The sequence below is a fragment of the Lolium perenne genome, chromosome 5, assembly GCF_019359855.2.
Source record: "Lolium perenne isolate Kyuss_39 chromosome 5, Kyuss_2.0, whole genome shotgun sequence".
NCBI lineage: Eukaryota > Viridiplantae > Streptophyta > Magnoliopsida > Poales > Poaceae > Lolium > Lolium perenne.
The window spans coordinates 197,171,608-197,459,965 of record NC_067248.2 but is presented as its reverse complement, the minus strand read 5'-3'; the positions used below and the strand labels follow the sequence as shown (position 1 = coordinate 197,459,965).

The window sequence follows — 288,358 nt, the reverse complement described above, 5'->3', positions numbered from 1 at the left end:
TCTTCTTCGTGTTGGGCTTGGCTGCCTTAATCAACGACCTCCATCTTGATTGCTCTATCTGCTCGGTGTCGCCAACTTTCGTCCAATCAACGGCCTGTTGACCGTCGGAACCAAAGCGACAGTGCTTTCGACAGCAATTTTCATATTTTCTTGGCGCATCTTCAGTCCAAGGTCTTCTGATGAATTGAACATCTTGGCGAGATTAAGGAAAGTCGAGGGCTCCTCTTTCTTCGGGAAGAAGTAGGGAACAACGCCGACAATCCTGCATTAGCATTGGCCACGCCTTCACGAATTTCGGACCCATGCAGCTCCGGATAGGAAAGTGCATCAATGAGAGGGTCGTCGACAGGATTCGACAGATCAAATTCCTGGTTTGTTTGGTCTGCCAAGGAAATAAAATGTGGGTCAAACAACAAAAAACAGTGACTCTCGTAAAAATAGAAGGGATCAAAAAACTTACTGAAAGTGCGTCGACTTTGGGATTTCAGACGTTTGAGGATTCCTTGTTCACGAGAAGCTTGTGCAGCTTTGTGCTCGTCTAAGGCGATTCTGACATCCTCAAGTTTTTTCTGCAATCCCTCGACACTAGCAGCCTTTGCTCTAGCGTCATCAGCCTCGGCTTTGGCTTCACTAGCAACAAGCTCAGCTTTCTTACGAGCCGCCTCACTTTGCTCAAGTTTTTGAGCAAGCGCGTCGGCACGTTTGGTGGCCTCTGCAAGTTTCTCTGTCGAGATATAAAAAAGAGAGAGAGGAAAGATCAAAAATCGCGACAAGCAACAGGAGCAAAAAGTCAAGGAAAAACGGCAAGTATAAAAGTTGTTACCTTCGGCTCTGCTAGCATACTCACGGTACCCAATAAATTGGGACCCAATGCGGAGAAGCTCTTTGATCATGGGCTATTAAAGAAGAACGCAGGAAAAGAAGCACCGACATGAAAAAGAGAGTGAAGACGTAAAAAAAGCAACATAGGGGAAACACAGATATCAACAAACTTACATCATCCAAGAGCAGAGTCGACGAACTGCCCAATTGAGGGGCAGGCTCAACAATCTTTTCAACCCTTGTCCTTTTTGGTGAAGGAGCAAGGGGGCTTCCTGGCGGAGTTGTGGTGACGACGTTTTGTTGAGGAGGCGAGGATTCTTCTCCTTCAACTAGCGTGTCTGAGGCAAGTACAGTATGTGACGTGCTTGTTCGAGGAGCCACGTCAACACTTGGTACTTCTTCCTCGTCATCACTGTTGGTTAAAAATCGACAGCTTAAAATCAAGACAAGATAAACATTTCGAGTACAGAAATAAGAAGAAAAGTAAAAAGGACTTACGAGCTGACGAAGGATCCAAGATAAGGATCATAAGCTGCCTTCTGACGTGAAGGATCAATTTCTTCGGCTTTGGAAGTGCCAGAATCTTCGACATCGTTCCTTTTCCTTTTGCCTCTTGGAGAGACAGCGGGGGGAGGAGATTGTGCCGATAAAATGTTGAGCCTACAACCAAGCACAAGTCCTTGGCTGTAGCCTCGGGGGCTACTCCCATCGGGAGCGCTGTTCGCGCACCCGAGAGATAAAGAGAAGATCATATTGGGACATAATAACAATATAGTGACAAGGTGGACTAAAATGTTGAGCCTACAACCAAGCACAAGTTCTTGGCTGTAGCCTCGGGGGCTACTCCCATCGGGAACGCTGTTCGCGTACCCGATGAAGTTCAAAAATAAAAGATAGAAAAGCAAGAGAGTATATTTCGAGTTATAATTAACTCTACATATACTCCCATCGGGAGAACAATATAAGTCAAAATTGACTCGATAAAATGTGCCATTCCAACAGCCGGAAAAGCACTCGACAATATATTCTCAGAACGCCAAAGTTGCGATCAATTTCTGAATGCCGCAAATTTGCGAAGGTAAGACCCCAGATCCGTTCTGCTGGGCGTGGCATCGCCAAAGACTGCGCTCTGCTGCTTTTATCCGTATCAACAGATACGAAGAAAAATCCTAACGGACGCGTTAGGTACCCGATAAATTTGACTGGGACTCGACAGAATGGTAAGACCTTAAGCGGCACCTGTCGACGTTTACACCAGTATCCCGAGATCATGTCCAGGGACGTGATCTTGAAGTAGGTTTTTGCGGATTGCCACCAGAGCAGTTAACTAGTACCTGATCCGTCAGATGAACTAGCCCCAACTACCATTATCCCTGTACAATATAGAATTTTATATGAAGAAGTATAAAAAGGTTAAAGCTTTTGAATAAAAATAAACAGTGGAGATTTTCCCTGATTCTACGATTCAAGCAAAATCTCGGGGGCTACTGACATAGGCATCCCAAATGGGCTTGCCGAAGATAGTACCCGGGGTTTACTGAAGGCCCACTACCCGAAGAATAAGAGGATTCGAGAGCCCAAGATGTATTTAAGGAAAGATAGAGTTGTAATAGGAAGTGTTATTTTGTAATCTGGCGGGATGAGTTAGAAACCGTCCCGGACTCTGTAATTTGTACTACACGAATCCCTCGGCTCCACCTCCTATATAAAGGGGGAGTCGAGGGACGAGGAGATCATCGAATCATTATCTGCAAACCCTAATTTTCATAATCGTCGAGTACTTTTCGGCTGAAACCTTCGAGATCTACTTGCCCTCTACTTCTAACTAAACCCTAGCCTACAATCCATAGGCATTGACAAGTTGATACCTTGTCATCAACTTCCTTTGCAGCATTTCTAAAGGCTTCGATGGGAAGTGGGTTTTCCCGATGTCTTTGTGTATATATGCAGAACCCTTGTGCGTCCAACGTGCCCCCATGCGCGTAAAACCAATCCCTTGACCGCTGGTTCCATTTTCGTACCTCTGGCTGGATCCCCTTTGCAATTAGGTCATTCTCGCATTTCTCCCACTTAGGTCTGCCAGCCTTGTAGCCTCCTCGCTCCATGGTATGGAAGTACATCTTATTAGCAGCATTTTTCTTGTTGGTGTCTGACCTTGTCTTTGCCCTCTCCGATGTCTTGTACTTCACAAATGCCTCCCAGTGGTCTTTTATCTTCTCATAGGGGCCGTTGAAATCTGGAGTCTTCTTTTTCTTGACAAAGGAGTTGTCCAATTTCTTCTTGTAGTCGTTGAACTGCATTGCCATCTTCTTAAGAGCCCACTTCTTGACTCTTCGTTGTATGCCATTCAGCTCGGGATCCTCAGGGTCTGGCCTTTTATTCTCACTATCAGAGTCAGCTGGCTCCGGAAATATGAAATTTACCATGAGTTTCCTAAACATCAGATTTTTGGATCTCGTATCGACGTAAGTAACTCCTTCGTCCGCCTTTGCAGGTTTCTTCCATTCTTGAGTGGTGATCGGGATGGTGTCCCTAACAATAACTCCGCATTGACTTACAAACTTTTTTGCGTGATGCTTGGGAGAAATAGGTTCGCCGTCTATAGCGATTTCCGTGCTGATGCACCTTTCATGCTCTTCCATCTTTCTGGCCGCGCCTCGTTTAGTTCTGCCAGTGGAGTGTGTTGATTGGGAGGTCTAAAAGAAGAAACAACGTTAATATATGTATATGCACATATCTGTAGGCTTGGTTAATTAATATATATACACCTCGGCGTCGTGAGCTTCTCCCTCGCAGTCGTCACCTTCTCCCTCACCGGAGCCGTCTCCATGGTGGTCTTGCTCATCTTCCTCATCGGAGCCGTCTCCTCGGGTTCGCTCGTCTCCCTCGCCGGATTGGTTTAGGTAAATAGAGGTGATATCGTCATCATCACGGATAATCTCCTCGACGAGGTATTCTTGTTCTAGGTCTCTTTCCATAGTTTCTGCAAAGACTTAAAAGTTATTCTAATGCTATAAACACAACGAAGCTAGATTCTGCAAAGACTTACAAGTTTCTGCAAAGACTTACAAGTAATTAAGAATAATGCTCAATACATGATCAAAATATTAGAGTTATACATATATATAGGTACTAATTAAGGATAATGCTCAATACATATATAGTTCTTAACTAAGGATCGATAATATAGTGCTGAAAGCAGATAGTGCAGTTACATGCATACATAGATCGATAATACATCAATCACTACTACAACCACTCAACCGCGTCGACCGGGTCCTAGAGGGCGCCGACCGGGTCCTGAGCCGCGCCGGGTGTACCCCCAAAGCCACGGAACAACAACGGGAGCATAGCTAACATGAGATCCCTGCATAACGCTCCATCCGGTCCTATACATGTTGTCTAACGCATACATGTAACGGCGAACGTGCTTGTCCTCCTCTTCAATGCGCTGAGCTACCTCCTCCGGCGGGGCCGGCTACCTCTGAAACGAACGTGGCCCATAAGACCTCCACCAGAGAATATCCGGGTCGACGACGGGACCCGGATTCCGCACCAAGGTGCGTGCCCCGGAAGATAACACCTCCCAGTGCCACCCCGGCGGAGCCCTGTCCCGAACTTCCCCCATCTGCTGCATCTCCTCTAAAATTGTCCTAGCTCCAGGACGCGGAGGACGCGGCATCGTATGCAAACTAATATTGAATTTGAATAAATTACTTATGAACATATAAATTTGACTACTACTTCTGTAAAAAAAAATTGTCTAACATATATTTTCTAACAACAATTTTCTAACATTTTTATCTAACATATTCTAAATTCTAACTACAATTATCTAACAAATATTTTCTAACTACAATTTTCTAACATTTTTATCTAACATATTCTAAATTCTAACTACAATTATCTAACATATATTTTTGAACTACAATTATCTAACAAATATTTTCTAACTACAATTTTCTAAATAAATCTAACTAAAATTTATCTAACTTATATTTCTAAAAATTTAACTACTAATTTTTCTAACTAATTAAAACAAAACAAAAAACAAAAAAAAGACAAAGGGGCCGGGGCTCACCTTGCCGCGGGCGGCGGTTGGCGGCGCAGCGCGGGGGCGGCGGCGCAGACGGGGCGGGCGGCGGCACGGGAGGTGGCGGCGCAGGCTAGCGGGGGCGGCGCGGGTGCACGGGCGCGCGGGCCGGGGTCGTGGCGGCGCGGACGCGGAGGAGAGGCCGTCGGCGGCGCGGCGCGGAGGAGAGGCGGCCGGCGGCGGTAGCGAAAATTTTGGCAGCAGTTCCCCTCTTTTTTGGTCCTCGCGCGAATGGAGAAGAAGGGGCGCGCGCGGGGAAGAAATAGTTGGACCTTTTGCACCGGTTCGTGGCTGGAACCGGTTCAAAAGGCTCTTTTGCACCGGTTCCAGCCACGAACCGGTGCAAAAGGTCCAAATTTTGGCTGTCTTTTTCGCTTCGTCCCTCCTTTTTTCGTTGTTTCCGCCACGACACTGCGCGGTTTCCGCCACGACGCCGAGCGGTTCCCGCCACGACGCCGCGCGGGATAAGTTCCCGTCACTACGCGCAGCGCGGGATATTTTCCCGCCAAGACGCCGCGCGGGATATTTTCCCGCCACGACGCCGCGCGGGATATTTTCCCGCCACGACGCGCCGCGTGGTATATTTTCCCGCCACGACGCGCAGCGCGGAGATTTCCCGCCTACACGCCCTTTATAAATAGTACGCCCCCGTCTCTCCCATTTCAGTCATCACCAAACCCTAGCCCATTGCACAATGCCCCCAAAGCCGCACCCGCCGCCGGTGGAGGTGGACCCGCAGCTCGCGGAGATAGAGGAGTGGGAGGAGCTGCTGCGGCAAGAGGCGGCAACCAGGAGGGCAGCAGCGGATGAGGTGGACCCGCAGCTCGCAGAGATAGAGGAGTGGGAGGAGGCGGCGCTAGCGGCTACCATAGAAGCATTTGAGAGGAAGAGTCTCCAGGAGCTGCATAAGCGGCCGCGTGTGATGGATCTGGATAGTGAGGAGATGCATAAGCGTCATCGTGAGGAGGAGCTGCGGCAGGAGGCGGCAGCCAGGAGGGCAGCAGCGGATGCGCGGGAGAACTAGTAGAAGTTGTTATTTTAGTTTAAATTTAGTTAATGTTGAATTTCAATAAAGCAGTGTTGTCGTTGTTTTAGTTTAAGTTTAGTTAACGTATCTTGTTAAATTTCAATAAAGTCGTTGTCGTTTTATCCCGGTTAATGGCTGGAACCGGTGCTAAAGACGGTTGATTAGTTTATATACCCCTTTTATCCCTAAGCATCGGGTCGGAACCGGTGATAAAGATGGTGGATTAGTTTATATACCCTTTTATCTCGGTTCCTGGCTGGAACCGGTGCTAAAGATGGGGGGGGGGGGGCTAAATCTGGGGGAGGCTTATCTGTTATTTGCCTTATCTGGGGTGGTTTCATCTGGGGGGAGGGGATTATCTGGAGGCACACACCGCTATATATAGCCCCTCCGGGGAGAGTAGAGAGAACAAAGAGAGAAGATGAAACAACCAAGAAGGAAAGACCCTCTCCGACGAAGTTTCTCGAAGATGTCTTAGATGGCTGGCCGTCTTAGACATCTTCGGAAACTTCGCCCGAGAACTCTTCCCGCAAGCTGCTAGTATACACCCAACAAACAGTAGCTCAGGGTAATGAGGGGAGAGCATAGAGAGCTTCCAGGGAGCTGGTATATAACCCGACGACGGCGACCTCGAAGGAAAGAGCCTCTCCGGTGGAGTTTCTCGAAGATGTCTTAGATGGACGGCCGTCTTAGACATCTTCGGAAGCTCCGCCCGAGTAACTCTTCCCGCAAGTCCCGCTCGGAAGCAGCTAGTATACACCCGACAACCAGTAGCTGAGGATAAATTTCCAAACATGTGTATCTAGAAAAATAATAAACTTGGATAATTGCATTTAGTTCAAACGACCAATGTTACTGATACATATCACAACAAACGCTTCACAATATGAGCTCAAGGTACAGGATAATAATTAATACATTATGATCGCTTCGACCGTAACCATGGAGTATCTTCAGCATTTAACACGATGGTTGGATCAATGTTCACTGTGAAGGGCGGAATTTCAGCAAACTTATTATAATCTTCTGACATATCTGTCTTGTCCTCGACTCCCACGATGGTTCTTTTCCCTGAAAGAACTATGTGACGCTTTGGCTCATCGGATGAGCTCGTTTCCTTATGTTTTCTTTTTTTCGGTCTAGAGGACATGTCCTTCACATAGAAAACCTGAGCCACATCATTGGCTAGGACGAATGGTTCGTCTCTGTAACCAAGATTGTTGAGATCCACTGTTGTCATTCCGTACAGCTGGTCTACCTTTACCCCTTTTCCATCCAGCCTGAACCATTTGCACCGAAATAAAGGGACCTTAAAAGAAGGTCCATAGTCAAGTTCCCATATCTCCTCTATGTAACCATAATATGTGTCCTTTTTCCCACTGCTAGTGTTTGTTGCATCAATGCGGACACAACTGTTTTGGTTGGTGCTCTTTTTATCTTGGGCGAACGTGTAGAAGGTATTTCCATTTATCTCGTACCCCTGGAAAGTCACTATAGTCGAAGATGGTGACCCGGCCAACATGTACAACTGATCTACAATATCGTTGTTATTAATGAGATGTTCTCGGAGCCAACCGCCGAATGTCTGCATATGTTTATGCGTAATCCAGTCTTGATCGCCCGGATGTTCGGAGCGTACAATATTCTTGTGATCAGTGATAGACGGGGCCACCAAGGTGGAACTTTGTAGAACTGTGTAGTGTGCTTGAGTGAAAGAAATGCCGTCCCTACATATCATTGATTTCCTCTCTAGCGTGCCTTTTCCACTTAGTCGCCCCTCATGTCGCGATTCAGGAACACCAATCGACTTAAGGTCAGGAATGAAGTCAACACAGAACTCGATGACCTCCTCTGTTCCATAGCCCTTGGAGATGCTTCCTTCTGGCCTAGCACGGTTATGAACATATTTCTTTAAGACCCCCATGAACCTCTCGCAGGGGAACATATTGTGTAGAAAGACAGGACCGAGGATGGCAATCTCTTCGACAAGGTGAACCAGGAGATGTGTCATAATATTGAAGAAAGATGGTGGAAACACCAACTCAAAGCTAACAAGACATTGCACCACATCCTTCTGTAACCTTGGAAGACTAGCTGGATCGATTACCTTCTGAGATATCGCATTAAGGAATGCACATAGCTTCACAATGGGTATTCGAACATTTTCCTACAGAAGCCCCTCGGTGCAACCTAAGCAACTGCGTCATAATAATGTGGCAGTCATGCGACTTCAGGTTTTGGAATTTTTTCTCCGCCATATTTATAATTCCCTTTATATTTGATGAGAATCCAGACGGCACCTTGATACTGTAAAGGACTTCAAAAAAGATATCCTTCTCTGCTTTGGTAAGAGCGTAGCTGGCAGGACTTAAGCGACTCCCCTTGTAATCCTGTTCTTGCTTGTCTTTTGGGACTTTCATACGATACTGGTCCTCCCGTGCTTCTGGTGTATCTTTTGTCTTCCCATACACGCCTAAGAAGCCTAGCAGGTTCACGCAAAGATTCTTCGTCACGTGCATCACGTCGATTGAAGAGCGGACCTCTAGGACTTTCCAATAGGGTAGATCCCAAAATGTAGATTTTTTCTTCCACATGGGTGCGTGTCCGGTAACGACGTCATTCAGAACAGATTGACCGCCAGGACCCTTTCCAAAGATTACTTTTATGTCCTTGACCATATCAAGTAAAGCATCACCGGTACGGAGTTCAGGCTTCACCCGGCGATCTGCCTCACCTCCGAAATGATTGCCTTTCTTTCTGACGGGGTGCCTCTTTGGAAGAAATCGACGATGCCCCAGGTACGCAACCTTCTTACATTTATGCAAATAGGCACCTTCGGTCTCATCTAAACAGTGCGTGCATGCATTGTATCCCTTGTTTGTCTGTCCTGAAAGGTTACTAAGAGCAGGCCAATCATTGATGGTCACGAAAAGCAACGCTCGTAGGTTAAATGACTCCTGTTTGTACTCATCCCATGCATGTACACCTGGTTTTCTCCACAACTGTAAGAGTTCTTCAAATAATGGCTGTAGGTACACATCAATGTCGTTCCCGGGTTGCTTTGGGCCTTGGATGAGCACTGGCATCATAATGAACTTCCGCTTCATGCACAACCAAGGCGGAAGGTTATAGATACATAGAGTTACAGGCCAAGTGCTATGACTGCAGCTCTGCTCCCCAAAAGGATTCATTCCATCTGTACTTAGGCCAAACCTTAAGTTCCTCGCGTCATCTGCAAAATCCGGGAACTCTCTATCGATTGTCCTCCACTGCAATCCATCAGCGGGGTGTCTCAGCATCTCGTCTTTCTTACGGTCTTCTTTGTGCCATCGCAACAACCTGGCATACTCTTTATTTCTGAACAGACGTTTCAACCATGGTATTATAGGAGCATACCACATAACCTTGGCAGGAACCCTCTTCCTAGGGGGCTCGCCCTCAACATCACCAGGGTCATCTCGCCTGATCTTATACCGAAGTGCAGTGCATACCGGACATTTTTCCAAATTTTCATACTCAGCGCGGTAGAGGATGCAGTCATTAATGCATGCATGTATCTTCAGCACCTCTAATCCTAGAGGGCAAAGAACCTTCTTTGCTTCGTACGTACTGTCAGGCAATTCGTTATTCTTTGGAAACCTCCTCTTCATTATTTTCAGTAACTTCTCAAATGACTTATCACATATACCAGCCTCTGCCTTCCATTGCAGCAACTCCAGGGTGGCACCGAGCTTTGTGTTGCCATCTTCGCAATTTGGGTATAACTTCTTTTTGTGATCATCTAACATGCCCTTTAACTTTTGCTTCTCGTTTTCTGTTTCTGCATCTCTGTGTGCATCGGCGATGGCCCGACGAAGATCATCATCAACGGGCTCATCTGATGCCTCTTCATCTTGATCACCTCCTCCTGCATCTTCATCTTCATCATGCCCTGTTGCAGTATCACCGTAGTTAGGGTACATATCATCATCCTCTTCTTCTTCTTCGTTGTCTTCCATCATAACCCCTCTTTCTCCATGCTTGGTCCAATAATTATAGCTGGGCATGAAACCTTTCCAAAGCAGGTGGGAGTGAATGACTTGCCATTCAGGGTATTGCTTCAAGTTATGGCAATCAACACATGGACAACACATAAAACCATCCGCCTGTGGGTTTTCCTGAGCCACACGGATAAATTCTTCCAGGCCCGATCTGAACTCGGGTAGACGTCGGTCAACGTACATCCATTGCCGCCGGTTCATCTACATCAAATAATTAATTAAGTTTATCAATAAACAATTACAAAACATCATAATATTTATAAATAGTGGAAATTAGCACCGTACAAATGAAAGGGTAAAGTTGTTGCTTAACCTTGATCGAGGAGGAAAGAAAGAGGAGAAAGCTTAAGTGTCGCTCCGGCACCTCATCTCATTTTTGTTGTGTGTAAAATCAAGCGGCATCACTCTCTCACACATTTCATCGAGCACCTTATGTGCATGCCAAAGAGAAGCAAGTTAGCACTCAACACACACACCTTATCCTAGCAAAAATGAAGTGAGTGGGCTGTTTGGCCGGGTAGCTGAGCTGAAATAGGGCTGGGGACCTTTAGCACCGGTTAGTGTTACGAACCGGTGCAAATGGTCTATCTTTTGCACCGGTTCGTAACACGAACCGGTGCTAAAGATTCCTCGACTGACACGTGCCTGGCGACGAACCTTTTGCACCGGTTTATGTTACGAACCGGTGCAAAAGATAGATCATTTGCACCGGTTCGTAACACAAACCGGTGCAAAAGGTCCCTCGGTCGGCTGCGCCCCACGAACCGGTGCTAATGACCCCTTTTAGCACCGGTTCGTGCCAAATCCGGTGCAAAAGACATCTGGGGCAAAAAACCAAAGCCCTTGTTTCTACTAGTGAGCGCTGCCCGGTTGTTTTCTTCGGATGGGCTAGCAGCGAGGAAAAATGATACTAGATCAAGTCCCAAGAAGAATTGATCGATCAGAACAAGTCTCATTACCGGGAAGCTGGAGCCTCTAATCAACAAGCGCTGGAATCTATGCGTATGTCGGTCAGGCTAAGGTTTGATTTACCCGACCAAAAATAACTAGGGAAACGACAAAGCACAGAAGGGTCCCGAGGTCGCCGCGCAGCAGGAACCTACCTCGGGACATCTCTAGTTCCATTGATATTGGCTCTAAGAAAACGCGTCAAGAAGCCTGGATGCACGATAGCACATACAGTGAGAATCAGACTGGTCCCGCCAAGGATCACGTCCCGAAGACTAGCACAAGCTCACGTGGCGAAGACTCAAGAAATAAATTAACTTGATTGGCTGAAATTCTTATGCGTCTCCACGCCAGTACTAATCGACCAAGCTATTACGGATTCACATGGTCGGTCAAAGGGCTGCACGAACTCGCCACCGCGGAGCCGACAACTTCGACTGTTCGGCAACACTTCATGGTGAATTTACCATCCGACGAAAAAACCATCAGATCGGAAAAGCGTCCACTGCTTCACCGTGCATAGTCGTCGTGCTCGGGGCTCGCTTGTTGCATCGCGGGCTCGATATATTCGGGAGCCCGCCCGTCGACTACTCTGCTTGGCTGACCGCGCCCGCCGTCACGCACTCATCATACTGGGGGCTCGTCTGTCGCGAGCCCGACATTGTGGATTGGATATATTCAGGTGCTCATCCGTCGCGGATCGGCCGTATCAACTGTGTCCTCTTCATCGGTCACGTCAGCCAGGCGCCGCGTGGTTGCATGAACTTTCTTTGGTGGCGCAATTATTTCGACTGCGCCCGCCGCGTGGACTATCTTGGGTAGCGGAATTACTTCGACTGTGCCCGCCGCTGGACTGTCTTGGATGGCGCAATTATTTTGATTGCGCCCGCCGTACGACATGCGTCCATATTGGCCTTCCGCAGCCGAGTTACTGGATTTATCTTCTTCGGCTCTGGATATATCTTCTCCCGATGCACTCTCGGGTCGATGGATTCATCATCTGGAATATTCAATGGATATCATATCATTTTGACCCGATGCGCTCCTGTCGGGAGCGCTGGAATTACTCGGGGGCTCCTGGAATATCTTCGAGCTTCGGGAGCGCTGGTTCGTTGGAATTCAAGAAGATTTGAAGACTATTACTCCCATCGGGAGCGCCGGTTCGCTGGAAACAAGAAGATATGAAGACTATTACTCCCATCGGGAGCGCCGGTTCGCTGGAACCCAAGAAGATATGAAGACTCAAGTTTTGAAGAATTGTAGTAATTCAGGACACCCGAACTACATCATCAGGAACCTTGTTTGTATATTACAATGAACATCGGTGCGATGGAAAATACGCCCAGAGATTGCACTCTAAAAAAGCCTCTGAAACTACGAGTGCTATGATGCAAAATCAATGGGGACCTTGCTCTTTTCCTTTGCTATAGATGCCTCAAAGAGTGCCACAGATAGCAAGGATCATGAAGCAACGGGGACCTTTCTCTTTTCCTTTGCTATAGATGCCTCAAAGAGTGCCGCAGATAGCAAGGATCATGAAGCAATGATACGCGTACAGCACGCGTCCGTTGGGAACCCCAAGAGGAAGGTGTGATGCGTACAGCAGCAAGTTTTCCCTCAGTAAGAAACCAAGGTTTATTGAACCAGTAGGAGCCAATAAGCACGTTGAAGGTTGATGGCGGCGAAGTGTAGTGCGGCGCAACACCAGGGATTCCGGCGCCAACGTGGAACCTGCACAACACAACCAAATTACTTTGCCCCAACGTGACAATGAGGTTGTCAATCTCACCGGCTTGCTGTAACAAAGGATTAGATGTATAGTGTGGATGATGATTGTTTGCAGAAAACAGTAGAACAAGTATTGCAGTAGATTGTATTCGATTAAAAGAATGGACCGGGGTCCACAGTTCACTAGAGGCGTCTCTCCGATAAGAATAAGCATGTTGGGTGAACAAATTACAGTTGGGCAATTGACAAATAAAGAGGGCATGACCATGCACATACATGATATGATGAGTATTGTGAGATTTAATTGGGCATTACGACAAAGTACATAGACCGCTATCCAGCATGCATCTATGCCTAAGAAGTCCACCTTCAGGTTATCATCCGAACCCCTTCCAGTATTAAGTTGCAAACAACAGCCAATTGCATTAAGTATGGTGCATAATGTAATCAACAACTACATCCTTAGACATAACATCGATGTTTTATCCCTAGTGGCAACAGCACATCCACAACCTTAGAACTTTCTGTCACTGTCCCAGATTTAATGGAGGCATGAACCCACTATCGAGCATAAATACTCCCTCTTGGAGTTACTAGCAAAAACTTGGCCAGAGCCTCTACTAATAACGGAGAGCATGCAAGATCATAAACAACACATAGGTAATAGATTGATAATCAACATAACATAGTATTCTCTATTCATCGGATCCCAACAAACACAACATGTAGCATTACAGATAGATGATCTTGATCATGTTAGGCAGCTCACAAGATCCGACAATGAATCACAATTAGGAGAAGACGACCATCTAGCTACTGCTATGGACCCATAGTCCAGGGGTGAACTACTCACTCATCACTCCGGAGGCGACCATGGCGGTGAAGAGTCCTCCGGGAGATGATTCCCCTCTCCGGCAGGGTGCCGGAGGCGATCTCCTGAATCCCCCGAGATGGGATTGGCGGCGGCGGCGTCTCTGGAAGGTTTTCCGTATCGTGGCTCTCGGTACTGGAGTTATTATCGACGAAGGCTTAAGTAGGCGGAGGAGGTAGGTTTAGGGGCGACACGAGGGGCCCACACAACAGGGCCGCGCGGCTAGGGGTGGGCCGCGCCGCCCTGGCGTGTCGCCGCCTCGTCGCCCCACTTCGTTTCCTCTCCGGTGTTCTGGAAGCTTCGTGGAAAAATAAGATCCTGGGCGTTGATTTCGTCCAATTCCGAGAATATTTCCTTACTAGGATTTCTGAAACCAAAAACAGCAGAAAACAACAACTGGCTCTTCGGCATCTCGTTAATAGGTTAGTGCCGGAAAATGCATAAATATGATATCAAGTATGCATAAAACATGTAGATATCATCGATAATGTGGCATGGAACATAAGAAATTATCGATACGTCGGAGACGTATCAGCATCCCCAAGCTTAGTTTCTGCTCGTCCCGAGCAGGTAAACGATAACAAAGATAATTTCTGGAGTGACATGCCATCATAACCTTGATCATACTATTGTAAGCATATGTAGTGAATGCAGCGATCAAAACAATGTAAATGACATGAGTAAACAACTGAATCATATAGCAAAGACTTTTCATGAATAGTACTTCAAGACAAGCATCAATAAGTCTTGCATAAGAGTTAACTCATAAAGCAATAATTCAAAGTAGAGGCATTGAAGCAACACAAAGGAAGATGAAGTTTCAGCGGTTGCTTTCAACTTATAACATGTATATCTCATGGATAATTGTCAATGTAAAGTAATATAACAAGTGCAATATGCAAGTATGTAGGAATCGATGCACATTTCACACAAGTGTTTGCTTCTTGAGGTGGAGAGAGATAGGTGAACTGACTCAACATAAAAGTAAAAGAATGGTCCTTCAAAGAGGAAAGCATCGATTGCTATATTTGTGCTTGAGCTTTGGTTTTGAAAACAAGAAACAATTTTGTCAACGGTAGTAATAAAGCATATGCATCATGTAAATTATATCCTACAAGTTGCAAGCCTCATGCATAGTATACTAATAGTGCCCGCACCTTGTCCTAATTAGCTCGGATTACCTAGATTATCATCGCAATACATATGTTTTAACCAAGTGTCACAAAGGAGTACCTCTATGCCGCTTGTACAAAGGTCTAAGGAGAAAGCTCGCATTGGATTTCTCGCTTTTGATTATTCTCAACTTAGACATCCATATCGGGACAACATAGACAACAGATAATGGACTCCTCTTTAATGCTTAAGCATTTAGCAACAATTAATGCTCTCATATGAGATTGAGAATATTTGTCCAAAACTGAAAGTTCCACCATGATTCATGGCTTTAGTTAGCGGCCCAATGTTCTTCTCTAACAGTATGCATGCTCTAACCATTCAACTAGTGGTAAATCTCCCTTACTTCAGACAAGACGGACATGCATAGCAACTCACATGATATTCAACAAAGTGTAGTTGATGGCGTCCCCAGGAACATGGTTATCGCACAACAAGCAACTTAATAAGAGATAAAGTGCATAAATACATATTCAATACCACAATAGTTTTTTGGCTATTTGTCCCATGAGCTATATATTGCAAAGGTAGAGGATAGAAATTTAAAGGTAGCACTCAAGCAATTTACTTTGGAATGGCGGAGAAATACCATGTAGTAGGTAGGTATGGTGGACACAAATGGCATAGTGGTTGGCTCAAGGATTTTGGATGCATGAGAAGTATTCCCTCTCGATACAAGGCTTAGGCTAGCAAGGTTATTTGAAACAAACACAAGTATGAACCGGTGCAGCAAAACTCACATAAAAGACATATTGTAAACATTATAAGACTCTACACCGTCTTCCTTGTTGTTCGACCCTTACTAGAAATTATCTAGACCTTAGAGAGACCAATTATGCAAACCAAATTTTAGCAAGCTCTATGTATTTCTTCATTAATAGGTGCAAAGTATATGATGCAAGAGCTTAAACATGAGCACAACAATTGCCAAGTATCACATTATCCAAGACATTTTACCAATTACTACATGTAGCATTTCCCGTTTCCAACCATATAACAATTTAACGAAGAAGATTCAACCTTCGCCATGAATATTATTAGTAAAGCCTAAGGACATATTTGTCCATATGCAACAGCCGAGTGTGTCTCTCTCCCACACAATGAATGGTAGGATCCATTTTATTCAAACAAAACAAAAACAAAAACAAAAACAAAAACAAACCGACGCTCCAAGCAAAGTACATAAGATGTGATGGAATAAAAATATAGTTTCACTAGAGGAATCTGATAATGTTGTCGATGAAGAAGGGGATGCCTTGGGCATCCCCAAGGTTAGACGCTTGAGTCTTCTTGAAATATGCAGGGGTGAACCACCGGGGCATCCCCAAGCTTAGAGCTTTCACTCTCCTTGATCATATTGTATCATCCTCCTCTCTTGATCCTTGAAAACTTCCTCCACAGCAAACTCAAAACAACTCATTAGAGGGTTAGTGCATAATCAAAATTCATATGTTCAGAGGTGACATAATCATTCTTAACACTTCTGGACATTGCACAAAGCTACTGAAAGTTAATGGAATAGAAAAATCCATCAAGCATAGCAAAACAGGCAATGCGAAATAAAAGGTAGAATCTGTCAAAACAGAACAGTTCGTAAAGATGAATTTCTAGGAGGCACCAGACTTTCTCAAATGAAAATTCTCAAATTGAATGAAAGTTGCGTACATATCTGAGGATCACTCACATAAATTGGCATAATTTTCTGAGTTACCTACAGAGAATTAGGCCCAAATTCGTGACAGAAAAGAAATCTGTTTCTGCGCAGTAATCCAAATCTAGTATGAACCTTACTATCAACGACTTTACTTGGCACAACAATGCAACAAAACAAGATAAGTAGAGGTTGCTACAGTAGTAACAACTTCCAAGACTCAAATATAAAATAAAAGTGCAGTAGTAAAATCATGGGTTGTCTCCCATAAGCGCTTTTCTTTAACGCCTTTCAGCTAGGCGCAGAAAGTGTGTATCAAGTATTATCAAGAGACGAAGCATCAACATCATAATTTGTTCTAATGATAGAATCAAAAGGTAACTTCATTCTCTTTCTAGGGAAGTGTTCCATACCTTTCTTGAGAGGAATCTGATATTTAATATTACCTTCCTTCATATCAATGATAGCACCAACAGTTCGAAGAAAAGGTCTTCCCAATATAATGGGACAAGATGCATTGCATTCAATATCCAAAACAACAAAATCAACGGGGACAAGGTTATTTTTAACGGTAATGCGAACATTATCAACTCTCCCCGAAGGTTTCTTTATAGAGTTATCAGCAAGATTAACATCCAAATAACAAATTTTCAATGGTGGCAAGTCAAGCATATTATAGATTTTCTTAGGCATAATGGAAATACTTGCACCAAGATCACATAAAGCATTGCAATCAAAGTCATTGACCTTCATCTTAATGATGGGCTCCCAACCATCCTCTAGCTTCCTAGGAATAGAAGCTTCGCGATTTAATTTCTCTTCTCTAGCTTTTATGAGAGCATTTGTAATATGTTTCGTGAAAGCCAAATTTATAGCACTAGCATTAGGACTCTTAGCAAATTTTTGTAAGAACTTTATAACTTGAGAGATGTGGCAATCATCAAAATCCAAACCATTATAATCTAAAGCAATGGGATCATTATCCCCAATGTTGGAAAAAATTCAGCAGTTTTATCACAGACAGTTTCAAATTTTAGCGGTTTCGAGCGCTTTTTCACGCTTTGCATTAGAAGTGGAAACATTGCCAACACCAATTCTTTTACCATTAATAGTAGGAGGTGCAGCAACATGTGAAGCATTAGCATTGCTAGTGGTTGTAATAGTCCAAACTTTAGCTATATTATCTTCTTTAGCATTTTCTTCTTTCTCCCACCTAGCACGCAATTCGGCCATCAATCTTATATTCTCATTAATTCTAACTTGGATGGCATTTGCTGTAGTAACAATTTTATTATTATGATTTTCATTAGGCATAACTTTCGATTTCAAAAGATCAACATCAGCAGCAAGACGATCGACTTTAGAAGCAAGTATATCAATTTTCCCAAGCTTTTCTTCAACAGATTTGTTAAAAGCAGTTTGTGTACTAATAAATTCTTTAAGCATGGCTTCAAGTCCAGGGGGTGTGTTCCTATTATTGTTGTAAGAATTCCCATAAGAATTACCATAACCGTTACCATTATTATAAGGATATGTCCTATAGTTGTTACTAGAATTGTTCCGATAAGCATTGTTGTTGAAATTATTATTTTTAATGTAGTTTACATCAACATGTTCTTCTTGAGCAACCAATGAAGCTAACGGAACATTATTAGGATCAACATTAGTCCTACCATTAACAAGCATAGACATAATAGCATCAATCTTATCACTCAAGGAAGAGGTTTCTTCGACAGAATTCACCTTCTTACCTTGTGGAGCTCTTTCCGTGTGCCACTCAGAGTAATTAATCATCATATTATCAAGAAGCTTTGTTGCATTGCCTAGAGTGATGGACATAAAGGTACCTCCAGCAGCTGAATCCAATAAGTTCCGCGAAGAAAAATTCAGTCCAGCATAAAAGGTTTGGATGATCATCCAAGTAGTCTGTCCATGGGTTGGGAAGTTTTTAACCAAAGATTTCATTCTTTCCCATGCTTGGGCAACATGCTCATTATCCAATTGTTTAAAATTCATTATGCTACTTCTCAAAGATATAATTTTAGCAGGGGGATAATATCTACCAATAAAAGCATCCTTGCATTTAGTCCATGAATCAATACTATTCTTAGGCAGAGATAGCAACCAATCTTTAGCTCTTCCTCTTAATGAGAAAGGAAACAATTTTAATTTTATAATGTCACCATCTACATCCTTATACTTTTGCATTTCACATAATTCAACAAAATTATTGAGATGGGCAGCAGCTTCATCAGAACTAACACCAGAAAATTGCTCTCTCATAACAAGATTCAGTAAAGCAGGTTTAATTTCAAAGAATTCTGCTGTAGTAGCAGGTGGAGCAATAGGTGTGCATAAGAAATCATTATTATTTGTGGTTGTGAAGTCACACAACTTAGTATTTTCAGGAGTACCCATTTTAGCAACAGTAAATAAAGCAAACTAGATAAAGTAAATGCAAGTAACTAATTTTTTTTGTGTTTTTGATATAGCAAACAAGATAGCAAATAAAGTAAAACTAGCAACTAATTTTTTTGTGTTTTGATATAATGCAGCAAACAAAGTAGTAAATAAAGTAAAGCAAGACAAAAACAAAGTAAAGAGATTGGATGTGGAGACTCCCCTTGCAGCGTGTCTTGATCTCCCCGGCAACGGCGCCAGAAAAAGAGCTTGATACGCTTACAGCACGCGTCCGTTGGGAACCCCAAGAGGAAGGTGTGATGCGTACAACAGCAAGTTTTCCCTCAGTAAGAAACCAAGGTTTATCGAACCAGTAGGAGCCAAGAAGCACGTTGAAGGTTGATGGCGGCGAAGTGTAGTGCGGCGCAACACCAGGGATTCCGGCGCCAACGTGGAACCTGCACAACACAACCAAATTACTTTGCCCCACGTGACAATGAGGTTGTCAATCTCACCGGCTTGCTGTAACAAAGGATTAGATGTATAGTGTGGATGATGATTGTTTGCATAAAACAGTAGAACAAGTATTGCAGTAGATTGTATTCGATTAAAAGAATGGACCGGGGTCCACAGTTCACTAGAGGCGTCTCTCCGATAAGAATAAGCATGTTGGGTGAACAAATTCCAGTTGGGCAATTGACAAATAAAGAGGGCATGACCATGCACATACATGATATGATGAGTATTGTGAGATTTAATTGGGCATTACGACAAAGTACATAGACCGCTATCCAGCATGCATCTATGCCTAAAAAGTCCACCTTCAGGTTATCATCCGAACCCCTTCCAGTATGAAGTTGCAAACAACAAATAATTGCATTAAGTATGGTGCGTAATGTAATCAACAACTACATCCTTAGACATAGCATCGATGTTTTATCCCTAGTGGCAACAGCACATCCACAACCTTAGAACTTTCTGTCACTGTCCCAGATTTAATGGAGGCATGAACCCACTATCGAGCATAAATACTCCCTCTTGGAGTTACTAGCAAAAACTTGGCCAGAGCCTCTACTAATAACGGAGAGCATGCAAGATCATAAACAACACATAGGTAATAGATTGATAATCAACATAACATAGTATTCTCTATTCATCGGATCCCAACAAACACAACATGTAGCATTACAGATAGATGATCTTGATCATGTTAGGCAGCTCACAAGATCTGACAATGAAGCACAATTAGGAGAAGATGACCATCTAGCTACTGCTATGGACCCATAGTCCAGGGGTGAACTACTCACTCATCACTCCGGAGGCGACCATGGCGGTGAAGAGTCCTCCGGGAGATGATTCCCCTCTCCGGCAGGGTGCCGGAGGCGATCTCCTGAATCCCCCGAGATGGGATTGGCGGCGGCGGCGTCTCTGGAAGGTTTTCCGTATCGTGGCTCTCGGTACTGGAGTTATTATCGACGAAGGCTTAAGTAGGCGGAGGAGGTAGGTTTAGGGGCGACGCGAGGGGCCCACACAACAGGGCCGCGCGGCCAGGGGGTGGGCCGCGCCGCCCTGGCGTGTCGCCGCCTCGTCGCCCCACTTCGTTTCCTCTCCGGTGTTCTGGAAGCTTCGTGGAAAAATAAGATCCTGGGCGTTGATTTCGTCCAATTCCGAGAATATTTCCTTACTAGGATTTCTGAAACCAAAAACAGTAGAAAACAACAACTGGCTCTTCGGCATCTCGTTAATAGGTTAGTGCCGGAAAATGCATAAATATGACATAAAGTATGTATAAAACATGTAGGTATCATCAATAAAGTGGCATGGAACATAAGAAATTATCGATACATTGGAGACGTATCAAGAAACGAGGACCTTGCTCTTTTCCTTTGCTATAGATGCCTCAAAGATTGCCGCAAATAGCAAGGATCATGAAGCAACGAAGACCTTGCTCTTTCCCTTTGCTATAGATGCCTCAAAGAGTGCCGCAAATAGCAAGGATCATGAAGCAACGGGGACCTTGCTCTTTTCCTTTGCTATAGATGCCTCAAAGAGTGCCGCAGATAGCAAGGATCATGAAACACGTACGAAAACGACCCACGGTCAAGACATGCATCGGTTGAAAGCAAAGTTGCACATACAACGGGTTTAGCAAGACCCGCAACACGAGCTGATCACTCAAAAGATTTGCTGCCGATAAACTTACGAACAATGACATCAACGATGCTCAAGGTGCATTAAGAATTGCCCCTTGAAATAAACAACAATGTGTCAACGGCACCTGAAAACTATAAACATCGGGTTGCTCGACTTGAGTCTACTCACGTTTGCAAGCATCAGTGCCCAGACTCGGGGGACTACTTCCATCGGGTGCGCTGGACGCGCACCCGATAAAATCATCGGCTTCTCTGGGCCATCATCCAAATCATCGGTTCCTCTGGGACATCATCCTATCATCGGCTCTTCTTGGATATCATCCAAATCATCGGCTCCTCCTGAGTACCATTCGAATTATCGGCTCCTCTGGGCCATCATCCAAATCATCGGCTCCTCTAGGCCATCATCCAAATCATCGGCTCCTCTGGGTCATCATCCAAATCATCAGCTACTATGGGTCATCATCCAAATCGTCGGCTCCTCTGGGCCATCATCCAAATCATCGACTCCTCTGAGACATCTAAGATATTTGACTTAGCATTTTTTACACCCTATACATAACTATTTCATATTTATCTTCAGGCTCGGGGGCTACTCCCATCGGGAGCGCTAGTCGGGCACCCGATAAAAAATATGGCAACCTCGCCTACAAAGAAGAATAAACTTGAAGACGTCGGCATCAACAATCAAGATCTTCGAGTAGTACAACTTGAGTCTATGCGTGGCTGCAAGCACCCGCCCATAGACTCGGGGGCTACTCCCATCGGGAGCGCTTCGCGCACCCGACAGAAAGCAACTTCGACTCTACATCAAGCACAAGATTCAACAGATGATCAAGACAATCGGCGAAGACAACTTTAGTCCCTGCCCGAAGCTTCACTTTGGCCAGAAACTCGGGGGCTACTGACGTGGGCATAACCCTTCGGGTACTCGACATTGCCATACCCGGTGCAAACTATGAAGTTGGACCAGCACGAGGACTCGACGAGCTGGACCTGTACGCGCCTCAACTTGGACTACAAGGAAAGAAGACTCCAACACGAATCCTACTAGGACTCTTGTAAACCCTAGCTTGGCTTATATATAAAGCCAGGCAGGGGCACCCCTTAGGACACGCATAATCAGAAACATAATCATAGAGGCGACACGCCTAGGCATCGCAACCCGCGAACTAGAACTAGACTAGATACAACTACTCCGCCTATGGCGGCCCCCTGTACCCATATATTCATATACTGGATTGCTAGCAGGACGTAGCGATCCTCCACCGCGGGGACGTGAACTCTGGGTACGTCGTGTACCGCCTCGCTCCCGGAACTTCCGTCGTCGCCTTTCTCTAAAACCCAAGCCCCTCATGGTGGGCATTGCCGAGGAACCGCCTCGTCACCAGCACTAGCACGCTAGTAGAAAAAGGGGCTTTAGTCCCGGTTGTGCAACCGGGACTAAATAAGCGAAACTAAAGCCCCCACCCCTTTAGTCCCGGTTGCTTACAAACCGGGACTAAAGGTCCATCCACGTGGGTTGCGTGGGTTGGGGCAAAAATGCCTCTCGTGAAAAAAAAAATTATTTTTTCTAATTTTTTTTCACTAATTTTTTTTCTATTTTTTCAGAATTTCTATTTTCATTTATTTCCATAGTTTAGTCTCTATCTCTAACTACACTTATCTCTAATCAAATTACTTACTCGTGGTCAAACTTCCCATTCAGTCACTCATCCTCCCACTACTACAGCACTAGCACGCTTAACTTTCGAGTTACATCCCGTACCGCATTCAAATGCTTCGCGCGCATGTATGTGATACTAGTATCATATCAATCATATTAATATGTTGGTCGATGTCATATTTCTTTATTATTTGAATTTTAAATAATTCTTTTAATAAACAAAATTAATGATATAATAATCTTGAATAAATAAATAAACATTAACTTTTAAATTTGTATTATTTTTAATTTTTTAAATATTTTTTTTGCTAAACCTAAAACCTAGAAAATTGAAAATATAAAAATTGGGTAAAAGCAAAAGTAATCTTTATGCAGGATGCAATTATTAATTTTAATTTTTTGAAAAATAAAAAATATATAAAATCCGTAATTTATAGCAAAAACTTAAATCTTCCTACTTTCATATTTTTATTTGGAATTTTGAGAATCTAAAAATTGACTAACCGTGTAAACCATGGTGAATTCGGATATAACTTTTTCCCACGGTGATTTTGATATATTATACGTTTTTTCGACGTTGTATGCAAAAGTTAATGCGGGTTTACCATTTTTCAAACTTTTTTTGCAAGAAAAAGTGAAAATATTTTATTTTTTGAATTTTCTATCATTTTCTGTTGTATTTTACAAAGGAAAAAAGGAGATCCAGGGGGGTGAAGGGTGCCAGAGAAAACCTATAGTCCCGGTTGGTGGGTAGACCTTTAGTCCCAGTTGGTAACACCAACCGGGACTAAAGAGGTCTGCGTCGGCCGCAGCCTGCCATAGCCCTTTAGTCCCATTTGGTGTTACCAACCGGGACTAAAGGTCTACCCTTTAGTCCCATTCGGAGCATTAGTCCCGGTTTCCCAGCAGAATCGGGACAATAGTCCCAGGGCAAAGTATTTGGGGACTAATGGGTTGGGATGGAAGGCCTTTTTTCTACCAGTGCCATGAAAAATACGTCTGAATAGATAATCTTGGCGTGAAAATACATGTCGATCCACTCATGATCTTGATTTAGAACCGTCAAAAAATGTATTTGTAAGTTTCACATATTTTTGAAATAAATCATGCACATATATATTGACATGATAATTACTCGTGCTAAATTTGAAGATAAATACAATTGACAGGACACAAATGCTGCCTAGAGGGGGGTGAATAGGTGGTTTAAAACTTTTACGACTAGGCTTAACAAATGCCGAATAAAACTAGCGTTTAATTTGTCAAGCTGAAAACCTATATAACTAGGGTTCCCCTATGTGCACTAACGAATTATGCTAAGCAATTCAAGCAACTATGTGATAGCAAGATATATAACTTCAAGCACGAATGCTGATACGTCTCCGACGTATCGATAATTTCTTATGTTCCATGCTACATTATTGATGATATCTACATGTTTTATGCATACTTTATGTCATATTTATGCATTTTCCGGCACTAACCTATTAACGAGATGCCGAAGAGCCAGTTGTTGTTTTCTGCTGTTTTTGGTTTCAGAAATCCTAGTAAGGAAATATTCTCGGAATTGGACGAAATCAACGCCCAGGGGGCCTATTTTGCCACGAAGCTTCCAGAAGACCGAAGAGGAGATGAAGTGGGGCCACGGGGCGCCGCCACACTAGGGCGGCGCGGCCCAGGGGGGCTGCGCGGCCCTAGCGTGTGGGGCCCCCGTGACGCCTCCTGACCTGCCCTTCCGCCTACATATAGTCTTCGTCGCGAAACCCCCAGTACCGAGAGCCACGATACGGAAAACCTTCCAAAGACGCCGCCGCCAATCCCATCTCGGGGGATTCAGGAGATCGCCTCCGGCACCCTGCCGGAGAGGGGAATCATCTCCCGGAGGACTCTTCACCGCCATGGTCGCCTCCGGAGTGATGTGTGAGTAGTTCACCCCTGGACTATGGGTCCATAGCAGTAGCTAGATGGTCGTCTTCTCCAAATTATGCTTCATTGTCGGGTCTTGTGAGCTGCCTAACATGATTAAGATCATATATCTGTAATGCTATATGTTGTGTTTGTTGGGATCCGATGGATAGAGAATACTATGTTATGTTGATTATCAATCTATTACCTATGTGTTGTTTATGATCTTGCATGCTCTCCGTTATTAGTAGAGGCTCTGGTCAAGTTTTTACTCTTAACTCCAAGAGGGAGTATTTATGCTCGATAGTGGGTTCATGCCTCCATTAAATGCAGGACAGTGTGAGAAAGTTCTAAGGTTGTGGATGTGCTGTTGCCACTAGGGATAAAACATCGATGCTATGTCCGAGGATGTAGTTATTGATTACATTACGCACCATACTTAATGCAATTGTCTGTTGTTTGCAACTTAATACTGGAAGGGGTTCGGATGATAACCTGAAGGTGGACTTTTTAGGCATAGATGCATGCTGGATAGCGGTCTATGTACTTTGTCGTAATGCCCAATTAAATCTCACTATACTCATCATATCATGTATGTGCATGGTCATGCCCTCTCTATTTGTCAATTGCCCAACTGTAATTTGTTCACCCAACATGCTATTTATCTTATGGGAGAGACACCACTAGTGAACTGTGGACCCCGGTCCATTCTTTTAATCGAATACACTCTACTGCAATTCTTGTTCTACTGTTTTCTGCAAACAATCATCATCCACACTATACATCTAATCCTTTGTTACAACAAGCCGGTGAGATTGACAACCTCACTGTTACGTTGGGGCAAAGTACTTTGGTTGTGTTGTGCAGGTTCCACGTTGGCGCCGGAATCCCTGGTGTTGTGTCGCACTACATCTCGCCGCCATCAACCTTCAACGTGCTTCTTGGCTCCTACTGGTTCGATAAACCTTGGTTTCTTACTGAGGGAAAACTTGCCGCTGTACGCATCACACCTTCCTCTTGGGGTTCCCAACGGTCGCGTGTTGTACGCGTATCAAAACTGTTTTCTGGCACCGTTGCCGGGGAGATCAAGACACGCTACAAGGGGAGTCTCCATAATCCAATCTCTTTACTTTGTTTTTGTCTTGCTTTATTTTATTTACTACTTTGTTTGCTGCACTAAATCAAAACACAAAAAAATAGTTGCTAGCTTTACTTTATTTACTGTCTTGTTTGCATTCTCTATAATAAAAACACAAAAAAATTAGTTACTTGCATTTACTTTATCTAGTTTGCTTTATTTACTATTGCTAAAATGGGTACTCCTGAAAATAATAAGTTGTGTGACTTCACAACCACAAATAATAATGATTTCTTATGCACACCTATTGCTCCACCTGCTACTACAGCAGAATTCTTTGAAATTAAACCTGCTTTACTAAATCTTGTTATGCGAGAGCAATTTTCTGGTGTTAGTTCTGATGATGCTGCTGCCCATCTCAATAATTTTGTTGAACTTTGTGAAATGCAAAAGTATAAGGATGTAGATGGTGACATTATAAAATTAAAATTGTTCCCTTTCTCATTAAGAGGAAGAGCTAAAGATTGGTTGCTATCTCTACCTAAGAATAGTATTGATTCATGGACTAAATGCAAGGATGCTTTTATTGGTAGATATTATCCCCCTGCTAAAATTATATCTTTGAGGAGTAGCATAATGAATTTTAAACAATTGGATAATGTGTTGGAGATATGCCCAAGAGGCAATAATAAAATGGTTATTATAATATATCTTTGAGTTGATGATAATGTTTACATACCATGCTATAATTGTGTTAACCGAAACATTGATACATGTGTGTTATGTGAACAACAAGGAGTCCCTAGTAAGCCTCTTGTATAACTAGCTTGTTGATTGATAGATGATCATGGTTTCGTGATCATGAACATTGGATGTTATTAATAACAAGGTTATGTCATTATATGAATGATGTAATGGACACACCCAATTAAGCGTAGCATAAGATCACGTCATTAAGTTATTTGCTATAAGCTTTCGATACATAGTTACCCAGTCCTTATGACCATGAGATCATGTAAATCACTTATACCGGAAAGGTACTTTGATTACATCAAACGCCACTGCGTAAATGGGTGGTTATAAAGGTGGGATTAAGTATCCGGAAAGTATGAGTTGAGGCATATGGATCAACAGTGGGATTTGTCCATCCCGATGACGGATAGATATACTCTGGGCCCTCTCGGTGGAATGTCGTCTAATGTCTTGCAAGCATATGAATAAGTTCATAAGAGACCACATACCACGGTACGAGTAAAGAGTACTTGTCATGAGACGAGGTTGAACGAGGTATAGAGATACCGATGATCAATCCTCGGACAAGTAAAATATCGCGTGACAAAGGGAATCGGTATCGTATGTAAATGGTTCATCGATCACATAGTTCATCGTTGAATATGTAGGAGTCATTACGGATCTCCAGATCCCGCTGAAGATTATTGATCGGAGAGGCGTCTCGGTCATGTCTGCACATTCTCGAACCGTAGGGTGACACACTTAAGGTTACGATGTTGCTAGGGGTAGTTTCGGGATTAAAGAAATAGTTTTGGAGAGTTACGGAATTGTTCCGGAAAGATGATTAATGATTTATTAATTAATTGAATTAGTAAATATTAATATTAATTTATTTGGTAGAAATAAATGTGGGACTAGAAGTAGTCTATGAAAAGTTTTGCTAATGGGCCAATTAAATAGCTCATGTAGACAAACTATCAAAAGAAAGGAGGCAAAGGAAAAGAAAAAAAGGGCAAGGCCGGTCACGCCCAACGCCAAGGGCCAACTAGTGCTCACGCGGGGCAGGCTAGTTGGGCCGATCGGCCGGCCACACACACGCCCAGGGAGTGCTCACGGCCATGGGATGGCATGTGCTGCACGGCAAGGAAAGGCAAAGCCTTGTGCCTTACGGATCGATCGATCCGATCGATTTTTTGGCGTGGCTTCCACGCTGATATCCACCGCCTTGCACGCCTATAAAAGGAGGACAAGCACGGCGCAAAATAATCAGATTTTTGTTCCGCGGCCGTTTGCTGCACCTTTTGCCTAGTTTCTTCCACCCAACGCGACTAGGCGAAGTCCTGTCCGCGCAAACTCTCCACCACCACCACGCCGTTGTGCTGCTGGACTAGATCCCATCTAACACATCTCCCCGCTTGCTGGAACAAGGAGGAGGTGTCTTCATCGAGTTGTACGTGTGACCGAGTACGGAGGTGCTGCCCGACTGTGGCACCATCAAGATCTTCTACGCGCTTTTGCAAGCGGCAAGTGATCGTCTACCGCAGCAACGAGAGCCTCCTCTTGTAGGCTTTGGAAATCTTCAAGGGTTAGTCTCGTTCATCCCCTCGTTGCTCCCATCTTCTAGATTGCATCTTGGCTTGGATTGCGTTCTCGCGGTAGGAAATTTTTTGTTTTCTATGCAACGAATCCCTACAGTGGTATCAGAGCCGTGTCTATGCATAGATGGTTGCACGAGTAGAACACAATAGTTTTGTGGGCGTTGATGCTTATGTTGTCTTTAGTTCGAGTACTTTGCATCTTTGTGGCATGGTGGGATGAAGCAGCTCGGGCTAACTTTACATGACCGCGTTCATGAGACTTGCTCCACGTTCGACATGCAACTTGTATTGCATAAGTGGCTTTTCGGGTGTCTGTCTCTCCCACCATAGTGAAGATTCAATTTACTCTTTCTATTGACAACACTAGTATCACCGTTGTGGTTCATGTTCGTAGGTAGATTAGATCTCACTCGAAAACCCTAAACCACGTAAAATATGCAAACCAAATTAGAGACGTCTAACTTGTTTTTGCAGGGTTTGGTGATGTGATATGGCCATAATGTGATGATGAATATGTATGAGATGATCATTATTGTATTGTGGCAACCGGCAGGAGCCTTATGGTTGTCTTTAAATTTCATGTTGAGAAGTATTTCAAAGTAGTTGTAATAGTTGCTACAAGAGGTGAACAACCATGAAGACGGTGTCATGGACCTTGATGCTACACCGACAATGATGGAGATCATGCCCGTTGATGATGGAGATCATATCCGTGCTTTGGATATGAAGATCGAAGGCGCAAAGACTAAAGGGCCATATCATATCACATATGAATTGCATGTGATGTTAATCCTTTATGCATCTTATTTTGCTTAGAACGCGACGGTAGCATTATAAGATGATCCCTCACATTAATATCAAGATAATAAAGTGTTCTCCCCTCGTATGCACCATTGCCAAAGTTCGTCGTTTCGAAGCATCTCGTGATGATCGGATGTGATAGATTCAACGTTCATATACAACGGGTGTAAGCCATGTTGCACACGCGGAATACCTGGGTTTGCTTGACGAGCCTAGCATGTACAGACATGGCCTCGGGACAACGAAAACCGAAAGGTTGAACACGAGTCATATGGATGATATGATCAACATGTTGATGTTCACCATTGAAGCTACATCATCTCACGTGATGATCGGTTTTGGTGTAGTGGATTTGGATCGTGTACCACTTAACAACTATGAGGGATGTTGTATTAAGTGGGAGTTCATTAGTAATTAGATTAAAACATGAACTAATTATCATAAACATAGTCTAAGTAGTATTTTGAATTAATTTTGTAGTATTGGCATCCGTTTTTCTACCATGCGCTAGTCTTGTTATTGAGATAGAAATACTGTTAAAATCTGACAAGAAACTTTACGGACTGGTACCGTATTGTTAAAGAATCAAGAAGTGATTAAGTCCTATTGCAAACTTTTAGTAAACCTCACATTTTTGATTCAAAGAGCTATGGTTTCAATTAGTACCTAAAGTTATCTTGTCTCCGTGAAACTTGAAGTTCAAATTTGTTTGAAAAAGTAAGGAGCTGAAAATTTAGTTTTCAGAAATAATCAAGGTATGAGATATAAGTGATATCTAAGACCTTATTGCAAGATGATAGAATATAATTTGGTGAGACTACATAAACTCATAACTTTTATGGGAATGTACGAAGTTTGAAGACGCAAGGCGTCCCAATCCTCCAACTATTGGGGCACTAACAATATTCGCATATCCATGAAGTTATCATCCTTAGTATGCATCGTTGCTAAGACTCGTCGTATCGAAGCATCACGTGATGATCGGGTGTTATAGATTCTACGTGTGCATACAACGGGTGCAAGCCAGATTTGCACATGCGAATACCAAGGTTAAAACTTTATGAGCCTAGCATGTACAGACATGATCTCAGAAAGTCATCATGATACAATGGATAAAATTATGAGTGAAATTGTTCATCATATTACAAGGTTACTAATAGTGAAATCCGGAACACTTGTCATATGATGATCAACTTCAAAGTAAGAACCTCAAGGTTATTGGTATTTGACCAACAAACCGAGAAGTTATTGAAGTTGATGTGTTTTTCTGAATAATGAGGAAAGCTAAAAGAGAAACTACAAAAGATTATTGGCAGAAAGAAAGAAAAGACTAGAATGTCTAGTTCAGGTGTATATAAATGATATACATGTTATGGTTGTATTCCTAGTTAGGTCACACAATAAAATTCTTGGGTATTAGTACTATATTGGTTGGTATGAAGTGTCATACAAAACAACGCAATACAAGAATACAATGACCTAAGTGACTGACAAGGAATATGATAGGAATGCACGTCTGGAACAAAATAAAGTGTTATTATGTTCGTCGTTAGCATTCCATCTAGCCCTTAGAATTTATAATAAAGAACTTAATAATTGTTATTTTGCTCTGGTCAAATGAAAACAATGAGTTGTTCAAATTATGACATTACTCCATGTACGATGGATAATTTATTATAAATCTTAATGGTGAAACACACATACATAACACTGACGCTAAAATGCCATAAGGCAAATGATTTGAATTCCACGTATTTGTGGAACCGCCATTTAGGTCATGTTAGAAAGGAACGCATGAAGGAACTCCATGCAAATGGATTTTTGGAGTCATTTGATTTTTGAATCATTTGGCGCTTGCAAATCTTTTCTAAAGAGAATGATTAAAATACCGTTCATAGGCCAAGAGTTGAACGGGCAACAAACTTAGTGGAAAAATACATGATGATGTATGTGGTTCACTGGGCATAGTTGTGTGCGGGAGATTCTTATACTTCATGAAAACTTCAAACAATGAATTGAGTATATATATGTGGATATATTCGATAAGAAAGAAGTTTGAAACATTTGAATGGATTCAAATAAATTTCAGCATGAAGTGGAAATCATCGTAATAGAAAAGTCAAATATCTATGATTGGATCATTGTAAAAATATTTGAATTACGAGTTTTAGCGAACATCTAAGAGAATTATGAAATTGTTCTACAACTCACATTTCTTGGAGTATCATAGTGATGATATAGTATCCGAGAGATGTATCCAAACCTGGTTGGGTTAATGATGAGATAAAAATAAAATAATGCCATTATATTTTTGTGGATTATGCTTTAGTGACTACCGCTTTTTACACTGAATAGAGCATCATCATGATCCGTTGAAATGACACCATACGAGTTATGGCATGGGTATGAACCCTGATAGTCTTTTCTTAAATTTTGGTATACATAGCATAAGTAAATAAGTGTACAACCAAAATCGGATAAATGTCTTTGTGGGTTATCCCAGAAATTTGATTGGGAATTCTTCCCACAAGACAAAGACAAAAGTGTTTGTCAATGTTTCTTATTTTCGAGAAATTGTTTCTAGCAAAGTATTTGAGTGGGAGGACAATAGAACTTGATAAGGTTTATGAACCTGAGCATAATGATCAGAGTAGCGCAGCATCGGAATTAGTTCCGGAAGCGGCCACGATAATCATGGCTCCCATGACTACAAATTGTTTTAGCCATGGAGATCGAAGAACATATTGAACCTTGTAGGTATGGTTTACTTTGTGATCAAATAAATGATTTGTGGACAAAGGATTGATTTTTGAACAATGATAAACCAACTACAAACAAAGAAGTTATGATGGGTCCTAACTCCGTTAAAATGGCTATACGCCATGAAATCCAATATAGATGAGTACTTTTTGAAAGTAAATGGATCTATAAAAATTGATGAAGCTTGACTTGTCGAAAACTTGTTTACAACAAAGTTCAAAGAGTTGACTACGATAAGATTAGATCTTCCGTGGCAATGCTTATAGTCTATGTGGATTATTCTAGTAATCACTACATATTTCTTTTATGAGATATGCTAGTAGGATGGCAAAATACACTACTTAACAGAAGTGTGTATTAAAGGTGTATACAAGATACAACCAAGAGTTTTGCTGGCCGTGGAATACTAGATAGGTATACAAACTTCAATTGGATGAAGTGAGTATCACGGAGTTGGAATCTTCACCAGATGAAATAATCAAAGAGTTTTTTGATTTCATCAGAGACGATGAAGAGGCTTGCATTTGCAAGAAATTAAGTGGGAGCGCTGAGACATATTTATAATACTTTATGTAGATGACATATAGTTGGTTATAAATGATGTAATTATATACTTGATTAAAAGGTTTCATTGAGAAATTAACTTCAATGAAAGGATATGGACTGAAACATATTTAGTGTCAAGATCTATGAAGATAGATTGAAACACATAATATGTTTAAGTCAAAGTACATAGAATGGATATTGAAATAGTTCAATATAGAAATATTAAGAAAATTGTCATGTGAAGTTTTAACAAGACTTAAGTGTATCTGACACTCGATGAGTAAAAACACATGAGTGATTTAGATCACGAAGAATATGTACAAAATCAGATGTCCTGTGCTCTAAAGAGTTAGGAGCATATACCAGAATGATTCATATGATGATCATTGAAAAACAGTAAAGAATATTCTTGAGTACTTGAGAAGAACCAAGGATATATATATATAGTTTTGTATGGAGAAATGACAAACAAATCACTGTAAGGTGTTGCACCGATATTTGTTTTGTCACATATGAAAATAAAATTTCAATCTCAAATTAGACTAAGTGTTGTTTAAAAGGTAGCACAATGAGATAGAAGTTGTCTATGTTAGATTTAGATGAGTTCTAAATGTTGTGACGGATTCTACAAACAAAGGCAGATTATGTCATTGTTTTGACAATGACTGAGGATGTTACAGTCAAGAAGTTCTTTGAGAACTTGGTGTAGTTCCAATAGTGTCAGAACTTTGAAGCTATATTGTGTGTGACAATATTAGTGACTTATTTCAGACCAAGGAATTAAGGTTCCACCAGAAGACCAAACATATTTAAATGCCGACTCATTTAGAAAATGAGTGATGCGTGAAGACGCAAATGAATTGCAAAATACATACGGTTCTGAGCATGTCAGGTCCGTTGACTAAAACCTCTCTCGTGAGCAAAACATGATAAAGCACCAGAAGGCCAAAGGTGTTATATCTTTACAAATGTAAACTAGATTATTGACTCTAGTGCAAGTGGGAGACTGTTGGAGATATGCCCAAGAGGCAATAATAAATGGTTATTATAATATATCTTTGAGTTTATGATAATGTTTACATACCATGCTATAATTGTGTTAACCGAAACATTAATACATGTGTGTTATGTGAACAACAAGGAGTCCCTAGTAAGCCTCTTGTATAACTAGCTTGTTGATTGATAGATGATCATGGTTTCGTGATCATGAACATTGGATGTTATTAATAACAAGGTTATGTCATTATATGAATGATGTAATGGACACACCCAATTAAGCGTAGCATAAGATCACGTCATTAAGTTATTTGCTATAAGCTTTCGATACATAGTTACCCAGTCCTTATGACCATGAGATCATGTAAATCACTTATACCGGAAAGGTACTTTGATTACATCAAACGCCACTGCGTAAATGGGTGGTTATAAAGGTGGGATTAAGTATCCGGAAAGTATGAATTGAGGCATATGGATCAACAGTGGGATTTGTCCATCCTGATGACGGATAGATATACTCTGGGCCCTCTCGGTGGAATGTCATCTAATGTCTTGCAAGCATATGAATAAGTTCATAAGAGACCACATACCACGGTACGAGTAAAGAGTACTTGTCATGAGACGAGGTTGAACGAGGTATAGAGATACCGATGATCAAACCTCGGACAAGTAAAATATCGCGTGACAAAGGGAATCAGTATCGTATGTAAATGGTTCATTCGATCACATAGTTCATCGTTGAATATGTAGGAGTCATTACGGATCTCCAGATCCCGCTGATGATTATTGATCGGAGAGGCGTCTCGGTCATGTCTGCATATTCTCGAACCATAGGGTGACACACTTAAGGTTACGATGTTGCTAGGGGTAGTTTCGGGATTAAAGAAATAGTTTTGGAGAGTTACGGAATTGTTCCGGAAAGATGATTAATGATTTATTAATTAATTGAATTAGTAAATATTAATATTAATTTATTTGGTAGAAATAAATGTGGGACTAGAAGTAGTCTATGAAAAGTTTTGCTAATGGGCCAATTAAATAGCTCATGTAGACAAACTATCAAAAGAAAGGAGGCAAAGGAAAAGAAAAAAAGGGCAAGGCCGGTCACGCCCAAGGCCAAGGGCCAACTAGTGCTCACGCGGGGCAGGCTAGTTGGGCCGATCGGCCGGCCACACACACACCTAGGGAGTGCTCACGGCCATGGGATGGCATGTGCTGCACGGCAAGGAAAGGCAAAGCCTTGTGCCTTACGGATCGATCGATCCGATCGATTTTTTGGCGTGGCTTCCACGCTGATATCCACCGCCTTGCACGCCTATAAAAGGAGGACAAGCACGGCGCAAAATAATCAGATTTTTGTTCCGCGGCCGTTTGCTCTGTTTGCTCCACCTTTTGCCTAGTTTCTTCCACCCAACATGACTAGGCGAAGTCCTGTCCGCGCAAACTCTCCACCACCACCACGCCGTTGTGCTGCTGGACTAGATCCCATCTACCACATCTCCCCGCTTGCTGGAACAAGGAGGAGGTGTCTTCATCGAGCTGTACGTGTGACCAAGTACGGAGGTGCTGCCCGACTGTGGCACCATCAAGATCTTCTACGCGCTTTTGCAAGCGGCAAGTGATCGTCTACCGCAGCAACGAGAGCCTCCTCTTGTAGGCTTTGGAAATCTTCAAGGGTTAGTCTCGTTCATCCCCTCGTTGCTCCCATCTTCTAGATTGCATCTTGGCTTGGATTGCGTTCTCGCGGTAGGAATTTTTTTGTTTTCTATGCAACGAATCCCTACATAATGAGCATGTTGCACAAGCATGGGAAAGAATGAAATCTTTGGTTAAAAATTGCCCAACCCATGGACTGACTACTTGGATGATCATCCAAACCTTTTATGCAGGACTGAATTTTTCTTCGCGGAACCTATTGGATTCAGCTGCTGGAGGTACCTTTATGTCCATCACTCTTGGCGAGGCAACAAAGCTTCTTGATAATATGATGATTAATTACTCTGAATGGCACACGGAAAGAGCTCCACAAGGTAAGAAGGTAAATTCTGTCGAAGAAACCTCTTCCTTGAGTGATAAGATTGATGCTATTATGTCTATGCTTGTGAATGATAGGACTAATGTTGATCCTAATAATGTTCCGTTAGCTTCATTGGTTGCTCAAGAAGAACATGTTGATGTAAACTTCATTAAAAATAATAATTTCAACAACAATGCTTATCGGAACAATTCTAGTAACAACTATAGGCCATATCCTTATAATAATGGCAACGGCTATGGTAATTCTTATGGGAATTCTTACAACAATAATAGGAATACACCCCTTGGACTTGAAGCCATGCTTAAATAATTTATTAGTACACAAACTGCTTTTAACAAATCTGTTGAAGAAAAGCTTGGGAAAATTGATATACTTGCTTCTAAAGTCGATAGTCTTGCTGTTGATGTTGATCTTTTGAAATCGAAAGTTATGCCTAATGAAAATCATAATAATAAAATTGCTACTACAGCAAATGCCATCCAAGTTAGAATTAATGAGAATACAAGATTGATGGCCGAATTGCGTGCTAGGTGGGAAAAAGAAGAAAATGGTAAAGAAGATAATATAGCTAAAGTTTGGACTATTACCACCACTAGCAATGCTAATGCTCCACATGTTGCTGCACCTCCTACTATTAATGGTAAAATAATTGGTGTTGGCAATGTTTCCACTTCTAATGCAAAGCGTGAAAAACTGCCTGAAACTGCTAAAACTGCTGAAACTGCCTGTGATAAAACTGCTGAAATTTTTTCCAACATTGGGGATGATGATCCCATTGCTTTAGATTATAATGGTTTGGATTTTGATGATTTACATATCTCTGAAGTTATAAAGTTCTTACAAAAACTTGCTAAGAGTCCTAATGCTAGTGCTATAAACTTGGCTTTCACGAAACATATTACAAATGCTCTCATAAAAGCTAGAGAAGAGAAACTAGAACGCGAAGCTTCTATTCCTAGGAAGCTAGAGGATGGTTGGGAGCCCATCATTAAGATCAAGGTCAATGACTTTGATTGTAATGCTTTATGTGATCTTGGTGCAAGTCTTTCCGTTATGCCTAAGAAAATCTATAATATGCTTGACTTGCCACCATTGAAAAATTGTTATTTGGATGTTAATCTTGCTGATAATTCTACAAAGAAACCTTTGGGGAGAGTTGATAATGTTCTCATTACCGTTAACAATAACCTTGCCCCCGTTGATTTTTTTGTCTTGGATATTGAATGCAATGCATCTTGTCCCATTATATTGGGAAGACCTTTTCTTCGAACTGTTGGTGCTATCATTGATATGAAGGAAGGTAATATTAAATATCAATTTCCTCTCAAGAAAGGTATGGAACACTTCCCTAGAAAGAGAATGAAGTTACCTTTTGATTCTATCATTAGAACAAACTATGATGTTGACACTTCGTCTCTTGATAATACTTGATACACACTTTCTGCGCCTAGGTGAAAGGCGTTAAAGAAAAGCGCTTATGGGAGACAACCCATGTTTTTACTACAGTACTTTTATTTTATATTTGAGTCTTGGAAGTTGTTACTACTGTAGCAACCTCTCCTTATCTTAGTTTTGTGCATTGTTGTGCCAAGTAAAGTCGTTGATAGTAAGGTTCATACTAGATTTGGATTACTGCGCAGAAACAGATTTCTTCGCTGTCACGAATCTGGGCCTAATTTTCTGTAGGTAACTCAGAAAATTATGCCAATTTACGTGAGTGATCCTCAGATATGTACGCAACTTTCATTCAATTTGAGAATTTTCATTTGAGCAAGTCTGGTGCCTCAATAAAATTCGTCTTTACGAACTGTTCTGTTTTGACAGATTCTGCCTGTTATTTCGCATTGCCTGTTTTTGCTATGCTTGATGGATTTTTCAATTCCATTAACTTTCAGTAGCTTTGTGCAATGTCCAGAAGTGTTAAGAATGATTATGTCACCTCTGAACATGTAAATTTTAATTGTGCACTAACCCTCTAATGAGTTGTTTTGAGTTTGGTGTGGAGGAAGTTTTCAAGGATCAAGAGAGGGAGATGATACGATATGATCAAGGAGAGTGAAAGCTCTAAGCTTGGGGATGCCCCGGTGGTTCACCCCTGCATATTTCAAGAAGACTCAAGCGTCTAAGCTTGGGGATGCCCAAGGCATCCCCTTCTTCATCGACAACATTATCAGGTTCCTCTAGTGAAACTATATTTTTATTCCATCACATCTTATGTACTTTGCTTGGAGCGTCAGTTTGTTTTGTTTTTGTTTTGTTTGAATAAAATGGATCCTAGCATTCATTGCGTGGGAGAGAGACACGCTCCGCTGTTGCATATGGACAAATATGTCCTTAGGCTTTACTCATAGTATTCATGGCGAAGGTTGAATCTTCTTCGTTAAATTGTTATATGGTTGGAATCGGGAAATGCTACATGTAGTAATTCTAAAATGTCTTGGATAATTTGATACTTGGCAATTGTTGTGCTCATGTTTAAGCTTTTGCATCATATACTTTGCACCTATTAATGAAGAAATACATAGAGCTTGCTAAAATTTGGTTTGCATAATTGGTCTCTCTAAGGTCTAGATAATTTCTAGTAAAGAGTTTGAACAACAAGGAAGACGGTGTAGAGTCTTATAATGTTTACAATATGTCTTTTATGTGAGTTTTGCTGCACCGGTTCATCCTTGTGTTTGTTTCAAATAACCTTGCTAGCCTAAACCTTGTATCGAGAGGGAATACTTCTCATGCATCCAAAATCCTTGAGCCAACCACTATGCCATTTGTGTCCACCATACCTACCTACTACATGGTATTTCTCCGTCATTCCAAAGTAAATTGCTTGAGTGCTACCTTTAAATTTCTATTCTTTACCTTTACAATATATAGATGATGGGACAAATAGCCTAAAAACTATTGTGGTATTGAATATGTACTTATGCACTTTATCTCTTATTAAGTTGCTTGTTGTGCGATAACCATGTTCCTGGGGACGCCATCAACTACTCTCTGTTGAATATCATGTGAGTTGCTATGCATGTCTGTCTTGTCTGAAGTAAGGGAGATTTACCACTTATTTAGTGGTTAGAGCATGCATAATGTTAGAGAAGAACATTGGGCCGCTAACTAAAGCCATGATCCATGGTGGAAGTTTCAGTTTTGGACGAATATCCTCAATCTCATATGAGAACATTAATTATTGCTACATGCTTATGCATAAAAGAGGAGTCCATTATCTGTTGTCTATGTTGTCCCGGTATGGATGTCTAAGTTGAGAATAATCAAAAGCGAGAAATCCAATGCGAGCTTTCTCCTTAGACCTTTGTACAGGCGGCATAGAGGTACCCCTTTGTGACACTTGGTTAAAACATGTGTATTGCGATGACAATCCCGGTAATCCGAGCTAATTAGGACAAGGTGCGGGCACTATTAGTATAATATGCATGAGGCTTGCAACTTGTAGGATATAATTTACATGACACATATGCTTTATTACTACCGTTGACAAAATTGTTTCTTGTTTTCAAAACCAAAGCTCTAGCACAAATATAGCAATCAATGCTTCCCTCTGCGAAGGGCCTTTCTTTTACTTTTATGTTGAGTCAGTTCACCTATTTCTCTCCACCTCAAGAAGCAAACACTTGTGTGAACTGTGCATTGATTCCTACATACTTGCATATTGCATTTGTTATATTACTTTGCATTGCCAACTATCCATGAGATATACATGTTATAAGTTGAAAGCAACCGCTGAAACTTAATCTTCCTTTGTGTTGCTTCAATGCCTTTACTTTGATTTATTGCTTTATGAGTTAACTCTTATGCAAGACTTATTGATGCTTGTGTTGAAAGTACTATTCATGAAAAGTCTTTGCTTTATGATTCATTTGTTTACTCATGTCATTTACCATTATTTTGATCGCTGCATTCATTACATGTGCTTACAATAGTATGATCAAGGTTATGATGGCAAGTCACTCCAGAAATTATCTTTGTTATCGTTTACCTGCTCGGGACGAGCAGAAACTAAGCTTGGGGATGCTGATACGTCTCCGACGTATCGATAATTTCTTATGTTCCATGCTACATTATTGATGATATCTACATGTTTTATGCATACTTTATGTCATATTTATGCATTTTCCGGCACTAACCTATTAACGAGATGCCGAAGAGCCGATTCTTTTTCTGGTTTTTGGTTTCAGAAATCCTAGTAAGGAAATATTCTCGGAATTGGACGAAATCAACGCCCAGGGGCTTATTTTGCCACGAAGCTTCCAGAAGACCGAAGAGGAGACGAAGTGGGGCCACGGGGCGCCGCCACACTAGGGCGGCGCGGCCCAGGGGGGCCCGCGCGGCCCTAGCGTGTGGGGCCCCCGTGACGCCTCCTGATCTGCCCTTCCGCCTACATATAGTCTTCATCGCGAAACCCCCAGTACCGAGAGCCACGATACGGAAAACCTTCCAGAGACGCCGCCGCCGCCAATCCCATCTCGGGGGATTCAGGAGATCGCCTCCGGCACCCTGCCGGAGAGGGGAATCATCTCCCGAAGGACTCTTCACCGCCATGGTCGCCTCCGGAGTGATGTGTGAGTAGTTCACCCCTGTACTATGGGTCCATAGCAGTAGCTAGATGGTCGTCTTCTCCAAATTATGCTTCATTGTCGGGTCTTGTGAGCTGCCTAACATGATCAAGATCATCTATCTGTAATTCTATATGTTGTGTTTGTTGGGATCCGATGGATAGAGAATACTATGTTATGTTGATTATCAATCTATTACCTATGTGTTGTTTATGATCTTGCATGCTCTCCTTTATTAGTAGAGGCTCTGGCCAAGTTTTTACTCTTAACTCCAAGAGGGAGTATTTATGCTCGATAGTGGGTTCATGCTTCCATTAAATGCAGGACAAGGATGAAAGTTCTAAGGTTGTGGATGTGTTGTTGCCACTAGGGATAAAACATCGATGCTATGTCCGAGGATGTAGTTATTGATTACATTACGCACCATACTTAATGCAATTGTCTGTTGTTTGCAACTTAATACTGGAAGGGGTTCGGATGATAACCTGAAGGTGGACTTTTTAGGCATAGATGCATGCTGGATAGCGGTCTATGTACTTTGTCGTAATGCCCAATTAAATCTCACTATACTCATCATATCATGTATGTGCATGGTCATGCCCTCTCTATTTGTCAATTGCCCAACTGTAATTTGTTCACCCAACATGCTATTTATCTTATGGGAGAGACACCACTAGTGAACTGTGGACCCCGGTCCATTCTTTTAATCGAATACAATCTACTGCAATTCTTGTCCTACTGTTTTCTGCAAACAATCATCATCTACACTATACATCTAATCCTTTGTTACAGCAAGCCGGTGAGATTGACAACCTCACTGTTACCTTGGGGCAAAGTACTTTGGTTGTGTTGTGCAGGTTCCACGTTGGCGCCGGAATCCCTGGTGTTGCGCCGCACTACATCTCGCCGCCATCAACCTTCAACGTGCTTCTTGGCTCCTACTGGTTCGATAAACCTTGGTTTCTTACTGAGGGAAAACTTGCCGCTGTACGCATCACACCTTCCTCTTGGGGTTCCCAACGGTCGCGTGTTGTACACGTATCAAATGCTATCACAAATTAAAGTACATAAGTAAAGAGCTCGGGTATAGGAATAACCGAAGTGACGCGGAGACAATGATGTATCCCCAAGTTCACACTCTTGCGAGTGCTACTCTCCGTTGGAGCGGTGTGGAGGACAAGTCACTCCAAATGCACGAGGGCCACCGCATTCTCCTCGAGAATTCCCACCAAAACGGATGTTCTCGATCCACTATGGAACCTTAGGGTGGTCACCGAACCCTCACAAAGCTCGGGGCTATCTCCACAACTCAATTGGAGGCTCCCAATAAATTGCCACAAAGTCCTTGCCCTTGAGGAATCTCCACAACTTAATTGGAGGCCCAAGAACACCACTAAGCCACAAAGCACACAGCTTGAGGTAATTTCCACAACTTAATTGGAGGCCCCAAGAACACCACAAACACCACTAAGCCATCTAGGGTCCAAAGACCCAAGAGGAACAAGCTCCGAGAACAAGCTCCCGAAGTGTATGTCTCATGAACTTTCACCTCCACGTATCACCGCGGAGAAGTCAATCCGATGCACCAAATGCAATGGCTAGAACACCATAAAGATGCTCAAGTCCTTCTCTCTCAAATTCCAACAAAGCTACAAAAACTATTGGGGGAATAATAGAGGAAGAACAAATAGGAGAAGGAACACCAAATTTCTCCAAGATCTAGATCTAGTGGATTTCCCTCACAAAGAGAGGAATTTGTTTGGTCTAGATGTAGATCTAGATCTCCTCTATGTTTTCCTCAAATATGAGCAAGAATCATGGAGGGATTAGAGGGAGAGGAAGCTTCTCAAGGTCAACAATGGAGTAGAGAGAGAGTAGAAGAAGCAACTAACTCAATGGGGAAGAAGGGGATTATATATAGCCTCCAAAAGCGAATCAAACCGTTGAAAACGCACCCTAAAACACCACCCAGCCGTACCTTCCGGGCTTGGCCGGACCAATTTGGCCGACCGGACTCGTCCGACCAAATCCAGACCATTCCGGGCACAATTTTCGTGCTCCCTCGACCCTGGGCGGACTAAGGCTGGCCCGTGGCCGGACCAGTCCGGCCAGCAGCACACCCCACACCGGAAATATCGCCATTTTCACATCGGGACTCCGAATTTGATGATCTTGAGCTCATTGGAATCACAACCAAAAGATCTACAAGATAATGCAGGGAAACATCATAGTCCAACCACGGAGTATAGGATCAAAAGGGGAAAGTTTTAACCTATCTACAAGAGCTAAACCAGTAACACCTCCAATAAGGAAATTGCAACAACTTGAGTTAGAAAACTCGAATTTAGGTGAAATCAATTTAGTTTTAAATAGGATAAAAAAATCTACCCCACAAAGAGTGAAAATATCAAGAATAATTGGGGTAGATTTTTCCATGCAATTAGAGGTGAAACCTCTCAAAATGAAGAACCGGAAAAAACTCCAATATTGAAAACACAACAATTACTCCATGTGAAATCCGTTTTCGATGAGAATGAGCACAAGCTCTTAAAAAAACACCATATGGATAAGATCCAAATAACAACCAAGAAAGATGATGCAATGATGCAAAGGTTTGACCTCTCTTTGAATGATACGACCGAGTTACTCACTCGAGAGCCCCTTGATAGTGCAGCAACTAACCTATACACCGGTCTCCCAACTAAACCAAGAGACCGGTAGGAAAGAAACTCTATGAAGACCAAACCTTAACCTTGCGCATTCCACTTGAGCTTGATGATGACGATCTTTACCGCAACAAGATGAAACACCATTCTTGATTATGCTTGCTTGATGAAGATGAGGCCTTGCGGATTGCTCCCCCATACTCCACTATGGATGAGCTTCTTCTTTGGTTTAATTTCACATATCCATGAACCCATATGAATGGCAAGTTTCAAGCATGTGAGCTCTCCGAGTTGACTCATCTTGAACTTGCACCTCATTTCTTCGTATTGCAACCTTGAAGCCAACTCATGATTCAAGCATTGCCTATGGACAACTCCTACACATATGACTCAGTGCAAATATTAGTCCATAGGGATTGTTATTAATTGCCAAAACCACACATGGGGCTCTATGAACTTTCAATCTCCCCCATTTTGGTAATCGATGACAATATCTTTGAGAGGATTTATATAATGAATTTAAGTAACAAACAAGTTGAATATATAGAGCAAACTCATAATATATGCATGTGTGAATGAACTTGAGTTTCATTGCATATATTGGCAATCAAAGCCTAGTGGAGTTTCCTCTAAATATTCAACCAAGCAAGGCAATTACTTTGGCACAAAGAAAGAAGCATAAAACCCAATTCCCTTAAACCCTCGAAACTTCTCCCCCATTGGCATCCATTGCCGAAATGGGCGAAAAATCTAGAGAGGTCAATATAGTGAGAATTCGTCCATAAGGTGTGCATTTCTCATATTGGGAGTGGAATCAAATGCACGTATCCAATGATGAATACTCTGAGGGATTCAAACTATATCTAGGGTCAAAGATTACAAAAAGATAACAAAATCAAGAAGCTTCAACACATGAAGCAAGCAACCACATGAACCAAAAATAAGAAACCAAATGAAATATAGATATTATGATAAGATCAAGTAGAGTGCTTTAAATAACATAAGGAAGCTCCCCAAGGTTTGTGCACAAAGATAGACAATTTGTATTGGAATATAGGTGCACACATATGGTATCACCACTCCCATAATATCATTCAAAGAAAAAGATACCAAGTGAAATAATGTCTTATGATCGCCGCAAGATAGTGCTTTAAATAAAATGAGGAAGCTCCCCAAGGATATGTGAGATTGTTGCATTTGAATACAATATGCACAAAATGAAATCCTCACTCCATCATTACCATTTAAACTACAAACAATTCCAAGAGACCATAGACAAAAAAATTAAGCTTAACATTTGGAGCAAATTAATGGTTAACAAGTAACACACATCATAATAAAATGCTCAACCAAAAGGATATGTGAGAGGCATGGCCAAGTATATTATAAGACTAATACAAAGATGAGAAAATAGCATCATCATAGTCTTCAAAGAGTGATTTTGCTTAGCATGACCAACAACACATAATAATTAAATAAGATATCAAGTGGAGAATTATCATCTCTTATGTGTATAAGTTTCTCTAAGTAGACAATATCACAAAGATATTTATCCACAAAGAAACATGTACACACAAAATAGATACAAAATAATTGAAACATGATATCCAAAACAAATTCATGCAATATACAAATAAGATCTTTTCTTAATAGCATGCCCAAAGGCTAAATTTTATCTTATTGTACATTATTGAACTTCAAACACAAACACATCAAAGACATTAAAAATATCAACAAGGGAAAGAAGATAGTTGGGATGCTTTGAGAAAAGCAACAAGTATCACAACTAAAGGATACCAAAAGAAAGAACTCAATTTGCAATAAGGAGGTTTCATTAATACACTTGCAAATAGAGACATTCATGCCAAGATGCAACCACGAGGTTGGACACAAGAAAAGTATGCATGAGAAGATACTTGTTACCAAGATAGCATTGGTGTGGATGTAGTAGATATGAGTTCGTTGATCATCCTAGATTTCCTCAAATAATCATTTAGTAACCACTTCTTCCTTATGAATTTGGCAAGCATCCAATGCATCTTCATGTACCTAAAACAAATGTAAGTACAAAATGGTTCCCAAACTAAGTGGGTCCAAAGTAGTTAGACACTACAACATATAGGACAAACTACACATAAATATGTGCATATTGATATGAAATTGAATTTCATCCACATCTTAGCCCATTTAGGATTTGTTGGAGTTTACCCTATATATTGGGACAAAAAAGCAAGCATGCCATAGAATATACATATAGTAAATATGCATGCATGAGACTCTCATGATCCAAATGAAAATACAATTTGGACGAAACGCTAATTAAATCAAGAACAAATAGTTGTCCAAATTATATCAAAGAATCAAATCAACACAAGATTGATTACAAACACTTCTCTCATTACAAGAGGCCAATTAAACCCAAAGCAAGCAATGAGATAACGAACACCCAAGAGAGCAAGGCTCCAACAAATAAACTAAACCCTCACACTTTTCATGATGGCACGAAGTACCGAAAAGAAAATGTTTGTCTTCCAAAAACAAATACTTTAAAATGATCAAGCGATGTTGTGATAGAATCATAAAAGTAGCATTTTGACAAATATAAGAGAGCTCCCCCAAGATTAGTGCATTATTTAGGATTTTGTATTTGAATACAAAATGCACAAAAGTGGGACCATAACTCTACCCTTATTTAATAAAGTGCTAAGAAAGTTTAAGTACACAAATTATATCCATAAGGTGCAAGTAAAACACATGGGAGTCAAATGAAAAACCATTTCATGGCAAGAAATGAAGCAATTAAACACAAGAGTCAATGTAAAGATGATTAAAAAAATATCCACCTCATAATAGATTACTAGTTGTCCTAGGACAAAAGGAATTTGGGAAATATTTCCCGGTTGTAGTTTCCAAGTATATCCAAGATCATCTTCATACCAAAGAAAGCATATGGTAAAAGATACGAGTTAACCATCATGCAACGAGATTCTTGATAGCTTCAATTAATTACACCATCATGCAAAGCAATGAATAGCATAACTTGAAGCACATGATTTCCCAAAAAGGATATGAGACACCAATTGTGGAAAACCATGCCAAGAAAAACTCTCAAAAACAAGATCCACAAAGATATTAGCAAGGAAACCATTTAAGCAAAGTTGGACTTGTTTGAGCAAAACATGCCACATAGGAATGAGATAATTTACAATATCAATAGTGACACAACCTCAAATATACACATTTTCTAGGCTTGTAATATGTGATAAGGAATTTATTTTCACCAGCGGCAAATAAGATCCAACTAGAGATAATTAATGGACATTAGAATTTGAATTTATCATGAGGATGACATACCACATAGAGACTAGATAACCTTGCAATATCAATTCTAAGTGGCATTCCTCATGTACACATATTTTTAGGATTGTGACATGCCCAAAGGTATATCACTCCCCCATAATGGGATAGTCCATTAATCACTCACAAGATCCATATAAGATACAAACAAGATGAAATAGGCTCAAACACAAACACATATACATGGTGTGCAACCCAACATACATATAACTGATTTTTCAAGGTAAGAAGTAGGAAGCACAACATATAGAAACGCATGCTAGGAACAGTACTAACACATGCAAAGGGGCGGGTAACTTTCAATATAAATGAGTTGAGCACATGTTACGGAAGGAGGAACATTGGATATATTATAGAAGCAAGATAACCAAAAGACTTGGCTTGAGATAATATAAATGATGAAGATCCCTTAATTCTTCATGATGTAGCCAAGTCTCCAATGCCCTCCAACATCACCTATTGATCAAGTTTTAGCTTGTTGGTCCCCAACCAAGTTGGGTCCTAAGAGGTTAGTCACAATAGGTTTGGCAACCCAAATGGTTTTTTTCTTGGCACCACTTTGAGCACCAACATATTTGGCAAACACATTGCAACCCTCATCCTTGCGAAGAGAATAAACATTGTCAATGATGATAGGGTTGGATGAGGTACCAATAGTACAAAAGGAGGAGATGTGTCCCTTCTCATGACATATGTAGCAAGTTCTTCTCTTCTCCTTCTTCTCACTAGATTTCTCCACAATGGGAGCATTAGCTTGATTCTTATTGGTAAGTGGCCTTTCTTCAACCCGAGGTTGGGAATGGCCTTGAACTTGAGGCCACTTCCCTTCTTGCTTCTCACTAAGAGGCTTCTTCTTCAATGGGAATGATCTAACATGATGCCCTTCAATTTTGCACTTGAAGCAAGTAATCTTGGCCGGATCTTTGACTTGAACTTGGACCTTCTTGTTCTTGGAGCTTTTGGACTTCTTCTTGTTATTGGAGATAAATCCAAGTTCGCTCTTGTCATTGGGGGATTGTTGCACACTCAACATCTTATCAAGTTTGCATTTCCCTTCATGACCCTTTTTCAAATCTTTCTTCAAGGAAGTGACTTGAGCCTTGAGCTCTTTGATTTCCTCTACATGGTTAGTAACAACACAAATACTAGAGGAAGTAGAAACTTCATTGTTAGGGCAACAAGGCAAGAAGGATAATTCATCACAAGATTTTGCAATACTATTAGTAATAAATTAATAGGGATTTCTATTTTCGTGCCCCTGGTTCGTTAGTTGTACTCAGTTTTCCCCAGTCCCTTAGTTTTTCCTCAGTTTTCCCCTCCTCTAGTTTGAAACACGCACAAGTGCTGGAACGGACGGTAGCCGTCAGGTCAGAGGCCTTGACCGTTAGTCTGACCGGGTGGGGCCACACAGGGGCAGCTCCTCCCTGACCGTCTCGTGCTGACGGGTAGGGTCAGGAGACACGTCGGAGCAGCCATCCATCTATCGCTGACGTGTGGGCCGTTTTATTTCATGATTTTATACGCGGTGCTGCCAATGACAAATGGGGCCGCTCTATAGGGCTGCCGCAGCCAATGACCAGTGGGGTCGTATATTTTTCAGGAAAAGACATATATTTCCGCTCTGTGGGGCTGCCGCAGCCAATGACCAGTGGGGTCGTCTATTTATTTAGAGAAAATCATATATTGCCGCTCTGTGGAGCCTCCGCAGCCAATGACTAGTGGGGTCGTATATTTTTCAGGAAAAGACATATATTGCCGCTCTGTGGGGCTGCCGCAGCCAATGACCAGTGGGGTCGTCTATTTATTTAGAGAAAATAATATATTGCCGCTCTGTGGGGCCGCCGCAGCCAATGACCAGTGGGGTCGTATATTTTTCAGGAAAAGACATATTACCGCTCTGTGGGGCTGCCGCAGCCAATGACCAGCGGGGTCGTCTATTTATTTAGAGAAAATCATATATTGCCCCTCTGTGGGGCCTCCGCAGCCAGTGACCAGTGGGGTCGTCTATTTTTCAGGAAAAGACACATATTGCCGCTCTGATATATGTCTTTAGAGAATATCATAGAGAGAAGCAACAAGTTCGCTAATTAATTATTCTTAAGCTAGACCGGAGAACCGCTGGCAGCTCGTTCCGCACCGTCGGACGGAGCAGCCATCGCCGGCGCCTCGTCGCGCCGCCGGCTCTGTCCCCCGGTGGCGTCGGACGGACTGCGGCGCTGCACGTCAACCATGGCTCCAGCACTTGTTTCGTCCGCACGCATTGTACCCACCGCCGGAAAGTCCGCCGCAAGCAGATCCGCCGCCCACGATGACCGGGATTTTTTCCACGCACCAATTGGTAGTATAGCTTGGTAAGACCTCCGCTTCTGCCTCCCCCGCCCCCTAATCGATTCGGTTCCCGTAATTTATTGGAGTTTGCAGGTATGAAATAGTCCTCAATGTCTGGTCGTAGCGGGTACACCGGCGAGGGTGGGGATTCGATCATGTCGTGGCCACGTTCTACTTCTCCTACCTCGTCGGAAGTGCAGGTATCTAGCTTCAGCTCTCTGTACTACCGTTGAATTTGAAGTGCCGCCATGGCCTGTTGGAGTGATTTCAGTTGTTCTTTTTTCCATTATTGTTACAGTTTAGCCGTGCAAGCCGATGATCCATGGTACATTGCATACCAAGATGAATCAACCCAGTGGTGTAGCCAGAGGATGGATTTGGAGGAGAAGGTGGCCAATTTAGGTGATGAATTGGCCCGTAAAAACCTGATGATATTCGAGCTGAAGCGTATTGTGGAGGAAGAAAAGAAGAATTCAGAGCTTATTCGCAAGGATAAGTTGAGAGTTGAGACAGATCTTGCCGTATTTGATCAAGTGGTAGAAAATCTAGAACATGAACTTAAAGTGATGGGAGAGGAGAAAAGTAGATTCATATGGGCAGTTTTATTAGGTGTCATCCCTGTCCTAGCAGTTATGTGGTTCTGGTAGACGATTTAGTATAGAATTGTTATTCAGTAGATGGCTCTAACCACTGTATTTTGTTGTGGCTCTAAGCACTGTATTTTGGCGTACAATTTCCTAGCTGTGCTAAGTAATGCGCACGATAATTTTAGCATGCATGAACATTTTATAAAAGTGAAGGGATCCCAAAAGTGAAAGCATGTACCAGCCTCCGGATCAAATACATATCAATATCTTCCCAATCAAGTTGGGATAGAATTCAAATCATACATACGGATGTACATGGACACATCAAGAACGTGGAGAAGCTTTTTTTGAGACGGAGGTAGTAGTTCGAACAATTTTATCCCAATTGGAAATTGAAAAATACAAATTTATCATAATTCATCCCAATTTGCGGCGTCGAACACGGCCGCGCAGCGATGGGCAAGAAAGGCCGGGACGACGGGCAGCTGAGGGGTGGTCATCTGCGCCATCCGCCGTTGAAGCGATGTTATCGGCGATGGCTTCAATGTTCGTGGCATCGATGACCACTGTCGGAACCGCCGCTGTCTTGGTGTACTTCATCAGCGACGGATCTGCGAAGGGCTGGATCGGCGGCTTTGCAGCGCGGTTGTAGACGATGGCTTCAATCATCTTGGCATCGATTCGCACTCTCGGCACCGGAAGTGAGACATCAACAGGCTCCGACATTGAAGGTTGGGTCTGCGCCGTCGAAGCGATGTTGTAGGCGATGGCTTCAATGTTCGTGGCATCGATGACCACTGTTGGCACGGCCGCCGTCTTGTTGTCCTTCATCAGCAACGGATCTGAGGAGGGCAACGGAAGTGAGACATTGACAGCCTCCGACATTGAATGCTGGATCTGCACCGTCGAAGCGATGTTGTAGGCGATGGCTTCAATGTTCGTGGCATCGATGACCATTGTTGGCACGGCCGCCGTTTTGTTGTCCTTCATCAGCAACGGATCTGAGGAGGGAAACAGAAGTGAGACATCAACAGACTCCGACATTGAATGCTGGATCTGCGTCGTTGAAGCGATGTTGTAGGCGATGGCTTCAATGTTCGTGGCATCGATGACCAATGTCGGCACGGCCGCCGTCTTGGGGTTCTTCATCATTCAACAGATCTGAGAAGAGAAACGAAAGTGAGACAGAGAGAGACATTTCAACTATTTCTGACGGTTAGATCCTCACCGGCACTCTTAGATCTGCGCCGCCGCACGCCACCGCACGCACGGTTAGATCCGCGTCGCCGCGACCGCCAGAGTAAGAGAGGAAAGAGGAGAGAGAAAGATGCGACTGGAATATGCGACTGCCAGGGTTGGTAGGTATGTGCTCTGCTCTTGTCTCCGTATGCGTCCATCGTGGTAGAGAGAGATATACAGGCCGTCCGATCATAAATGATCGAACGGTGCAAGCGTTCGTTGAGCTTTCAACCAACCAAGATCCGTGTGACATACATCTCGACCAATCAGAGATCAGCCAGTGAGTACAAGTTAGGAAAACTAAGTAGAACTAAGAGGGGGAAAAGTGAGGAAATGTTTATCGGAAGGGCAAAACTAAGTAGGACTGAGTAAAACAAGTGGTCCCGGAAGGGGAAAACTGAGTAACACTAAGTAAAACAGGGGCACCCAAATAACAAAGGGACTAAGGGAAATCGAAGCTTTTGGCATAAAAATTGTAAAATTGTGTTATTTGAACAATATATTACATTTTGGCCGACTAGATATTGTTTGCAATTCAAAGATACACAAGTGTGACGAATTTGGACTCATTTGGACAAAGTTTGTAAGCATAGTGGGTATTTGGGAGGTGTATTGAGCAGAAAGCCCTGCATCTTCATAGCTAGTAGCTCATGGACTAGGAAGTGGTTTTGAAGCTTTTGGCATAAAAACTTCATATCTCTATATTTCCTTTGCCATTATTATTTCTCTAGGTTGTAGGTAACATAACAAGACTCCATGGGAAGGTTCCACCATGTTTTGAATTATTTTGAATTAAACCCTAAACCCTAAAACCCTAAAACCCTAAACCCTAGAGAAAATGATAAATGTGGCTTAAATGTGGCATACAAATTGTTCATACAAACTCAAATTGTTGAACACAAAGGGATCCCCAATACAAAGGGAACCCCAATACAAATTGTTCATACAAATTCAAATTGTTCATACTAATTCAAATTGTTCAACACAAAGGCATGCCCAATACAAAGGGAACCCCAATACAAATTGTTCAACACAAAGGGATCCCCAATACAAAGGGAACCCCAATACAAATTGTTCATACAAATTCAAATTGTTCAACACAAAGGCATCCCCAATACAAAGGGAAACCCAATACAAATTGTTCATACAAATTCAAATTAGTTGTTCAGAATAAAATCTTTCTCTTGCTCCTGGTGTGACTCGCTGGGGCCACCACCTTACTCCGGGTAACCCTACCAGGGATATTACCGGTGTCTACCTTCCTTTTGCCCTCTTTCTTGTTCTTCTTCTTCTGCGAAGCTTGTGCTTTTTCTTCTGCCATCTGCTCTTCGAAGTTAGCAATAATCTGGGCCATACCACTTTCGGTGCACTCTCGATTATACTGTTCCTTCTCCTCTGGACTCATCGGTTGAAGCCATTCTACATCCACCTGTTCCCTCTGCTCACGATCCATCGGTTCAAGCAGTTCTACATCCATCTGTTCCCTCTGCTCACGATCCATCGGTTCAATCTCCTCATGTTCAATTGCTGCTTCAATCTCCTCATGTTGAACTGCTGCTTCAATCTCAAGTTGAATTGCAACTTCATTCTCCTCTGCATTTGCTGCTCCCGCCTGATCTTCCATTCCAAAAGCTGGGTCAACTGGATTTTTACAAAGCCTAGCAATGTGTCCAGGGATTCCACAACGTTTGCACTTACGGAATCGGTGCACCACCCTCTGCACTAGCTCTGATCCTATTCTTCCTCGGCCTACCTGCCGGTCTAGTCAATACTGGAGAGTACAGTTTGAAGCCTGGATCGACTTTTATCCATTGGTATTTTCCCAACAAGGTAGGAACATTCATAGCATATGCAGCCCTAAATTTGGCAACAGAGAAATACTCTGACACATACTGATCAACTTCACCATCTTCACCCCCCTATAACACTCATGAAAAACAATGCGTGTATGCAGGGTATCCCACGGATCTGCCATCCCCTACAATGGCATGTCCTATCAACCAAACTCACTGGATACCTCCACTGCCTGTTTTTACTGTCAGTGTAGGTTACCTCAGCCTCCATTCCTTTTCTGACGCATTGCATCCTCAATTGTTTTGCCCTGTCATGCAAAGACTTAATCAAAGATGGGAGCATGAGATGGCCAGCATATTTTGTGGATGCAATTCTTTGACGCAGGTCGATCTTTATCATGATCATCTGCCTAATCTTATCAAATATTTGCCACAGCATAAGCCCTTTCAATGACTTGACCTTTGAATTGAAACTCTCCGCAAGGTTACTTGTTACATAGTCTACCTTGCAAATTTCATTAAATTGGCTTCTTGACCACACCCTAACATGATGTTCATCCAAGTACTCCTTCACCCCAGGTTTTTGTTTATACAACACATCCAAATGAAACAGATGCTTCCTAGAGCTGCATGTGTATGAAGCTGTCCATAGGTTGTCAGTAAAAACTTTACCCTTGAATTTCTTTGTAAAATTTTGTACCAAGTGTCGCATACATTTCCTATGCTCCACTCCAGGGAATACTGCTTCTACCGCACTCTCCAAACCTTTGCAAGCGTCTGTGTGGATAACAAGTCCTGGTGGATGACCTATAAGGTCACGCAAATTCTGCAGAAACCAAGTCCAACTTTCCTCTGACTCAACCTCCAAAACTCCATAAGCAACAGAGAACATCCAATTATTTCCATCAACTGCAGTAGCAGCAACTAGCTGTCCTTTAAACCTGCCATGAAGAGCTGTTGCATCCACGGCCAAATAAGGCCTGCAACCGTCCAAAAAGCCTTTCCAGCAAGCTTTGAAACAAACAAAAGCCCTTCTAAAACATTCCTTGTGCATTACCTTCCCGCTTTTCAATTTGTAGGGAACTGTATGCTTGTCTATCGCTACAACACTGCCTGGACTAGCCATCTCCACTTCAGCTTTGAAAGTGTAAAGCAACTGAAAGCTTTCATTCCATGGACCATTGATCTTGTCAAGAGCCATTTCCTTTGCATAGAACATCCTCATGTAAGGTACTTTCATTTTAAACTTCTCAACCATCTTTTTTACGGAGTCTTTGTTGGACCAAGTGAAGGAGTTTCTCTCAGCCAATCTAGGATTATATCTGCCAACCACCTAGTCTTCGCTAGCTTTGTTTTCAGCTCTGGCTCTCCCCCTAGAGGTGGACAAGAATGGACGTGCTCATTCTTCTTTATCTGAAACATAATGATAAGGGATGTCAGTAATAGATAACAAATTTTACATCGTGATCTAAAATACACAACTGGTTGGCATAGTACCTGAACCAAGCTGCTTCTGCGCATTGTGGATGCATGCAGCCTCCACCTACACCTCTTGTATGGGCATTTAACTGTGAACCTACCTGGCTCACTTTTAATAACCTCATAATTATTCTTAGAGAGAATGCAATATGTAGTAATTGCATTACGGCAGTCCTTCATCGTTTGAAACACGGTGCCTTCTGCAAGCTGAGGATCCTACCTATTCCACTCAATTGTTGGCAAGTCAACACCTTCGTAATCGGCTAAAACGAGGCTGTCATTGTTCTCATTCTTGTCTTCATCATCAGTGTCATCAAATCTGGCACCAAAAACGAATATCTTGCATGTATTGATCCTCCATTGCCTGCTTACCGCATCGATCTACCAATTCAGGAAACATCAACTCATCCTCATCATCTTGAGGAGACTGATCCTCAATGTCTGCATCGTCCTCCACATCGACCGTACGAACGATCAGGCTACCACTAGCACTGGGGACAGATGGTGCTGCTGTGGACCTACAAGGAGCGCCGCGGCGCACACTATTAGCAGAGGCAACAGCAGTAGAGAGACATGATGCCCGACCACCTGATGATGCCCTAGCACCAGATGATGCCTGGCCCCTGTCCACATGGATGCGAATTTTACCGAACCGGCAAGAAGCATTTAAAGCAAAAAGAATTCCCAGATCGTCTTCGGAAATTAGTGGAACAAATCTTCGCTCCGGGCTGTTGAAATATTCGAAATGAACTGCATCGAAAGAGCTCCAGGTGTACTTATCATAGATGTTAGCTTTGAAATCCCTCAACGAGATGGTGGTTGCAATCACCGCAGGGAAGTAAACCCCATTCTTACAACATTTAGAATCACGTGTATAGCTAGAATCCAGCCTAACCACCAGCCGAAAAGCCAGCGCTGGATCCATCCTATTCGAAAAGCAACGCAGTTATTTGAGCAACAACGATTGGCGCTCAAAAACTGCCTACTGTTAATTCACATAGGCACACGATGCTTACCCAGATGGAATCCATGCGTTAGATCCCTCCGATTCCCAATCTTCTCCACGGCCGACGGGATTAGGCGGCACACCAGACGGAAATACAAAGAGGACAGGGGTAGATCCAGATCTGGTGGAGGCGGAGCCCTCTCCACCTCCCGGGGGTGGTGGTGGGGGTGGGGCCGGCTCGGCGGCGGACGACGCCATAAGGTAGGTGGGCAGGACGGTGTGGCAGTGGACGGGTGGTGTGTGAGCTCCTCCAGTCTCGGGCGGGGGGGAAAGCTTTGGGTCAGCTCTTCTAGTCAATAGTCAACACATTTCGAAAGCAACGGTCAAGTCAAAACCACCGCGGCTCCCTAGCCATCACCGGTAACGGAAGGCCTCCGTCCGAGCGTCTGCGAGGGGTTTCAAACTAGAGGGAGGGGAAAACTGAGGAAAAGTTAAGAGGCTGGGGAAAACTGAGTACAACTAATGAGCCAGGGGCACGAGAACAAATATCCCAAATTAATATGACTAGCACATGGTAATATAGCATTTTGAGAATTAGTGCTAGTATCCACATGAGGCTCACAAGATGTTACCTTTGACATGATATCCTCATGAGCTAACTTTAGCTTCTCATGGGACACTAGAAGTTCATCATGGGAGCTAGAGAGCTTTCCATGTCTTTCTTCCAAAATCACATACTTGCTAGTTAGCATTTCAAGTTGAGCCCTTAGCTCAACATTCTCCGTCAAAATGGATGCTTCACAATATTTAGAGTTGGTAGCACAAGCATCATCATTAATAGAAATAGGAGAAGGCAAGCTGGCATGCTCTTTTAGATAGGAAACTTTAAGTTGCTCATGTGACTCGGTGAGTTTGGTGAGCGCACTCTCAATGACCCTAGAACCATTTTTGAGTTTCTCAAAATCCTCAAGGAGTTTAGCATTAACAAACACAAGCTTATCATTTTTTAGCTTTAGATCATTTGCCACTTCAAGATCTCTATCATGGTTTTCCTTTATTCTAGATAATTCTAGAGAAAGGGTCTCCTCAAGAGATTCTTTGGTGGTTTGTTCTTCAAGTTCATCCTTTAGACAACATATTTCATCGGCATACTCGCGTTCAAGTGCACCCATTTTAATACGGTGTTCCCATGCATCTCAATAAGTTTTTGGCTCTCAATAGCAAAAACTAAGATTTCAACAAATTTAGAGCAAACAATTTTATTTTTGCAAAGAGCACGATGAACAACCTCACCCTTGTCATGTAAAGAGGCAATCAATTCCTCTTCTTCTTCATGTACTTCATCTTCATCATTATGATAAAGATTAGCTTCCGAGGTATGAGATACCGTAGAAGCTTTAGACATAAGGCATATATGAGAAACTTGAGATGATGGAGAAGAAGAGCTACTTGAAGCTCCATTCAAGATCTTGTCATTTCCAATGGATTCTTCGGTTTCCTCTACATTGTTAGACACACAACAACTAGAGGAAATAGAAGCATTTATAGTATGGCAACAAGAAATAGAAAAGCATATCACCATGGCATTTAGATGAGCATTTAACATATGGTATGCAAGGACTATCAACAGAAGCATGTGAATCATTTATAGTGCTAGATGTGTTTAAGTCCAAAGATGAAGCATTGCAATGAGATAGGGATGAAGGATCATCAAGAATAGGATCACTCTCAACATTGCAATGGTCATCACCACTGACCTTGGCATTTCCTTGTGTCTTGAAACACAATGGTGAAGTGGATGAAAGTTCATCACGGCCGGAAGTGGAGGGAATACAATCATCCTCAATAATGTTGGACACATCATATTTTTCTTGAAGCTTTGTCCATAAATCATGAGCCCTCTAGAAAGGCAAGATTGCAAGAATATCTACATTGCTCAAATCATGAACAAGCACGTTAGAAGCTTGAGCATTGAGATATAAATTGTTCTCATCCTCTAAAGATAGATTTTGGGAATCCATCGGAGGAGAAAAACCTATATCTACAATTCGCTCCATATGAGGGTCAATGGCCCGAAAATGACTAAGCATGCAAATTTTCCAAACATCATAATTTGTGCCATTGAATATAAAAGTGTGATCATGCACTAAATGTCTTGCCGACATCCTTACTCTCAAGGCGGTAAAGCCTATAGTGAGAGATGATACGTCTCCAACGTATCTATAATTTCTGATGTTCCATGCTTGTTTTATGACAATACCTACATGTTTTTTTCACACTTTATGATGATTTTATGCGTTTTCCGGAACTAACCTATTAACGAGATGCGGAAGTGCCAGTTCCTGTTTTCTGCTATTTTTGGTTTCAGAAATCCTAGTAAGGAAATATTCTCGGAATTGGACGAAATCAACGCCCAGTATCCTATATTTCAAGGAAGCTTCCAGAGCACCGAAGAGGGGCCAGAGGGGAGGCCCAGGGCCACCACACATGGTGGCGGCGCGGCCAAGAGGGGGGCCGCGCCCCCCTGTTGTGTGGAGCCTCCAGACCCCTTCTGACTCCGACTCTTCGCCTATATAAGCCTCCCTGACCTAAATCTTCGAGACGAATAAGCCACGGTACGAGAAACCTTCCAGAGCCGCCGCCATCGCGAAGCCAAGATTCGGGGGACAGGAGTCTCTGTTCTGGCACGCCGCCGGGACGGGGAAGTGCCCCCGGAAGGCATCTCCATCGACACCACCACCATCTTCATCGCCGCTGCTGTCTCCCATGATGAGGAGGGAGTAGTTCTCCCTCGAGGCTAAGGGCTGTACCGGTAGCTATGTGGTTAATCTCTCTCTCCATGTACTTCAATACAATGATCTCATGAGCTGCCTTACATGATTGAGATCCATATGATGAGCTTTGTAATCTAGATGTCTGATACGTCTCCAACGTATCTATAATTTCTGATGTTCCATGCTTGTTTTATGACAATACCTACATGTTTTGCTCACACTTTATAATGTTTTTATGCGTTTTCCGGAACTAACCTATTAACAAGATGCCACAGTGCCAGTTCCTGTTTTCTGTTGTTTTTGGTTCCAGAAAGGCTGTTCGGGCAATATTCTCGGAATTCGACGGAACAAAGACCCAGTATCTTATTTTTTCCGGAAGATTCCAGAACACCGAAGGGGAGACGAAGATGGGCCAGGGGGCCCACACGACAGGGCCGCGCGGGCTCCACCCTAGCCACGCCGGCCTATGGGGAGGGAGCCCTGGTGCCCTTCCGACTCCGCCTCTTCGCCTATATAAGCCCTTTCGACCTAAAAACGCGATACGAATTGATGAAACTCCAGAAAGACTCCAGGGGCGCCGCCGCCATCGCGAAACTCCAATTCGGGGGACAGAATCTCTGTTCCGGCACCCTGCCGGGATGGGGAAGTGCCCCCGGAAGCCATCTCCATCGACGCCACCGCCTCCATCATGCTCCGTGAGTAGTTCCCCCATGGACTACGGGTTCTAGCAGTAGCTAGTTGGTACTCTCTATCCCATGTACTTCAATACAATGATCTCATGAGCTGCCTTACATGATTGAGATCCATCTGATGTAATCGGTGTTGTGTTTGTTGGGATCCGATGGATGATACATTATGATTAGTCTATCTATAAAGTTTGTGAAGTTATTGTGGCTGCAATCTTGTTATGCTTAATGCTTGTCACTAGGGCCCGAGTGGCATGATCTTAGATTTAAGCTCTATAATCATTGCTTAGATTGTATCTACAAGTTGTTTGCACATATTGCTATCCGGAACCCGAGGCCCCAAAGTGACAGAAATTGGGACAACCGGAGGGGAAGGCTGTGATATGAGGATCACATGTTTTCACCAAGTGTTAATGCTTTGCTCCGTTGCTCTATTAAAAGGAGTACCTTAATAGCCAGTAGATTCCCTTGAGGCCCGGCTGCCACCGGCTGGTAGGACAAAAGATGTTGTACAAGTTTCTCATTGCGAGCACGTATGACTATATATGGAAAACATGCCTACAGGATTAATAATCTTGATGTTCTGTCTTAATGCTTTCAATCCTATCAATTGCCCAATTGTAATTTGTTCACCCAACACTTGTCACTTGTTATTGGAGAGTTACCACTAGTGTAGATCGCTGGGAACCCCTGTCCATCTCTCATCATTATATACTCGTTCTATATGTCATTGGAAGTAGTATCAACTATTTTCTGGTGCCATCGCCTCTGTGTTATTACTACTGCTGCTGTGTTACTGTTACTATTGCTCTCATATTACTGCTGCTTTCACATCACCCCTGTTACTAGTGCTTTCCCAGGTGCAGCTGAATTGACAACTCAGTTGTTAAGGCTTATAAGTATTCTTTACCTCCCCTTGTGTCGAATCAATAAATTTGGGTTTTACTTCCCTCGAAGACTGTTGCGATCCCCTATACTTGTGGGTTATCAAGACTATTTTCTGGCGCCGTTGCCGGGGAGGCATAGCTCTACTCATAAGTTCACCTGGGGAGTACACTCTACCTCTCTCTCTATTTTTATTTTTTTTTATTTTTTTTGCTTAGTTTATTTCTGTCTAGTATTATTTTTCTTAGTTTACTTTTGCTTAGTTTCTTTTTGTCTTGTTTTATTTTTCTCATATACCCAAAAATCCATAAAAATTTGAAAAACCTAAAAATTAAAAACTGTTGCTATGGGAGAACCCACAACCTATTTGGAGCTCATAGAAATATATAATAATTATAGGGAATCAAGAACGGGTAAAGTCATGAGTGCTGTGATAGAAAAATTGAATACAATTGCTAAAATCTTGCTTAAACGCCATGATATAAACTGTTGCTCTCAACAGGATACTAAACATCTTAAATTCCAATGTGGCTTTAGTGAGGAAGCTTTAATTAAGAACTATAATTGGAATAGCTATATTCATCTTGGGTTCGAAGAAGTAGAACAATTTGTCTTATTTATGGGAGCTTCTGAGATCGAATCCTTCATGTCTAAAAATTATGAAACTTGTGTTGTTTGTAAGGACCTTAAAGATTATGTCTCTTCTATCCTTAATTTTTGCATAGAAAGTTACAGCGATAGTCCTTATATTATTGATTATAAAGAGAGACTCATTAATGCACAAGAATGCACTCACAATTTGCAGGAACCTGTGGAAGAGGAAATTGATGAACCTTAAAGCTCATTGGATGAAAAAGAGGAGGAAATTGATGAACCTGAAAGCTCATTGGATGAAAAAGAAGAGGAGAGTGATGAACAAAAGGAGGAAGAATGGATTAGCTACCCATGCCAACCTTCTAATGAGAGTAACTCTTTATCTCTTACACTATTTGATTGTCCTCCATGCTTACCAAAGGAGGTTGAATGTTATGTTCCTCTGGATTCTCTTGAAATATTCCCTATGAGTAAAACTTGTGAAGATAATTATGCTACTGTTATCTATGATAATCCATGCTATTTTGATAAATCTTATGATAATGCTTTGTTTGTGTCTGAAGTCGAAATACATGGTACTAAAGAGTTTTGCGTAGCAAATGTTTATGATAAAGCTCTAGATGATGGTCCTATGTTACTTGATAATATTAATTGTACTACTAATGAAAATGGGATTGGAGAGTTCTTGACTTTATGTAGGAGTCCCATATCTCTTGAGATTGATCAATCATCTTGTTATATTATTGATAAAAGTGGGTTTGAAAGTGTTAATCCCATTATTTTTGAGCTTGATAAAAATTATATGTTTGTGGATCATGAAAAGCATGCTTTATGTGATAGTTATATTGTTGAGTTTGTTAATGAAGCTACTGAAAATTATTATGAGAGAGGAAAATATGGTTGTAGAAATTTTCATGGTACTAAAACACCTCTCTATATGCTGAAACTTTTAAAGTTACTCTTGTTTTATCTTCCTATGCTTGTCACTTTATTCTTCATGAATTTATTTGTGTACAAGATTACTATGCATAGGAAGTGGGTTAGACTTAAATGTGTTTTGAATTTTCTTTTTGATACTCTTTTTTGCTTCAACTCTTATTTCTTGCAAGAGCATCATTAAAATTGTTGAGCCCATCTTAATGGCTATAAAGAAAGCACTTCTTGGGAGATAACCCATGTCTTTATTTTGCTACTGTTTTGTTGTGTCTTGGAAGTTGTTACTACTGTAGCAACCTCTCCTTATCTTTATTTTATTGCATTGTTGTGCCAAGTGAAGTCTCTAATAGAAGGTTGATACTAGATTTGGATTTCTGCGCAGAAACAGATTTCTATCTGTCACGAATTTGGGCAGGGTTCTCTGTAGGTAACTCAGAAAAATCTTCCAATTTACGTACGTGTTTCTCAGATATGTACGCAACTTTCATTAGTTTTGAGTTTTCTGATTTGAGCAACGGAAGCACCTCTTAAAAATTCGTCTTTACTGGCTGTTCTGTTTTGGCAGATTCTGTCTCTGTTTTTTTGCATTGTCTCTTGTGGACTTTAAGTGAGGCTTTCTAGACGTGGAGAGCTGTAGCTAATGTTTTATTGAGTTCTTGCAATGTGTCACTACAGGGCTAAGATTGATTAAAGTTTTTTTTTGAGTACTAACCCCTCTAATGAAGTTTATGAGAAGTTTGGTGTGAAGGAAGTTTTCAAGGGTCAAGAGAGGAGGATGATATATGATCAAGAAGAGTGAAAAGTCTAAGCTTGGGGATGCCCCCGTGGTTCATCCCTGCATATTTCAAGAAGACTCAAGCGTCTAAGCTTGGGGATGCCCAAGGCATCCCCTTCTTCATCAACAATTTATCAGGTCACTTCTATTGAAACTATATTTTTATGCGGTCACATCTTATGTGCTTTACTTGGAGCGTCTGTGTGTTTTTATTTTTGTTTTTGTTTGAATAAATATGGATCCTAGCAATCCTTGTTTGGGAGAGAGACACACTCCGCTTTTTCATATGAACACTTGTGTTCTTCGTTTTACTTCTAATGTTCAATGGTAAAAGTTGGAAACTATTGCACTTGTTGTTATTTGGTTGGAAACAAAAAATGCCTCATATTGTCTTGAATAATTTGATACTTGGCAATTGTTTTGAGCTCTCAAGTACATCATGATTAAGTTCTTGCATCATGTAGTTTAAACCTATTAGTGGAGAACTACCGTAGAGCCTGTTGAAATTGGTTTGCATGATTGGTCTCTCTAAGGTCTAGATATTTTCTGGTAAAAGTGTTTGAGCAACAAGGAAGACAGTGTAGAGTATTATAATGCTTGCAATATGTTCTTATGTGAGTTTTGCTGTACCGGTTCATACTTGTGTTTTCTTCAAACAACCTTGCTAGCCTAAGCCTTGTACTGAGAGGGAATGCTTCTCATGCATCCAAAACCTTGAGCCAAAACCTATGCCATGTGTGTCCACCATAACTACCTACTATGTGGTATTTTTCTGCCATTCCAAGTAAATACTTCATGTGCTACCTTTAAACAATTCAAAATTTATCATCTCTTATTTGTGTCAATGTTTTATAGCTCATGAGGAAGTATGTGGTGTTTTATCTTTCAATCTTGTTGGGCAGCTTTCACCAATGGACTAGTGGCTTCATCTGCTTATCCAATAATTTTGCAAAAAGAGCTGGCAACGGGGTTCCCAGCCCCAATTAATCACAAATAGACACTCCTCCATGGTATGTGAAATGTTGGAAGGCACCCGAGGTTTCGGTTAGCCATGGCTTGAGAAAGCAAAGGTGGGGAGGAGTGTCATCTAAATAAAACTAAAATAAATAGACACTCCTTCATGGTATGTGATTGTTGGAAGGCACCCGAGGATTCGGTTAGCCTTGGTTTGTGAAAGCAAAGGTTGGAAGGAGTGTCACCCAAAAATAATAATAAACTACATCATGGGAGACGCTCTTCGAAAGTCTGTTTGGCAAGGGGTTTAGAGTGCCCACTACCATTCGTTGACAACAACAAACACCTCTCAAAATTTTACTTTTATGCTCTCTATATGATTTCAAAACTTAAAAAGCTCTAGCACATGATTTAATCCCTGCTTCCCTCTGCGAAGGGCCTTTCTTTTACTTTATGTTGAGTCAGTTTACCTATTTCCTTCCATCTTAGAAGCAAACACTTGTGTCAACTGTGCATTGATTCTTACATACTTGCTTATTTGCATTCATCATATTACTCTGCGTTGACAATTATCCATGAGATATGCATGTTGAAAGTTGAAAGCGACTGCTGAAACTTAAATCTTCCTTTGTGTTGCTTCGATGCCTTTACTTTGAATTTATTGCTTTATGAGTTAAGTCTTATGCAAGACTTTTGATGCTTGTCTTGAAAGTACTATTCATGAAAAGTTTTGCTATATGTTATCTATTTGTTAGCAACTATAGATCATTGCCTTGAGTCACTTCATTCATCTCATATGCTTTACAATAGTATGATCAAGATTATGTAAGTAGCATGTCACTACAGAAATTATTCTTTTTATCGTTTACCTACTCGAGGACGAGTAGGAACTAAGCTTGGGGATGCTGATACGTCTCCAACGTATCTATAATTTCTGATGTTCCATGCTTGTTTTATGACAATACCTACATGTTTTGCTCACACTTTATAATGTTTTTATGCGTTTTCCGGAACTAACCTATTAACAAGATGCCACAGTGTCAGTTCCTGTTTTCTGTTGTTTTTGGTTCCAGAAAGGCTGTTCGGGCAATATTCTCGGAATTCGACGAAACAAAGACCCAGTATCTTATTTTTTCCGGAAGATTCCAGAATACCGAAGGGGAGACGAAGATGGGCCAGGGGGGCCCACACGATAGGGCCGCGCGGGCTCCACCCTGGTCGCACCGGCCTATGGGGAGGGAGCCCTGGCGCCCTTCCGACTCCGCCTCTTCGCCTATATAAGCCCTTTCGACCTAAAAACGTGATACAAATTGATGAAACTCCAGAAAGACCCCAGGGGCGCCGCCGCCATCGCGAAACTCCAATTCGGGGGACAGAATCTCTGTTCCGGCACCCTGCCGGGACAGGGAAGTGCCCCCGGAAGCCATCTCCATCGACGCCACCGCCTCCATCATGCTCCGTGAGTAGTTCCCCCATGGACTACGGGTTCTAGCAGTAGCTAGTTGGTACTCTCTATCCCATGTACTTCAATACAATGATCTCATGAGCTGCCTTACATGATTGAGATCCATCTGATGTAATCGGTGTTGTGTTTGTTGGGATCCGATGGATGATACATTATGATTAGTCTATCTATAAAGTTTGTGAAGTTATTGTTGCTGCAATCTTGTTATGCTTAATGCTTGTCACTAGGGCCCGAGTGGCATGATCTTAGATTTAAGCTCTATAATTATTGCTTAGATTCTATCTACAAGTTGTTTGCACATATTGCTATCCGGAACCCGAGGCCCCAAAGTGACAGAAATTGGGACAACCGGAGGGGAAGACTGTGATATGAGGATCACATGTTTTCACCAAGTGTTAATGCTTTGCTCCGGTGCTCTATTAAAAGGAGTACCTTAATAACCAGTAGATTCCCTTGAGGCCCGGCTGCCACCGGCTGGTAGGACAAAAGATGTTGTACAAGTTTCTCATTGCGAGCACGTATGACTATATATGGAAAACATGCCTACATGATTAATAATCTTGATGTTCTGTCTTAATGCTTTCAATCCTATCAATTGCCCAACTGTAATTTGTTCACCCAACACTTGTCACTTTTTATTGGAGAGTTACCACTAGTGTAGATCGCTGGGAACCCCCGTCCATCTCTCATCATTATATACTCGTTCTATATGTCATTGGAAGTAGTATCAACTATTTTATGGTTCCATCGCATCTGTGTTATTACTACTGCTGCTGTGTTACTGTTACTATTGCTCTCATATTACTGCTGCTTTCACATCACCCCTGTTACTAGTGCTTTTCCAGGTGCATCTGAATTGACAACTCAGTTGTTAAGGCTTATAAGTATTCTTTACCTCCCCTTGTGTCGAATCAATAAATTTGGGTTTTACTTCCCTCGAAGACTGTTGCGATCCCCTATACTTGTGGGTTATCAATGTCGTTATGCTATTCAAGTGGATTTTACTTATGTGATCTCCGGAGACTCTTTGTCCCACGTGTGTAAAGGTGACACTGTGTGCACCGTGTGGGTCTCTTAGGCTATATTTCACAGAATACTTATTCACTGAGTTATGATTTGAGTTGGATGTCTCTATGAAATTGTGGTGTGTTAGTACCTCCTATGAATGCTCATAGTGAAAGCGTGGGGTGTTTATTAGTACTTGGGAATACATCTTTAAGGTTTGCTTTGCAGTCCTACATGATGAATTAGTGTTCGTTATCTTACCAGAGAGTAATTCAGAATAGCATAGTGAAGTACTTATTTATATTCCTTTGTGATTGCAATGTTGAGAGTGTCCACTAGTGAAAGTATGATCCATAGGCCTTGTTTCTAAGCATTAAAACACCGTTTCCAACAAGTTCTGCTACATGTTCGCTTGCTGCCATCTTTTATTCGGATTGCTATTACCACTCATATTCATTCATACCACTTGTATTTCACTATCTCTTCGCCAAACTAGTGCACCTATACATCTGACAAGTGTATTAGGTGTGTAGGGGACACAAGGGACTTCTTGTATCTTAATTGCAGGGTTGCTTGAGAGGGATATCTTTGACCTCTTCCTCCCTGAGTTCGATAAACCTTGGGTGATTCACTTAAGGGAAACTTGCTGCTGTTCTACAAACCTCTACTCTTGGAGGACCAACACTGTCTACAGGAAAAGAAGCGTGCGTAGACATCAAGCTATTTTTTGGCGCCGTTGCCGAGGAGGAAAGGTAAAAGGCAGTCACACTCCGGATCCCGGCAACTAAGCTATTTTCTGGGTGAGTGCTCGAAGCTATTTCCTTTAGATCCTGCAATTGCATCTTTTTGTTTCTTGTTAAACACTAGTAAGGCATAATGGAAAATAACATGGAGCTTTTTAAGCTATTTCCTGAGTTAAGACATGGATTGTTTGATGCGAAAATTAAAAACCTATGGAACCTTATTTGCATGATAGTAGCAATGATATTAGTATGAACGCTTTGAACACCATTGTTGCTAATTGATACGTCTCCAACGTATCGATAATTTCTTATGTTCCATGCCACATTATTGATGTTATCTACATGTTTTATGCACACTTTATGTCATATTCGTGCATTTTCTGGAACTAACCTATTAACAAGATGCCGAAGTGCCGATTCTTTGTTTCTGCTGTTTTTGGTTTCAGAAATCCTAGTAACGAAATATTCTCGGAATTGGACGAAATCAACGCCCAGGGTCCTATTTTGCCACGAAGCTTCCAGAAGTCCGAAGACGAAACGAAGTGGGGCCACGGGGTGCCCAAACCCTAGGGCGGCGCGGCCCCCCCCTTGGCCGCGCCGGCCTGTGGTGTGGGGCCCTCGTGCCCCCTCCTGACTTGCCCTTCCGCCTACTTAAAGCCTCCGTGACGAAACCCCCAGTACCGAGAGCCACGATACGGAAAACCTTCCAGAGACGCCGCCAACGCCGATCCCATCTCGGGGGATCCAGGAGATCGCCTCCGGCACCCTGCCGGAGAGGGGAATCATCTCCCGGAGGACTCTACGCCGCCATGGTCGCCTCCGGTGTGATGTGTGAGTAGTCTACCCCTGGACTATGGGTCCATAGCAGTAGCTAGATGGTTGTCTTCTCCCCATTGTGCTATCATTGTCGGATCTTGTGAGCTGCCTAACATGATCAAGATCATCTATCTGTAATTCTATATGTTGCGTTTGTTGGGATCCGATGAATAGAGAATACTTGTTATGTTGATTATCAAAGTTATATCTATGTGTTGTTTATGATCTTGCATGCTCTCCGTTACTAGTAGATGCTCTGGCCAAGTAGATGCTTGTAACTCCAAGAGGGAGTATTTATGCTCGATAGTGGGTTCATGCCTGCATAGACACCGGGACAAGTGATGAAAGTTCTAAGGTTGTGTTGTGCTGTTGCCACTAGGGATAAAACATTGATGCTATGTCTAAGGATGTAGTTGTTGATTACATTACGCACCATACTTAATGCAATTGTCTGTTGCTTTGCAACTTAATACTGGAGGGGGTTCGGATGATAACCTGAAGGTGGACTTTTTAGGCATAGATGCAGTTGGATGGCGGTCTATGTACTTTGTCGTAATGCCCAATTAAATCTCACTATACTCATCATGATATGTATGTGCATGGTCATGCCCTCTTTATTTGTCAATTGCCCAACTGTAATTTGTTCACCCAACATGCTGTTTATCTTATGGGAGAGACACCTCTAGTGAACTGTGGACCCCGGTCCAATTCTCTTTACTGAAATACAATCTACTGCAATACTTGTTCTACTGTTTTCTGCAAACAATCATCTTCCACACAATACGGTTAATCCTTTGTTACAGCAAGCCGGTGAGATTGACAACCTCACTGTTTCGTTGGGGCAAAGTACTTTGGTTGTGTTGTGCAGGTTCCACGTTGGCGCCGGAATCCCTGGTGTTGCGCCGCACTACATCCCGCCGCCATCAACCTTCAACGTGCTTCTTGGCTCCTCCTGGTTCGATAAACCTTGGTTTCTTTCTGAGGGAAAACTTGCTGCTGTGCGCATCATACCTTCCTCTTGGGGTTCCCAACGAACGTGTAAGTTACACGCCATCAAGCTCTTTTTTTGGCGCCGTTGCCGGGGAACTGAAGAAAAGCTACACCACAGAGATCTCTAACTCCCACGTCAACTTTGCGCCAGCAGCTCTTTTTCTGGCGCCGTTGCCGGGGAGATCAAGACACGCTGCAAGGGGAGTCTCCACTTCTCAATCTCTTTACTTTGTTTTTGTCTTGCTTAGTTTTATTTACTACTTTGTTTGCTGCACTAAATCAAAATACAAAAAAATTAGTTGCTAGTTTTACTTTATTTGCTATCTTGTTTGCTATATCAAAAACACAAAAAAATTAGTTACTTGCATTTACTTTATCTAGTTTGCTTTATTTACTGTTGCTAAAATGGCCAACCCTGAAAATACTAAGTTGTGTGACTTCACAACCACAAATAATAATGATTTCTTATGCACACCTATTGCTCCACCTGCTACTACAGCAGAATTCTTTGAAATTAAACCTGCTTTACTGAATCTTGTTATGCGAGAGCAATTTTCTGGTGGTAGTTCTAATGATGCTGCTGCCCATCTTAATAATTTTGTTGAACTATGTGAAATGCAAAAATATAAAGATGTAGATGGTGACATTATAAAATTAAAATTGTTCCCTTTCTCATTAAGAGGAAGAGCTAAAGATTGGTTGCTATCTCTGCCTAAGAATAGTATTGATTCATGGACTAAATGCAAGGATGCTTTTATTGGTAGATATTATCCCCCTGCTAAAATTATATCTTTGAGGAGTAGCATAATGAATTTTAAACAATTAGATACTGAACATGTTGCACAAGCATGGGAAAGAATGAAATCTCTGGTTAAAAATTGCCCAACCCATGGACTGACTACTTGGATGATCATCCAAACCTTCTATGCAGGACTAAATTTTTCTTCGTGGAATTTATTGGATTCAGCTGCTGGAGGTACCTTTATGTCCATCACTCTTGGTGAAGCAACAAAGCTTCTTGATAATATGATGATCAATTACTCTGAATGGCACACGGAAAGAGCTCCACAAGGTAAGAAGGTAAATTCTGTCGAAGAAACCTCTTCCTTGAGTGATAAGATTGATGCTATTATGTCTATGCTTGTGAATGATAGGACTCATATTGATCCTAATAATGTTCCGTTAGCTTCATTGGTTGCACAAGAAGAACATGTTGATGTAAACTTCATTAAAAATAATAATTTCAACAACAATGCTTACCGGAACAATTCTAGTAACAACTATAGGCCATATCCTTATAATAATGGCAACGGCTATGGTAATTCTTATGGGAATTCTTACAACAATAATAGGAATTCACCCCCTGGACTTGAAGCCATGCTTAAAGAATTTATTAGTACACAAACTGCTTTTAACAAATCTGTTGAAGAAAAGCTTGGGAAAATTGATATACTTGCTTCTAAAGTCGATAGTCTTGCTGCTGATGTTGATCTTTTGAAATCGAAAGTTATGCCTAATGAAAATCATCATAATAAAATTGTTACTACAGCAAATGCCATTCAAGTTAGAATTAATGAGAATATAAGATTGATGGCTGAATTGCGTGCTAGGTGGGATAGAGAAGAAAATGAAAAACTAGCTAAAGAGAAGAATGTAGCTAAAGTTTGGACTATTACCACCACTTGTAATGCTAATGATACACATGTTGCTGCACCTCCTACTAATAATAATAAAAGAATTGGTGTTAGCAATGTTTCCACTTCTAATGCAAAGCGAGAAACTGCCTGAAACCGCTAAAATCTGAAAGCCTGTGATAAAACTGCTGAAATTTTTTCCAACATTGGGGATGATGATCCCATTGCTTTAGATTATAATGGTTTGAATTTTGATGATTTCCACATCTCTGAAGTTATAAAGTTCTTGCAAAAACTTGCTAAAAGTCCTAATGCTAGTACTATAAATTTGGCTTTCACGCATCATATTACAAATGCTCTCATAAAAGCTAGAGAAGAGAAACTAGAGCGCGAAGCCTCTATTCCTAAAAAGCTAGAGGATGGTTGGGAGCCCATCATTAAGATGAAGGTTAAAGATTTTGATTGTAATGCTTTATGTGACCTTGGTGCAAGTATTTCTGTTATGCCTAAGAAAATTTATGATATGCTTGACTTGCCACCGCTGAAAAATTGTTATTTGGATGTTAATCTTGCTGATCATTCTACAAAGAAACCTTTGGGTAAAGTTGATAATGTTCGCATTACCGTTAACAATAACCTTGTCCCCGTTGATTTTGTTGTCTTGGATATTGAATGCAATGCATCTTGTCCCATTATATTGGGAAGACCTTTTCTTCGAACTGTTGGTGCTATCATTGATATGAAGGACGGTAATATAAAATATCAATTTCCTCTCAAGAAAGGTATGGAACACTTCCCTAGAAAGAGAATGAAGTTACCTTTTGATTCTATTATGAGAACCAATTATGATGTTGACACTTCGTCTCTTGATAATACTTGATATACACTTTCTGCGCCTAGCTGAAAGGCGTTAAAGAAAAGCGCTTATGGGAGACAACCCATGTTTTTACCTACAGTACTTTGTTTTTATTTTGTGTCTTGGAAGTTGTTTACTACTGTAGCAACCTCTCCTTATCTTAGTTTAGTGTTTTATTGTGCCAAGTTAAGCCGTTGATAGAAAAGTAAGTACTAGATTTGGATTACTGCACAGTTCCAGATTTCTTTGCTGTCACGAATCTGGGTCTACCTCCCTGTAGGTAACTCAGAAAATTATGCCAATTTACGTGAATGATCCTCAGATATGTACGCAACTTTCATTCAATTTGAGCATTTTCATTTGAGCAAGTCTGGTGCCATTTTAAAATTCGTCAATACGAACTGTTCTGTTTTGACAGATTCTGCCTTTTATTTCGCATTGCCTCTTTTGCTATGTTGGATGAATTTCTTTAATCCACTAATGTCCAGTAGCATTATGCAATGTCCAGAAGTGTTAAGAATGATTGTGTCACCTCTGAATATGTTAATTTTTATTGTGCACTAACCCTCTAATGAGTTGTTTCGAGTTTGGTGTGGAGGAAGTTTTCAAGGATCAAGAGAGGAGTATGATGCAACATGATCAAGGAGAGTGAAAGCTCTAAGCTTGGGGATGCCCCGGTGGTTCACCCCTGCATATTCTAAGAAGACTCAAGCGTCTAAGCTTGGGGATGCCCAAGGCATCCCCTTCTTCATCGACAACATTATCAGGTTCCTCCCCTGAAACTATATTTTTATTCCATCACATCTTATGTGCTTTGCTTGGAGCGTCGGTTTGTTTTTGTTTTTTTGTTTTGTTTGAATAAAATGGATCCTAGCATTCACTTTATGGGAGAGAGACACGCTCCGCTGTAGCATATGGACAAGTATGTCCTTGGTTTCTACTCATAGTATTCATGGCGAAGTTTCTCCTTCGTTAAATTGTTATATGGTTGGAATTGGAAAATGATACATGTAGTAATTGCTATTAATGTCTTGGGTAATGTGATACTTGGCAATTGTTGTGCTCATGTTTAAGCTCTTGCATCATATACTTTGCACCCATTAATGAAGAAATACATAGAGCATGCTATAATTTGGTTTGCATATTTGGTTTCTCTAAGGTCTAGATAATTTCTAGTATTGAGTTTGAACAACAAGGAAGACGGTGTAGAGTCTTATAATGTTTTCAATATGTCTTTTATGTGAGTTTTGCTGCACCGGTTCATCCTTGTGTTTGTTTCAAATAAGCCTTGCTAGCCTAACCTTGTATCGAGAGGGAATACTTCTCATGCATCCAAAATACTTGAGCCAACCACTATGCCATTTGTGTCCACCATACCTACCTACTACATGGTATTTTTCCGCCATTCCAAAGTAAATTGCTTGAGTGCTACCTTTAAAATTCCATCATTCGCCTTACAATATATAGCTCATGGGACAAATAGCTTAAAAACTATTGTGGTATTGAATATGTAATTATGCACTTTATCTCTTATTAAGTTGCTTATTGTGCGATAACCATGTTCACTGGGGACGCCATCAACTACTCTTTGTTGAATTTCATGTGAGTTGCTATGCATGTCCGTCTTGTCTGAAGTAAGAGAGATCTACCACCTTATGGTTAAGCATGCATAATGTTAGAGAAGAACATTGGGCCGCTAACTAAAGCCATGATCCATGGTGGAAGTTTCAGTTTTGGACATATATCCTCAATCTCAAATGAGAAAATTATTAATTGTTGTTACATGCTTATGCATAAAAGAGGAGTCCATTATCTGTTGTCTATGTTGTCCCGGTATGGATGTCTAAGTTGAAGAATAATCAATAGCGAGAAATCCAATGCGAGCTTTCTCCTTAGACCTTTGTACAGGTGGCATAGAGGTACCCCTTTGTGACACTTGGTAAAAACATGTGCATTGTGATGATCCGGTAGTCCAAGCTAATTAGGACAAGGTGCGGGCACTATTAGTATACTATGCATGAGGCTTGCAACTTGTAAGATATAATTTACATGATACATATGCTTTATTACTACCGTTGACAAAATTGTTTCATGTTTTCAAAATCAAAGCTCTAGCACAAATATAGCAATCGATGCTTTTTCCTCTATGGAGGACCATTCTTTTACTTTCAATGTTGAGTCAGTTCACCTATTTCTCTCCACCTCAAGAAGCAAACACTTGTGTGAACTGTGCATTGATTCCTACATATTTGCTTATTGCACTTATTATATTACTCTATGTTGACAATATCTATGAGATATACATGTTACAAGTTGAAAGCAACCGCTGAAACTTAATCTTCTTTTGTGTTGCTTCAATGCTTTTACTTTGAATTATTGCTTTATGAGTTAACTCTTATGCAAGACTTATTGATGCTTGTCTTGAAGTGCTATTCATGAAAAGTCTTTGCTTTATGATTCACTTGTTTACTCATGTCATATACATTGTTTTGATTGCTGCATTCACTACATATGCTTTACAAATAGTATGATCAAGGTTATGATGGCATGTCACTCCAGAAATTATATTTGTTATCGTTTTACCTGCTCGGGACGAGCAGAACTAAGCTTGGGGATGCTGATACGTCTCCAACGTATCGATAATTTCTTATGTTCCATGCCACATTATTGATGTTATCTACATGTTTTATGCACACTTTATGTCATATTCGTGCATTTTCTGGAACTAACCTATTAACAAGATGCCGAAGTGCCAGTTGCTGTTTTCTGCTGTTTTTGGTTTCAGAAATCCTAGTAACGAAATATTCTCGGAATTGGACGAAATCAACGCCCAGGGTCCTATTTTGCCACGAAGCTTCCAGAAGTCCGAAGACGAAATGAAGTGGGGCCACGGGGCGCCCAAACCCTAGGGCAGCGCCCCCCCCCCCTTGGCCGCGCCGGCCTGTGGTGTGGGGCCCTCGTGCCCCCTCCTGACTTGCCCTTCCGCCTACTTAAAGCCTCCGTGACGAAACCCCCAGTACCAACGCCGATCCCATCTCGGGGGATCCAGGAGATCGCCTCCGGCACCCTGCCGGAGAGGGGAATCATCTCCCGGAGGACTCTACGCCGCCATGGTCGCCTCCGGTGTGATCTGTGAGTAGTCTACCCCTGGACTATGGGTCCATAGCAGTAGCTAGATGGTTGTCTTCTCCCCATTGTGCTATCATTGTCGGATCTTGTGAGCTGCCTAACATGATCAAGATCATCTATCTGTAATTCTATATGTTGCGTTTGTTGGGATCCGATGAATAGAGAATACTTGTTATGTTGATTATCAAAGTTATATCTATGTGTTGTTTATGATCTTGCATGCTCTCCGTTACTAGTAGATGCTCTGGCCAAGTAGATGCTTGTAACTCCAAGAGGGAGTATTTATGCTCGATAGTGGGTTCATGCCTGCATTGACACCGGGACAATGTGAGAAAGTTCTAAGGTTGTGTTGTGCTGTTGCCACTAGGGATAAAACATTGATGCTATGTCTAAGGATGTAGTTGTTGATTACATTACGCACCATACTTAATGCAATTGTCTGTTGCTTTGCAACTTAATACTGGAGGGGGTTCGGATGATAGCCTGAAGGTGGACTTTTTAGGCATAGATGCAGTTGGATGGCGGTCTATGTACTTTGTCGTAATGCCCAATTAAATCTCACTATACTCATCATGATATGTATGTGCATGGTCATGCCCTCTTTATTTGTCAATTGCCCAACTGTAATTTGTTCACCCAACATGCTGTTTATCTTATGGGAGAGACACCTCTAGTGAACTGTGGACCCCGGTCCAATTCTCTTTACTGAAATACAATCTACTGCAATACTTGTTCTACTGTTTTCTGCAAACAATCATCTTCCACACAATACGGTTAATCCTTTGTTACAGCAAGCCGGTGAGATTGACAACCTCACTGTTTCGTTGGGGCAAAGTACTTTGGTTGTGTTGTGCAGGTTCCACGTTGGCGCCGGAATCCCTGGTGTTGCGCCGCACTACATCCCGCCGCCATCAACCTTCAACGCGCTTCTTGGCTCCTCCTGGTTCGATAAACCTTGGTTTCTTTCTGAGGGAAAACTTGCTGCTGTGCGCATCATATCTTCCTCTTGGGGTTCCCAACGAACGTGTGAGTTACACGCCATCACTAATGATATGGAAAATTCTAAGCTTGGGGAAGCTGGTTTTGATGAGCATGATCTTTTTAGTCCCCCAAGCATTGAGGAGAAAATTTACTTTGATGATACTTTGCCTCCTATTTATGATGATTATAATGATAGTGGTCTTTTGGTGCCGCCTACTATGGAGGATAAATCTAATTATGATTACAATATGCCTCCTATATTTGATGATAGCTACTTTGTTGAATTAGCTCCCACTACAATTAATAAGAATGACTATGCTTATGTTGGGAGTAGTAATAATTTTATGCATGAGACTCATGATAAGAATGTTTCATTTGATAATTAAATTGTTGAGTTTGCTCATGATGCTACTGGATATTATTATGAGAGAGGAAAATATGGTTGTAGAAATTTTCATGTTACTAAAACACCTCTCTATATGCTTAAAATCTTGAAGTTGAGTTTGTCTAGTTTTCCTATGCTTGTTGCTTTATGCTTCATGAATTTGTTTATTTTACAAGATTCCTTTTCATAGGAAATGGGTTAGGCTTAAATGTGTTTTGAATTTGCTTTTTGATGCTTTCTTTCGCTTCAACGCTTATTTCTTGCGAGTGCATCATTAAAATTGCTGAGCCCATCTTAATGGCTATAAAGAAAGCACTTCTTGGGAGATAACCCATGTGTTTATTTTACTACAGTACTTTTGTTTTATATTTGAGTCTTGGAAGTTGTTACTACTGTAGCAACCTCTCCTTATCTTTATTTTATTGCATTGTTGTGCCAAGTAAAGTCTTTGATAGCAAGGTTGATAGTAGATTTGGATTACTGCGTAGAAACAGATTTCTTGCTGTCACGAATTTGAGTAGTATTCTCTGTAGGTAACTCAGAAAAATCTGCCAATTTATGTGAGTAATCCTCAGATATGTACGCAACTTTCATTCAATTTGAGCATTTTCATTTGAGCAAGTCTGGTGCCTCTAAAAAATTCGTCTTTACGGACTGTTCTATTTGACAGATTCTTCCTTTTATTTCGCATTGCCTGTTTTGCTATGTTGGATGGATTTCTTTGTTCCATTAACTTCCAGTAGCTTTGGGCAATTTCCAGAAGTGTTAAGAATGATTGTTTCACCTCTGAACATGTGAATTTTTGATTATGCACTAACCCTCTAATGAGTTTGTTTTGAGTTTGGTGTGGAGGAAGTTTTCAAGGGTCAAGAGAGGAGGATGATACAATATGATCAAGAAGAGTGAAAAGTCTAAGCTTGGGGATGCCCCCGTGGTTCATCCCTGCATATTTCAAGAAGACTCAAGCATCTAAGCTTGGGGATGCCCAAGGCATCCCCTTCTTCATCGACAACTTATCAGGTCACCTCTAGTGAAACTATATTTTTATTCCGTCACATCTTATGTGCTTTACTTGGAGCATCTGTGTGTTTTATTTTCGTTTTGTTATTTTCATTCTCTGAATAAATTCATGCTTGTGTGGGAGAGAGACACGCTCCGCTCGTTCATATGAACACATGTGTTCTTAGCTTTACTTTTAGTGTTCATGGAGAAGGTTGAAACTGCTTCGTTAATTGTTATATGGTTGGAAACAGAAAATGCTACATGTGGTAAATGGTATAATGTCTTGAATAATTTGATACTTGGCAATTGATTTGCTCATATAGATCATGTTTAAGCTCTTGCATCATGTACTTTGCACCTATTAATGAAGAAATATTGTAGAGCTTGTTGACATTTGGTTTGCATGATTGGTCTCTCTAAAGTCTAGATATTTTCTAGTGAAGTGTTTGAACAACAAGGAAGACAGTGTAGAGTCTTATAATGCTTGCAATATGTTCTTATGTAAGTTTTGCTTTACCGGTTCATACTTGTGTTTGCTTCAAACAACCTTGCTAGCCTAAGCCTTGTATTGAGAGGGAATACTTCTCGTGCACCCAAAATCCTTGAGCCAAAAACTATGCCATTTCTTAATAAATAGCTTAAAAACTATTGTGGTATTGAATATGTACTTATGTATCTTATTTCTTAATAAGTTGCTTGTTGAGCGGTAACCATGTTTCTGGGGACGCCATCAACTATTACCTTTGTTGAATATCATGTGAGTTGCTATGCATGTTCGTCTTGTCTGAAGTAAGGGCGATTTATCATGATCAATGGTTTGAGTATGCATATTGTTAGAGAAGAACATTGGGCCGCTAACTAAAGCCATGAACCATGATGGAAGTTTCAGTTTGGACATTAATCCTCAATCTCTTATGAGAATATTACCTGTTGTTGAATGCTTATGCATTAAAGAGGAGTCCATTATCTGTTGTCTATGTTGTCCCGGTATGGATGTCTAAGTTGAGAATAATCAAAAGCGAGAAATCCAATGCGAGCTTTCTCCTTAGACCTTTGTACAGGCGGCATAGAGGTACCCCTTTGTGACACTTGGTTTAAACATATGCTATGCAATGATAATCCATGTAAATCCAAGCTAATTAGGACAAGGTGCGAGCACTATTGGTAATCTATGCATGAGGCTTGCAACTTATAAGATGTCTTATACATAACACATATGCTTTATTACTACCTTTGACAAAATTGTTTCTTGTTTTCAAAATAAAAGCTCTAGCACAAATATAGTAATCCATGCTTCCCTCTGCGAAGGGCCATTCTTCTACTTTTATGTTGAGTCAGTTTACCTACTTCCTTCCATCATTAGAAGCAAACACTTGTGTCAACTGTGCATTGATTCTTACATGCTTGCTTATTGCACTTATTATTTTACTTTATGTTGACAATTATCCATGAGATATACATGTTGAAGTTGAAAGCAACCGCTGAAACTTATATCTTCCTTTGTGTTGCTTCAAAGCTTTCTACCATGAATCTATTGCTTTATGAGTTAACTCTTATGCAAGACTTATTGATGCTTGTCTTGAAAGTACTATTCATGAAAAGTCTTTGTTATATGGTTCAATTGTTTACTCATTATCTTTACCATTGCTTTGAATCACTTCATTCATCTCATATGCTTTACAATAGTATGATCAAGATTATGTTAGTAGCATGTCACTTCAGAAATTATCTCTGTTATCGTTTACATACTCGAGGGCGAGTAGGAACTAAGCTTGGGGATGCTGATACGTCTCCAACGTACCTATAATTTCTGACGTTCCATGCTTGTTTTATGACAATATCTACATGTTTTGTTCACACTTTATGATGTTTTTATGCGTTTTCCGGAACTAACCTATTAACGAGATGTCGAAGTGCCAGTTCCTGTTTTCTGATGTTTTTTGTTTCAGAAATCCTAGTAAGAAAATATTCTCGGATTTGGACGAAATCAACGCCCAGTATCTTATATTTCAAAGAAGCTTCCAGAGCACCGAAGAGGGGCCAGAGGGGAGGCCCAGGGCCACCACACATGGTGGCGGCGCGGCCAAGAGGGGGGCCGCGCCCCCCTGATGTGTGGAGCCTCTAGACCCCTTCCGACTCCGACTCTTCGCCTATATAAGCCTCCCTGACTTAAATCTTCGAGACGAATAAGCCACGGTACGAGAAACCTTCCAGAGCCGCCGCCATCGTGAAGCCAAGATTCGAGGGACAGGAGTCTCTGTTCCGGCACGCCGCCGGGACGGGGAAGTGCCCCCGGAAGGCATCTCCATCAACACCACCGCCATCTTCATCGCCGCTGCTGTCTCCCATGATGAGGAGGGAGTAGTTCTCCCTCGAGGCTAAGGGCTGTACCGGTAGCTATGTGGTTAATCTCTCTCTCCATGTACTTCAATACAATGATCTCATGAGCTGCCTTACATGGTTGAGATCCATATGATGAGCTTTGTAATCTAGATGTCGTTGTGCTATTCAAGTGGATTTTACTTATGTGATCTCCGGAGACTCCTTGTCCCACGTGTGTAAAGGTGACAGTGTGTGCACCGTGTGGGTCTCTTAGGCTATATTTCACAGAATACTTATTCACTGAGTTATGATTTGAGTTGGATGACTCTATGAAATTGTGGTGTGTTAGTACCTCCTATGAATGCTCACACTGACAGCGTGGGGTGTTTATTAGTACTTGGGAATACATCTTTAAGGTTTGCTTTGCAGTCCTACATGATGAATTAGTGTTCGTTATCTTACCAGAGAGTAATTCAGAATAGCTTAGTGAAGTACTTATTTATATTCCTTTATGATTGCAATGTTGAGAGTGTCCACTAGTGAAAGTATGATCCCTAGGCCTTGTTTCTAAGCATTGAAACACCGTTTCCAACAAGTTCTGCTACATGTTCGCTTGCTGCCATCTTTTATTCGGATTGCTATTACCACTCATATTCATTCATACCACTTGTATTTCACTATCTCTTCGCCGAACTAGTGCACCTATACATCTGACAAGTGTATTAGGTGTGTTGGGGACACAAGAGACTTCTTGTATCGTAATTGCAGGGTTGCTTGAGAGGGATATCTTTGACCTCTTCCTCCCTAAGTTCGATAAACCTTGGGTGATTTACTTAAGGGAAACTTGCTGCTGTTCTACAAACCTCTGCTCTTGGAGGCCCAACACTGTCTACAGGAAAAGAAGCGTGCATAGACATCAAGAGACCAGGCTATGATACCAATTGCAAGGACACAAATGCCGCCTAGAGGGAGGTGAAAAGGCGGTTTAAATTTTTTACGACTATGGCTTAACAAATGCGGAATAAAACTAGCGTTTAATTTGTCAAGCACAAAACCTATATAACTAGGGTTCACCTATGTGCACCAACGAATTATGCTAAGCAATTGAAGCAACTATGTGATATCAAGATATATAACTTCAAGCACGAAGGCTATCACAAAGTAAAGTACATAAGTAAAGAGCTCGAGTATAGGAATAAACGAAGTGATGCAGAGACAACGATGTATCCCAAAGTTCACACTCTTGCGAGTGCTACTCTCCGTTGGAGCGGTGTGGAGGACAAGTCACTCCAAATGCACGAGCGCTACCGTATACTCCTCGAGAATTCCCACCAAAAGGGATGTACTCGATCCACTATGGAACCTTAGGGTGGTCACCAAACCCGCACAAAGCTTGGGGCTATCTGCACAACTTAATTGGAGGCTCCCAATAAATTGCCACAAAGTCCTTTCCCTTGAGAAATCTTCACAACTTAATTGTAGGCCCCAAGAACACCACTAAGACCACTAATCCATCTAGGTTCCAAAGATCCAAAAGGAACAAACTCCGGGAACAAGCTCCCGACGTGTATGTCTCATGAACTGTCACCTCCATGTATCACCGCGGAGAAGTCAAACCGATGCACCAAATGCAATGGCTAGAACACCATAAAGATGCTCAAGTCCTTCTCTCTCAAATTCCAACAAAGCTACAAAAGCTATTGGGGGAATAAGAGAGGAAGAATAAATAGGAGAAGGAACACCAAATTTCTCCAAGATCTAGATCTAGTGGATTTCCCTCACAAAGAGAGGAATTTGTTTGGTCAAGATGTAGATCTAGATCTCCTCTATCTTTTCCTCAAATATGAGCAAGAATCATGGAGGGATTAAAGGGAGAGGAAGCTTCTCAATGTCAACAATGGAGTAGAGAGAGTAGAAGAAGCAACTAGCTCAATGAGAACGCACCCCAAAACACCACCCAGCCGGACCTTCCGGGCTTGGCCGGACCAATCTGGCCGGTCGGACTCGTCCGACCGAATCCGTACCATTCCGGGCACAATTTTCGTGCGCCCTGGACCCTGGCCGAACCAGTCCGGCCGGCAACACACCCCATACCGAAAACATCTCCATTTTCACATCGGGAATCCAAATTTGATGATCTTAGGCTCGTTGGAATCACAACGAAAATCTGTACAAGATCATGCAGGGAAACATCATAGTCCAACCACGGAGTATAAGATCAAAAGGGGAAAGTTTTAACCTATCTATAAGAGCTAAACCGGTAACACCTCCAATAAGGAAATTGCAACAACTTGAGTTAGAAAACTCGGATTTAGGTGAAACCAATTTAGTTGTAAATAGGATGAAAAAATCTACCCCACAAAGAGTGAAAATATCAAGAATAATTGGGGTAGATTTTTCCATGCAATTTGAGGTGAATCCTCTCAAAATGAAGAACAAAAACTTCAATATCGAAAACACAACAAGTACTCCATGTGGAATCCGTTTTTGATGAACTAGAGCTTTTCATGAGAATGAGCACAAGCTCTTAAAAACACCATATGGATAAGATCCAAATAACACCCAAGAAAGATGATGCAAAGATGCAAAGTTTGACCTCTCTTTGAATGATACAACCGAGTTACTCAAGAGCCCCTTGATAGTGCAGCAACTAACCTATACCCCGGTCTCCCAACTAAACTATGAGACCGGTAGGAAAGAAACCCTATCAAGACCAAACCTTAACCTTGCGCATTCCACTTGAGCTTGATGATGACGATCTTTACTGCAACAAGATGAAACACCATTTGGTTTATTTTTGTTTAGGCGCATGTAATGTTTTCTTTGCATCCTCTCAATGTCTCAAAGAGTAAAATGCATGAATAGTCCATACACTCGAAATACCAAGTTACGGTTATTAAAGATGTTGTGGGTGCTTTCTACGATCACTCGTGCCGGGAGAGGGTACCGTATTTGTTGATGTGGTAGCGTTTCTTTTGCAAAGAAATCCCTCTCAGTCTTGCCTTCTTTGGTTGCATTTCAATACCCCCCCATACACACACCTTAGCCTCGTCTTCCTAGCAACAAATGGCGCAGTGGCGGCCGCAACGATTCCCGTCACCGCGTAGCCCCTAGTGGAGAAATAAGACAGTCATGATGTCATGATGTTCTCCTCTCTTCCCACTATCCTATTGCCGCTCCACCTAGTCCTCTAGCCCTCGCCACGTTGGGATCCGCAAGCGCCCAAACTCGCCACCCAAGCTGCTTCGGCTTGCCGTTGTTTCGGGCCACCCATTTCCTTCTGGTCATCTACTGACCGCCGCCTAGTCTCCCTCTACCTCCCAACCCAAGTAATCGAGCTTAATTGAGCTTAGTGGGGGAGGGTATCAGGCCGGGTTGGGGTGGAGCGGGACACCCTGGCCGAGCAGACCGCACGAGAGGTTTGGAGGCTGCTGGGCAGGGAACCCACCCGCTGACCTAGACTTGTCTCCAGGCTTGGAGGCTACCGGCAAGTAAACCCCACCTGCTTCGATGGGCTAGCCTGGTCGCTATCGCGGACAGACGACAGAACTGTACGGTCGATGGTGATGAGTTATTGCAGAGGCGGTGCTCTAGTGATTGTTGAAGTGGAAGATGAGATCATAAGTGATGTCGTAGGAGTTAGGTCAGAGAGAGAGGAGGAAGGAGAAGTCAGCGGAATATTATTTTAGTCAACAACATTTTTGAACATAACCCCCTCCTACACGTGGGTCCTCTTTAACTTAAATGTTTTCTTCACTGTCAAGTGGGTTTCGCTTTTTGCCACATCGACTGATACACAGTAGCGCTCCCGGCACCAGTGACCATAGAAAAGACCTGCAACGTCTTTAATGATCATAACTTGGTATTCCCGATGTACGATGACTAGTTTAAGCCGCGCTTAGAAGTTTTTGTACTATTTATGCATTTTACTCCATCTGAAATGATACTCAAAAGAGGGAACTTAGAACATATGAAACCTATGGAGAGTCTTAATCTCCGAAAATTCACATAATGACCCGAGCTCATATGCTCCTGGTATTTGCAAAAAAATAGCCAAAAAATCAAAAAATTCTGAATTGTTTTTACGACGAACATAAGAATATGTTCTAACTGCAAGAATTTTTTTGGTGAGAAATAACATGTCTGGTGGTCTATGCAAAAATAACAAAATTTGATGTTGTTTGAGCATTAGGATTTGTTATTTGCAACAATCATTTCTGTCTTTTTTTATAGACTAATATATGTATCTTTTCTCGGAGATTTTTGGCTTGCTATTGTAACACATGTTCATCTTCATTGTACAAAGTTTCAGAATTTTTTGATTTCATTTGCTATTTTTCTAAAAGAATTATTTGAGAGGATCATATGAGCCCGGGAGCAGAAAAACCTTGTATCTTAGTCTCTCGTTTGCAGTTAGTTGACATGCACAATAGGCAGAGCTATGAATTATGCACACTGGGCTAAGTGTGAACTCTTTATGCTTGCATCGTCTTGATGGCGCACACCATGACTAATTCAGCATGATAAGATGTTGAAGTTTGTGATGTCACTACCTAATAATTGCAAACGTCATACTCATGTGAAAGTTGGGTTCCTCAAGCGACAACAACTTGCTGACATGAAAAGAACCGAGGAAAAGGTTATGCTTAATAATCCGGGTTGTTTGTACGATTAAGTTATGGGTGGTGTATTATCATGTCATGTCATACTATTGGGAAGACCAATTAAATAGTCTATCCACTCGGTACCTTGAAAGAATCTTCGTTCGTACGAGGAGTGGAGGAGGTTTGGAAGACCAAGCTACAAATCTCAGTCCTTAGAGCATCTAGCCGTGTCCCCGACGAGGTCCCAGGAAGTTTTTTTTCATTCGGATGGATAAAATCGGTCCAGTTGCATCCTCGGTTCCTTGTTTTCGTTCGCATTAGGCCTTTCATCCGTCCGGAGAGCCCAGGCCATCCCCGGCCCCTCGGGGAGCGCTCGGGACTCCGGACGAGAAAAAACGGGGACGGGCCCGCTCTGTCGGCGAGAGAACAGACGAACCCCACCACTTTGTCGATGCAAATCCCTCCTCCCCTCCCTTTGCTCTCTCGCCGCCGGCACCACCCCTCGGCAATCCGCCGGCGGGCTGCCCCAACTCCGCCGTTCCTCCACACAACAGCCTATATTGCAGACGGTATCTATCCAAAGTGGGCAACATTTGTGAAGACTATCTCAAACCCCGGTCTTCCGAAGGAGCAGCAGTTTGCCAATGAACAAGAAGCTTGCCGAAAGGATGTTGAGCGTGTATTTGGTGTCCTCCAGCAGAGATTTGCTGTAGTCCGGTTCCCCGCTTTGACTTCGTCGAAAGATCAGCTGTGGGAGGTGATGAACTCTTGTGTGTGCTTACACAACATGATTATTGAGGATGAGCGGAAGCATCCGGTCCCTCTGAGCGAACAAGCTGCACCATATGACAGAGAGGGTCCTCTTGCACAGCCTGACCACCAGGTGCCGGCATCGTGGGCTGCGTACATCGCTATGCGTCAGCAGATTCGAGACTCTACAATGCATCAACAACTGCAAGATGATCTGGTGGAGTACTTATGGACGCTTCGAGGCAACACCAACTAGTTTCAATTTGATTTCTTTGAAAACTTGTCTTGATTTGTTAAGCTGTAACGTTTTTTCGTAAAAATATGCCAAATTTTGGCAAAAAGTGGTCAAATTCGCCGAATTATGCATGAAATTTGTCATCCAGGGACGTTTTTCTCTAAAAAACGCCGAACCCCAGGTGTGCCTACCGGGAGGACGGCTAGAACTTCGACGCTCCTCGGACCAAAGTTTCGTCCAATCCGGTGCTAAATAGCGCCGGATTTCGGCCCGGGGAGCCCCAACGGCTGGGGATGCTCTTACTTCACGAGTACAAACACGCGGCATGGAGAAACTATTAAGTAGAACTCCCTCTCTTCTCTTTTAATCTACATTTACAAAAAATTAGACAAATTAGTAGTACACTTATCTATAATATCTAAATAGGAGCAACCCACTAAGTGATTTCTCTCAACATGCAGCCTATCCACATCAGCAGCCCGCCACATCAGCCTATAATATCTAAATAGGAGCTGTTAGGAAATAAAATATGTGATCAATTGTGTATGGGAGGGATGCCTCCCAGGAGGTGTCTGTTGGGGAAGAGGTGTCTCCCCAACACACCCCTTCAGCCTGTATATAAGTGGGTCTCCCACATTGCAATGAAAAAACAGAATCATTTGCTCCATTACTTTGTGTCTCTTCTCTCTATACTTTAACACGTTATCAGCACGTTGCTCTCCGATAGAGCAATTTTGGCCGGTTGGCGAAGCACGACGAACAAACAACCACGAACAAACAATGACTCCTGCAGAAACTGGATCGTACCCGGACGAGATTAGCAAGTCTCTGGCGGAAATCATCATCCTGCTAGAGAAATCTTCAATCATCAATTGGCATGCCGTTGCATGCATCCATTGAATAATTTATTAATGCATCGATCGGATCATTTCACTAGATTGGAATCATTAACTAATTGCTGCATGGTTTCGCGTGTATTCTCTGCTAGGAAGAATTGAACTGGACGAACACCAAAGAGGATGAACGCGCCAACCGCATCTTGAAACAGTGTCTTCCGCGATGACCACCACGGGAATCAGGCGACTTCACCGGAAAAATCCTCCTGGCGCCCGATGCACCTCAACCCCGACGCGCCCGTTGGTCAAGGTCCCGGCATGGTGGAAGTTATGCCCCAGCCGGAGGCCGCAGCGGCAGACGCGGGTCAGGTCACACCCTTGCGGCGCAGCGCTCCGGCAAGACGTCTCATGGCGGTGAGCGGCGGCATGGCTTCTCAAGAAGTGCCCGACCTCAGGCGACGAGACGACGCGCTAAGGCATGGAAGCGGGCGGCCATCCTGCGCAGCCGTCAAAGCATGGCGCAGCGGCGGGCATGAGCGGCAGCCTCCGGCGAGGCCGGTCGGCGGCGACAGTTTTTCCCTGAAGGGATTGATAACCGCACGGGAGAGACGAAGTCTATCTCTTTGGCGATTTTGCAGATCGACTCCATGTGGGTTACAATTTCATTGAAGTCCATCGAATTTCTGGTTCAACCCAGAATTTTCAGGTTTTGAGGTCTACCTCTTGGACTTACACAAATTGCAATCGAGTTTAGTTGGACTCTTGCTATTTTCAGCAGTTTGACCATGAGTTTATTGTTATTTGTGAGGCTTAAGAGCAAATATGCATGATAAACCATTGTGTCCTGCTGAATTGCATAATAATTGATTATGCATCATTTTACATGAGGTAAAATGACGTATGTATTACGTAAGTAATACCGTTGCAAAGCAATATGTTGAATCCATTATTCTTATAGAATATGGAATTTGCTTGCAAATTTGGAAACATCAGGTAGCACAGTGTATGACACTTGCATAACTATGTCAAGTTTATACTTGTAAAATAGAAGGTAATTGATAAGTGACATCTACTACTTAACTGTAGATTATGCACCGTTACCTTGAGGTCTATATTGTGTCATTCAGACATAATGACCCTTTCAATTTTGCACACAACTTACGGATTGCATTACAAAGAGGATTAACTTCCTTTCCAACTGTGAGGTCTACGCCACCATGTGTGGTGATTACCTTCAATGTGTTTTAATGAACACAAGGTTGGAAAAGCTCCATAAGAGTGAGATCTACACTACTTAGTAGTGATTATCTCCATGTGTTTTAAGCAAAAGTGAAGGCACAATAGTTATGGCATGGGATCATAGCAACGGAATAATATTCGTTCAAAACTATGATGTCTACACATGTGGTGACAACCTTGATAAAGTTTTTCCAAATGCTTGGTAGCTTCATAGCATTTGTCATTGGTTGTGACTTTAGTGTCACGCACTCCATGAAATGTGGAACCAAGACATTGGTGACAATAACATCGCCATGTTATGCTATGAAGAGAATTATGCAAAATACTTGCATAATTTGGTGATTACCTTTCATGCAAACACAACTTATGAGACGCCATCATAGCAACGAATTAATTTTCAGGCACAACTGAGAGGTTTAACACCATTTTGTGGTGATTACCTTCATGTGTTATAAATAACATAAGGTTGTGGACGCTATGATCGATGAGAATGTCCATAAGAGTGAGGCACCACTAGGTGGTTGACTACCTCCATGTGTTTTAAGGAAATTAAAGGTTTGTCCCTTCTGAGGTGACTAACTTTAATTTGAAGATCTACACTACATTGTGGTGTTCTTGTGGAAGGCTTGACCTATGAGTCACTACGAATCACCATGACCATGATTCTGCTCAGCCATAGCATTTTCATCCTACTTAATTTACTGATGGTAAATTAATGCATGAATATTTCATGCATCATATGGCTGACCTTTCTCGAAAGGTAGTGCGATGAGATGACATTATGTGGGAGTATTCATTTAACATGGGTCCTAGACATTGATGATTTTGTCGACCCGTGGCCATGTCGCCACAGAAACTCCACATGGAGATAATGTCATGGCTATTTATAAGATAGCATAATCGTAATGACTCAATTCTCAAATTGAGTATTTAAATGGATGGTGAATATCCATTTTCCCTTTTGGGACCCCCTTAAGGAGATATATTGGTATAAGCATCACACGAATGACTATTGATTCGTGTTTGGGACTTCAAGTTCGTTGAGGCTTATATGTCTTTTGTCTACAAATCAACATCGAGTTGACATTATATGATAAGGCAATTTCGGATACATATCTGGTTGTAAGTCCTTATTGCACTTTACATTCTCCTATGATGGTAAATATAAATACCATTTTTATTTCAAGGTGAAAATATGATGAACTTCTTATGAAGGAACATCACGTTCAATGAGTGTTATACCATTGCCTGAAATTCATGCTAGTGCTCTTAGCGCTCAGCAATTTAGTGGTTACAAAACCACGGGGAGTTGAATGTAAAGTGAAGACAAAATGACAAATAAAAATATAGTATATCTCTCAAAAGGGCATGAATCATTTAAGAGAAATGATCGCTATGACAACTCTCAAGTTTGTCAAAGGGGTGGTAGTACAAAATATCGTACCAATGGTTACCAATCTGTCAAGCATTGGATTGAACCATACCACCAACTCCTTATCGGAGAAGGCAAATGAATTCAATGGGATAAGATTGAAGTTCAACTTCAAAGGAACAACCAGAAATATTCTGGTACTGTAGAAGGAAAATTAAACTCCGCTACAGTGATGATATACTTGTGGATGGTTATTCCCAAGATGTCCTGGAGATCTCGTGTAGTCTCCTGGTTATCCCAAATATCATTAGCCTATAATTGTACTACTACATATAGTATAATTCGCAATATTATGTCCCGAGGACATGATAGTTGAGAAAATTGAGTGTATGAATCATTTCATGCTCAATTTTGTTGCGTACACAATAATTTTTCCTCCTTTATCACCATGGTATGGGAAGTTAGAAAAATTATTGACAATTCTGTTGACCAACACTTGACTTTTGCAATATTCCCAACAACCATAAGATTTTATGTGCACTGGATGTGCCATAAGGGAATTAATTTTAAGGCACTCTCACCTTAAAATTCAGAATGATCCACACATTACTCTTGAAAGCATTTAAGAATGTATGTGGATTACTCAATCATTGTGTGGGTTATGTTGGTGCTTCGTGGTTGCACAGATGCATCTTGAAGATGGTCTTATGTGTGTATCATTCACACAAAACCATGTGAATACTGAATTAAGTGCTCAAATTGACGAATTTAGAGCAAAGTATCCTAACGTGGGATAATGCCATTGGAATGGAATTTTCGTTGAATTTGATTCACGAACATTCAGTGGTCATATTCAGTATATTTTGTACATACCCACAATGGTTTGGCTAGATCTCTTCTGAAAGAGAGTCAAAGTTGCATGGCCAATGTTACAGAATTTTGATTTGCCAACATTTAGTTGGTGGTAACATGCGGAATCACACGCTGCATGTTTAATACTGCGTCCCCTTGCAGTTTGTATGTGGAAATAAGATTTCCTATCTGCGGTAATCGGTTTCATCCGATATCACCACCCCGGCGTATGTCATGAGCCCTCACATATATTTGGGATCTATGTGAGGAATAACTGTGGTATAATTATTAATCCGTCACATACCTTAACCCTGAAAAGGGAGTTAGAGGCCTGTACGCTGATTGCTTTTGCAATAAGGACATTTTCTGGCATTAGGGGGAGATGTGTACCACACAGAATGCCAGGAAATGGCTAAGAAATGTCGTTGAAATTTGATCCACGTACTTAAGAAACTGAACTAGAGGTTCATGTTATGAGAAATTTGCATTTTGTTGCAAATAATCTGCCAATATATTTACTAATGACAAAGGTGTCATTTTGGTTATGTATCAGATTGAGTGGAGGTACCTAATAAACCACTCGTCTCCCCATATGAGAGTAAGAGGGGGAGAATTCTGATCATATTAGACTAAGTTCTCTTTGTTTTTGTTGGAACATAAGAGATGGTCTCCCGATCACTAATGTGGTTCAACCTGAGGTTGAATGACACCTGAAGGATGTGTATCATCCAGGACCCAGCACAGTGCGCACACATTTTTGTGTGCTGGGACATCGAAACACCTTGACTCTGTTGTTATGGAAAACCACAACGAGTTGAGAGGCACAATGAGAATTCCACAAATGATACTGATTCATGAGAATCGTATATGAGAAAGTCTACATATGTCGACATATAAATCTTCCTGGGAATTGCTAAAATCCTTATGGGCCCTGAACCAAAATCCATGGAAAGTGTTGTTGCACTTATATTGGTTCAAATGAAAGGAAGCAATTGAGGAAGAATAGCACTCGCTCATCAGAGAGAGGTATTTACGATAGTAAAACCTTCTCCTCATAAGTATCTCCCATAGGGAAGAGAGAATGAGGTGGTGATAAAGCGAGGCTTTTGTAGCACAAGGGTTTTTCGCAGAAACCTGACATCTATCATGATGTGGCACACCTTCTAGGTATGAGTGGAATTATGTTTGGAAACTAAATGTCATTGGCAGTACAGATCCATGTGGTTGATGTATGTAGTTGTGCCTACATACTCCCCCGGGTCACTCGATCTGGATTTATATGTTAAAGTCTTGAAGGACTTAATATTCTGAATCCAAAGAAAAATCGCAACATCTGTGTGGGAAACTTCTGGAGTCATTCTATGACTTGAAGTAGTCGGAGATAATTTTGTGGTACAACCGACTGTGTGAGTTATTCCATGATGAGAGTAACTCGAATATCAATGATTGTTGCTGTGTACTCATGGATAAATCCTTAATTGGATTTTAGGTCACCCAAGTGGTGTTGATGATCTTATCATCAATGTCTTTATGCGAGACATTTGAGATACACACAATCATTTTAAGACGGAGATTTGGGTCAAACCAAATCGTGCTTAAGTTTTAACTTGAGCTTATTCCCCCAGGAATAAATGTATATCAGTCTTCATATATCTTAAAATATTGAATAAGTTCAATACGGATATATAATATTAGAGACACATATGGTCATATTATACCTAATATGGGATACCAATCCTTGGAAAGGTGGGAAGATGGTGAAGTGATAGATGGAGCTGAAGTTCCATATCTACCATCGGAGCACTGAGATATCTTGCAAAATACGTCAGGCCTGACATTATGTTTGTTGGCAATTTATTGAGAGTGCAATCCCCATAAAGGTATAAAGGTTTGTGTATGGATTATTCTAATATATATCCAAGGCACAAAACTCTTGATTAATTCTAGTATGAAAATCAAGATGGGACCAATGTGTGATATATGATAGTGACTAATTATCTGATCCCAACAATGCCATATCAAAGACTGATTTACTGGAAGAGTATTCAGAAGGAAGCCTTCAGAATAGACTCTAAATGGGTCCTTCCGGTGATCATTCTGCAGAAATCATATGAAGCATCACAAGATGTGTATGAATTCGCAGAATGATTGGCCACATGTGAGTTCATGTGGAGATTCATTCGAATCACCTATCATTATCTACCACGATAATGTCACTTGTATTGCTTATGAGTTATATTTATCCTCATAAATTACAGAAATGTAAGAGGATAATTTGCAAACAAAATATTGTGATATTCACAGTATCTCTACCAACAATTGTATTTCATAATTAAGTTTGTGGAATTGGTATGAGACAACCTTTAGGTTTGCAATGTTGAGGGGGAGTAAATCCCTAGTTATAACTTATTGATGATCTTCCGATCACTGATATTGTACTCGTTTTCCCTTTATGAGTTTTCCCTAAGGTTTCTCATATAAGGTTTTTAACGAGACAATATAAATACAAGTGCGGACGTATGACACATGGTTTCTCCTTAATTTTTCCCACTGGGTTTTAAAGGAGTTTTCGGTGGCATATCGTTATAATATTTCTCCTCAATTTTTCCCACAGGGTTTTTTAGGAGGAGTCTTTGGATTGCAATATACAGACGACAAATTGATCAAGGGGGAGTGTTAGGAAATAAAATATGTGATCAATTGTGTATGGGAGGGATGCCTCCCAGGAGGTGTCTGTTGGGGAAGAGGTGTCTCCCCAACACACCCCTTCAGCCTGTATGTAAGTGGGTCTCCCACATTGCAATGAAAAAACAGAATCATTTGCTCCATTACTTTGTATCTCTTCTCTCTATACTTTAACAGGAGCAACCCACTAAGTGATTTCTCTCAACATGCAGTCTATCCACATCAGCAGCCCGCCACATCAACCTATAACAAAATTATTTATTATTTCTTATTAGTGATGATCTCCAGATATTTTCATCATTTAACCCGGTTGACTGACTCTTGAACGGTTATTTATTTTTGTAGAGCGTCATCTTCTTTCATAAACCATTCGTCTCCTCCCTCACCATTCGTTCACTCCGTCTCCACCGAATTCCACTAGGCACTCAATCCGTCCACCTTGCCTGGATGTCTCCTCATTTCTCCCTCCTGGCTCCTCTGTTCGTCTCCCCTTCGTGTATACCAACACTGACTCAGCGACATGTCATCTGGGGCGATACACGTTACCCCATCTATTTAACCATGTCTCCTATATACATGTCAGATCGATCCATCTCTCTCTGAGGTTACATTTTATTTTGAAGATTGGGATTTCAGGCATTCGTTTGGAGGAGAAGATCAAAGAGGTATTTCGATCTGAGTAGTGTTGGGAATTTCTCATGGAAGCTTGCTCTCTGAAGTTACATTTTATTTTGAAGATTGGGATTTCAGGCATTCGTTTGTAGAAGAAGATCAAAGAGGTATTTCGACCTGAGCAGTTACGTGTTGGGAATTTCTCACGGAATCTTGTGGGAACGTGACTGGGCATTTTTTTGAACCAATTAGATCGCATCCAGATGCTCAATTTCAGCATCTGAAACTATTTGGGAATTGGGACAGTCGACTGATTGTGAACTCTTCGGTACCTTTCCATTCTACTCATTACTTGCTGACGATGGACATCAGCCCCAAAAGCAGCGAACCGATGTGGGTGCTGACTCTGTGACCGTGGCGCCGGCGAATCGATGGAAGACCAAATCAGGCTCACATGTGCGTGGGAAACATCGTCTAGATCGTCATTAAGGCAAGCCGAACCCTGATCTTTGGTCTGTTACAGAGCGTTGATCAGCTATGTGGTTACTTCTTTTTTTGTATGCTGAATGATCCACGGTACAAATTGCATACATGGTTTCTTCTGAAGGGGATTTTGATTCGCTTACATCCATGTATGCCTGATTGTTGGGGCGCTGAATGATCTGCCGGCAAGGTGCAGAATTAATTGTTTATAAGATTTTGTCTTTCCTGGATCTACCAATGTAAAGGATTGTCCGTCATTTTGTTAGCTTCTCTTTCATCCCGCTTAACTGATATGAATGCTTGGAAGATTCATTCCATTTTTGTTTTTGATCCATATTGATGTTAAACCAGTGTATTTTTATCCCTGAAACTGATACATTCTTTGCACATATGGTTGTTATACAGTATTTTTTTTTATCTCCAACCAAACACTTTTCTTCTTATCATGTAGTGCGGCAGTGAAGCATATTTTAGAAGATGATTAATATTTCTTCTAAGCCTCAAGTTTCTGGCCAGAATACCAAGATTGCACAATTTACTAAAAGTGCATCCGAAGTGCAAAAGAAATCCAGCATCGATGCTTATATAAGCAGAGCTGGAGCCATCGTCAGTGTTTAGTGATGCTATGAGGAAGGCAGCTAACTCAATGTATATATGTAGGTACTGCGATCATGCTTTTTGTTTGCCTGTACACTCAACCGAGAGTTTCATTCCTCAGGGCATCTCCAGCGGCGCGACGTAAATGGTCGCTGAGCGACCGTTTTCGTCCGCCGTGACCGGAAATGCGTCTGGGCCCTGCTCAGCGGGGCGACGCAAAGTGACCGGCCCGTCCGCGGAGACGCAAACCTGGCCCAAATATGCGCCAAGTTTGCGTCTCCGCGGACGCTCGGCGGTCGCGGAAAATGTCCGCGTTGGGTACATCCGGGCCCGGTCGGCAGTGACTAGATAAGCAAAATATTTTTTTATTACTATTGATTGGCCAAAAGGACCATCTTTACAGAGATGGTTAGTCGAGTTAACCTAAAACTACAACGGCCGTACCTACTCGCCGTCGCGCGGCCTACACCGGCCTCGGTTACTCGCAGTCGCGCGCCCTACTACTGGCCGCCGGATGGGCCGGCGCCGTCGTCGAAGCGGGAGCGCTTCTTGCACTCCGCGCGCCGCGCACGGACCTCCTCCTCTGCCGCCGCCGGGACCGCCGCCGCCGCCCGGGCCGCCTCCTCCGCCGCCGCCGCGTCCTCCTCCGCCTGGACCGCCGCCTGGATCGCCGCCACGTCGGCGACGAAGCGGGCCCTGTCCCTAGCCGCCGCCGCCACAGCTTCGTCCCTGGCGGTGATGGCGACCTCCAGCTCCCGGTTCTCCTGCTCGACCCACGCGGGAGAACGGCCCCTACGCTGGAGCGAGTCCAGGTCGGAGCACATTAACCCCCTAGCCATGGCCGTCGCATAGCTGGCGGCTTCCTCCTCCGCCACCCAAGCCTGGCGGCGCTGGGCGTCCCCTGCCAGGGACTCGAAGGACGCGAGCAGAACCCGCTGGTCACCGGCGCACTCGAAGCGCCTGCGCACGGGGGGGGGTCGCCGTCCACGATGTCGTGGATGACGGCGTCGGCCGGAGGGGCCGCGAGGGCCGCCCGCGCATCCGCGAGCTCGGCCCTGGCGTCGGCGAGCTCGGCCATGGCGTTGGCGATCTCCGCCCTAGTCGCCGCGAGGCGCCCTTCCGCGCGCTCTGCCGCCTCCGCCTCCGCCTCCGCGACCTCCGCCTCCGCCTCCGCGACCTCCAGGTCCAGCTGCTTGGCCTCAACGCCGGCGGCAGCTACCTCGTCCTCCTCCTCCGGGTGGAGCTGGCGGCAAATGTCAACAACTTGCTCCCAACTCATGTGGTCCTGAAGGAGATATGCCCTAGAGGCAATAATAAAGTGGTTATTATTTATATCTTTATGTTTATGATAAATGTTTATATATCATGCTAGAATTGTATTAACCGAAACATTAGTACATGTGTGATATGTAGACAAACAAGAAGTCCCTAGTATGCCTCTTAAACTAGCTTGTTGATTAATGGATGATTAGTTTCATAATCATGAACATTGGATGTTATTAATAACAAGGTTATGTCATTGTGTGAATGATGTAATGGACACACCCAATTAAGCGTAGCATAAGATCTCGTCATTAAGTTATTTGCTATAAGCTTTCGATACATAGTTACCTAGTCCTTATGACCATGAGATCATGTAAATCACTTATACCGGAAAGGTACTTTGATTACACCAAACACCACTGCGTAAATGGGTGGCTATAAAGGTGGGATTAAGTATCCGGAAAGTATGAGTTGAGGCATATGGATCAACAGTGGGATTTGTCCATCCCGATGACGGATAGATATACTCTGGGCCCTCTCGGTGGAATGTCGTCTAATGTCTTGCAAGCATATGAAAGAGTTCATAAGAGACCACATACCACGGTACGAGTAAAGAGTACTTGTCAGGAGACGAGGTTGAACAAGGTATAGAGTGATACCGAAGATCAAACCTCGGACAAGTAAAATATCGCGAGACAAAGGGAATTGGTAATATATGTGTATGGTTCATTCGATCACTAAAGTCATCGTTGAATATGTGGGAGCCATTATGGATCTCCAGATCCCGCTATTGGTTATTGGTCGGAGTGAATACTCAACCATGTCCGCATAGTTCTCGAACCGTAGGGTGACACACTTAAAGTTGGATGTTGAAATGGTAGTTCTTGAATTATGGAATGGAGTTCGAATATTTGTTCGGAGTCCCGGATGAGATCCCGGACATCACGAGGAGTTCCGGAATGGTCCGGAGAATAAGATTCATATATAGGATGTCATTTTATGTGAAATAAAATGTCGCGGAAGGTTCTATGGAAGGTTCTAGAAGGTTCTAGAAAAGTCCGGAAGAAACCACCAAGGAAGGTGGAGTCCACAAGGGACTCCACCTCCATGGCCGGCCAGCCGTAGTGGGGGTGGAGTCCCAAGTGGACTCCACCATAGGGGCCCGGCCACCCCACCCAGGGGAGGTGGGAATCCCACCTTTGGGTGGGAGTCCTAGTTGGGCTAGGTTTGCCCCCTCCTATGGAAGGTTTTGGTTTCGGGTCTTATTCGAAGACTTGGACACCAACACTTGGGATCCACCTATATAATGAGGGGCCAAGGGAGGGGGCCGGCCACCCCAAGACCAGAAACTGGCCGCCCCCCTTGAGTGGCCGGCCACCCCCTCCCAAACCCTAGCTTTGCTCCTCCACTCCATATTGCCCGCGTAGCTTAGCGAAGCTCCGCCGGACTTCTACACCGCCACCGACACCACGCCGTCGTCTTTGTCGGATTCAAGAGGAGCTACTACTTCCGCTGCCCGCTGGAACGGGAGGTGGACGTCGTCATCATCAACAACCGAACGTGTGACCGAGCACGGAGGTGCTGCCCGTTCGTGGCGCCGGAACCGATCGTGATCAAGATCTTCTACGCGCTTTTGCAAGCGGCAAGTGATCGTCTACCGCAGCAACAAGAGCCTCCTCTTGTAGGCTTTGGAATCTCTTCAAGGGTGAGACTCGATACCCTCTCGTTGCTACCGTCTTCTAGATTGCATCTTGGCTTGGATTGCGTGTTCGCGGTAGGAAAATTTTTGTTTTCTATGCAACGTTATCCAACAGTGGTATCAGAGCCGTATCTATGCATAGATGGTTGCACGAGTAGAACACAATGGTTTGTGGGCGTTGATGCTCTTGTTATCTTTAGTTTGAGTACTTTGCATCTTTGTGGCATAGTGGGATGAAGCGGCTCGGACTAACTTTACATGACCGCGTTCATGAGACTTGTTCCTCGTTTGACATGCAACTTGTATTGCATAAGAGGCTTTGCGGGTGTCTGTCTCTCCTACTATAGTGAAGATTCAATTTACTCTTCTATTGAAAACATTAGTATCAACGTTGTGGTTCATGTTCGTAGGTAGATTAGATCTCTCTCGAAAACCCTAAACCACGTAAAATATGCAAACCAAATTAGAGACGTCTAACTTGTTTTTGCAGGGTTTGGTGATGTGATATGGCCATGATATGATGATGAATATGTATGAGATGATCATTATTGTATTGTGGCAACCGGCAGGAGCCTTATGGTTGTCTTTAATTTTCATGTTGAGTAGTATTTCAAAGTAGTTGTTATAGTTGCTACATGAGGTGAACAACCATGAAGACGGCGCCATGAACCTTGACGCTACACCGACGATGATGGAGATCATGCCCGAAGATGATGGAGATCATATCCGTGCTTTGGAGATGAAGATCAAAGGCGCAAAGACAAAAGGGCCATATCATATCACATATGAACTGCATGTGATGTTAATCCTTTTATGCATCTTATTTTGCTTAGATCGCGACGGTAGCATTATAAGATGATCCCTCACATTAATATCAAGATAATAAAGTGTTCTTCCCTCGTATGCACCGTTGCATTGTTCAACGTTTTGAAGCATCTCGTGATGATCGGGTGTGATAAACTTGACATACAACGGGTGTAAGCCATGTTGCACACGCGGAATACTTGGGTTTGCTTGACGAGCCTAGCATGTACAGACATGGCCTCGGGACAACGGAAACCGAAAGGTTGAACACGAGTCATATGGATGATATGATCAACATGTTGATGTTCACCATTGAAGCTACATCATCTCACGTGATGATCGGTTTTGGTGTAGTGGATTTGGATCGTGTACCACTTAACAACTATGAGGGATGTTGTATTAAGTGGGAGTTCATTAGTAATTAGATTAAAACATGAACTAATTATCATAAACATAGTCTGAGTAGTATTTTGAATTAATTTTGTAGTATTGGCATCCGTTTACTACTATGCGCTAGTCTTGTTATTGAGATAGAAATACTGTTAAAATCTGACAAGAAACTTTACGGATTGGTACCGTATTGTTAAAGAATCAAGAATTGATTAAGTCCTATTGCAAACTTTTAGTAAACCTCACATTGTTGATTCAAAGAGCTATGGTTTCAATTAGTACCTAAAGTTATCTTGTCTCCATGAAACTTGAAAGTTCAAATATGTTTGAAAAATAAGGAGCTGAAAATTTAGTTTTCAGAAATAATCAAGGTATGAGATATATGTGATATCTAAGACCTTATTGCAAGATGATAGAATATAATTTGGTGAGACTACATAAACTCATAAGTTTTATGGGAATGTATGAAGGTTGAAGACGCAAGACGTCACAATCCTCCAGCTATTGGGGCACTAATGATATTCGCATATCCATGAAGTTATCATCCTTAGTATGCACCGTTGCTAAGACTCGTCGTTTCGAAGCATCACGTGATGATCGGGTGTTATAGATTCTACGTGTGCTTACAATGGGTGCAAGCCTGATTTGCACATGCGAATACTAAGGTTAAACTTTATGAGCCTAGCATGTACGACATGGTCTCAAAAAGTTGTCATGAATTGATGGATAAAATTATGAGTGAAATTGTTCATCATAGTTACTAATATGTGAAATCTAGAACACTTGTCATATGATGATCAACTTCAAAGTAAGAACCTCAAGGTTATTGGTATTTGACCAACAAACCTAGAAGTTATTGATGTTGAAATGTTTTTCTGAATAATGAGGAAAGCTAAAAGAGAAACTGCAAAAGATATTTTGGCAACAGAAAAGAAAAGACTAGAAAGTCTAGCTCAGGTGTATATAAATGATATACATGTTATGGTTGTATTCCTAGTTAAGTCACACAATGAAATTCTTGGGTATTAATACCATATTGGTTGGTATGAAGTGTCATACAAAACAACGCAATTCAAGAATACAATGGCCTAAGTGACTGACAAGGAATATGATAAGAATGTTCGCCTGGAACAAAAATAAAGTGTTATTATGTTCGTCGTTGGCATTCTATCTAGCCCTTAGAATTTATAATAAAGAGCTTAATAAATTGTTATTTTGCTCTGGTCAAATGAAAACAATGAGTTGTTCAAATTATGACATTACTCCATGTATGATGGATAAGTTATTATAAATCTTAAATGGTGAAACACACATACATAACACTGACGCTAAAAATGCCATAAGGCAAATGATTTGAATTCCACTTATTTGTGGAACCGCAATTTAGGTCATGTTAGAAAGGATCGCATGAAGGAACTCCATGCAAATGGATTTTTGGAGTCATTCGATTTGTTGAATCGTTTGGCACTTGCAAAATCTTTTCTAAAAGGTAATGACTGAAATACCGTTCATAGGCCGAAGAGTTGAACGGGCAACTAACTTAGTGAAAACATACATAATGATATATGTGGTTCACTGGGCATAGTTGTGTGCGGAAGATTCTTCTACTTCATGAAAAACTTTCAAACAATGAATTGAGTATATATGTGGATATATTCAATAAGGAAAAGTTTGAAACATTTGAATAGGATTCAAATAAATTTCAGCATGAAGTGGAAATCATCGTAATAGAAATCAAATATCTATGATTGGATCATGGTGGAAATATTTGAATTACGAGTTTTAGCGAACATCTAAGAGAGTCATGAAATTGTTCTACAACTTACGTTTCTTGGAGTATCATAGTGATGATGAAGTATCCAAGAGATATATCCAAACTTTGTTGGATCAATGATGAGATAAAATATTGATGCCATTATATTTTTGTGGATTATGCTTTAGTGACTACCGCTTTTACACCGAATAGAGCATCATCATGATCCGTTGAAATGACACCATACAAGTTATGGCATGGGTATAAACCCTAATAGTCAACCAAAATCGGATGAATGTCTTTGTTGGTTATCCCAGAGATTTAATTGGGAATTCTTCCCACGAGACAAAGACAAAAGTGTTTGTCAATGTTTCTTATTTCCGAAAAAAATTGTTTCGAGTGAAGTATTTGAGTGGGAGGACAATATAATTTGATAAGGTTTATGAACCTGAGCATAATGATCAGAGTAGCGCAGCATCGGAATTGGTTTCGGAAGCGGCCACGACGATCATGGCTCTCATGACTACAAAATGTTTTAGCCATGGAGATCGAAGTACATATTGAACCTTGTAGGTATGGTTTACTTTGTGATCAAATAAATGATTTGTGGACAAAGGATTGATTTTGATCAATGATAAACCAACTACAAAACAAAGAAGTTATGATGGGCCCTGACTCCGTTAAAATGGCCATACGCCATGAAATCCAAAATAGATGAATACTTTTTGAAAGAAAATAGATCTATAAAATTGATGGACTTGGATGAAATATCCTTGAAGAAGCTTAACTTGTCGAAAAGTTGTTTACGACAAAGTTCAAAGAGTTGACTACGACAAGATTAGATCTTCCGTAGCAATGCTTAAAGTCTATATGGATTATTCTAGTAATCACTACATATTTCCTTTATGAGATATGTTAGTAGGATGGCAAAATACATTACTTATCAGAAGTGTGTATTAAAAGGTGTATACAAGATACAACCAAGAGTTTTGCTGATCCGTGGAATACTAGATAGGTATACAAACTTCAATTTGATGAAGTAAGTATAGCGGAGTTTGAATCTTCACTAGATGAAATAGTCAAAGAGTTTTTGATTTCATCAGAAACAATGAAGAGGCTTGCATTTGCAAGAAATTAAGTGGGAGCGCTAAGACACATTTATAATACTTTATGTAGGTGACATATAGTTGGTTATAAATGATGTAATTATATACTTGATTAAAAAGGTTTCATTGAGAATTAACTTCAATGAAAGGATATGGATCGAAACAAATTTAGTGTCAAGATCTATGAAGATAGATTGAAACACATAAATAAGTTTAAGTCAAAGTACATATGATGGATATTGAAGAAGTTCAATATAGAAATATTAAGAAAATGTTCTTGTCATGTGAAGGTTTAACAAGACTTGAGTGTATCTGACACTCAATGAGTAAAAACACATGAGTGATTATAGATCACGAATAATATGTACACAATCAGATATCATGTGCTATAAAGTGTTATGAGCATATACCAGAATGATTCATATGATGATCATTGGACGACAGTAAGAATATCCTTGAGTACTTTAGAAGAACTAAGGATATATATATATATATTTTTATATGAAGAAATGACAAACAAATCGCTGTAAGATGTTACACCGATATTGGTTTTGTCACATATAAAATATAATCTCAAATTAGACAAAGTGTTGTTTAAAAGGTAGCACAATGAGCTAGAAGTTGTCTATGCTAGATTTAGAAGAGTTCTAAATATTGTGACGGATTCTACAAAAGAAGGCAGAGTATGTCATTGTTTTGACAATGACAAAGGATGTTAAGTCAAGAGGTTCTTTGAGAACTTGGTGTAGTTCCGACAGAGTCAGAAATTTGAAGCTATATTGTGTGTGACAATATAAGTGACATATTTCAGACAGCGGAATTAAGGTTCCACCAGAAGATCAAACATATATAATGCCAACTCATTTGGAAATGAGTGATGCGTTGAGACGCAAATGAATTACAAAATACATACGTTTCTGAGCGTGTCAGATCCGATGACTAAAAACCTCTCCCGTGAGCAATACATGATAAAGCACCAGAAGGCCAAGGTGTTATATCTTTACAAATGTAAACTAGATTATTGACTCTAGTGCAAGTGGGAGACTGAAGGAGATATGCCCTAGAGGCAATAATAAAGTGGTTATTATTTATATCTTTATGTTTATGATAAATGTTTATATATCATGCTAGAATTGTATTAACCGAAACATTAGTACATGTGTGATATGTAGACAAACAAGAAGTCCCTAGTATGCCTCTTAAACTAGCTTGTTGATTAATGGATGATTAGTTTCATAATCATGAACATTGGATGTTATTAATAACAAGGTTATGTCATTGTGTGAATGATGTAATGGACACACCCAATTAAGCGTAGCATAAGATCTCGTCATTAAGTTATTTGCTATAAGCTTTCGATACATAGTTACCTAGTCCTTATGACCATGAGATCATGTAAATCACTTATACCGGAAAGGTACTTTGATTACACCAAACACCACTGCGTAAATGGGTGGCTATAAAGGTGGGATTAAGTATCCGGAAAGTATGAGTTGAGGCATATGGATCAACAGTGGGATTTGTCCATCCCGATGACGGATAGATATACTCTGGGCCCTCTCGGTGGAATGTCGTCTAATGTCTTGCAAGCATATGAAAGAGTTCATAAGAGACCACATACCACGGTACGAGTAAAGAGTACTTGTCAGGAGACGAGGTTGAACAAGGTATAGAGTGATACCGAAGATCAAACCTCGGACAAGTAAAATATCGCGAGACAAAGGGAATTGGTAATATATGTGTATGGTTCATTCGATCACTAAAGTCATCGTTGAATATGTGGGAGCCATTATGGATCTCCTTATCCCGCTATTGGTTATTGGTCGGAGTGAATACTCAACCATGTCCGCATAGTTCTCGAACCGTAGGGTGACACACTTAAAGTTGGATGTTGAAATGGTAGTTCTTGAATTATGGAATGGAGTTCGAATATTTGTTCGGAGTCCCGGATGAGATCCCGGACATCACGAGGAGTTCCGGAATGGTCCGGAGAATAAGATTCATATATAGGATGTCATTTTATGTGAAATAAAATGTCGCGGAAGGTTCTATGGAAGGTTCTAGAAGGTTCTAGAAAAGTCCGGAAGAAACCACCAAGGAAGGTGGAGTCCACAAGGGACTCCACCTCCATGGCCGGCCAGCCCTAGTGGGGGTGGAGTCCCAAGTGGACTCCACCATAGGGGGCCGGCCACCCCCCACATGGGAGGTGGGAATCCCACCTTTGGGTGGGAGTCCTAGTTGGGCTAGGTTTGCCCCCTCCTATGGAAGGTTTTGGTTTCGGGTCTTATTCGAAGACTTGGACACCAACACTTGGGATCCACCTATATAATGAGGGGCCAAGGGAGGGGGCCGGCCACCCCAAGACCAGAAACTGGCCGCCCCCCTTGAGTGGCCGGCCACCCCCTCCCAAACCCTAGCTTTGCTCCTCCACTCCATATTGCCCGCGTAGCTTAGCGAAGCTCCGCCGGACTTCTACACCGCCACCGACACCACGCCGTCGTGCTGTCGGATTCAAGAGGAGCTACTACTTCCGCTGCCCGCTGGAACGGGGAGGTGGACGTCGTCATCATCAACAACCGAACGTGTGACCGAGTACGGAGGTGCTGCCCGTTCGTGGCGCCGGAACCGATCGTGATCAAGATCTTCTACGCGCTTTTGCAAGCGGCAAGTGATCGTCTACCGCAGCAACAAGAGCCTCCTCTTGTAGGCTTTGGAATCTCTTCAAGGGTGAGACTCGATACCCTCTCGTTGCTACCGTCTTCTAGATTGCATCTTGGCTTGGATTGCGTGTTCGCGGTAGGAAAATTTTTGTTTTCTATGCAACGTTATCCAACAGGTCCGCCATGGATGGATGGTAGTGTGAGGTGTGCCCGTCGCACCCGGCGGTGTCCACCGTATATAGCCACGGCGGGGCGGGAAACGGCGTTGGCGCGCAGGGCGTTTCCCGCGCGCGCGAAACGCCAGCGAAACTTGCGAATGTATTGGGCGCGCGCGGGAACGATCGTCGTCGCGCGGGAACAGTTAATCGCCGGCGGCAGTCCTCGACGGGACTTAAAACGCCATTAGCGACCTTGACGCTGTCCCCGGATAAAATATGCGTCCGCACCGCTGGAGCTACCCCCGACGCAAACGGTCGCCCTGGGCCACAACTCGTCCGCGGGCCGACGCAAACGGACATTTCGAACGTCCGAAATGCGTCGCGCCGCTGGGGATGCCCTCATGCTGGTCTCGTGGAATTTTAGAACCCACTTTATACAGATCAGTTTTCTAAGCTTTAGTAAAATAGTAAATTTATTAGAAAGTAACCAGAATATGAATTTCACTATCTGATTGCCATCATCTCATCTACAATCTCCATTTTCTTCGTTTCCCGGACAAGATAACTTCGCCTCCGAATACAAGTGCATATGTTGTTTCGTATCAAGTGTAACTACTCATAAGTTGATGTTGTATTTTTTCTATTAAACATGAATTCAATATTTTCTGTGTTTCACTTTACTCAAATATTTACTACAAACATATTCTTTTTGTTATCAGGTCTACAAATTATTGTAGGGTATTTGTTCAACATTGTGTAACAAATATTTTCGTAGCAACGCGCGGGGTATCATCTAGTTAGTACTACTTAAGTTGGTAAATAACCAATCCAAGCTACATAAAAAATAGTGAATCCAATAGATAAAGGATGACAACTTCGTTTTTCATATTCTTATCAACTAAAAGTTAGAATGTAGAGTATTTTAGAATAAATTTTAAATAAAAAATGTAGAGTATTTCAGAACGAAGGAAGCGTTCGAATTAGATTGACGCGAACTCAAGCACGAAGTACACGCTAGTGTCCCACCCTGATTAACTGGGATCGGAGGTACTGCCTCTATACGGCATGACGTACCGGGAACCACTCGGGGTATCGTACGCATGAGACGTCACGGTGAATACTCCGAGTGTCCGACGAAGAAAGCGGTGACAAGTTGCCGATTTGGCTATAAACAAGTGTGAGTCATGTCCGGGTCATGATCTAGTCAAGCTTATTTAGATTTTTCTCGCACATGATAATTACAGCTGCCACTTGAGTTCCAATTTAATGGCTGGGTTTCTTGGCTTCAAACGAACAAAAGGGCTAAAAGCAAAAAGAAAAAAAAGAGAGACAAGATCACGCCCCTTGGCGTTTGCTAAGGGTGGTTTTTGAAGATTCGTAAGAAGTTTCTTTTTTGAATATGCACCCCCGCTTGCTAGTCTCAAGCTGTTTCCTGTTCGGACACGTTCATTTTGCAGAATGTACACAGAAATTGCATAGTTTCTATGCCGAACAGGTCCAAAGTTCATTTCTCACCGACCTCAGCTAGATTCGCTTCACCGGGGATACTAGTCGTGATGAGTTCACGACAAAGCAACCAATACCAGCAATACATCCTTTTCATATTTGCTCTGTCCCTTTTTTTTCAACGTGTACATCTTTTAGACTCATGCTAGACCATAAATATTAATCAAGGCAATACAAATTATAATTTATAAAAAATCATAAACTTGTTTGGGTAAAAGAAATTACAACGTTAAATTCACATTCAGAAGAAGTCGTAATGTTTTGATTGTTGCACTTGCACGTAACCTATACTGCATTTTCCATATACTATTGCTCAAAATCGATTATAAAATATAAATCTTGAAATACACGGGCGTTTCATAGGGCGTTTCACTAGGACGAAAAGAGATCGATTAAACATTGAGTAGATTACAATCTAATTAGCTTAGAGGAATTTCACAGAAATTTACATGAATTTCTTCCGAAGGCCTTGTTCGACACGTCTGTGTTTGAGAGTTTTAGCGTAAGTGTTTTGGGTGGCTGGAATGTTTTCACAGCAAATTGAGATACGTAGACCAATCAGCTCAACCTCTGCGCCCCAATCGGGTGGAACGGGATATATACCCCTTGCTAATCGGCCGGAGCAACGAGAAGTACATGTTAACCAAGATAACACGGGGTAGGTGGGGTGTTTTCGATTCCTCTCAACCTGACGAGTATTTAGCGTATCGTAAGGGATTGATGGGGCTGGACCCGTCCAAAGATGACTACTAAACGATGCAGGGAGTGTTTTAGCGTGAAACATATGGTTAGCCTGGAAGTTTACACAACAAAACTCCTGAAAACCGGTCTGCCGAACGAGGCCTAAGAATAAGTACTTCACCGAACATGAGCGATCGGGTTTTAGGGGAGCGCTCCAGCATGAACATGTTATCCGACGATGATTTCTTTCCAGAAGTCAACAATCTCTTCGTCGACATCGATACGGGTGAGAGCAATGCCAATGCTGATGTTGTTGCTACTGCTCATGCCGCACCATATGTGATCTTCTGTGTTCTGTTTTAAATCTTGGTACATTTTCTTTTTCTAGCAATCGGAATAGATATATGATTTGTTTATCTTGTTTAAATATAGTCTATTTTTCTATTTTGTTAGTCTACATGATTGGTTTGATTACTGTTAGAAGATCATGTTTTATCAGTTATTGTAGCTCTCCTACTGTAGAATTAATTTGCTTCATCAGAAAGTAATCTGACGAGTTACCTTTCCAATAATATTTTTTTGGACGACTTCAAGTAAGTCCCAGGTCAATAGCAATCAGAATTCAGAAGGACTTCCACGGTGAATTGACAGGGTGCCGTGCGCATCTCTCAACCTAAGTTTCTACATAAACAAATGAGAAATCGTGACGCGCGGCTCATGAAAGCCACCGCTAGGAGCCTAGGACCAAAGGTTGATGGCTCTCCTGGCTTCTTTGCGCGGTCGTGCACGGGGTCACGCCGTACAAGGCAAAGCAAATAGTGGTAGGAGTCCTGACACAAGCGATGAAGTTTTTTTTTTTTTTTGAAACGGTTAAAAAAGCTTTTGCCTTATATTGATATAGGAGAAGCAAACAAGATGATGGCCAGCGCCAAAAAAAAAAAAAAAAAAAAAAAAAAAAAGAGGTGGGGAAGAAACCCCAACCCGAAAAGGGAAAAGGAAATCAGCCTACAAGCTCCGCCAAGTTCTTAGCACCGGCGAGAATCCAGTCCTTCACATCCTCCCTAATCTTATGTATGACGACCGAAGGTAAAGAGGATCTGTTGTTGAAAACCCGCTCATTCCTTGAGTTTCTCACGAGTTTCTTCCAACCTCGCGAAGCACAAAAACAATCTGAACATATCTTACAACATCTTCACCGGAACCCGATAAAATCTTCCCTAGAAGGGTTTGAGGGTCCGGAGGTGTTTTTGGCTCACGTCAACGCACCTAATAAAACACCGGCGCGTTAAATCGCCAGCACGTCCTTGCCGCTCCCAGGGTGCGCAATGTACATGTCGGCGCTCACGCCACGTCGGGTTCACGTTTTGAGACTGCCCTGGCAGTGAGAGAAAGTGGCAGTCACATTTTAATGACCACACGCAGAAGTTCGACTGTCATCTTCATTGGGCACACCAGTTCACAGGGCAGCGATGGGACACCGCCTACCAGATCCACACGCACACGCTGATGGATGATTAACACGCACTACCGCCCTCTTCTATAAACCACACTGACACTGCCTTCTCTGCCATTCCCCAGCGCCCCCTCCTCGAAAAATCCTACCCGCCGACCACCTCATCCTCCACCGCCATCCCACACAACCACGAAGGTAGCGGCACCGGTGGCACGGAGGACCGGCCGTAAAACTTCACCCTCAACGAGGCAGAAGTGCTCTTCTACGTGCGCCTGCTGGTGCCGCCGGAATACAGGCCGCCACATGGCAGACACCCGTCCAACATCGGCTATGATGTCTCACCCGTGTCGGTGGGTGAGGAGCTCCGTGCCCTCATCGCGGAGAGTCCAGCACATTTTCTGGTGTTGCAGCGAAACCAGCCTGCGTGGGCTCCGAACAGCCCGGAGTGGCCGGTCGTCTTCTAGCGCGGGTGGAAGGCGAAAATCACGTGCTTCGCTAGCCCTAACGCAGGACGATTAAACAGAATCGGCCGACACTCCTGGTGGTATGGGCAGGGCGTCGACGCCATGCTTGCAGTGTGCGGGTGTTGCCTGCGAAGCGCCAACAATCCTCCACAACAAGTCGTGTACTTCTCGAAGGCGCAGTCCACCGCAACGCTGGCGTATCCCGCCTCCTCCCTCTCCGGTTCGTTGTTCTCCGCAAGGCGGCAACACTCGGTGCCCTATCCTCCGCCGAGGCACAGCGGCGGCATCGTTATGCGTGATGCGCCACGCGGTTCTTCCTCGGCGCCGATAAAGAGGGAGGCGGTGGTGAAGAAGGAGGAGGCACACTCACTGTCGCTCGGACGCCTATACCGCTCCTCCCACCGGTTCTCTTGCTGCGATCGCCATAGCCGGAGAACAAGTAGTGAGAACCAGAGCTGGAGATGCAGGCGGCGAACCGCGACGCTTATGACCTAGAAGAGGACCCAGAAGGTGCACCGGTCGATCGACCATGATGTGCTAGCGGCGACACAACGACATCCGGTGTGGTGGTCGGTAATCAACAGCAATAACGTCGTCGACCTCGATGCCTCTGCACCGACACTGGCGGTAAAAATGGAGGGCATCGACGAGAGGAGTGACTTCAACTTTGTCTCTTCCTTCGAAGGCGACGACGGTGGCAACGTCGACAGCCTGGACTTGAGCGCGTTCCACTGCCTTCATCACATTAAGTTTTGCCTTTTTACTTTAAATTTATCAAACTTTTTACAAATACTAATGAGAATCACCGAGTTTTAAATTTAACATTGTTTTTTTCTATTAGAAACGCTAGTTTACGATTGCTGGTGCTGGTGTGTGCAACCTCTTTCCAAATTGAAGAGCATGTGTTGGCACCTCCCATAGAGCGCTACCGGCATCCATTTGGAACACGCTGGTGGAGATGCTCTAAAGGTGTTCAGAGAGTCACGCTATGACTGTAGATGTTGATGAGTTGGAGGCGTATGCGGAGGTTTGCCCGCTAACGAACATGGATATAGAGCTAAAAACCAATCTAATGCTCAGTTGGCGGGTCTTCTCTGAGAGAAGAGGAATTGAAATGGTATCAGCGCTTTAAAGCTCAATTCATCCTAGAAGGAGATTCGAATACTAGATATTTTCATGGAATTGCCAATGGCCGTCACAGGAGAAAACATATTCAATCTTTAGTACAGGATGAGGGGTTAATTGAGGGCCATGATCAGCTCAAATCCTACATTACGAATTATTATAAAGAGCTATTTGGTCCAGCAGAGGAGAGTTCTTTCTCTATGGATGCTATATTAACGGCTCCTTATTCCGAGGATGAAGTGAATAAAGCGGTATTTCAAATGGAGCATAATAAAGCCCCGGTCCAGATGGTTTCCCAGCTGAGTTTTACCGGGCTTTTTTGGACACTATTAAAACGGACTTGTTGCAAATGTTTAGTGTTTTACACGCTGGACAGTTGGAACTTTTTTGTCTAAATTTCGGTGATGTTATCTTGCTACCTAAGGTTAAAGAGGTAGAACAAATTCAGTAGTATAGACCGATCTGTCTCTTAAACGTGAGTTTAAGATTTTTACGGAAGTGGCCACCATTAGACTAAACACAGTGGCTGATCAGGTGGTGAGGCCGTCGCAAACTACTTTTATGCAAGGGCGTAATATCCTAGATGGAGTAGTAGTCCTACATAAAACGGTGCATGAGCTACACACCAAAAAGTTGAATGGGGTTATTTTAAAGTTAGATTTCGAGAAGGCCTATGATAAAGTGAAGCGTCTTTTCTTCATCGGACACTCAGGATGAAAGGTTTTTCACCTGAGTGGTGTGCTTTGATCAATGATTTCGTGTCTGGTGGAAGTGTTGTGATCCGTGTTAACGATGACACAGGACACTTCTTTCAGGCTAGAAAAGTTTTACGCCAGGGGGATCCTCTATCACCACTTTCGTTTAACATAGTGGCTGATATGCTCGCTATCCTGATCGAACGTGCCAAGTCTGATGGCCTTATTGAAGGGGTGATCACTTATCTGGTTGATGGGGGTTTATCAATTCTTCAATACGCTGATGATACGATTTTATTTATGGAACATGACCTTGACAAAGCTCGGAATTCGAAGCTAATCTTGGTCTCTTTTGAGAAGTTATCAGGTCTGAAAATTAATTTCCATAAAAGTGAATTATTCTGCTTCGGCGAAGCCCAGGACTCAGTTGCTAGCTATACGGAACTATTTGGTTGTGAGCAAGGCCAATTTCCTATCAATTATTTGGGAATCCTGATTCATTACCGAAGATTAACAATTGCTGAATGGCAACTAGTGGAGGAGAGACTTCAGAAGTGTCTAAGTAGTTGGAAGGGTAAAGTGTTATCCCTGGGAGGAAGATTGGTACTCATTAATTCAGTACTTACCAATATGGTATTGTATATGATATCCTTCTTCCTTTTGCCGAAAGGTGTTTCACACAAGCTCGATTATTATCGATCGAGATTTTTTTGGCAAGGGGATAGCGAGAAAAATAAATATCGACTGGTTAAGTGGAATGTTGTATGTCGTCCCAAAGATATGGGGGGTTGGGTGTTCACAGCCTTGCGGTGAAGAACTCAGCCTTACTAGGCAAATGACTTTTCAAGCTACTTACTAAAGACGGTGTATGACAGACCCTACTTAAGAGAAAGTACATTGGCGAGAAAGCGTTATCCGAAATCATATGGAAACCAGCGGACTCGCACTTCTGGGTCGGTCTAATGGAACCTCAGATTTTTTTCTTCAAGTATGGTACCTTTTCTATTAAGGATGGATCGCAGATAAGATTCTGAGAGGATTCTTGGTTAGGGAATAGACCTCTCTCTGAACAATATCCAGCGTTATATAACATTGTTCGTCGCAAAAGTGATACCATTGCTCTAGTAATGGCGAACTCACCACTAGTTGTGACATTTAGACGAGATTTATACGGACAGAGGCTTAATGCGTGGAATGCCTTACTTCTTTGTTTGGAATCCATTCAGTTATCCCAAGGACCGGATGAGTTTCTTTGGAACTTACATTCCAATGGGAAGTTCATAGTAAGTTCGTTATGCAATGCAATTATCCAACCTGACATACCAGTTAACAAGAACAAGAAGATCTGGAAGATGAAAATACCTCTAAAAATTAATTTTTTTGAATGGTATCTACGTCGAGGGGTTATTCTAACCAAAGATAATCTTGTGAAACGCAATTGGCTTGGGAGTACTAAGTGTGTATTCTGTCAGTACAATGAGACAATTAAACACTTGTTCTTCCAGTGCCGCTTTGCCAGATCTATATTGTCATGCATTCAAGTAGCTTCAGATCTGTATCCTACGACCAGTGTAACCAATATCTTTAGGAATTGGCTTCATGGTATTGATCACAGGTTTAGAACGCTTATTAGGGTGGGAGCGCTCGCCGTTATATGGTCGCTATGGCTATGTAGAAATGACAAAGTTTTTAATGATAAAAATTATTCCCTATTGCAGGTTATTTACGGATGCACCGCTATTCTCCGTTCGTGGTCTGCGCTGCAGAGAGTGGAGAACCGAGACCTGTTTACGGAGGTTTGTACACGGTTGGAGGGTACATCAATGGATATTTTTTCCCTACATAGGTGGCAGCATAATCTACGGATTGGGCCTCCAATATCATCTTACGCGTTCTACATTTGCTCATGATTGATATGTAATTCGTCTTTATTGTTTTAATTTTAAGATATGTAAAACTCAAACAGCGGCGTGCATCCTTGTTATGAAGAGGAAGAATATAATTGCTTGATTAAGTAATAAAGCGGCCATTATCAAGAAAGAAAATGCTTGCCCATCTCAAGCTTGCCGTGAAAAACATGCCTCATGGAATCTGAACAGAGCAGAAATTTCGTTTCGTCAGTGTGATCACGCCATCCGATTAGCATATCCAAATGAGCAGTCGCCGAGTGTGATCCGCGTTTTGGCAATTTGATGCACACTACGTATTTTCCATGCTTCAGCCCCCACGAGACTCTTCTTCTTGTCTGGACCGCGTCTGGTGTGGTGTACTCTTCTCCGGTGACGCCCTGACGGTGACAATGTGACGCATTCCAAGCCGTCAGCCCCGTGACGAATTCAGATGACGTTTCGCCGAGTGACGGCATCGAAGCGCGCGTCAAAATTCACACGCGCGCCGGAATCAATCCAGACAGAGACGAACGCGCTCCGACTACCCTACCAGGTGCATCCTGCGAGCTGTCTCCCCATCGCCCGCTATATTTACCGGTGTCCATGCTCATCCCAAGCATTCAAGCGTCCTGCACCAAGAAACAACACCTGCCTGGTTGATTCTTCAGGCAAACGACTTGCAGGCAGAGGTAGTAAAGAAACTCGCTGACTTTCTTCTTGCCGGCTCATCCATGGACACGGCGCGGCGCTCGCCGGTGTGCCTCGACCTCATGGTCGGCCTTCCCATGGTCCGCGAGCCGTCTCCGGCGAGGGCCGCCGGAATGGGGAATGGACCCGACAAGTCCGACATTGCCAGCCCGGCCTGCGGCAGAGCACCTTCCATTGCCAACGACGAGGTACGCACCCGATTCAATCGATTGACCAATCACTCTGCGCTGTGGTTGCATTCTTGGTTTGCCTCTATCGATGTGCTGGTCTGATCGGGCAAATGCGGGGAATTTCCAGGCGAAGGCCATGGAGGCGAAGCTCACCCAGATGAGCGAGGAGAACCGGAGGCTGACGGAGATGATCGCCTACCTGTACGGCAACCAGCTCGCGCGCCAGAGCCTCGATGGCGAGGCCGGCGACCCGCCCGCCAGCACGGCCGCGTCGCCGACGGGCAGGAAGAGGAGCAGGGACAGTACGGACACGTCCAATTCCGGCGATGCCAACAGCAACAAGAAGACAGGCACGGTCAACGCGGAGCACGCCGACGTCGAGAGCCCGGTGAGCGACAGCACCTGCCGGAGAATCAAGGTCAAGAGGGTGTGCACCCCGATCGACCCTTCTGACACCAGCCTTGTAAGTCCCAAATCAATCAAAATCCCAACGAATGTCCTCAACCGATCAATGCAATGCCCAATTGTCTACAACTGGATAAACTGATACTGAAATTGGCGCCGCTCACAGGTTGTCAAGGACGGGTACCAATGGCGCAAGTACGGGCAGAAGGTGACGCGGGACAACCCGTCCCCGCGAGCCTACTTCCGGTGCGCCTTCGCGCCCTCCTGCCCGGTCAAGAAGAAGGTGCAGCGGAGCGCCGAGAACAGCGCCGTGCTGGAGGCGACCTACGAGGGCGAGCACAACCACCCGCACCCCTCGCGCTCCAGCGAGCTTCCGAGCTGCGCCACGCCGGGCGGCTCCGTGCCCTGCTCCATCTCCATCAACTCGTCCGGCCCGACAATCACGCTCGACCTCACCAACAACAACGGGGGAGGAGGCGTCCAGGTCGTCGACGCGCAGCCGGATCTCAAGAAGGTGTGCCGGGAGGTCGCGTCACCCGAGTTCCAGAGGGCGCTGGTCGAGCAGATGGCACGCGAGCTCACCGCCGACACGAATTTCACCGAGGCGCTCGCCGCGGCCATCCTCAGAAAGCTGCCGGATTACTAGCGTTTTTTTTTTCTTTTTATTAGAAGCTATAGAGTGGGTGCACGCTTCAGAAACTTCCATCCGTGCAGTGTTTATATCTTCAGAAGACAAGTTCTAGAACTTCTCGTCTGAGATTAGGGCCTAGTTCCACCAGGTTGTACTGCAGAGTTTGCATTTTTTTCCCTTGATATTTCAGTAGTATCTGAATTGTACTATAGAAAATAATGATGCATCTACATCCGAAATCCATTTTTTCATGGTTCCGCTATGAATTTGAAATACAGACTGCTGAAAGACCATTTGGATATCTCAGTAGTATCTCAACCGTGCAGTGTTTATATCTTCAGAAGGCACGATCAAGCATTTTTCAGCTCAGATTAGAGCCTCCTAGTTCTGGGGGGCAACTTGTATAGGATCGGACTTTGCATAAGATCTATGCGATCAATTTTTTTTAACAGACAAAAGATGTTCATATATTCTAAAAATAAATTGACAATAAACATCTGTCCTATGCAACCCCTAAAAATCGCAGCTTCAAATTCGAAAACGGTCTTTATTTTATTTGTTTTACAAAAAGAAAACTCTACTCGCACGTGTTCAATTTTTTTGCTTTACAGTGTGACACACAATCAGCATGGAAGCGAGATAGGAGATGGAGAAGCAGGAGGAGAGTGTCCATACTTCAGAAACTGTCCATACTTCAGAAACTTCCACATGTGGAGTGTTGTACAATCTACATTACTACTACAGCTTCAGATTGTACCGTACAAATTCAGAAACTTCCATCCGTGCAGTGTTTATATATTCAGAAAACCAGTTCTAGCTAAGATTAGGTTGTACTGCAGAATTTGCGTTTTTTCCGCTTCGGCGTCTGAATTGTACTAAATAATGACACATACTACATCGGAATCCCCAGTTTCATAATTCAGCTATGGATTTGAAATACTATACACCGCTGAAAGACCATTTAGTTGTAGACTTCAATAGTCAGCCTTTGTTGTCAAGGTCCTCTTCGTTTTCTCTTTCTGAAAGGAAAACGGTCTTCTTATTCCTTTATTTTTATTTCAGACAGAATGACACTTTGATGCAGAGGCCGAGACTTCACCTTTTCGGAAAAAAAATATGTGATAGGCAACCAGCATGGGTGCGAGATAGGAGAAGGAGAAGAGTGTGCATACTTGTGCTGGTGGGTTGTCGCATTCCGCCGGAGGCGCAGTCACGCTATGGCAGAGGCAGTTCCACCGCGGTACCAGAGGCAGCCTTCCTCTACAGCGCTAATTCATTTTCTGTTTCCAATACATGAGGTAAAATGATCAGGATAATTAATCCATACATAGTATCATTGTTTTGTAGTTGTGGTTAACTTAGCTGCTTGACATTTACATTTTCAGAAATAGCAGGGCTGCTACTTGAGCCCTCTGATTAGCAACTACATATTTAATTGTGAATGAGGACATACAAAGGGTTCACATATCACAAAAGGCAGATGAATCAGCTTGAGCATCTCAGATATACTTAAGTCATACATTGTGACATTGTCCCGCTAAGGCAGCAGGCCGTACTTTCTGGTTTAGCAATTTAATTATTTGTTTTACTATTAGAGATCTCGCATATCTCTTACTTGCATCAGTATGTCAGTATTTCGTTTTCAGATATCTTTTGATTGTCGGCCAGTTCTTGGTTAGTTCGTTTCCAAAATAATATGTCAACCAGTTCTTATCTGGATTCACAATTGTCAAATATATGGGTTCAGGAAATCATCAAATATGATACTGACAAATGTCTCCACTGAATCTGTTATACGGCTTGATGATTTTGAAGTGGGTCTTTGAATGGGTAGATTAACCTTTTCTTTGGTGCAGAATAACAAGTTCTACGCCATTCCTTATTGATAACATGTGTCACATTTGTTTTGGCAGAGGTGCAGTCTTGGCAACCTACAGGGTTCCTTGGACACTCGACATAATTGGAGCAAGATTAATTGAGGGGCTGAGCCCTATGCCAGGTAATTATATGATAATTTATTGATCCAAGTAAACCAAGTACAATTGTTTGTGATTTATTTAACTTTTCATCTTCAATTTATACTACCCAGATCGGTCGTAGATGTTCTAACTATAATCTAGCACGAAAGTATGTGGTGTGTTTGTAACTGAAATTAATTTAGCATATGTAGAACAAATAGCGTATTTTTATGCACTATCATAGGCTACGTGTGCATGGCTTGAGAGGCCAATGTACTACTCAGGTTAACTAAATTCTGTTGCAGTTTGTATAGTCTGCATTAGGATACATCAACCTTATAAAATTTGTTTCTACTTATCTATGGTTGTGTTCTATAGTTTTGGAATTTCCTGTAGTATAATATCCAACGTGTGGTATCATAGATATCATATTGGTTTCCTTTCTTCTCCCAAATTAAGTGCAGCCCACAATTTCAATGGAGGATGCACGGTACATTTGAAATTTATGGACAATTAGTTCTCCCACTGTTTTATGAAAAGAAATGGTTGTTTGGATGGCCTGAAAAAACTTTCAAAGACATGCATGTACCTTCAGGTTTTGCTTGCAAAAGGCCTGCATATACCTTTGCTAGTATATAACAGGCTGGTCCCTCTTCAGTGCTAGATTCGGTGTTACATAGATAACATAGATAGCAAGCTTAGCTAGTCAAGGAGCTCGAGTCTAGAAGAAAAAACAACTTGGATTTTTCTCCAGTATCTTGCCGAAGTTGATCCCGTGTATATTAGATATTCCCAACAAGAGTGCACCATAGATGATGAGAGTGCTCAACCGTAGATGGTAGGAGTGTTAAACTGAGATTTAGTAATTGAAATTTTCAATCTGGTAATTATGCGTTTCACTTCTTTGTTTGTAAACTTTGCAGACTATTCATATATGGCAAGGTAGTAAGGATGGAAGCTATAGCTAGAGGCAGACAATGGAAGATTGTAGCGGAGAGGTTGATACTTTGTTTTTTTGCATTCATCCTATATAGTATACGAATATCCGTGAAAATGCAGTTCTACCGGCACCGTGGCCTACCGGTCACATATCCACCACACAAAAACGCCATGATTCGTGTGCTTCTTCTACCGCAGGGTTTGTATTCCTCCCGTAAATCTTGTATTGTGATTTTCTGCATGCTAAGACCCTACCCATGTGGTCAGTTCTGCCATTAACCACACACCAACCTGCTCTCCATATCCTCTCTTCAGTTATTGCATTGTTCTCACCGCAGCTAGCATATTCCCTTGGAGGAAAAAAGAGAGGACATTTTTTTAACATGAAAAAGAGATGACATTTAAAGTCAGTTGAATATATCTTTCAATCATGTTCCAAATGTTATGTCGGTTTAAGAACAAGTTCACCGAGTATTAAAATTCTCATTATGTATCGTTATGTTTTATAATATATCAGGATCCAATTATGTTTTAGAAATCAATCAATATTTTTTCAAACATAATTCATTTTTCTCCCTCATAAAGTTCAAACATGTCACAAATAAGTCATAGGCATTTCATGCAATTTTATGTATTTTTATGTTTCACGATTTTTTTCCACAAATTGTTTCATGATTTTTGAAAGATGCTTCTTTTTGTTTCATGATTTTCCATACATGTTTATTTGTGTTTCATGATTTTTCGCAAATTGTTCACAAATTTCAGAGAAATCGATAGAGAAATCAAATCTGCTCCAATTCTTGTAGCAATAAAAAAACAGTAGCACTCGGGTGAACAAAAAATAACGGTCACCACAAACATTGCACACATTTGCATCCTCTGATCCTCATTAATATCCAACAAAGAAAATCCTTCGATCAAGAAGTACCATCTCAAACCTAGGTTTTATATAAACCGGGAAGCTATTTACTGGTTCCCGATCCAGTCCAGGAAAGACAGTATAGAAGAGAAAGGGATGAGGAAGAGTCGGGAGATTTTTGTTAGCGAGGAAGCAAACTGGTATACGAGACCACAAACATGAACATATAGATACGTTGACGTATTTAATGCGCAGCTGGCGACGCAGATACCAATTGGAAACTCGGAATACCACTCCCGCCAGCCCGAATCGCGAACAGCCAACGCACAGGCAGATCGTGACCGGTAGGTCACGGTGCCGCTAGAAAATCCGCTTTGATCCGGTCATACTTACCGTTGGATCGTTCCAATCAGACGGCTCACACTTGTCTTCACTATTAAATTGGAGTTGTTCGTTTGATACTTAACGCGTTTGATGGTCATCATTGGAAGCATCTAGATCGTTCAATCCTTCTCAACCAATATCCACCGTATGATGTCATTGCTCACCCCCACTCGCGGAATGCCGGAAACCTCTCCCTCAACCCTGACCTCTCACTCGTGTAGTTCTCTAGATCGAAACTCGCCGCCACGCCGCCTTCGCCACCCACCTCCCCGGCAATCCCAGTCCCACCCACCGCCAGGCGGGCTTCCGAATCGCCTGGCGCCTCTCCTCCGCTTGTTGTTCTCCTGGTCACCACGAAGCACCCCCACGCGTGGGAGCAGACACGCTTGGTGGCCAGCCCCGGCCGCCATGCTCGCAGGCAGTCCTGTGGTCCCTCCCGCCATGGCAGCAGCAGAGGCAGGGGTAATGATGAGGACATCCCTACCTCACTACTACCTCCGTCATTACAAGTTGAAGATGAACCTGCTGTGAAGCTCAAGTCCAATGAAGTTCGGATTGGACCAATTACAAGGGCTCGTGCGAAGCTACTTAAACAACAGGTGAACTTGTTTCTAAACGATACTTTGATTGATGAGAACTTTATACTGCCTAAATCCTATTACTTATGTATCATCAGGTATCAAGAGGAGACGAGCATCGGACGAGAAGTAGAGGAGCAGCTGGACATGAAGATGGACATGAAGCTGGACATGGAGCTGGACATGAAGATATCTCATGGACGCGCGAGGGAGGAGCGGGAGGCATGCACGAGAGGAGAAGAAGAAGTCCAGGCCGGTCCACAGCCCGGTCAGACCGGTCGGCACGCCGGCTCGTCCGGTCCCTGGCCCGGTCAACCGGGCGGCAGACCGGATTTTCCCCGGCGCTAATCAGGCTCGTACCGGGGGCCAACCGGGCGAAGTTTTGCAACGTTTCCGGTTGGCGCCCGGTCGACCGGATCCCAGACCGGCCAGCCCGGTCCCTGGCCCGGTCAACCGGGTTCCAGACCGGACCAGTCCGAGTCTGTCTCGACCAGATCTATTTCTGGGTCGGTTTTACTTGTATCTTTCGACCAGAACTCGTCCCGGACGCCTATATAAGTGCCTTGGACGACCCCCTAACTGCTTTAGACCATGTTTAAGATAAACCCTAGTTCTTAGTTGTTTGCTCTGCAAAACTATTGAATTCCCTACACCATATTGCTTGATATTGTGTAGATCCTGAAAAAGTCTTCGTGGTCGGCGGCTACGTGCGCAAGTGTGTGGAGTTGCGAATATCTTGCAGGGTTGAGAGCTGTTGCATTGGCAACAGGGACCAATCGAGAGATCTCGTTGCGTCATACAAGTTATCATCCACTACATCGTCGTGTTCCTCCGCTGCTATCACCCCGTGATCATCATCACCACCGTTGCTTACTGAGAAGATCGGGCCACCCCTTATCATCTTGGTATCAGAGTTCCAGTTTTCCTCGGTAAACCATCCACAATCCACCCCATAGTTGAGTTGTGAGTGTTTTCCTATCCAGAAAAAGCCAAAAATATTAGGGTTAGGGTTTGCCATAGCCTTAGATTGCACTAATTTCGAGTTTTAGTTGCTTTTCGTAGTTGTTTTTGCGTATCTTTTCTTGCATCTAGTATTGTTAGGGTTTGAGTCTCTATTATCATCTAGTTTCAGTTTTGTTACTCCGAGTCCACATAGCGTACAGTGTGCTTGTTTCCAACCATAGACACAGCCTATCGATATAAAGTGACTAGGAACTTCCCCAGAAGAGACTAGTTTTACCGCTCGACAGGCTGCTCATTAGGGTTTTGGTGCTTTGCATATCTTGTTGGCCGTGTTATCAAGGAGTTGTGTCATATATCAAAAAAAAAAAAAGACAATTGTAAAGAAACAAAAAGAGCTACATAGCTGCGTGTGTTACAAAAATAAAAATCCAAAAAGAAAAGAAAAGTGAAGTGCTAGTTGAATCAAGTGAAGGCCTAAGTTTTCTTTACTGCACCCGTAGTTGAGCAATCTTGTGTCTGTCTCGTTGAACTTTGCTAGCGTCTCTCTAGTGCATTGCAACCTTTTCCCACATATAGTTGCATTGCCCCATTATATCGCCTTGTGTGAGTATCATTGGTTGTCTACGGTCAGCGCTAGAGCTTGTTATTGGTGCAAATAGGTAACCTACCTACATCCCCACATATATCCTGCTTTGCCGTGTGATTTGTTCTTATACCCTTGATATTCGCTTCGCTACATCCGTGCACTAGTTGTTACTACAAGTGGTAAGCAACACTAATTTACTTTGGAATGGTAAGATCTCCTTTTCTTATCAGTTTTTGAGTGAGTTGTGAGAGTACCACCATATTTTTTTTGATTTAGTGCACTAACCTACTAACCATGTCTGCTAGTGATGAGAAAATTGTTAACCAGGAGAACAAGAACTCTGCGGATTTGATGACATGGAGGGAGTATGAGGCTCTTCGTAATGAGATGCGACGTGAATTCCGCGCTCAGGATGATGAGCTTAAAGGGACGGTCCAAGAGATCTCCCAGAAGTTGGATGCTACAAGTGCGACCGTCACAAGGATGCAAGATCAAACGACGGATATACAACGCAGTCTTACTGACTTGCGATTACTTGTTGAGAATTTGACCGCACGACAACAACAAGACGATGATGAAGATCCTGAGCTTCAAGATGACGCACACAATGCTCGTGGTGCACCTCGTGGTGATCGTGCTCGCGGTTGGGCTCCACTTGGCCACAATGGTCGTGGACATGATGAGGAAGATGGATTGGGTAAGCCCAAATTCTCCATACCCAAGTTTGAAGGAGGTGCTGATGTTGAAGAATACCTCACTTGGGAGCTCAAGATTGAGAAGCTATGAAATCTACATCCGCACTACACTGAAGATAGGAAGATCAAGCTTGCTTCTTCTGAATTTGATGGCTATGCTTTGCGTTGGTGGGATGCTTTTGTTCGTAACCGAGACGAGGATGGTGAGCAACCTTGTCATCGTGGCGAACGAGCAGATGCCATGGGATGGCTTAAGTTGGGGCCGAATGGACGCTAGAGGATTCGGGGGAGGGTTTGCGACTAGATGGGATGAACCTCCGGTTACGTTCCACAAGAACACAGCACGAGGCAGGTAAACAAGAAGAAAGACAAAAGGAAGAACTCTGCTCTAGATCGCTAGCTTCATTGATCTCAACATGGTTACAGGTTTCTGGATGGAAGGTTCCTCTTCGTATCTCCTCTATCGTAATGCAACACAACGTATCACAACATGCCCGTAAGAGGCTGTGCCCCCTCTCCTTATATAGGGGAGAGGGTGGCTTACAGTGCAAGGAACCCTAATGGCATCTTTGACTGGACAAACTACTTTACAAAGCTACTTTAATCATGGATGACGCCGGGGTCTTCTTTAATCAGGGACGCTGACGTCCTCCGGCTTCTTTCAGCGTCACCCTTCTCTTTGGCGCCAGGGCTCTGATTAAAGTCACTTTGCTTAGCTCATCCTTGTCTTCTAGCTCCAGAGGGAATCTTTGACCAGCTGTGCCGACACGCTCTCCTTCCGGTATCTTCTTTATCCGGTTCCGGTATACCCCTCTTGGGGATACCGGCTTAGCTTTACTTAGCTAAATATGCAACTTTGTCCTCCGGCTTAAATATTACACCGGTATCTTGATGGCCCAAACCATCCGGTTTTGGCATGCCTTTGGCATACCGGGGGTCATCCCCCCAACATTAGTCCCCGAAGCTGGTATAGTCTGACGGATTCTATCCTACAGACCATGCCAGGTTCTCATATCAGAAGATTCCGGTTTAATCATTCCGGCGTTTAACTCAGATCCGGCATCTTTACCCGGACTTACGTTTTCTATCTTTATGTTGTATCTCCCGGTATCTTATTCTCCGGTATTCCAGCCATTAAATGCCTCCTCGGCGAGGTCGAGAATTTCTCGGGCCCCGCGCCTGTCAGTGACATGCGCACTGTGACTGACAAGCCAGTGTCAGGGGTCACTTCCCTTCGGCTCCCGCGCGCACATTTAATGCTCCACAGCGGATCCCCGTCGCCACTTCGGATCTGTGTGCCCCTCCGTGTGTCTTTTTATTTCCTTGCGTGTATTACTGCGCCACGTGGCGGCCCGTGGTGCGAACCGTCGCGGCCTGCGGTGCGAACCGTCGCGGCCCGCGGAGCGAACCGCCGTGGCCCGACGGTTTTCGGCCCATCTTCTCTCTTCTTTATAAGGAGAACCTGTTGCGGTCAAAACCCACCGGCGGGCAGCGACGGGCAACACAGTAGAGCCGGGAACAACCTAGGGCTTCGGCTGGCCCTGGTCCCTCTGAGCGACGGCCCGCAAAGCCTCTGGTACACACGTCCGATGCCGATGCAAGGGCGTGCCACCTGACCTATACCTGGTCAGGAAGGTGATGGAGATGCCTCGCTTAGTTTCATGCATGGCATACACGTAAACATTAAATACGAGCCTCGATCGGCTCTCAGGTTATCCTGTGAATCGGCTCAGGGAGCCGATCCACCCATGATTCGTACGAGGTGCACGAATATATGGTGGTCCTGCTTGATCAAGATAAAGCTAATGCGATCTACGACGATTTAGGGTTTTCACCGCATAATCGGATCATCCTACTCACGATTGGGCCTCGCGGCCACGCACGGTGATCGTAAGCCGATCCTAGATAGGGCCTAAAAACCAACACGAGGTTGATCCCCGGAACATCCTGTCTAGGACTAGCAAACGACACCCTACGTGCCGCTGGATCCTCCAACCCTTTGTAAGGCCTAACTATTGCAGATATTAAACTAATCCTTGTAGAACAAGGAGCAACCGTAACGGATGAGATCTACTAAATAATGATCAAGCGGGGTGCCGCCCCTACACCTAAGATAGGTGTAAGGGCGGCTAGATATGCAAGGGTTGCACTACGATAGCATGTTATACGAAGAACTATGCTAACCCTAACACATCTACGATAACTACGTTGCTCGCCATCAAAAAGGCTTCAGAACGAGCAACGCATGAACAACATGAAGCTTATGCTGCCTAGATCGCAAGATGCGATCTAGGCAGCATGATGCTTACCGGTAGAAACCCTCGAGACGAAGGAGTTGGCGATGCGCCGAGATTGATTGGTTGGTTGAACGTTGGTTGTTGTTTATTCCATAAACCCTAGATACATATTTATAGTCCAGGGGACTTTCTAACGTGGGAATAATCCCCACCGTGCACGAGACGAACTCTAACTTTTAATCTAAGATGCGATCTGCTATAATTAAAGATACACGGGCAATCTAGCCCAAATTCTTCACGCAAGGCCGCTTCAGAGATTTTCCATGTGTAATCTTCCAAGCCCATCTCCCTTACGGCCCACCTCCTGATTTGGGCAAAATCTGGTGATAACACATGCCCCCCTGGTTTTGGTAATGATAATTTCAAAACCACTCTGTTTCTCCTCCGAAGGGTCATGTCGTGGCAGAGCAGAACCGTTGCAGCATCCTTCATCATGATGTCCTGTCTTCTCAGCTTCTCTGCAAAATTCGATAGCTTCAGCATCACCTCCTCGGGAACTGCAATAGCATTAAATTTCCACCAGATTTCTCATTATTTAACCGTGCCGATTGATTAGCCCACTTCATCCCCTTCCTCTGTTCCAGCTATCGGCACCAAAAGACCCTCTTCCCCTGTAGCGATGTCTTCCTCTTCCTCTGTCTCCTCCGGCCTCTCCCTCCAATCCTTCTCTTCAAGCGAGCCGGAGTGGAACTCCGATCACGCGCCAGAGGGCGACCTGCCTCTGACCGATGGGGAAGAGGACCTCAAGTTCCTCATCGATGGGGAGCTGATAAGCGAAAGTGAAGACGACCTCCATCCCTGGGCGAAACCCACCTCCCCCGACGGGAAGGGGAAAGAAGTAGAGGAAGAGGAAGAAAAAGAGGAGGGCGGCCCCTCTTCCCCCGCCAAGCTTCTGCCGGCCAAGCGATTCCGCGCTTGGGCGGACAGCGAAGACGATGATGATGACGAGGAGGAAGAGGAGGAGGATGAATCCTCCTCCTCCATCGGGTATCCGCCGACCAAGCGCTTCCGCTCCTGGGCGGACAGCGAGGATGATGATGATGACGAGGAAGACGAAGCTCCGGCCAAGAGCTGGGGTAGCAGCGACGAGGAGCTTCCTGAGAGCAGCGCCGACGCCATCGACGACGGCGACGATGAGGATAGCGACGACTAGTAGAGTAGGACTAGTAGTAGCAGTGCACTAGGCACCAGACCCCTCTTTTGAGAGCCATCGGCTCTTTCTTGTAAAGCCGCTCCTTTGAATTAATGAAAATTGTTCTTTCAATTCATCTTTCAATTAATCCAATTTCACTCCTTCCGCTTGTCATACCAAGACCGATAGCACCGTACCGGATTCCTTTTCCTTTGGACGCCCGTGAAGCCGGACTCAAATGTCGATTAGACCGCCAGTCAAGCACTTCTCAAATTCAAGCTGCGATTTGATATCTGACCATAATTTTTCGCAATCCCTTAGCCGATGACTACTCATCGGCTATTTTGAGAATCCCGTCCCTTTCCTTTTCTTGCAGCAATAGGACAGTCCAAAACCTGTAAAGCCGACGGCCTCCTTTTCCGGTTCCTCTCCGTGGTTTTAGCAGTTTTCTTTTGCAACACCTGAACTGCTTTCAGAGAAGACCACGATGCAGGGTCAGTCGATGCGACTCCAATCGGCTCCCAAAACAGAACATCTACCAAGTTAGCTGCCCCCCGAGCCTTAATCAAGGCGAGAATACCAGCGAGGATGCACAGGGAGGATGCACAGGTCATTGATCATCTTTCTTCCACTGAACGCCGATGTTGTAAATGAAACACCAAACTGAAAACCATCTTGGCGAAAATGTGAACCTTGAGCACATAGTCAGTAGGTCTTGGTCTTGTGTAACTGTACTAGAGTCGATGGCTGCACATCGGCTTCGCTTCTTAATTCTAAAGTCGATGCCCTTGCATCGGCTGTAAGTTATGAATTTTTTTTTTACTGGCCGATTTTTCCTAATCGGCCCATAATGTTTCACTGCACACATGTTTACACATGTTTATCTGCACATGTTCATCTGACTGTATGCCCCCCGAGCCGAATCTGCCAGGTGACTGCAGATATCGGCTTTGTGGTTAGCCAGGGCACTGTACTTGCACGTCGGCTCCGCGAGGATTCGTGTTGACTTTCATCCGCCGACGTGACCGCTGCCCAGTAGATCGATGTTGAACACAAGCAGAACATGCGGTGAAGATAATTTTGGCCGATTGCGGGAATCGGCCTCCATATCGATTGAAGCGCTGACTAAAGGTTCTGTAATGCCCCTTCATAATTTTTGGGGCCGATCACAAGGATCAGCCTCGCCCCGTTTGCTCATCGGTTTGTTCTTGCTACTCGGTCAGGCTGGTAGATAAAATCAGCCCAACCTCTGACTTTATCATGTTGATGCGCTTGCTATCGTCCACCTTGAGTGCATCGTGTAATCGTGGAGCACTAAGCTCCGTCGGAAGGACGAGCACCATGTTTGTACCAGCCGATGTTTCATCATCGGCTTTCCTTTGCTTGGGACGCCACTCCATTTTCCGTGGACGACCCTCTTCGTCCAGGGTTCGCTGAACTTTCGCAGCCAGATCAGGTCGAGCCTTCCTTAGCGTATGCAAGTATAACCTTTCGGCTTCCTCCAGGCCGCGCAATCGCTGAACCCTGCGCTTTTGGGAATGGCTGAGTCCATCAGGGCACCACCTTGGACGGTGGTACCTGTCTTCTTCTTCTTCTGAATCCTCGAGATCTTCCCACCGAGGGGACTCAGCACGTTTGCTTTGTGGCGGGAGAGGCCCTAAGCGCTTGAACACGGACACGTTGGCTGCCTCCTTCTTCTTCTTGTTGCATTCTGGGCAATTGCCGATTGTGGGCAATCGGCTCATTCCTGAATCCCAGCAGTGTCTGAAGAAGGGGCAGTCCCAGTGCCTGTCGTTGTCGTCTTGCTCCCTTGATTTTCCTTTGGCACGACGCTCGTACTCCTCCTCATCGCGATCGTGCCGACGATGTCTTCTGGCTTCTCTAGCCAGACGATCTCTTTCATCATCATAGCTGGATCGTCGGCGTTGGTCATACTGACTCACATACTTGTTGAGGAGGTGATCATAGAGGGGTCGCTGATATCTCATGTTCTTCACTTCTCCCTCTGTGACGTAGCGCTTGCCATCATGACGGAGCCGATCGCGTGGAGCGGCCTCCTCTGTGTCCTTGCTATGAGAGCAGCTGCCCTCGTCTCCATCTTTGCCAGAGTGGTGCCCAGGTCCTACCATGTTGATGCTGAACGAGGATCCTGGCTGGCAACCTTCAGGGTAAGTGCATTCCACCATGTTAACGGCGGGGAAGGGTTGGGTGTCGACCTTCATGGCGTACTGGTTGAAAATCAGACGTCCTTTTTCTATCGCCGATTGGATGTGCTGACGCCACACCCTGCAGTCGTTGGTGGCATGGGAGAGCGAGTTATGCCATTTGCAGTATGGCTTTCCGTTCAGCTCTTGTACCGTGGGGAATTTGAGACCTTCGGGAATCGTCAACTGCTTCTCCTTGAGCAGGAGGTCGAAGATTTGCTCAGTTTTGGTCACGTCAAAATCAAACCCCCTGGGCGGGCCTGGTGGCTTTACCCATTTGCAGGACACGGGGGTTCCCCCCCGAGTCCATTCAGCCACTGCTACCTCTTGATCTCCCGCAGAAACTTCGTCTTGCTCTGCCTCGACAAGGACTACTGCACGCTTGAATTTGTCCTGGTACAGGTCCGGGTGGCGCTGTTCATATGCCGACAGTTTCTGAACCATGTGCGCCAGTGAGGGGTAGTCTGCTTGGGAGGCCATGTCCTTGAGCGGTGTTGCAAGGCCCGCTACTGCCAACTCGACTGCTTCCTTTTCAGTCACACGAACCGAATAACATCGGTTCCTAAGATTCCTGAAGCGCTGGATGTATTCTGTCACAGTTTCTCCACGCTTCTGACGTATCTGTGCGAGATCGGCAAGGCCAGACTCGGAAGCCTCTGAGTGGTACTGCATATGGAACTGTTCTTCCAACTGCTTCCAAGTCCGGATCGAGTCTGGTGGCAACGAGGTGTACCACCCGAAAGCCGATCCCGTGAGGGACTGTGAGAAGAACCTCACGCGTAGAGAATCCGACACTGAGGCCGTTCCTAGCTGTGCCAAATATCGGCCCACATGCTCGATGGAGCTGGAACCATCTGATCCACTGAATTTGGAGAAATCAGGGAGCCGATATTTAGGTGGTAGCGGGATCAATTCGTAGTCGTCAGGGTACGGCTTGGAATAGCCGATTGCCCTCCTTTTCGGCACCATGCCGAACTGGTCTCTCAGTATGGTGCTGATCTGATCCGCTGTGCTGGCTGCAGGAGTTGAACTCTGAAGATTCGCCGGGGTGGCGTACTTAGCCAGCCATGTTTGCTTTTCCAGCTCTGAGCCAACTGCAGGAGCTGAGCTCTGGAGGTTCGTCGGGGTGGCGTACTTAGTTAGCCACGTCTGCTTCTCAAGATCTGTCGCTGACGTCCCTCCTGTTTTCCCAGAAGTCCCTGATGTTGTGGCCTGGTTTGTGAGCGCCCAGTTACCGCAATCTGGCACATACGTGCACGTGTACCCGTGAGGGATCTCCTTAGGCGCCTCATGCAAGAACTGGTAGTCGCTAGGGTCACCACCGATCTTGTAGACGACGAATGCCGGTGAAGTCGGCACTTCTGGTGCTGCCAACGCAAATGGCAGCGGTGGACGGGACTGGAGTGGCAACTCTCCTTGATGCGTCCCGAGCGCTGGTCCTGATGGCGAGTACTAGTGCCTCATGATCTCCTGGATCACGCGAAGAGCGACACGCTCCAACGTGTTTACCAAGTTCTCAGAGTGGCGGTGTAGCGAGTGAGCCACCAAGTAGTTGATCTCCTGCCGCAGGGACCTGGTGCGTTCTTCCGACGGGGCAGAGAGGTCTATCCCATCGAGTGCACCACTAGGCGAGAAACCCTTCCACCTGATGCCATGTGAACGGGTTCTGTGGAAAGAGCCGATGAGGTCGGCTTCGAGGATGACTTTGATCTCGTCATACTTCTTCTTGAGTTCGTCGGTCAGATCCTCGTACGTGACTGGCGTGCCGTCCGCCATCTCAGATGTAGATGGCGAGGTGGTTGATGTCGAAGCTTGTCCCACCGGGCGTGCCAGAATGTGTTGCGGTCAAAACCCACCGGCGGGCAGCGACGGGCAACACAGTAGAGCCGGGAACAACCTAGGGCTTCGGCTGGCCCTGGTCCCTCTGAGCGACGGCCCGCAAAGCCTCTGGTACACACGTCCGATGCCGATGCAAGGGCGTGCCACCTGACCTATACCTGGTCAGGAAGGTGATGGAGATGCCTCGCTTAGTTTCCTGCATGGCATACACGTAAACATTAAATACGAGCCTCGATCGGCTCTCAGGTTATCCTGTGAATCGGCTCAGGGAGCCGATCCACCCATGATTCGTACGAGGTGCACGAATATATGGTGGTCCTGCTTGATCAAGATAAAGCTAATGCGATCTACGACGATTTAGGGTTTTCACCGCATAATCGGATCATCCTACTCACGATTGGGCCTCGCGGCCACATACGGTGATCGTAAGCCGATCCTAGATAGGGCCTAAAAACCAACACGAGGTTGATCCCCGGAACATCCTGTCTAGGACTAGCGAATGACACCCTACGTGCCGCTGGATCCTCCAACCCTTTGTAAGGCCTAACTATTGCAGATATTAAACTAATCCTTGTAGAACAAGGAGCAACCGTAACGGATCGGATCTACTAAATAATGATCAAGCGGGGTGCCGCCCCTACACCTAAGATAGGTGTAAGGGCGGCTAGATATGCAAGGGTTGCACTACGATAGCATGTTATACGAAGAACTATGCTAACCCTAACACATCTATGATAACTACGTTGCTCGCCATCAAAAAGGCTTCAGAACGAGCAACGCATGAACAACATGAAGCTTATGCTGCCTAGATCGCAAGATGCGATCTAGGCAGCATGATGCTTACCGGTAGAAACCCTCGAGACGAAGGAGTTGGCGATGCGCCGAGATTGATTGGTTGGTTGAACGTTGGTTGTTGTTTATTCCATAAACCCTAGATACATATTTATAGTCCAGGGGACTTTCTAACGTGGGAATAATCCCCACCGTGCACAAGACGAACTCTAACTTTTAATCTAAGATGCGATCTGCTATAATTAAAGATACACGGGCAATCTAGCCCAAATTCTTCACGCAAGGCCGCTTCAGAGATTTTCCATGTGTAATCTTCCAAGCCCATCTCCCTTACGGCCCACCTCCTGATTTGGCCAAAATCTGGTGATAACAGAACCGCCCCCTCTTCTTCCTCTTCTTGCATTCTCCACCCTTCGCGCACAGTGCTCCTCGCTCTCTGCGCCTTTGCCGTTCTCCATCCGCCGCCGTTCGCTCGAGCTTTGCCGCCCGGCGAACTTGTGCCGCTCCTCCGCAGGACTTCGCCGTGCGGAAATCCCTCGCAGCGTCTCCGCTGCAACCGCTGCATTCACGCTTCCTCGCGCCTTCCTCTGCTCCGCCGTCGTGGGAGCTCCTCGGTGACCGCAGGCCCACTGCTTCGCCGGTGAACTTCTTCCCTAGCGACTGCGCCGCCTCAGGTTGGTTCCAATCTCAGCTTGCTTGCCCTTTGCTCGTTTTCTAGATCTTGGGTCGACAGTGTTTTTATTTCCCCTTTTCCTTTGATTTTCCTCTTACTCGTAGATCTTCGCGCGGGAGTCAACTGTGGGATTTCTGTTTTTCTGCCTTTAGACCAATGTCTAGCGAGGAATCTTCCTCTGCCTCCTCCTCTGCCTCTTCTTCCGGTAGCCGGCGTAGGCAATCTTCCGATAGATCCGCCGATTCCGCTTCGATGGATACCGATTCCGGTAGCCACGGAGAATCCGGTAGCTCTAGCCAAGCTTCCGGTGTAAATCCTTCCGCTGTCACCCGTGGAGCCTGGATGGGCTCCAACGTCACTGAGTACGAGATCGACTGGTTATACCGGTCCCGCAGGATTCCGGAAGGAGTAACCTACCGGCTTAACGGTGACGAGATTGAACCGGTGCTTGAGCCCGGTGAACATGTTGTTTTCCTTGCTCACTTTGAGCGCGGCTTCGGCCTTCCTGCTTCGCCGTTTTTTCGGAAGTTCTTAGATTTCTATGAACTTCAACCTCATCACCTCTCTGGCAACGCCATTTTTTATCTTTCTTGCTTTGCCACCTTCATGGAGGCTTATGTCGGCATTCATCCCCTCCGCGAGACGTTTGCCCGTTTCTTCGCTCTGCGGATCAATTCCGTTCAGGGCAAGGACATCCCTGCGCCCAAACCCCCCGTTCAATGCGGGTCTTGCATCATCGGCTCCCGTCAGGGGAGCCCCTTTTTCAAGTTTGCCGGTCTCGAGCCATGCCGGGCATGGCAAGGGACCTTTTTTATGTAAAAAATAACGGCGCCGCAGATCTCATTGATCTGCCGCCCTTCAATCCGACGCCGCCCAGCAAAGCCAACTGGAGCTACAACCCGAAGTCGGGTCATACGGAAACCAATCGGGTGGTACGCTATATGGCGAACTTGATGAAGGAGACCGACATCTGCTCCGACGATATTATTTGCACCTTTATCTCGCGCCGGGTGCTTCCTCTCAAGCGCCGGCAGCACAAGATGAGTGAGATGTACGGCCCCGGCGATCCCACCAAGATACCGGCCTCCCTCTCAGCAAAAGGGACGTCGTCCGCAAGGCTAAGCAGATCTGCCAGACTGCCATGCCGGATGATTGGGAATGGGGCCTTCTTCCTTTCAGTACTACTAACCCTCCGACTCAAGAAGTAAGAGATTATGCAACTCGGGTCGGTTTACCGGTAACGTTCATGCTGTTGTTAACTTTCTTTTTATTTGTTCCAGGTCAAGGACCGCTTCCCCTCTATTCACGCAGAGCGACGAGGCCCCTGCGTGACGCGTGCCTTAGACTCTGTTGATCCGGATCCTTTTATCCGTTGGTTGGATTTGAAGATGGGCAAGACCAAAGCTTCGCGCCTCGGCCCGTCCGTGCCCAAACCAACCGGTTCCTCGGATGACCTGACCATCCTCGAGGTAGTTTTCTTTTTCGATTTCTCATATCTTTCATTATTGCTCTTTCGTAGATGTTTTCTTACTTATCTCAATCCTGCAGGTTCACGAGCACGTGCCGCCGCTGCAAGCCGAGGCCGGCCACGAGTTCGTGGAGAAGCTTACGACCCAAGGCCAGAAGAACAAGGCGTCGGCATCTGATGCCGGTTCCAGTGAGGCCCCTCCCTCGAAGCGCTTCCGGACGGAGCCTTTGGGGCAGAAGGAAGTAGGTATGAGGCGCTATAAGCGCAAGCAGATGCCGACCTCCTCTGGGTAAGCTCCCGTTTCCTTGCTTGCTTCTTTTTGCTAAGTTCTTTTTTCGGTTTCTTTTTTCCAACCCTTTCTTTTCTTTTATTTAGCCCTGCGCTCAAGCTTGGCCCAAGGCCCGAGGGCCCTGAAGGTACCGCGAGGACCTCAACTCCTCCTCCTCACTCAAGCCCGGCACCATCTGGTGCTGGCAACATCTCTGCCTCCCCTCTGGGGGGCACTCCAAGTTCGGGGCGCGCGGCCCCTACACCGCCAGAACACCGCGCGGAGGAGGACCTTGTCTCCCCTCCTGAAACCCAAGACGTAGGCGCCAGCAACATCGGCGCCGAAGAAGGAGATGCCGGGCAGGCGGAACCTCTGGTTCCTCCTGTCCCGAAAAAGAAGAAGAAGACTCCCGCGCCGGAAACTTCCGTGCCGGGAGGTTCCAAATCGGGTGAGGCGCCTAGCGCTCCCCTTTCTCCAAGAACTGCCTCAACGCCATCGCCGGAAGCTCCTCGCACTGAGCCGACCGGCTCCACTCCGACTCCGCCGCCGCCCAAGACCTCCAAGCTCATCGAGGGCAAGGCGACGGCCTCCAACATCCCCTCCGGCGGTCCGCAGCCCTTGGTGCTGCACGCCTCCCGCGCCGCCAGTGCCGCCAGCGAGAGGGCAACCGGCCTGCTTGGCCGGATCACAGAGTTCAGACGCCAAGGCCGGGAGCTGGGGCACCTTGTGCCCTACGCGGAGAAGTGGAACGCCGCAGACATGTCCCTGGCGACCCGCGGCATCGGCAAGGACAGGCTGCCGCTGCCTGACCCTGCTGGAGATCGATCCTCCGAGGAGCATTTTATGCGGCTGCGTCGGGCCGTCAAGGAGCTGGATAGTGCGTGGTATGATGCCACGAACAATCTGATGGTAAGTCCCACCAACTCTCTTCAACTTTTACCGGTTTTCCTGCCTCTGGATTTTTTTCTATCTCTTTCTCAATTTCATGCCAGTTTTTCTCTCATTTTCACTTAATCTTATCTATCTTCCCAGTCCCCGAGTTTTGTGTTGAGAGCGTAGCTCTTAGCACAAAATTCAACTTAGAAACGCGCAAAACCGGCATACCCAGTCCCCGAGTTTCAGGTTAAGATCTTTGGTCTTAGCGCGAAACTTATCTTGGAAGCGCGCGAAACCGGCATAGCCAGTCCCCGAGTTTCGGGTTAGGATCTTTGGTCTTAGCGCGAAACTTTAACTAATCTCTTTGTCTTGAACAGCACACAGCTGACGCCCGGAAGGTCCTCTTTGAGGAGCTTCTATGGGAGCACCGGGAGCTTGCCGAGGCGCATGACAAGTGCCAAGGTAAACTTTTTGTACCTCCGGCATCTTTCTACCGGAAAGCTTTCTTTCTCTTAACACTCATGATTTTTGTTCAACAGTCATCCCGGAAGCTTCTATTGAGGCCCTCAAGGCGCAGCTCGCCGCCGCCCAGCGTACGACTTCCTGTTTTCCGGTTGACTTGCTCCTTCTTTATTTTACCGGTGCAACTTTTACTAACATTCTCCTTCCGTGTTCCAGAGGAAAAGGACCAGCTTACTCGGCAGCACCAGGAGGAGCTGAGCGCCCAGAGGACCAGCTACCAGGAGCTCAAGGGTCAGCTCATCCAGCTTGGTCTCGACCATGCCACGGCGCTGAAGGCTGCCGAAACCGCTGCGGCGGCCAAGCTGCATGAAGCGTTGGAGGATGCCGGCAACTCCAATGCGGTGTTGCAGGCCGAGCTGGAGGAGCTTGCCAAGGCGCGGAAAGCTGCCGAGGACAAGGCCGCACGGTTGGAGGCGGGGCAGAAGGAGTATGACCAGCTAATCATGCGAACTGATGCACATGCCTTCCGTAAGTTTTTTTTTCTTTTTTCCTTTTCCGGTTTCTGCTTATAAGCTTGTTTCTTCCTATTGCATCTTCTTAGCCTCTTTCTTTCTTCGCGTAGGTCTCTTCCCGGACTCCCAGGCGTTTGCCGTGAAGAAGGTTGGAGAACATCGCGCTAGCCAGGCCCACGAGAACCTTGGTGCACCATGGGACCCCTACGACCATCTGGTTGCGCTGAATGCGCGGGTCTCCCATATGCGCGCCATCGATCGGAATCTCTCTGACATTCCTGATGTAGCTACCCAGCTCTTCAGGACTCTCTGGCCTGGAGAAGTGGTGCCAGACACCTTCTCCCTCGTCAGCGACCGCCTCAAGGGTGCCGGCAGAAGGATCCGGGAGTGGCAGTGCTCTGCCGCCCGTGCCGGAGCTGACTCCGCGCTTCGCGTTGCCTGCTCCTGGTACCCGGAGCTGGACTTGGACGCCCTCACCGGAGTGCGCGAAAACGCCGAAACCGATCTGGACCCGGTCCTCACCGCTAAGCGGCAGGATCGGGCATACCACATCGCTGAGTACGCTGGCGCGCGCACCTTCATCGCCGCTCCCTCAGACGTCAAAGATTATCTGAGCGAAGAGGAGGAGGGTGAAGGCGAGGAGGAGGCCGGAGCTGATGATGAGCCTCTGGACAGTCCTGGCGCTGGCGATGCTCCCCCTGAAGCCCCTGTCGCGTGATTTATCTGATGCTGACTATTTGCTTGTGAAATACCTGTTGTTCATGTTAACTTAAAACATCGCTGGTTAAATTCTACCCCGGTATGCCGGGGTTTTATGATGTAATTTAAAACTTAGCCTTTTGGCTTTTGGCTGTGCTACAACAATTTATGCCGGTACGCTATACCGGTAAGTCATTAAGTTGTGCTTGCTTAAGTTAGCATTTTGCTCATAATTTTGCTTTTTTATCTTGCACTGTGAAGATTCCGAAATTGTTTCGGCATTCAATCCGATGCACACTTGGTTCTTTTGCTTTGGCTCTGCCTACCCTCTGGGTTTTTTGGCGTATGAGTCACAAAGTTCTTTTGCCAAGCAAGCACTTTCTTGAACTTAGAAATAATATGAAACTTTTCACAAAAAACCGGTATAACCGGGGTTAGTTAAACTTTCCGGATTGTTTGTTCCCATCTCCCCTCTTCGTCGTTCGCGTGCTTAGTTCCTACCGGTTTATCTTGCTTGCCATGAAGCCGGGTTTCGGACAGCAGCAGAGTCGAAGACTCCGGTAGGTTTAGCACGTTACTAAACCGAAAAGAAAAAATGTTCTGCAAGCAACCGGTAACTGAAAAAATAAACATATTACATGCAATTTTTGGTAGAGGCAGTCCCCGAGATTCAATCGAGGGTGCCGGCATCTTTTATTCATAGCATATAAGGTACAAAAAGGAACTTCTTACAACACAGCCTCATGCATAGAAGGGACGCAAAAGAGCTACATTCCATGGACGCTTGGTTTCTTCTCCTGACCTGTCCGCCTTTCCTTTCTTAGCTTCCTGTGTGTCAACCAAGTAATAGGCATCATTGTGTAGAGCCTTGCTCACAATGAAAGGTCCTTCCCATGGGGGAGATAGTTTGTGCCGGCCCTCAGTGCGCTCCACTAGGCGCAACACCAGATCTCCTTCCCGGAATGTTCTCGGGTTAACCTTGCGGTTATGGTAGCGTCTTAGGTTTTGCTGGTAAATGGCTGTTCTTGCCAGGGCCAGCTCTCTTGCTTCTTCTAGCAAGTCCACATCATTTTCTCTTGCCTCTTTCACCTCTTCTTCGGTGTATTGTTGAACTCTTGGTGAGTCATGTATGATATCGGTTGGAATTACGGCTTCAGCCCCATAGACCATGAAAAATGGAGTGTATCCGGTAGACCGGTTTGGAGTCGTTCTTATGCTCCACAACACTGATGGTAGCTCATCGAGCCAACACCCCGGTGTCTTTTCAAGAGGTTCGATTAGCCTGGGCTTGATACCGGAAAGTACCAAGGCGTTTGTTCTCTCCACTTGGCCATTGACTTGTGGGTGCGCGACTGAGCACAAATCCAACCGAATATTGTTATCTTCACAAAATCTTTTGAACTCACCTTGAGCAAAGTTTGTGCCATTGTCAGTAATTATGCTATGCGGGTATCCATACCGCAAGATAACATCTTTTAAGAATTTTACGGCTGTATGCCCATCACATTTTGCAATGGGCTTTACTTCTAGCCATTTGGTGAACTTATCCACCATCACTAGGATGTGGGTAAAACTGCTTCTAGCGGTTTTGAAAGGACCAACCATGTCAAGGCACCAAACAGCAAATGGCCAAGTTAGTGGTATTGTTTTTAGCCCGGATGCTGGGGTATGATTTTGCTTGGCGTACCTCTGGCACCCATTGCATTTTCGTACTAAATCCTCAGCATCCTCCAAAGCAGTGAGCCAATAGAAGACGTGCCGGAATACTTTTGCAACCAGCGCCCTTGACGAAGCATGGTGCCCACATTCTCCTTGATGAATCTCCACAAGCATTTCTTTTCCCTCTTCCGGTTCCACACATCTTTGAAGGACACCGGTAACACTTCTCTTGTATACCTCACCATTGATGATGGTGTAAGCTTTGGACCTTCTCTGGATCCTTCTTGACTCATTTTCATCAACCGGCAAGGTGCCGTTGATCAGGAATTCCTTAATAGGTTTAACCCAAGATGGTGCTTCTCGAACTAGAAACACCGGTGCGTCTACTTCCATGCTATCCACCAGCATTGCTTCTTCCGGTATGGACATAGCAGTCCCCGAGTTTACCGGAGCAGTCCCCGGGTTTACTTCGTCAATATCCATTGGTACAACATGTGATTCCGGTACGAAAATTGATTCCGATTCCGGGCTTGGTTTGATCGATGGTTCTCTTAAGTGTGCCAAGGCTATTCCGGGTGGAATTTCTTGCCTGGACGATCCGAGCTTGGACAAAGCATCCGCGGCTTCATTTTCTGTGCGCGGCACATGGTGAAACTCACAGCCCTCAAAGAAGCCGGAAATCTTCTGCACATGAAACCGGTATGAAGCCATGTTGGCATCTTTTGCATCCCAATCGCCGGAACACTGCTGCACCACGAGGTCTGAATCACCATAGCAAATGATCCGGTGCGCACCGATTTCTTTTGCGACTTTGAGTCCATGTATTAGAGCCTCATACTCAGCCACATTGTTTGATGCTCTGAAGTGCACCTGCAAAACATACCGGAGATGATCTCCCTTAGGTGAGGTAAGTACCACACCGGCGCCTAGACCTTCCTTGAGCTTGGATCCGTCAAAGTGCATCTTCCAATATTCTATCTTTTGCTCTGGCGGCTTGTATTGCATTTCTGCCCAATCAACAAGAAAGTCAGCCAAAGCTTGCGATTTTATGGCATCTCTTCTCTCGTACTCCGGTACATGCGGTGATATCTGGATTGCCCATTTTGCGATCCTGCCGCTAGCATCTTTGTTACACATGATATCGGAAATGGGAGCCTCGCTCACCACCTTCATGGGGTGTTCCTCAAAGTAGTGCTTAAGCTTTGTGGCGGCCATGAACACGCCATAAGTCATTTTTTGGAACTGAGGGTAGTTTTGTTTCGAGAGGGAGAGCACTTCGCTCAGGTAGTATACCGGTCTTTGCACGGTTTTTCCTTCCTCTTCTCTTTCAACCACAACCACTACACTCACAACCCGGTTTGTTGCTGCTATGTACAACAACATGGGCTCCCTTTCCAAAGGTGAAGCCAATATGGGCGCAGTAGCCAGCATCCTTTTTAGCTCCTTGAACGCCGCGTCTGCCTGAGGGGTCCAGACGAACGTATCGGATTTTTTCATCAAGGCATAGAGGGGCAGAGCTTTTTCTCCCAACCTGCTTATGAACCGGCTTAGCGATGCCAAGCTTCCGGTAAACTTTTGCACATCTTTTAGATCGTGCGGTATGGTCATTCTTTCGATCGCCCGGATTTTTACCGGATTCACCTCTATTCCCCGGCTCGATACGAGGAAACCAAGCAACTTGCCGGCTGGGACACCAAAGGTGCATTTTGCCGGATTAAGTTTCATCCGGAACCTTCTTAAGTTGTCAAATGTTTGCCGGAGATCATCGATTAAGGTTTCTTTTTTCTTAGTTTTTATCACGACATCGTCTACATAGACTTGTACGTTTTTACCGATTTGACCATACAAACATTTTTGCATACAGCGCTGGTACGTTGCACCAGCGTTGCGCAAACCGAAAGGCATTGTGACATAGCAATAAGCCCCGTGCGGGGTGATAAACGCAGTCTTTATTTGGTCCTCCTTTTTCAAGGGGATTTGATGGAAACCGGAGTAGGCATCCAGGAAAGACAACAGTTCACATCCAGCGGTGGAATCAATCACTTGATCGATCCGGGGTAACGGGAAAGGATCTTTTGGGCAAGCCTTGTTCAGGTTGGTGTAGTCGATGCACATGCGCCATACCTTTGGAGCTTTTGCTTCAAGGTTTTCTTCTTTCTTCTTTTCGACCATCACCGGATTGGCTAGCCATTCCGTGTGTAGCACCTCCACGATGAAACCGGCAACCAACAACTTTGTTACCTCCTCTCCAATGATCTTTCTTCTGTCTTCAGCGAACCGGCGCAACGGCTGCCTTACCGGCTTAGCATCTTTCCGGACGTTTAGACAGTGCTCAGCCAGCTCCCTCGTAACACCTACCAAGTCATCAGTAGACCAGGCGAAGATATTCCGATTCTCACGAAGGAAGCTGGTGAGCGCGCTTTCCTATGCCTCAGTGAGGCCTGCCCCGATGCGAACGGTGCGCTCAGGGTGAGCCGGGTCCAGCACAATGTCTTTTGTTTCATTGGTTGGCTTGAATGCCGGTGTGCCCAAATTTCCACTCATTGCCGCTAAACTCAACTGTGAAGATTGAGCCAGCGCAACCGCGGTCTGCATTCTTTTCTTTTCTTCTGCAATCACCAGCGATTCGGCCAGATTTGATCCGGCGGAAGCGGTTTCCAGTGACACTTTATAATTCCCCACCACAGTTAAGGGTCCACGAGGTGCCGGCATCTTCATCTTGAGATATGCCGTGTGGGTCGAGGCCATGAAAGCAGCCAATGCCGGTCTCCCCAGCAGTGCATGGTAAGGACTATCCAGATCCACCACCTCGAACAGAAGGTTTTCCACCCGGCAATTATCACGTCCACCGAATGAAACATCCACCCGGACTTTTCCCATGGGCGAACAAGATAGCCCCGGAACGATTCCGTGGAAAGTTGTGTGCGTTGGTTGCAGCATATTTTCAGTTATTCCAAGTGTGTGCATGGTGTGCCGGTACATGATGTTTATGCTGCTCCCATTGTCTATCAGCACTTTGCTGAATTTGACTCGAGCATTTGGCCCATGCATGATTGGGTCCACAACCAGAGCGTAACCACCTGGATTAGGCATTATTTTCGGGTGATCCTTGAGCGACCAGCTTATCTCTTGATCAGACCAAAGCATGTACTTTGGAACCGCCGGCATCACCGCGTTCACTTCCATGGAACGGCGCCGCAGGCTTTGCTTGTCTGTTGGCTCAGTAACGAACACAACACAGCACATATCTGGGTCATAGTAAACATTCCGGCCCAAAGGTGCCGGCGGAGGTGGTTGGCCATTGGCGTCTCCCACCTGATGAACCTGTTGTGGTGGAGGCCTGTTTTGCTGAGGCTGCACCGGTATAGCATTTGGTCCGGTAAGCGGGGGTGGTGGTGGTAATCTTCCGGCATCTTTTGCTGCTCCTTGGCCCATCAACCTTCTGGTCCAAGTACAATCTTTTGTCAAATGATTCGCCGGCCTTCCGGGGTTTGGTGTGAAGGAGATATGCCCTAGAGGCAATAATAAAGTGGTTATTATTTATATCTTTATGTTTATGATAAATGTTTATATATCATGCTATAATTGTATTAACCGAAACATTAGTACATGTGTGATATGTAGACAAACAAGAAGTCCCTAGTATGCCTCTTAAACTAGCTTGTTGATTAATGGATGATTAGTTTCATAATCATGAACATTGGATGTTATTAATAACAAGGTTATGTCATTGTATGAATGATGTAATGGACACACCCAATTAAGCGTAGCATAAGATCTCGTCATTAAGTTATTTGCTATAAGCTTTCGATACATAATTACCTAGTCCTTATGACCATGAGATCATGTAAATCACTTATACCGGAAAGGTACTTTGATTACACCAAACACCACTGCGTAAATGGGTGGCTATAAAGGTGGGATTAAGTATCCGGAAAGTATGAGTTGAGGCATATGGATCAACAGTGGGATTTGTCCATCCCGATGACGGATAGATATACTCTGGGCCCTCTCGGTGGAATGTCGTCTAATGTCTTGCAAGCATATGAATGAGTTCATAAGAGACCACATACCACGGTACGAGTAAAGAGTACTTGTTAGGAGACGAGGTTGAACAAGGTATAGAGTGATACCGAAGATCAAACCTCGGACAAGTAAAATATCGCGAGACAAAGGGAATTGGTATTGTATGTGAATGGTTCATTCGATCACTAGAGTCATCATTGAATATATGGGAGCCATTATGGATCTCCAGATCCCGCTATTGGTTATTGGTCGGAGTGAGTACTCAACCATGTCCGCATAGTTCACGAACCGTAGGGTGACACACTTAAAGTTGGATGTTGAAATGGTAGTACTTGAATATGGAATGGAGTTCGAATATTTGTTCGGAGTCCCGGATGAGATCCCGGACATCACGAGGAGTTCCGGAATGGTCCGGAGAATAAGATTCATATATAGGATGTCATTTTATGTGAAATAAAATGTCGCGGAAGGTTCTATGGAAGGTTCTAGAAGGTTCTAGAAAAGTCCGGAAGAAACCACCAAGGAAGGTGGACTCCACATGGGACTCCACCTCCATGGCCGGCCAACCCTAGTGGGGGAGGAGTCCCAAGTGGACTCCCCCTTAGGGGGCCGGCCACCCCCCCATATGGGAGGTGGAACTCCCACCTTTGGTGGGAGTCCTAGCTTGGCTAGGTTTCCCCCTCTTATGGAAGGTTTTTGGTTCGGGTCTTATTCGAAGACTTGGACACCAACACTTGGGGATCCACCTATATAATGAGGGGCCAAGGGAGGGGGCCGGCCACCACAAGACCACAAGCTGGCCGCCCCCCTTGAAGTGGCCGGCCACCCCCTCCAAAACCCTAGCCGCCCCCCTCTCCTCCATATCTCCCGCGTAGCTTAGCGAAGCTCCGCCGGACTTCTCCACCGCCACCGACACCACGCCGTCGTGCTGTCGGATTCAAGAGGAGCTACTATTTCCGCTGCCCGCTGGAACGGGAGGTGGACGTCGTCTTCATCAACAACCGAACGTGTGACCGAGTACGGAGGTGCTGCCCGTTCGTGGCGCCGGAACCGATCGTGATCAAGATCTTCTATGCGCTTTTGCAAGCGGCAAGTGATCGTCTACCGCAGCAACAAGAGCCTCCTCTTGTAGTCTTTGGAATCTCTTCAAGGGTGAGACTCGATACCCCCTCGTTGCTACCGTCTTCTAGATTGCATCTTGGCTTGGATTGCGTGTTCGTGGTAGGAAAATTTTTGTTTTCTATGCAACGTTATCCTACAGTGGTATCAGAGCCGTGTCTATGCATAGATGGTTGCACGAGTAGAACACAATGGTTTGTGGGCGTTGATGCTCTTGTTATCTTTAGTTTGAGTACTTTGCATCTTTGTGGCATAGTGGGATGAAGCGGCTCGGACTAACTTTACATGACCGCGTTCATGAGACTTGTTCCTCGTTCGACATGCAACTTGTATTGCATAAGAGGCTTTGCGGGTGTCTGTCTCTCCTACTAAAGTGAAGATTCAATTTACTCTTCTATTGAAAACATTAGTATCAACGTTGTGGTTCATGTTCGTAGGTAGATTAGATCTCTCTCGAAAACCCTAAACCACGTAAAATATGCAAACCAAATTAGAGACGTCTAACTTGTTTTTGCAGGGTTTGGTGATGTGATATGGCCATAATGTGATGATGAATATGTATGAGATGATCATTATTGTATTGTGGTAACCGACAGGAGCCTTATGGTTGTCTTTAAATTTCATGTTGAGTAGTATTTCAAAGTAGTTGTAATAGTTGCTACATGGAGGACAATCATGAAGACGGCGCCATTGACCTTGACGCTACGCCGACGATGATGGAGATCATGCCCGAAGATGATGGAGATCATGTCCGTGCTTTGGAGATGAAGATCAAAGGCGCAAAGACAAAAGGGCCATATCATATCACATATGAACTGCATGTGATGTTAATCCTTTTATGCATCTTATTTTGCTTAGATCGCGACGGTAGCATTATAAGATGATCCCTCACTAAAATCTCAAGATAATAAAGTGTTCATCCTTAGTAGCACCGTTACCAAGTCTTGTCGTTTCGAAGCATCTCGTGATGATCGGGTGTGATAGATTCAATAAGTACATACAACGGGTGCAAGACAGTTTTGCACATGCGGATACTAAGGTGGCCTTGACGAGCCTAGCATGTACAGACATGGTCTCGGAACACGTGATACCGAAAGGTAGAGCATGAATCATATGGTTGATATGATGAACACTTTGAGTGTTCGCCATTGAAATCACACCTTTTCTCGTGATGATCGGGTTTAGGTGCGGTGGATTTGGTTCGTGTGATCACTAAGACAATGCGAGGGATATTGTTTTGAGTGGGAGTTCACCTAGATTTTTTAATTATGTTGAATTAAAATTTGAACTCAATTTGTCATAAACTTAGTCTAAACTATTGCAAATATATGTTGTAGAGATGGCGTCCTCAATCAATTTTAATCAGTTCCTAGAAAAAGAGAAACTTAAGAGCAACGGTAGCAACTTCACCGACTGGTTCCGTCATGTGAGGATCTTCCTCTCTGGCGGAAATCTGCAATTTGTGCTTGATGCATCGCTAGGTGACCCTCCTGCAGAAACTGAAACCGATGAAGTAAAAGCTGTTTACGCGACTCGGAAAACTCGGTACTCTCAAGTTCAGTGTGCCATCCTGTGCAGTCTGGAATCCGATCTTCAAAAACGTTTTGAGCACCACGATCCTCATGAGTTGATGAATGAGCTGAAAGCTATATTCGAGACTCATGCGGCCGTGGAATGCTATGAAGCATCGAAACATTTCTTTAGCTGTATGATGGAAGAAGGCATCTCCGTTAGTGTGCACATGCTCGCCATGACCGGGCATGCGAAGAAACTCAGTGACTTGGGAATAGTGATTCCTAACAGACTGGGGATTAATCGTGTCCTTCAATCACTGCCACCAAGTTACAAGAACTTTGTGATGAACTACAATATGCAGAACATGAACAAGGAGTTACCTGAACTCTTTGGCATGCTAAAAGCTGCTGAGATTGAGATCAAGCAAGAGCACCAAGTGTTGATGGTCAACAAGACCACCAGTTTCAAGAAACAGGGCAAGTCTAAGGGAAAATTCAAGAAGGGTGGCAAGAAAGCTGCCACGCCTCCTATGAAACCTAAGAACGGCCCTAAGCCTGATGCTGAGTGCTATTACTGCAAGGAGAAGGGACACTGGAAGCGTAATTGCTCCAAGTATCTGGCTGATCTGAAGAGCGGCCTTGTCAAGAAAAAGAAAGAAGGTATATCTGATATACATGTTATAGATGTTTATCTCACTGGTTCTCGTTCTAGTACCTGGGTATTTGATACTGGTTCGGTTGCTCATATTTGTAACTCGAAACAGGAACTAAAGAATAAACGAAGACTACTGAAAGATGAAGTGACGATGCGCGTTGGAAACGGATCCAAAGTCGATGTGATCGCTGTCGGCACACTTCCTCTACATCTACCTTCGGGATTAGTTTTAAGCCTAAATAATTGCTATTATGTACCTGCGTTGAGCATGAACATTATATCTGGATCTTGTTTAATGCAAGACGGTTATTCATTCAAGTCTGAGAATAATGGTTGTTCTATTTTTATGAATAATATCTTTTATGGTCGAGCACCACAAAAGAATGGCTTATTTCTGTTAGATCTCGATAGTAGTGATACGCATATACATAACATTGATGCTAAGCGAATTAAATTGAATGATACTTCTAGTTATATGTGGCACTCGCTGCCTTGGTCATATTGGAGTGAAACGCATGAAGAAACTCCATACTGATGGATTACTTGAATCACTTGACTTTGAGTCACTTGATAGATGCGAAGCATGTCTAATGGGAAAAATGACAAAGACTCCATTTTATGGTATGATGGAGCGAGCTACTGACTTATTAGAAATCATACATACCGATGTATGTGGACCAATGAGCGTAGCATCGCGCGGTGGTTATCGTTATGTTCTAACCTTCACAGATGATCTGAGTAGATATGGGTATATCTATTTCATGAAACATAAATCCGAAACTTTCGAGAAGTTTAAGGAATTTCAAAGTGAAGTAGAAAATCAACGTAACAAGAAGATTAAATTTCTACGATCTGATCGTGGAGGTGAATATCTGAGTTATGAGTTTGGCATGCATTTAAAGAAATGCGGAATACTTTCACAATTGACACCGCCGGGAACACCTCAACGTAACGGTGTGTCCGAACGTCGTAATCGAACTCTCTTAGATATGGTTCGTTCTATGATGTCTCTTACTGATTTGCCGTTATCATTTTGGCGTTATGCATTAGAGACAGCCGCATTCACTTTAAATAGAGCACCATCAAAATCCGTAGAAACGACACCGTATGAATTATGGTTTAATAAGAAACCTAAGCTGTCGTTCCTGAAAGTTTGGGGTTGCGAAGCCTATGTAAAGAAGTTACAACCGGACAAGCTAGAACCCAAAGCGGAGAAATGCGTCTTCATAGGATACCCTAAGGAAACTATAGGGTACACTTTCTATCACAGATCCGAAGGCAAAATTTTTGTTGCTAAGAACGGAACCTTTCTTGAGAAAGAATTTCTCACTAAAGAAGTATTTGGAAGAAAAGTAGAACTCGATGAGATTGATGAATCTATACTCGTTGATCGAGTAGCGCGATGAAGTTGTACCTGTACCGCCTACACTGACAACAGAGGAAGCTAATGATAATGATCATGAAACTTCGAACGAGGAAACTACTGAACCTCGCAGATCGACAAGGGAACGTGCCACTCCTGATTGGTATGATCCTTGTCTAAATGTCATGATTGTGGATAACAATGATGAGGACCCTGCGACGTATGAAGAAGCGATGATGAGCCTAGATTCCAACAAATGGCAAGAAGCCATGAAATCCGAAATGGGATCCATGTATGATAACAAAGTATGGACTTTGGTAGATTTACCTGATAGCCGAAAGGCTGTCGAAAATAAATGGATCTTCAAGAGAAAAACAGATGCTGATGGTAATATTACTGTCTGTAAAGCTCGACTTGTCGCAAAGGGTTTCCGACAAATTCAAGGAGTTGACTACGATGAGACTTTCTCACCTGTAGCAAAGCTAAAATCTGTGAGGATTTTGTTAGCAATAGCTGCATTTTTCGATTATGAGATTTGGCAGATGGATGTCAAAACGGCGTTCCTTAATGGAGACATTGAGGAAGAGTTGTATATGGTACAACCCAAAGGTTTTGTTGATCCTAAAAATGCTGACAAAGTATGCAAACTTCAGCGTTCAATCTATGGACTGAAGCAAGCATCAAGAAGTTGGAACCGACGCTTTGATAAGGTGATCAAAGACTTCGGGTTTATACAGTGTCATGGAGAGGCCTGTATTTACAAGAAAGTGAGTGGGAGTTTCAGAGCATTCCTGATATTATATGTAGATGACATATTATTGATCAGGAATGATATAGAACTATTAAGCAGTGTTAAAGGTTATTTGAATAATAGTTTTTCAATGAAAGACCTTGGTGAAGCATCGTATATATTAGGCATCAAGATTTATAGAGATAGATCAAGACGCCTAATAGGGCTATCACAGAGTACATATCTGGACAAGATTCTAAAGAAGTTTAGAATGGACGAAAGTAAGAAAGGGTTCTTACCTATGTTACTGTGCAAGGTATTGAGTAAGACTCAAGGACCGGCTACGGCAGAAGAAAGAGAAAGGATGAGTAATATCCCCTATGCCTCGGCGAGAGGATCTATCATGTATGCCATGCTATGTACTAGACCGGATATAGCACATGCTGTTAGTTTGACTAGCAGATATCAAAGTGATCCAGGAATGGAACACTGGACAGCGGTCAAGAATATCCTGAAGTACTTAAAAAGAACTAAGGATATGTTTCTTTGTTATGGAGGTGACCAAGAGCTCGTTGTAAACGGTTACACCGATGCAAGTTGGAACACTGATCCTGATGACTCTAAGTCACAATCTGGGTACGTGTTTATATTGAATGGTGCTGCAGAACGCTGGGCAAGCTCGAAGCGAAGGCACGGTGGCGAAGTCTTCAACAGAATCAGAGTACATAGCGGCTTCAGAGGTTTCATCAGAAGCGGTATGGATGAAGAGGTTCATTGTAGAGCTCGGTGTGGTTCCTAGTGCATTGGACCCATTAATCATTTACTGTGATAACATGGGTGCCATCGCCAATGCACAAGAGCCAAGGTCACACAAGAGACTGAAGCATATCAAGCTGCGTTACCACTCGATTCGCGAGTACATCGAAGATGGAGAAGTAAAGATTTGCAAAGTACACACTGATCTGAATGTAGCAGATCCGTTGACTAAAGCTCTCCCTAGGGCTAAGCATGACCAACACCAGAATGCCATGGGTGTTAGGTACATTACAATGTAATCTAGATTATCGACTCTAGTGCAAGTGGGAGACTGAAGGAGATATGCCCTAGAGGCAATAATAAAGTGGTTATTATTTATATCTTTATGTTTATGATAAATGTTTATATATCATGCTATAATTGTATTAACCGAAACATTAGTACATGTGTGATATGTAGACAAACAAGAAGTCCCTAGTATGCCTCTTAAACTAGCTTGTTGATTAATGGATGATTAGTTTCATAATCATGAACATTGGATGTTATTAATAACAAGGTTATGTCATTGTATGAATGATGTAATGGACACACCCAATTAAGCGTAGCATAAGATCTCGTCATTAAGTTATTTGCTATAAGCTTTCGATACATAATTACCTAGTCCTTATGACCATGAGATCATGTAAATCACTTATACCGGAAAGGTACTTTGATTACACCAAACACTACTGCGTAAATGGGTGGCTATAAAGGTGGGATTAAGTATCCGGAAAGTATGAGTTGAGGCATATGGATCAACAGTGGGATTTGTCCATCCCGATGACGGATAGATATACTCTGGGCCCTCTCGGTGGAATGTCGTCTAATGTCTTGCAAGCATATGAATGAGTTCATAAGAGACCACATACCACGGTACGAGTAAAGAGTACTTGTCAGGAGACGAGGTTGAACAAGGTATAGAGTGATACCGAAGATCAAACCTCGGACAAGTAAAATATCGCGAGACAAAGGGAATTGGTATTGTATGTGAATGGTTCATTCAATCACTAAAGTCATCGTTGAATATGTGGGAGCCATTATGGATCTCCAGATCCCGCTATTGGTTATTGGTCGGAGTGAGTACTCAACCATGTCCGCATAGTTCACGAACCGTAGGGTGACACACTTAAAGTTGGATGTTGAAATGGTAGTACTTGAATATGGAATGGAGTTCGAATATTTGTTCGGAGTCCCGGATGAGATCCCGGACATCACGAGGAGTTCCGGAATGGTCCGGAGAATAAGATTCATATATAGGATGTCATTTTATGTGAAATAAAATATCGCGGAAGGTTCTATGGAAGGTTCTAGAAGGTTCTAGAAAAGTCCGGAAGAAACCACCAAGGAAGGTGGAGTCCACATGGGACTCCACCTCCATGGCCGGCCAACCCTAGTGGGGGAGGAGTCCCAAGTGGACTCCCCCTTAGGGGGCCGGCCACCCCCCCATATGGGAGGTGGAACTCCCACCTTTGGTGGGAGTCCTAGCTTGGCTAGGTTTCCCCCTCTTATGGTAGGTTTTTGGTTCGGGTCTTATTCGAAGACTTGGACACCAATACTTGGGGATCCACCTATATAATGAGGGGCCAAGGGAGGGGGCCGGCCACCCCAAGACCACAAGCTGGCCGCCCCCCTTGAAGTGGCCGGCCACCCCCTCCCAAACCCTAGCCGCCCCCCTCTCCTCCATATCTCCCGCGTAGCTTAGCGAAGCTCCGCCGGACTTCTCCACCGCCACCGACACCACGCCGTCGTGCTGTCGGATTCAAGTGGAGCTACTACTTCCGCTGCCCGCTGGAACGGGAGGTGGACGTCGTCTTCATCAACAACCGAACGTGTGACCGAGTACGGAGGTGCTGCCCGTTCGTGGCGCCGGAACCGATCGTGATCAAGATCTTCTACGCGCTTTTGCAAGCGGCAAGTGATCGTCTACCGCAGCAACAAGAGCCTCCTCTTGTAGGCTTTGGAATCTCTTCAAGGGTGAGACTCGATACCCCCTCGTTGCTACCGTCTTCTATATTGCATCTTGGCTTGGATTGCGTGTTCGCGGTAGGAAATTTTTTGTTTTCTATGCAACGTTATCCTACATGGTGTGTGCCACCGGCATGGTTGATCCATTGCGGATTCCATGGTGTACCTTTCCTCATTGTTTTGCCATGGTTTCTTCTCAACCAATTGTTTCTTAGGACCCGCCCATGGCTGCGATCCGGTTTTTTGCCTTTGGCTTCCGCTGGCGCTGGAATTTTCCTGCACCGTGGCTACTTGCTGTGGACCATACCTTCGATCCGGAAATCTTCCCTTCGTTTGTTTTTTAGGTTGTCCCGGTATGGCTCTTGGCATTGCTGTGGTTGGTTTGTGTAATGTCCCAGGTTTAGAGACGATCGAGGGGTAGATTTTAGAAAGGGATGTGCATTGCATGGTAAATTCTGGGGAAATTTCGCGCTTTTAAACAAAAACTGCATCAAAGGGGAACAAGTTTCTCTCTCGACACCTTACAGGGTTAGGGTTTCGAGAGTGCGACAAACTTGCATCTCACTTAACTAGTTTAGTGTTTTGAGAAGAGAGGGGAGCGTTTGCACCAAACTTAAGTTGCATGATTGAATTCTAAATTAAGTGACATGGTTGAATTCAAACCAAAGTTGAATTTGAATTTCAAATTCAAACATTAAATAATTACCCTAAATAATGAATTGTGAGGAAATTCATTAAGTAAATGATAAATAATAAACAATATGAGCAATTAAAATAAAGTAAAGCTCATTAGGGAAAACTTTGAGCTTTATTGATCATCACACAATTTACATTGTCATTACAATATTCATAAGAGAAAATAAATGAATAATACAACACATTACAAGAATTGAAGAAATTGAAAAAATAAAAGAAAATAAAAAGAAAAGTACAAGAATGGATTCTATCCTAAATTCTACAAGGAAATCATCACTTGGTCTTGGATCTGATGATCTCCATCTTCACTTGGATATATTCTTGATTCCCTGCACAAAACAAAGCAAGACCAGAATTAAGCCAAGTGGCAAAGCCACTTGGCAGGTTAGCAAATAAAGGAAATGAAGGGGATATGATCAAGCTGCCGAGCTGATCTCTCCACAGCTCAAGTCCCAAGCTGGACTTGCACACACATACAACCAGGCAGCACACAAAGCTGTGTGCATGTGTAACAACACACACACACCAGAGTGAGTCACCACAATGCTGCAGGTGGTGCTGTCGACCAACAAGGGCAAGCCAGAAACATATAAAGTTTGCCACAGTAAACCCTAGATCATTTGATCGACAGCAACTTCACAGAGTAAGTCACAAGGTCAGCCAAGAACATAAGAACAGCTTGAACAGCCACTGCTGTTCAGCACATTTCCACCACCACATCACATAACCAAGAGGCATCAAGCTCACCAGGAGGAGCAGGGCAAGTTAATCAACCACAAGAACAACACAGAAGCAATCCTCTACACCAACAAACCATCTAGGAGCTGGAGTGAGGTATAAACAAGATCAACCTGAGCAAAACTCTGTTTTGCTCATAAATAAGCATGTGCATAACATATACACAAGCCAGAGGGTGTGGTTACCCTGTGTGCATCATCATTTGGTGATCAAACCATTTGATGCTGGCAAAAAGGGAATTAAGCCGTAAGAAATCATCCTGTGGAAGAAATGGTCAAACCCATTGTGTTAACACCGAGGTAAACCAAAGAATCCAAAGAAGGGAAAGATTCACAGCTAGCCTACCCAATTCACCTAGCACTACATGGTTTGCTAACCATCAGACAGATAGGCCACTTGTGCCTATTCTAGTTTGTCAACAGCAAAGAGCACTGGAAATCCAACAAGGATTGCCCAGAGATGTATCCACAAAGCCACAACAAGCCACAGAGAGGGGGAGCTACCCATGACAGCATCAAAGAGCTGCCAGGGCCACCTCAACCCATAACCAAAACCTTAAGCCACCACATCATCACCCAGTAGGGTTCAGTAGTGGGCTAGGGTACCCAACCAGTGGTTGGCATCCATCTAGCCCTAACAAATTCATTGAAATGATCATCACTGCAAGCAGTTCACATCATTTATCCATCTAGTAAAGCAAGCTAATACAGATAAATGAACCACACAAGCAATCAAAGCACCAGAGCCTTGCAGATGATCCAATGGATCATTGCAAGCATCAACTGATGCTTGAGCAAGCACCATCACACACCAGGCCAAGCCTGTGTGATGCACACACTTCACACAGAGAGCAACAGTGAGGCACAGACCTGAAACAACATCTCTCACAAGCAACTCATGATCATATGATCATCAGAGCTTGCTAGCACTGGTTACAGATGGCTATAGCCAAGCATATTATCAGTAATTAGCCAGCTACTGAAGAAATCCAACCAAGTCCTAACTGAATAAATAGATAACTGAATTAATAACTCTATGATTGTATCCAGAAGCACATCAAAGGATTGATGAACCACTGGATCATAATACACAAGCAAAGCACACATCAATTCATCACTGAATCACACTGATAAGCCCACGGAAATGCTCAATTGAGCATAATCATGAATTTGAACACAATGAACTAGCCCAGAGGCACTGGCACTTGCAAATATGCAAGGATTAATCACAACAATCAAGCCAGGGGCAAGAACCAAGGTTACACATGGTTATCCAGTAACAGCAACAATAGCTGGAGCAACATGGCAAGCCATGAGCATCACAGCCTGCTCATGAGCAGTATAGAGGCGGCACAGAAGAAGAACTCGTATGATTATGAGCATAGGCTTAGCAGCACGAGCATAAGCTAGAGAGGGGAGAGCATCAGTACAAGCACAAGATTAGAGCGAGGCCATGGCAAGCAGAGCGCAGCAGCAGCACACCCTAGGGCAGGCACAGTAGCTAGGACGCAGCACATAGCTGCAGCAGCATGGCACCCCACGGCATCTCCATGAAGGGAGACAGCCGTAGCTCAGCTAGGAGAAGGACTAGAGGAAGAAGAAGGAGGGGAGAACTTACAGGCGAAGCAGATGAGCACGACCGCGGTGGCACGGCGGCACACGCCAGGCGACGGCGGCGCCAGGCCAAGCCAAGCCTGGTCGTCACATCACCAAAACGCCGGCATCTCCACGGCATCACCACGGCGCCAGGGACGCCGATGAACGGCGGGCCTTCACGGATCCGTGCGGCCGAGGCGCAGGCGCGTTGGAGGAGAGTCGAGGTGGACACGAGCGTCAGATCGACGCGGACCACCATGTCCGCCGTCGAGAGGTGGTCCAGATCCGCATCAGTTCGTCGCCAATGATGGCCGAAGGCGGCCGGAGCAAGGCGGCGACGGCGGAGGCGATTCTGGTGTCGCGGGAGCCCGAAAGGGGATTAGGGTTACGGGGAGGAGGAAGACGACGCGACTGGGTCGGTTGGACCGAGCCCAGTGGGCTGGTCCAACCTAACCAGCTCGGCCACCTGACAGGTGGGCCCAAGGGGCAAATCAGTCTTTTCCAAATTTCATTAAAAACCAGAAACTTGGAAATTCAATAGAAAATTGATAAAAACTCTAAAAAATAATTAAAAATATGAAAATGAATCAGCATAAAATTCTCTATTTAAATAAAATACCAAACAGAATTTTTGAAGACAATTAAGAATAAGTCCTATTTTGTGATTTAAATAAGGATTTAAAACACATAAATTATTTTCTAAAATAAAAATAAGTCCGTTAATGCAATTGGACTTTAAAAATACCTTGACAATATTTCAAGGTTGTATTTATCCTAAATAGAGAATCTCCAAATCTATCTTAGTATTAACCTCTCATAAAATAACAACGACATCGAAAGGGGGGAACAAACCCTAAAACTGGAATCATGCATAATTGCTTCTTTAACCATTGCCCTTATCGGACAATGATGCTATTTTTCAGAGACAGAGGACAAGGGTCAGTCCACACCTTCCAACTGCAAAACTTTGCAGTGTTCAGGCAAGTTCATCACTTGCTCATATCATTTGAGTATTTTTATCAAATTACTTGCAAAGTATTATGGTTATCACTATTGCACAAAAATCAAAACCACTACTTTCATAACTATGAATATGACTATGTGGTGGGCAATGGAACCATGGATTGTGTTGATATGGTGGAGGTTCCATTGCACGGGTTTATATCCATCTAGGATTAAACAACAAATGTCGCCAGTGATTCTTGTGCCGTAATATCCGTGTTAACCATAAGATCCGGAGTGGGACGGAGTAGTCAAAAGTGTTTCCACCTCTCGTTCATCAACGGATGCGCTTTACTGTAGTACACTTGTAATCCAAGGGGGCAAGCTGGTGAGGCTGGGGAGTCCTAAGTCCCCACGGCATAGTCCGTAGTACACTTGTCGCCCGAAGGAGCAAGCTGGTGAGGCTGGGGAGTCCTAAGTCCCCACGGTATTGCGGTCTATGATGGGTTGCAGCTACCGGCGAAGGAGTTTGGTTCGATCCTGCATCGTCGTCGTGGTCGGGGTCCACCCTGAAATATATGGGAATAATGGGACCGGCGAGGACCCAGGGTCGGGGCATGCAACAAAGGGTGGGTGTTCGAGGTAGCGGAGGAACATGATTGGCTAGACCTTATACCGGGCCTCACACCGAAGGAAGTGTGGACGGGAAAGCTGCTCGGTTGGCACCAAGGTTAAGATCTCTTATGGGTAAAGCAACACACCTCTGCAGAGTGTAAAGAACTGTGACCAGTCACTCCCTGTTCCGGGATGAGGAACTGCGAACACGGCCGGAAAGGAGCTCCATGAAGTTCTAGTAAACCGGTGAAGGCTGACGGACATAGCTCTTTGAAATAAAAGCAATCTCTTGAAGAAATGTTTATCAAAACTTGCATTGGTATTAGACTTTCTGGTTTAATATCGTAGCTAGTGCATTAAACACCTCTTATCTATAATGAACTTGTTGAGTACGCTCGTACTCATACCACTCTTAAATCCCATGCTTAGATTGTCTGAATCGTCTGGAGGAGGACTACGACAGCAATGAAGGAGCCGAGATTATCGGCTACGAGGAACCAAACCTCTCAGGAGGTGTTGAAGGCGTAGACTACCTCATCGTCTACGGATCCGGGGAGGCTTCCGGAGGAGAACAAGCCTAGAGATATCCGATAGTAGTAGTAACCGAGCAGCCCGAACTCTTAATATTTAGCTGCTCGAGGAAATAAATGTTTAGCTTAATGAGACACTTATATTGTAAGTTAAGTTGGGTTCACCTCGAACCCAGGAGTACTTCTCTTAGGACCCAAGAGGAGCTCTGAGACGACATGTGTATGTTAATTGTAATAATATGTGAATGAGTTATGGACCTGCTATGTTCTGTTGTACTACTCTGAGGGATGTAACATTTGCGGAATGGTACTTCGTGAATGTTATATCAACGACTGGCATACTACAACATGCAGTGGTATGCAGGATCACCACAGTTGGTATCAGAGCAAAAGCTTTGACCTTAGGTTGGAACCTAGTAAATGGGACCAAACGTTAGGAGTCAAGTAGGACTAGTAAAGAATTCTCTAAAAATATGGTGTATATTCAATTGAGAATACAACAATCATATCTTTTAGTGCGATAATTCTTTATTATCTCTATTATGATGCATTATTACTAATCTTATAATCTTTCTATTTCTACAGCCAACATGGCAAGTTCACGACCGGGAAGAAACGTGAAAGTAATGGATTCCACACTAAGTGAATACCAAGGAGGACTTGCAGACATCTTACGAGCCATGTTACTTGAATTTGGGTGCGATCCCCAAATTCCAGTAAAGAAATACATGTTCTATGATGGTCCGGTATTGGCCAAGTGCAGGGTAGGACTGCGACTTCCCGAATCTTTGAGAATGAGCGTAGTCATGCCAGCAGGAGAAGCTAGGACAACCAACACAGCCTATCATATAGCTGTTATGAGAGCCATAACCGACATACAGGAACATAAGACGAAGGAGCTTATGGATTCCGAGTTCTCCCATATTCCTCATAATCAGGAGGAAGAAGATCCCATGCTCAACCACTACAAATATGCCAAACGCAAACCTATAGCAGCGGCAAAATATATGGATAATAGCCGCAACTTCATATCATTACTCTTTCAGTTGAACCATCATCTGATAGGAGCAATTGATACGATGCTAGAGGAATTTACCGAACCCAAGGAGGAGAGTAGGGGGAAAGAACCTATGGAGAATGTGGTGCACACACCAGTTTATTCAGCTGGTGACTACATCAGTATTGATCCACTTGAGCGTGAACCTACACCTGTTACACCTGGGAACTATCTGGGTAGTTCCTATGGGGGATACGAGGGCGGAGAGGAATCCGGAAACAACCAGCGTTCCGAGACTCCTATCGAGAATTCCACGGGTTGGCGTTGGGGATCGGATACTGGAACTCATAGTACTTCTGTGTATTATGATGGGGAGATGAATGATGACGCAACAACCCAGAACCAGAGCTATCCTAGTAATGAAGGAGTTGATGGAGGGTATCCGACACAGGTTGAGTCGGGTATGAGTTTTGGTAACCCTTATGGTGGGGCTACAGGGGAGTACACCCGATGGGTGGACTATGATGCACTCAACGATCAGTTTGTGAACACTGATTTCTCCTTAGGATCATCATCGGATTCGGATTACCAGCCAACGGGGAGACCTTATGTTCCAGGGTCTATCAGGAGGATGACACGTTCGACTGGATGGAAGCCTGGAATGTACCGGGAGTGAAGATCGACTAGAGTCCACCAAGGGAGGCGAGGCTATAATACACAAGTACCACGTGTATTATAGTATGTAATATTTGTATAAATTTGTACATATACTTTAATAAGTGAGTTTGCATACTCACATCGACTTGAGTATTGTAATAAGACCACTTAAGTATGTATATACAGGGTATATGTTTTGTATGATTTGGATTTGCTTCTTGATTTCCATTGCGTGACTAGTTCTGTGCACAAAGTTGAGCTCAGAAAACTTGCGCATGGAGTAATTATGAGTATCATCTTGTGTTGCAGAACTAGGGGGTTATGTCGGGAACGCTAGGAGAGGAGACCGAAGCGCAGCGCATGGAGCGCGAAGCAAAACAAAAGGAAGAGGCTGAGGGTGCAGCCAGAGATCAGTTTCCACCACCACCACCACCCATGACGCAGCAAAATTTTATCCAGTACATGCAGCTGGTAGAGGAGCGACAGCGTGTAACACTGGAGCAGCAGAACAAATTCTTTCAGGATTTGTTGCAGCAAAACAGGGTGGAGAGACCTGAGAACCCGGGAGTCACATTAGCAGACTTCCAAAACACTAAGCCTATATCTTTCGCATACGCGCCCGAGCCAATGGACGCGGAAGATTGGCTGATGGATACTGAGCGAAAGCTCAACACCGTTGGATGTAACGACCAAGAGAAGGTTCGTTATGCTACACATCTGCTGTGTGGACCTGCCGCATCATGGTGGGACAATATTGTAGCCGTTTATCCGGCTGGAAAGGTATTTACCTGGGAGGAATTTGCAAGGAAGTTCAGGGAATCCAATGTCCCTGAAAGTATAGTGGACCTGAAGCGTCGAGAATTTGAAAGTCTCGAGCAGAAGGACAAGGCAATCCTGACCTATGTCAGGGAGTTCTCTAAACTGTCCCGGTACGCTGTTGAAGAAGTCAACACCGAGGACAAGAAGAAGAAGAGATTTCTGAGGGGGTTAAGTCCCCAGTTCAAAGTACAGCTCCGTATGATGAGAGCGATGGAGTTTCAAGAGTTGGTGGATGCAGCCATCACTCTGGAAGATGATTTCAAGCAATTGCAGGAGGAGAAGCGGAAAAAGACCAAGTTTGAGCCTAAGAGGTTTGTTAGTAACAAGCCCAATACCAGCTTGAGTTTCAAGCCCAGATAAAACAACAACAACAACAACAGCAACTACTACGGTAGTAGGAAGAACCAAGCATTTCAGACTGCAAACCAAATAGTTTGCCGTGTTTGTGGAATTAAAGGACATACTTCGAAGGACTGTCGCAAACCCAGAATCATCTGTTTCAGGTGTCGCCAGGAGGGGCACATGATGAAAGACTGTCCTAATAAGAAGAATGGAGGAGGTCAATCTGGAGGAGGAGGAAGCCGAGGAGGAAACACCGGAGGGAACTGGAAGAATAAGAAGCCCTTTGGCAAGCTGAACTATACCAGTCTGGAGGAGGTGGTCAACTCCGACCAGGCGGTAATAGGTACGCTCCAGATACTCACTCATCCTGGCAAAGTACTTTTTGACACTGGTGCAACTACATCATTCATTTCTCAACAATTCATCATCAAACATGGGATTAGTTGCACTAAGTTAGATACACCCATAACCATACTTTCTGCGGGGGGAACGATAGTAGTAACCCATGCCAAACAAAAACAAGTCATTATGATCAATAAGTGCGCGTTTGACGCGGACCTGTTCATTTTACCGATGAAGGACATTGATGTCATTCTTGGTATGAACTGGTTAGAAGCTAATGGAGCATTGATCGACTGTGTAAACAAGACGGTGTCTTTAAAAAGCCCCGATGGAAGTAGAATGATCTACCAAGGCGACAAACATACACAAATTGAAGTTGAGCTACAGCTGAACAGCATGAAGGAGGTGAAGTTAGAAGATATACCTGTAGTAAATGAATTCCAGGATGTGTTTCCTGCGGAATTACCTGGTATGCCACCAGATAGGGAGATAGAGTTCACTATCGACCTAATTCCAGGAACAGCTCCGATTGCCAAAGCACCATATAAGATGGGGCCTAAGGAGTTGAAAGAACTTAAGGAGCAACTGGATGACTTGGAACAAAAGGGATTCATTCAGGAGAGTGTTTCACCATGGGGATCACCTGTCATCTTCGTGGATAAAAGAGATGGAGGAAGAAGGATGTGCGGAGACTACAGGAATCTGAACAACGTCACAATCAAGAACAAGTACCCACTTCCAAGAATACAAGATCTATTTGATCAAGTAAGAGGCGCATGAGTCTTTTCCAAGATTGATCTAAGATCCGGTTATCACCAGATAAAGATCAAGAAGGAAGACGTTCCGAAAACTGCCTTTGTCTCAAGGTATGGACATCATGAATACCTTGTAGTACCTTTTGGATTGACCAATGCCCCAGCAATATTCATGAATCTCATGAATAAGATATTCATGCCATATTTAGACAAGTTTGTCATCGTATTTATCGATGTTATTCTGATATATTCCAAGAACAAGGCAGAACATGCCGAACATTTGAGGTTAGTGTTGCAAACACTAAGGGAACATCAACTCTATGCCAAACTTAGTAAGTGTGAATTTTGGCTAGATCAAGTGGAATTTCTTGGTCATGTTATTAGTAAAGATGGAATAGCTGTTAACCCGAGTAAGGTAGCAGCAGTTCTAGAATGGGAAGCACCCAAGACTGTCAAGGAAATCCGAGGATTCCTAGGAATGGCAGGATATTATCGGAGATTCATTGAATGATTCTCTAAGATAGCAGGACCAATGACAAAGTTGCTAAGGAAGAACACACCATTCGTGTGGTCAGAGGAGTGTGAGAAGAGTTTTCAAACTCTGAAGGAGAAACTCACCACGGCACCGGTGTTAGCAGTTCCGGAAGTTGGCAAGGATTACACCGTGTACTGTGACGCATCCAAGCATGGATTGGGTTGCGTACTCATGCAAGATCGAAAAGTGATATCTTATGGATCGAGGCAACTCAGACCTCATGAAGTAAATTATCCAACACATGACTTGGAATTGGCAGCTGTCGTATTTGCACTCAAAACATGGAGACATTTTCTCTATGGAGCTAAGTGTGAACTCTATACAGACCATAAAAGCCTCAAATATTTCTTCACTCAGAAGGAACTCAACATGAGGCAGAAGAGATGGCTAGAATTGATCAAGGATTATGATCTGACAATCAATTACACTCCAGGAAAGGCCAATGTTGTAGCAGATGCCCTGAGTAGGAAGAGCACCGGAGGAGTGTAACAAGAAATATCACCGGAGTTGAGGAAGGAAATAAGTCAAGCCCAAATACAACTTTGGGAGAAGGAAGCTCATGAAGGACTATCAGCTTTACAAGTAGCCGATGAGCTAAATGTCAACCTGAAGAATGAGATAATGATGGGTCAGCTGGATGATCCATTCATCATGGAGGAGATGAGGAGAATAGATGAGGGAAGACCATCAGAATTTCACCGAGGAGAATCTGGATCTTTATGGTTCCAGAAAAGAATTTGCGTTCCGGATATTGCTGAAATTAAGGAAGTAATACTCCGGGAAGCTCATCAAACACCATATTCCATACATCCGGGAAGTACAAAGATGTACATGGACCTAAAGGAACTATTCTGGTGGAATAACATGAAGAGGGAGATAGCACAATATGTGGCAGAATGCCATACCTGCCAGAGAGTGAAGGCTGAACACCAGAGTCCGGCAGGAAAGTTACAACCTTTACCTATTCCAGAGTGGAAATGGGAGGAAATAGGGATGGATTTCATCACCGGACTACCCATGACTAATAAAAAGAAGGACATGATATGGGTAATCGTGGACCGGTTGACGAAAAGAGCCCACTTCTTAGCGGTAAATCAGCAGGATAAAGGAGAGAAACTCATCGATCTTTACATCAAAGAGATCGTGAGTAAGCATGGAGTGCCTAAGAAGATCGTGTCGGATCGAGGATCCGTGTTCACCTCAACATTCTGGAAGCAACTACACGAAGCTTTAGGATCCAAGTTGGACTATAGTACCGCTTATCATCCCCAGACAGGTGGACAAACCGAGAGAACCAACCAGATCTTAGAGGATATGCTTAGGGCTTGTGCCCTAGACTTCGGAGGATCATGGGAAGAACACTTACCACTAGCAGAGTTTTCATACAATAATAGCTATCAAAGCAGCATCAAGATGGCACCATTTGAAGCTTTGTATGGAAGGAAGTGTAGATCACCTATATGTTGGTATGAAGCCGGAACAAGCAAAGAGTTCAACCCTGATTACGTCAAGGAAAAACAACAAATCATTGACATTATCAGAGATAGACTGAAGATAGCCCAAAGTCGACAGAAGAGCTATGCAGACCAAAAGAGAAGGACTTGGGAGCCACAAGTTGGAGATATGGTATACCTTAAAGTAAGTCCGATGAAAGGTCTTCAGAGATTCGGAGTAAAAGGAAAGTTGAGCCCTAGATACATCGGACCTTTCAAGATACTGAGTCAGAACCGAGGTTTAGCCTTTGAATTGGATCTACCGGGAAGGCTAGCTCAAGTTCACAATGTATTCCATGTGTCACAACTCAGGAAATGTTTAAAGACCCCAGATGAGCCAGTATCACATGCTGAGCTCGAGTTACAACCAGACTTGACTTACATCGAGAAGCCAGCCAAGATTCTCGAGGAGAGCTGGAAACAACTCAGAAATAAAGCTATCAAGTATTGCAAGATGCAATGGAAGCATCACCCCGAGAGGGAAGCCACCTGGGAAAAAGAGGAAGACCTGAGGAAAACATACCCCGAGCTGTTCAGGTATTACAACCACAACTTCGGGACGAAGTTTTCTTTAAGGGGAAAAGGCTGTAATGTCCCAGGTTTAGAGACGATCGAGGGGTAGATTTTAGAAAGGGATGTGCATTGCATGGTAAATTCTGGGGAAATTTCGCGCTTTTAAACAAAAACTGCATCAAAGGGGAACAAGTTTCTCTCTCGACACCTTACAGGGTTAGGGTTTCGAGAGTGCGACAAACTTGCATCTCACTTAACTAGTTTAGTGTTTTGAGAAGAGAGGGGAGCGTTTGCACCAAACTTAAGTTGCATGATTGAATTCTAAATTAAGTGACATGGTTGAATTCAAACCAAAGTTGAATTTGAATTTCAAATTCAAACATTAAATAATTACCCTAAATAATGAATTGTGAGGAAATTCATTAAGTAAATGATAAATAATAAACAATATGAGCAATTAAAATAAAGTAAAGCTCATTAGGGAAAACTTTGAGCTTTATTGATCATCACACAATTTACATTGTCATTACAATATTCATAAGAGAAAATAAATGAATAATACAACACATTACAAGAATTGAAGAAATTGAAAAAATAAAAGAAAATAAAAAGAAAAGTACAAGAATGGATTCTATCCTAAATTCTACAAGGAAATCATCACTTGGTCTTGGATCTGATGATCTCCATCTTCACTTGGATATATTCTTGATTCCCTGCACAAAACAAAGCAAGACCAGAATTAAGCCAAGTGGCAAAGCCACTTGGCAGGTTAGCAAATAAAGGAAATGAAGGGGATATGATCAAGCTGCCGAGCTGATCTCTCCACAGCTCAAGTCCCAAGCTGGACTTGCACACACATACAACCAGGCAGCACACAAAGTTGTGTGCATGTGTAACAACACACACACACCAGAGTGAGTCACCACAATGCTGCAGGTGGTGCTGTCGACCAACAAGGGCAAGCCAGAAACATATAAAGTTTGCCACAGTAAACCCTAGATCATTTGATCGACAAAGAACTTCACGAGTAAGTCACAAGGTCAGCCAAGAACATAAGAACAGCTTGAACAGCCACCATTGCTCAAGCACATTTCCACCACCACATCACATAACCAAGAGGCATCAAGCTCACCAGGAGGAGCAGGCAAGTTAATCAACCACAAGAACAACACGAAGCAATCCTCTACACCAACAAACCATCTAGGAGCTGGAGTGAGGTATAAACAAGATCAACCTGAGCAAAACTCTGTTTTGCTCATAAATAAGCATGTGCATAACATATACACAAGCCAGAGGGTGTGGTTACCCTGTGTGCATCATCATTTGGTGATCAAACCATTTGATGCTGGCAAAAAGGGAATTAAGCCAGAAGAAATCATCCCAGGGAAGAAATGGTCAAACCCATTGTGTTAACACTGAGGTAAACCAAAGAATCCAGCAAGGGAAAGATTCACAGCTAGCCTACCCAATTCACCTAGCACTACATGGTTTGCTAACCATCAGACAGATAGGCCACTTGTGCCTATTCTAGTTTGTCAACAGCAAAGAGCACTGGAAATCCAACAAGGATTGCCCAGAGATGTATCCACAAAGCCACAACAAGCCACAGAGAGGGGGAGCTACCCATGACAGCATCAAAGAGCTGCCAGGGCCACCTCAACCCATAACCAAAACCTTAAGCCACCACATCATCACCCAGTAGGGTTCAGTAGTGGGCTAGGGTACCCAACCAGTGGTTGGCATCCATCTAGCCCTAACAAATTCATTGAAATGATCATCACTGCAAGCAGTTCACATCATTTATCCATCTAGTAAAGCAAGCTAATACAGATAAATGAACCACACAAGCAATCAAAGCACCAGAGCCTTGCAGATGATCCAATGGATCATTGCAAGCATCAACTGATGCTTGAGCAAGCACCATCACACACCAGGCCAAGCCTGTGTGATGCACACACTTCACACAGAGAGCAACAGTGAGGCACAGACCTGAAACAACATCTCTCACAAGCAACTCATGATCATATGATCATCAGAGCTTGCTAGCACTGGTTACAGATGGCTATAGCCAAGCATATTATCAGTAATTAGCCAGCTACTGAAGAAATCCAACCAAGTCCTAACTGAATAAATAGATAACTGAATTAATAACTCTATGATTGTATCTAGAAGCACATCAAAGGATTGATGAACCACTGGATCATAATACACAAGCAAAGCACACATCAATTCATCACTGAATCACACTGATAAGCCCACAGAAATGCTCAATTGAGCATAATCATGAATTTGAACACAATGAACTAGCCCAGAGGCACTGGCACTTGCAAATATGCAAGGATTAATCACAACAATCAAGCCAGGGGCAAGAACCAAGGTTACACATGGTTATCCAGTAACAGCAACAACAGCTGGAGCAACATGGCAAGCCATGAGCATCACAGCTTGCTCATGAGCAGTATAGAGGCGGCACAGAAGAAGAACTCGCATGATTATGAGCATAGGCTTAGCAGCACGAGCATAAGCTAGAGAGGGGAGAGCATCAGTACAAGCACAAGATTAGAGCGAGGCCATGGCAAGCAGAGCGCAGCAGCAGCACACCCTAGGGCAGGCACAGTAGCTAGGACGCAGCACATAGTCGCAAAGAAGATGAGCACCCCACGGCATCTCCATGAAGGGAGACAGCCGTAGCTCAGCTAGGAGAAGGACTAGAGGAAGAAGAAGGAGGGGAGAACTTACAGGCGAAGCAGATGAGCACGACCGCGGCGGCACGGCGGCACACGCCGGGCGACGGCGGCGCCAGGCCAAGCCAAGCCTGGTCGTCACATCACCGAAATGCCGGCATCTCCACGGCATCACCACGGCGCCAGGGACGCCGATGAACGGCGGGCCTTCACGGATCCGTGCGGCCGAGGCGCAGGCGCGTTGGAGGAGAGTCGAGGTGGACACGAGCGTCAGATCGACGTGGACCACCATGTCCGCCGTCGAGAGGCGGCCCAGATCCGCATTAGTTCGTCGCCAATGATGGCCGAAGGCGGCCAGAGCAAGGCGGCGACGGCGGAGGCGATTCTGGTGTCGCGGGAGCCCGAAAGGGGATTAGGGTTACGGGGAGGAGGAAGACGACGCGACTGGGTCGGTTGGACCGAGCCCAGTGGGCTGGTCCAACCTAACCAGCTCGGCCACCTGACAAGTGGGCCCAAGGGGCAAATCAGTCTTTTCCAAATTTCATTAAAAACCAGAAACTTGGAAATTCAATAGAAAATTGATAAAAACTCTAAAAAATAATTAAAAATATGAAAATGAATCAGCATAAAATTCTCTATTTAAATAAAATACCAAACAGAATTTTTGAAGACAATTAAGAATAAGTCCTATTTTGTGATTTAAATAAGGATTTAAAACACATAAATTATTTTCTAAAATAAAAATAAGTCCATTAATGCAATTGGACTTTAAAAATACCTTGACAATATTTCAAGGTTGTATTTATCCTAAATAGAGAATCTCCAAATCTATCTTAGTATTAACCTCTCATAAAATAACAACGACATCGAAAGGGGGGAACAAACCCTAAAACTGGAATCATGCATAATTGCTTCTTTAACCATTGCCCTTATCGGACAATGATGCTATTTTTCAGAGACAGAGGACAAGGGTCAGTCCACACCTTCCAACTGCAAAACTTTGCAGTGTTCAGGCAAGTTCATCACTTGCTCATATCATTTGAGTATTTTTATCAAATTACTTGCAAAGTATTATGGTTATCACTATTGCACAAAAATCAAAACCACTACTTTCATAACTATGAATATGACTATGTGGTGGGCAATGGAACCATGGATTGTGTTGATATGGTGGAGGTTCCATTGCACGGGTTTATATCCATCTAGGATTAAACAACAAATGTCGCCAGTGATTCTTGTGCCGTAATATCCGTGTTAACCATAAGATCCGGAGTGGGACGGAGTAGTCAAAAGTGTTTCCACCTCTCGTTCATCAATGGATGCGCTTTACTGTAGTACACTTGTAATCCAAGGGGGCAAGCTGGTGAGGCTGGGGAGTCCTAAGTCCCCACGGCATAGTCCGTAGTACACTTGTCGCCCGAAGGAGCAAGCTGGTGAGGCTGGGGAGTCCTAAGTCCCCACGGTATTGCGGTCTATGATGGGTTGCAGCTACCGGCGAAGGAGTTTGGTTCGATCCCAAACAATCGTCGTGGTCGGGGTCCACCCTGAAATATATGGGAATAATGGGACCGGCGAGGACCCAGGGTCGGGGCATGCAACAAAGGGTGGGTGTTCGAGGTAGCGGAGGAACATGATTGGCTAGACCTTATACCGGGCCTCACACCGAAGGAAGTGTGGACGGGAAAGCTGCCCGGTTGGCACCAAGGTTAAGATCTCTTATGGGTAAAGCAACACACCTCTGCGAGTGTAAAGAATCGTGACTGGGCCACTCCCTGTTCCGGGATGAGGAACTGCGAACACGGCCGGAAAGGAGCTCCATGAAGTTCTAGTAAACCGGTGAAGGCTGACGGACATAGCTCTTTGAAATAAAAGCAATCTCTTGAAGAAATGTTTATCAAAACTTGCATTGGTATTAGACTTTCTGGTTTAATATCGTAGCTAGTGCATTAAACACCTCTTATCTATAATGAACTTGTTGAGTACGCTCGTACTCATACCACTCTTAAATCCCATGCTTAGATTGTCTGAATCGTCTGGAGGAGGACTACGACAGCAATGAAGGAGCCGAGATTATCGGCTACGAGGAACCAGACCTCTCAGGAGGTGTTGAAGGCGTAGACTACCTCATCGTCTACGGATCCGGGGAGGCTTCCGGAGGAGAACAAGCCTAGAGATATCCGATAGTAGTAGTAACCGAGCAGCCCGAACTCTTAATATTTAGCTGCTCGAGGAAATAAATGTTTAGCTTAATGAGACACTTATATTGTAAGTTAAGTTGGGTTCGCCTCGAACCCAGGAGTACTTCTCTTAGGACCCAAGAGGAGCTCCGAGACGACATGTGTATGTTAATTGTAATAATATGTGAATGAGTTATGGACCTGCTATGTTCTGTTGTACTACTCTGAGGGATGTAACATTTGCGGAATGGTACTTCGTGAATGTTATATCAACGACTGGCATACTACAACATGCAGTGGTATGCAGGGTCACCACAGTTTGTTTGCTCCAGCTCAGCTTGTACTGCCGGTTGCATTGGGTCTCCCAATGCGTAGCTATCTGCCACACGTATCATCTCTGCCAACGTTGCCGGCATGTTCCGTTGCAGCTTTTGCCACAACGGTGAACCTCTTCTGCACCCACTGCTAAACCAAGCTATGGCTTGTGCTTCTATCACCCCTTCACAGGAGTTCCTTGTGGTGTTCCACCGGGCCAGGTAATCCCGGTCTGTTTCATTCTAGCGCTGTATGCACGGAGCGAGCTGCTGCGGCCTATTTGGCCTCCGGTAGGTACTGCTAAAATTGCTCACAAAAGCTTCCTCGAAGTCCAACCAGCCGTTTATGCTTCCGGCTGGCAAATTGTTCAGCCAGATTCTTGCCGGTCCCACCAGGAACGATGGTATGATTCTCACGGCCCAGCGGCGATTTCCTCCTCCGGCTACGGTTCCTCCGCCACCAGCGACATAGACCGCGGTGACATAATCTGCGAGCCAGTCTTCCGGCTTGGTGGTGCCATCGTATGTTTTTGTGTCACGCGGCAACTGGAAGTTGCGAACTGGCGGTCCCTCTTTCATGATCCTTGGACCAAAACATTTTGGACCTGGAGGTCCTTCTTCCTCAATTATCTCAGACAGGTACACCCTGTCCAGACGGTGCCTCGCATCCCGTACTGGTAGGTGCCTTTCTCCCACGCGATCTCCCAACGGATTCCGGTATGCCACGGGTCTGTCAGCTGTTGAGTCAGCCTCATCATAAGGTTCCGGTACCGCGGCCCTTGCCTGCTGGTACCTTGGGGGAATCTCGTCTTCCTCTTCATATGCAGCCCTTGCCGCTTGATAATTTTTCCCGGTTTCGTATTTACCGGCATGATTGTTTCCAGCATAGCCCCTTTTGGCGTAGCCTCGATCTGCCCCTTGGCTTTTTCTTCCGGCATCATATTGCCCGGCTTTTTGTTTTCCGGCAAGGACCGGATCATACACAGTCATCTACTGCGCATTCACCTCTTTTTCCCTTCTTCTATCCGGATGAGGGGACGATGCTTGTCCCTGAGACTTGCTACCGGCATTCTTTGTTGAACGCGCGGACTTCGAAGCCACAGCTTTGTTCAGCTTAGCCAGCTGCTCAGCATTTTGCTGCTCGATGGTTTCAAGCAGGTCCCGGACGCGCTCTTGCTGTTTTACCAGAGCGTCCCCGGAAAGCGATTCGCACAGCTCTACTGCAGCCTTAGCAGCTCTTATAGTTTTATCCGGGCTACTGTACTTGGGCTTTTCTATGATGCTTACAGATGCAGAGGCACTTTTGCCGGCTAGAATTTCTTTGCGCAGATCCTGATCTAGATTGCGAGCTTTAAGCCGGTTTTCCGGTATCCTAGCAGCATGCGCGCTAACAGAAGCAAAGCCATGGGCAGCATTATACTCACGTAGGGTTAGGTTCAGCTCGCGCTGCGCCCGGATGATGTCCTTGCCGTTCTCGAGCAGCTTTTGGCGTTGCGCCTCCAGCTCCGCTTGCGCTGCTGCCGGGTCGATGTTCTGTGCGATGGGGGTGGCGAGGACGTTCATGGCCGCTTGGAGTGGTGCCTCCGGTAGCGCTGAAGATGCTCCCGCAATGCCAGGGTCGCGCTCTAGCGGTGGCTTGGCCGCGCGGGTTGAAACCGCACGCCCAGCACCTTCTTCCACAGCTTCTTTGCCGGCGACGACCGCGCCTGCCATCATCACCTCCACGCTGCCAGGAGCACGGCCAGCATGTAGCCATCTTGGCGGATCCGGTGCCACCAGCACCGGCGAGGGGCGCTGGCGCACAGGGACGGTGCCGAAGTAGATGCGGTGGCTGCCGAACTCGATAATGCGGCCGTTCTTGGGGAAGATGCTGCCGTTGGCGAAGCAGCCCGCGTTGTCGTTGATGAAGTCCAGGTCGTAGAGATGCTGCACCAGCGCGGACACCGTTCGCTGGCCGGCGGCGTCAAGGATGCCCGCCCGAATGTGAACTCCATCAAGCGCCACTTTCTGCCCCACGGTGGGCGCCAACTGTCGTCGTGGCGAACGAGCAGATGCCATGGGATGGCTTAAGTTGGGGCCGAATGGATGCTAGAGGATTCGGGGGAGGGTTTGCGACTAGATGGGATGAACCTCCGGTTGCTTTCCTCAAGAACACAGCACAAGGCAGGTAAACAAGAAGAAAGACAAAAGGAAGAACTCTGCTCTAGATCGCTAGCTTCATTGATCTCAACATGGTTACAGGTTTCTGGATGGAAGGTTCCTCTTCGTATCTCCTCTATCGTAATGCAACACAACGTATCACAACATGCCCGTAAGAGGCTGTGCCCCCTCTCCTTATATAGGGGAGAGGGTGGCTTACAGTGCAAGAATCCCTAATGGCATCTTTGACTGGACAAACTACTTTACAAAGCTACTTTAATCATGGATGACGCCGGGGTCTTCTTTAATCAGGGACGCTGACGTCCTCCGGCTTCTTTCAGCGTCACCCTTCTCTTTGGCGCCAGGGCTCCGATTAAAGTCACTTTGCTTAGCTCATCCTTGTCTTCTAGCTCGAGAGGGAATCTTTGACCAGCTGTGCCGACACGCTCTCCTTCCGGTATCTTCTTTATCCGGTTCCGGTATACCCCTCTTGGGGATACCGGCTTAGCTTTACTTAGCCAAATATGCAACTTTGTCCTCCGGCTTAAATATTAAACCGGTATCTTGATGGCCCAAACCATCCGGTTTTGGCATGCCTTTGGCATACCGGGGGTCATCCCCCCAACAAACCTATACGTACATGGCGTGCCATGAAGGAGGCGATGACTTCTCGTTTTGTGCCTACAAATTACTTGCAGAATATATATGATAAGCTGACTCTATTGAGACAAGGTGTGAAGACTGTGGATGAATACTACATGGAGATGGAGATGCTTATGCAGCGTGGCCGTGTCCGTGAGTCTCTTGAGATGACAATGCAGCGTTTTCTGAATGGTTTGAAGTATGATATCAAAGGCATTGTTCGTCACTACAGCTACACCAATATGAGTCAATTGTTACATCATGCAAGAGAAGCTGAATCACAGTTGGCTGACGAAGCAAAGATCAAAGGCCGAGCTACAGGAGCTGGGCGTTTTACACCCCGCGCGGCCCCATCTACGGCACCGGCGCCTTCGACGCGCTCCGCCCCTTACTCTACTCCGCCTAGTAAGCCGGTCTCCAATGTGTCTAACACAAAGAAGTCCGAATCTGCTGCAAGTACGAGTGGCTCAAATATGTCTACTGCGTGTAACCGTGATATGGCTTGTCACACATGTGGTGGCAAATGTCACTTTAAGAGAGATTGCCCTAACCGTAAAGTCATGATTATCAATGAGGACAATGAGTATGAGACTGGAGATGATGTTGATCCTAATGCTCCAGAAGATGATGACTATGACACTGTTGGTGAAGATGCATATCCGTCTGATGCTCGCACCATTGTTGTGTCACAACGTGCTCTTAATGTGTTGCCTAGTGCATCTACTCAGCGCTGCAATTTGTTCCAAACAAAGGCTTTAGTTGGTCCTGACAAGGCTTGCAAGGTCATTATTGATGGCGGAAGTTGCCGCAATTTAGCAAGCAAGGAGTTGTGTACCAAGCTGAAGTTGAAGTATCTACCGCACCCGCATCCATACTATATTCAGTGGTTGAGCGACAATGGTGAGATGAAGGTAAATCACATGGTGCGTGTTGAATTTGCTATTGGACCGTATAAGGATTGCATTGATTTTGATGTGGTTCCTATGACGGTGTGCCATTTACTATTTGGTCGGCCTTGGCTCTATGACCGTTCTGTGCAACACAATGGCCGTGCCAATACATATCACTTGGAGTTCAAGGGCAAGAAAATCAACTTACAGCCTATGACACCACAGCAAATTGTCAATGAATCTCGTCAGAAAGTTGAAGTGAACTTGGAGGATGCTTCTTTAGATAGGCGAGAGAATTGTAATGTTGTGAGTGATATAACGAAAAGTGAGAGAGTGAATTCCTTAGTCTCATTAGCCACCAAAGAAGACATGAGAGAATTTAGTGAGGATCCTACAGCCATGCCTCTTGTGCTCTTGTACAGGGGTACGGTTTTGGTTTCTAACGACATGACCCCTCTTCCTCTTGGTGTTTCTAATGTTTTGCAAGAATTTGGCAACGTGTTTCTGGATGAGGTACCCGCAGGACTTCCACCATTGCGAGGTATTGAGCATCAAATCGACTTGATTCCCGGAGCTTCGCTACCCAATCGGGCACCATATAGGACGAACCCCGAAGAAACGAAGGAGATACAGAAGCAAGTACAAGCGCTACTCGACAAAGGTTATATCCTCATAAGCCTTAGTCCTTGTGATGTTCCTGTTATTCTAGTTCCTAAGAAAGATGGTACATGGCGTATGTGCGTAGATTGTAGAGCTATAAACAATATCACTATTCGATATCGTCACCCTATTCCCCGTTTAGAGGATATGCTAGATGAATTGAGTGGTGCTGCTGTGTTCTCTAAAATTGATTTGCGTAGTGGTTATCATCAAATTAGGATGAAAGAAGGGGATGAGTGGAAAACTGCCTTTAAAACAAAATTTGGTTTATATGAGTGGTTAGTAATGCCTTTTGGTCTAACTAATGCACCTAGCACTTTCATGAGACTGATGAACCATGTTTTGCGTGCATTTATTGGCAAGTTTGTGGTTGTGTACTTTGATGACATATTAATCTACAGCCGCAATGAATCTGATCATACTATACATATTCGGCATGTTTTGCAAGTGTTGCGTGATAATAAACTCTATGGTAATCTTGAGAAGTGCACGTTTTGCAAAGATAAGGTCATATTTCTGGGTTATGTTGTCTCTAAGCATGGAGTAAAAGTAGATGTGTCTAAAATTGAAACTATTCAAAATTGGCCTACTCCTATGAATGTGAGTCAAGTAAGAAGTTTTCATGGTCTAGCTGGGTTTTATAGAAGATTTGTGCCCAACTTTAGTACTATTGCTGCACCTTTGAATGACTTGACTAAAAAGGGTGTTATATTTGAGTGGGGCGCAGCCCAAGATCATGCTTTTGATGAACTTAAGAGACTATTAACTTCTGCACCGTTGCTTGCACTTCCTGATTTCAATAAGAAATTTGAGATTGAATGTGATGCTAGTGGTATTGGAATTGGTGGTGTGTTGATGCAAGAGGGTCGCCCCATTGCATATTTTTCTGGGAAACTGTCTGGTGCTAAGTTGAATTATCCTATCTATGATAAAGAATTGTATGCTTTAATTAGAGTTCTTGAGGTTTGGCAACATTACTTGTGGCCAAAAGAATTTATCATACATTTTGATCATGAAGCTTTGAAATATCTGAAAGCTCAGTCTACTTTGCATAAGCGTCTTGCTAAGTGGGTTGAGTTCATTGAGTCTTTTCCATACATTATTAAGCATAATAAAGGGAAAAGATAATATTGTTGCTGATGCTCTATCTAGGAAGAATATGCTATTAACTCAACTTGATGTTAAAATTCCTGGATTAGAAGTACTATGCGATTTATATGCTACTGATCATGATTTTAATGAACCATATCGCTTATGTGCTCTTGGTAAAGCATGGGAAAAATATCACATACACGATGGGTTCTTGTTTAGAGCTAACAAACTATGTGTTCCAGAATCGTCTGTGCGTTTGCTCTTATTGCAGGAATCACATGCTGGAGGTTTGATGGGTCACTTTGGGCGTGAGAAGACGCTACTTGTAATAACCCAGAACATAGGAACAGCGAAGGGTAGATTTAGAAATGGGATGTGCATTTCATCGCAAAACGGGGGAAATTTTCGCGCCTTATTGCAACTAAACCTAAGAGGGATCGAGGTTCTCTCTCATTTTGCACTTAGGGTTAGGCAATGTGAGTTAGGGAAATTTCGACATGATCTCTTTTGTAACTTGTTACTTTGGGGAATAAGCAATGTCTTATCGCATTTGATAAGTGTTAAACAATTAACTATAAACATCACACCATATAAACAATGAATTTAGAATTCAAACACAAGAGATAAAATTCAAATCACTTTGAATTTCAAAGTGAATATCAAATAATATTTCATCAAGAATATAAACATTGCATAATACAAAGCTCATAAACCAAAACTTGAGCTTTATTGATCATCAACACAGAATACATAGTCTTTACAATATTTTTGATACAAGAATTGATGTATAATAATAAACAGAAATGAAAAAGGAAAATTACAAGATTTTCCTAAACTAAAACCTACACTAAATGCTTGAAGGACATCTTCTGGTCATACTCAACTTCAAAACCTGCAAAACAAATCACAAGTGCTAGACAGGATATTAAGTGTTAGAAATTCAGTTTGGACAGAGTGAAAAACATCACAGAAATTCAGTTTGGACAGTGAACACTGTCACTGCACACTTGTGCTTGTCCAAAACCTGGACAAAGACAGATAGGATCAGGCAGACCAAACCTGAGCAGCCACAGAGGGCTCAAGTTTCACCATAGCAAGGCTGTTGCTAGGCAAGCAACAGCAAGGCAAGCAAGGGGTGAGTCATAAAGTAAATGAGCTGGTGTGTCATGGCCAGGGATGAAGTAGAGGCCATATAAATAGCACACAAACCCTAGAACCATGTCAGTCGACCACATTTGCAAATCACCAGGTAAGGGTGAAGCAAGAACAAGCACAGTTCATCCAGTTCATAACCAAGAACAGAAACCAACCAAAACCAACTTAGCCACCAGGAATCATGGTGACCTGAGAAGATCAACCAGAGATTGGAGGTGAAGGGCTGAGTACAGAAACCCCAAGTCTGCATCAACCAAATATTTCACACTAGGAGCTGGAACAAGGTATACCAAGTTCCTGGACAGATCCAATGGATTTGATCCATCACATATGCATGAAATAAGCATGGGAATGAGCAGATGCTCATATGGGTAGATCATCACTTGGTTTTCACCAAGGATTACTGTCAGTCAAAAGCTACTAAAAAAGAAAGCATCTAGGTACAGATCTTGTACACAGAAACTAGCACACATGCACAGATGCACACACTAGCCAGATCACATGCACAGATAGCACCAGTAGATGAATTGCAAGGATTAGCAGCTAAGACTACACAGTAAATCCTAAGCTATGAACCATCAGTAACCCTAGATTTTCATCAGGCAAGCATATTGGCATTCATCTCAAGGATGGTTCCCAAATATGCAAGCAAAGGTTGAGTAGCCACAAGATCCAACTAACTAAGTAAGCAACCAATCAGTAGCAAGGCTACTGAGGTCACATCACACTTAGCATCAATTAAAAGGAAGCCAAACATAGCACATCATTATCCAGGAATGGATTCAGATTCAATTGCTTGCCAGATAATCATGAACAGGTAAGTCATTTGCAAGCAAATCATTTAAATCATTACTGCATAAGCAGTTCATCATAATTTAATTAATACAAGCATGAATTTATCACAGATCCATTCTTAGCACTGACAGTAGCACACTATTAAGCAACACAATTTACTCACTGCACCATAACCACTGGAGCAAGTCCAGTAACTTAAGTAAGCAACAACATAGTGATGCTTGAGCATCAGCATCACAAGATAATTGAATCACTTAGTCACAGTATTAGCCAGTAAGCTATCACTGATAATTGAATTGATCAAATGGATCAATTATAGCAAGCCAAGCTACACAGAGAGGTTAGCCAACAAGCAAGGAATGATCCAATGGATCATTGGCTTGCATAGAAAGCACTGAAGCATATCACAGGCACCACTGGCACACACACAAGTGTCACAGATGCATCACAAGTACACTTAGTCAAGCATAGCATGGCATAATTAGCTTTTGAGCAAGCACAGTAGAGCATGGCAAGTACAATGCATGCTAGGAGCAGCAGAGAAGCAAGCAAAGCATGAATAGCAAGCAAAGCAGCATGTGCCAGTACCAGTAAATGGTAATTGGGCCATGAGCTTGCAGTAAACAGAAGCACAGGAAGATTGCGCAGCAATAGCATGGCTCTGCGTGATCACAGGATCACCAGAGAGCAACAGAGCATCAGGAGGAAGAAGAACAGTGGCAAGGGAGGCGCGCAGAAGAGAAGGAGGAGATGCAACACTTACTTGCGCCTGGAAGCAGAAGCTAGGGCATGGCGAGGCAGTGCTCGCGCGGCCCTAACAGCTGCGAGTCCAGGGTAGGCGCCGATGTTATGCCGGCGAACCCAAACACGAACCCAGCACCACCATAGCAGAAGCACCTGAGGCGACGGCACGAGTACTGCAAGCAGTACCCGCGCCAAGCCAACCCCAGGAACGCACCCATCGTCGGCGAGGACGAGATCTCGCCGGAGTTCGTCGAGGCGATTCTTCCCGAGATTCAACACGGAGGCGATTCGCCAGGAGAGGAAGAGAAGGGGAAAACTACGCGGACAGATCGATAGATCTGCACGCGGCGGTTCTAGATCGGTAGGTGGTTACGGCGGAGGAGCACGGCGATGGCCGGAGCGAGGCGGCGGCCATGGCGGCGATGCCATCGCCAGGGCGTCGCAGAGAGAAGCTAGGGTTAGAGACGAAAAGCGAGAGAGGGCCGAGTGAGTGAGAGCGGTGGGCCGTTCGGCTCCACCGAGCCGCTATGGGGCAAGCCTTAGTGGGCTGTCCCATGGGCTTAGGTTATTGGGCTGGGCCCAATAAGGTCCAGGGGGTATTTTAGTCTTTTAACATTTAATAAAAAGGCCAGAACTTTACCAAATTTTAATAATTCAAATACAACTCTAAAAATGCATTAAAAATTGGATTAATGAATGAAAAATAAACCTTAACAAGAATAAAATATGAAATGGAATTTATGAAACAAATTCAGAATTATGAATTTTCAGAATTTAAATAATAACTTGGAATTTTAAAACTATTATTTCCTTGTATTTAAAAAATTCAAGGAAAAATCTCAAATAAGTTCAAATACTTATTTTCAAACATTTCAAAATGAAATTCTAATATTCCAAGTCATTTCTATTGAAAAGGGTATTTTTCCAAGAAAATACTATATTCCTTTTTATTCCAAAAACTATAGAGGTAACTCTATAATTTCAAATTATTTTTGGAATGACTAAGGAAATCATCAAGTAAAATAGTTTTACTTTGAATTGTTGTACTTTGTGTGAATTTCAATGATTAATACTTTTAAATCAATTGTAAATTACTGTCGAAGACATAAATCTTAAACGCAACCCGAAATCGATATAACTCAGCGGGGTAAAGGGATCCAACATAAAATAATACATCCATGATTGCATTATCTGGATTTTATAACATTGTCCTTACCGGACGATGATGCTTCTTACAGAACCCGAGGTCCAGGTTCCATCAACTGCATTGAACTGCACTATCTCGCAGTCCACAGGCAAGTTCACCCTTGCTCATGTCAACTTGAGTATTTTCTACTACTTTAATGCAAAGCTATATACTTATCATTCCTGCATCGCAAATAAAATGTTACTTTCCAACTATGAATATGACTATGTGGCTGGCAATGGAACCATGGTATGTGTTGATATGGTGGAGGTTCCATTGCAATGGGTTATATCACCCTAGGATTAATCACCAATGCCGTCCAGTGATTCTAGCGCCGTACAAATCGCGTTGACCATGAGATCTATAATGGCTCTGGGGAAGCCAGCCGTATCTTTTCCCTTCTACACGCCAACAGATTGGTAGAGCCGGTGGGGTGTTGGAGGCACTGCCGTAGGTTGGGATAGCCTTTTAAATCCCCATCCATTAGTGATGACGGCTCTACGATCTATGAAGGATTGTCCGGAGTACACCGTGAGTAAAGCCGTATTATCGGGGGAAGTCTACTGGGGGTGTACGGTTGGACAAAAGGGTGGGTTTGCAGTCGCGGAGAAGGCGGTGTGGGCTTGGATCTTTATACCTGGCCTCACACCAAAGGAAGTGTGAACGGGGGCAAGTCCCTGCGGATGGCAAAAAGGGTGAGATCTCTTGTGGGAAAAGTAACGCACCTCTGCAGAGTGTATCAAATTGTGGCTGTCACTCCTTGTTCCGGGAAGGGAACTGCGAACGCGGTAGGAAAGGAACTCCACGAAGTTCTAGTCAACCTGTGAAGACTGACGGGCATAGTTTTCATAATAAAAGCAACCTTTTGAAGAAATGATTGCAAAACATGCATTGACCTGTGATTTCCTGATCAATGGTCGTAGCTAGTGCATCAAACACCTTTTTACTCTTTTAGAACTTGCTGAGTACCTCTGTACTCACTTTCTTTCGACACCCTTGCTAGACTGTGATCCGGAAGTGGAGGCCATCAACGATGGAGCACCAGAAGGAAGTTACGAGCTGGTCTACGAAGAACCTGATCTTACCGGCGGAGTGGAAGGCGTAGACTATGGGATAGTCTACGGACCAGATGACACGGAGGTGGAGGAGTAGTGACATACCTTAGCATCATAGAGCCGAGTAACGTAGAACTTACCTAAATAAGTTGTTGAGCTCTCTTTATATTTGTTATGAGTTGTAATCGTACTTAAGTAGTATCTTAGGGTGTTCTCATAGGACCTGTGAGAATACCAACTTGTTAAGACCATGTTTGTAATAAAGTATGGAGTGTTATGACCTGCAATGTTTCTGTTGTACCACTCTGAGGGATATGGCAAATTGTGAAGAAGTCCCTTCGCAAAGATCATATCAACGACTTGTATAATACAACATGCAGTGGTATGCTGGGTCACCGCAGCTGGTATCAGAGCAAATGTTGCGACCTTAGGTTGGAAAAACCTAGTATAGGGAAGAAACCTGTAGGAGTCTAGTAGAAATAGTAAAGGATTCTCTAGAAATATGGTGATTATTCACTTGAGAATAGCAAAACCATATATTTTAGTGCGACAATTCTTTATTATAGCTATTATGATGCATTATCACTACTAATATTCTGCTTTTGTATACAGCCATAATGGCGAACACTTTTCCTAAGAGGACTTTGAGGAAGGTTGAGGGATGGCTTGGTGATTATGATGGACCAATAATAGCTCTCCTGTGTGGGATGCTGAAGGAACTTCATTGTGATCCACGGATACCTGTTATCAAGTATACCTACTATGATGGGGAAATCCTAGCCAAGTGCAGAGTATCGGTCCAACTACCGGAAAAACTGCTGATGAGTCGTATAATGCCATACGGAGAAGCCAAAACTATCACCACAGCCTACCACATGGGCCTATTCAAGGCAATCCTTGAGATAAGGCAGCACAAGTCAGTAGAACTGCTATGTTCAGAGTTTTCTCATATACCTCATACCGAGGAAGATGAGGATCCCACTCTGAATCATTTAGTGTTAGCACACAGAAGTCCTGAAGCTGCAGCACAGCACATGGATAGCTGTAAGTCTTTATTGACCACGATGTACCTTTTACACATGAAGATGAGAGGTGAGATTGACCACATGCTAGCTGAGTTCACGGACCCTGATAAAGTCCAAACTCGGATGCGTGATTTGAGGGCACAACCACAACATACTACACCTTTCTTTAGCCTAGACAACTATGTAGATTTGAGTGACCAGTTATCCCATAAAGATCCACTCACACCCAACTTTGTTCCACATTATCCACATGTGTCAGCATCATATGAGTCTGGATATGGGGGAGATGATTCCAGGAACCTAAACTGCTCGGAGTCACCAATCGAGAATTCGACTGGTTGGCGTTTCGGGGAACCATTTGGAGATGAAGGAGAACCCATCACTTGTGAGTCAGAGGATGAAGGAGGCGCGGTTCACCAGAATGTTAACCAAAGCTTTGGGCAGGAAGAGAAAGACACCAACTCCATTTCTTTAGATTTGGAGATGGGGTTACCCAAAACATCCCAGTACGTCGTAGGTGAGAGTTCTGGAACTAAGAAAAAGAAGAAGAAGATGATGAGGGGTCAAGTGAATAGGAATCCTCCATGGATGACAGAAGGAGATGAGCTGTATCCCACTGGGGATATATATGAGTCTTTATCTAGTTACTTTGGCATGACAGATCTCTGTCTCGGCACTTCGTCCGATTCAGACTACATACCTACGGGAAGAACCTTCATTCCGGACGGTGTTCGGAGGACAAACCGCTGTACCGGATGGACCCCAGGGATGTACGCGGAGGCGACTTATGATGACGAGGAGTAGAGCTCCGAGGAAGAATAAAGTAATCTAGGTGGTATTGTAATAGAGCGTATTTTAAATTCCCGTTGGCTTGGGCTTTGAGCCAAATAAGTGGTGTATATGTACCACATGTAATATAAGTTTGTGAGTGTGTTATGTATTATACAAAGTATATGCATAATAAATGTTTGTTTTGTATTTGCTTCTTGATTTCATTGTGTGACTAGTTCTGGGCATTGAGTTGAGCTCAGAAAGCATTTGCATGGTGTAATTATGAGTAATCGCTCTTTGTTACAGGACTAGGGGGAAATGGCGTTAGTAGAAACCGAACAGGCTCGCAGAGAGCGGGAAGCAAGAGAGAAAGAGGAGGCAGATGCAGCAGCTAGAGCAGAGAATGCACCACCACCACCACACCCAATGATGCACCCAGACTTCCAACAGTATATGAGGTCAATGGAGGAAGATAGGAGGCGTTACCAGGAAAGCCAGAGCAAGAACATGCAAGATTTCTTTACCCACGTCATCAATGATAGGGGTAATGAAGGCAAGGGAGTAACTCTATCGGACTTCCAAAATGCAAGACCACTACCGTTTACATCAGCTCCAGAACCAATGGACGCTGAAGATTGGCTTATGGATACGGAAAGGAAGCTGAAAACCGTTGGTTGCAACGATGAGGAGAAGATCAGATATACCACTTATCTGTTGTCAGGACCAGCAGCGTCATGGTGGGAGAATCTTGTAGCAGTACACCCTCCTGATAAGGTGTTCACCTGGGAGGAGTTCAAGAAGAAGTTCCGGGATGCTCATGTTCCGGACAGTGTGGTGGAGCTGAAGAAGAGGGAATTTGACGAACTACGACAGAATACTGCACCCATCATGCAGTATGTTCAGGATTTCAACAGGTTATCTAGGTATGCACCTGAGGATGTAGATACTGTTGCGGTCAGAAACCCACCGGCGAGTAGCGACGGGCAACACAGTAGAGCCGGGAACAACTTAGGGCTGCGGCTGGCCCTGGTCCCTCCGAGCGACGGCCCGCAAAGCCTCTGGTACGCACGTCCGATGCTGGTGCAAGGGCGTGCCACCTGACCTATACCTGGTCAGGAAGGTGATGGAGATGCCTCGCTTAGTTTCCTGCATGGCATACACGTAAACATTAAATACGAGCCTCGATCGGCTCTCAGGTTATCCTATGAATCGGCTCAAAGAGCCGATCCACCCATGATTCATACGCGGTGCACGAATATATGGTGGTCCTGCTTGATCAAGATAAAGCTAAAACGATCTACGACGATTTAGGGTTTTCACCGCATAATCGGATCATCCTACTCACGATTGGGCCTCGCGGTCACGTACGGTGATCGTAAGCCGGTCCTAGACAAGGCCTAAAAACCAACACGAGGTTGATCCTCGGAACATCCTGTCTAGGGCTAGCAAACGACACCCTACGCGTCGCTGGATCCTCCAACCCTTTGTAAGGCCTAACTATTGCAGATATTAAACTAATCCTTGAAGAACAAGGAGCAACCGTAACGGATCGGATCTACTAAATAATGATCAAGCGGGGTGCCGCCCCTACACCTAAGATAGGTGTAAGGGCGGCTAGATGTATAAGGGTTGCACTACGACAGCATATGATACGAAGAACAATGCTAACCCTAACACATCTAAGATAACTACGTTGCTCGCCATCAAAAAGGCTTTAGTACGAGCAACGCATGGTAACGAATAAACTTGTACTGCCTAGATCGCAAGATGCGATCTAGGCAGCATGATGCTTACCCGGAAGAAACCCTCGAGACGAAGGAGTTGGCGATGCGCCTAGATTGATTTGTGTTGAACGATGGTTGTTGTTTATTTCATAAACCCTAGATACATATTTATAGTCCAGGGGACTTTCTAATTTAGGCGTGCACCTAACCGTGCACGGGTAAAACTCTATCTTTTAATCTAAGATGCGATCTACTATATTACAGATACACGGGCATACTAGCCCAAACGTTGCACATAAGGCCGATTCATGTATATTCTTCCATGTATAATCTTTAAGCCCATCTTGATCGCGGCCCACCTCTGACTCGGTCAAATTCTGGTGATAACACATGCCCCCCTGGTTTTGGAATTGATAATTCCAAAATCACTCTGCTTTTTCTTCGTTGGGTCATGTCGTGGCAGAGCAGAACCGTCGCAGCACCCTTCATCATGATGCCCTGCCTTTTCAACTATTCCGCTTGATCTGACCGTTGTCTTTGGGCACCGCCTCCTCGGAAACTGCTGTGGCATTGAATCTCTACTATATCCCCTTTATTTAACCGCTCTGAGCAGTTTGCCACTTCATCCCTTTGCTCTGTTCCGGCCATCGGCACCCAAAAAACCCTCAATCTCCCGTAGCCATGTCCTCCTCTTCTTCCTCCTCCGCCTCGTCGGTCTTCTCCGACTCTTCCTCATCTCGCGAACCGACGCCGGAGTGGGGCTCGTTGGCGGCGCACGACATTCTCGCCCCAACGTCATGGGACGAGGAGGAACACGATTCCTTCGTCTGGTCCGAGGATGACAAATCCTTGACCGACGGAGAGGGTGACCTTCAATTCCTCGTCGAAGGGGAAGAGGAGGCGGAGAGCGAGGACGACCGCTTCTCCTGGGACGATTTCACCTCCTCCGAGGAAGAAGCGGAGGAGGACGACGACGACTCCCTCGAAGGTTACCCACCAGCGAAGCGCCTCCGCACCTGGTGGGACGACGACAGCGATGACGATGATGAGGAAGATGAGGCTCCCGTAGAAGGTTACGGGAGTTCCGATGAGGAGCCTATCAGCAGCTGCGCCGGCGGCAGCGACGACGAGGGCAGCAACGGCCCTTAGATTAGGGACTAGTAGTAGTAGTCGGCTTTTGTCCTCTTCTTCTCTGAGCAATCGGCTCTTTCTCTGTAAGAAATCCCTCTATCAATGAAGAAAATGTTCCTCAATTAATTTCGCTTCCTTGTCAACCTTGCCGATCGTAGAACGAAGTCGTCGTATAGGGAGCCGATAACAGGACATCGGCTCGCAGTATAAACGCGATCTGAGGCCAAGCCGTCGCCTAAACACGCGGTCCAACAGGTCTAACTCACGTCCAAACCACGTCCAAACTATCAGACTGAACTCCTCAGCAAGCCACCAGGAGATTCATCCCAAATATCATGATTTCTGGCCTGTACCGATCCCGTTAACCTGCTAATTTGAGCTTATTCCTCTAGAGTCGATAGCAATGTATCGGCTTTATTATTCTGAAGTCGATGTCTGCGCATCGGCTGTGATTTTTTTTTTTACTGGCCGATTTAAAATCGGCCTCCATACCTTACTGCCCATCATCCCACATGCTTGGGAAATACTTCTTGAGGTGTTGACCATTGACGGCTACTGGGAACTTCACGCCGTCCAACTGTTCCAGCATGTATGCATTACCCTTCAAGGCCTGGATGACTTTGTACGGACCGTGCCAATTAGGAGACCATTTGCCGTATGCCTTGTCCCTAGTTCCTAACGTCAACACAGCTTCCCACACTAGATCACCAACTTGAAACTCCTTTGGTCTAACCTTCTTATTGTAGGCACGAGCTACCCTGGCTTTGTTCTCCTTAATCTTCTCCAACGACCAAAGCCTAAGTTCTGTTGCGTCCTCAATAGTGTCACTCATCAAAGCTGCATATTCTTCAGCTGTCAGATCATTCTGAAACGTGACACGTCTTGATCCAGCCGTAATTTCCCAAGGTAATACAGCTTCCTGTCCATAGACAAGCTGGTACGGCGAAGTCTTTATAGCTCCATGGCACGACATGCGGTAGGCCCACAAAGCTTCTGATAACTTTTCATGCCAATCCCTAGGGTTCTCGTCAATTTTTCTCTTGATCAGCTTGATCAAGCTCTGATTGGATGCTTCAGCTTGCCCATTGGCTTGAGCATAGTACGGAGATGATCGGATCAATTTAATCCCCATGTCATCACAGAACTTTCTGAATTCTTTAGAAACAAAGACCGAACCTCCATCGGTTGTGATAGTTTGGGGAATCCCGAACCTATGAATGACGTGTTCTTTCACAATCTTGATCACATCTTCTGATTTCACCTTCTTCATAGGGACGGCTTCCACCCACTTGGTGAAGTAATCTGTGATAACCAAAATCCATTCATGTTTTTTACTCGACGCCGGATGGATTTTGCCGATCATATCCATGCCCCATCCTCGAAACGGCCAAGGCTTGATGATAGGGTTCATCGCTGATGCGGGTACCATCTGAATCTTCCCGAACATCTGGCACGCTTGGCACCCCTTGTAGTAATTGAAGCAATCTTCAAGCATGGTGGGCCAATAAAACCCTGATCGCCTGATTAGCCACTTCATCTTATGAGCCGACTGATGAGTTCCACAGGCGCCTTCATGCACCTCATGTAAGAGCCGATTAGACTCAGTTGATCCCAGGCACTTGAGTAGTAACCCTTCCAACGTCCTGTAGAACATGTCGTCTCCTATGAGGACATACTTCATGGCTTTGTATCTTATCCGTTTAGGTGCCCCCCGAGCCGAATCTTTTAAGTAATTGAAGATTTCGGCTCTCCAATCATCCTGCTCCAAGAATTGCACCTGAACCTCTGCCCCGTCAGGTATGTCCATATAGCCTGACGCCATTTGTTCGAGATTGTTGGCCTCGGTGTTTTGGGATCTTGGGACCCAATTAAAGTTGATGTACCAAAAACGTGTCATCAACTCACGGCATTCCATCCAATATGGGAAAAGCGATTCACTCTCGCACTTATATTCATCCGTGAGCTGGTTAATCACCAACTTGGAGTCTCCAAAAAGCTCTACTGCTTCTGCCCCGGCCTCGAGTAACAGCTCCATTCCCTTACGCACCGCCTCATATTCCGCGACATTGTTGGTGCAAGTGGTAGATAATCTGATTGAAAAGGAGTATGCTGCCCCCCGAGGAGACACGAGCAGAATGCCGATGCCACAACCATCGTCGCAAGCCGATCCATCGAAGAACATAGCCCATGCACGTATAGACAGTGCTGCTATATTGGTACTGATCCGTTCAGCTATGAGATCGGCCAACGCTTGTCCCTTGACTGCCTTCGCAGGCTGATACCGGAGATCGAACTCTGACAACGCAAACATCCACTTACCGAGTCGGCCATTCAAAACAGGGGCCGACAACATGTGCTTGACAACATCTGACTTGCATATGACGATGATCTCTGCCGTCAAAAGGATGTGATGAAGCTTGGTGCAGGTAAAGAACAGGCAGAGGCAAAGTTTCTCGACCTCAGGATATCTTGTCTCCGCGTCCAACATCCTTCTGCTGAGGTAGAAAACGACCTTTTCAACACCCTCGTAAAGTTGTACCACCACCGAAGCGATGGACGTGTCAGCTACTGACAAGTAGATGTAGAACGGCCTGTCTTGTTGGGGCGGAACTAGCACAGGCGGCGTCGTCAGATACTGCTTAATCTCATCAAACGCCTGCTGCTGTTCTGCCCCCCAGTGAAACTCGTCGTCAGATTTAGTTTTCACCAGTGCCATGAACGGCTCGATTCGTCCTGACAGATTAGAAATGAATCGTCGGACAAAATTGATCTTGCCGATGAGACGTTGGAGTTCCTTCTTCGTGGTGGGCGGCTGCATAGTACGCACCGCCTCTTGACTTTTCAGGCCGATCTCAATTCCCCGTTCATGAACCAGAAAACCTAGGAACTGACCAGCCGTCACACCAAAAGCACACTTCTTCGGATTCATTCTCAGTCCGAACTTCCGAGTTCGGTCTAGGACGCGCCGTAAATCATCCAAGTGTCCCTCCATGGAGACAGATTTGACTACCACGTCGTCGATGTAGATTTCCACCAACTTACCGATCAGATCGTGAAATATATAATTCATGGCTCGTTGGTACATTGCACCAGCATTCTTCAACCCAAAGGTCATGACTACATATTCAAACAAGCCTACTGCCCCCGGTACTCTGAATGCGGTCTTGTGTATATCTTCCGGGGCCATGAAGATTTGGTTATAGCCGGCGTTGCCATCCATGAAGCTCAACACCTTGTGGCCAGCAGCTGCATTGATCAATGTTTCAGCCACAGGCATCGGATACTCATCTTTTGGAGTGGCTCTGTTGAGATCTCGGAAATCGATGGCCACACGCCATCGGCCGTCCTTCTTCTCTACAGGAACGATACTGGAGATCCACTCAGCATACCTGCATGGCCTGATGAACCCGGCGGCCAACATCTTCTCGATCTCTTTCTTGACTTCTTCCAGAATTTCGGCCCTCATTTGACGTGCTCGTTGTTGGAACGGCCGAAATCCTTTCTTAAGGGGGAGCCGATGTTCAATGATGCTCCTGTCCAACCCAGGCATCTCTGTGTAATCCCATGCAAAGCATTCTGGGTATTCTTTTAACAGAGCTATCATCTGACCCCTGAGTTGTGGATCTAACTTCTTGCTGATAAAAGTTGGTCGCGGCTTATCCCCAGGACCGATGTCGACTTCCTCTAGCTCATCAGCCGATGTAAACCCATACCCTAGCTTTCCGTCACATGTGAGGTCGACGCCACATACTGGGAGAGCAGGTGGTACAGCTAATACGGGCCGATTGCTAGAATCGGCCTTCATCTTGATCATCACCAGGATCTTTTGGCAGTGTCGGGGCCGATCACGTGGAGCAGCTTCCTCCTTATCTTCGTTATGAGAGCAGCTGCCCTCGTCTCTACCCTTATCAGGGCGGTGCCCCAGTTCTACCATGTTGATGTTGAACGAGTATCTTGGCTGGCACCTCCCAGGGTACATGTCCTCCACCCCGTCAACGGCGTATGCCGGTGAATTCGGCACTTCTGGTGCCGCCAATGCGAATGACAACGGTGGACGGGACTGGAGTGGCACCTCTCCTCGGTAGGCCCCGAGAGCTGGTCCTGACGGCGAGCACTGATGCCTCATGATTTCCTGTATCATCCGAAAAGCGACACGCTCCAAAGTATTCACCAGGCTCTCAGAATGGCGACGCAGCGAGTGAGTCACCATGTAGCCAATCTCCTGACGCAGGGACCTGGTGCGTTCTTCTGACGGGACGGACAGGTCCACTCCATCGAGCGCGCCTTCAGGTGAGAACCCTTTCCACCTGATGCCGTGCGAACGGGTTCTGTGAAAAGAGCCGATGAGGTCGGCCTCGAGGATAGCTTTGACCTCGTCATACTTCTTCTTGAGCTCGTCGGTCAGATCCCCGTATGTGACTGGGGTGCCGTCCGCCATCTCAGATGTAGATGGCGATGCGGTTGATGTCGAAGATCGTCCCACCGGGAGTGCCAGAATGTGTTGCGGTCAGAAACCCACCGGCGAGTAGCGACGGGCAACACAGTAGAGCCGGGAACAACTTAGGGCTGCGGCTGGCCCTGGTCCCTCCGAGCGACGGCCCGCAAAGCCTCTGGTACGCACGTCCGATGCTGGTGCAAGGGCGTGCCACCTGACCTATACCGTCGGAAGGTGATGGAGATGCCTCGCTTAGTTTCCTGCATGGCATACACGTAAACATTAAATACGAGCCTCGATCGGCTCTCAGGTTATCCTGTGAATCGGCTCAAAGAGCCGATCCACCCATGATTCGTACGAGGTGCACGAATATATGGTGGTCCTGCTTGATCAAGATAAAGCTAAAACGATCTACGACGATTTAGGGTTTTCACCGCATAATCGGATCATCCTACTCATGATTGGGCCTCGCGGTCACGTACGGTGATCGTAAGCCGGTCCTAGACAAGGCCTAAAAACCAACACGAGGTTGATCCTCGGAACATCCTGTCTAGGGCTAGCAAACGACACCCTACGCGTCGCTGGATCCTCCAACCCTTTGTAAGGCCTAACTATTGCAGATATAAAACTAATCCTTGAAGAACAAGGAGCAACCGTAACGGATCGGATCTACTAAATAATGATCAAGCGGGGTGCCGCCCCTACACCTAAGATAGGTGTAAGGGCGGCTAGATGTATAAGGGTTGCACTACGACAGCATATGATACGAAGAACAATGCTAACCCTAACACATCTAAGATAACTACGTTGCTCGCCATCAAAAAGGCTTCAGTACGAGCAACGCATGGTAACGAATAAACTTGTACTACCTAGATCGCAAGATGCGATCTAGGCAGCATGATGCTTACCCGGAAGAAACCCTCGAGACGAAGGAGTTGGCGATGCGCCTAGATTGATTTGTGTTGAACGATGGTTGTTGTTTATTTCATAAACCCTAGATACATATTTATAGTCCAGGGGACTTTCTAATTTAGGCGTGCACCTAACCGTGCACGGGTAAAACTCTATCTTTTAATCTAAGATGCGATCTATTATATTACAGATACACGGGCATACTAGCCCAAACGTTGCACATAAGGTCGATTCATGTATATTCTTCCATGTATAATCTTTAAGCCCATCTTGATCGCGGCCCACCTCTGACTCGGTCAAATTCTGGTGATAACAGATACAGAGGAGAAGCGGAAGAAGCGGTTCATGAAAGTCATGAATCCATACATGAAGATGCAACTGAGGTTGGCACGGACTGCCGAATTCCAGGAACTGATTGACTCGGCAATCACTTTCGAGGATGATTATAGCCAAGTCCAGGAGGACAGAAGGAAGAGGGCTCGTATAGAGCCAAGGAAGTACCCAATCAGTAAACCAACACCTGATCGGAGTTTCAAACCCCGATATAGACCTACTACTGGTAATCAATACAACCGGGGAGGTCAGAATCAGAATCCAATCAGCCAAATCATCTGCAACAATTGTGGCCTAAAGGGTCATTTGCAGAAGGATTGTCAGAAACCCAGAATCATTTGTTATGGTTGTGGGAAGGAAGGACACATCAAGCCGGAGTGTCCAAACAAGACGTCTTGGAGCGGACAGAGCTCTGGAGGACGAGGTGGAAACAACAACAACAACAACAACCGCAACTACAACTACAACAACAAGAGGGGAAAGCCTTATGGAAAGCTGAATTGCACATCTTTGGAACAAGCGGAAGTGTCGGATCAAACAGTCTTAGGTACGCTAAGCATTCTTACTCATCCTGGCAAAGTATTATTTGATACTGGAGCAACCACATCATTTCTTGCATTGGAGTTTGTGGAAAAATTCGGGCTTAGATGTTCTAAGTTAGAAACCCCTATAACTGTTCTATCCGCGGGGGGGACGATCTTAGTAACCCACGTGAAAGAAGCACAAGTCCTAACCATATGTGACTGTGTGTATTTCGCGGACCTATTCATCATACCCATGAAGGACATATCAGTCATCCTAGGGATGGATTGGTTGACAGAAAATGGAGCGGTGATTAACTGTGGAGACAAAACAGTATCACTTCGCAACTCCATCGGAGGTCGAATAGTGTTCCAAGGAGATAAGTACAGTGAGTTGGAGATCGGATTGGAACTAAATAGCCTGAAGGAGGTGAGAATTGAAGATATTCCTGTAGTGAATGAGTTTAAGGATGTATTTCCTAAGGAACTACCAGGAATGCCACCCGATAGAGAGATAGAATTCACAATCGACCTGATTCCAGGCACAGCACCAATAGCACAACCACCATATAAGATGGGGCCAAAGGAATTAGTGGAACTGAAAGCTCAGATTGATGAGTTAGAACAAAAGGGATTCATTCAAGAAAGTGTGTCACCATGGGGTACACCAGTTATTTTTGTGGATAAAAGAGATGGAGGAAAGAGAATGTGTGGAGATTACAGAAATTTGAACAATATAACTATCAAGAACAAGTATCCTTTACCTAGAATCCAAGACCTTTTTGATCAAGTTCAAGGAGCGGGAGTCTTCTCGAAGATAGATTTAAGGTCAGGATACCATCAAATCAAGATCAAGAAGGAGGATGTACCAAAAACAGCGTTCGTATCAAGGTATGGACACCATGAATATTTGGTTGTACCATTTGGACTAACAAATGCACTAGCAATTTTCATGAATTTGATGAACAAGATATTCATGAAGTACTTGGACAAGTTTGTGATAGTGTTCATAGATGATATTCTAATCTATTCCAAAGATAAAGAAGAACATGCCAAGCATTTGAAGATAGTTCTGCAAACTTTGAGGGAACATCAGCTATATGCGAAGTTTAGCAAGTGCAAATTTTGGTTAGATAGTGTTGAATTTCTTGGACATGTCATAACCAAAGAAGGCATAGCGGTGAATCCAAGCAAGGTTCAGTCCGTATTGGAATGGAAATCACCTAAAAATGCTAAGGAAATACGAGGATTTCTTGGTATGGCAGGCTATTATCGGAGATTCATAGAGGGATTTTCGAAGATTGCAGGACCAATGACCAAGTTACTCAAGAAAAATACTCCATTTGTGTGGACTGATGAGTGTGAAGCCAGCTTCCAAACACTCAAAGATAAGTTAACCACAAGACCGGTGTTAGCAGTTCCTCGAACCTCGAAAGGATTACACGGTGTATTGTGATGCTTCCAAGAATGGACTTGGATGTGTTCTTATGCAAGATCGGAAGGTAATAGCTTATGGATCAAGACAGCTTGAAACCACATGAACACAACTACCCAAGACATGATCTCGAGTTAGCGGCAGTTGTGTATGCTTTGAAGAGTTGGAGACAATTTCTATATGGATCCAAGTGTGAGTTATACACCGATCACAAAAGTTTGAAATATTTCTTCACCCAGAAGGAATTAAACATGAGGCAGAAGAGATGGTTAGAGTTGATTAAGGATTACGACCTTAAGATCAACTATACACCAGGCAAAGCTAATGTAGTAGCAGATGCCCTAAGTAGGAAGAGTACGGAGAATCAACCTACGGAATGGGAGATTCCAAAGGAACTTCGGAAAGAGTTAGAGGAGGCTCAGATTTTGTTTATTCAAGGTGATGATAAGGGAAGTATAGCAACCATGAGGATTATGGATGAGATGTATTCAGATTTGAAATATGAGATTATCCGGAAGCAAGCGGATGATTTGTTCATACAAGAGGAAATCAAGAGGATTGGTGAAGGAAGAGCATCGGAATTCCATCTAGGGGATTTTGATTCATTATACTTCCGTAAAAGAATACGTGTACCGATGATCCGTAAGTGAAGTCAATCATATTAAAGGAAGCACATGAAACCCCTTATTCCATACATCCAGGAAGTACTAAGATGTATATGGATTTGAAGGAGATGTTCTGGTGGAACAACATGAAAAGAGAAATAGCACAATATGTCTCGGAATGTCATACATGTCAACGAGTGAAGGCAGAACATCAGAGTCCTGCGAGATTACTCAAACCACTAGAGATACCGGAATGGAAATGGGATGAAATCGGAATGGATTTTGTTACTGGTCTACCAATGACTAGTAAGAAGAAGGATATGATATGGGTAATAGTGGACAGACTTACCAAGAGTGCTCATTTCATAGCCGTAAACACAAAAGATACTGCAGAAAAGCTTGTGGATATATATGTGAAGGAGATTGTGAGTAAGCATGGAGTACCGAAGAAGATAGTCTCAGATAGAGGTTCAATTTTCACATCAGCATTTTGGAAACAACTCCAAGAAGCTTTGGGATCCAAGTTGGATTTCAGTACCGCTTATCATCCACAAACCGGAGGACAAACCAAAAGAACCAATCAGATACTTGAGGATATGCTTAGAGCTTGTGCTCTGAACTTTGGAGGCTCATGGGAGGACCATTTACCTTTAGCGGAGTTCTCATATAACAAAAGTTATCAGAGTAGCATCCAGATGGCACCGTACGAAGCATTGTACGGAAGAAAGTGTCGATCACCAATTTGTTGGTTTGAAACCGGAGAAAACAAGGAGTTTACACCGGACTACATCAAGGAGAGACAAGAAGTCATCGAGGTGATCCGGGATAGACTCAAAATAGCTCAGAGTCGTCAGAAGAGTTACGCCGACTTAAAGAGAAGAGATTGGGAACCGAAAGTGGGAGACATGGTTTATTTAAAGGTTAGCCCAATGAAAGGACTTAAGAGGTTCGGAGTGAAAGGAAAGTTAAGTCCTCGATATATTGGACCATTTAAGATACTCAGTCAGAATCGAGGAACAGCTTTTGAGTTGGAGTTACCGGCACAATTAAGTCAAGTTCATAATGTGTTTCATGTTTCACAACTCAGGAAGTGTTTGAAGGCACCGGATGATCACATTACATATGAAGAAATAGAATTGCAATCTGATCTAACTTATGTGGAAAGACCAGAAAAGATCTTAGAAGTACAGTGGAAGAAGTTAAGAAACAGAGCAATCAAATACTGCAAAGTTCAATGGCAACATCATCCTGAGCGAGAAGCAACTTGGGAGACGGAAGAAGAATTAAGGAAGTCTTACCCCGAGATGTTCAGGTACCAATCTTAACTTCGGGACGAAGTTTCTGTTAAGGGGGAGAGGCTGTAATAACCCAAAACATAGGAACAACGAAGGGTAGATTTAGAAATGGGATGTGCATTTCATCGCAAAACGGGGGAAATTTTCGCGCCTTATTGCAACTAAACCTAAGAGGGATCGAGGTTCTCTCTCATTTTGCACTTAGGGTTAGGCAATGTGAGTTAGGGAAATTTCGACATGATCTCTTTTGTAACTTGTTACTTTGGGGAATGTTTGCATTTGATAAGTGTTAAACAATTAACTATAAACATCACACCATATAAACAATGAATTTAGAATTCAAACACAAGAGATAAAATTCAAATCACTTTGAATTTCAAAGTGAATATCAAATAATATTTCATCAAGAATATAAACATTGCATAATACAAAGCTCATAAACCAAAACTTGAGCTTTATTGATCATCAACACAGAATACATAGTCTTTACAATATTTTTGATACAAGAATTGATGTATAATAATAAACAGAAATGAAAAAGGAAAATTACAAGATTTTCCTAAACTAAAACCTACACTAAATGCTTGAAGGACATCTTCTGGTCATACTCAACTTCAAAACCTGCAAAACAAATCACAAGTGCTAGACAGGATATTAAGTGTTAGAAATTCAGTTTGGACAGAGTGAAAAACATCACAGAAATTCAGTTTGGACAGTGAACACTGTCACTGCACACTTGTGCTTGTCCAAAACCTGGACAGCACAGGATAGGATCAGGCAGACCAAACCTGAGCAGCCACAGAGGGCTCAAGTTTCACCATAGCAAGGCTGTTGCTAGGCAAGCAACAGCAAGGCAAGCAAGGGGTGAGTCATAAAGTAAATGAGCTGGTGTGTCATGGCCAGGGATGAAGTAGAGGCCATATAAATAGCACACAAACCCTAGAACCATGTCAGTCGACCACATTTGCAAATCACCAGGTAAGGGTGAAGCAAGAACAAGCACAGTTCATCCAGTTCATAACCAAGAACAGAAACCAACCAAAACCAACTTAGCCACCAGGAATCATGGTGACCTGAGAAGATCAACCAGAGATTGGAGGTGAAGGGCTGAGTACAGAAACCCCAAGTCTGCATCAACCAAATATTTCACACTAGGAGCTGGAACAAGGTATACCAAGTTCCTGGACAGATCCAATGGATTTGATCCATCACATATGCATGAAATAAGCATGGGAATGAGCAGATGCTCATATGGGTAGATCACTACAAGAAAAGTTGCCATGGCCGACGAAGTTGAAGTCGCGCCGTGGTTGCTGGTGTACCATGGCCGACGATTTTGGGTCCCTCCGTGGTGCATGTCAAAACTTTTTTTTTCTCGTTTTTGAGGCCACCTAGCCCGACGAAAGCGGCCAAAACGTCGCGTATGGTGGCCCGGGACGTGGTGCATCTCGAAATCTCGGGTTCGCCGGCCGAGTCAACGCAAATCCGCACCGCCGAGGGATGTAGGGCCCAGATGGCAGCCTCTCTGGCATTGTTTTTTTTCTCGATCGCGCCATCTCGTTCAACGTTCTCCGATCGAGCCGTTTACGATGCAGGATCATGGGTCCCGCATGTCATCCTCTATGAACCAAAATTCTTTCTATTCTTGGATTATTTTTGTCACCCCGTTTTCGGTCTACTTTCTTTTTCTTTTGATCCCTTGCCGCCTTGGAAACGTTGAGACCGCTGCTGCTAAATGGGACCCGCATGTCATCCTCTATGTGCAATCAACTTTCTTTTCTTGGAGTTTTTTTTGGCACCTCATATTTGGTCACTTGCCTTTTTCGATCCCCGCCGCCTCTCAAACGGTGATACCGCTTGCTAAATGGGACCCGCATGTCATCCTCTATGTACTATAAAACTTTCTTTTCTTGGATTTTTTTGGCACCTCATATTTGGTCACTTGCCTTTTTCTTTCGATCCCCTGCCGCCTCTCAAACGGTGATACCACCGTCGCTAAATGGGACCCGCATGTCATCCTCTATGTACTATAAAACTTTCTTTTCTTGGATTTTTTTGGCACCTCATATTTGGTCACTTGCCTTTTTCTTTCGATCCCCTGCCGCCTCTCAAACGGTGATACCGCTGCTGCTAACTGGGACCCGCATGTCATCCTCTATGTACTATAAAACTTTATTTTCTTGAATTATTTTTGGCACCTCATATTTGGTCACTTACCTTTTTCTTTCGATCCCCTGCCGCCTCTCAAACGGTGATACCGCTGCTGCTAAATGGGACCCGCATGTCATCCTCTATGTACTATAAAACTTTCTTTTCTTGAATTATTTTTGGCTCCTCATATTTTTTCACTTGCCTTTTTCTTTCGATCTCATGCCACGTTTGAAACGTTGAGGAACCTGCAGGCTCATGGGACCCGCATGTCATCCTCTATGTACTATAAAAGTTCATTTTCTTGGTTTTTTTTCACCCTCTGATTTTTGGCAATTTCTTTTTTCTTTTGATCCCCTGCCGCCTCTCAAACGGTGATACCGCTGCTGCTAAATGGGACCCACATGTCATCCTCTATGTACTATAAAACTTTCTTTTCTTGGATTATTTTTGGCACCTCATATTCGTTCACTTGCCTTTTTCTTTCGATCCCCTGCCACCGCTCAAACAGTGAGACCGCTGCAGCTAAATGGGACCCGCATGTCATCCTCCATGAGCAATCAACTTTCTTTTCTTGGAGATTTTTTTGGCACCTCATATTTGGGCACTTGCCTTTTTCTTTCGATCTCATGCCACGTTTGAAACGTTGAGGAACCTGCTGGCTCATGGGACCCGCATGTCATCCTCTATGTGCTATAAAAGTTTCCTTTGTTGGATTTTTTTTCACCCTCTGATTTTTGGCTTGCCTTTTTCTTTTGATCCCTGCCCCTTTGAAACGTTGAGTAAGCTGTTGGCTCAAGGGACCCGCATTTCATCCTCTATGTCCATCAACTTTCTTTTCTTTGATTTATTTTAACCCCCGAATTACTAGCTACTTTCTTTTTCTTTTGATCTCAAGCCGCATTACAAACATTGAGACCGCTGCTGCAAAATGGGACCCACATGTCATCCTCTATGTACAATAAAGTTTCTTTTCTTGGATTATCTTTTGCTCCTGATATTTTGTCACTTGCCTTTTTCTTTCGATCTCATGCCGCCTTTGAAACGTTCAGTAAGCTGCTGGCTCATGGGTCCCGCATGTCATCCTCTACGAACAATAAAAGTTTCCTTTCTTGGAGTTATTTTTTACCCCTAATTTCTGGCTATTTGCCTTTTTCTTTTGATCTCCTGCCCCCTCTGAAACGATGAGGACGCTGTTGACAGGTCGATCCCATATGTCATCCTCTATGAACAATAAATGTTTCCTTTGATGGATTTATTTTGAACCCCTAATTAATTTCTGGATATTTCCCCTGCCGCCTTGGAATCGTTGAGGATGCTGCTGCCTCATGGGTCCCGCATGTCATCCTCTCAGAACGGTAAATGTTTATTTTCTTGGATTTTGTTGACCAAACGATTTTTGGCTTATTTTTTCTTTCAATCACCTGCAGCCTTTAAAACGTTGAGGACGCCGCTAGCTCACGGGTCCCACATGTCAACCTCTATGAACAATAAACGCTGAGGATGCTGCTGCCTCATGGGTCCCGCATGTCATCCTCTCAGAACGAAAATGTTTCTTTTCTTGGATTTTTTACCAACAGATTTTTGGTTTATTTTTTCTTTCCATCCCCTGCCGCCTTTAAAACGTTGACGACGCTGTTGGCTCATGGGTCCCCGATGTCAGCCTCCCCGTACAAGAAACATATGATATCTTGATTATTTTGCAGACAATAAACAATGTATTGCACTCTGAACTATTTCAAACGGATAATTAAATATTTATTTTTACATAAACAAACTTATATGTTGAATCTCCTTGTTTTTTTGTCTTTGCGAAGCATAGGACTTTCCTGTTTTTTTAGAAAATTCTGAACTTTCCTGTTTTGGAGTGGGCTGAAATTGTACGAGTCAAAAGGCCAAGCAGGATAGTTCGAAAGCCCAGATGTCCAGATGCAGCCCAATTGAAATCTTTCTTCTTGGATTTTTTCACCCCCGATTTCTCGGCTACTTCATTTTTCTTTGGTTATGTGACGCCTTGGAAACGTTGAGACCGCTGCTGCAAAATGGGACCCGCATGTCATCCTCTACGTACAATAAAATTTCTTTTCTTGGATTATTTTTGGCTCCTGATATTTGGTCACTTGCCTTTTTCTTTCGATCCCGTGCAGCCTCTCAAACGGTGATACCGCTGCAGCTAATTGGGACCCGCATCTCATCCTCTATGTACAATCAAGTTTCTTTTCTTGAATTATTTTTGGCTCCTGATATTTGGTCACTTGCCCTTTTCTTTCGATCTCATGCCACGTTTGAAACGTTGAGGAACCTGGTGCTAAATGGGACCCGCATGTCATCCTCTATGTACTATAAAACTTTCTTTTCTTGGATTATTTTTGGCTCCTGATATTTGGTCACTTGCGTTTTTTTCTTTCGATCTCATGCCACATTTGAAACTTTGAGGAACCTACTAGCTCATGGGACCCACATGTCATCCTCTATGTGCTATAAAAGTTTATTTTCTATGGTTTTTTTTCACTCTCTGATTTTTGTCTATTTCCTTTTTTCTTTTGATGCCCTGCCGCCTTGGAAACGTTGAGTAAGCTGCTTACACATGGGACCCGCATGTCATCCTCTATGTACAATCAAGTTTCTTTTCTTGAATTATTTTTGGCTCCTGATATTTCGTCACTTGCCTTTTTCTTTCGATATCATGCCACGTTTGAAACGTTGAGGAACCTGCTGGCTCATGGGACCCGCATGTCATCCTCTATGTGCTATAAAAGTTTGTTTTCTTGGATTTTTTTTCACCCTCTGATTTTTGGCTATTTGCCTTTTACTTTTGATCCCCTGGCCCCTTTGAAACGTTGAGTAAGCTGCTGGCACATGGGACCCGCATGTCAACCTCTATGTCCATCAACTTTCTTTTCTTGGATTTTTTTTTGACCCCCTAATTTCTAGCTACTTTCTTTTTCTTTTGATCTCAAGCCGCATTTCAAACATTGAGACCGCTGCTGCAAAATGGGACCCGCATGTCATCCTCTATGTACAATAAATCTTGGATTATTTTTGGCACCTCATATTTGGTCACTTGCGTTTTTTTCTTTCGATCTCATGCCGCCTTTGAAACGTTGGGTAAGTCACTGGCTCATGGGTCCCCCATGTCATCCTCTACGAACAATAAAAGTTTCCTTTCTTGGAGTTATTTTTTACCCCTAATTTCTGGCTATTTGCCTTTTTCTTTTGATCCCCTGCCCCCTTTGAAACGATGAGGACGCTGTTGGCAGGTCGGTCCCACATGTCATCCTCTATGAACAATAAAAGTTTCCTTTGGTGGATTTATTTTTTACCCCTAATTAATTTCTGGCTATTTCCTTTTTTTTTCTTTTGATCCTCGTCGCCTTGGAAACGTTAGGATGTCGCTGCTTCATGGGTCCCGCATGTCATCCTCTCAGAACGATAAATGTTTTATTTTCTTGGATTTTTTTACCAACTGATTTTTAGTTTTTTATTTTATTTTCGATCGCATGCCGCCTTTGAAACGTTGACGACGCTGCTGGCTCATGGGTCCCCGATGTCAGCCTCCCCGTACAAGAAACATGTGATATCTTGATTATTTTCCAGACAATAAACAGTGTATTTCGCTCTGAGCTATTGCAAACGGATAAATTAAATCTTCATTTTTACATAAACAAACTTATATGTTGAGTGTCCTTGTTTTTTGTTTTTGCGAAGCATAGGACTTTCCTGTATTTTTTTGAGAAAAACCGAACTTTCCTGTTTTGGAGTGGGCTGAAATTGTACGAGTCAAAAGGCCCAGCAGGATAGTTCGAAGGCCCGATGTCCAGATGCAGCCCAATTGAAATCTTTCTTTTCTTGGATTTTTTCACCCCTGATTTCTCGGCTACTTCATTTTTCTTTTGGTCCTGTGCAAAATGGGTCCCACATGTCATCCTCTATGTACAGTAAATTTCTTTTCTTGGATTATTTTCGGGTCCTGATATTTGGTCACCTGCCTTTTTCTTTCGATCTCATGCCGCCTTTGAAACACTGAGGAAGCTGCTGGCGCTTGGGTCCCGCATGTCATCCTCTATGAACAATAAAAGTTTCCTTTCTTGGAGTTATTTTTGACCCCTAATTTCTGGCTACTTCCTTTTTCTTTTGATCCTCGCCGCCTTTGAAACGTTGAAAACTTTCTTTTCTTTGATTATTTTTGGCACCTCATATTTGGTCACTTGCCTTTTTCATTCGATCCCCGCCGCCTCTCAAACGGTGATACAATTGCCGCAAAATGGGACCCGCATGTCATCCTCTATGTACTATAAAACTTTCTTTTCTTGGATTTTTTGGCTCCCGATATTTGGTCACTTGCCTTTTTCTTTCGATCCCATGCCGCCTTTGAAACGTTGAGGAAGTCACTGGCTCATGGGTCCCGCATGTCATCCTCTATGAACAATAAAAGTTTCCATTGTTGGAGTTATTTTTTACCCCTAATTTCTGGCTACTTCCTTTTTCTTTTGATCCCCTGCCGCCTTTGAACGTTGAAGAATCTGCTGGCTAATGGGTCCCACATGTCAGCCTCTATGGACGATAAACCTTTCTTTTCTTGGAGTTATTTTGACCCTAATTTCTCGGCTATTTTGCCTTTTTTGGATCCCGTGTCTGCCTTGGAAACGTTGAGGATGTCACGCCACATGGGACCCGCATGTCATCCTCTCAGAACGATAAATGTTTCTTTTCTTCGATTTTTTTACCAACTGATTTTTGATTTATTTTTTTCTTTCGATCCCCTGCCGCCTTTAAAACTTTGACGACGCTGCTGGCTCATGGGTCCCGATGTCAGCCTCCCCGTACAAGAAACATGTGATATCTTGATTATTTTGCAGACAATAAAAAGTGTATTTCGCTCTGAGCTATTGCAAACGGATAAATTAAATCTTTATTTTTACATAAACGAACTAATATGAATCTCCTTGTTTTTGTTTTGTTTTTGCGAAGCATAGGACTTTCTTGTTTTGGAGTGGGCTGAAATTGTACGAGTCAAAAGACGTCCAAAGAAAGTTAGAAGGCCCGGATGGCCGTGCAGCCCCAATTTATATCTTCCTTATCTTGGATTATTTTTTGATCAAAAGGCCCAGCAGGGGTACATCCTTTTTCTCTTGGTCCTGTGCCGCCTTGGAAACGTTGAGGACGTTGCTGCCTCATGGGACCTGCATGTCATCCTCTATGAACTATGAACTCTAAAAGTTTCTTTTTCTTGGATTTTTTTTTCACCCTCTGATTTTTGGCTATTTCCTTTTTCTTTTGTTCCCCTGCCGCCTTGGGACCCGTATGTCATCCTCTATGTACAAAAAACTTTCTTTTCTTGGAGTTTTATTCCCCCTAATTTCGGGCTACTTTCGTTTTCTTTTGATCTCAAGCCGCATTTGAAACGTTGAGACCGTCACTGCTGCAAAATGGGACCCACATGTCATCCTCTATGTAAAATAAAAGTTTCTTTTCTTGGATTATTTTTCACGCTCTGATTTTTGGCTATTTCCTTTTTCTTTCGATCCCCTGCTGCTTGGAAACGTTGAGAATGCTGCTGCCTCATGGGTCCCACATGTCATCCACTATGAACAATAAAAGTTTCTTTTCTTCGATTTTTTTCACCCTCTGCTTTTTGGCTATTTCCTTTTCATTTGATCCCCTGCCGCCTTGGAAACGTTGAGGATGCTGCAGCGTCATGGGACCCGCATGTCATACTCTATGTACAATAAAAGTTTCTTTTCTAGGTTTTTGGCTCCTGATATTTGGTCACTTGCCTTTTTCTTTCAATCTCATGCCGACTCTCAAAGGTACAATAAAAGTTTCTTTTCTTGGATTATTTTTGGCTCCTGATATTTGGTCACTTGCCTTTTTCTTTCGATCTCATGCCGTCTTTGAACCGTTCAGACCGCTGCTACAACATGGGACCCTATGTCATCCTCTATGTACAATGAAAGTTTCTTTTCATGGATTATTTTTTGCTCCTGATATTTGGTCACTTTCCTTTTTCTTTCGATCTCATTCCGCCTCGGCCCTCAGAAACGTCGAGTAAGTTGTTGGCTCATGGGACCCGCATGTCATCCTCTATGTACAATAAAGTTTTTTTCTTGGATTTTTTACCCCCTGATTTTTGGTCACTTGCCTTTTTCTTTCGATCCTGTGCCGGCTTTGAAATTGTGGACGCTGCTGGCTCATGGGTCCAACATGTCAGCCTCTATGAACAATAATATTTCTTTTCTTGGATTTTTTTTTACCCCTGATTTCTGGCTATTTGCCTTTTTCTTTGGATCCCCGACCGCCTTTGAAACGATGAGGACGCTGCTGGCACATAGCTCCCACATGTCAGCCTCTAAGAACAATAAACATTTCTTTTCTTGGATTTATTGTTGACCCCTAATTAATGGCTACTTCGCTTTTTTTTTCGATCCCCAGCCGCCTTAGAAACGTTGAGGACGCTGCTGGCTCATGGGTCCCATATGACAGCCTCTATGAAAAGTAAAACATTTACTTTCTTGGATTTATTTTTGACACCTAATTAATGACTACTTGGTTCTTTTCTTTTGATCCCGTGACGCCTTTGAAACGTTGAGGGCCCTGCTGGCTCATGGGTCCAACATGTCAGCCTCTATGAACAATAAGAGTTTCTATTGTTGCATTTATTTTTTACCCCTAATTTCTGGCTATTTGCCTTTTTTCCATTGCCTACCACCTTAGAAACGTTGAGGATGCTGCTGGCTGGGTCCCACATGTCAGCCTCTTTGTACGATAAAAGTTTCCTTTGCTGGATTTATTTTTGACCCCTAATTTCTGGCTATTTGCCTTTTTCTTTCGAACTCCACCGCCTTTGAAACGTTGATGACGCAAACTGGGTACAATATGTCAGCCTCTTTGTGCGATAAACCTTTCCTTTCTTGGATTTTTTGGACACCTGATTTCGAGCTACTTGCCTTTTTCTTTCGATCTCCTGCCCCCTTTGAGAAACGTCGAGAACGATGCTGGTTCATGGGTCCCACATGTCATCCTCTCTGAATGATAAATGTTGAGGCCGCGGCTGCAAGATACGTCCCACATGTCAGCCTGACTGTTGAATAAACGTTTCCTTTCTCGAATTTATATTTGACCCCTGATTTCTGGCTACTTTGCCGTTTCTTTCGATCCCCGCATGTCCGTTACTCCACCGAAAAACAGACCGGCATGTATTCATCACAATACTGGTAGCTAATTTAGGAAAAATGTGTTCATCACGGGATTCAAACAAAGATCTTCATCTCTCGCTAAATTTTGATTTCACCAAAACCGAACAGCGTGTGTTCATGACTTTAAGTTCACAAACACTATGGTTTCTCTATAAAATAAGGTCACCATCCGTTCCTTTATTGAAGGCATTTGCGAAAGTGTCTTTGGCTAATGGGCACCAAGTGCTCTGCTGTTTTAAAAAAATCAAATATCATACATATTTGTTTCAAAAAAATCTGAAAATGAATGTAGACATAATAAATAAAGTAACTTACAAGCGTGTAAAATTTTAATATGACATTCTTTATATTGTAGACTACACAAAAAAGACAAAATCTGTTGAAATTTGGAGATTTGAAATATGCATACCCAGATCCACACGTTTGTTACTTTTGTGTAGCCCAGAATTTTTTGTATTTGAAACTGAAATTTTGCACGTTTATGGGACAATTCATTAGCTACTCCATGATTTTTTCTAATTTTTTGAACAAATAAATATATTTTTTATTTTTTCTAAAATAGCAGGAGCACCGGTGCCCAAAACCACCAAATCTCTTAATAGGCATTTGCGCCTAATAGCGTGAGCTTAGCTAATTTTTGAAGAAAAAAAAGATGTCCATTGTGGTATTCAGGACAAAGATCTTCATGTCTGCTACTGCACCAAACAACAAACCAGCATGTATTCATCACAATACGGGTAGCTAATTTGTGAAAAATATGTTCAACAAGGGATTCAAACAAAGATCTTCATCTCTCGCAAAATTTTGATTTCAGCAAAAACCGAACAGCGAATGTTCATGAGGTTAAGTTCACGAACACTATGTTTTCTCTATAAAATAAGGTCACCATCTGTCTCTTATTTCTCAAGGAAAAACAGGTGGAAGTGTTGGGACGAACCACATGGGTGCTTCGGCTCTATGTTCAATCTTCTCTTTTTTGTACTGCAATCTTGAGCCTATGGCAGGACCTCCATTTACGTGCATTCTGCACCAATTTGGCCTTGGACGTATCCATGTATCACGGGCGCGATTGTGGGTAGCAAAGACACAACAGGTTTGAACAATTGGAAATCTGGTTCTGCAGCCTCTGCGTCGATTGGCGGGGGTAGCATGAAAATTGGGTGATTGAGTCCAAGAAATAAAGAACGCCCCTTCAAATTGTTCAATCTTTCCCACCTTGCCTCTTCTACAGGGTCCAAGGTATGGGCAGATCTCAAGAAAACGTAGCACCGTACCAAAGGATAAGACCTCAGCTTGTTACCCATATGTAATATTGAAGGACCGAGGATGGGCCGATAACCTTTAACCTGAATCCACGCGAGATCAGATTCACCAAGAATGGACTCTGCTCTCATTGGTGCCGTGAACCAAGTGCGCTGGTCGTAAAATCCAAGAAATACATCTTCATCTTCATAATTATGATTATCACCATCATCATCTAATTCTTCATCATCTAATTCTTCATCATCGAATTCGTCTTCTTCTAATTCTTCTTCTTCTAATTCTTCTTCATCAGCATCATTATCTTCATCGGCACCTCCATCGCCTTGAGCCACATTTACTTCATCATCTTCCATGACAGCATCTCCCTCGATTTGAGCGAAAATTGCAGCCACTTCTGCTTCTTCATCTTTAATGACAGGGGCGTCAATGAGACGCGGGGCTGCATGTGTCCCTGCAATGCACAAAGATCAACCACAATGCAGCAAGTAGGAACTACACTGAAAATTATCTCTTCTCTTCTATCTTCTATTTTCTACTACTATAAGGCACCAGTTTTTAACAAGACATGTAGCAGCAATTCCAACTGTTGGTGTCCAAAATCTAACGGTTGGGATTAGAGGTATTCGCGTGAAAAAAATACCACACCAGTGTCCACTGTTTCTAGAACCGTCATGTTTCCATTGTGAAGAAAAATCAGAGCAGTCTCACACCGATATCACACGTCCCACTTGATAGTGATTAAGAAAGGTTCCAAATTTTTGTTCATATTTATAAACTGTATGCTCACACTTATTTTGATGGTATAACCAAATTATTAGTTGTATTGAAAGTTTGAACAACATTTAGAACGCAACTTTTATACATCGATTGCGAATCGTAATTGGTCCAACATGTGCAGCATGCCATTTACTAGTTAAGACATAAAACAAAGACTCACCACACGCTTATATGGTTCCCAAACCAGAACATCTCCATACGGATATGTAACTGCGTATACACGATGTAGGTGTGAACTTGTACCATATCCAGGAATGCCCATGGCATCGACATAGCTGTTTCTATCAAAGAATTCAGGGTTTCTCAGGATATTCCACTCCTTTTCTAGGGGCGCTTGTAGGATAGCGATCAATTCGTCAAATACAATGATTACCTCGTAATGCCATGGCCCTGCTAGATCATCTTTGTACGGCCTCTTGACGATCCGTACTTTGAGCAGTTCCAAACTTTTATCTATTTTGTATTTGAACAGGAATGGTGGGCTGCCATGCCACCATTCACTAGTAGGGCCCAAAGAAATTCCTGCATCTTGCAGAGATGGAAGAGGTATAATAGTATCTCGATATGTATATGTTGCGGATCGTCAAGTGCCCGTCCTGCTGGACAAATGCCACCTGATCGCCGTTACAACCCACCCGGTGCATGGGTCCATGTCCATCCGGTTCCTCCTTGGTATGGATAAATGCTGGAACTGTCGGCTTGTCTAATGGCATCGCAACGCGTGAATGCCCCGCAAATAGGATTTGTTTCAAAAATGTCTATGCATGCAAGGTATTCGACAGAATGAAGAGCGGATTGTGCAGAATCAAGCACGAGATGTAATGGATAAATAAAGCAATTCCGAAGAGTACATGTGCATAGTGAAGGCAGCAAACCTTACAGTCCTCCCAAATCAGGTGATGATGTTGAGTCTAAATTCATGCATGATGTTTGGCAATAAGAAAAGTTGATTGAAAAAACACAAGCTGAAACGAGATGAGTAAATAAATAAATACTCTTACAAAGTATTGTCGCGGTCGTCCGGCCATGTCTCGGGTCGCAGTGGAGCAAAGGCTCGGTAAACCGAACGGAACCTTATGCGCTCCGCGGATGGCATGCCGCATGCCGATCATGCCTCGAGCGAGGCGACCAGTGCCGAGGATATCCGCCCGCTCGGCTATGTTCTCCACCAAAGGTGGGTAGTGGAGGTTGCCCCACCCCATGGACTGGTGGTAGCAATCAGGAATCTCCTCAACCTTACGCTTCGCTTCATTGGAGTCGGTAATCTAATGCAAGGGAGAGAGGGGTGAACGGGAGAAAGAGACAGAAGAGGGTTTTTTTTGGAGAAGATGCGTAGTAGTACTACGATACTAGGAGGTGGAGATGCGGGGCATGTTTCCGGGGAGAGGAACCACTATTTCCCTTTAAAAAATAACAGCACTTGCGCATTAGAACTTGGGGCGGGGATATAGCGGTAAGAGGTATTGACCAACTTTCCCTCACCTTGACCCCACGTGGTTGTGAACCCGAGATAATTCTTTTTGATGAACCCGATATACTTATTATAGTACTAAAATAGTACAAGTATATACCTTGTACTCCTATATACTAACATTACTATTTTAAGGACTTTTGTTCCATGAGCAACAACTTCCCCCACTCCGCTCATCCGAAATCCTAGCCCCTCCAACTTCAAGGACCAATCAACATAGCTATAGCCTTCTAATTTGGCTCAAGTCGCCGCACACATAGTCCTCCCGCCGACAAGGAATAGGAGCATCAGCCCTTTCGTCGCTTGTTGTTATACATAATCATATACAGTACCATATATATTTCAAATTTCCATATCAAAAAATAGTTCAAATCTGAATTTTAACATCTCAAGCTAAACCCTCGCTTGCTCTTAAACATAAGCATACCATAGTTCTACTTTTGTCTTCACCGAACAACAGAACACAATGTGTTCATCACAACATAGCCAACCGGAGTACCTAGTAATGTAACTAGAGAAGTGAACCTATAGTTGATCAAGCCTTCAACTTTAACACAATAATACCCCCACATTATGTGTTGAGGAGCCACACCAATATATTTAAGAGTACCATCATGTAGACCACAAATGCATCAATGAAGAGAGGGGTATACTTATAGACCACCTCTTTGCAAAACAGTTGTAATTAGTAGACCACAATTGCCTCGTTCATTAGCTATGAAATTACATACTATCAGTAGCTACAATGGCTGCAGGCCCTGTTTCAGAATTAAACATCACACTTGTTCCAATCCGGGGCGTTGGCGAAGTTTGGGATGAACCAAAGCGGTGTCTTTACCAGGTACCTATCTTTTTTTGTTTTGCATGTTTTCTCCAAGGCGTTGGTTTGGAAACCAACGGCGCAATCTTCACGATTCAGACTGAATCGGCATATTTCAGGCAGCTGCGAATTGCGAAGCCATGCTTCATTCGGCAAGGTGTACACACAATTTCTTCTCGTCAGACATCCTGGGACAACATCTGCACCGCCTAATGGCAGCATAATCGGATAGTTCACTCCAAGGAAAAGAGAATATTCTCCAAGGTCATCAATCTTTTCCCATCGAATACCTTCATTTAACTTACTAGTGTCCTTCGTGAACACCAGGCAACCAAACCTGAAGCATAGTTGCCAACAAAGGCGACCATGATGAACACGACGATCGTAAGCAGTATGGCAAACTTTACAGAATATTCCCTTTCATCAGCAATGCCCAGTGTATGGATCAAGAAGTCTAGAACCATCTATAGATCTTGCTAACCACCACATGCCATAATCGACCTCGTGATCATGGCCAAGAGCATCATCAAGTGCACACCGCCATTCAAACACAATGGGCGGTGGCTCTACGATCAGCGGAGGACCTGCTTGAAAACGAAATTACTGTTAAGAAGGGTATGTTTGGTTTGCACAAATCTGAAAACGTAAGAATTGGGAAAACGCATTAGGATTCAGATGGGATGATATAATGGCATTTCCATTCAATAATACAGCATATTGGTGTATTTGAGTACATCACATGGGAAACCAAAGGATTCATTTCAAGAAGTTCAAGTAGAGGTCAAAATCCAACATAATTCAATCTGAGAATAAAACTCCTAATTATACAATCCTCAAAATTTTCTATGGTAATCATCTCGAATAAAAAGTCTAAATACCAATGAAATTTCATCCGAAGCAAATATGCCCCAAGCCTCCAAGTCAGATCAGTCAGGTTCAAAAATTAATAAGTTTGTGCATTAAAATTATCTTTACAGCCATCAATAATGAAGCTCATCATACACTACGTCCGGAGGAAAATTACCAGCTTGCTGAGGATTCCATGCGTGAACAGTGCCAGTATGAGTTGTGGCAAACACAAGTCCATTGTGGAGAATTGCATCGCTGTAATTGTAAAAGATGTGGGACTTGGGCTCTGTAAGAACTGTCCATCCAGAATCTTCGCCGCAAAGGAGGGCAACTCTGATATCAAAAACAGCAACAAGAGAGAAATTTTTGTACCCCCCAGCAGCTGTGGGAACTTGGCAAATATATATCTTGTGAAATATAATAGCACGAAGGTTTTGGTGGTATATATTTGGAATGTGGGTGGTTTCAAACGGCACAGGGAGAGGAATTTCACGGCGAGTGTAGACGTTGACAAGTTTCCATTTGCAAGCAGGAAAGCCAGTGTCAACCATGGCAACCCAATCTCCATTGGCACCTACCCACTGCTTACCCGTACCGTCTGGCATCACAGCGTCGGAGGAGAACCTGTCCAGTGGCGTCAGCTTGCAATCCCGTGCTACCTTCGTCGGGTGAGAATGAAGAACACATGGCAGGCCAAACAGGAGAGAAAAAGATAGAGTTGCACTATCATTTGTAGAGTCGAAAAATAGTTTGGACGAACCGACGAGGCTCGCGGCGGTGATGACGTCGCATCTTGTTACGAGTTCTTCAAGGGGACCTTCGGAAAAGACCTTCTGAAACAGTTCAGAGTCATCATTTTCCTTGTTCGATGCCGCCATCGCAGGGCAGGGGGTGGGTCTATGAGGTTTGGGTTCAACTGATTGGAGTTTAATTTGGGTTCGATGGCGGCAGGTGGCGGGGAAGATGAAGAACGGAGGCTCTCAAACTGGGCGGTGGAATTGATTCTAAAGCTGCATGGCGGCGGCACTGGCGCGTGCTATGGAAGGTGGTCGATTGGTGCGGGCGGGGGCGGAGGTAGACGATGGAGGTGAACCGAAATAGGGCAGGTGGGGGCGGGGCGCTTGACTTCGCTCCTCTACACTCTACAGCATCTCCTCCTGTTTCTTGGAAAGTGTATAGACCCATAATAAAAAGTCACTATTCCCTCTGAAAAGGTGAAGAACAAGTCACTGGTCTAACGTGCAAATTTGGACATCCCAAGCTATGTGTTGTCATGTCAATTCAATGTCCATGGCAATATTTTGAATTTTGCGTGACCAAAAGAAGTACGCCTTGGCCTTTCACAATCGGGGTTTCTTTAGAGCAAGAACAATAGAAGAGCCAACAGCTGGCAAAAGTACCACGTAGGCGGGCTATAAGCGCCCACTATTGTCCTACTTCCTCTTGGCGTGATACTCCCTCCGTCCACAAATAAGTGGACGTGCGGGATTTTCAAGGTAAATTAGTAAAAGGAAAGAAAAAATGCATTGGAGCACTCGTATCTTAAGAAACACATGTACTCAACCACGGTTGTAGATTTTCTCGGCGCAAGACTTTTCCCCAGCAGTTGTGGCTTTCAGTTATTCGTGGGTGTGGGGAGGAGCTCCGCCGCATCGGTAGAAAGCAAAGAGGGACGGCGGCTCTCGATCGTGCGGTGTACTCGTAAATCATGTGCGACCCATGCCCTAATAATTCACAATGCATTGATGAGGGCTATCACTTCATCATCCAATAAAATGCACTTAGTAACTATGGTAATAATATTGTCTTCTCGCAAAAAAAATGGTAAAAATATTGTCTCTTAAGCCATGTACTAGTACAGTGCAAGATGCTTTAGAGAAATAAACCTATATTTTATTGCTACTCCGTAATACACATGGTTATTTATTCTAGGCAAATGCCTACCGAAAGATGTAGGAATAGGGAAATGTAGGATTGCAATGTCATGTCCACTCCAATCCTATAGGAATTCATAGAATCCAAACTTTGTTTGATTCCACCATAGGAAAAGTAAAGCATTCTTAAAAAGAGGCATGAGTAGATGTTTAATTTTCTATGGAATCTGTGCAAAGAAATCCTTAGGAAAAATTCCTATCGGAAACAATCCTACAAATCAAACAGCCAAGGATTCAATTGTACCAATTTCCTATGCAAATCCTTGGTGTTCACCCAATCCTCTCGAATACTCATCCAAACAATGCACTAATACTTTGATGGGGAGTTTTTGTATTCTAGGCAAGAATAGAGGGTTTGCGGGGATCACTTGAGAAGTGTGTTAACCAAAGAAGGCATAAGTAATACACCAACACACACTAACATGCCCTTAATGGATGTATCTCCATAAACTCCCTCTGTTCTTTATTACTACTACTAGTTTATGTACTTCTTAACTAATATGGGATAATCATGAAATATATTTTCTAACATTCAGCCAAAATATAGTGTTTCGACTTTTTAAAATACTGAAAAACTAGTAATTAAAAATATTTGAGCTATCAAATCTAGGAAGTTTGAAAATATTTTGTATTCCGTCTGAAAGTTGTGTTACTTGGTGTAAGATTCACACAAAAATGATGAAAATATCAAACCTTCAAAAAAATTGTAGTAATTCAAACGTTATGTGCGTTTCATAATTTTGCAAAATCGATTCTATTTGCAATTAAAACTATAGTAGTTGGTGGTCCCCGATCATCTGATTTGCTCTTAAACAGCTCAATCCTAAATTTGAACCTCCCTGCAACAGAACACGATAGTTGGTGGTTTGTGCGGAAAAAAATTACAGTTTAAAAAGTGTTTTACGCAACGAAGGCAGCAATAAGGGGTAGTTTGTGCAATTTCCTCGTGTAAACAAGATGTAGCGTCGAAGTAATAGTACTAGGAGTACAGAAATCTTGTGTAATTTCTAGTTCTACATATTACTAGTGTCCACTGTTTGAGAGTTGATGGTGAATGGGTCTAATTTTCAATCGAATGAGAATTAGCAAATTGATTTTTATGACAAAAGCATACAAAGGGAGTAAAACAACATACCCGCATTCGCCGCTGCTACCAGCATGCGATGCCTCCACGAGTGCATTGACGGCTGCTGCTAATCCTCGGAAGGCATCTAGGTTTTGCAGATCGTCGATTGCCGCTGTCCGGCTAAGCTTAACCAGCATAGCTGCCGCCAAGATATCTCGGATTTGGACCACAGGCAGAAGCTGATTGGGGTCGAAGGATTGCCTGATTCGGAATTTGAAGTACCAAGCCCTCGGCTCCGATGATGGAAGTTTGGAACTCGGCCCGGCCAGAACCTCCCAAATCTGTGTGTGGCATTGGATGCCCATCGGCATCCCCAATGCTGCCGACGCCGTGATGTGGTCTGTCACACTTTGGTCCCCACTAAAGGCTGGGGCTGCAGCACGTCGCCGCCGCCCCCGACGTCCCCACGACGGCAATGCCATGGACCGAGGCGCTGAGTTTTTTGGCGAACCCGAAGCCCTGGATGGCAAGTGCTTCTTCACAATGGAAGCATCCTCACCCGGCGAGGTTCGCCCCCGGCGCATGCCTATGCTCCGACCAGCCCACTTTGCCGCTGCTGCCTGGGCTGCCGCCGATACCTGGGCCACCGCCGCTTCATGGGACCCCCCTCCCTCCTCTCCCTCTCCTAGATCAAAGGGCGCCAGGAGTCTAGCCACAGCAAGACACAGAGCCGCCTGCTTCATCGCACACCAATGGCACATAGACATTTGCGAGCTTTTAGCGCACACCCCTCCGAGGCTGAGTCGTGGAGCCTGGGTGCACGGGGCTATGGCTGGAGGAGTCGCCATGGGACGAGGGGTGTCGAGTGCTCGGGTAAGTACGGGAAAGGCGAAGTTTTGCATAACCTTATATGATCACATCAATGCTTCTCAAGGAGCCAAATACTGTATGAGAAACCGGAAAAGTTTGAACGTTTGAAAACTTTGCCGGCATAATGCATCCTTCCAATGCACGCCTACTAAGGTAGAAAGCCAATTCAATTGCTACTTTGTTGGCAAAATGTACCATGGCTCAATCTTAGGTCACACACCCATGAAGCCAAGTTAACACATCTATCAATTGGTATATTTTGGTCATATTAAAAAATTTACTTGAAACTTGTTGGTCATGCCATTCTACTACTCGCCTAACACTTTTTCTACGCGGGAAGGAGGGGGGTATGATGCTACCCTGAATTTTTATGCCCATTTGTATCTTGGTCAAATCCTAGGTTTGACCAAAATTTAAAACATGAAAATGAAAAATTAAGCTCGATCCACTACAAGAAAAGTTGCCAAACTTTTCTTGTAGTGATCCTTCTTAATTAGTAACTTCAAAATGAAGCTTTTGGAAGGTTTTTGAAATTTCCATGTCTGAAACCCAAAACACCTCTTCATGATTGACTTCATAAGACAAATCGAGTTTAGGGTTAGCGGTAGATACATGATTTTTCTAGTTTGAATATGTCTAGACCTGGCTTATCAACTTGAATGCTTAGTATATGACATAAGAAGATGTACTATGTGCATTGGTTTTTCATTTATTTGATTTGTTTTGAATTTTTATGCCGAATCAAATTTTGGTCAAATCATAGGTTTAACCAAGATTTAAACAAGTTTAAAACATTAAAATGAAAAATTAAGCATGGATCCTTCTTAGTCACTCCAAAATGAAGCTTTTGGGAGGCTTTTGAAATGTCTATGTTTGAAACCCAAAACCACTTCTCTTCATGCTTGACTTCATAAGACAGATGGGTTTAGGGTTAGGGGTAGATACATGATTTTTCTGGTTTGAATAGGTCTAGACCTTGTTATCAAGTTGAATGGCTTACTATGTGACATAAGAAGCCTATGTGCTTTGGTTTTTCATTTTTGATTTTTTCGATTGTTTTTATGCCCATTTGAATCTTGGTCAAATCCTAGGTTTGAACAAGAATTTAAACAAGTTTAAAACATGAAAATGAAAAGGTAAGCATGGATCCTTCTTAGTCAGTCCTAAATGAAGCTTTTGGGCGGTTTTCGAAATTTCCATGTTTGAAAACCCAAACCACTTCTCTTCATGCTTGACTTCATAAGACAAATTTAGGGTTAGGGGTATAGATACATGATTTTTCTTGTTTGATATGTCTAGATATTGTTTATCAACACTTGAATGCTTACAATATATGTGACGCAAGAAGACTATGTGTTATGGTTTTTCATTTTTGGGGGTTTTTTCGAATTTTTTATGCGCACTTGAATCTTGGTCAAATCCTAGCTAGCTAGGTTTGACCAAGCTTTAAACAAGTTTAAAACATGAAAATGAAAAAGTAAGCATGTATCCTTCTTAGTCACTCCAAAATTAAGCTTTTCGGAGGTTTTTGAAATTTCCATCTTGTAAACCCAAAACCACGTATCTTCATGTTTGACTTCAAAAGACAGAGTTTAGGGTTAGGGGGTAGATACATGATTCTTCTTTTAATATGTTTAGATCTTGTTTTATCAACTTGAATGTTGACTGTATGACATAAGAAGACTATGTTTTTGAATTTTATGAATCTTGGTCAAATCCAAGGGTTGACCAAGATTTAAACAAGTTTAAAACATGAAAATGAAAATGTTTCAAGTTCACCTTTGGTTCGATCTTTCAGTAACCAGGCGCATATATATATGGATGCAAATTGAGATAATTAATTCGTGAAACATTGGAAATGTCCATCGTGTGTCATGTTTCCCCCTCACATGAAAATTGGATTGGTGGCAGACAAGTAAAAGCACATTTATGTGCGACAACCCAAAATGCACATATTTTGCTGAGTTTTCATGCATGCATTAAAAGTTGTGAATATATACATAAAATGCATGTGGGTCATGATTGAAAAGTTTGACATGTATATGTTTCTTGTGTAGTAGTACTATAGTAGGTACGCAAACTCCCAGCCATCTTCTTTGTCAAGAGAAGACGCGCACCAGGATGCGTAGTGGAAGTCGTCTCTGGATCCTTCTGTTGTCCCTCTCACGGAAAAGAAAAAGAAAAAAACAACTCTCTCATTCTCGGCCTCGCTCGACTCGCTCGCTCGCAGCCTCGCACCTCCTGCGCACTGACAAACGCTGCACAACAGTCAACATCTCCAGAAAAAAGATATACACCATAAATAATAAGAGGGGCCCCGTGACTGCTATCCCTTCTTCTCCTTCCGTGTGATCCCTCTTCCTCCGAGTTTCACTGGACGGGCAAACACACATGTGCTGCATAGTAATAATAAAAAAGTAAAAAATCGACCTATGAATCTATGATTAAATAGGTAAAATTCTGGGTTTTATCAAGGTTTAAACAAGTTTAAAACATGAAAATGAATAGGTAAGCATGGATCCTTCTTAGTCACTCTAAAATGAAGCTTTCGCGAGGTTTTTGAAATTTCCATGTTTGAAACCCAAAACCACTTCTCTTCATGCTTGACTTCATAAGACAGAGTTTAGGGTTAGGGGGTGTAGATACATGATTTGTCTGGTTTGAATATGTCTAAACCTTGTTTATGAACTTGAATGCTTACTATATGACATAAGAAGGCTATGTTCTTTGGTTTTTCATTTTTTCTGTTTTTTTCTGATTTTTTATGCCCATTTAAATCTTGGTCAAATCCTAGGTTTGACCAAGATTTAAACAAGTTTAAAACATGAAAATAAAAAGGTATGCATGGATCCTTCTTAGTCACTGTAAAATGAAGCTTTTGGGAGGTTTGTGAAATTTCCATGTTTGAAACCCAAAAGCACTTCTCTTCATGCTTGACTTCATAAGACAGAGTTTAGGGTTAGGGGGTGTAGATACATGATTTGTCTGGTTTGAATATGTCCAAATCTTATTTATCAACTTTTGAATGCATGCTACTCTCTCAAAGAAAAACTTTTGAATGCTTACTATATGACATAAGAAGACTATATGCTTTTAAAATTCAAACATATGGTAAGCATTCTTATGTCATATAGTAAGCATTCAAGTTGATAAACAAGCAAGGTTTGGACATATTCAAACCAGACAAATCATGTATCTACCCCCTAACCCCTAATTAAATTGTCTTATGAAGTCTAGCATGAAGAGAAGTGGTTTTGGGTTTCAAACATGGAAATTTCAAAAACCTCCCAAAAACTTCATTTTAGAGTGACTAAGAAGGATATACAAGCTTCCCTTTTCATTTTCATGTTTTAAACTTGTTTAAATCTTGGTCAAACCTCTAGGATTTGACCAAAAGATTCAAATGGGCATGGAAATTCATAAAAAATCAAAAGAATGAAAAACCAAAGGACATAACATTATTATGTCATATATATATAGTAAGCATTCAAGTTGATAAACAAGGTTTAGACATATTCAAACCAGAAAATAATGTATATATCTACCCCTAACCCTAAATTCTGTCTTATGAAGTCAAGCATGCATGAAGAGAAGTGGTTTTTGGTTTCAAACATGGAAATTTCGAAAACCCTCCCAAGATCGAGCTACATTTTGGAGTGAGTAAGAAGGATATATAGATGCTTAATTTTTCATATTCATGATTTAAACTTGTTTAAACCATGTTCAAACCTAGGATTTGACCAAGATTCAAATGGGCATAAAATTTTAAAAAAATCAAAAAATAAAAAAACAAGGCACATAGTATTCTTATGTCATATAGTAAGCATTCAATTAAGTTGATAAACAAGGTCTAGACATATTCAAACCAGGAAAATCATGCATCTACCCCCTAACCCTAGCTAAACTCTGTCTTATGAAGTCAAGCATGCATGAAGAGAAGTGGTTTTTGGTTTCAAACGTTTAAGCCAAAAGCCCCTTTTCAAATATTTCAAACTTATTCAAATTTGGTTCAAATATGAAAGACATACAAGTTATAGCACACATAGTGCATACATTTTCACACATACTGCACTAGATGCTAACCCTATAGTTTGAGGCCATTTGGGTGACCTAGGTCGAAAAAATTCTTGGATTAGAATCGTGTTGTTCGAACCCCGTAGTTGGATTTTTTTGAACCCTTGATCTGTAGAACTGGGCAAAACCCTAGTTTAACCTATTTAATTACAGATTCGTATATCGATTTTTCTACGAGTACTACCTTTTTATTACTCCACTATGCAGCACATGGGTGTTTGCCCGTCGAGTGAAACTCGGAGGAAGAGGGATCACTCAGAAGGAGAGAAGAAGGGAGAGCATTATGGTGTCTCCCCTTTTTCGGGTGATGATGTTGACTTTTGTGCAGGGTTTGTCAGTGAGTAGGAGGTCCGAGCGAGCGAGCGAGTGAGTCGAGCGAGGCCGAGAATGAGAGAGATTTGTTTTTTTTGTGAGAGGGACAACCGAAGGATCCAGAAGGACCCACAGACTTCCAATACGCATCCTGATGCGTCTTCTCTTGACAAAGAAGATGGCTGGGAGTTTGCGTACCTATTGCACGTGACTTGTGCTCACTGAAGTGTGGGACCTCAAGCGTGGGCACCACACGTAAGTGACAGACCTGTTGGTGTAAAAACTCAATTGATTATAATAGTGCATTAGAACAAAGTTTCATATGGATTCAAGGGTAGGAAATCCAAGTTAACTCATTTACGTGTTAAACTTGTCTAAATCTTGGTCAAACCTAGGATTTGACCAAGATTCAAATGGGCAGAAAAATAAAAAACAGAAAAATGAAAAATCAAATCACATAGTCTTCTTATGTCATATAGTAAGCATTAAAGTTGATAAACAAGGTCTAGACATATTAAACCAGACAAATCATGTATCTATACCCCTAACCCCTAAACTCTGTCTTATGAAGTCAAGCATGTGAAGAGAAGTGGTTTTGGGTTTCAAACATGGAAATTTCAAAAACCTCCCAAAAACTACATTTTAGAGTGACTAAGAAGGATACATGCTCCCCTTTTCATATTCATGTTTTAAGCTTGTTTAAATTATCTTGGTGATGGCGTGTAACTCACACGTTCGTTGGGAACCCCAAGAGGAAGGTATGATGCGCACAGCAGCAAGTTTTCCCTCAGAAAGAAACCAAGGTTTATCGAACCAGGAGGAGCCAAGAAGCACGTTGAAGGTTGATGGCGGCGGGATGTAGTGCGGCGCAACACCAGGGATTCCGGCGCCAACGTGGAACCTGCACAACACAACCAAAGTACTTTGCCCCAACGAAACAGTGAGGTTGTCAATCTCACCGGCTTGCTGTAACAAAGGATTAACCGTATTGTGTGGAAGATGATTGTTTGCAGAAAACAAGAAACAAAGATTGGCAAGAGATTGTATTTCAGTAAAGAGAATTGGACCGGGGTCCATAGTTCACTAGAGGTGTCTCTCCCATAAGATAAACAGCATGTTGGGTGAACAAATTACAGTTGGGCAATTGACAAATAAAGAGGGCATGACCATGCACATACATATCATGATGAGTATAGTGAGATTTAATTGGGCATTACGACAAAGTACATAGACCGCCATCCAACTGCATCTATGCCTAAAAAGTCCACCTTCAGGTTATCATCCGAACCCCCTCCAGTATTAAGTTGCAAAGCAACAGACAATTGCATTAAGTATGGTGCGTAATGTAATCAACAACTACATCCTTAGACATAGCATCAATGTTTTATCCCTAGTGGCAACAGACAACACAACCTTAGAACTTTCTCACACGTCCTGTGTGTCAATGCAGGCATGAACCCACTATCGAGCATAAATACTCCCTCTTGGAGTTACAAGCATCTACTTGGCCAGAGCATCTACTAGTAACGGAGAGCATGCAAGATCATAAACAACATATAGATATAACTTTGATAATCAACATAACAAGTATTCTCTATTCATCGGATCCCAACAAACGCAACATATAGAATTACAGATAGATGATCTTGATCATGTTAGGCAGCTCACAAGATCCGACAATGATAGCACAATGGGGAGAAGACAACCATCTAGCTACTGCTATGGACCCATAGTCCAGGGGTAGACTACTCACACATCACTCCGGAGGCGACCATGGCGGCGTAGAGTCCTCCGGGAGATGAATCCCCTCTCCGGCAGGGTGCCGGAGGCGATCTCCGGATCCCCCGAGATGGGATCGGCGTTGGCGGCGTCTCTGGAAGGTTTTCCGTATCGTGGCTCTCGGTACGGGGGGTTTCGTCACGGAGGCTTTAAGTAGGCGGAAGGGCAAGTCAGGAGGGGGCACAGGGGCCCCACACCATAGGCCGGCGCGGCCAGGGGGGGCCGCGCCGCCCTAGGGTTTGGGCACCCTGTGGCCCCACTTCGTTTCGTCTTCGGACTTCTGGAAGCTTTGTGGCAAAATAGGCCCCTGGGCGTTGATTTCGTCCAATTCCGAGAATATTTCCTTACTAGGATTTCTGAAACCAAAAACAGCAGAAACAAAGAATCGGCACTTCGGCATCTTGTTAATAGGTTAGTTCCAGAAAATGCACGAATATGACATAAAGTGTGCATAATACATGTAGATAACATCAATAATGTGGCATGGAACATAAGAAATTATCGATACGTTGGAGACGTATCAGCATCCCCAAGCTTAGTTCTGCTCGTCCCGAGCAGGTAAAACGATAACACAGATAATTTCTGGAGTGACATGCCATCATAACCTTGATCATACTATTTGTAAAGCATATGTAGTGAATGCAGCGATCAAAACAATGTATATGACATGAGTAAACAAGTGAATCATAAAGCAAAGACTTTTCATGAATAGCACTTCAAGACAAGCATCAATTAAGTCTTGCATAAGAGTTAACTCATAAAGCAATAATTCAAAGTAAAGGCATTGAAGCAACACAAAAGAAGATTAAGTTTCAGCGGTTGCTTTCAACTTGTAACATGTATATCTCATGGATATTGTCAACATAGAGTAATATAATAAGTGCAATAAGCAAGTATGTAGGAATCAATGCACAGTTCACACAAGTGTTTGCTTCTTGAGGTGGAGAGAAATAGGTGAACTGACTCAACATTGAAAGTAAAAGAATTGTCCTCCATAGAGGAAAAGCATCGATTGCTATATTTGTGCTAGAGCTTTTGATTTTGAAAACATGAAACAATTTTGTCAATGGTAGTAATAAAGCATATGTATCATGTAAATTATATCTTACAAGTTGCAAGCCTCATGCATAGTGTACTAATAGTGCCCGCACCTTGTCCTAATTAGCTTGGACTACCGGATCATCACAATGCACATGTTTTTACCAAGTGTCACAAAGGGGTACCTCTATGCCGCCTGTACAAAGGTCTAAGGAGAAAGCTCGCATTGGATTTCTCGCTATTGATTATTCTTCAACTTAGACATCCATACCGGGACAACATAGACAACAGATAATGGACTCCTCTTTTATGCATAAGCATGTAACAACAATTAATAATTTTCTCATTTGAGATTGAGGATATATGTCCAAAACTGAAACTTCCACCATGGATCATGGCTTTAGTTAGCGGCCCAATGTTCTTCTCTAACAATATGCATGCTTAACCATAAGGTGGTAGATCTCTCTTACTTCAGACAAGACGGACATGCATAGCAACTCACATGAAATTCAACAATGAATAGTTGATGGCGTCCCCAGTGAACATGGTTATCGCACAACAAGCAACTTAATAAGAGATAAAGTGCATAATTACATATTCAATACCACAATAGTTTTTAAGCTATTTGTCCCATGAGCTATATATTACAAAGGTGAATGATGGAATTTTAAAGGTAGCACTCAAGCAATTTACTTTGGAATGGCGGAAAATACCATGTAGTAGGTAGGTATGGTGGACACAAATGGCATAGTGGTTGGCTCAAGTATTTTGGATGCATGAGAAGTAATCCCTCTCGATACAAGGTTTAGGCTAGCAAGGCTTATTTGAAACAAACACAAGGATGAACCGGTGCAGCAAAACTCACATAAAAGACATATTGAAAACATTATAAGACTCTACACCGTCTTCCTTGTTGTTCAAACTCAATACTAGAAATTATCTAGACCTTAGAGAAACCAAATATGCAAACCAAATTTTAGCATGCTCTATGTATTTCTTCATTAATGGGTGCAAAGCATATGATGCAAGAGCTTAATCATGAACACAACAATTGCCAAGTATCACATTACCCAAGACATTTATAACAATTACTACATATATCATTTTCCAATTCCAACCATATAACAATTTAACGAAGGAGAAACTTCGCCATGAATACTATGAGTAGAAACCAAGGACATACTTGTCCATATGCTACAGCGGAGCGTGTCTCTCTCCCATAAAGTGAATGCTAGGATCCATTTTATTCAAACAAAACAAAAACAAAAACAAACCGACGCTCCAAGCAAAGCACATAAGATGTGATGGAATAAAAATATAGTTTCAGGGGAGGAACCTGATAATGTTGTCGATGAAGAAGGGGATGCCTTGGGCATCCCCAAGCTTAGACGCTTGAGTCTTCTTAGAATATGCAGGGGTGAACCACCGGGGCATCCCCAAGCTTAGAGCTTTCACTCTCCTTGATCATGTTGCATCATACTCCTCTCTTGATCCTTGAAAACTTCCTCCACACCAAACTCGAAACAACTTATTAGAGGGTTAGTGCACAATAAAAATTAACATATTCAGAGGTGACACAATCATTCTTAACACTTCTGGACATTGCATAATGCTACTGGACATTAGTGGATCAAAGAAATTCATCCAACATAGCAAAAGAGGCAATGCGAAATAAAAAGCAGAATCTGTCAAAACAGAACAGTTCGTATTGACGAATTTTAAAATGGCACCAGACTTGCTCAAATGAAAATGCTCAAATTTAATGAAAGTTGCGTACATATCTGAGAATCACGCATGTAAATTGGCTTAATTTTCTGAGTTACCTACAGGGAGGTGGACCCAGATTCGTGACAGCAAAGAAATCTGGAACTGCGCAGTAATCCAAATCTAGTACTTACTTTTCTATCAACGGCTTAACTTGGCACAACAAAACACAAAACTAAGATAAGGAGAGGTTTCTACAGTAGTAAACAACTTCCAAGACACAAAATAAAAACAAAGTACTGTAGGTAAAAACATGGGTTGTCTCCCATAAGCGCTTTTCTTTAACGCCTTTCAGCTAGGCGCAGAAAGTGTGTATCAAGTATTATCAAGAGACGAAGTGTCAACATCATAATTTGTTCTCATAATAGAATCAAAAGGTAACTTCATTCTCTTTCTAGGGAAGTGTTCCATACCTTTCTTGAGAGGAAATTGATATTTTATATTACCTTCCTTCATATCAATGATAGCACCAACAGTTCGAAGAAAAGGTCTTCCCAATATAATGGGACAAGATGCATTGCATTCAATATCCAAGACAACAAAATCAACGGGAACAAGGTTATTGTTAATGGTAATGCGAACATTATCAACCTTCCCCAAAGGTTTCTTTGTAGAATGATCAGCAAGATTAACATCCAAATAACAATTTTTCAGCGGTGGCAAGTCAAGCATATCATAAATTTTCTTAGGCATAACAGAAATACTTGCACCAAGATCACATAAAGCATTACAATCAAAATCTTTAACCTTCATCTTAATGATGGGCTCCCAACCATCCTCTAGCTTTTTAGGAATAGAGGCTTCGCGCTCTAGTTTCTCTTCTCTAGCTTTTATGAGAGCATTTGTAATATGATGTGTGAAAGCCAAATTTATAGCACTAGCATTAGGACTTTTAGCAAGTTTTTGCAAGAACTTTATAACTTCAGAGATGTGGCAATCATCAAAATTCAAACCATTATAATCTAAAGCAATGGGATCATCATCCCCAATGTTGGAAAAAATTTCAGCAGCTTTATCACAGCAGTTTAAAGCTTTTAGCAGCTTTCAGCAGTTTCTCGCGCTTTGCATTAGAAGTGGAAACATTGCTAACACCAATTCTTTTATTAGTATTAGTAGGAGGTGCAGCAACATGTGTAGCATTAGCATTACAAGTGGTGGTAATAGTCCAAACTTTAGCTACATTCTTCTCTTTAGCTAGTTTTTCATTTTCTTCTCTATCCCACCTAGCACGCAGTTCAGCCATTAATCTTATATTCTCATTAATTCTAACTTGGATGGCATTTGCTGTAGTAACAATTTTATTATGATGATTCTCATTAGGCAAAACTTTCGATTTCAAAAGATCAACATCAGCAGCAAGACTATCGACTTTAGAAGCAAGTATATCAATTTTCCCAAGCTTTTCTTCAACAGATTTGTTAAAAGCAGTTTGTGTACTAATAAATTCTTTAAGCATGGCTTCAAGTCCAGGGGGTGAATTCCTATTATTGTTGTAAGAATTACCATAAGAATTACCATAGTCGTTGCCATTATTATAAGGATATGGCCTATAGTTGTTACTAGAATTGTTCCGGTAAGCATTGTTGTTGAAATTACTATTTTTAATGAAGTTTACATCAACATGTTCTTCTTGTGCAACCAATGAAGCTAATGGAACATTATTAGGATCAATATTAGTCCTATCATTCACAAGCATAGACATAATAGCATCAATCTTATCACTCAAGGAAGAGGTTTCTTCGACAGAATTTACCTTCTTACCTTGTGGAGCTCTTTCCGTGTGCCATTCAGAGTAATTAATCATCATATTATCAAGAAGTTTTGTTGCTTCACCAAGAGTGATGGACATAAAGGTACCTCCAGCAGCTGAATCCAATAAATTCCGTGAAGAAAAATTTAGTCCTGCATAGAAGGTTTGGATGATCATCCAAGTAGTCAGTCCATGGGTTGGGCAATTTTTAACCAGAGATTTCATTCTTTCCCAAGCTTGAGCAACATGTTCAGTATCTAATTGTTTAAAATTCATTATGCTACTCCTCAAAGATATAATTTTAGCAGGGGGTAATATCTACCAATAAAAGCATCCTTGCATTTAGTCCATGAATCAATACTATTCTTAGGCAGAGATAGCAACCAATCTTTAGCTCTTCCTCTTAATGAGAAAGGGAACAATTTTAGTTTAATAATATCACCATCTACATCCTTATACTTTTGCATCTCACACAATTCAACAAAGTTATTAAGATGAGCAGCAGCATCATCAGAACTAACACCAGAAAATTGCTCTCGCATAACAAGATTCAGTAAAGCAGGTTTAATTTCAAAGAATTCTGCTGTAGTAGCAGGTGGAGCAATAGGTGTGCATAAGAAATCATTATTATTTGTGGTTGTGAAGTCACACAACTTAGTATTTTCAGGGTTGGCCATTTTAGCAACAGTAAATAAAGCAAACTAGATAAAGTAAATGCAAGTAACTAATTTTTTGTGTTTTTAATATAGCAAACAAGATAGCAAATAAAGTAAAACTAGCAACTAATTTTTTTGTATTTTGATTTAGTGCAGCAAACAAAGTAGTAAATAAAACTAAGCAAGACAAAAACAAAGTAAAGAGATTGAGAAGTGGAGACTCCCCTTGCAGCATGTGTTGATCTCCCCGGCAACGGCGCCAGAAAAAGAGCTGCTGGCGCAAAGTTGACGTGGGAGTTAGAGATCTTTGTGGTGTAGCTTTTCTTCAGATCCCCGGCAACGGCGCCAGAAAAAGAGCTTGATGGCGTGTAACTCACACGTTCGTTGGGAACCCCAAGAGGAAGGTATGATGCGCACAGCAGCAAGTTTTCCCTCAGAAAGAAACCAAGGTTTATCGAACCAGGAGGAGCCAAGAAGCACGTTGAAGGTTGATGGCGGCGGGATGTAGTGCGGCGCAACACCAGGGATTCCGGCGCCAACGTGGAACCTGCACAACACAACCAAAGTACTTTGCCCCAACGAAACAGTGAGGTTGTCAATCTCACCGGCTTGCTGTAACAAAGGATTAACCGTATTGTGTGGAAGATGATTGTTTGCGTAAAACAAGAAACAAGATTGCAAGAGATTGTATTTCAGTAAAGAGAATTGGACCGGGGTCCACAGTTCACTAGAGGTGTCTCTCCCATAAGATAAATAGCATGTTGGGTGAACAAATTACAGTTGGGCAATTGACAAATAAAGAGGGCATGACCATGCACATACATATCATGATGAGTATAGTGAGATTTAATTGGGCATTACGACAAAGTACATAGACCGCCATCCAACTGCATCTATGCCTAAAAAGTCCACCTTCAGGTTATCATCCGAACCCCCTCCAGTATTAAGTTGCAAAGCAAATGCAGACAATTGCATTAAGTATGGTGCGTAATGTAATCAACAACTACATCCTTAGACATAGCATCAATGTTTTATCCCTAGTGGCAACAAGACAACACAACCTTAGAACTTTCTCACATCGTCCTGTGTCAATGCAGCATGAACCCACTATCGAGCATAAATACTCCCTCTTGGAGTTACAAGCATCTACTTGGCCAGAGCATCTACTAGTAACGGAGAGCATGCAAGATCATAAACAACACATAGATATAACTTTGATAATCAACATAACAAGTATTCTCTATTCATCGGATCCCAACAAACACAACATATAGAATTACAGATAGATGATCTTGATCATGTTAGGCAGCTCACAAGATCCGACAATGATAGCACAATGGGGAGAAGACAACCATCTAGCTACTGCTGTGGACCCATAGTCCAGGGGTAGACTACTCACACATCACTCCGGAGGCGACCATGGCGGCGTAGAGTCCTCCGGGAGATGAATCCCCTCTCCGGCAGGGTGCCGGAGGCGATCTCCTGGATCCCCCGAGATGGGATCGGCGTTGGCGGCGTCTCTGGAAGGTTTTCCGTATCGTGGCTCTCGGTACTGGGGGTTTCGTCACGGAGGCTTTAAGTAGGCGGAAGGGCAAGTCAGGAGGGGGCACAGGGGCCCCACACCATAGGCCGGAGCGGCCAGGGGGGCCGCGCCGCCCTAGGGTTTGGGCACCCTGTGGCCCCACTTCGTTTCGTCTTCGGACTTCTGGAAGCTTCGTGGCAAAATAGGCCCCTGGGCGTTGATTTCGTCCAATTCCGAGAATATTTCCTTACTAGGATTTCTGAAACCAAAAACAGCAGAAAACAGCAACTGGCACTTCGGCATCTTGTTAATAGGTTAGTTCCAGAAAATGCACGAATATGACATAAAGTGTGCATAAAACATGTAGATAACATCAATAATGTGGCATGGAACATAAGAAATTATCGATACGTTGGAGACGTATCACTTGGTCAAACCTAGGATTTGACAAGATTCAAATGGGCATCAAAATTGAAAAAAAAAGTCAAAAAAAAGAAAACCAAAGCAAATAGTTTTCTTATGTGATATAGTATGCATTAAAGTTGATAAACAAGGTCTAGACATATTCAAACTAGACAAATCATGTATCTATACCCCCTAACCCCTGAACTCTGTCTTATGAAGTCAAGCATATGAAGAGAAGTGGTTTTGGGTTTCAAACATGGAAATTTGAAAAACCTCCCAAAAACTTCATTTTAGATTGACAAAGAAGGATACATGCTTCCCTTTTCATATTCATGTTTTAAGCTTGTTTAAATTATCTCGGTCAAACCTAGGATTTGACAAGATTCAAATGGGCATCAAAATTGAAAAAAATCAGGAAAAAGAAAAACCAAAGCAAATAGTTTTCTTATGTCATATAGTAAGCCAATTAAGTTGATAAACAAGGTCTAGACATATTCAAACTAGACAAATCATGTATCTATACACCCTAACCCCTAAACTCCGTCTTATGAAGTCAAGCATATGAAGAGAAGTGGTTTTGCTCCCAAAAGCTTCATTTTAGAGTGACTAAGAAGGATCCATGCTTACCTTTGCATTTTCATATTTTAATCTTGTTTAAATCATTATCAAGCCTAGGATTTGACCAAGATACAAATGGGTGGGCACAAAATTCAAAAAAATCAGAATAATGAAAAACAAAAGCACGTAGTCTTCTTATGTCATATCATATGCATTCAAGTTAAACGAGGTCTAGGTATATCCAAACCAGGACAAATCATGTATCTACCCCTGTTGATCTTATGAAGTCTAGCATGAAGAGAAGTCGTTTTGGGTTTCAAACATGGAAATTTCAAGAACATCCCAAAAGCTTCATTTTAGAGTGACTAAGAAGGATACATGCTTCCCTTTTCATTTTCATGTTTTAAACTTGTTTAAATCTTGGTCAAACCTAAGATTTGACCAAGATTCAAATATATGAGCATAAAATTCAAAAAAAAAAAATGAAAACCAAGGCACGTAGTCTTCTTATGTCATATAGTAAGCAATCAATTAAGTTGATAAACAAGGTCTAGACATATTCAAACCAGGAAATCATGTATCTACCCCCTAACCCTAGCTAAACTCTGTCTTATGAAGTCAAGCATGCATGAAGAGAAGTGGTTTTTGGTTTCAAACGTTTAATCCAAAAGGTAAGCATGGATCCTCCTTAGTCACTGTAAAATGAAGCTTTTGGGAGGTTTGTGAAATTTCCATGTTTGAAACCCAAAACCACTTAAGACAGAGTTTATGGTTAGGTGTAGATACATGATTTTTCTTGTTTGAATATGTCTAGACCTTGTTTATCAACTTGAATTTTTTACTATATGATATAAGAAGGCTATATATATGTGCTTTGGTTTTTCATTTTTTGATTTCTTTCGATTTTTTTATGCCTATTTAAATCTTGGTCAAATCCTAGGTTTAAACAAGTTTAAAACATGAAAATGAAACGGTAAGCATGAATCCTTCCTTACTCACTCTAAAATGAAGGTACTTGAAAATTTTATGTTTGAAACCCAAAACCCCAGTTCTCTTCATATGTTTGACTTCATAAGACAGAGTTTAGGGTTAGGGGTAGATATGATACATGATATTTCTGCTTTGAATATGTCTAGACCTTGTTTATCAACTTGAATGCTTACTATATGACATAAGAAGGCTATATATGTGCTTTGGTTTGTCATTTTTTTTGAATTTTTCTGAATTTTTACTCCCATTTGAATCTTGGTCAAATCCTAGGTTTGACCAAGGTTAAAACAAGTTTAAAACATGGCAATGAAAAGGTAAGCATGGATCCTTCTTAGTCACTCTAAAATGAAGCTTTTGGGAGGTTTTTGAAATTTCCATGTTTGAAACCCAAAATCACTTCTCTTCATGCTTGACTTCATAAGGCAGAGTTTAGGGTTAGGGGGTAGATACATGATTTGTTTGGTTTGAATATGTCTAGACCTTGTTTATCAACTTGAATGCTTACTATATGACATCAAAAGACTATGTTCTTTGGTTTTTTTCCGTTTTTTTTTGAATTGTTATACCCATTTGAATCTTGGTCAAATCCTAGGTTTGACCAAGATTTAAACAAGTTAAGAAATTGAAAATGAAAAAGGTAAGCCTGGATCCTTCTTAGTCACTATAGAATGAAGCTTTTGGGAGGTTTGTGAAATTTCCATGTTTGAAACCCAAAACCAGTTCTCTTCATATGTTTGACTTCATAAGACAGAGTTTTTATCAACTCCAGTGCTTACTATATGACATAAGAAGGCTATATATGTGCTTTGGTTTTTCATTTTTTGATATTTTCTGAATTTTTATGCCCATTTAAATCTTGGTCAAATCCTAGGTTTGACCAAGGTTTAAACAAGTTTAAAACATGAAAAGAAAAGGTAAGAATGGATCCTTCTTAGTCATTCTAAAATGAATGAAGCTTTTGGGATGTTCTCACAAATCGATCTAGTCTAGTACATGACTTTGATAAATTTTAATTAAGAAGCAGCAACTTAACAATAATTACCCAAAATCTAACAGCTGGTTCGACAACAACCTGGATGTTACGCTAAAATGAACTGCGAAAACAACGAACAGCACTTTTATAGTACTGTACTCGGTACTCCGTACTTGCTCCAGATAATCCCCATTGCTTCACTACTACAGTAGTACTGTACTACCCCGGCTCGCATTCATTGTTTCCCCTGACTATTCAGAGCTTTGGACGTCCATCAGAGTTGTACTCCAGTAGTACAGTACTGCTAGCTCGATTAATGGCGTGCTATAAAATTCTATACTAGCCGACAGATGTCCATTCCTCGGGTTGCGCGCCAGAGCCTTCGAAGAGAAGGTAGCCGCTCTGTCCCGTTGATTTACGGTGGACGGACAGGATACTCTGGACCGCTCTCGATTCATTTGCTTCTGCTCCCGCATCCTGACCCTTCGCGGACTGAGATCCAGTGACTTCACTAAGAGAAGTCACCATGCGACTTTACACACGTGAGCCATTCGATCAAGATCCAACGCTCGCGGTTGATCCAAATTTCGAACTTAAACTAAACTAATATTTTAATGGACTGGAACTTTCCGAAAATACGTCTTAATGTAAAGTTTTTCTGTTTTTTCTGAGCTACATAAATTTTAATTTCAAATTTTAGATCGACCATGTTCGTTGGATCTTAACCTGATGGCTCGTATAGGTAAAGTTCATCGTAACTTCTGTTGGGTAAAGTCACTGGATCTCAGTTCGCAAGGGAGCCCCCTCTCGGCCGTTGATTTAGGATGGGCGGACCAGGTTGCTCGAAGCGAGGGCAGTAGACGGTTGTCTGGTTTTAATAGGGGGAGTACTTCTTCCATCCCCTTCTTGCTTCACTTCCAGTCTCCTTCCACTTCCAGCGATGCCTCCGAAGTCAAGGCCACCATCTCGCTTGAAGAAGCACCATCCAGTGTTGACCAAGGACGCGGAGAGTTCCCGCCGGCGGTCTATCCAGATGCTGGCCGCGAGAAAGGGCCCGCCAGAAAACGAAGGCCCTGCTTCGTGCTCGTCTCGGAACGGCGTCAGTCGTGCGGTCGAAGATTCCTGGTTGGTTTCCATCGCCATGTTTCTTGATTCTTCCTGGCCCGGAGGTCCCAACTCTTTATTCCGTATTAATCCTTTTTATACATATCTCAGTGCCCCACGACGCACCCTGACATCTTCTCGTGACGACTTCAACCCCTGTCTCCTGCGCTTAGAGGTTACCACTGATTGGACATTTTCGTCTTCCTCTCGTCACTTTGTTTCGCATCGATGATATTGCAATGCAGGAAGCATCGGCGTGTTTCAGAGATGAGCTTAAAACTCTCGTGGAACTCGCCTCCAACTTTCGCGATGATGTCGATACTTTGAAGGACGAGGTCACCGGCCGGGGCAAGCTGCATGATGTGAGCGTTCCATCAAGTGAGGAAACGAACTCTGTCATCAAGAAGCTCAAGGGCGAGAATTTGATGCTTAAGATCGAGTGCGGCTTTCTTCGCGAAGAAAACGTCGAGCTATCAAACAGGTGCGTTCAAGCTCTCAACGGGAGCCTCAACACCCAACATGATGCGGTGAAGAAGATGATGGATGACAGCATCTTGAAGAAAAACAATATGGTGGAGGACACGCGGGATGGTCGATCCAATCCGTGCACCGCGAGAAGGAAGTCGATGCGCTCGAGTCCAGCCACCTTCGCGTAGGTCGCCGAGGCGCCCTCGCGCAGGTCACCGAGGAGCGCACGTCGCCGAGTAGGCTGGGGGATAAGGAATTCCAACGAGAGAAGCGGAATCACCACCGTACGTCCGATGGAGGGCCACTCCGCCAAGTAGGCTGGGGGAGAGAAACACTGCCTCTCATTGTTCTTTAGCTAGTCCTCCGATCCATATTACTTGATGTTAAAATGGATGTATCTACAACTGAAATATGTCTAGATACATATATTTTAGTATCACAAAGTAAGTATCAACGTTTATATTGCCCAAGTCTTATTATCCATCCCTAAGGTGGGTCGCTTTTGTAACTGCGATTGCAGATTCGACTCTTCTGCAGACCGAAAGATTTTTAGAGTGACTAAGAATTGATTCATGCTTAGCTTTCCATTTTCATGTATTAAACTTGTTTAAATCTTGCTCAAACCTAGGATTTGACCAAGATTCAAATGGGTTTAACAATTAAAAAATCAGAAAAATGAAAAACCAAAGCACATAGTATTCTTATGTCATATAGTAAGCATTCAAGTTGATAAACAAGGTCTAGACATATTCAAACCACACAAAACATGTATCTACCCCCTAACCCCAAACTCTGTCTTATGAAGTTAAGTATGAGGAGAAGTGATTTTGGGTTTCAAACATGGAAATTTCACAAACCTCCCAAAAGCTTCATTTTAGAGTGACTAAGAAGGATCAATGCTTACCTTTTCATTGCCATGTTTTAAACTTGTTTTAACCTTGGTCAAACCTAGGATTTGACCAAGATTCAAACGGGCGTAAAAATTCAAAAAAAAATGAAAAACCAAAGCACATATATAGCCTTCTTATGTCATATAGTAAGCATTCAAGTTGATAAACAAGGTCTAGACATATTCAAACCAGAAATATCATGTATCATATCTACCCCTAACCCTAAACTCTCTCTTATGAAGTCAAACATATGAAGAGAACTGGGGTTTTGTGTTTCAAACATAAAAATTTCAAGTACCTTCATTTTAGAGTGACTAAGAAAGGATTCATGCTTACCTTTTCATTGTCATGTTTTAAACTTGATTAAACCTTGGTCAAACCTAGGATTTGTCCAATATTTAAATGGGCATAAAAATGAAAAAAAAATGCAAAACCAAAGCACATATATAGCCTTCTTATGTCATAAGCATTCAAGTTGATAAACAAGGTCTAGACATATTCAAACAAGAAAATTCATGTATCTACACCTAACCAAAAACTCTGTCTTAAGTGGTTTTGGGTTTCAAACATGGAAATTTCAAGAACATCCCAAAAGCTTCATTTTAGACTGACTAAGAAGGATACACACTTCCCATTTCATTTTCATGTTTTAAACTTGTTTAAATCTTGGTCAAACCTAGGATTTGACCAAGATTCAAATAAGTAAAAACATGAAAATGAAAAGGTAAGCATCGATCCTTATTAGTCGCTCTAAAATGAAGCTTTTGGGAGGTTTTTGAAATTTTCATGTTTGAAACCCAAAACCACTTCTCTTCATGCATGCTTGACTTCATAAGACATAGTTTAGGGTTCGGGGTAGATACATGATTTTTCTGGTTTGAACATGTCTAAACCTTGTTTATCAATTTGAATGCTTACTATATGACATAAGAAGGCTATGTGCTTTGGTTTTTCATTCTTACGATTTTTTTCTTAATTTTTATGCCCATTCGAATCTTGGTCAAATCCCAGGTTTTACCAAGATTTAAACAAGTTTAAAACATGACAATGAAAATGTAATCAATCCTGGATCCTTCATAATTAATAAGTTAGTCTAATTAAAATGAAGCTTTTGGGAGGTTTTTGAAATTTTCGTGTTTGAAACCAAAAACCACTTCTCTTCATGCTTGACTTCATAAGATAGAGTTTAGGGTTAGGGGTAGATACATGATTTGTATTATTTGAATTGTCTAGACCTTATTTATCATCTTTTAAATGCTTACTATATATATGACATAAGAAGACTATGTGCTTTAGTTTTTCAATTTTCTGATTTTTTTAATTTTATGCCCATTTGAATCTTGGTCAAATCCTAGGTTTGACAATGATTTAAACAAGTTTAAAATATGAAAATGAAAAGATAAGCATGGATCCTTCTTAGTCACTCTAAAATAAAGCTTTTGGGTGGTTTTTGAAATTTCCATGTTTGAAACCCAAAAGCACTTCTCTTCATGCTTGACTACATAAGACAGAGTTTAGGGTTAGGGGTAGACACATGATTTTTCTTGTTTGAATATGTCTAGACCTTGTTTATCAACTTTAATGCTTACTATATGACATAAGAAAACTACGTGCTTTGTTTTTTCATTTTTCTGATTTTTTTGGAATTTTGATGCACATTTGAATCTTGGTAAAATCCTAGGTTTGACCAAGATTTAAACAAGTATATAACATGAAAATGAAAAGGGAAGCATGTATCCTTCTTAGTCACTCTAAAATGAAATTTTTGGGAGTTTTTTGAAATTTCCATGTTTGAAACCCAAAACCATGCACTTCTCTTCATGCTTGACTTCATAAGATAGAGTTTAGGGGTTTGCGGATAGATACATGATTTGTATAGTTTGAATAAGTCTAGACCTTGTTTATCAACTTTAATGCTTACTATATGACATAAGAAGACTATGTGCTTTGGTTTTTCATTTTTCTATTTTTCTATTTTATGCCCATTTGAATCTTGGTCAAATCCTAGATTTAACCAGGATTTAAACAAGTTTAAAACATGAAAATGAAAAGGTAAGCCTTGATCCTTCTTAGTCATACTAAAATGAAGCTTTTGGGATGTTCTTGAAATTTCCATGTTTGAACCCAAAACGACTTCTCTTCATGCTAGACTTCATAAGACAGAGTTTAGGGGTTAGCGGGTAGATACATGATTTGTCTAGTTTGAATAAGACTAGACCTTGTTTATCAACTTTAATGCTTACTATATGACATAAGAAGACTATGTGCTTTGGTTTTTCATTTTTCTATATTTTTATTTTATGCCCATTTGAATCTTGGTCAAACCTATATTTGACCAGGATTTAAACAAGTTTAAAATATGAAAATGAAAAGCTAAGCCTTGATCCTTCTTAGTCACACTAAAATGAAGCTTTTGGGATGTTCTTGAAATTTCCATGTTTGAAACCCAAAACGACTTCTCTTCATGCTAGACTTCATAAGACAGAGTTTAAGGTTTAGGGGTATAGATACATGATTTGTCTGGTTTAAATATGTATAGACCTTGTTTATCAACTTGAATGCTTACTATATGGCATAAGAAAACTATGTGCTTTGGTTTTTCATTTTTTCTGATTTTTTTAAATTTTGATGCCCATTTGAATCTTGGTCAAATCCTAGGTTTGACCAAGATTTAAACAAGTTTAAAACATGAAAATGAAAAGGGAAGCATGTATCATTCTTAGTCACTCTAAAATGAAGTTTTTGGGAGGTTTTTGAAATTTCCATGTTTGAAACCCAAAACCACTTCTCTTCATGCTTGACTTCATAAGACAGAGTTTAGGGGTTAGGGGGTAGATACATGATTTGTATGGTTTGAATATGTCTAGACCTTGTTTATCACCTTTAATGCTTACTATATGACATAAGAATACTATGTGCTTTGGTTTTTCATTTTTCTGTTTTTTTTAATTTTACGCCCATTTGAATCTTGGTCAAATCCTAGGTTTGACCAAGATTTAAACAAGTTTAAAACATGAAAATGAAAAGGGAAGCATGTATCATTCTTAGTCACTCTAAAATGAAGTTTTTGGGAGGTTTTTGAAATTTCCATGTTTGAAACCCAAAACCACTTCTCTTCATGCTTGACTTCATAAGACAGAGTTTAGGGGTTAGGGGGTAGATACATGATTTGTATGGTTTGAATATGTCTAGACCTTGTTTATCACCTTTAATGCCTACTATATGACATAAGAAGACTATGTGCTTTGGTTTTTCATTTTTCTGTTTTTTTTTTAATTTTCTGCCCATTTGAATCTTGGTCAAATCCTAGGTTTGACCAATATTTAGACAAGTTTAACACGTGAAAACGAATCGATAATCCCATTTGTTGACTCATTTAACTAGTTAATCCCATTTGTTGACTCTCTGTTGACCAGGCACTTGAGGTAAAACTGAGTATATTGCACTAGCCAGTATTAGTACTCAATGGGAAAACTGAGCACACAAAAAATGCTACAGTATAAGACTCGAGTACGCGTGTTGCGGTGCAGAAGTGGAAGACGTGCAATTGTTGACGGGTACTGACGCGAGTCGCGGTGCAGAAGTCGAAGACGTGCAATCGTGGACGCGTGTCGCGTTGCAGAAGCCCAAGACGTGCAGACGTTAAATGGTGGACGCGTAGGACGCGGGTCACATTAACCACCCCTCGCCTTTATAGACGCCTCCTCGCACTCTCTCTGTCTCTCTCACTAGCTGATGCAACGCCTCCTCTCACGTCCCATCATCATCTTCTCCAAAGAGAAAAACCCTCTCCCTCTCTGCCGGCGAGATGATGTGCAAGGAGAATGCGAATCCCATCGTCCATGACGCCGTCGGCTCCAAGCGCGACGCCTCCCTCTTCGATGCCGTCCCCTCAACGGCCGTCGCCGCCGCCGGTGGCGGTCGGATCTCGCCGGGATGGGACCCCTATGAGGAGGTGCCGTACATCCCGCCTCCGAACCCCTACGACACCTGCATGGACGACCCATGGAACGAGGTAACTATGGTTTGCTCCCTTTTTTTGTTCCCCATTCCTCTTTGAACCCTATTTTTGCTGGTTCCCTAGTAACTATTAGTGCCGATCTGTAGATGGATGAGTATTGGGTTAATATTTGCGCCGATTTTATTCCATTTTGCTTTGACCCCTTCTTGATTTCGTCGAAGATTTGGAGTTCGGCCGTTCGGTTAATTTATGCAAGTAATAATGAGATCTCAATCAGTTAATTTATGCAAGTAATCATGGGATCTCAATCAGTTATTTTATGCACGAGTCAAAAGATATAAACCGTTTAATTTTGCAAATAATCTGGAATCTGTTCAAATTCAGATCTGGAATCTGTTTCTTTGCCTATGATGAATCGTTGGGCACAAATTTTTACAGAGTGGGTTCAGCGAACCATTGCTGTGTACAAATCTGTTGTGCATGAGCTTTGGTTCGCTAACACCATCCCTGTAGACATATAATCGTCTCCACTCTAACTGAGGCTGGCTCTGTTTTTCCTTACTTTGTTATCATGCACGTTAGACATCGTTGCAACTCCTTCACTCAAGTTCCAGTTTGATATGGATCAGGTGTCTGGCAGCGACGTCGGCAGCGACGATGAGGACCATCACACCAAGACTCGCCAGGTGCTGCGGAGGCTGCAGGTCGGCCAGTACGTCTCCTACCTCAACGTCGCCAAGGGTGTCTACAGGTGCCCCTTCTGCACTAGGAGACTCGGCGGCACTGACTTCAACTGCCTCCTCACGCATGCCGAGAACGTCGGCAACATCTTCCCCAAGGTCGGCGCGTCGGTGAACCCCTACTCCTTCCGCGCCAAGCACAAGGTGCTCGGCATGCACCTCCGCAGCGTCCAGCGGGTGGAGATCTCCGCCGGGCGCATGCCTCCACTCAAGCCCAAGGCTCCCAAGGGGAGCAACAAGTGGAGGCAGAGACAGATGGGGTAGGTGGAGTCCTGGACGTGTGCTGCTGCTGCAAAGCAGCTTCTATTTTGTTGTTAGCTAGGGATCCCTTGTTGTTATGTTGTTAGTATGATGGTGTTGTGAAGAACCTCGAACCTGTTACTATGTTGGCTGCTGTGTATGCGGCTTATTATCTAGGGAGGGATCCCTATTCTACTATATTTTGTTGGCCCTACTATGTTTTCTAGATTTACTATGACTGTGAATTTGGCGTACATTACCCTGGAGATTTGCTTCTAGATTTAACTACATACATATGGACCAGAGGGAGTACTAGATTTGCTGCCATATTGGGCAAACAACGAGGGCCAAAAGGCACAAATAATTGAAGAAAGACAGAAATGCAAGCTTCTCTAGATTTGATACTAATTTGGTTAATAAAGACAAAGAGACAGAGGGGGAAAAGGTGCTCTTAAAAATGCCAATTCGTGCCGAGAGAGACAGAACCCAGCTCCTGCTCACGTACAACCAAACGCGGTCTCGTCCTGTCCCACGCGGTCCCTTTCTACTAGCCCCACACGTTAGCACGGAACGGTCAACTAAACTGGAATCCTCCCATCTGAGCTCCTTCTGCGGGTTACAAATAAGGGCTTGGCGAAAACTGAGGAAAAACATAAGGCAATCTTATTGACTAATATAGCTGCTTATAATTAATAAAAGGATTAGCTACAACGTGCTCAGTTTGCCCATTTATTAAGGTATAAGACTGGCAGGAGAGAAAGTAATCGCTAGTTTCCTCATTTTGCCCCTGCATGCTCGCACGATTAAAGCTCCTTCCGCACGCGCTGGACTCCTCGTTTCCTTAAACCTCCTCGTTTCTCGGGATAGACCAACAGTTTTTCAGGATCTTGGTTTTTTTTTTTGACAATCAATACCACATATATTCATAGCAACAAATAGTACATGGTAGAGATACATGAACTGACTCCAACGATTACAAAATAAAGTCTAAAAGATAGTAACAAATCTTCGAGGTCTTCAATTTTTTTCTTCTTCCAGAACACAATCTTGTACTTTTCTGAAGGCAGCCAAAAATAGATAACTAACCATAGACCTGTAGATACCGATGAAAGTTCTCCCATGATTTTTTGAGCCGCAATGCCAAAGCTGCGTGCACGCACGCAACCATTAAAGCAGTCATACAACATCGGCAAGAGTACCAACACCAGTATATCAGGGAATAATAACCGACTAGCTTTGTCATCGTCGATGGAGAGCCGAGAGTACGAATCACCATTGTCGAGGACGTAGCAGCCGGGACAAAAACTGCGAGGATAATCCTCCCCACGGCAACAAAGACAAAAGATCCAAAATCGATCTGGCGAAGCAAGATCCAAAGGCCCATACCTAGAAAATTGTGATCGTTCAAGACCACCATTGACGCCGGGAAGAAGATCTCGTCGCTGAACGAAAGGCCGAAGATCACTTATTGCAGACGATGCCATCTCCATTGAGGGGAAACCAACAAGAAGGCGGCTACCAAAATCCTAACATAATCTAATATAATCTAATGAAAACAATACTTTTATTCGAAACTCCACGCATAGATCGGGTTCCCCACTCCTCCTGACGCCGGCGAAGCCAACCGGAGGAGGGGGAACCAATCTATGGAGCAGGAAGAACTGGAGGCGGCTAGGGTTGAGGCGGCGGCTTCAGGATCTTGGGTTAATGTGGCCAGGTTTCGACTTTCGACTAGTGGAAACGGGAACACAGGTGCAAATTAGGGAGATAACTGAACCACAACCACCCGCGCCTTAAGCATCGAGTAATATCGGGAAAAATGCGCCTTTTGGCTATGATTACGATTTGACAAGGGCTCCCATCAGTATGGGGTGAACAAGCCCTCCCATCAGTATATCAGAGGAATTTGACAAGGGCTACATGACGACTAGATACATCACCAAAAAAGGTGATGCATGTCTACTTCACCAAAACAGCTGAAACAAGTACATGAACGCAAGTACACCACCATAATAATACTACTACATTAACACAAGTACGAGTAATAAAGTAAGAGTACTACTCCCTCTAATCTAATTTAAACCAAAATAAAACTTAAACTTCATCCTAAATTTGAACTAGTGCCTCGTCCTCGTTCTTCGCTCATTTTCTGATCCAAGACGGCGCAGTGCCGTGAGTGCATGGCACGGAACTCTTCATCGGTGGCATGCCATGGGCATGTCACCGGATGCATGATTTTTTTCGCAATGTTTTAAATTTGAATTTAGGCCGCATGTCACACGGTGACATGCAAAAGGTGCATGTCACCTGGTGGTGGTAGGCAACTACCCTCATTTACGGCGGCGTAGGCGACTGGTGAGTGAGATCAGGTGACATGCACCTTTTGCATGTCACCGTGTGACATGCGGCCTAAAGTCAAATTTAAATTTTACGAAAAAATTTGAAAAAAATCATGCATGTTCACAGCACATATTAAGATAATCTCTAAAAATTTCAGATCAAAATTCAAAACATACATCGAGCAACAAAAAAGAGAAACTCAGATGTGAATAGTCTCAGAGAAACTCATATTTGAATTCGGGAACTATTCATGACAGATTTCTCTTTTTTGTTTCTCGACGTATGTTTCGAATTTTGATCTGAAAATTTTAGGGGTTGTCTTAGTATGTGCTGTGAACATGCATGATTTTTTTCAGATTTTTTCGTAAAGTTTAAATTTGCGTTTAGGCCGCATGTCACACGGTGACATGCAAAAGGTGCATGTCACCTGATCTCACTCCGGCGACTGGACGCTGCGTGGCCAGCCGCTGCCTCGTGGCCGCCTCGGTTTCCACGCGGGAGACCATTAAACGCCGACGACCAACATTCCCGCGTCACGGTTAGCGACTATGACTATAAGGGCAAAACGCTAAACTCTCTCGTTCCATTCACTTTCTTCCTCTCTCCACCTAACAAACATTTGTTCGTCGCTCTCTCCTCCAGCAATGTCTTCAAAATTCAGGTCGTCGGCGGTCAAGTACACGGAGAAAAAACGCCGGCTCGAAATTTCGAGAGACGCTTCCAGAAACCAAGTGGGCTCGCCGTCGCCGCCGCCGCCGAAACGCGTCCGTGCTGTGCTCACCGGGTTAGTTTCCTTCGCCATGTACTTTCGTTTCTTTCGTTGCTCTCTCCTCCAGCAATTAATGTGTTCAAACTTCAGGTCGCCGGCGGTCAAGTACGCGGATAAAAAACGCCGGCTCGAAATTTCGAGAGACGGTTCCAGAAACCAAGTGGGCTCGCCGTCGCCGCCGCTGCCGCCGTCGCCGAAACGCGTCCGTGCTGTGCTCACCGGGTTAGTTTCCTTCGCCATGTACTTTCGTTTCTTCTTGCCCGGGCTCAAGCTCTTTAAGAGTCTCTATGGTTATACATCTTAAAGGGTTGGAAGTTCCAACGACGCCCGTACTGCACCAACTTCCACGACCAAGGAATCATCGTCGTCCGATGATTTCAACCCGGCCCTACCCCGGCGAAATGAGGTAGCACCAAGCACTGTGTAGTTATCTTCTTCTTCTTCTTCTTCTTCCTTTGCGCTTACTTGCTACCGATGATTTCGCCCTGAAGGAAGCGGCGCCGACTATCGACACCACTGTCGCCATCTTGATGGAAAAAAATGAGGAGCTCAGCTTAGAGTGTGATCGCCTCCGAGACGATTTGGCTGCCAAGAAGAAGAATTCGAAAACTCTTGTGGAGCTCATTTGCAGCCTTCGCAATGAGCGCGATATGTTGAAGAACGAGCTGATTAAGCAGAAAGAGAGGAACATTGCATCAGCAGAGAAAGCCAGCAGCATACTCAAGACTGTGTGCCTCGAAAGAGACAAGTCTGATATAGAGTACAAAATCCTTCTTCAGGATAAAGTACAGCTCCAAAAGTTGAACCTTGAATATGCTGACATCGCCATCCTTGCCCTTCTCGAGAGGCAGAAGGCACAAGATAAGTTGATGCACATGATATTGGAGAGCTACAGTGAAAGAGAAGAGACATTGAAAGAAGTGAGCAGTTTGGTGGGATACATGAGTGACGTCGGGCGAACTTCGCAGAATCCGCCCCGGCTGAGCTCAAATTCCAGCGGAACCAGCTTTCAGCAATGCATGTTATGCGCACCTACAACTTCTACTCATTGATTAGAGGTCGCACGACATGGCATTTTCCCTCGAAATAGTAGTACTGTACTAATAGTTGTACTACTTAATATGTACCTTTTGTAAAATAATTTCTTACATGTATTAGAAACTACCCCTCTCGTTTCTGGATGCACCCGGGACATTGTCATCCGGCCCTCTTCTGGACAAACCCCCTCGGGAAGGACGGTATATTTTGCACATTTAGCTACTAGTACTTCTAATTCCACCGCTTATTTTTCTAATCCGTTAAATCGTTAATTGGATGACCAACTGATGGAAGCTGCGATAGATTAGACCAACAAGTGTTGAATTGTGCAAAAGATATGTCCGTGTTTTATGCAAAAGAGTGATATGGGGATCTGGTGGAATCTTGAATTTCCTCTTCAGTGGTAGGCATGCTTCACTTATATACCTGGAGTACATTGCGGACCTGGTGCATTTCGTCAGTACCGATCAGCTATTTTTGCTTATCCGGGAAGAAAAGGTAGTACTAGCCTTTTCTGTGAGATGTCTTTTCAGTGCTACGGAGTTGTCTGTTCACTGCTTGCTTTGTCTGTCGGTGACTTTGCCAAGCTGACTTTGCCATGACTTTGGGTGACTGATATGTGGACCACAGTTGTAAGTGACTCAAAGTCACTGACTTTGGGGACTCCTGAATGCTTCGTATATTTCTGACGGTTTCTGAATTATGTACTCCGTACAACTTTTGTAATATTGGTCAAACTAGTTTTGACCAGGGTTTGTGTAGGGTGGTTTTTTTTTGTTGGTCCAAATGGTGTTGTGTGGTCCAAATGTGATGTATCATCACACCACCATGTGCCCCCCTCCCCCCACCCCACCCCTAGGTTTTGGTAATGCCATTCTGATACATGCTTCTTAGAAGGAGTACATTTTTTCCGTTAGGGCATGACAATTTTGAAAAATTCAAAAAAAATGGGAAGACATAATGGTAACATCATTTTCCATGTGATGATGCACCCCTGTGCCAAATTTTGGTTCATTTTAAGAATGTAAGGTGACAAATTACTCGAGGAAGCTAGTTGGAGTAGACGGGCATGATCGGATTGGCATAGGGGATTTATTTTTTGAAGGATGTTATTTTTCATAGACAATATCTGACACAAAAAATAAAATGTTAAGGTCTCATATTATTCTGAATGATTTTGAATTACTTATGACGTTTGGAAGTATTGGTATACATGAGTCCCACATGAAGTTAAATGGTCCCAAAAAAAAGTTTCGTACACGTCTCCCAGAAAGTGGAAAGTCGAGTACATGCATGACTTCACGCGTCCACTACTGGATACAAAGAGTCAGAGGCTATAACATAATCGGCCTCATCATCTCTCGCGAGCTCGTCCTCTCCACTCCCCCAACTTGCCTCCCCCACACTGTGAAAACCCCCCATCCACTCACCGCACCTCTGAGGCATCGACTTTCCCGTTTCCAACCGCAGCAGCATGAAGATAGGTATTGCATACGAGGCGGAGCAATAGGCGACCGCCCACGCAGAGGATGCCTCTACGGTAGTGGCCGTCGCGGTGGGTGAGGCTTCACCGGGCACCCAGGCCGCTCGTCTCCTCTGCTTGTCGGATTCTTCGACCTCGGTCGAAATGGGCGTCCTGGCCGTCACGACGGGTGAGGCTTCACCGGGCACCCATGCCGCTCGTCTCCTCTGCTTATCTGGTTCTTCGACCTCGGTCGAAACGGGCGTCCTGGCCGTCGAGCAGAAGGTGGATACCAATGTTGTTTATCCCGCCGAAGATGTGCACGGCGTTGCAGGCCACCACGGCGAGGTCTTCCTAGGCCCGATGCTGGACGCGAACCTCGACCCCTTCGACGATTTCGGCCCAAACGTTCAGTTCCAGGAGGATGTTGAGGGTGATGACGAGGAGGTACTTCTCTTTTACCGGAACTGTCCCAACCCTCTTTGTGTCATATTGCTGTTCACATGGTTTGCACGAGTCTGGTTCTTGATTGATTTGATATCCTACCTTGTTCTTGTAGATGTAATTGATTCTACAATTCGTAAGATCAGATTCTAGTTTAATTTCGACTAATCTGCCATGTAGTCATATAATCAATTTATGTGTTCATACTTAGTGGACTTGCAATTGTTGTGGCTTATGTTCATGGTTGTTCATCGGGTTTCTCATGATTTATTACGATTTCTTCTGCCATTTACTTGTTCTACACATTTAATTTTAGGGTTTCTAAGGTTTGATTATGTTAGTGGAGTATTTATTCGATCTGTCATAAAAAACCTGATTATGTAGTACTTAATAATTCATAGGAGTATTCTGATGACATGGACAACAACAAGGTGCGCAGGGACCGGAAAAGCCGCTATGTTCTCAAGCAGCTGAAGGGTGGTGAAATTCGTTTCTGCATGCGCGGGGAGCTATTTTGCCCATTATGTGGCAAATTTCTCTAGAAGGACATCCACAGCCTGATCCAACATGCGATGGGTGTAGGCCTAAGTACATAGGGGGAAACACCGCCCTGCAACCAAGGCCAAGCACGCATCATATGGCCTCTTCCTCCAGAATTACGTCTTGCCTAGCTTGCTCCACGTCAACGCCCCTGCTGCTGGCCCTCATGCTCCTGGTCATGTTTAAAGTTCATATGTGTAATCTTAATCCCTTTGGAAGTTCAGCATTAAACTCTACTAGTACAACCGTGGTGGTCTTGTGATGTAGTACTCTTTTGATGCATTTGTGATGTAGTAGTACTTTTTTTTGAAATGATATAGTACTATCTAAGAAAAGTACTCCCTCCGATTCACATTCATTTCACATCAAGAAATATGGATCAGAGCGAGGGAGTAAATTAAACATGGCATCTCGTGCATGAAGCTTGACATATCGATCAGATTGGCTAGAATAGCAATACAATGCTGCTCATTAGGCAAATGCATGCCATGTACGATAGTATACATCCAGTAAAGAAGTCTATACTGACATAAAAAAACTACTTTGGGGATGAGAGTCAATTGGGGCATCTACAATATAGAAAATCTTACTCGTAGATGATTTTGGCTAAGAGGGTTTTACCGACATTACACGTGCCACTTTCCTTGTCTCAAAACAAGTTCCAATAAAGGGAGAGGAAAGAAGAGGGTATTGTGGGCGAGATTGAACACTTTTTTATGTGTTAAGCTGAGGCCTCGTTTAGATGAGGATTTCGACTTATGCCTAACAGCTCAACACACCCACAAATAATTCTGCTTGCGCGCACCACCGTTCATTAAAATAACAATATTAGCTCGCAAGATTAAGAACGAAGTGAATTTAAGTAACTTGGTAAGCTTTTCAAGCAATATATTCAGAGAAAGAGCACACATGTTCGGCTCAAAATAATCATAAGAGAAGAACAATAAATCTAAGGCACCACATGGATTCATACCTTGAGTCGACGCTGGCTCGTAGAAGGGCGGCCGCGCCTCGAGGATGCCGGGGACGTCTCCACCTCGGTCTCACATGTGACTGCTTATCGGCGGGTGGTGCGCCGCGCCATGTAGAAGATCTATCAAGAGAGGAGAGCCCGATGACGCTACCGACGCCTCAACCTTGATAGCACCGACCTGTTGCTCCGCACCGAGATGCGCCACGTGCAAGATTTAGCGGATGCATCAATTTTAGAGATATGTCATGATCATTGTAACAAATTTCAACGTGATGATGATTTGATCTTGTACTCGGCCTTGAACATAAGAACTAGTACAATCTCACATTTTTTTATCATTATCCTTTGCGAGATTTAGCGGATGCGCCAAATTCAGAGAAATATCTTGATCATGGTAACACAATTTTCAATGTAATGATGATTTGATGTTGCACTCGACCTTGAACATAAGTACTAGTACGGTCTCACAAATTTGTATCATTATACTTTGCAAGTTTTAGTGGATGTGCCCATTTTCAGAGGTAGATCATGATCATGGTAAGTTGGTAACAAATTTTCAACGTGATGATGATTTGATTTTGCACTCGGCCTTGAACAGAGGTACTAGTACGGTCTCACAATTTTTTATCATTATACTTGGACGGTGGCCAAATTCAAAATCTCACAGCGGCAAAACTTCCCGCCCACAAAATACAAAAATTTCACACGCTTCCAAATTCCCATTCTACCCCTGTGGAGATGCCAGCAAAGTCGGTTGGTGGGGGGGGTCTGCCCGTCATTTTTTGGATCACCACCTCCTTAGCCCGGAAACCCTCCCAAAAAAAATACATTTCCTTCAGACCACCCACCGGAACTTCCCAAGTCCCTCTCTCCCACCTCCACGACCACCGCACCAGAAGATCCCCGCCGGACTTCCCTGGCCTACCCGAGCCCTCGCGATCCTCGTCATCCGGCTGCCTGCCGGAGCCGCTTCATCGACGCCGTCATCAACCGGACCGGATCATCCCCGCCGAACCTCGAAACCATATGCTCATCCAGCAGTCTACCGCAGTCGCTTCAGCTGCGGTATCGTCCACCCCACCGGAGCCGCTTCGCTGGATCCGTCGTCCACCGTATCGTATCTTGCTCACCGACACCGCTGTGCATGAACCGGATCTGCTTCACCGGCGCCTTGCATGATCTAAACTCTTCTACTGTCGCTTTTCTATTGCTTGCCTGCAAGTTCTTGTTTAATCTTGGGGGAACCTGTTTGTGCTAACGACGCGCCGTTACGTTTTTGCAGATGAGATGAGTAATCATGAAGTGTAATGGCCGTCTCTCCAACCCCATGTAGCACATGTAGCGTACTTCATCACCGGATCTATCAACCCCAGGAAGATCTGTTGTGACTCCCACAGAGTGCTTCTCCTAATGTAAGTCCCTTGTTTTAGTGCCATGTTCTGGGTTCAGATGCTTGTTTGTCTGAAGCTCTTTTAGTTCATTCCTAGCTATGACCGTAACACGTTGCTATTTTCTACTTCATTGCTAACTTTAAGCGATTGAACATTTTGGTTTGCATTCCCTGCTCTGTAGATGTAGCCATCATAACTTCTATCTTGCTCAGTCGTTGTTACAAAAATTATAGGTATTATAGTAACATCCTGCTATTATTTAGTTCATGGCCAATTTTAAGTAATTGCACATGTTGGTTCGCATTCCCTGCTCTATAGCTTTTGGCATCGTAACTTCTATATTTGGTTTACATTCCCTGCTCTGTAGATCTAGCCATCATAACTTTATCTTGCTCAGTCGTTGTTACAAAAATTATGGCCTGCTACTATGTTGTTTGTGCCAATTTTTTACTCCATGAACATGTTGGCTTGCATTCCCTGTACTACAGGTGATGCCATTGTTTTGTATCTAGTTCATTGTAAGCTAACAAAGTAAGGACTTAGTTTGGCATGCTATCACTCTGCTATCTAGCCTGTAGTACAAATAAACTTGTCATACTACTAGATAATAATTTTGCGTGCCATCTTGTTCTTCAAAAGCTGCATTATTGACTTGTTTCTCTGACTTGGCATGACGCTCAAATATGGAAAGCTGAACATATTGGTTTGCATTCCCTCTTATACAAGTTCACAGGTGATCCCACTATATTCTGTATCTGGTCCATCCTAAGCTCCAGCATTAACTATCCTCTATGTGTTGCTCATAACAAGTATATATCCCGAAACATCTTGATTTGCATCCCCTTCACTATAAGTTCAGAGTAGTATTTAGTTCACGGCCAAAATGAAGTAATTGCACTTGGCACATGTTGGTTCACATTCCCTCCTCGTGGGCTGTTGCCATCGGAACTTCTATTTTTGGTTTACATTCCCTGCTCGGTAGATGTAGCCATCATAACTTCATCTTGCTCGATCGTTGTTACAAAATTTATAGCCTGCTACTATGTTGTTCATGCCAATTTTGTACTCCCCGAACATGTTGGTTTGCATGGGACTCGACAAGTAGTAAGTCTCTTTGTTTCATTCTAACATGCTCTGTTATATTGGCTGTTGGTATGCGGCATGCACTCTTTGTTTGCTTATTGTGCGCATTACAATGATCTTGTTATAACGACGAAATGATGAGTTCCAAATTCTTTGGCAAACAATATTGCAGTGTCTTTGCGTTTCCATTGTTGTTGTCTTAACTTGTAATGTCTTTGTTTCAGATATAGGTGCTGCATGGACAACTTAAAATATTGCCGGATCGCTTCATTGTATTGCTAGGTTTAATTACCATTCAATTTCTCTGGGTTCTGTAATATTTTTTCAAAGCCTTGCAGCTGATGTAATATTTAGTTAGTTTTTATAGTTCTTTCGTGCATTTTTTCTTTGGTGCTTGTGGTAAGTGAGGCTATCCGACAGAAATCAATGCTGCGTAAATATTCTCAGTATCTAAATCACGAATTCCTATCCCTTAGACGGCCCAATTAAGCGAAATCACATACGTGCCGGCCCGCAAAATCCTAAAGCGCCTTTTACGCCGGCATATAAACAGCAACTAAACGGGCTGGCCCACTTACTTATTGGGCCAGCCCACTTGATTTACTGTGGACCCCACACTTTTATTGGGCCGGCCCACTTGCTTTAAGGTGGACCCCACCCACTACTGGGCCGGCCCACTAACTAGTTGGGCCAGCCCAATTGCTTTTGTGGTGGTCCCCACATACTAAACGGGCCGGCCCTTTAAGACGAAAGTGGGACCCACCTGTGTTTTTGGCCCGGCCCACTAGCGTGGTGGGCCGGCCCACTTGCTATATGGTGGACCCCACATACTAAATGGGCCGGACCCTTAACAGGAAAGTGGGACCCACCTGTGTTTTGGCCCGGCCCACTAGCATGTTGGGCCGGCCCACTTGCTATACGGTGGACCCCACATACTAAATGGGCCGGCCCTTTAACAGGAAAGTGGGACCCACCAGTGTTTTGGCCCGGCCCACTATCTTCTTGGGCCGGCCCACTTGCTATATGGTGGACCCCACATACTAAATGGGCCAGCCCTTTAACAGGAAAGTGGGACCCACCTGTGTTTTCGGCCCGGCCCACTATCTTGTTGGGCCGGCCCACTTGCTATATGGTGGACCCCACATACTAAATGGGCTAGCCCTTTAACAGGAAAGTGGGACCCACCGGTGCTTTTGGCCCAGCCCACTGGCTTGTTGGGCCAGCCCATTTGATCAAATGTGGACCCCACGTACTAAATGGGCCGGCCCGATAGCAGGAAAGTGGGACCCACATGCTAATTGGGCCGGCCCAATAACTTCTTGGGCCGGCCCAGTTGCCTTAATGTGGACCCCACTTTGTAAATGGGCCGGCCCGATACCAGGAAAGTGGGTCCCACATGTCTTGTGGGCCGGCCCTTTTGCCTGTTGACCGGTCAAACGAGTGCATTCGGCCCGGCCCACATGCTTAGTGGGCCGGCCCATTAAAGTTTTGACCAGTCAACTTTAGAGGTTAGGCCCGGCCCACGTAAGTAATGGACCAGCCCAGCTATATAGTTGACCGGTCAAACTAAGTCAGCTGGCCCGGCCCGTAAACTTAATGGGCCGGCCCGCTTAAGACGTGGCAGGCCTCGTGTGGGCCTACCATCTACCACGGGGTTTCAGCCGGTTAACGTCGTTAACTGCCAGTTAACGGCGTCTGCCACGTGTCAGTTTGCATGACGTCAGCAGTCAACGGGCTCCCGGAAACACTTGGGCAACGGTCCGATTTTCCGTGGCGGAAGGGCGCCCAAGCGCGACGGACCGAAAAAATCGTCGTAGGACTTTGCCTGACGCAGTTTCCACAACAGAACCCATATCGTCGGGTTAGGCCCATAGGCGACGAAAAATACCCCTTAGCGGACGATTTTGAGACGTTGTCTATCAGAACTTTTCTTGTAGTGGATCATCACTTGGTTTTCACCAAGGATTACTGCCAGTCAAAAGCTACTAAAAAAGAAAGCATCTAGGTACAGATCTTGTACACAGAAACTAGCACACATGCACAGATGCACACACTAGCCAGATCACATGCACAGATAGCACCAGTAGATGAATTGCAAGGATTAGCAGCTAAGACTACACAGTAAATCCTAAGCTATGAACCATCAGTAACCCTAGATTTTCATCAGGCAAGCATATTGGCATTCATCTCAAGGATGGTTCCCAAATATGCAAGCAAAGGTTGAGTAGCCACAAGATCCAACTAACTAAGTAAGCAACCAATCAGTAGCAAGGCTACTGAGGTCACATCACACTTAGCATCAATTAAAAGGAAGCCAAACATAGCACATCATTATCCAGGAATGGATTCAGATTCAATTGCTTGCCAGATAATCATGAACAGCTAAGTCATTTGCAAGCAAATCATTTAAATCATTACTGCATAAGCAGTTCATCATAATTTAATTAATACAAGCATGAATTTATCACAGATCCATGCTTAGCACTGACAGTAGCACACTATTAAGCAACACAATTTACTCACTGCACCATAACCACTGGAGCAAGTCCAGTAGCTTAAGTAAGCAACAGCATAGTGATGCTTGAGCATCAGCATCACAAGATAATTGAATCACTTAGTCACAGTATTAGCCAGTAATTAAGCTATCACTGATAATTGAATTGATCAAATGGATCAATTATAGCAAGCCAAGCTACACAGAGAGGTTAGCCAACAAGCAAGGAATGATCCAATGGATCATTGGCTTGCATAGAAAGCACTGAAGTATATCACAGGCACCACTGGCACACACACAAGTGTCACAGATGCATCACAAGTACACTTAGTCAAGCATAGCATGGCATAATTAGCTTTTGAGCAAGCACAGTAGAGCATGGCAAGTACAATGCATGCTAGGAGCAGCAGAGAAGCAAGCACAGCATGAATAGCAAGCAAAGCAGCATGTGCCAGTACCAGTAAATGGTAATTGGGCCATGAGCTTGCAGTAAACAGAAGCACAGGAAGATTGCGCAGCAATAGCATGGCTCTGCGTGATCACAGGATCACCAGAGAGCAACAGAGCATGAGGCGGAAGAAGAACAGTGGCAAGGGAGGCGCAAAGAAGAGAAGGAGGAGATGCAACACTTACTTGCGCCTGGAAGCAGAAGCTAGGGCATGGCGAGGCAGTGCTCGCGCGGCCCTAACAGCTGCGAGTCCAGGGTAGGCGCCGACGTTACGCCGGCGAACCCAAACATGAACCCAGCACCACCGTAGCAGAAGCACCTGAGGCGACGGCACGAGTACTGCAAGCAGCACCCGCGCCAAGCCAACCCCAGGAACGCACCCATCGTCGGCGAGGACGAGATCTCGCCGGAGTTCGTCGAGGCGATTCTTCCCGAGATTCAACACGGAGGCGATTCGCCAGGAGAGGAAGAGAAGGGGAAAACTACGCGGACAGATCGATAGATCTGCACGCGGCGGTTCTAGATCGGTAGGTGGTTACGGCGGAGGAGCACGGCGATGGCCGGAGCGAGGCGGCGGCCATGGCGGCGACGCCATCGCCAGGGCGTCCAGAGAGAAGCTAGGGTTAGAGACGAAAAGCGAGAGAGGGCCGAGTGAGTGAGAGCGGTGGGCCGTTCGGCTCCACCGAGCCGCTATGGGGCAAGCCTTAGTGGGCTGTCCCATGGGCTTAGGTTATTGGGCTGGGCCCAATAAGGTCCAGGGGGTATTTTAGTCTTTTAACATTTAATAAAAAGGCCAGAACTTTACCAAATTTTAATAATTCAAATACAACTCTAAAAATCCATTAAAAATTGGATTAATGAATGAAAAATAAACCTTAACAAGAATAAAATATGAAATGGAATTTATGAAACAAATTCAGAATTATGAATTTTCAGAATTTAAATAATAACTTGGAATTTTAAAACTATTATTTCCTTGTATTTAAAAAATTCAAGGAAAAATCTCAAATAAGTTCAAATACTTATTTTCAAACATTTCAAAATGAAATTCTAATATTCCAAGTCATTTCTATTGAAAAGGGTATTTTTCCAAGAAAATACTATATTCCTTTTTATTCCAAAAACTATAGAGGTAACTCTATAATTTCAAATTATTTTTGGAATGACTAAGGAAATCATCAAGTAAAATAGTTTTACTTTGAATTGTTGTACTTTGTGTGAATTTCAATGATTAATACTTTTAAATCAATTGTAAATTACTGTCGAAGACATAAATCTTAAACGCAACCCTAAATCGATATAACTCAGCGGGGTAAAGGGATCCAACATAAAATAATACATCCATGATTGCATTATCTGGATTTTATAACATTATCCTTACCGGACGATGATGCTTCTTACAGAACCCGAGGTCCAGGTTCCATCAACTGCATTGAACTGCACTATCTCGCAGTCCACAGGCAAGTTCACCCTTGCTCATGTCAACTTGAGTATTTTCTACTACTTTAATGCAAAGCTATATACTTATCATTCCTGCATCGCAAATAAAATGTTACTTTCCAACTATGAATATGACTATGTGGCTGGCAATGGAACCATGGTATGTGTTGATATGGTGGAGGTTCCATTGCAATGGGTTATATCACCCTAGGATTAATCACCAATGCCGTCCAGTGATTCTAGCATCGTACAAATCGCGTTGACCATGAGATCTATAATGGCCCTGGGGAAGCCAGCCGTATCTTTTCCCTTCTGCACGCCAACGGATTGGTAGAGCCAGCGGGGTGTTGGAGGCACTGCCGTAGGTTGGGATAGCCTTTTAAATCCCCATCCATTAGTGATGATGGCTCTACGATCTATGAAGGATTGTCCGGAGTACACCGTGAGTAAAGCCGTATTATCGGGGGAAGTCTACTGGGGGTGTACGGTTGGACAAAAGGGTGGGTTTGCAGTCGCGGAGAAGGCGGTGTGGGCTTGGATCTTTATACCTGGCCTCACACCAAAGGAAGTGTGAACGGGGGCAAGTCCCTACGGATGGCAAAAAGGGTGAGATCTCTTGTGGGAAAAGTAACGCACCTCTGCAGAGTGTATCAAATTGTGGCTGTCACTCCTTGTTCCGGGAAGGGAACTGCGAACGCGGCAAGAAAGGAACTCCACGAAGTTCTAGTCAACCTGTGAAGACTGACGGGCATAGTTTTCATAATAAAAGCAACCTTTTGAAGAAATGATTGCAAAACATTCATTGACCTGCGATTTCCTGATCAATGGTCGTAGCTAGTGCATCAAACACCTTTTTACTCTTTTAGAACTTGCTGAGTACCTCTGTACTCACTTTCTTTCGACACCCTTGCTAGACTGTGATCCGGAAGTGGAGGCCATCAACGATGGAGCACCAGAAGGAAGTTACGAGCTGGTCTACGAAGAACCTGATCTTACCGGCGGAGTGGAAGGCGTAGACTATGGGATAGTCTACGGACCAGATGACACGGAGGTGGAGGAGTAGTGACATACCTTAGCATCATAGAGCCGAGCAACGTAGAACTTACCTAAGTAAGTTGTTGAGCTCTCTTTATATTTGTTATGAGTTGTAATCGTACTTAAGTAGTATCTTAGGGTGTTCTCATAGGACCTGTGAGAATACCAACTTGTTAAGACCATGTTTGTAATAAAGTATGGAGTGTTATGACCTGCAATGTTTCTGTTGTACCACTCTGAGGGATATGGCAAATTGTGAAGAAGTCCCTTCGCAAAGATCATATCAACGACTTGTATACTACAACATGCAGTGGTATGCTGGGTCACCGCACTACTCATGCTAGCTGACCACTTTAATTGGCAAAAGATGAGGCGGGACGTGGACAGGTTTGTGAAGAGGTGCATTACTTGCAACAAGTCCAAGTCCAAGCTGAAGCCTCACGGTTTGTATACTCCTTTACCCGCACCTACTACACCTTGGGAGGATATTAGTATGGATTTTGTGTTGGGTTTGCCGCGTACTAAGAGAGACCATGATTCTATATTTGTGGTAGTGGACAGATTTTCTAAAATGTCACACTTTATTGCCTGCCACAAAAGCGATGATGCGTCGCATATTGCTAACCTGTTTTTCAGGGAGGTTGTACGACTACATGGAGTTCCGAAGACTATTGTTTCTGATCGTGACGTCAAGTTTATGAGCTACTTCTGGAAGACGCTGTGGAGAAAGCTGGGAATGAAGCTGCTTTTCAGCACTACTTTTCATCCTCAAACTGATGGACAAACTGAAGTGGTGAATAGAACATTGTCACAACTGTTGAGATCCATGATCAAGAAGAACCTGAAGGAGTGGGAAGAGTGTTTGCCACATGTGGAGTTTGCTTACAACAGGGCCGTACACTCTACCATGAAGTTGTGTCCTTTTGAGGTGGTGTATGGTTTCAAACCCATTACTCCACTTGATTTGTTGCCTTTGCCCATACATGAGAGAGTTAATATGGAGGCATCCAAGAGGGCAGATTTTGTGCGTAAGATCCATGTGAAGACTAAAGAGTTGATAGACAAGAAAGGCAAGAGCAATGCTGCAAGGATGAACAAGAAGCGCAAAGAGATGTTGTTCAAGCCTGGTGATATGGTCTGGGTACATTTTCGCAAGGATAGGTTCCCGAAGCTGCGGAAGTCTAAGTTGAAGCCTCGTGGTGCTGGTCCTTACAAAGTGCTTGCCAAGATCAATGATAATGCATACTCAATAGATCTTCCAGTTGATGAGTTTGGTGTCAGTAATTCTTTCAATGTTGCTGATTTGACACCATATGACGGAGAAGACCTTGGAGCGTCGAGGTCGACGCCTTTTGAAGGAGAAAATTACAAAAAACCACCACATATCAGGCAGGTGTTTCAAAAAACCACCACTTTATGAAAAAGTTTCAAAAAACCACCACTCTAGAGCTAACACGTTACAAGAAGCACTGATTCGTCTCTAACGATCATTTAATTACAAAACTGACAGTGGGTCCCGCTACCAGGCTGACGTGGCACACCAAAAACTGTTAAGGAAGACTCATGGTAGACTAGCTCTAGTTTTGGGGATTTCTGTAAATTTCGGAGGAACCCCACTTGTCAGATCAGAATTATTATCTCCTTTTTGTCCAAAAAAAAAAGAAACGAGCACGACCGTGCTATCTCAACAACCGCGATTGGGACAAGCACGAGCAGGCCGCTGCCCCCGCTAGCGTCGCCGGATGCGAGCAGGTCGCCGTCCCCCTCCTTCCCTCCTCACCTCTGCCAGGCGAAGCAAATCTCGCCGATCCCGGCCATCCAACCTCCGGCGAGAAATTGCAGGCCCCAGGTCATGCGCCCTCAGGAGCTCGCCGCGCAGTAGCTGCAGTTCGCGGTCGCTACCTGCCATGGCCGGAGAGAACAACCTGCGCTCGAGGGACGGCCAGTCGAGCCACGGCGGAGCTCGCCCTCGCCGCCCCTCGAGCTGCCTGCGCCGCCCCCTCGCGGATCTCGCCCGTGCTGGCTTTGGCTGTGCTCGCTCGTGCCGCCCTCTAGAAGCTCGGCTGCGGCCGCCGGCGGGGCTCCACAGATCGGTGTCTCGCACGCCCGTCCATCCACCCCTGCTCGTGCGCCACTTGGACATACTGCAGGAGGTGCTCCACCGTGAGTTGATGGCCGGCTCTCCCCGTTGACAGAGAAGAAGGGGTTGCGGGGGGGAGAGCAGAGATGGGGAAAGAGATTGGAGATGGAACTGACAGTGGGTCCCACGATAACTTGCAAAAACACCCATAATTTTGTATCTGCTCACTGATGGTCTCCTTGACCGTTTATTGATTGCCACGTCAGCCTGACAACGGGTCCCAAGTGTCAGTTTCGTGATTTAACTAGTGTCAAAGATGAATCAGTGCTTCTTGTAACGTGTTAGCTCTAGAGTGGTGGTTTTTTGAAACTTTTTCGTAAAGTGGTGGTTTTTTGAAACACCTGCCTGATATGTGGTGGTTTTTTGTAATTTTCTCCTTTTGAAGGGGGGGGGGGAGATGATGAGGACATCCCTACCTCACTACTACCTCCGTCATTACAAGTTGAAGATGAACCTGCTGTGAAGCTCAAGTCCGATGAAGTTCGGATTGGACCAATTACAAGGGCTCGTGCGAAGCTACTTAAACAACAGGTGAACTTGTTTCTAAACGATACTTTGATTGATGAGAACTTTATACTGCCTAAGTTCTATTACTTATGTATCATCAGGTATCAAGAGGAGACGAGCATCGCACGAGAAGTAGAGGAGCAGCTGGACATGAAGATGGACGTGGAGCTGGACATGAAGATATCTCATGGACGTGCGAGGGAGGAGCGGGAGGCATGCGCGAGAGGAGAAGAAGAAGTCCAGGCCGGTCCACAGCCCGGTTAGACCGGTCGGCACGCCGGCCCGTCCGGTCCCTGGCCCGGTCAACCGGGCGGCAGACCGGATTTTTCCCGGCGCTAATCAGGCTCGTACCGGGGGCCAACCGTGCGAAGTTTTGCGACGTTTACGGTTGGCGCCCGGTCGACCGGATCCCAGACCGGCCAGCCCGGTCCCTGGCCCGGTCAACCGGGTTCCAGACCGGACCAGTCCGAGTCTGTCTCGACCAGATCTATTTCTGGGTCGGTTTTACTTGTATCTTTCGACTAGAACTCGTCCCGGACGCCTATATAAGTGCCTTGGACGACCCCCTAACTGCTTTAGACCACGTTTAAGATAAACCCTAGTTCTTAGTTGTTTACTCTGCAAAACTATTGAATTCCCTACACCATATTGCTTGATATTGTGTAGATCCTGAAAAAGTCTTGTGTGATCTGCTGTTCCATTGGGAATTAGAAGGTTGCAACTTACCGCTTCGTGGTCGGCGGCTACGTGCGCAAGTGTGTGGAGTTGCGAATATCTTGCAGGGTTGAGAGCTGTTGCATTGGCGACAGGGACCAATCGAGAGATCTCGTTGCGTCATACAAGTTATCATCCACTACATCGTCGTGTTCCTCCGCTGCTATCACCCCGTGATCATCATCACCACCGTTGCTTACTGAGAAGATCGGGCCACTCCTTACTCCTTATCAGGTAAGCGATCCAAAACCAGGGTACACGGTTGCGCTCCAGGCCCGTGCGTTGCTCCACCTCCGACACACACGCGACACCCTTCATCCACTGGCTGCCCCTACCCCAGCTGATCCACGCAGCCTTCCCCTCCTCTCGTTGTTGCGCCTCCCAGCGTCTGCGCTCAACCTCTCTGGCTCATTCGCCCCGGAAGACCGCAGCATCCTCATGATTCCAGGTTTCCGCCGCCAACAAGATAGCCTCCCCTCATGATCTACCCGCCCCTGCGCCCTCGCTCCGAAGCTGTTCTGCATACTGACGAGCGTATCGCTGTCCGCCATGAGTTCCATACCTGCCGTCCAGGTTCCTCTATCGCGTACGTGTGAGCGCCTTGATCTCTGATGTTCAACTTCCCTGACCCCTTTTCCTTTTCCTTGGCTCCTCATAGGAGGAGCACGCGGCACTGCCCTGCACGAGGAGGTCGATCCCAGGTCGCCGTGGACTCGGACTAGGTCGCTTGACAGCCCCCAACCGGCCAAGCTCGACGTCCAGGTCAGCGAGCTGGACAAGCGACTTACATGTTTGTTATCTTTCTTCACTGCTTTTGGAGTTTGGACGCTGGTGAGACCGACCAACTGCAGCTCATTCTCCACATCCACTTTGTGACACAGATTGGTTGTATGCCGATGCTTGGAATAATGAATGGATGGTGCTATCTCGTTAGGATTTTGCCATCACATCCAAGCAAGAAAATCAAGGTAATATTTAGATCAACTGAAATGATTTTATCTATGTTGTAACTAGATAAAAATATGTTTACACCATCAAGGAATGTATTGAAATAGTAGATGCATGAGATTTTGCATGAACTCCAAGCTATACCGGATTATAGTGGGTTAGATCCTTGCATTGCTACCTTTGACTTTGATCAATATCTTTATTCCATAGGTTGGACTCAAGGTATATTATCATGTTCACCAACTACCAGATGTGATGCTGTGTCAGTCTGCTGGCGAGAGATGGATAAGTAAGGTAAGGTGATGCCACACGCTGATTTTTAGTTTGGATTTGGCGGAATTCATTTTGAATTTGATACTGATGTACAGTTGTTTATAGCACTGACTCTATTTGTTTCTCAGTTCATTAAGCAGGATTTTGTCATCCTGGCAGGGACTGCATCCTGGTATTCTTTCCAATTCTTACTCTCGGGGCTTCTACCAGACTACGATAATTAGGTACACATATATATTCCTTGCTTAGCAAGACTGTTATCCTTCTAATTTTGAGTTAGCTATGTTACACATATATATTCGAATTGGTGTTTCGGCAATTTGTTGGTCGATTTGGACTAGCCGGAATGATATCATCTTTAATAAACAAAGGGGCACAAATTTTTTGCAGGTTATTCTTCGTGCGGCGCATTGGCTACAACTATGGGCATATCTGCTCCCGTCGGACCAGCGAGATACTATGGTTACTGGATGCAACCGGCTCCTGGAGGTCACTCAGGACTGCTTTTTCCAGGCTACTGGATGGCGTCACATTAGCAGGATTCTAGACGGATAGTTTTGGTCTTATATTCGTCTGCAGATGTTTCGATCCGTTTTGTTTTAGTGATCTTTGTTTACCAGACATGTTCTTTGTAATAAGCACTTGACTTTAACGTTTATTTTATTAATAAAGGGTTGTGTGCATCGATTGATGCAGAGGCCGGGGCCATGCTCCCATATCTAAAAAAAATGTTACGGCCAATGTTTAACAGAATACAGGTATAAAACTATCAAGGGGTGATTAGAAGCATCGTAAGATAAGGGGATTAGGCAAAATGAATGTACTGCCTTGTTCATTTTAAATTTTCATACTTGACCTTAATTTCCATTCTCCACATGTATTACAGTGTTTTGTTTGTGCAAAAAATTGCAATGTGCTGAACATGTAATGCCAATATTGTCAGACATTTGAATGTCCATTATTTTTGTTTTGTTCTTCCTTCTCTGTTTACTGGCAGCGGGGTGAAATTATTGCTGGAAAATTGAAGACCATCTGCAACTAACTTACCGATTGTTGTCCATGTGTGTTCTTTTGTTCCACTACATCTCCGTTTCCCGTTTCATAATTTCCCTGCTTCACAGATCAAGAAATTCTGCCCATGCTGCAACTTTAAATCGAACATGTTATCTGAATTTCAATTAGATGTAACCATCTCACAAGTGTTGATGTTGTAGAGGGGAGCTGTACCGATAGCAGTTCGAATTAAATCAGGTGCTGCCGTTGGCCACGTGGCTTCCAAGTTCCAACTAAATTAAACTGAAAGCTTTCTCCTGGGTGAGTCCCTCTTCTTTCTTCATACCTTACCAATTACTAGAGTTTCTGCTCGTACAGTTCTCGCAATCCTATTCCTTACAATGTTCTTATTGTATCATGGCGCGCAGGCGGGACATGCGGGTTTGCCAATCTGGAGAAACACAGGTACGGGATGGTGACGGTGGGGTGAGCGTTGTGAGGTTAGGTGTGTCGAGGACCTCACCCCCTCCTAGGCACCTTCATTCTCGTCAAAGCCGCCAACTTCTGTGCCTCATCCTATGGGTTACTGCCGATGCCGACAACGTCTGCAACCTAACCAGCCACCATTTCCTCCTTATCGAGATATTCGAGAAGATTGCGCTCTGGAAGACTGGTGGCATGCCCATCCATTACCTACGTAAGCTCTATTCTTGCCTGCAATATGCTGCTACATCAGTCTACTTTGCACTGGATGCCTAATCTGGGTCCTGAAACAATTCTTTGTAATATAACCTGCTCTCATGCGTTGATGTATGATGCTTTGTGCTAACTATGTTCCTTGTGTTAGATTTACATCAAACAGTTCTAGATATTTAGGAAAAATCAAATTTTGTTTCAGAATTTTTATATTAAGGAAGTTGTTGGTAGGCTGAACCACTGAATATATGATTACCGAGTGTGGATACAAATCTTGAAGCAGTGAATCTTAATTTTTGCACAACGAATATCTTATTTTAGCATGCATTGGGAGTGACAGGGTGGCTGCCGATTATTTCCCCCCTTCTCGTAGAACTCACATCTATATTATTATATTGAAGTTGGTCGTTGGTCACTCAACGCGTTTGATGGGTGCCATTGCAAGCATCAGGCTCGTTCAATGCGCACACCCCAAAGCACATGCCGTCGCTGACGTTACCATGTCAGGGGTGAGCGAGGTCCACGCAATTGCTCTTCAATTTGTTGGAAATTGTGTCTCAATGCAAGTGACAGCGCAGTGTTTCATCCGTTTAGGTATTTTGCTTATGTCAGGGGAAGCGGTTAAAGGACTTGGAGGACAAGGAGGGCTACCAACAGTTCCGGCAGCGCAAATGGCACGGAATGGATGCCTCTCCGGCTGCGCGTTCGGTTAATATGGTTAATTTGGTTCAGTTTATACGGTTTTTAAGTTAATACAGTTTTAATACTTTGTTAAAAATGGTTTTGTATGAAATTACGGTTCGGTTTCGGTAATAACCAGTCAACTTCGATTCGGTTTCGGTAATAACCAAATTAACCAAGTTAACGCGATTTTAAAATATTACCTAACTTTTATGGTTGTATATACTGCAATTCTGTATTTTCTAGGACCAAATAGAACCTATTACATAAAAAGAAACAAAAAAAGGGAGAAATTTTAGTAAAAAAAAATCGTGTCATTGTGAGGAGTTGAACTCACAACCTTACTGTGCACAGATTACAGAACAACAAGTCCAAACCATCAAGCTGAAAGCGCTTCAATGCAAGTGACAGCGCAGTGTTTCATCCGTTTAGGTATTTTGCTTATGTCAGGGGAAGCGGTTAAAGGACTTGGAGGACAAGGAGGGCTACCAGCAGTTCCGGCAGCGCAAATGGCACGGAATGGATGCCTCTCCGGCTGTGCGTTCGGTTAATATGGTTAATTTTGTTCAGTTTATACGGTTTTTAAGTTAATACAGTTTTAATACTTCGTTAAATATGGTTTTGTATGAAATTACGGTTCGGTTTCGGTAATAACCAGTCAACTTCGATTCGGTTCCGGTAATAACCAAATTAATCAAGTTAACGCGATTTTAAAATATTACCTAACTTTTATGGTTGTATATACTGCAATTCTGTATTTTCCAGGACCAAATAGAACCTATTACATAAAAAGAAACAAAAAAAAGGGAGAAATTTTAGTAAAAAAAAATCGTGTCATTGTGAGGAGTTGAACTCACAACCTTACTGTGCACAGATTACAGAACAACAAGTCCAAACCATCAAGCTGGAAGCGCTTCAATGCAAGTGACAGCGCAGGATGTTTAGGTATTTTGCTTATGTCAGGGGAAGCGGTTAAAGGACTTGGAGGACAAGGAGGGCTACCAGCAGTTCCGGCAGCGCAAATGGCACGGAATGGATGCCTCTCCGGCTGCGCGTTCGGTTAATATGGTTAATTTTGTTTAGTTTATACGGTTTTTAAGTTAATACAGTTCTAATACTTCGTTAAATATGGTTTTGTATGAAATTACGGTTCGGTTTCGGTAATAACCAGTCAACTTCGATTCGGTTTCGGTAATAACCAAATTAACCAAGTTAACGCGATTTTAAAATATTAACTAACTTTTATGGTTGTATATACTGCAATTCTGTATTTTCTAGGACCAAATAGAACCTATTACATAAAACGAAACAAAAAAGGGAGAAATTTTAGTAAAAAAAATCGTGTCATTGTGAGGAGTTGAACTCACAACCTTACTGTGCACAGATTACAGAACAACAAGTCCAAACCATCAAGCTAGAAGCGCTTCAATGATTGTAGTGAACTTACAGTAGTATATTTACAGTTAGTGTGAAGTTAAGCTAAACTGTCATTCTATGCCTGAGTTGGAACATTCGGTTAGTTTCGATTTAACCGAAATATTTCCATTATTAACCCAATTAATTGAAATCTTTACAGTTAGATATTCTGCTAACTTAAACCTAACTGTATAACTGAAATAACTGAAATGCAGTTGCAGTTCGGTTTTCGGTTTCAGATCGGTTATGCACAGCCTGAGATGCCTCCATGTTAGGCTACCATGTCATGCCGTTGTAGACCAGTGTGCTGATGGTGAACCGGACTATCATGGTCAGCGTACGCTAGCTCTGCATTAGAGCGGTTCTACATTAGCTCAATTTGATTTTGTGTTAGAAGCGGCATTACATGTTTTTTCTACTCTATATCTTGATTTTTACTATGTACTACTGCAGGTGGCTATTATGGAACCTTTCAATAAATCATCCTTTATATAAAAAAGCTATTAGGGACACTTTTCTGAAACATATTTTTTTGACTGCGACTCCAATAAACTTAATACATAGGGCATCTTTGTCAAAAACCAAAATTTGTAGGGAATATGTTAGTTTTATGGAGGGAGAAGATCATGAGATTATTCAGATTTTGTTTAGTGATGGGTGTTACGATGAATGTCGTTTCCTTTCACTTAATTCATTTTTAGACCCTTAAGCTGACACTAATTTAATAACAATTGCTGTCTCATTTTTAGACCATAACGTTTTAAGAAAATTGCTGTCTCAAATTGTTCCTTCTGACACTAATTTAATAACAAATGTTTTTTGGAACTGCAATTATTATAAACAAAAAAAACATGTCATCATGCACGTAATACCAAATCAAAAGTGATGAGCTATAATTTATGTTTTGTTTCAACACTGACTATCCAGTCGTGTAGATAAAACAACAGTTCTTATTAGTAATAACATGTTGTTTGATCATAAGAGGCCAACAAACAATATTGGGTTGATTGAAAAACATAAAATTCAATTAATCATGTTCTTTTGATTGTTTTATTAACCGTCTGCTTTGAACTACTTTGAATGCATCAGACTGACGCCTCCAGTGACTGCTCCAAGCATTGTCCACAACTTTTGGCAGATAAAATTCTATAGGATTGAAATTAGTGAGGAAGACAGATGAATCACTCTTGTGAGGAGGACACATTGTAAATTAATGTAATGTGACTATTATGAGTAGAGGAACTTATTATCATACAGAAGGATTGTAATTTGTTTTCTTCCTTGCCATTCCTTTATCCAACAAAGTGATGCAACTAATTAATTTTTATTACATGGAATATTTTTCTTGTTCAATTGGGGGATGTTTATAAGATGTGGAGCTTCAATTTTCTTGACAAGGAAAGAAATTTGAATAGCCGTAGCAACGCACGGGCATTCAACAATTTGGATTAAAATAGAGAACTGTACGGCTACACCTAGACCGCTCGATGTGGCAATCTAATGGCCCAGCATTCAGGGATTCGCGTTTGTGCCCACAACTGTGATGCCAGCCACACTCTGAAAACACCACGGCGCCACGCTCGTTCTGCCGGATCTCTGGAATGTTCTAGCTACCTGGGGAGAGAGTGCATGCAGCACTGTAGCAATCCTGGAGCACACTAGTAGAAACAAGGGCTTTGGTTTTTTTGCTCCAAAGAGCTTTTGCACCGGATTTGGGACGAACCGGTGCTAAAGGGGTCATTAGCACCGGTTCGTGCGGTCTGGACGTCCAGGGGGCATTAGCACCGATTCGTGCGGGATCTTTAGCACCGGTTCGTAACGGTGCTAAAGGGTTGGCGTCAGCCGCGAACCCTTTAGCACCGGTTCTTGTTACGAACCGGTGCTAAAGGTCTACCCTTTAGCACCGGTTCCTAACATGAACTGGTGCAACAGGTTTTTCTGCTCCCCACGCACCTCCACCCCCCTGTGGATCGCCTTTTTAACACTGTAAAATAAAAAAGAAAATAATAGAAAATTCAAAAAATAAAATCTTTTGAGATTCCTGTATGTTACGCAACCTACTATTAGGAAAAATTAACAAATTTCAATTTTTTTTGAAAAATGGTAAAACCGCATTAACTTTTGCATACGACATTGGAAAAAACGTATAATATATCAAAATCATCGTGGTTTACCCGGTTAGCCGATTTTTAGATTCTCAAAATTCCAAATTAAAATATGAAAGCAGGAAGATTTTAGTTTTTTCTAGAAATTTAGGATTTTATATATTTTTTATTTTTCAAAATTAAAATTAATAATTGCATCCAGCATAAATATTACACTCTGCAAATTATAAGTTTTTCAAATTTTCAGGTTTTAGGTTTGGCAAAAAAATTAGAAAAATTAAAAATAATACAAATTATAAAGTTAATGTTTATTTATTTATTCAAGATTATTATTATATCATTACTTTTGTTTATTAAAAGAGTTATTTGAAATTCGAACAATAAAGAAATATGACATCGACCGATATGTTAATAAGATTGATATGATACTAGTATCACATACATGCGCGCGAAGCACTTGGATGCGGGATGGAAAGGAACTTGGAAGTTAAGCGTGCTAGTGCTAGCGTAGTGGGAGGATGGGTGACCGAGCGGAAAGTCTGAGCACGAGTAAGTAATTAGACTAGAGATAAGGGAACTTGTGAAATAACTAAAATTTTAGAAATTCTGAAAAAAAGAAAAAAAAGAGGGAGTGAAAAATAATTTGAAAAAAAATTACGGTAGCGGGGTTCTACCGCGGCAGCGTTTTGGGACATTTTCATACCCGCGGGTTTGTATTACGAACCGGTGCTAAATGTCCTCTCACTCGGGCGCCCGACAGCCGCCACGTGGTGCCCCCTTTAGCACCGGTTCGCAACTGAACCGATGCAAAAGGGGGGGGGGGGGGGGGGGGGGTTTTGCACCGGATGCTTTGCACCGGTTGGCCATCCGGTGCATATGGCCCTTACCAACCGATGCAAAAGCACCATTTTCCACTAGTGGTAAGCGGTCAGGCAACATTTTTTTTAACAAGCGACCAAGCAGTATGAGGAGGAAAAAGGCATGATACATCAGCAAAGGCGCTCATTTTGTATATTAGGTGAGATACAACAACTATAAAAAAAAATCGTTTGTATATGGAGCAGCTTGCTATTTCTTCTATAAATATGTCCTTATTAACATTGGACCATGAGTTTACCTTAGCTTTTACAAACAATTTTCTTGTGTAAAATATGATCAATCAAGTGTACACACAACGTAATTACACGGATTATTATTTTTGCCATGAGCACGAGGAGTAAAATTGATGTTTCTCACATTCTTTATTGAATAATGATGTTCCCGCAATTACCGTTGATTTGTGAAGGGAGGGACTCCACCCATCTTAGTCGATATCATGATTATAGGGAAATATGCGGTTTCTAAATGATTAAATTTCTACGTTTGTTCCAAGTCAAATTTCTTTAAGTTTTGTATGAGATTATAGAAAAAAATATGCTAATATCTAAAACGTGGAATCTATATACGTAGTTCAAAAATATATTTCATGATAAATATAATGAAACTAAATTAATTCTTTAACGTAGTTTGACTTACGATAGTCATAGAACCTCAAATATTTTGGAACTCTGCATACATTTACCTTCAAATATATATTGTCGGCATGTGTTAAGAGAAAGCTATCGGGTAAGTATATGCATCTTGCTTAATAAGTAAATAAACACCACTAAATAGCATGCATTTGTGTCAACATGCGAAGCATGTACCTTTAACTAGTATATTTAGTACACACAAAACTTATTACTTATTTGTCACTATTATTATTATGGGGGTTAAAATACCTTCTAATCTAAAGCAGCACAAAACTTATTACGTTTTTTTCACTATTATTATGATGGGGGATAATCTGCATTCTGTAATATAACTTGGTGGTCTCAGGTTTTTGCTTTTTCTCAGAAGAACTATGAGCCAATTTCTGCTTATGTTGTTGATTGCGAGATGGTATTCGAGCCTTACTTTCTTTAGGTTATAAAGCCATTTCTCATTGGCGAGAATCGTGAAGCTCACCGCGGAAACGAGTACCGGCTTCACCGGCGATGATAAATGTTAAGCACCTGGCGAAGGAAACATGGTCCTCCCAGTTATTGCAATGGCAGTCACGGGTGTTACCCACTAGGTTGGTTTACTGATCTATGCGGCCTGCTTTAGACAGATTGGCTAAATTATAGACCATGTCGTCGCCGCGCCCCATCTTGCCTTAGTAATGCAGGACCAAATGAGCATGAGTTGTTTTGCCTGGGATAAGCAACATCAGCCGCTTTTATGTACCACTAAACTATAGGATATGACTCATAGTAATGTGCACCACTTTTATCTACCACTGAACTATAGGATCTGACTTATAGTAATGTGCACCAGATATATATTCATGAAATTTACATACATAGTCACTGCCACACATGCATTGAGCGGCCAATGTCGTCTCACCGGCGCGGCGTGCCGCCGCATCCCGACTTGCTAGTATTATTTGTAACTAAACACTATTGCAGAAACTCAATTCGGCTCCCGGGTGCGTATGATCCCTCTACCATAAAAATATATTTTCAAGTGTTAAAAAATTTTGATAAAAAATTTACATCTACATCTCCATAATATATGTGTATTCGTCAAGTTTCACGAAAAAATGATATTTTTTGTAGTCTAAGCGAAAAAGAGAAAATTTATTTTGTGACAAGTCTTTGTTTCAGCACTGAATTTTGTCTTTTTTACACACGCCACATGACATGTCGATTTTTCATGAAACAACTTTGTGAGCGCGTAGAAAATGAAGATGTACGTGCAAAATTTTTGTTTCAATTTTTTTGACATTTTAAAATGTGTCTAACATGTATTTCAAAATAAAGGAAGCATACGCTCCCATGTGCCAAAACATCACTCCCACACTATTGTTGTTTCTGTAGACACAATTTGACTTGAACCTTACAAAATCACTCCCACACTATTGTTGTTTCTGTAGACACAATTTGACTTGAACCTTACAAAGGTACCAACTGGGACGCTTGTCAAAGTGTCTCACCAATTGGGACCCTTGTCAAAGTGCCTCAATAGGTTGCTATCTATTGGGGCACTTCTCCAAACTACCTCTATAGGTGTACACTTATTGGGGCAGTTTGGAGAAGTGCCCATGTAGGTGTACATCTATTGGAGCAGTTTCAAGAAGTGATCTTGTAGGTGTACACCTACAGAAGCAGTTTGGAGAATAGGTGTACACCTACAGGGCAGTTCGGAGAAGTGCCCCAATAGGTGTACACCTACAGGGGCACTTCTCCAAACTGCCCCAATAGGTGTACATCTACAGGGGCACTTCTCCAAACTGCCCCAATAGGTAGGGCATTAGAGGCTTTTTGACCCAATAGGTGTACATCATGGGATTTGGTATGAAATACGCCAGCTCTTAGTCCGAATGAATATAACTGCGGTAGTTGGTGTACCATCTACATTGGGATCATGTAGTGACCCTGCATACCACTTCATGTTGTAGTATGCTGGCCGTGGATATAATATGTGCGAAATACCAATCCGCAAATATCACATCCCTCAGAGTGGTACATCAGAAACATAGCTGGTCCAAACTTACTTACTTAATATTATTACAAGCCAAAAATGTACATCATAAGGGAGCTCCTCTTGGGTCCGCAGATGATAACTCGGGAGTTCTAGTTGAACTCTACGAAGCTACGAACTAAAGGTAGAACTAGGCTTTGGACCATTACTACTCGAGCAGCTTATTCTATATTGTTCGGTGTTGTCCGACTACTACTATGGTAACCTATTAGTTTATGCCTCCTCTGTCTCGTCGGCTCCAAACTCTATCAGGTAGTCCACTCCTTCGATGCCTCCCGAGAGATCTGGCTCCTCGTAGTAGATGTCCTCCGCGTAGTCTGCCTCCTCGGGATTCCCCTCAATGTTGTTCTGGCAATCTAAGCATGGGATTTAAAGAGGGGTGAGTATGAGAGTACTCAACAATTTTATTATAGGAAAGAGGTGTTTTATGCACTAGGTATGGCCATGAACCAGAAAGTTCAAGGCAAAATGCAGGTTTTTTGTAAACATTTCTGCAAAAGGTTGCTTTTATGTTGAAGAGCTATGTCTGCTAGCCTTCACCAATTGCCAGAAATTCATGGAGTTCCTTTCCAGCAGCGTTCACGGTTCCAAACCCCGGAACAGAGAGTGACAAGCCACAATTTGATACACTCTGCAGAGGTGTGTTACTGTACCCATAAGAGAACTTATCCTTGTTACCATCCGAGTCTAGTTCTCGTCCACACTTCCATGGTATGAGGCCAGGTATAAGTCATAGCCAATTACTGGGCCTTCCCGCGACCTCGCATACCCACCCTTTTGTACTCCACTGACCTCGATCGATTCTATGAGAAATCCCTGGGCCAGCCCGTTACAATCTATCATAGGTACATTCCGCAGTAGAAGCAATGGGCTTTGTCCCCCGGGGCTTCCTCCCTACCTAAGCATGTACATGCTGGCCACCTGCAGTTGTACCCGTTGATATGCAAGATGGAAAAGGACAACTGACTACTCCATCCCACCCCAGATCTTATGGTAAACACGATTATTACGGTGCAAGAACCACCGAACGACATTTGTTCTTAATCCTATGTGAATATAAACCCATTGCAATGGAACCTCCACCGGACTCATACCATGGTTCCATTGCCCACCACATAGTCATATTCATAGTTATGAAAATAATCTTTTTTTATGCAAGAGTGATAAGTATAGTACTTTGCAAGTAATTTAATAAAAATACTCAAATGTCATGAGCAAGCGATGAACTTGTCTGAATACTGCAAGGTATTGCAGTTGGATGGTCTGGACTTACCCTTGTCCTCAGTTTCTGAAACATAGCATCATTTTCCGATAAGGGAAATGGTTAAAGATCCAATTGATGCATGCTTTTGGTGTTTTTAAGTTGTCCCCCCAGCTAGTGTTTTAATTTAATTCTCAGAGTTTTGGAATAAGAAATATTTATTTTTTCTCCTTAAGAGTAAAAATAATGTCTTGGAGTGTTTCCAGGAAGATTTAAGTCCAATAATATTTATCTACATGATTAATTATTAAAAACATGAGGTCTATTTTAAATTCATTTTTACTATTATTTTATTCTTTGGATAATTAATTATCAATTTTCACTTTGGTTCATATATCCAAACAAGTATTTGTTTGGAATAGAGAATAATTTTTAAAGTGGTTTTCATATTTTATTTTATTTTTTTAGAGTTATTATTTATTTTTGGATTTAGTGTAAAATCTTAATTGAAATGGCTTGTGAAAAGACCATTTTGCCCCTGGGCCCACGAGTCAAACCGACCTACTGGGTTAGGTTGGGCCAGCCGCACTTGTCCGGCCCAACCAGCCTCACTCGCTCCTCTCCTCGCACGTGTCTAACCCTAACTTGGCTCCGGCAACTCCCGCGTCACCACCGCCGTCGCTGGTCGATTCTGGCCAACTCCGGCCGCCTCGGCCCTTTCCATGGGGCGCAATCGATGCATCTCTCGACGGCGCGTCCTCCTGTCCACGTCGATTTGGAGAAAATGGCGTCTCCCACTCGTCCCCAACCCCTACTGCAACTAAGTTGCAGTCACTGATACGTCTCAAACGTATCTATAATTTCTTATGTTCCATGCTAGTTTTATGACAATACTCACATGTTTCATATAAACTTTATATCATTTTGATGCATTTTCCGGCACTAACCTATTAACAAGATGCCGAAGCGCCAGTTCCTGTTTTCTGCTGTTTTTGGTTTCAGAAATCTTACACAGGAAATATTCTCGGAATTGGACGAAACAAAAGGCCACGTTCTTATTTTTCCAGGGGCTTCACGGAGTCCGAAGGAGAGACGGAGGGGGGCCACGAGGTGCCCACACCTCGGGACTCCACCGACATCGCCCCTTCGCCTATATATGCTCCCATATGTGAAAACCCTAAAACGATCGACGATATTCCACGAAGAGTTCCGTAGCCGCCGCCATCGCGAAGCCAAGTTTCGGGGGTCAGAATCTCTGTTCCGGCACGCCGCCGGGACGGGGAATTGCCCCCGGAGTCATCTCCATCGACACCACCACCATCTTCATCGCCGTTGCTGACTCCCATGATGAGGAGGGAGTAGTTCTCCCCCGAGGCTGAGGGCTCTACCGGTACCTATGTGGTTCATCTCTCTCTCCCATGGTGTGATCTTTATGTGATCATGAGCTTTGTATCACTATTAATCTATGTGCTACTCTAGTGATGTTATTAAAGTAGTCTATTCCTCCTCCATGATGTAAAGTTGACAGTGTGTGCACCATGTAGTACTTGGTGTAGGTTATGATTGTAATCTCTTGTAGATTATGAAGTTAACTATTACTATGATAGTATTGATGTGATCTATTCCCCCTTTCATAGCTATTGTTGACAGCGTGTATGCTATGTTAGTACTCGGTCTAAATTGCAACGGTCTATTATGCACTCTAGAGGTTACTTTAATATGAACTCCGGAAGTTGTGGAGCTTGTTTACTCCGGCTTGAGGTGTGCTTTTGTAGCCCTACACAATGAATGGTGTTTGTTATCCAACAAGAGAGTGTTTAAGAGTAGCATTTATTTATTCAGTTATGTGATCATTGTTGAGAGTGTCCACTAGTGAAAGTATGATCCCTAGGCCTTATTTCTAAGCATTGAAACACCGTTTCCAACAAGTTCTGCTACATGTTCGCTTGCTGCCATTTTTATTTCAGATTGCAATTACTACTTATAATCATCCATATTACTTGTATTTCACTATCTCTTTGCCGAACTAGTGCACCTATACATCTGACAAGTGTATTAGGTGTGTTGGGGACACAAGAGACTTCTTGTATCTTAACTGCAGGGTTGCTTGAGAGGGATATCTTTGACCTCTACCTCCCTGAGTTCGATAAACCTTGGGTGATTCACTTAAGGGAAACTTGCTGCTGTTCTACAAACCTTTGCACTTGGAGGCCCAACACTGTCTACAGGAATAGAAGCGTGAGTAGACATCAAGCTATTTTCTGGCGCCGTTGCCGGGGAGGTAAGATAAAAGGTATTCACATCCTCCGACTACTAAGCTATTTCCTAGCACTGTTGTCGGTGTGTGAGTGCTCGAAGCTATTTCCTTTAGATTCTGCAATTATATCTTTTTGTTTCTTGTTTTTATTTCACTAGTTAGGCTCAATGGAAAACAACAAAAAATTATAGATCTTTATGAAATTTATCTTGAGTTAGGACATGAGGTGTTTGAAGAGAAAATTAAAAAACCTATGGAACTTTATATGCATGCTAATGGCAATGTTATTAGTATGAATGATTTGAACACCATTGTTGCTAATAATGCTATGGAAAATTCTAAGCTTGGGGAAGCTGGTTGTGATGAGCATGATATTTTTAGTCCCCCAAGTTTTGAGGAGAAAATTTTCTTTGATGATACTTTGCCTCCCATTTATGATGATTATAATGATAGTGGTATTTTGGTGCCACCTACTATGGAGGATAAAGTTTATTATGATTATACCATGCCTGCAATTTATGATGATTACAATGATGGTTGTGATAGTTTTACTCCCACTAGTACTAATAAAATTGATTATGCTTATGTGGAGAGTAATGATACTTTTATGCATGTGGATCATGATAAGAATGCTTTATGTGATAGCTATATTGTTGAGTTTATTCATGATGCCACTGAAAATTATTTTGAGAGAGGAAAGTATGGGTATAGAAATCTTCATGTTACTAAATTTCTTCTCTTTATGATGAATGTTTTGAGCTTTCTCTTGATTTTCTTTTATTTGCTGGGTACTTTAAGACCTACTGGTCCTTATGAGAGAAGGAGACATGATTTCATATATCACAATAATATTAAGTCTCCTCTCCTTGTGTTGAAATTTTTGAAGTTACACTTGTTTTGTCTTCCTATGCTACTCACTTTGTTCTTCATTGACTTTTTTTCTTACAAGGCTCCTATGCATAGGAAGGGTGTTAGATTTAAACATGTTTCATATATGCTTTTTGATGCTCTCTTTGCTTCAACTCTCATCCTTATGTGAGCATCATTAAAATTACCGAGCCCATCTTAATGGCTATAAAGAAAGCACTTCTTGGGAGATAACCCATGTTTTTATTTTGCTACTGTTTTGTTATGTCTTGGAAGTTGTTACTACTGTAGCAACCTCTCCTTATCTTTATTTTATTGCATTGTTGTGCCAAGTAAAGTCTTTGATAGAAGGTTGATACTAGATTTAGATTTCTGCGCAGAAACAGATTTCTAGCTGTCACGAATTTGAGTAGATCTCTCTGTAGGAAACTCAGAAAAATCTGCCAAAATTCATGAGTAATCCTCCGATATGTACGCAACTTTCATTCAATTTGAGATTCTTCATCTGAGCATGTTAAGTGCCTCGAAAAAATTCGTCTTTACGGACTGTTCTGTTTTGACAGATTCTGCCTTTTATTTCAGATTGCCTCTTTTACTGTGTTGAGTGGATTTCTTTGCTCCACTAAATTTCAGTAGCCTTGGGTAATGTCCAGAAGTGTTGGGAATGATTGTTTCCTCTCTGAACATGTGAATTTTTGATTATGCACTAACCCTCTAATGAGATTGTTTTGAGTTTGCTGTGGAGGAAGTTTTCAAGGATCAAGAGAGGAGGATGAATAATGTGATCAAGAAGAGTGAAAAGTCTAAGCTTGGGGATGCCCCCGTGGATCATCCCTGCATATTTCAAGAAGACTAAAGCATCTAAGCTTGGGGATGCCCAAGGCATCCCCTTCTTCATCAACAACTTATCAGGTCACCTCTAGTGAAACTATATTTTTATTCCGTCACATCTTATGTGCTTTACTTGGAGCGTCTGTATGTTTTTATTTTTGTTTGTGTCTAAATAAAATCGGATCCTATCATTCCTTGTGTGGGATAGAGACACGCTCCGTTGTTTCATATGAACACTGGTGTTCTTAGCTTTACTTTAATGTTCATGGCGAAGGTTGAAAACCGCTTCGTTTATTGCTATTTGGTTGGAAACAGAAAATGCTTCATATGGTAATTGGTATATGGTCTTGAATAATTTGATACTTGGCAATTGTTTTGAGCTCTCAAATAGATCATGTTTAAGCTCTTGCATCATGTAGTTTGAACCTATTAGTGGAGAATTACTGTAGAGCTTGTTGAAATTTGGTTTGCATGATTGGTCTCTCTAAAGTCTAGATATTTTCTGGTAAAAGTGTTTGAACAACAAGGAAGACAGTGTAGAGTCTTATAATGCTTGCAATTTGTTCTTATGTAAGTTTTGTTGTACCGGTTCATACTTGTGTTTGCTTCAAACAACCTTGCTAGCCAAAGCCTTGTACTGAGAGGGAATGCTTCTCGTGCATCCAAAACCTTGAGCCAAAACTTATGCCATTTGTGTCCACCATAACTACCTACTATGTGGTATTTCTCTGCCATTCCAAAGTAAATTGCTTGCGTGCTACCTTTAAAATTTCATTCCTTGTCTTTGCAATATATAGCTCATGGGAAAGTAGCCTAAAAAACTATTGTAGTAAAGAATATGTCGCTTATGTATCTTATTTCTTATAAGTTGCTTGTTGAGCGGTAACCATGTTTCTGGGGACGCCATCAACTGTTACACTTTTGTTGAATATCATGTGAGTTGCTATGCATGTTCGTCTTGTCTGAAGTAAGGGTGATTTGCCATGAGTTGAATGGTTTGAGTATGCATATTGTTAGAGAAGAACATTGGGCCGCCAACCAAAGCCATGTATCATGGTGGAAGTTTCAGCTTGGACATTAATCCTCAATCTCTTATGAGAATATTATCTGTTGTTGAATGCTTAAGCATTAAAGAGGAGTCCATTATCTGTTTTCTATGTTGTCCTGGTATGGATGTCCTCAAGTTGAGATCTATCAAAAATGAGAAATCAAATGCGATCTATCTCCTTGGACCTTTGTACAGGTGACATAGAGGTACCCCTTTGTGACACTTGGTTAAAAATATATGTAATGCAATGATAATCCATGTAAATCCGAGCTAATTAGGACAAGGTGCGAGCACTATTGGTATTCGTTGCATGAGGATTGCAACTTATAGGAGGTTTTATGCATAACACATATGAATTATTACTACCGTTGACAAAATTGTTTCCATGTTTTCAAAATAAAAAGCTCTAGCACATGAGTAATCCATGCTTCCCTCTGCGAAGGGCCTTTCTTTTACTTTATGTTGAGTCAGTTTACCTACTTCTTTCTATCTTAGAAGCAAACACTTGTGTCAACTGTGTGCATTGATTCTTACATACTTGCTTATTTGCACTCATCATATTACTTTGTGTTGACAATTATCCATGAGATATACATGTTGAAAGTTGAAAGCAACTGCTGAAACTTAAATCTTCCTCTGTGTTGCTTCAAAACCTTCTATTAAGAATCTATTGCTTTATGAGTTAACTCTTATGCAAGACTTGTTGATGCTTGTCTTGAAAGTACTATTCATGAAAAGTCTTTGCTATATGATTCAGTTGTTTAGTCATTATATTTACCATTGCTTTGAATCACTTCATTCATCTCATATGCTTTACAATAGTATTGATCAAGATCATGTTGGTAGCATGTCACTTCAGAAATTATCCTTGTTATCGTTTACCTACTCGAGGGCGAGTAGGAACTAAGCTTGGGGATGCTTGATACGTCTCAAACGTATCTATAATTTTTTATGTTCCATGCTAGTTTTATGAAAATACTCACATGTTTTATATACACTTTATATCATTTTGATGCATTTTTCGGCACTAACCTATTAACAAGATGCCGAAGCGCCAGTTCCTGTTTTATGCTGTTTTTGGTTTCAGAAATCTTACACAGGAAATATTCTCGGAATTGGACGAAACAAAAGGCCACGTTCTTATTTTTCCAGGGGCTTCACGGAGTCCGAAGGAGAGACGAAGGGGGGCCACGAGGTGCCCCCACCCTAGGGGGCGCGGACCACCCCTTGGCCGCGCCGCCAGGTGGGGACCCCACCTCGGGACTCCACCGACATCGCCCCTTCGCCTATATATGCTCCCAGATGTGAAAACCCTAAAACAATCGACGATATTCCACGAAGAGTTCCGTAGCCGCCGCCATCACGAAACCAAGTTTCGGGGGACAGAATCTCTGTTCCGGCACGCTGCCGGGACAGGGAATTGCCCCCGGAGTCATCTCCATCGACACCACCGCCATCTTAATCGCCGTTGCTGACTCCCATGATGAGGAGGGAGTAGTTCTCCCCCGAGGCTGAGGGCTCTACCGGTAGCTATGTGGTTCATCTCTCTCTCCCATGGTGTGATCTTTATGTGATCATGAGCTTTGTATCACTATTAATCTATGTGCTACTCTAGTGATGTTATTAAAGTAGTCTATTCCTCCTCCATGATGTAAAGTTGACAGTGTGTGCACCATGTAGTACTTGGCGTAGGTTATGATTGTAATATCTTGTAGATTATGAAGTTAACTATTACTATGATAGTATTGATGTGATCTATTCCCCCTTTCATAGCTATTGTTGACAGCGTGTATGCTATGTTAGTACTCGGTCTAAATTGCAACGGTCTATTATGCACTCTAGAGGTTACTTTAATATGAACTCCGGAAGTTGTGGAGCTTGTTTACTCCGGCTTGAGGTGTGCTTTTGTAGCCCTACACAATGAATGGTGTTTGTTATCCAACAAGAGAGTGTTTAAGAGTAGCATTTATTTATTCAGTTATGTGATCATTGTTGAGAGTGTCCACTAGTGAAAGTATGATCCCTAGGCCTTATTTCTAAGCATTGAAACACCGTTTCCAGCAAGTTCTGCTACATGTTCGCTTGCTGCCATTTTTATTTCAGATTGCAATTACTACTTATAATCATCCATATTACTTGTATTTCACTATCTCTTCGTCGAACTAGTGCACCTATACATCTGACAAGTGTATTAGGTGTGTTGGGGACACAAGAGACTTCTTGTATCTTAATTGCAGGGTTGCTTGAGAGGGATATCTTTGACCTCTACCTCCCTGAGTTCGATAAACCTTGGGTGATTCACTTAAGGGAAACTTGCTGCTGTTCTACAAACCTCTGCTCTTGGAAGCCCAACACTGTCTACAGGAATAGAAGCGTGAGTAGACATCAGTCACCTCTGGCGATATGCGTCGATCCGCGGCCTAGGGCATCCTGGTGCGGCTCGGCGGTGCTGGTGGCTGTGCTGGTTGCGGCGGTGCTTGGGCAGTGCTTGGCCTGGCCGCGGCTTGGCACTGTCGTGGCCTGGTCCGTGCCACCGTGGTCGCCATGGCTGCATCCTCGTGCTTCTGCTCCCAGGTACACTTTCCTCTTCCTTCTCTTTTACTCCTCCTCCTCTCCTTCCTCTGGATGCAATGGCATCCTTCTCCTTGGTGTACTAGACTTGCCAGTACACCAGCATCTGCTCCACTCTGGATGAACATTAGGGTTTGGAGCTGAAAAGCTTTTATACCCCTTTGTGTTGTTCTCTCTGATCGACAACAAGGCTATTCATTTTGGTGACAAGCCTAAGTGAATGTGTGTTGGTGTACGTGCAATGAGCCTTGTGAGCTGTGTGCTTCGCTTGGTTGGGACTTGCTCCCTGGAAGTGGATCAGCTCGGCTAATCCAAGCTTATCCCCTATTTTGCTTTATTTTTAAGAGCCAAGTGGCTTTGCCACTTGGTGCAGTGTAATGCTTTGTATCTCTTTTCCGTGCAGGTTTGAATAATTTCAAGATCATCAAAGTGTTCTTCATGATCAAGATTATGAATAGTAGCTAGGGTTTTAGTTGTAGATACTTGTAATTTTCTTTTATTCATTTCTTTTCCTTTTATTTGATTTGTTGTAATATTTATAAGGAATGTTGTAATTGAAAATGTATTATGTGTGTTAATTAATAAAGCTCAAGGTTAATGTATGCACTATATAATATATATTCATTGCTTTTTTTTCTTCCTCTTCATCTCCGTACTGCATGAGGGCTTCTTTAATTCGTAGGACTCCTATAAGAATTGTGTAGCATTTAGATCCTATGAGATTTTTTCCTACATTAATTGTTTGATTTAGGGTTAATTGGCTCTATGCCACTCCCCATTTCACAAGTTTTGTTTATGCCATTACAAAAACTAAAGTTGTATTTATGTCACTCTCAATTCTCAATACCCCCTTCTATGCCATTTTCAACAATACAACATGAAAACGATTCAATAAATAGTCGTATTTCAGTTTATACTTTCGTATTGACCAAAATAATCCTGTGTTCAGATTTGGAGCGACTTTTGGGTGTTTCAGGCACACAAAAAATCCAAATTTTTCAAATTCTGTAAAAAATTAGAACTTCTCAGAAAAATCTAATTTTTTTTACAGGAAATCAAAAACACTGAAATGAGTATACTGTTTTAATTTGAGCCATTTATGTGCAGATTTGCATAAAAAATTGATATTTTATGTTCTGTCTAGAAATTGGTAAAATATTGTCCAAAAAATCAAACTTCTTCGAAAAATCTGAAAATTTTACAGAATATCGAGAACACTAATATGAGTCTACTATTCTAATATGAGCCATTTCTGGGCACATATAATCCATTAAACATAGGTGCAAAGTATGGTCCAGATTATCTGGAGTATGTACAAACTGTAGTATAGTGTACAAATACTGGATACATAGGCAGTATATGATGTTGTATTGCTGAAAATGGCATAGAAATGGGTATTGAGAATTGAGAGTGGCATAGACACAACTTCAGTTTTTTAATAGCATAAACACAACTTGTGAATTGGGGAGTGGCATAGAACCAATTAACCCTTTGATTTATAGGAACATATCGGAACTAATCCTATAGGAATCTAGTAGTGCAAATCATATAGGAATAAAACATTAATTCAACTAGCCATGACATCTCAATCCTATGTTTTTTCCTTTTTTCGAAATGGGGGACATACCACAGCCTCTGCATAAAAATGATGTATATGGCTGCTTTATTGCTTTATTCAATTCATACACAAATTATGACAACTTCTCACGGATCAGCTAGAGTCGACACAAAGATCCACCAACGAAACATAGAAAACAGCGGGTGCCAAAAAGGCAAAAACACATCAGTAAGTAATTCTATGAGGAAAGCGCCGACCACCACAGCCAAAAATCCCGTGCGACTGTCTCTAGTCAGTTGCACCCAGACTCCATGATATCCTGCTGATCCTCGGGCTGGAGATAAGAAACATACGGATCTAGTGAATAATCATAGGGATAACCTGCAAGAAGGGATGAGATTTGGGTTTATTAAACACGACTTCATTTTGCACATTCCAAATAGCCCATAAAATAGCGCATACACCCACTCTAATGTATACAAAATCCTACGCTTTTCCTAATCTTATAATTTTCCTATCCTGTGAATGAAAAAGGATCCCTGATTCGTTACTGGTGAATTTTTCAATGCAGGAAGGGATTATGAGATTATTTGCGACAGCCGCCGAGATCAAGGGCCAGAACACCACCCTTCATAACAGAAACCTCCAACTCTTGCATAGGTTTGGTATCCTGAATGCAGAATCAGAGACGAAAGCTCAGTCTCCGGGAGAGGAGCAGCCAGTGCGCGCGTGTGCATCTTCGGCCGTGTATGTTTCCATTGCCGTGCCTCAGTTTCATCGCCTCCTTGCTGGCTGCCAGATCCAACTACTTAACTGTCTTTCTTCCAGGGATGGCGGTTCCATCGTTGAAGAGGTTCCTATGGACAAGGACTTTGCAGCTCTTCGGCATATTGAAGAGGTTGGCACTCCATTTGTTTATTTCTTCCGCCTCATCTGCACTCTGCATACTTCATTGCTACTGAATTTGCAATGCAGGATGTGATAACACGATTCTCCGCGAAACTGGACCAGATCAAGGGCCACAACACCATCCTTCATAAGAAAATCCGCCACCTCGTGGGCAGGTGCATTTTAACTCGTGCCATATCGGAGGTGAATGTCCGTTCCGTGCAATTTCTTTTGATAAATAGTACTCAGACGTTCTCGCTGAGTGTAAGAAGTTGAAGAAGTCAAGGAACTACGCGCCCAGCCACCGATGAGTGTGGTCATTGACAAGGCTGGTCAGTGTGATTGCAACTGTGACTGTGAAAGTTTTCAACAGGAAGTGGAGTTCCATGCTGAATATGCGCAATATTTCGAGACGGAGTACTTGAAAGTTCGCACTGAGTGCGATAAGTTTAAGAAGGAAGTCGAGTGTCTCCGCTCCCAGCAGCCAACTATTGCGACATCAGGAGACCCGGGTGTGCTAATTGCAGCCAAAATTTTGCAATCGATGAAAAGTTGAATTTGGCTTTGTTGTGCAATATAGCAAGACTTGTTCCTCCTCTGCCTTCGTCTTTTGGCATAATTGCTTTGTCTTCAGTATTGACTCCTGAATGATTTGTATATTTCTGACGGTTTCTGAATTATGTACAACTTTTGTAATATTGGTCAAACTAGTTTTGACCAGGGTTTGTGTAGGGTGGTTGAATTTTTTTGGTTGGTCCAAATGGTGTTGTGTGGTCCAAAATGTGATGTATCATCACACCACCATGTGCCCCGCCACCCCCAGGTTTTGGTAATGCCATTCTGATACATGCTTCATAGAAGGAACATACATTTTTTCCGTTAGGGCATGACAATTTTGAAAAATTCAAACAAAAATAGGAAGATAGAATGGTAACATCATTTTCCATGTGATGCCCCTGTGCCAAATTTTGGTTCATTTTAAGAATGTAAGGTGACAAATTACTCGAGGAAGCTAGTTGGAGTAGATGGGCATGACCGGATTGGCATAGGGGATTTATTTTTTGAAGGATGTTATTTTTCATGGACAATATCTGACACACACAATAAAATGTTAAGGTCTCATATTATTCTGAATGATTGTGAATTACTTATGACGTTGGAAGTATTGGTATACATGATCCCCACATGAAGTTAAATGGTCCAAGAAAAAAAGGTTTCGTACACGTTTCCCAGAAAGTGGAAAATCGAGTACATGCACGACTTCACGCGTCCACAACTTGATACAGAGAGTCAGAGGCTATAAAATAATCGGCCTCATCGTCTCTCGCGAGCTCGTCCTCTCCCCTCCCCCAAATTTCCTTCCCCACACTGTGAAAAACTCCCATCAACTGACCGCACCTCCGAGGCATCGACTTCCTCGTTTCCAACCGCGGCAGCATGAAGACAGGTCTTGCGTACGAGGCGGAGCAATCGGCGGCCGCTCGCGCAGAGGATGCCTCTGCGGTAGTGGCCGTCGCGGCGGGTGAGGCTTCACCGGGAACCCAGGCCGCTCGTCTCCTCTACTTGTCTGATTCTTCGACCTCGGTCGAAACGGGTGTCCTGGCCGTCGAGGAGAAGGTGGATAGCAACGTCGTTGCTCCCGCCGAAGATCTGCAAGGCGTTGCAGGCCACCACGGCGAGGACTTCCTAGACCCGGTGCTGGATGCGGACCTCGACCCCTTCGACGATTTCGGCCCAAACTTTCAGTTCCAGGAGGATGTCGAGGGTGACGACGAGGAGGTACTGCTCTTTTACCGAAACTGTCCCGATCCTCTTTGTTTCATATTACTGTTCACGTGGTTTGCACTTTGCACGAGCATGGTTCTTGATTGATTTGATCTCCTACCTTGTTCTTGTAGAGGTACTCGATTCTACGGTTCGAACGGTCAGATTCTAGTTTAATTTTGACTAATCTGCCATGTAGTTGGCTTTAGTCATATAATTAATTTTTGTGTTCATACTTAGTGGACTTGCAATTGTTGTGGCTTATGTTCATTGCTGTTCATAGGGTTTTCTCTTGATTTAGTATGATTTCTTCTGCCATTTACTTGTTCTACACATTTAATTTTAGGGTTTCTAAGGTTTTCTTATGATAGTGCAGTATTTATTCAATCTATCATTAAACACCTGATTATTATGTACTTAATAATTCACAGGAGTATTCTGATGACGTGGACAACAACAAGGAGTGCAGGGACCAGAAGAGCCGCTACGTTCTGAAGCGGCTGAAGGGTGGTGAAATTCATTTCTGCATGCGCGGGGAGCTATTTTGCCCATTCTATGCCAAAATCCTCCAGAAGGACTTCCGCGGCCTGATCCAGCATGCGACGGGTGTAGGCCTAAGTACATCGGGGAAGCACCGCCCTGCAACCAAGGCCAAGCACGCAGCATATGGCCTCAGGCCTCTTCCTCCAGAATTACGTCTTGCCTGGCTTGTTCCCGGTCAACGCCCCTGCTACTGGCCCTCATGCTCCTGGTCCTGTTTAAAGTTCATATGTGTAATCTTATTCCCTTTGGAAGTTCAGCATTAAACTCTACTAGTACAACCGTGGTGGTCTTGTGATGTAGTACTCTTTTGATGCATTTGTGATGTAAGTACGGAGTAGTACTTTTTTTGAACTGGTATAGTACTATCTAAGAAAAGTACTCCCTTCGATTCACATTCATTTTACATCCAAGAAATATGGATCGGAGTGAGGGAGTAAATTAAACATGGCATCTCGTGCATGAAGCTTGACATATCGATCAGGTTGGCTAGAATGGCAATACAATGCTGCTCATTAGGCAAATGCATGCCATGTAAAGAAGTCTACACTGACATAAAAAAGACTACATTGGAGATGAGAGTCAACTAGGGCATCTACAATACAGAAAATCTTGCTCGTAGCTGATTTTGGCTAAGAGGGTTTTACTCACATTACATGTGCCACTTTCCTTGTCGGCAAAACAAGTTCCAATAAAGGAAGAGGAAAGAAGAGGACATTGTGGGCAAGATTGAACACCTTTTTTATGTGTTAAGCTGAGGCCTCGTTTAGCTGAGGATTTCGACTTAGGCCTAACAGCTCAGCACACCCACAAATAAATCTCCTTGCGCGCACCACTGTCAGCAAAAATAACAAAATTAGCACGCAAGATTAAGAACGAAGTGAATTTAAGTAACTTGGTTAGCTTTTCAAGCAATATATTCAGATAAAGAGCACACATGTTTGGCTCAAAATAATCGTAAGAGAAGAACAATAAATCTAAGGCACCCCACTTCATCAGCAGAAGGGGCGTGACAATGCATGGATTCATACCTTGAGTCGACGCTGGCTCGTAGAAGGGCGGCAGCGCCTCGAGGATGCCGGCGACGTCTCCACCTTGGTATCACATGTGACTGCTTCTCGACGGGCGGTGCGCCGCGCCATGCAGAAGATCTATCAAAAGAGGAGAGCCCGATGACGCTACCGACGCCTCAACCTTGATAGCACAGGCATGTTGCTCTGCACCGAGATGCGACACATGCAAGATTTAGCGGATGCGCCAATTTTAGAGATATGTCATGATCGTTGTAACAAATTTCAATGTGATGATGATTTGATCCTGCACTCGGCCTTGAATATAAGTACTAGTACAGTCTCACAAATTTTTTTATCATTATACTTTGCGAGATTTAGTGGATGCGCCAAATTCAGAGATAGATCATGATCATGGTAACACCATTTTCAATGTAATGATGATTTGATGTTGCACTCGACCTTGAACATAAGTGCTAGTACGGTCTCACAATTTTGTATCATTATACTTTGCAATTTTTAGCGGATGCGCCCATTTTCAGAGGTAGATCATGATCATGGTAACAATTTTTCAACGTGATGATGATTTGATGTTGCACTCCACCCTGTCTCACAATATTGTTTATCATTATACTTTGCAAGATTTAGCGGATGCGCCAAATTTAGAGATAGATCATGATCATGGTAACAAATTTGCAACGTGATGATGATTTGATGTTGCACTCGGGCTTGAACAGAAGTAATACTACTGTCTCACAATTTCTTTATCATTATACTTTGCAAGATTTAGCGGATGCACCAAATTTAGAGATAGATCATGATCATGGTAACAAATTTTCAACGTGATGATGATTTGATGTTGCACCCGGGCTTGAACAGAAGTACTAGTACGGTCTCTCAATTTTTTATCATTATACTTTGCAAGATTTGGCGGATGAGCCAATTTCAGAGATAGATCATGATCATGGTAACAAATTTTCAACGTGATGATGATTTGATGTTGCACTCGGACTTGAACAGAAGTACTAGTATGGTCTCACAATTTTTATTATCATTATACTTTAAAAGATATAGCGGATGCGCCAATTTCAGAGATAGATCATGATCATGGTAACAAATTTTCAACGTGATGATGATTTGATGTTGCACTCCGCCTAGAAGAGAAGTACTAGTACGGTCTCACAATTTTTTTATCATTATACTTTGCAAGATCTAGCGGATACGCTAATTTCAGAGATAGATCATGATCATGGTAGTGACCGATATTCTAGGTGATGATGATTTGATTTTGCACTCGGCCTTGAACAGAGGTACTAGTACGGTCTCACAATTTTTTATCATTATACTTGGACGGTAGCCAAATTCAAAATCTCATAGCGGCAAAACTTCCCGCCCACAAAATACAAAAATTTCACACGCTTCCAAATTTCCATTCTACCCCTGAGGAGATGACAGCAAAGTCGGTTGGTGGGGGGTCTTCCCGTCATTTTTTCGATCACCACCTCCCTAGCCCGGAAACCCTCCCAAAAAAAATTCATTTCCCTCAGACCACCCACCGGAACTTCCCAAGTCCCTCTCTCTCCCACCTCCACGACCACCGCACCGGAACATCCCCGCCGGACTTCCCTGGCCTACCCCAGGACTCGCGATCCTCATCATCCGGCTGCCTGCCGGAGCCGCTTCATCTACGCCGTCATCAACCGGACCAGATCATCCCCGCTGAACCTCGAAACCATATGCTCATCCAGCAGTCTACCGCAGTCGCTTCAGCTGCGGTATCGTCCACCCCACCGGAGCCGCTTCGCCGGATCCATCGTCCACCGCATCGGATCTTGCTCACCGACACCGCTGTGCATGAACCGGATCTGCTTCACCAGCGCCGTGCATGATCTAAACTCTTCTACTGTCGCTTTTCTATTGCTTGCCTGCAAGTTCTTATTTAATCTTGGGGGAACCTGTTTGTGCTAACGACGCGCCGTTACGTTTTTGCAGATGAGATGAGTAACCATGAAGTGTAATGGCCGTCTCTCCAACCCCAAGTAGCACCTGTAGTGTACTTCATCACCGGATCTATCAACCCCAGGAAGATCTGCTGTGACTCCCACAGAGTGCTTCTCCTAATGTAAGTCCCTTGTTTTAGCGCCATGTTCTGGGTTCAGATGCTTGTTTGTCTGAAGCTCTTTTAGTTCATTCCTAGCTATGACCGTAACACCTTGCTATTTTCTATTTCATTGCTAACTTTAAGCGATTGAACATTTTGGTTTGCATTCCCTGCTCTGTAGATGTAGCCATCATAACTTCTATCTTGCTCAGTCGTTGTTACAAAAATTATAGGCTGCTACTATTTTGTTCATGCCAATCTTGTTCTCCCTGAACATGTTGGTTTGCATTCCCTGTACTACAGTAACTGCCTGCTATTAGTTCCTGCATGATATCGCGCTGTCATCCTGCAAGTTCACAGGTGATCCCACTATATTCCGTTTCTGGTCCATCCTAAGCCGTAGCATTAACTATCATCTATGTGTTGCTCATTACAACTTTATATCCCAAAACAAATTGATTTGTTTCCCTCATCTACAAGTTTATGAGTGATGACATTATAACTCCTATCTGTTTTATTCCTAGCTATTATAGTACATCCTGCTATTATTTAGTTCATGGCAAATTTTAAGTAATTGCACATGTTGGTTCGCATTCCCTGCTCTATAGCTTTTGGCATCGTAACTTCTATATTTGGTTTACATTCCCTGCTCTATAGATCTAGCCATCATAACTTTATCTTGCTCAGTCGTTGTTACAAAAAATTATGGCCTGCTACTATGTTGTTTGTGCCAATTTTTTACTCCATGAACATGTTGGCTTGCATTCCCTGTACTACAGGTGATGCCATTGTTTTGTATCTAGTTCATTGTAAGCTTACAAAGTAAGGACTTAGTTTGGCATGCTATCACTCTACTATCTAGCCTGTAGCACAAATAAACTTGTCATACTAGTAGATAATAATTTTGTGTGCCATCTTGTTCTTCAAAAGCTGCATTATTGACGTGTTTCTCTGACTTGGCATGACGCTCACATATGAAATGCTGAACATATTGGTTTGCATTCCCTCTTATACAAGTTCACAGGTGATCCCACTATATTCTGTATCTGGTCCATCCTAAGCTCCAGCATTAACTATCCTCTATGTGTTGCTCATTACAAGTTTATATCCCGAAACATCTTGATTTGCATCCCCTTCACTATAAGTTCCAGAGTATTATTTAGTTCACGGTCAATTTGAAGTAATTGCACTTGGCACATGTTGGTTCACATTCCCTCCTCTTTAGCTTTTGCCATCGTAACTTCTATATTTGGTTTACATTCCCTGCTCTGTAGATGTAGCCATCATAACTTCATCTTGCTCAATCGTTGTTACAAAATTTATAGCCTGCTACTATGTTGTTCATGCCAATTTTGTACTCCCTGAACATGTTGGTTTGCATGGGACTCGGCAGTAGTAAGTCTGTTGTTTCATTCTAACGTGCTCTGTTATATTGGTTGTTGGTATGCGGCATGCACTCTTTGTTTTCTTGTTGTGCGCATTACAATGATCTTGTTATAACGATGAAATGATGAGTTCCAAATTCTTTGGCAAACAATATTGTAGTGTCTTTGCCTTTCCATTGTTGCTGTCTTAACTTGTAATGTCTTTGTTTCAAATATAGGTGCTGCATGGACAACTGAAAAGATCACCGAATCGCTTCATTGTATTGCTAGGTTTAATTACCATTCAATTTCTCTGGGTTCTGTAATATTTTTTCAAAACCTTGCAGCTAATGTAATATTTAGTTAGTTTTTATAGTTCTTTCGCGCATTTTTTCTATGGTGCATGTGGTAAGTGAGGCTATCCGAGAGAAATCATGTGCTGCGTAAATATTCTCAGTATCTAAATCACAAATTCCCATCCCTTAAACGTCCCAATTAAGCGAAATCACATATGTGCCGGCCCGCAAAATCCTAAAGCGCCTATTATGCCGTCATATAAACAGCAACTAAACGGGCTGGCCCACTTACCTATTGGGCCAGCCCACTTGATTTAAGGTGGACCCCACCCACTAATTGGGCTGGCCCACCTGCTTTAAGGTGGGCCTCACCCACTAACTGGGCCGGCCCTGTAACAGAAAAGTGGGCCCACGTGCTTATTGGGCCATACCATTTGGTAAATGGGCCGGCCCGATAGCAGGAAAGTGGGCCCCACAAGCTTATTGGGCCGGCCCGCTAACTTGTTGGGCCAGCCCACCTGATTTGCGGTGGACCCCACATACTAACTGGGCCGGCCCATTAGCACGAAAGTAGCCCCCACAAGCTTATTGGGCCGACCCACTAACTTGTTGGGCCATCCCAATTGCTTTTGTGGTGGACCCCACTTACTAACTGGGCCGGCCCGTCAGCAGGAAATTGGGCCGGCCCGCCAACCTATTGGGCCAGCCCACTTGCTCTATGGTGGACCCCACTTACTAACTAGGCTGGCCCGGTTACATGAATGTGGGCCCCACATACTAACTGGGCCGGCCCTTTAACAGGAAAGTGGGACCCACCTGTTTTTTGGGCCGGCCCACTAGCTTGTTGGGCCAGCCCACTTGATCTATGGTGGACCCCACTTACTAAATGGGTCGGCCCGATAGTAGGAAAATGGGACCCACATGGTAAATGGGCCGGCCCAATACCTTCTTGGGCCAGCCCAATTGCTTCATGGTGGACCCCACTTGTTAAATGGGTCGGCCCTATAACAGGAAAGTGGGCCCCACATATCTAGTGGGCCGGCCCGTTTGCGTGTTGACCGGTCAAACGATTGCATTCGGCCCGGCCCGCGGGCTTAGTGGGCCGGCCCATTTAACTTTTGACCGGTCAACCTTAGAGGTTAGGCCCGGCCCACGTGCCTAATGGACCAGCCCAGTTATATAGTTGACCGGTCAAACTAAGTCAGTTGGCCCGGCCCGAAAACTAAATGGGCCGGCCCGCTTAAGGCGTGGCAGGCCTCGTGTGGGCCTACCATCTACCACGGGGTTTCAGCCGGTTAACGCCGTTAACTGTCAGTTAACGGCGTCTGCCACGTGTCAGTTTGCATGACGTCGGCAGTCAACGGGCTCCCGAAAACACATCTGCAACGGTCCGATTTTCCGTGGCGGAAGGGCGCCCGAACGCGACGGACCGACAAAAACGTGGTAGGACTTTGCCTAACGCAGTTTGGACCACAAAACCCATATCGTCGGGTTAGGCCCATAGGCGACGAGAAATGGCCCTTAGCGGACGATTTTGGGACGTTGTCTATTTGAACTTTTCTTGTAGTGTATACCATAAAAACCAAACAAAAAAATATAATTTTATCAGTGCGTACATAGTACATTTTACTTGCAAAACAGAGTTAGAACAGAAAAAACAAACTAACAACAAACACGAGTAAAAAAACAACACAAGGACAAAAATGGTACACAAAACTAGCATGTATTATACCAATAGTAGACAGATCTATACATAAAATGTTCTAAAAACATATATGTCTACACAACATGAGCCTGCATTATACTAAAAAATAAAACCATGTATAGTTGCACAACAGCAGCATGTACTATTTTTGAGTATCAGATGAGGTTGTCGTACCAGATCTCTCAACTGCAGCAGACAAAATCAATTCAAGTGTAACCTACATAGTTTTGCAACATCAATGTGTCAACAAACTACCAATGAAATATGACAGCGGAAAAATATGATAGCAGAAAAACAACAATATTAGGTGGACAAACATCAAAATCAACTGTCGGATCTGTCTATTTCAGTAGTTCAAGGCTAATCAATTTTTTACCAGAAGAAAAAATGCCACCGGTAGAGAAATGAGGGTCTTCGAGGTCCCTAGCAGCGAGGAATGAGGGTCTCCGAGGTCTGTGGCCCCGAAGAATCCTCCCTACGACGAACCACCGAAGCAAATCTCCCTACCCCCACCCACCCAGGCGAACTCGTTTCCCTTGGAAAATGTCTCCCACACTAAAGTTTGAACAGGGGGAAGAGGGTCCCGGGTCTTATCCAGAACAGAGAGGGAGGAGGTGGAGAGACACGTGCTCCCGCGCAACGCTTACACCTGTGACATAAATGAGAACACTTGGCCACACACATTAATGATTTAAGTTCAGACATTTGAGACTTTACGATCCCAATCTCGAGGCAGATCCAATGGCACCATGGCATCTGTCGTTCCGCATTTCCGGCAGATATCCTAGCAACGTGTCTGCGACTTGCCACCGGGTAATGCCACGTGCTAACGCGTACCCTGACAACGGCACCATGGCAACCGCAGTATCGTGACATCGCTTCCTGCCACGTGCCACCGGGTAGACACGCAGCTTGGTTGAACTCTTATCAACATGTTGTACTCGTGTTCGTGCCGCGTCTGTATGCGTGCATGTAGCTCAACTGTACTACATACTCTCAGCAACAGTACTTACCCTGGAGAAACAACAATCTACTCCTGAAGCCGTGAAGTCTAAAAAACCCCCAAATTTGCGCGAGAACCGAACAGTCCATGACGCACCCTTCCTCCTCAATGGCAACTCCCTGTGACTACGGCGATGTATTAGATGGTGCAAGACGCGACGGTCATTGTGACGACTATGGCCATAACGTCTTGGAGTCCTACGACACCTCGAACCCGGTCGCGGGCGACGTGTCCCTGTTCCCGGCGGCTGCGACGGCATTGGCGAAGGTGTGGAAGGAGCGCTCGGCTGAGAGCCATCAGTGGACCTCATCACTCGGCGGCGGCGAGTAAGTTTGCTTCCCTCCTCTGTAATTTTTGTGGCACCGTAACCCAGGAAAATCTAGGGTTTGGCAAGTTCCAGAGTTTTGATTTGATTTTCCTGTGGTTTTTTTGTAGCTTGGAGGATGAAGTGTGGGATGTTAGGTTCCACCTAGATGGAAAAGATAATTCGGAGAGGAAACTAAGCAAATATCACATTACCTATACCAATATGCTAGCAATATTAGAGATACAGGGATATGGCCGGGGTTACAGCATGTACTATGTAAAAGAAGAGGGGGCAGGCATAGCAGGGATGGCACTCATCAACAGCATGATTGACGTTGAAGAAATGCTGGAACTGTATGAGGATGTCGAATGTGTTTCCATTACTGTAACCAAGGGTGAATCAGGTCTGCCTGCAGATATCAACAAGAAACAATGTGAAGAACTAATTCCTATATCTGAAATAGGAGTGCATGTTGTTTATTCAGTAGACATGCAGGGTGTGCTGACTAAACAAACAAATTACCACTTAGTACATGTTGTTTCTATATCTGTAATCTATGAGGATTATGTGTCGACTCAAAAAACCCAGGTTCTAGTGATTACAAAAGGTTCAGATGATGATATGTACTCTAGCCACAACGGGTCACAAAGTTTTCAGACTCCACCAAAGGATTCAGAGTCCAATTATGTAGATGTTGAACATACTGATAATTTAGACAGAGGGAAGAGGAAACTTATTTCTCCATCTGACGCCACGTCAACAAAGAGACCAAAACGTACTGTAAGAGATCATCGCGAGTCTGTGGCACAGTATAGACCAAAGAAGTTCAAACACCAATGCAAAGCAAAAAGAAGACTGTACAACCTCCTAGTGACATCAAACAAATTTGCATCATAAGTACTTTATCATGCACTGCAGAATGTTCATATCTTCAACTTATTAATTTTAACCTTTGCATTTCCTTGCAGAACTGAGGTATTCAATGCACCAGTTATGCACAGTGCTATTTCCTTACTTCAATGTACCAAACGATGGGGCTGGCATTGGTAAACAATTTAGTAGTGGTCAGTTACTGGATGGTAGTACCTTGGACTACATCATTGACGAGATGAGGAGTACCTCCGATTTGTACGCCTCTGGAGAACGAGTGTTGTTAAGCCAAGGATTTATCATGGTATGCATTGCAGTCAACGATATATGTTGCACTATAACAATGATTATATTGTACACAAACTACTGATATAATCCATATTTGCAATGTATGATATATGCAGCATGTTCTCCAGGTGGGTATTTGGAATCAGACACAAGAACAAATACAAGAAGCCTCTCAAAAAGGGGATCAAACATTTAACTACACAGAAGATTTCGATCTGAAAACCGCACTGGACGCTTTCCCTAGATATGTTGACAAAGGAAAGAGCCTTGTTGACGCAAAACTTGTAAGCTCCCTACTTCTAAACGTGCAATACAATTACATACAGAATTACATTTTTCATCTTGTTCCTAATTGTCCAATCTCCAAACAGATTACTTCAAATGTTATCACTATATTTTGTATGTGATGAACAAATACAAAAAACAGTTCAAAATATTGGACTCTAGAAACTATACTGTCAAAAAAGGTGATGTTCAACTTTATAAAAGGAGCATGTACCATACGAAATGCGATATCATAGTAAGTAGAGAATAATTTCCCATGCATACTTTTCAAATAATAAAATTTGTTGTTGTGAACCATTAGTTTGGAATCATTTATTTTCTGATTCCTACAGATGGCAAGGATGGAACTTGTGCTCAAGATAGTATATGGTTTAGACGCATATAATTCAAGTAATCAACCAAGCAGCTGGGTTTCCTTTGCAAACATGCCAATATATATCAGGTGCCCACACCAAGGAGTAAATCAATGCACATTTTACTGTCTGATGGGTGTGTACCTATACGATGGAATGTTCTGTTGGGTAAAAGTGAAGGATATGAGCCAATTCTAAATGATCATGTAAGTGTTAGTAAACTACACACTGTTAATAAGATACAGTGTTCATAAGATATGCGGTACTTACATGTCAGCATTTGTAACTACTATTGTCTTCATCCATTGCAACCCTTTATAAACGACATAAGAGCTGAGTATCTGTACATCTTAATATTCAGCATGCACAACAAGGCGAATTTGCCAGATGAAATCCTAGCATTAAAACCTTCATGCTCATTTTATGAGTGAAGAAGTCATAGTAAGAATGTTCACATGTTCAAAACTGAATTTTCATAAAACAATTAAATGTCTCATATATTTACTAATTTGTTATTCACTTTTGCCTAATATCTTTTGAAGCACATCCCCTATGGTGAATGGTGGAGCACTACACATGAATCGTATGTGTCGGTTCATTTCCTCGAATACCTTTTGATGCCGTTTGGCGACGAAAACTTGAATACATTGTGATGCTCTTACATCTTAGTACTTGTGTTGAACCTTTATCGTGTACTGTAAACCTAAATCGGGTAGAACTTTGTATCCACTGTAATCCAGTTTTTTATGTATTTTACAAGTAAGTACTTGTGTTGAACTTGCCCTTTTATCTGGTGTTTTACTGATGCGTCGCATACTAGTGAATATGCTGCAGTATGTACTTTTGTATCAGTACTTATGTATTCCAGAGAATAGAAAACTTCCAGAAAACATGAATAAACACTCTGTACTCATGTTGGTGCCGAATATGTACCCGTGCAGCCTTGACAACTGTACTCGACCCTTCTAGCACCTGTCCCTTTCCCAGAGAAAACAAAACTTGCAGAAATCATATAGAAACAGTCATGTACTCCTTTTGGTGCCAATGCTGTACTCATGCAAACTTCACGACTGTACTCGTCCCATGCACCTGTATCTTCCCAGAGAACCCAAAACTTGCAGAAAACATGGAGAAAAACTCATGTACTCCTATTAGTGCCGACGGTGTACTCGCAAAACATTCACCAATGTACTTGATACAACTGACACATGTCCAGTGAACAAAAAAACATGCTGAAAAACATAGAGAAACAGTCATGTTATGCTCTTTGGTGTCAAAGTTGTACTCGTAAAACCCTCACAACTCTAATCGAGTCATTGTGACACCTGTATATTCTCAGAGAACCCAAATCTTGCAGAAAACATGAAGAAAAACAATCCTGTACTCCAGTTAATGTCAAAGCTGAACTCGTGCAACCTTCACAACTGTACTCGACCGGTTGTGGCACCTGTATCTTCACAGACAACCAAAATATTGCAGAAATCATGAAGAAACACTCCTGCACTCGACTTGGTGTCAAAGCTGACCTCGTTCAGCCTTCAACACTTTACTAGACCAATTGTGGCACCTGTACCTTCCCAGAGAAACCAAAACTTGCAGAATACATGAAGAAACACTTTGTACTTTACTCTCTGTCAAAGCTGAACTCGAGCAACCTTCACAACTGTACTCGAACCGTTGTGGCTCCTATACCTTCCCAGAGAACCCAAACATTGCAGAAAACATGGAGAAACACTCATGTATTCCACTCGGTGCTAAAGTTGAACTCGTGCAGCCTTCACAACTGTACTCGACGATTTTTGGCACCTGTACCTTCTCAGAGAACGCAAATCCTGCAGAATACATGGAGAAACACTTTTGTACTCCTCTTGGTGACATAGCTGTACTCACGCACCCTTTCACATTTGTAATCGATACAAAAAACATGTTGTAGTAGTGCGCCTAGTGAACAAAAACATGCTGAGAAAACATAGGGAAACACTCCTGTACTCATATGGCTGCCCAATCTGCACTCGTGCGCCCTTCACAACTATACTCGATGCAGTTTGCACCTGTACCGTCCCAGTGAAAGACAAAACTTTCAGACCGTAATCATTCCAGCACGAGCACTGTATCCCAGACTAAAAGCAAAGTAAAACTAGTAACGTACTGATCTCAGTACCTACCCGTAGAAACGAAAATTTGCGAAAAAATGAAGAGAAATCCCTATTCGTGCTTCCACTGTACTCATGTCAATACCACCGCTGTATCATGTACTACCATTTTATGATCACCTATACTTACAGAAATAAAAACTACAATTTGAACAAAAACAAATAAACACATCTGTACTTAAGACCATTAGCGTCTGTATACGGAATTCAAAAATAAAACGTGAACAAACAAAAGCGGGTGTACATAAGGCCCTTAACGAGTGTACCTACAACAACTTGTACTCATACTCTATCAGCAGCTGTACTCGTGTCAATACCACCGCTCAACCCAGTACTGCTATACGAAAGAAAATTTCAATATCCAAACCACACATCAACACACATTACATTGATTAATAATTGTATATAAACACATTACAGTCAATCATACGAATGATAACAGTATCAGTCATACATTGTACATATATCCAGTATTATCGTACCCCTTGATTGCCCATTTTTTCTAGGAATTTCAAAGCTTAGCCGTGCATCCAAGGCTGCATATTTGACCTGATCAAAGCTTAATTCGGGTCTTGCCCATCCTTCCTCTCTTATTTTCTTGCACGAATCACCTTTCTTTTCCAAATTTGTCCCCAACACAGCATTTGACAGGTCATAGAGTGATGGTATTCTTTTATTCTTAACACATGGATCTAGTTTATGAATATTGATCATTTTCTGCAAGTCAAACACACACCTGATATTTAATCTGTAAGGCATCAGCATCCTGCGATCCATATCAATTGCTGCACCAAAAAACCAGATCTTCTCTGAGGTCAAGAATTTCTTTAACAAATATGGAACCTTTGTTGCCTGAAATATCTGCGAAAATTCAACTAAAGGTGAACGACGTATATAATTCGGAACAGTTGGTAAAAAAATTGTATAGTGTCATTTGTGATACCTGGAAAAGAATGATGTCATTGGCAACACATAGCTGCAAAACTGCTGCACGTTGTCGTCTATCCTCTGGAAGAGTTTCTGCTTTATTCCTTTCACTTTGTCAGTGAACTCGCAATCAAGACCAAAGATCTTTGCGCTGGCGTCGCAAAGGAAATCTTCTTATACGTGGTAGATCCAATTCTTCAATGTTGCAGCCCTTGTGGTTACTGTGACCTTGAAATCCATTGAGAGATGCTCAAACAAATATACGGTGTCACTTTTTTGGGCGCCATAAGGATGGGAGAAGAAAATGGTTCAAGTGATGGTTTTGATACTTATCTACTTGGTTTGAGGTTCCTTTTATACAAGATTAAGGTGGTGACGATGAGTGAGAACACATCACTGCCGAATTGTATTCCCTCGTTGGAATGTGAACATACTGATAATTTAACAGCGGATTAATCAATAATAACTGTGAGTTAGACGTACAGACGTAAAAGGGGCCTGAGAGCAAGGACTTGAGAACAGGGGGGTTATCATCAATTATCCCTATTCTCCTATAGAGTTATCACCGTTGACCGACACAATGGTGCCTTTTTTTTGTTATGCGCTCGTTATGTTCGTAGCACTGTAGTTGTGAGACGTGATTCACTTGACTCGGCCAGGCCATGTCTAGCAGGAAGCACCGCTTCAATGTAGCTGATCACACTACCATAGAGCATTTTTAGCCACATTAGATACCTATCAAACGAGTTATTTTTCACTTTTAGAATCACCAAGTAAATAATCTATATTTCGGATTTTTTTACAAATGTTACATCGATTGTAATATTGACAAAAAATACACCTGGTCCGACTACCCATTGATGCAACACAATGTACTTGACATGTTAAATCGAGTGAATTATGCATAATCAATATATATCCATACACAGTTGGCTATCAACAAGTCAATATAAAAGTATAGGAGAGAGATTGATGCATTTTTTCTAAATCAACAAACCGCTTTCCCCGAGCATAATAAAAGTGTCGGCAACAACATGTCGGCCCCTTGGCCTAGGGTGCGGATGAGGCACGCTGGCGCTTGCGAGGCGGGAAATTTTGGGCGTGGGAGCCGCCTGTCAGTAACGCTAGGGCGCCGCGGGACATATTTTCAGCCACAACGCCGGGCCGGAAACTCTCCCCCCAATACGACGCGCGGGAAATTCTACTGCAACGACAACGCGCTGGAGGTTTCCCGCCTCGCCAGCAGTCTATATTATCCAACCACCCCCGCCTCATTGGTTTAAAAACCCTAGAAATAGACGGGGCGCTAGAGGCAGCAGTAGAAATCATGGAGCCGAGCCCACAGCTCACAGATTACGACGAATGTGCGCTGGCGACAAGTCGGCACCCGTATGTGCCTATGTCGCGAACGAGCGGCAACACCAGGTGACGAAGCGATGGAAGCGCAAGGAGGCGCGGCGGTGGCGGGAGGCAGCGAGCCAGCACCAGTGGTAGGCGCGCCAGGAGCAAAGGTGGGAGGAGTTTGCGCTCAGGGGGTTGCAGCAGGAGGAGACGCATCGCCAAAATGAAGTATACGAGCAGCGGCGTTTGGCGCAGATGCAGCTTTGGCTACAGAGACAGGAGTTGGATTTGCCAGAAAATATTATTCATTCCTCGCTCCTGGATGACATAAAAATGAAACTACAAGTATAAATATTTAGTTTATGTAAAAAAATCACATCGGGGCCGCCGGTGTGGGAACATCTTCCCCAAATAGAGGATGCAGTGCCGGCGTCCCCCATACGGAAGTGCCAACACATCTGTCAGCGACTATTTGCGGGGCGCAAATGCTCTTACGTGGTAAATGAAATGTTTATATCACTTGATATAATGAAAAAAAGATACAATGGGTGTCGGATAGAAGATGATGTGACACAATTTACTAACAAGTACAATCGTTGTTACTAAACTGTGCAACATCACCTTATATCCATACACAGTTTTACCTCAACATAAATAACACGTGAGAGGAGTTGAACACACAACCTATGCATAATACCTTCGAACCACTGGGATATACCATTCTATGTGTTGTAATCCTTATCTAATGTATCAGATACTAGTACCGGTACTACATACTCTTCTCCCATTATTAAATTCTACTGACTGCCAAAAAGGGTTAGGGTTAGGGTTACGTTGATCCACTCCTCTGAACCAGGGCGTCGTGAGCAGCAGCAGCACGGCGCGCAACATAGCAGCATCAACAACCGACAGGAACACTGACAAAATCAATCTTCAGGACTGCTGATCTACTATCGGTCCTCTCACTGCAAGCCTGCCTGTACTGAACCCCAAATCATCAAATGTAATTTTGTGTCAATTTTGCTTTTCTGGTCTTGAATTAGGCATCTAAATTGTGAAAGTTCAACATAGGTATGATAGGCTGCATAGTTTTTAATCTGAAGAAAAGCTCAATACTGTTTGATATCATCAAGGGAAAGTAACATATCTTTACTCTTTATTTGCAGCAAAATAGCAAATCCACAGTATACTGTAAAAGATGTCAGTTCCAAAGTGGTCGCTAGGGCTCATCCCGTTCGAGGAGCTTTGTAGGATATCCAAGTAGCGTAGGAAGCATGAGGAGGAAGAGAAGATGACTAAGGACCGGAGACAGACGAAGCTACGACGGAAGCTCCTTCTCCTGCAGATCTGCTTGGCCTGGCCGTGGGGAACCTTCTCTCACAGGCGAGTCATTAAACAAGCTCTGTTTACAAGTGACTGTAATAAAAGATGTTATTATGCTTCCAATTTTACATATATTCTTATATGGTTTTGTTTGGTGCTGCAACTGTACTTGTCTTAACGTAAGAGATGTACTCCAGCATACTGGCACCTGTACTTACCCAGCGAAACCGAAAAATTGCAGATAAACAAATAAATAACCAATTAAAAACTACAACATCTTGAATAACCAACAGACTGTTAAAGCTTACAATAGTGCCTTCTTATAAGATTCTTCAATACAACCGAGACATAGGTACAAATAAGAATAAAACATCCTTGAAACAAACTTTAATACAATTTCAACACATGGTTTAAAGAAAACAACTACATTATAACTGACTTAAAATACTTCCCTAGCGACACTTCTAAAGTTTTCGGACACTTCTTCATCTCTAAAAGCCAAATCCCCACAATCCATTTGACACGGTAGGAACAAGCCACATAGGAGACTCCACAATATCACCCCAGCCAGCCGCAGCATATTCGAAAGAGGAGCCAATACCAACTCCACCATTGAGTGACATCCTGCACCAATCTGGAACAGGTTGTGGTACTTGGTGGAAACGCTTGTGAGTAGCAAACACACAGTCTGATGTGAAAACTGGAGCTGCATTGACATCGTTGAGACCAGCTGCCTCGGGAGGACCAAGCAGAAATGGGTAGTTTATACCAAGAAACAAAGATGTGTCTTGCAGACCTTCAACCCTGACCCAATTTGGTGTGACAGGATCATCACCATAAGAATCTCTAGCGTATACATGACAACGCATCGACGGGTAAATCAGTAGCTCCCTCCCCATATGATCGATGGGATTACCTTCACTGGGTTCACCATGACCTCTAACATTAATCCAAAGAATAGTGCCTTCATGCCCTGGAGAAAGGAACCACGTGTCGGGAGCAATGTTGTTGCCATCATGAACACCACCATGTAGGTTTGGCTGCTCAATAATTTCTGGAGCATCTATCACCTGAGGAGCAGCACCTGCACCTGTTTTTTGTTTAAACGTAGTTAAGATAGATCAGGTACTACATAACTAGGAATAACGTGATGAAAAAAACAGTATACAATAAGTGCAAACATAAAGAAAAAAACGGTAACACAGAAATAAAAAAACTCACCCCAAATAGTAGAATCCCAAACAAGGACATCCCCTCTGGGTGCAGTAACAGTGTAGATCCTACCACTGGTAAGAATGGCATCAACATACCTTGATGGTGCAAGGTAATCATTGCGAAGGATCCTCCACTGTACGTCCCTACTACCACCACGCATGATTGCAATTATCTTATCGAACACTGCTATGCCATAGTAGTTCCATTTGTTTCCAACCCTCTATGGTTCAACAGTTATCTGAATCTTCAACAACTGCATGTGTGCCAAATCATACCGATACAAGAAAGGCCCATCAGGATCAATGCCAACGTTACGAACGGATGGCAGAAGGATCTCCTCGTCTGTGTAGACGTTAAGCAGAGACCAACGAGCTTGCTCCTGAACAACTGCAACCCATTCGCCATTGGAACCAATCTAGTGCTTGTTGCCAGGATCGACCTGTGTACAAGGTACAAATGCTTTTGCGAAAGGAGCGTCCAGTGGCATCAGCGATGCGTCAATACCCTGCGAATTTCCGAATTTTCTAGTATGAAATGCAGTACACAAACATTTCCGTGCAATCCAAGGAAAACAATGAATACCTGTTCAGTGCGATCAGCGGACCATGAATGAGGATCAGAATGCAGCAGACATGGCGATCCAAAAGGAAACCTTGCATCCTCACGGATAGCATTGCGCATACTGATACATCTCCAACGTATCGATAATTTCTTATGTTCCATGCTACTTTTATGATGATACACACATGTTTTATACACACTTTATGTCATTATTATGCATTTTCTGGAACTAACCTATTGACAAGATGCCGAAGTGCCAGTTCCTGTTTTCTGCTGTTTTTTGTTTCAGAAATCCTAGTAAGGAAATATTCTCGGAATTGGACGAAATCAACGCCCAACATCTTATAATTCCACGAAGCTTCCAGAACACCCGAGAGGGACCAGAGGAGAGCCACAGGGCCACCACACATGTGGCCGGCGCGGCCCAAGGGGGGCGCGCCCCCCTATTGTGTGGCGCCCCCGTAACCCCTCCGACTCCGACTCTTCGCCTATAAAAGCCTCCCTGACCTAAATCTTCGAGACGAATAAGCCACGGTACGAGAAACCTTCTAGAGCAGCCGCCATCGCGAAGCCAAGATCTGGGGGACAGGAGTCT

The 288,358-nt window shown here is 43.3% G+C and overlaps 2 protein-coding genes across 4 annotated transcripts; both read left to right on the top strand.

Annotated features, from left to right (window-relative positions):
* Positions 1-109,442: 109,442 nt before the first annotated feature.
* Positions 109,443-110,997, top strand: LOC127301565 (WRKY transcription factor WRKY76). Its single transcript, XM_051331826.2, has 3 exons — positions 109,443-109,728; positions 109,838-110,173; positions 110,282-110,997. The coding sequence occupies exons 1-3, from the start codon at positions 109,564-109,566 to the stop codon at positions 110,759-110,761; spliced, it is 981 nt and encodes a 326-aa protein (XP_051187786.1). The 5' UTR covers positions 109,443-109,563; the 3' UTR covers positions 110,762-110,997.
* Positions 110,998-246,750: 135,753 nt separating this feature from the next.
* On the top strand, positions 246,751-248,397 carry LOC127301566 (uncharacterized). Of its 3 annotated transcripts, none has more exons than XM_051331828.2 (6): positions 246,751-247,054; positions 247,140-247,271; positions 247,363-247,449; positions 247,640-247,728; positions 247,831-247,926; positions 248,093-248,397. In XM_051331828.2, exons 1-6 carry the CDS (start codon positions 247,031-247,033, stop codon positions 248,247-248,249), a joined length of 585 nt encoding a protein of 194 aa, XP_051187788.1. In that variant the 5' UTR covers positions 246,751-247,030; the 3' UTR covers positions 248,250-248,397. The 3 variants fall into 3 exon arrangements, with proteins under 3 accessions (XP_051187788.1, XP_051187787.1, XP_051187789.1); XM_051331827.2 differs by having other exon boundaries at positions 246,755-247,054; positions 247,140-247,243; XM_051331829.1 differs by having other exon boundaries at positions 246,760-247,054; positions 247,140-247,243; positions 247,640-247,723.
* Positions 248,398-288,358: the final 39,961 nt, after the last annotated feature.

What these genes read in the sequence shown, in the direction of transcription:
- LOC127301565 (XM_051331826.2), top strand. Translation starts at nt 109,564, where the DNA reads ATGGACACGGCGCGGCGCTCGCCGGTGTGCCTCGACCTCATGGTCGGC. An exon ending in CTTCCATTGCCAACGACGAG is followed by an intron (nt 109,729 to 109,837) that starts GTACGCACCCGA and finishes GGGAATTTCCAG; the next exon opens with GCGAAGGCCATGGAGGCGAA. An exon ending in ACCCTTCTGACACCAGCCTT is followed by an intron (nt 110,174 to 110,281) that starts GTAAGTCCCAAA and finishes CGCCGCTCACAG; the next exon opens with GTTGTCAAGGACGGGTACCA.
- LOC127301566 (XM_051331827.2), top strand. Translation starts at nt 246,961, where the DNA reads ATGATCTACCCGCCCCTGCGCCCTCGCTCCGAAGCTGTTCTGCATACT. An exon ending in CGGCCAAGCTCGACGTCCAG is followed by an intron (nt 247,244 to 247,362) that starts GTCAGCGAGCTG and finishes TTTGTGACACAG; the next exon opens with ATTGGTTGTATGCCGATGCT. An exon ending in ATCCAAGCAAGAAAATCAAG is followed by an intron (nt 247,450 to 247,639) that starts GTAATATTTAGA and finishes TTTATTCCATAG; the next exon opens with GTTGGACTCAAGGTATATTA.